Raw genomic sequence first — 243,793 nt, 5'->3', positions numbered from 1 at the left:
CCTCGCTTTCTACTCCAAACTAGAACGATACATTTGACACCAAGAACTGGGGGCAGTAAGAAATTCCACAGAGACTATCATTAAGAACTCTGTCCTGTGTTTTGCTGAGATACCCTCGTAGGTGAAGAACAGGGCCTGAGCTGCCAGCAGACCTGGATTCAAATCCTAGCTCTCTGCTAGCTGGGAGACAGTGAGCAAGATACTTAACTTCTGTGAATCTTGGTTTCCTCATTTGTAGCCACGGGGAAAAACAGAGTTTGGGTTGTGGGGAGGATTAAATGAGATCATGCCTGGCATGCTGCACCTCACGTTCAATGAGTTCTTACTGGCCAAAGAACTTCCAGGTGGGGGCAGAATTACTTGCCCCTCTCTTATTTGACAGCAACCCAATAAAAGACTAGAGCAAGAGCTGTGATAAGTAGCAAAGGCTGGTGGAGGGTGGTGATGAGAGATAAAGAGGAGTATTTTAATCAGCTTTTTTCATTAAGCTGTACAGCTGACCCTTGAACAACATGAGTTGGAACTGCATGTGTCCTCTTATATATGATTTTTTTCAATTAATATTTTGGAAAATTGGATATTTTCAACAATTTGAAAAAATGTTTTATTTCCTCTATAGAGTACTTTATTGTAAGAATACAGTATATAATACATATACATACAAAGTATGTGTTAATCGACTTTTGTTATCAGTAAGGCTTCAGGTCAACAGCAGGCTATTAGTCAAGCTTCTGGGGAGTCAAAAGTTCATGCGCAAAATTTTGGCTGTATCCTGGCACTCTTAACCCCTGTCATTATTCAAGAGTCAACTGTATTTCCCTCTCCCCACTGTAGAGGACAGCCAATAGCATGCTTGCCCAAGTCTGTTCTGAGCGTTTGGGTCCAATTTAGAATCACCTTAAGAACTGTTCCACTCCAAAATCAGGCACCCACTGAAGAAGCAGGAGCCCTGTCCAATGGAATCAAAGCAACGGGGGCACAGGAGCCCTGGCGGCCAGACCAGTGTGCTGGCGGTGTGTCTGTGACCTAAGAAGCAAGCGTCAGCCAGGCACAATTAGTGTGTCTTCTTAACTTTCCTTCTAAAATTATTTGAGGGGACTGTAGTTTTGCCTTGAGCAAAACCCCCTTAACAGCCAGTAATCTAAAAACAAACATTATTTTATTAGGTTACCCCAGAAGATGAAAGCAGAGTGTTCCATTTGGACTTTTTTTGGAGTCAATTAATGCATTAGCTAAAAGCAAACCCTTCTGTAAGAGAGTTCCCATTTTCCTCGGCAGCTTCTAAAGGAAAGCTTGCCACTGTGCTCCCGAGGACACACAGACATCAGGCAGTGAAGGGACAGAGGGAATGAGCTGTAAATCATTAATGTTCACTGATAAGAAAACTATTTTAATCATGTATCTCAGCCGTAAGGTTAACACTAATCTCAAAAGACAGGATATTTAAAAAGTCTTATTTTTAACAATGACCAGGACATTTGAATATCTTACAGTTATGTGACTGTTTCTGACTCAAAATACTACTTAAAACCAACTTTAAATAGCTGTAGTTGCTTTAGTAAAAGATGTATTTATGACTTCTAAAGTAAGTGACCAATACATAAGACTGAAGTTATTTTCAGTAATGGTTTTAACTCCAACAGCAGAATAGACATATAAAGCAGGAAAATGATTGAGATTGCTCATTGGAAGAAATATTCATATTTCTCAAAAATCCACCCACCCATCCTTCAAAATAATATCCAACTAATGACTAAGTTCCAGGCACCGCAGAATTAGCATCAGAGACATGGTCCCTACCCTCATGGAGCCCATTCTGGGCTTATAAAGTGAGGACTGCCAGTTTTAAAAGATAGAGGAGGCAATGCTGTGAGCTGCCTCTGACTTGAAAATGAAGCAGTGAACCCCCTGTGGTCTTCACAACACCAACTCTTGGGCGCGGTTGGGTTATTCCCAAAGGTAAAGCAAAAGGCTCACGCACACCCTCTGGCGGGCAGCACCATTTCTGGAAAGAACATCTCAGGGCTCTTAGCAGGGAACATATCTCTTGAAAATTTTTTGAAAAATCCACATCCTGAAAGCATTTGATTACTCTGAATTAAAAATGGGATTTTGCTCAGTGGCAAATATACAAATTCATCCCCACAAGTATGGCCTTTGCGGTAAAGGCCCATGATGACTTTCAGACTAAGAGGGTTTGTCTAGAAGGTTGATAAATGGGGCCACAAGACAGCATTCATTAAATTCCATCATTAGCGATTTCCCTCCCTCGATCTGAAGAATTTCGATGTGACTCGCTGAATACCTAACCAGAGGAGGTCACAAACAGTTTAAAGCACAATTTGTTCCCGTTTTTATTCCCTGCTCACTGAGTTAATGTGCAGTTAAATATTTCCAGAAGATTGTCAATATGTAAGCATCCTGAGGTTTACATAGGCCACACCATTAAATAACATATAAGCACAAAATTTTAAACATTGTTTTCCAGCAATGGTAAATATTTTAGCTAAGTGAAAACTGAAGCTTGAAATGCAATAAGCACTTAAATGACTCCTTTCTGTGCCAGAATTCTTATTTTCCCCTGTGCAACCCTGGCTGCTGGGATTAAGGCGACCCCAGGGAGCTCAGCAAATGGTTGCGGGTTATGAGGTGTAGCATGAGCTTGGCGACAGCATGCCACCCAGCCTCAAGAAACCCAGCCAGGACTGGAACCCAAGAATCAGTGTGTTCACTTTGAGGTCAGCTTCACATTTTTTCCCCTCCTTGAAAAAAAAAGCTGCTACAAAAATCAGGCCTCTCCCCCACCTCCCAAGCAATCACAAGGTAGACTCAGGGCAAAACTGACTCAGGGGGGCTGGCGGGCAGGGACAGGCTGGCCCCCTTGGGGGTGGGCAGGCAGCGTGTGGGGTCATACATCTTTCAGATCCTCAGCGTTAAGGGGGAAATGGCCGGTGCACGAACAGCAGCCACAGCGCTGCCAACGTATTGTGCTGTCACTTCAGGAACAAGGAAAACCCGGGGCAAATCTGACATGGTTTTCACCACATGTTGATCGCAGTCCTATTCAAGGATGTCACAGTTACGCCACCCACTGAGCGGAACTCAGATGGAAATTAGGCCTCCACAGTGTCTCAAGTCACTGCCTATCCCTCAGTAAAATAAGTCCAGGATTTTAAAGCAACATAGTCCTGTGGCCCTATGAGGTGTAGCAGGAGCTTTAGCTACTGGGCACCTCTGGGTTCTCATTTACGAAAGAGAATCATCCTTAGCCAAAGACAAGTCTAAGTGAAGCCAAGACCCTCCTCACCAAGTGCAACAGCTTTTAAAGAAGCAGGCAGGGCAATGATCCATTTCTGAGACATTGGTCAGTGTTAATAACATGAAAATTTGATCTTCTATAAAATTTCAAGCAAGTGAAGAAAAGGAACAGAGAAATTTATAGTCAGGGACTTTCCTCCATGTTCAATATGCCAAAGCTTGAATACTTTGTTTTGGTACCACCACCCAAATCTCTAAGACATATTTGGAATTTTGTGACTGGTCTTTGAGATCAAAATATGAAAATTTATCACTTCTCACATTGAGAGGGGTTGGAAGTCAGAAAAGATAGAGGGAGGCGTTTTCTCTTTGGTTTTGCCAAACTCAAACCTTGAAGGGAGCAACATATGTATTTGTCCTGTTTCTGGTAAGGATAACAGAGCTTTTGCTCACTTAAAAAAAAATTAGATTACACGCATGGGGTTGACTCTTTCCAACTTTGAATGTCAACCTGTTGACCTACAAGCAAGACAGAGACTGAAAAATGGAAGGGGACCTTTATGGAAGGAAATTTCAGAGACTCAGGAAGTTCAAACTGATTCTGATGCCTCTTTAGGAGCATGACTATAGTCTAAGAACTCCAAATTCTGTTCAAGACAGCTTCTTTCCCCAAATCATCATAATGCTGGTCAAATGTTATCAGATGTCAGATACATGGGATATGGTTTTGGCATGAGGCAGAGCCAGAGAAAAAAATAGAGTTGCCATTTCATGGCAGTGGACCAGTGTTCATGCCCAACTGAAACTTTGTATTACTTTCTCTCTCACTATAAAGAATTGCCCAGAGTGCGGAGGATGAAGAGAACAAACATATCCGCTTGCTAGGTTCCTGGCTTATCTAGGGCTAAATGTAGTTTCTCTTACCCTGAACATGGTGCACTGAAAATGAGGGTACACATTACCTTGGAAGACCACGAGACTATATCAATGCCAGTAGGAATAAAATCATCCTGCAATTGAAAACATACAGAGCCCAACAATGACAAGTATTATTGTCATTCACCATGGAACATACACAAGAGCAAACAATTCCATACCTTTAAAAATAGTTTATTTCCTTCTTCACAGACACATGAGCCGTCTGACCATTATTACACAAGACACCACATATTAAATGAAAACTGGTATTAGAATATATTTGTCTTACATGATTAAGTGGATTTTTAAAGGCAAGTGGGTGCCAATTATGGGAGACCGGAGGGGATTAAGGTAGGTACCAGTAACGGGGGGCATGCATTTTTCCACAGTGTTTATTGAGACAGGCAGTAACCAGCACATGTGCATCATATGAGCAGGTATCCAAAAGTAGCACTTCCAGGAGAGGTCTGTATCTCATGGTTTCTCTGTCTGTAGAATAAAATGCCAAAGGATTTCCCTCAAGTACAAAGACTTCTCTCTCGTAGTCTTGCTAACAGTAAAAGACTATGATTATTAAACATCTTCAATGTGGTTTTCATTACAAAAAAAGATGTTTCACATAAAAGCTTCATAATATAATCCAGAGACAGAATTAGTGCATGTTTAAAATCTGAAGCCAGGCTGGCTATTTCGGATAATGTTTTCCTTTCTTCCAGTGTTTCTTCTTATAAACATGCCCTCAGTTTCCTACCAGTTTAAACATTCCTGCAACATTTTGCTCTGAGCATCACGGCTGCCTTTCAGTAATCTCTCTGGAACTATAACCCTAATCTCAAGGAGAATCGCTCTAATTTCTATTCAGACTTGCTCCTTCCCCCAAATCTTGTTTATGTTGACCATCCCAGTAAATATCAGATACAAAGGTCTGTGAACATAGGCCCAAAGAATAATTATGAATTATTTCACAATGATCTTGTTAAAAAAACACACAGAAAATGAATGATTTCACCTTATGAAAAAGCCTTGATTTGAATTTACAGAAGAGATGGAAGTGAGAGGACTGAAGAACTGCTTTTGTTCGAGGTGGGGTGTTCTTTGCCGCAGTCACAGCAAAGCCACAGCGATGTCTGGGGCTGGTCCTCCTATCGGCCCCCACTGATGACCGCTGCCATGGAGGATGGCGGCTTGAAGAGAGGTAGGTAGAGTCCAAATTTGTTTTCAATCCCTGCAAATGTTGCAACTGCCAGTCTGTAGCCCCCGACGTGATCAGGATTGGGGGCAGGCAGTGTGATCCTGGATTTAGGAATTGGCTCTGATCCCATGGGTTTCCTAAGGAAGGAGAAAACAGAATCTGCGTTTTTATTTTTTTTAACTTGGTAAAACAGCATTCAAAGTGTTCAAATCTGGATCATGGTGAAGAGCTGTGTCTAATTCGAGTTAGCTGCACGTTCTCCTTTGAAATGAGTTTAGTAGCATGATTTCAGTGTTTTTCCTACATCTTTCGCGGTTCATCACAGGGACTATATGTTGTACCTTTCTCAGTGATGACTGAGTATCAGCTGACATTTGGTGGCAGATTTACCATGATACTTACACTCCCCCAAAATCAATGTAGAACCATTGCTGTAATAATTCATACGTCAGCAAAGTCACACCAAACTGGGGTGAGGATCGAAACACACGAGCTTTGAAAAAAATAGGGAAATGACAGATAGAATTAGATTTTTTTATTTTTTACCTGATACCAATGGCTTAGTCAAGAACAAACTATTTCCATACCAGCCGCTCCTTTCCACAAAGCTTTTGGTCCTTCTTCCCGCAGGATCTTCCTAAAGCAGTCTATCACTCCGCTGTAAGTGGTCTGGCCGGCCCGGGCGGCCACCTGCAACCGCGTCTTGATAACATCAGCAGGGGTCACTAAGGATGCCGCGGGCATACCTGCAGCAAACACAACGCGTCGCAGTCTGTTCACATTCTCACTATATAAAAATAACTGTGCTTTCAACTGATGGCTGTGGAAAGAAAGTGAAGCATCTGATGAAATCAAAGGCCTCTTTCACTGTCCTCTCCGGGGAGCCCCGCCACAACTATCTCGTGTGCAGCGAAGGAGGCTAGACATACCCACACACACTCACCGCCCCTTCTCCAAGTTATCCGCCTACATCTGTTACATTTATATTCTTAGCTGGTACTGAGGAATTATTTATCAATGACACTACTTTAAGTGGTGAGTGGTTCAGAACCAATGGAGAAGGTCTTTTTTTTTTTTTTTTTGCTTTCCCACTGAAATCAGAAAAGCGAAAAGTTATTTGGTTCGATTTTTCAGAGGTGAAGCTTATTATGCGTTTCCTCTTCGTGCTTTTCTGTGACTGCTGGCAGGCACAGGAGGTGCCTCCTCTCACACTTTCGACCACCTGATCCTCCAAACCCGGACTTTCCAGTTACACCAGAGAAAGACCTGACTGAGTGCTGACCAAGCATTCTGTGAGTGCGTGTGTGCGTGCGTGTGTGTGCTGGGGGTGGCGGTGGGGGTGGCCAGCTGAGGAGGCTCCCACAGGTAACACTGTAGGGCTCCTTTCTCCTATGACTGACATCTCCAGAGAAAATGTTTGACAGAAAGCTTGAAATTTATACTGGCTGATAATCAATAAAAAAGAACAACAACAAAACCCTCCCAGAATTACCAATGGGAAATTTTTCTACAGTCATTTTATCCAAAATGGGGCAGTCCATGTTTAGATTTTTTAAAAGCGAGACTGTGCTCAGAAGACACTGTCTCTTATGGTTTTATTACTTTTCCATTATGAACCTATTCCAAACCAAATTGGTCAAATGCAGATGCATAAATCTCCTTTGCTTTTTTTAAGGCTTAATAATTCTGTAAGAATTTCTGTCCAAACCAACGTGGTCTGGCTCACAACTACATCGCATCCTTCTAACAGACAGCTTTAAAGTTACACTGTGTGCGTGTGTGTCTGGGAAAATCTGCATAGTACGCGTTTGGATTTATAGTCCTAAGATGTGTCTCTTCCTCTTCCATCTCTACTGAGCTCCTAAACATTCATCTTAAGTAACCATTTTTGTACAATGCATCACATTTTTGCATGTGAAAAAGCTCACTTTATATCCACTGTTTCACTGGATAAATCACCCTGGATTTCCTATTAGCCTGGAGGAATTGTTTTAACCGCGCCAGGAATTTATTCTCCAACATAATGGAAGGAAACAAGAAAAATGCTTAGAAACCCACTGTGTTCACACCACCAATTTCATTTTACTTCCTGGTTTAGAAAAAGGTCGGCAAGGCTGTCTGGTTTTAGATACGCAGTAAAATCCTCCTTACAGCAGTGAGCAGGCATGTCAGAGTGTGAATGTGAATGACACAAGCAGTAAAATGGGCAGAAAGTCTACTTGTTTTCATAAATAGTTCCTGGTTACAGAAAAAAAGGGAAGTATTGGGGGGTAGGCAGGGAAGAATGACAGTGATTAGTGAAATAAAAACACGAAAGGAATGAGTGAAGGTGTTTAGTAAGTTGCCTGGCAAAACTCTTTGGTGTGTTTGTGCATGTGTATGTGTGTGTGGCAGGGGCTGGCAGTAAGTAGGGGAGGCTGCACAGGACCTTCATCCTCTCCAGCCCCAGCTCCCATCCTTCCTGGGTGGATAGTGGCAAGGGCCTAGGAGGAAATGTGGGTGTCTCTGCGGACAGGGGATTTCTGGTGCAGAGATTTACTAAATCAACCCGGACAACTGCAGCAGGCCACTCCACACCAAGGCCGGGAAAGCAGGCTCTACCAGGAAGAGCTTGGCCACCGGAGAGGTGCTGTTTTTCAGACCAGGGTTGTCAAAGACTGAGCGAACTTGCTTGGTCTCCCCCAAGTTTCCAAAAAGCGAAGGGAACACTGATTAAGAAGTCAGGTTATGCTTCAGTGATAAGACAAATGACGAGGCCTTGAGGGCACCACTTCCTCTGTGGCAGGAACAACTTCAAGTGCTCTCCAGCCAATAAAAAATTGTAATAACTCTTTAAGGGGGCCCAGAGTAGAAATTCATTTACAACACAGAGAAAGCATGACTTGCAAAATATAATTTTAGGGTGAGTCATCCTTGATTTTCTTAAATATCCCACTATATTTAGTATTTGTAAAGAAGGTGCTTCTTTCTCTGGGGATAAAAAGTTAGTATCTCTTTATTTGGGATCAAGCTTTAGAGTTTTACAAATCCCTTTGCATCTTTACCTGTATTATTTAGTTGATGGATCAGCTCCTAAGAGAAGTATAAAGATCCTCACTTGTAATGAGAAAATACCATGTTCTTGTCAGACTTTTAGATTTAGGTTTTATAAGGCAATATTATATTGATGATACATGGACGATGATGCCAATAGGCTGTGAAAGGATTTCAAGCTAAAATAGAACAGGAGGATATGAAGTAGAGATTCTCACACAAGCACCCTCAGAAGAATGGAACTGCAGAACTGAGAAACTGATTCCCCATGTATGTCTCGCTTACACAAGGCAGAGACTTACCTCCTGACCAAAGAACTTCCCACAAAAATCTCTCCTCATCCTCAAGCCAGTGAACTTGCTGCCTGGACTCTGGCTGTGCTTCCTTCTCTTTGCACCCCTTGCCGATAAATACAGTCTGTCCCAAAACCTCACTGGACCCACCTGTAGCTTAGGACAGCATGTGTTTCCCTATACTGCAATTCCTCTAATAAACTCGGTATCTGGTAATTTGAGATGACCTCTTTACCTCTTTATTTATTTGATGATACTTAGTGAATTTTATTTTTTACAAGTGTAAAACATGCCACTCTGCTTCCAAAAGCCACTTTCAAACCCTGAATTTCACTTGGCCTGCCAGTAATCTTGCTGGATGTGCTTACTGTTGGTAATTGCCTCGTACATATTCTTCAGTCTAGTTTCTTTTTTGATTTTCCCTTGTTACTGTTTTCACAAACCTCAGGTAGTTTCACACCTCATCTAATAGGACTGGTTTTTATCAGAGGCATTGAATCCATTCAATTGTGGTTATCAGACTGATTTCTGCAATCCTATATTACGGTTTTCATTTTCTCTGCTTCTAGTTGTTTCCCTTTTGATCTCTACCTTTTTGACTGATTTACTTAAATACTGTGCATTTGTAATATAAGTATAATACTTAAAGTGCATATAATTAATGAGCATTTACATCCTTCACAAGTGAGGTGAGGACTTCCACACACTTTGACTTTTGTTCTTTAACTGTCTTCCAACAACTGTTCTTGTATAAAAATACACATACTGAAGTCAGCAGTTATTTAGACCTACTCTTAACTTTTACTGGCTTGGTTTTGTATATACCAAATTTTCTTCTTTCTTAAACTCACTTCAGAGAAGTCTGTAAGGCGTAGCCTTTGAGTTCTGCCACAGGAGAAGTGAACTTAGATTTGCCCTACCTCTACCGCCTATGCCTGGGAATGCAACCCAAGGTCAAGACATCTTCTCCTTGACATTTTGAAGGTCATCTAATATTTCAGATGAGAAGTCAACTCCTATTTCTGATTTGTTTTCTGTCCTTCTTTCCTTATTACTTCTCCCCAGGGATCCCCTATTAAACAGATGTTAGACCTCCTGGATTCATCCCGACCAAGTCTCCTAAACTTTCTCTCATTTTTCAACTCTGTATTTTTGCTCTATATTGTAGAGTTGTTTTTTCTTTGCATGACTTTATTTTCCAGATGTCTAATTTGGGCTTTGATCATATCCATTCCATCACTGAGACCATTCATGGATTTTTAATTTTGGCAATCCTTTTATTAATTTTCAAGAAAGCTTCCTTACTGATTATTCCTTTATTTCTGAGGACCCTAATTATAGTTCTTAAAAGCTCTCTTCTGTTCCCTAAATTACTTGTTTTCTCTGTAATTCTTCTGTTTACTTACCTTGTTGTTCCTTCTTGTCTGAGGACCTCTGGCTGTCTATTGATATTCAAGTTCAAAGGCTAGACTGATTAGTGTTATGCAGAGCTTGACCTTAGCCTGAGTCAGTTCTCCTAAACGGGAGGATCATCTATGGGCTTTGTGAATGGGGGGAATGCCTGTTAACTGGGTGCAAGGGGCTAAGGTGGGGGAACCATCCAAGTCATTGATACATGGAGAGCTTCACCCTGGAAGCAGAATAAATTATTTTATACTCTTCCTGGGAAGAGCTGCCATTAGTTTATTTTCTGCACCTGTGGTTATCTCAATTATGTCTTGCCCTGCTTTCTTATAGTTCTGTTAAGGGCAAGTGGTCCCTTTCTTTAGATTACAGCTCTCAGCTTTAGCTTGGATTCAAGTGTTGCCTGAAGCTCCACATAAAAAAGAGGAAAGAGAACCAAGCCCACCTTTCAGTCAGGAATGCAGTTCTTTAACTCTTAATGATTTACCCTAACCACGCCCCCCTCCCCCATGCCCCAGGCATTCTATTGTTCACTCAGATTAAAATTCTCTGGTTCTGCTCTTACACTGAGAGGAGTTTTTCCTGCAAGTGCTCTGGACTGTGCACCTTTCCGTTCAGTTTCAGAGTCAATCTGGTTCTGTTTCCTGCCTTCTGAGGGCTGGGGCTAATATTTTCTAGTACTGAAGAGGTGTTTTTAAGATGTATCTTCTGACATTTTAAGGTATCTGGGAGCAGAGGTGAGATGCATGGATATGCTTCATTTATGACTTTGAGTCAAAGTCATTACTTTTTTTAAAGGATCTAAGAATTGCTGTTAAATTATCTTAAGATTTATGTCCACATATGTAATTAATTCCTTGTTTCAATAGTACTTCTCTAGTAATTTAATTCTAATATGTTTGCGAAAACATCATGATAGTCACAAACATATAACACTTCCATATCTGTGTATTCAACAGCTTTTAAAGAGTATTTCTGAATTACAACTTAGTCTAAACTAATTAATTCAAAGACAAGATGACTTTTACTACTAGTCTGACTTGTTCCTGTATCTCATCAGTCTGATAATTAAAATCCCCTGGTATCTTAGAGCACTCTATAAAATTTGAGAAGTACTGCATGTCCTTTACTTGATATTATCCATAAAATCCATAACGAAAATGCCTTTCATTACTCTAAAAGCAGCATGTTCATTACAGGGAATTAGAACTTGCCTTCTCAATTTCAAGCTCCCCTTAGCTCTCGTCTTCTGACATACTGAGGTACCTTGGCTGCTAAACACAAATTCAAGCATCAGTCTTACTCTGCCCTGTGAAATAATGGAGTAGATTCCCCAGTATTTAAAGATATTCCCAGTTTATAACTAGACACATAAACCTAAAAAAAACTTAAATATTCTATAGGCTCTGAGGTACCAACAACCACCCTCTGTTAAACTATTACTAAAGCAATTTAACTTCAAGTTGAATCAAATATTTGGAAAAAAGTAAGACTGTACTTACTGAATAACTGAAATAACCATCAAAACACAGAAAGCATGATCCATCTTAGTCCCAGGCCCATCTTATTTATAATTGTTCAGCAAAAATATATGAATTCTGAATAGGAGGTCAATTTAAATATAAAATATAAAAATTATACGTATATAATAACATACTTTTTATGTACAAAAACATTTTCTATAAGATAAAATTTATAAAAATAGTCATGTGACATTTCTGTTTTATAATAAGTAAGTCAGTGGTCAACTACTATTTATACAGCTTATTTTGAGATAAGCTTTCCTCCTTTCCCCTAATGACAGCAAAGATGACTTTGGCCCTGGGATACCCTTCCTGGGATTCCACACACACTCCATCAGTGTCCCCTCTCCCGAGGAAATGCCTTTGGTTTCACTGGTATCCACAAAAAAGAATGTAGGGTCCTCATCTGTCTTTTACCCACCAGCCATGCAGATGTGCATTTTGGGCTTGCTGCCCTTTTTGACGAGGCTGCTCTGGGCACCGTCTGGACCAAGTCTTCCTGCTCTGCAACACTGAATTCAGTGCTCTGGTGGAGCACGCCAGCAAGGTTCTGCACTGTGCAGCTGGGCACACTGCCCCCTCCTATGATGTCTGTTAACTGCTTATCACTGCATATAGATTTTTCTGTTCTTCCTATAGCCAAATACACTACTAATCTTTCTTATTCATTATGATAGACTTTTAGGAATTTTTATTTGGATTTGCAGTTGAACGATCATTTGCAAATAATGGTTAAGCTTCATTTCCTCTTTTCTAATATTTATGTCTCACTTCTTTTTCTTATTTTGCGACATTGATTGGAACCTCCAAAATAAGGGTGAAAAAATAAGGATCATAGAGACATCCTTATCTTCTCCCTAACTTTAATGAGAATGGCAGTTGTGACATTTGCCACTGGCTACTGGTATCTCTTATTAATAAAGTAGCTTATTTCTCATTCAGTTTATACAGATTTGTGGAACACAAAAGACTGTCAATCTTTGTAGCTGATCTGTTCTTTGAAGGAAAAAAACAGTGAAAGTCTGTCCTCTATTTCTCCATCCTACAAGGGGAAGATGGACAATAAAATGAAAATAAGTGTTCTTTCTATAGTAAGTGTGGCAGCTAACTCCCAAATGGCCCTCAATGATGTTCACCTCTTGGGAGTCACACCTCTGCCTCTGTATCCTTTCCTTGCACATTGCATAGGGCTCATCATGTAACCAATAGGACAGTGTAGAAATGAAGGACTGTGGCTTCCAAGGATGGTCATAAAAGACATCATAGCTTTTGCTTTGGTTTCTCCCCCCCTTCCTCCACCTCTGTGCCTCCCTGATCTTGCTGCTGTGTCAGCTGCCATGTCATAAGGACAGCCAAGGCGACCTGTGGAGAGGCCGTGTGCCAAGGGACTGAGGCCTCCTGTCAAGGCCATGTAATGGAGCCCTCTCAAAAGTGGGTCCTCCAATGCTAGTCAAGGCTCCTAGAGCCCTGAGTGATGTCTAGACAGCAACTTCATGGCAGACCTGAGCTGGAGGCATTCAGAAAAACGGCTCCCAGTCCTCAGAAACTGATAGATAATACATGTTTGCTGTTTTAAGCTGATAAATTTTTGGGTAAATGTCATGCAACAACAGATAACTAATATAGAAAGTACCTGGAAAACAACTCTGAAAGATAACATGATGGCTACAGGGCTAAAATAACAGCAGCTGGGGGATGTAAACTAGCTCAAACTTTCAAGGTACTTTCTTAGATCTTTTTATCTATTTATACCTATTCATCTATAATAATCTTGTGAGATTAAGAACTATTTTAACCCCATGTACAGCTGAAGAAACAAGCAGAGAGGGATTAAATTAACTCTTGCAGATCACACAGTTCTAAGTGGGGAAACTGCAGTTTGAACCTGTGTAGTCTGATCCCACAGCACATGCCATTAACCATTTTGCTGTGATGGCTAACCATGCTTCAGGTGTGATATTAAGTGAAAACCACATATCTATAATGTTATCACAACTCGGTTAAAAACCACTCAAGAGGAAAAATAATTAGCAAAACTGTTAGTGATTATCTTAGAGTCATGGAATAATGGATAGTGTATTCTTATTTACCTTTTCTGGTACTTTTCAAATATTTTACAATGAGAAGTATTATTTTCATAATCATAATAGAAAAAAAGGTAAAAAAAACAGAAGGAAGAAAATAAACCTTCAAAGAGGAAAAAACCCACTGGTAATTTCTGCAGCTCTGGTAGCACTGGATTGCTTAGGAAACTCCTACCCAGAGATGAAACCGCTTCTGGGTAGTTATCTTCTCCAAGGGAAGAGTTAAAGGTGATATTTTTGTGGTGTGAAGAAAACAAGGCTTGGAGAGAGTCCTAGACTTTGATCTAAGCTCTAATACTTATCTTCTGATTTCACCATTGATTTCTGGAGTAATTTACAGATTCTCTTGGATTCAGTGTAAGACTGGCTAACATTTGTTGAGTATTTACCATATGCTAGGCACTTTGCTAAGTCCTTCACATGGGCACTCTCCCTGGAGCCACATGTGCATGCTCTGCAGGAGGTACAATTATCACTGTCTCCATTTATAGCAGAGGACACCTCGCTTAGGGAAGGTAAGGAAGTTGCCCCAGGTCCTGCACTATGAAGTAGTATGTTAATTCTTCCCAGTAGGTCCCACCTTACTTCAAGTACCTAATTTGAAATAAATTATACTGTAACTTTATGGTTCAAGAAATATTATTATGTACACATGTGTAAATTACATATAAGAGACACAGTGAGTTAATGGCTGTGGATAAAATGAGAGTTTCCGTGGCCAGGATTCTCACCTGGCCCTGGTTGTCTAGCTCACTGCACACCTGTGGGCAATACATGGCTTTTGACTCTATATAAAGAGCTCCGACCAGTGCTCTGGGCACAACATGATGGCACGGCTGCAAGGCTGCAGGAGAGCAGAGCAGAGGCTGGAGTGGTGGCAGCGACAAGGACAGAGGCCCAGAGGACGGCTGTGCGGGACGACTGTGCAGAGAGGCCCAGAGGATGGCTGTGCGAACAGAGGGGCCCAGAGGACAGCTGTGCAGACAGAAGGGCCCAGAGGCAGAGATCGCCTTGCTGCCTGCAGACTCGCTCTGAGTCAACAGGATTTTAGTGACTGACCTGCCACCTGGAAATAAAGTTGGGTATAACTGTTTCACCCCAAGAACATTTTGCTGTCGATTTCTTTAGTCACACTGAATCCATAGCGAACTTGCCCAGGGCTGAAACCCATTGGCAAGACAATGGCCAAGTTGTGATTAAAACTAGAAATGCTATATTCTAGTCTTGAAATGATTTCTTGGTACAGTTAGAGTGATCTCACGTAGCCAGCGCCCCTGAGCAGCCAGGGAAAGACAGCCCTGCCTCCTACACCAACATCACTGCCCTAGAAGAACAAGGATTAACTAAGAATTAAGGAGGAGCTTCGTGAGTTCTCGCTGCCAGGGGCTCCCAGGCTACAGGCAGCATGCAGGGCCTACAGGACAGCAAATGACTTCTCAAAGCAGAAGTGTGCTCTCAGGAGGCTTAAACTATCTATCTGCTGAAAACAACACCTGGATCAAAAATGTTTGGGTCCAGGCATCCCCTGACTGCCTTAGGGTTTGTAAACTCATTAAATATTTGTCACCACCTGGAGAGCTAATCCAGATTGTTCCAGCTTTTAGTGTCTCTGGACAAAGAGGGGCATGAAGGAGTGAACTGATTTCTGCTGTGGCTATAATCAAATTTCCTCTAGGAATTTACATTAGGATGTAGATTCCAACCTCTGTATCTTCTTTTCTATTGATACTTTCACTGTAGCACTGAAGAAACTTAAGACAGTCACTTATCTCTGGGATTCAATTAACACACGTACCCTATCCCTATAACCTTGCACAGCTGGAGGAATCGATTATCTAATCGGCCTAAGTTGTTTCTGGTTCTACTACATTTCTTTTATCTCAATGATAATAACTATTGCTTAAATTCTGGATGAGTTTTTATGTACTACTTTGGGTGGACACCTTTAAGTTAAAAGAATTCAAATTTTTAAAAACTTCTAGCTGAACAGTTATCACTCTTATGCTAGGAAGTCAAACTACTGAAATCATAATGGAACTTGAACTGTAGTCCAATACCACAAAATGCGCCAAATTTTAATGAGCTTTCCCTGTAGTTAAAAAAATGAAGCTTGTCTAATCATCTAGTCTACCAGAAGATTACTTTCTTTTCCTTTCCTTTCAGTAGCTATTCGAAGCAATCTAGAGCCATCTCGTATGTACCCAGTCAAGAGGTACAAGCAAAAAATTCCAGTGACCTGGGGGTGGAGGAGCAGAGCTGTGTGGGACACACTCACCAGCCACCGCTCCGGCTAACAGCAGGCTTCCAGGGCTGATCTGCCCATCTTCATTTGCAAGGGAAGCCTTCACATGAGCATAGCAAGGGAAGTAGATGGCCGAGAAAGGAATGTCCCGCAGAAAGCATGCTTTGGCACCCTGTATGTTTGAAAAGGAAGAAAAACCACATGAAACACATATCCCATTGAGAAGATCAAGCTTCTTTGGAACTTACTTCGGAACAAAATATTCCTGGAGAAGACCAAATTTGTGCTCACAAGTTGAAAGGGGAACAGGAAAAAAAAAAACAAAACTCTGCAAGTAACATATCTGAATTTTGTTTTTAAAGATACAGCTGATTTTATTGTGTGGTGTGAGGACAATGGGGCAATTCTCATTTACTCTAACGGTTCAATTAGAACATTTTTGGAACTCTGCCTGCAACACCCTTTTCAATCCCTACTGATAGTTAGGTCACATTGTATTAGGTCACATTGTAAGAAAGGGTTCTAAGAGGATGGGCAGCAACCACCAAGTCTCTTTGTTTATACTCTAGGAAGTAGACAAATTACACAGGTGGCAGGGGAAGGGGTTTGTTTTTCATACTGTTTGAGACTCTGATGAAAGTGTTGGACTCCTTCCCAGAAAAAAATTATACATACGTAAAAAATTACATACCTTTGGCAAGGGGTTCATGGATCCCCTAATTTATTCTGATATATACCCTGACCACCCCAGGGTTTATGAAACATTGACAAATGCCTGTGCTAAAGCTGAAAATATTTACAATAATTCCTACACATTTAAGAGCTGTTTGTAGAACAATCAGCAGCTAGAACAAAGTCTTCACCAAATTATTTCTGGTGCTGAAACAATGCTGTGGGGAGGCCCTGAGAATTGATGTGTACCCAGAAATATGATACAACATTCTAATGAAAACAAAAGAGAAATATTGCATTTTAGGCTGGCTAAATGGGAAGGAAGTCACCCTTTTTAACACTTAATGATTTAGTACCACTCTTCTAGCAGATTTCTAATACCTAAAACTTTCCACCGAATACAGAGATCCTTCAAAGAAAATAATGAATCCATCCAGATTCAACAGATCTAGCTGAACCCAGTGACATTTACCCAAGGTCTAGTGATGTTGGATCTTGGGCATTTTTGCCTGATCCTAGGCTCCAATTTGTCAAAGCTTCTGAACACTACACATCTGTGACCACAGGCTTTGCTTATCTGACACCCACGTGTTACTCTTGACTCAAACTGAGCTGGTGGGTAATAATACCCCTTAGTCTTTTTCATATGAACTGCCATTAACCTAGCTCTACAATAACTTACTGGCCGCCTTAAACAAGGAACATAAGCAGTACTTTTGTGTTTCAGTCTATTAAATGTCATCCTAGTTTGGCCCATCCTTCCAATCAGAACAAATGCTTGGACTCTGGATTCTGTCATGTTGACTATTCCTATGTCAGCCCGCCCACAGATGTTTAAGATGCCTTTGTCCATTTTGTACAGATATCCAAAAAGAAGATAGAGCCACATCCATTCTGCTAGTTAGCCCACACTTCTGTGCCCTTTCTCCCCCAAAACTGTTAAATGCCTAACTGAAAAGAACCACAAGCCCACCATATGAGAATTCCTCATTTTATCTATGTGCGAACTGATGCCCAGCACAGTCAGTCAATCAACTGCACATTTATTAATGACCACTGGTTGGCTTGCTCAGGGTACCCCCGTGAAGGCAGTGCCAAAAACAGGTCCAAAGCTCAGGATACCCCAGCCCTTTCCCCTCCCCCAGCTTTTCAAGGGGGAAAAACCACAGCACAGTCCCAATAGCCTTGTGTAGCATCCAATCCTTTCCTTAGGATTAGTTTTTTTTTTTTTTTAATTGTAATCCAGGTAGTTACTGTGTAAAGGCTAACACTGTCACCATTTGTTTCTCTATTTTCACTTCCTTTTCCTTTTCCTTATTTTGCCTCCAAACCCCTCTATTCTGCTACTTGCCCATATGCCTAGAAGATAGTCAAATTACATGCCAAAAAACTTACCCAGACTAAGATCAGTTAAATCTTCTTCCCTCCTGGCTCCCTCAGTACAGTAATAAACATTGCTGTATTACTGACTTGCTGAAACAAATCACTTTGGAGTCATTCTTTTAGGCCGATTCAATTCCTTTTCCCACAAATCTTGTTCTTTACTAAATCTATTAGTTTTTACTTTTAATCTCACCTCCCACATCTTTGTATCTTAGAACCATACTTCAGTCTGTATGCTCTGCTCATTTTTTTTGCTAGTAATATTTTCCCTACAGAATGTTTTTCCCCGATTATAAAATATTAAGTGTTTATCACAGATAATACAGAAAAATATTAAAAGTTTAAATTGCTCTTAATTTTCCCCAGCCAGAAATAACCACTGCAACTGCCGTATGTGTTTGGAGCATTTCCTTCAGCAGGAATACTGACAATTATTTCACCGTTGGGACCATGCTTCTCTGGGTCTGAGATGTGCCTTTGCCTCTCCTTAAATTCATGGTGTGTGGTTTTGTGGCGTTTCTGTGGGGGCTGGAGAGGGAGGCACAGTATGGTCTAATGTCTCTGTCAACCCTCAGCCATACTGCCTATATTTCCTTTCTATTTGTTTCGAACACTCTACAGCCACCTGTGGTCTTGGCTCTCCAGTGGGTTAGGCCTGGTATTCTCACCTTTCTCAGAGCTTTGTAATGACATCACTTTCCCATTTTTCCTCCCCTTGGTCGGCCTGATTCCTCTCAGGTACAGCTACTCAATGCTCTATTCATCTGGTCAATCAAGGTACACCTATCACTCTGCATCTTCTTTGATGATCGCTAAGCTAGGAACGTCAACTTCTTAAATACCACCTCATTCATTTAACCCCAAATACCACTCTTTTCACCGAGGATCCTTTAACTGTAAGACAGACAGGGAGTGAATTCTACACGGCTCCACATTGTCTACACTTTCTCAATGCGGTTCTGAGTTTTCTTCATGCTCTTACACTGGCGTATGTAGATGCTGCCTATTTCAAAGGTAAGTAATCAGGGGCCAGGAAGTACAGTCTGATTTAACTTAGAAAACAGTCAGCAAAATCTCTGGCTGTCCCTTGGGGCCTAATACATGTTCCTGAAGGCACTGATTTGGCTTTGCCAACTCTTACAGAAAAAAAACACAACTGAAAGAGAAATGAGAGGCTTTGGGGGATATTGTCATTTCTGCAAGGAAACTCATTCCTTGGAAAAATGTATTAGAAACCAAAACCAAGCTTTTAGTTTTTCAAAGAAATAAACGTAATTTGCTGGGGATACAACAGAGCTTAGGAGGATGTAGTTGATAGTTTTGTAAATAAGGAGAGAACCACAACAATTACTCCTATGTAGCTTCAATAAGATCAGAAGGCCTTGGGAAGACATTATCTGAAATTAGAAACACCCTGGGCCACCAGAGGAGGAGGAAGGCCATGCGGAGCAGCTGCTGGGTTTTCCTGAGGAGCGCCCCCTCCTTTCCTGAAATTGTGACCATAAATCATGTCTCACTGTGAGAACAAGCGCCCTGTAAGGGGGTGATATGCTTTCAGAGATGTGAAAACAGCTCCAGGTGACTGAGGAGAAAAATGGCTTTACCAAAATACAAATAAAAAAGAACAAATCTAAGGAAAATGCAGAAGTTCACTGTGAAACACTAAAGGAAATGTGGTTAGGAATATGTTGCATTTTTCCTACCGGGGATTAGACAGTGTGGTCAAATAATTTATGTACACTACAGCAAATGTTAGACTAGGTAAGCGATTCTTAGGTTTCTGAATCCTTGAGGAAAAAAGGAAGGAAGGAAATCAAGGAAGAAAGATAACTTGTGGAACAGCCTCAGCAAGGAAACCATTTGAAAACTCAAATTTCCACTGACTGAGGTATGACAGACCTCTGGTACAACCCTCCCCTCTGTGGTTGGGTAGCAGTGTGATAAGCAATGGGAGACAGCGACTGAATCTTCCTTGTCTCTCAAAAATGCCAAAACAAAGGTTGCCTTCTTAGGGGTGGGGTGGGGACCAGCACTTTAGGAATAAATATGTAAGAACCGTGAAAGTTCATGTCAAGGGCCAGCTGTGGTACGAATACGACAGATGGTGGTGAGGAGGTCTGTGCCTCCCTCCGTCTCTGGAGCTTGCCCGCTTCCACTGCCCAGCACCCCAGCACCTGCTGAGGCATCTCCCTGCAGCAAATCACTCTCCTAACTCATCCCCACCCCCACCTCTCTTACACCCCAGGCATCAAAGCTCAATTCCTAAGGAAGGCCAACTTTGCAAAAGGTTGGAGAAAAAGACTTATTAAATTTCCCTGGCCTCCTTTCCCCACCACTTCCTTCAGGTCTAAGGCACAAAGGCAGGTGCCAATTTGTAAGGCTGCCCCAGGCAACACCTGACCTCCTGCTCAGCACAATGAAAGGGAAGCAGGATGTGAAAGGGCTTTTCAAGTTCCAACAGTGAGAATGTTTCTCTCCCAGATTCCCTGATAAATCCTTCACTATGTGCTGCACACCCATTCTCCAGTCCTACATCAAAACATAAACCTGTTTGACTTGAATTCTACTTGCCCCACGTACAATTTTTACTAAGTGACCAGCCATTCTAAACAGGCAACTTTATAATGAGGGGAAACATTCCATGCTGCCCAGGAGCCTGCGTCAGCAACACGAAAATAATTACTTTGGCCATTAAAAAATTAATAAATTACAAAGTGTGTGCCACCTAAAATAAATCTTTAAAATGTCCTTGCCCTGAAAGAAAATGCCCACATTTTCCTGCCTTAAGCCTTCTCACTGGTTCCCTGGACCGTCCTGCCCTCACACACTCTCCGGTTGGCCCCCAATTTCTTTTGTGCACACAGTAAAATCACTTGGGGTTGATTTATAAATGCAAAATGCAATCGTCTAATCTCTTACTATTCACTAAACATTCCTTCCCCAAAGAGGGAAATTACTGCTTTTTTTTTCTTCCTTTTTTAATAAAAGGCCCACTGATAACAGGTAGGAACAATAAAAAGCAACTCCGGGGAGACCTGTATGTACATAAACTAGAATCAAAACGTAGATCTAGTTGAATTATTGACTTGGGCTCTATTCTCATCCTGTATCATTCTGAAGGCTCTTCAACATCACTCTCTTTCGGGTTTAGGAAAGCTTCTCCCAGGGTAGGCCTCACTTAACTTCAAGTTAATAGACTGCAATCGACACAGACCAATTAGTAAGGCTGAGAGAAGCTAGCCACAGTGTCACCATGGCAAAGGGGTTATTTATTTTGCTTCTCCTTGTGTGATGTGGACAGTGTTGAAAGCCCAAGAGAGCTTTAATCAATTCTTAAGTTGCTGGAGTCATCCACTCAAGTTTACTCGGGCAGCTCTGTCTGGCATGAAATTGTCAAAAGATAGAACACAACAGGATGTGTATCTTGTACACAGGCTTACACACACACACATACATACTCTCTCTCTCTCTCTCTCTCTCTCTCTCTCTCTCTCTTCTTTTAAAGCTCCTCACCTTGGATGGTATCACACCTGCCCAGCCACTCTGAGGAAACAAAGCAGTCCTGAAGGACGAAGGATGGTTGCTGATAAAGAAGTCAGGGACAGAACAGGTCTTTTCACATGCTGATTTCTGCCATAGTTGTAGGTATTCTAGCTATACCTGCAACTACAGCTCTAAACAGACCACTTCTAATACAGGGGAAGGTAATTACACTCACAAAGGCACCTCTGTGTCAGGGTCGGGCACCAGGAGCCAGCAGGTCTGGGAGACGGAGGCTTAACAGAGACTCCTGCAGTGAATGCACATTGTCTAGCACGGGGGAAAATGCCAGACCCAGGGACCCTGCAGCATTCAAGACAACAGTGGTGCACCTTGTCTGAGAAGGTTATTTAATGCTGCTGGCACCTGTAGTCAGAGCCACCCCTTTTCCTACCTTACAGGTTTAGAATTTATTTGGCATGTATAATTGTATATTTTGATCCTGGAGCTACAAACAATGAGCAGCATGTCATGTCTTGATCCCTTAGAATTCCTCTTTGTTTCTCAAACCAAGCAAGTTAACCCTGTATACACAGCTTGGCAGCACCTCGCCTGCCCAGCCAAGAGACAGTTAGGACTAGGCGCCTTGGATTTGAACAGGGTGTTTCAGCATCTCGCTGAGAAATATCACTGCTGCCAAGACTTGTTATATGACTGTGTCATTGCTGTTAAAATCAAATAAGCAGCCAACAATTGGAGACTTGATATCAGTAACACTGAAATCACTCCAATTTGAATATGAAATAGCAATGTCTATTATTTTTCATCCAGGGACTTTCAGGATTTCTCCTTAACTTCATTGCAATTCTAACAAAAGCATGGCAATTCAAGATTTTTTGGTAGGAAATGCCACTGCCGTGTCGGTTCTGGTTCTCTACTCTTCTACTATTGTACATGCTTTGCCATCAACTCTTTTCATCATTTACAAGGTTTGGAAATCCAGTTTTATTAGACAGAATTTTAGTCTCTAAGCATGTCACCTTCACAAAGCTAATCTGTAAAATATGTCCTTGTTCAATTTTTCTTTTCTTTCCCTTCTTTCCCCCCACTTTTCCCCACTACCTATTTGCAAGTTACACAGTCTATTTCTAGTCTAAAGGTTTTCACCCTGGAAATCTCAACATGCACACTTGACTTAACAATCTTTGTTATCTTTACCTTCCTCATGTACAATACTTGCATTTTAGACCACTTAAATTATAAGCAACTGCTCCATCTTATTGTTGTTACATATTTTACTTCTAGTTTTAAAAACATTAAGCATTGTAATTACCAGTTCATATATACTTAAATTCCGGCAATGTTATATGAAACATCAATTCTTTGCTCTTCTTCAGCACTCCTTGTTGCATCTCAAAACTGTCATTTGGAATCACTTTCCTTCTATCTGAAGTACATTCTAGAATTTCCTTCAGTAAAGGAGCTATTGGTGATACATGCTTTCTGAGTTTTACTCATCTAAAAATGTCTTTCTTTTAACCTTGCTCCTGGAAGTCATTTTTACGGGGTACAGATTTCTAGGTGGAAAGGTTTTTCCCTCCACACAGTGAAGATCCCATTCACATGTTTTCTAGGCTTCTACTCTAAGCTGGCTGTCACTTCAATTGTGCCTCCTTTAAAGGCCATCTGCTTTTTTCTCTGGCCACTTGAGAGACTCTCTTCAGCTTTCATATGCAGCAGTTTCACTGTGATGTGTCCAGTCTAGACTATTTTTATTTACCACTCTTAGGATTTGTTGTACTTTTTGAATCTATGGATTGATACCTTTCAATAAAATAGTTCAGAAGATTTTTCAGCCATCTCTTCTTTCCTTCTGGTTTTCTCTTATACTTATTAGACCATCTCACACTTTACTCTGTGTCTCAGTGTCTCTATTCTGAATAATTCTCTTATCTTCCCGTTCTCTAATTCTTTCTTCAGCCAGAATTTTGAAATGTTGTATTTTAAATTTTAGTCACTATAGGTATTTTTACTTTTTAATCTTTTAAAACAAACACAAGCATTCATTTTATAGTTCTGATAATTTCAAAATTTTACATCTCTGTACGTTTAAAATTTTCCTGTTGTTTTTGCTATCTCTTCTTGAAGTGTCTTATTTTCTTATGTGACTTGAGATTTTTGATTGTGAGCTGCTCATTTTTCTTGGAACATTATCTGTGAAAATTCTTTAAGGTCTGGGCTGATGGTGGGTTCCTCTTAAGAGGATTTGTTTGCCTCTGTGAGGTACCTTGGGGAACTACCAATTCCAGAGTAGTTAAAAATAAATTCCCAGCCTGAGGTTTTTCATATTACCAAAGAAATGGAAACTTAGCCTACAAACTCATGAGAAACAAGCTTGGAGTTCCTGATTCTTGGAGAAAGGTTTTTCCCTTCCCCTTCTCTCTCCTTCTCAGAACCAAAGCAAGTTTCCTTGCTGCCCGGGACATGAGAAGGGAGCATATTTTTAACTCTCACTCTGAGGTATGTATAAGCCTTTGAGGTCCCAGCTTTATTGGGAAGGAACTCCTTCAGGAGCAGGAATTGGATAAAGCAGGGGTGGTACCAAGAATAGAGACTTAAAGGAGGCACTATCAAGGCTGTGCAAGTGCCAGGTTGGCATCTGCGAGTAAGTACCTCCTTACACCTTGTGACCTGGGTGCCTCGCTTGCCTTACCTTCATCCCAGCCTTTCCAGTTACCTTAGCACTTTGGGCAGTACCTGGCTGTCCTGAGTCCTCAAAGCTAACGCTGAAGTTCAGGTGTTTGGCAAATGCCTTCAAGGTCAAAGTCAGCTTTAGGGTTCTGCTTACCTCACCTAGTTTTAGGCTTGAATACTCCTTGCTAACACATAAATTTGAAAAGGCTTGTACAAAATACTTAAAAATGTATTACCCAACATTTTTAGTTGTTTTCAATGGGTTGGTCAGACAAAGAGAAAAGTTCTCTATTTCAATTCCCTTCAGCACACTCAAGTGAAGGCCATTTCTCTACAACATCAAGCATTACTGCTGATGGGCTAGCTGAGCTGGGTGTTCTCTTTGTGTTTCACCTTTCTATGTGCAACTCTTCTTGAAGAGGAGGATGACTTCACAGGGAAGAAGTAGACAGCCTTCAAAGAAATAGTCAAATTTTCTCATCTTAAATATGGATCTATCTCTGAATTCTGCCTCTCATAGCAATGGTAGGACACTGCAGGAGCAAGAATACAGGTTTTGGAGTCAGAGACCTGGGCTCAGATCATTGCTCTGTCACTTAGCTATCTAATATTGGGTAAAGCTCTTAAAATATCTGTATCTCGTTTCTCATCTATAAAATATGAGTAACATTTGTACCAAGATATGATTAAATTTGAATCTAATGATTAATAGAAAGTACCTAATACAATACCTAGCACAAGGATCTTCAACAAAAGGTGTTGATATAAAGGAAATTACTATTATTAGTGAAAAGCATTTTTTTTTGGTGGAAAACTTAATGCTACCAAATAAGCTTATGCTAGTTTGCTAAATTCATCACACCTCACATGGGATTCTTTGGCCATCACAAGACATATTCTCTTAATTTTATAGTCAACAAACATTTCTTAAACTGGCCATCTTTTAAATGCATACCTTGGTCATAATTAGAAACCAGAGAAATATAAAAGTAGATTACTAGAAATATATCACTTCTGGAAAATATATTCAGAGCACTCTATGAACAGTGGGTTAAGTAGCATCACTTTCAATACTTTTAAACATGAAGAACTATATATTATATTCCAAAAGTTTACCTAAAATAAGAAAGTACTGCATTAATATAAATACATGCGTTAATGCACATATTCAGCAAAAGCAAGAACAAGAAACCAACAACAAAATACTAACTTGATAAAAATGTTTGCTGGAAAGGTTATCTGCAGCATGGAGGTAGGAGACTAACATTTTACTGTTACATACATTTTTAAATCTGAATCTTCTTTTGAAAAAACTATACTATTAAAATTAGTTTTTAAAAGAACTTTATGGCACTAAAATTATATGGCTATACTCTTTCACTTCCCTCAACACAGATCATTTTGAAGGCAATGATACATATTCACCTTTGTAACTTTAGCTACTAGTAGAGTGTTAGTCTTCAACAAATATTTGGTGAACAAATGGAAGAATGATAAAAATGAAATCATTTAGGCCCTTTCAGTATACTCAGCTCCTTTGGGGCACTATTTGGAAAAAAATAGTATTTTTCAAGGTGTCTCCTTTTACTTGCCATTCCGAAGTCCAAGATAGTACCTTACCTAGAGGCGGCTGCCGATGCCTGACCTAGGGGAGGCTGCTGACCACACAGTATCAAAAATTACCCAGCACTGGGGCAGAGTGGAAGGAGGCAGGTATTTCTACAAGAATCTGTTAGTTGACATCCTGTAATTTAAAATTAGTAACTTACATATCATACATACCATCTGCTAAATCCTATGTTATTTATATGCATTATTTTAGTTAAATCCCCATGACAATTCTATGGATAGGGGCTATTACTATCCTCTTCTTTTAAATGACACTTCTGAAACAGGGATAGATTCTTTTAAAAAGTCTTTTCTTTTTTTTTCAGTTTGTTTTTTCTTAATGCAGTCTTTAAGCAGAATATAGACAATATAACATGACTTCCAATATCGTTGGCAGTTCACACCAAAACCCGGCCCCTTGAGGTACTTGGCAAGCTCCCTCTAATTTCTAAAATTCTGCCTTCTAGTAAGACAAAACATCCAAAATGTTCATTTTAAGGTAGATATTTTTGACATAGCTATCAGGAAGGCACAAAGTTACTTTGCAGTGAGCACAAACAGGTATCGTTTGGAATAGCAATATGGCTCCCCTGGCAGTTTATGAGGCTGTCTGTGTAGCATGTGTGGTTTGTACAGCTACTGTGGTGATCAGGAGAGTTCAGAGAACAGAAGGGCCCCCTTGCCTTACAATTCTCTTAAAAGAACACAATATTTTAAATTTTCATGATTTAAAGAGTTGATGTAGTGCTAAGGTAACATGTTCTTATTGTAAAAAACATAACAAAGCAAAATTGAGTCTTTCTCCTATAAGAACCAAGATTTTAAAATGGCCTTGGGTACTAAAAGCAATTAGCCAAAACAATCATGTCACAAACCTGCCCTCAGTGATCACACATTCATGATGTTCAGGGTCACCTCAGTTTTTCCATCCCCACTTCCCTAGCACACTCACTGTCAACCAGGACACGGAACCTGCCAACTGCTTGATACCTGTGCTTAGCATACAGCCTTGTTCTTTAAAACTTCCCTGAATCATCAGGCATGTGCTTTCTCCTATCTGGCTTACAATATCTTTATGTAATAGCTCACGTTTCAAAGAGAGATTGGATTAAGTTTGAAACCTAGCCTTCCACTTACACACAACACAAGGTATGTGACCTGACAGAAATACCTAAATCCATCAAGCCTTCCTTTTTCCTCAGCTATAACTTGGAGCTAAAAAAAAAAAAAACTATGTGCCTCATAGGCTGTAGTAAGGATTACATGATGCAAAGCATACAGAGCTTTAAACATGGAGCCCAGTATACAGTAAGCACTCAACAAACATCAGCTCTAATGAGTTGGTGTGCATACACAGGCACGTGCACCCCACACCACAAGCCTGTCTCTATGTCCCTCCTGAAGGCCGCAGCCCCGCATTCCATCTTGCTATCTTTACAGACTTCAAATCTTTCCAGCCTCAGTGACTCTTTTTCCTCTGTCTACAGACAGACATGGTTCCCTAACAATATTAAAACAAACAATAAATCTTTCTTACCTCCTCTTCCCCCTAACATTATCTCCTTATACTCTATTTTTAATTCTAGCTGTTGTACTCTTTCCTTTCTTTCACATAAAGCCTTTAGGTTTAGTGGTTTGTTTCTGCTAAATAGGTCAGCATAGATTTCTACTTCTGCCATTCTACTTAAATTGATTTCTTAAAGATAGTCATTGACCTCCACCTTTAAGTTCAAAGACCTTTTTCTTGGGATCATCTCTCCTGGTCTCTGCAGCACTTGAAACCATTCACCTCTTCCTCCTCCCCTTTGTATCTCATCCCTCAGCTAGACTCCACAACACTATTCATTTCAGTTTTCTTCCATACGGCTGCTTCTGCTATTTTCTCCATCCACACTTCTCCTTCTGCCACTTAAACGGGGGAGGTCTCTGAATTCTGTCCTTGATGTCCCTCCCATAGCTTGGAGCTCTTACACTCACAGGTGACCCTCAAAGAGCACCTACAGTCTCCTTCCTCTGTGAGGCTCTCATCCTCCATCAATAGGACAGCAGAGGAAACACACTGGACAGGGGGTCGGCAGACAGTCTCAGTCTTAGCCCTGCCCCTGCCCACCTAAGTCACCAGCAAAACTGCCAAAGATTCCTGCATTTCTGTCATTAATTATGAAGGTAACATCAGAAAGAGGGCCTTTTAAGGCTCTTGCTGCTTCTCAAATATTATGAAATTCTAAATGTTAAAGCATCACCATCCATCCAGGGGCTCAAGCCAGAAATCTGGGAGTTACTGTTCCATCTGCCTTTACTTTTCACCTTTGACCACTTTCTAAGACCTTGTGAGACTAACTCTCCAACATCCTTCAAATGTATCCCCCCCATCTCCATCCCTGCCATCATGGCCCTCATTTAGGCCCGTGTCACCCCCCTGCCTCTCCCCCAGCCTCCACCCTCCCAGCTGGCCTCCCCACCTGCAGTCTTGCTTGCCTGCATGGCATCCTCCACACTGAAGCTGACTTATCCTTCCTCCAACACAAACTGGATCATGCCATTCGACTTGGCCCTGCACCTGGTTACCTAAACTCATCCTTTAAGCCCTCTCCCCTTCAGAGCCTTCCTGCTCTGAGGTCAGCTCCCCCTCCATAACTCTGTGCTCACCCCTGACAGCTTTCCTCAACAGCATATGTGTTGTATTCCAAGAATCTGTTTACTTGCCTGACTGCTCCCATGAAATGGCAAACTCCTCCTAAAACCATGTCATTGATTTACTTCCATATCGCCAGTGCCGAGGGCTGAGCTTGCTGGTTGAATGAATAGATGTCTCTGAAACTGGGAAAACCAGCTCTCATAATTAGCTACTGTCATAACATTCAACTTCCCCAATACCATGGCCTTCTTTGGCCATTACTTGCCAATCATTCACTCTCTGGGCTCTAACATCCTTGTTTATTACTTGGAAACACCTGGCTTTTGCTTACCATTCCTATGTTAAACAAATATTTATCACTGTCTACTTATCGTGCCAGAAATTGCTACAAGCAGCCATGACAAGGAAGGTCTCTGGCATCAGAGTGCACCCTAGATAAAGGAAACACAACACGGAGAGGACTATGGGATGGCGATGGGTGCTACGGAGGGGACTGGAAGAGGGGACATGCCAGCGGATGACCTGGTTGTCTTTCTGAGCAGGCGTCTGTTGAGCTAAGATGTGAGGGGAAGAACCTTCAAGCAGACTGAAAACCAAGAGGGAATGGGCTTGGAGGAGCTGGAGAAAGGAAAGTGTAGCTGCGGACAGGAGAGTGATACAAAATGAAGAGTGGAGAGGACAGGGCCAGCAGGGAGGGAACTGGGGTTCCAGTTTTAAGCACAGTAGGAAGCTGCTGGACCAGAGAGACACAGTTTCCACAAGGCACCCTTGTTTCTCAAACCTCTTTCCTGTGGTTTCTGCCCAAACATCATCTCCTCCAAGAGGTCTTCCCTGAGTACCCTATTAACATGTGCCCCCCATTACATCCTGCCTCCACCTCTTCTGCCTTCTCTTTCTTCAAGCTTCTTAGCACTGACTGATGTCATACATTTGTTTTCTTGATGGCTTATTTCTCCTATCCACTAAACTATGAGCAGGGTCTTGGTTTCTCACAGCCACGTCCTAAATGGCTAGAACAGTGCCCTGCATGTGGTTTGTTCTAAGTAGAAGTGAGTTGAATGAAAGAACTGAATGACCAGAAGGAATCTGACTTACACGTGAAAACACATCAGTCTGGCTGCTGTGGGGCAATGAATTTAGGGGAGTCAAGAGTCAAAGAAACCAATGATATGGCTTTCATTGAAGTCCAGAGGGGAGATCACAGTGGAAGAAGCAGAAGGGTGATAGCTACTGCCATGCTGGTCATAAAAACCATAAGATGTCCCTTGGTGTTAGAAAAGGAGTGTTGAGATGTCCTCATCAGTGGTTTCTTCATGTGGCGCCATGAGGCGTCATAAACAGATATTTTTAAAAGCTGCTAAATCAAGATATTATTCTTATGTACTTACATGTTAACAAGATAAAACTGATAAACTAATGCGATTTGACAAAATCTAACAACACTAAAAAATGCCCATGATCTAATGATTTTCATTGCCAGGAATTTATCATTTGTATATATTCACAAAAGTATGTCAGTTGGTAGGCAGAGATGTTCAGCCTGTCATTGCTTGTAATATTCCCAAACCAGAAAGAACATGAATACTCATCATTAGGAGCTCCTTTAAAACACTTAAGAAAAAAATTTTATATAGCTATTAAATAAAATGCAGAAAGAGCTTTAAGATTAAGGTATATTGTGTGTTTATAAAGATTCCATTTATGTTAAAATAGCACACACAACATTGATAGATATGGGTACAATTTCTGATAAACAGGGAGAGAAATGGAGGGAAGAGAGATAATTACTGTAAATGAAAGATTTTCTTTTTTTAAGAATTTATAAAAAATATAAGCAGTGGTTGTGTCTATGTATGCATGTGTATATCTATTCACATATACACACACATATTTTTTACCTTTTGTTTTATATATCCTTCCTCAGGATATATAAAAAACATAAGCAGAGAGAATGCAGCAGTGGAGAGAATTTTCTTTCTTTCATATACCTTTCTGAATTAGTTGACTTTTTAAAAACATAAACTTGCATTTTATTTGAAAAACAAACAACATCCCTTTGAGCTGTTGAACATCTCAAAATGTTGAGATGTATTTTGAACATCTAGCAAAATGAACAAGAATGTACCACTACATCATTGCCCACTCTGTGATTTTTATGGACAGTAGCTCCAATGATTGACTTACTCATGCACTATGAATGAATACACATACACAACATTTTGTATATGGATAAAAAATATATTTGAATACTCTGTCAAATGCAGTAGGACAAATGCCTTTGATTAGGATACAACAGGTAGAGCCAATATTCCTAAATGACTTTCAGGCTTGAGCCAATTATTTAATTTGTGATTATACCATCTGAAAATGTTTTTCAACAATGCTGGAGAGATCCTAGCTGTCAATGCCTCACTGACCATTTTTTTGTCCTCAAAAAGAAGATGTGAACTGTTCCATTGCTTCTTAAGGAAGCATTTTAGCTGTTATTAGCTGTGTTGTTACTTCACATTAAAGACTAAGCTCCATTCCATTCCTAAAATGTAATCCATTCTCTCAGTAAAGTTCTGTTGGCCTCTGTGGAAAAGGTAACACTCAAAAGTAGATATAACACCACTTTCTTTCCTAAGACAGAGTTTATTTGACTTACGCTCCAGGTGCTTATGCAATGAAACAAAAGTTACCTAGGGAAACAGAAATGTATCCTCATATATTCTTAGGAAAAGCAGTATATAATTGCATTTTTAAAGCATATATAATTGACATAGCTCTTTCAAAGGCAATTAACTATCCTGGCCTTTACTTCAATCACCTACCTAACTGTGCTATAACTAACTCTCTCTAAATGTTACCATAAGATGGGGCTTTGTTTAGAGTTCACTGTATCTGCTCTAAACAATTTCTACTCTCAGGAATGTGAAATGTTTATCTCATCCACTTTTTTATTCAGTTGTAAATGTATTTCTAAACAAGTATCTTAATTACCGTTTGCTGGAAAGTCACAGAATAGTTGGGTATTTTGCAAGTCAATTTAGGAGAAAAACAGAAGGCCTGGTTAAGTCCATTTTAGGTGGTGGTAAGCACTGCAGTCTAAACACACAGACAGAGCCAACCGTTCCCCCTCTGGGGCCCGTACTGTCACATCAACAAAGCAAACAAAAGGTCCTGGGGAAGATGAATGAAGATTACCCATCCCAGCTAAAACTGGCTAGTGCTTCTCTTGTTAAGGACTCTCCTGAAGGGACCCATACCAGGTTTAAAAGTATTAGGTCACTGCAGGTCATCTGCATTTCGCTACCCAACCAGACTAGAAACAGCAAAGGTGGGTGGTTTTTTTGTACTAAAAAGTACTATCTGCAAACAAAATCATATTACACTACATAGCACTGCTAAAGCTGTGATGCCCTAAAGGGCTGGTTCTTCAATTGCTGAAGTGATGTCTGACCATGGGGAGGTGGGATTCACAAGAAACAAAGCTGCAAGGCTGGCAGCTGGCGTGACAGAAATGAGGATAATAAGACAATGAGACTAGATGGAGAGGTGAACTCGGGGAAGCCCAGGCTCAGAGGTCTTATGAATTAGCTGATGATACCAATAGCCAGCAGAAAGGAGGAGATGGCCAGGTCACTCTACTGCAATGAAACAAAGTTTCCAGAGCCCAAAGTGTAAGTGACTTCACTAGTTAACCATGGCACAGCCACGGCAGCATTTGGGAGGGCAGCACGAGCCCGGTGGAATGCCTCTGAGCAACATCAAACCACCAGGCCAGTAATTAACCTCACTTTATATGGAAGAGGTCTCTTGCTCCAACTTGAGCAATCCTGCTCCTCTCAGGAAAGCAATTACAGCATAGAAGTGGAAACAAGAAACTTCCGAGCCTCAGTTTCAGCTCAGATACCATCCCTGGCAGCCTCTGTCCCTCTGACTGCAAGATCAGGACACCAGCTACTTCCTTTAAGGGTTAGAGGGGTTTTAGATTATGAAATGTTGTGGAGATGACAAGGACTACGTCTCAGTCTTATATCACTGGCAGGCAGTTTAACAGTCTCTGTTTCTATGTCAGCAAACAAGTTTTTACCGTTTTGTCCATCTAGACATTTCAATAGCAGTCACTGCCACAGTCCTAAGTGCTTTTCAGCAGACAACCCATCGAAAGACTGCTTGGGAGCTTGGCAGAATGACATGCTGCTGTGTCATGGTATAGTCTTTAAGAGCCTAAGAATTTAGGAAAGAAGATTTTCTTCAAATTGATCAATGCTATGCCTCATGACAATACTGCTTATTTCTTACAGGTAGATAATTTGGGAAATGAAATAGCTCTAGCATTGTGTTCCACTGCACATTACAGATGGAGCATTTTAAGTGCCATTTTAAAAAAACAGCATTATTTTTTTTTCTAAACACCACATATGCCTATAGATAAGGCAAGTTTAACCCCCTACAAATAGCTGCAAAAAGGGGGTCTCACATTATATTTGATCCTTACAGAGTCTCACATCTTCCACCCACTTGACCTTGAGAAGCACAGAGGATTTTGGGGAAAGGCAGATTTTTCTGAAACAACCTCAGTTATTGCTACCACTGGATGTTCACCAATGCCACCTGCAAAACTTGAGTTAAAAAGAAAAGAATAAAAAATTATTCCCAGGGATAGGGCTTCACAAATGCTGTGCTGAATGACAAAACAGACATTTAAAGTTCACTTTCAAAGGCAATATGGTAAGTCGTTACATTATGGGACCAGTTATATCCACTCAGGATGAACTGGGACGAGGAAAAAAGAAAACAAGTCCTAATGTTATGTGTCTGTGGGATGAAACTTCAGGAACCATACTGCCCACAGAGCCCAAAAGTGCTTCTTCTTGCCAGCTTGGGATTAAGATGAAGATAATATATTCTGTAAACCTATATGGAAAGGCTGACTGAGAAAGTGGTGATCAGGACACTGACCCACAATTCACACAAAGAATCTGAATAAGACATTTCTTGATATGTATGAAGAAAAAAAAAGCAATATTAATTTTATATAATGTGATTTTATGTGTATGTGTAAATAAATCAAACCTACTTTAAGTAGCTTGACTTCAGGTTTACTTATCCCTAAAGGGTTACTTATTCAAAGTGGTCATGAAAAAATTTTTTGAATCTTCTCATTGAAAAATGGTAAACATTTGATAAAGTCTTATAGCTGGGCATATATGAAGCTAATTCTAGTATATTTCATTATAACTTTTTTGGTAGAGGAATGTGAATAACACACTTCAAGAATTTTCTAAACATTTGGTTTTGCAATGATTTCAAAGAACTGCTTTCTAAATGAAAAATGGTTAAGATACAAAATAATTATGACAAGGCACACATAGGGATAGGGTTGGAATATACAGGACCAGAAAATAAATTCCTGAAGTGGTATGGACTTCTCCTTAAATGAGCTCAGTGTACCTCCCCAAAGGTGGTGCCCTCTGATCCTTACATCTCTCCTTCACAGAGTACAGCACCAAGATTTGGGTTTTTGTATCAATAACAAATCCAAATGAAGCTCCAGCCAGCGCTGCTGCAAGGAACTGTGAACTGAACACTCGTGGACACCACTCACATCATAGTCATCCTTGATTTGCAAATTTCTGTGGACAGTTTTTTGGCAGAGCAGGAAAAGGCACCTCCTTCTAACTGGCACGAAGGTGCCCGCTGGGCTCTAGGAGAAGGTCTTTTCTAGGTATAGAAATCTGAGGATTGACTTCATGCTGATGAGCAGTTCTGTTCACACAGTTTGCCCCTTTTACTAGTTTGGGAGATGAACACATATCAAATAAGTAACTAAAAGGGAAGATACCTTGTAGATCCCAAAGAAACCCAGGTCCCTTAGGACGGACAGGGCACTGACTCGGGGACCAGTGGTGATTTCTCCAGCCACTTGCAAACGGATCTTGACGATTTCCAAAGGATTTGTGAAAATCACCTGGGAGCCTCCTGCCTGGAAAGAAGAAAAAGAAAAGATTTAGGATCAAAGTAGGGTAATGATAGGAGGAAGAGATGAGTGATTATTCTCATCCACAGAGCTTAGAACTTTCTATCCTCAAGAGACTATAGTTTCAGTCTTTATCCCCTAGCAGTTGGTGATTATGAGACTGAATCAAAATACAGTTACTGCCAGGAGGACTTAGGTAAAGAGCCTATCTCCTTCACGTGGAGGCTGAAAGAGAGCGAAGACCAGAGAGAGGCTTTTACTGGCCTTGCCAAGGTCCTCACACTGAAATGACCAAGATTCAGCTGCCTCAACAGAGCTCAGGGCCAAAGGCACAAAGGCAGCAATAAAATGAAAATCAAATAGTGTCCAAATAAAGAGACACACATCTGCCTGTCATAACAGGAAGGGACAGGGAGGACACAGCCTCTCCTATGACTGACTTCAGGATTCTGGCAGTAATTCAAAAACTGCCAGAGAACTTGTAAACTTAGACGAAAGCTATTTTCTTAAAAAAAATCATGTTGATCATCAGACACCATTTTTTACGGAGTTACACATTCTTATTAATTTTATTAATGTGTTACTTGTGTATAGAATTGCTCTTTTCATATGAGATAAATGTCAAAGCAGTAAAAATATTACATCAATTATGGCCCAAACTTGGAACGCATGGTATTTCATTCCAGCAGTGGCTGGTGCCACACCTCCGACATCAGCAGGGAAAATCTCTAAAGGGCGCTATAAGGGAAATTTTAAGCTAGCTATTCTGAAGCTAAGCCTATATTTATAATAAGCAATTACATTCTTCCTTACTGTACTTCAACTTGTTATTCCTTGTCACAAATACATTAAACTCTTATATTACACAAACTAAGGCTGATAGGAAGTATAGTTCAGAATCTTGATTATGCACTGATGTACCAAACTAGACACAGACATGGTGCTGACATTTTATATATTAGTAGATGCCATTATGTATCTACCAAATACCATACAAAACTACTTCTTGTTAGTCTCTGATCCCATTAACCAATGCACGTGTTGTCACAAAATGGCCTGTACTAATCAAAACCAGCTACAAGGATGGTCTTCAAAGTAGTTTGTATTATCTAAAAACAAAAATTAGAAACAACATAAATATCCAATGGGAGAATTAAAGATGGTGGCATGAGAGGTGAGACAGACCTCCTCCTAAAACCACATATAATAGGAAAATATAATTAATACAACTAATCCTGAAAGAGCAAGAGGGAGGGGCGAGGGAGGGTGGGTGGGGAGGAAGGGGAAGGGGATTGAGGGGTGTTATGATTAGTACACATGGTATGGTGGGATCTTGGGGAAGACTGTAGCAGAGAAGGCAAGTAGTGACTCTGTGGCATCTTACTACACTGATGGGCAGTGACTGCATTGGGGTGGGGGGGGACACGACAACTGGGGTGATTATAGTAACCACATTGGTTTTTCATGTGAAACCTTCATAAGAGTGTATATCAATAATACCTTAATAAAAAATATCCAATGGTAAGGGATGGAATAAATGAATTTGAGTATGTCATGCAACGAGGTACTATACTGCCAATTAAAAATACTGTGGAAAATGATCAATATATACTGTGAAGCAAAAACTGTCATGTTTAAATGCATGCACACCTTTCTCCCTGCTATCCCTGACCATCAAGTAGGAGAGATATACCAATGTGGTGCTTTTGAGATGGTAGGATTACAAATGGTTTATTCTCTCCTTTGCCATTTTTTATTTCTTCTATACAGATCATGTGTTGTGTCTACAAAGGAAAATAAAAACCTCTGCATAGCTTACCTAATATGTATTACCTAACACAGCAATGTTAACCAAAAAAGCAAAGAAAAATATATATCCATTAACTCTCTAAATCTCTAAAAACTGTATCGCGTTTGCTTTTCCGTTTTTACCAACTGGATACTTAATCAAAACAAACTTGTTCTTCAAAACAGATCAAGACTGTCCCTCTGTCCACACATTAACCTGTTAATAAGGCAGTGGTATTCTCCAACGTGTAGGCTGCTAAATGGACTGGCTCTTCTTACTTCCTTTTACCACATTTCATCCATCACCTTCCCCTCTCCTAGGTGACCCTAAGGAGGTGGGCCAAACATTCTTGGTAGAGAAAACCTGGGTTGGATTCATCAAAAGGCCTGAGAAGGCCCTTCTAAAGTGGGAAGGGAAGCACAAGAGGATACACCCATGGGCTGGTGTGTTCATCTGGCTCCCAGGAGACTTTCTGCTCTCTCTTCTGTATGGCTCAGACAGCTACAATTTGCTCCCACACTGCTGCAACCTGCAGGAAGGAGGGAAGACACCCCTGCCTGTCTGCAGCCCTTGGGTATTTCCTCGCTTTGTACCTGCATCTTCCCACATGACACGGAGGGAAGTAAGCTGGCAGAATAAAGAGAGGAAATGGACCTGGCCTAGTGACAGCACTAATGGCACAGTAAGCATTGTGTTTGTGCTCTGGACCTGAGCTCTTGAGTTGCAAAAATAAATGAAAACCGAGTATTTAAAAATCGTTTTAAGAGTGCATATGCTGAGAGAGATTCCGTGAGTTGGAATATACCTGAGGCTGATTTTTAAAAGCTCAAAAGTGGGTGAGACCATCTCCACCAAGGTAGCATGGAAAGCAGCCAGTGTATGCTCATCTTGAAGACAAGGACGCAGTGCACACTCACCGAGCACTGGCCATGGGGGATGGAGGCAGCCGAGCACCGCACATGAAGATGGAGCCTCGGTCCTTACGTGCCAAACCATCTCACTTATTGTGAGGATCAAGGACAATGGCGACTGTACTGCAGCCAGCACAGTGCTGAGGACAGCAGTGACTCCAAACGTGTAGGTTTATTTTCCTCTGTCTCCTAATTTGATGGTTGTCCTCAACTGCATGTTACAGTCACTTGTGGCTTTTAAAAAGTTGGGGCTTCTCGACTCTACTCCACACAATTAAATAAGAAATTCTGTATCATTCCTTTAAAACAAATTTTTTCCTATGTGATTAAAATGTGCAGTGAGAGTTGAGCATCATTTGGGTTCACTACATCACCTCTAGTATCTTTTTCAATTCTGAGAGGCTGCTTAATAGGCTTACTTCAAATAGTTTTCCACACTCTTTCAGAGTAACTTTTCATGTTTTACATCTGATCTCCTAACAAACTTTTTACACATACAAAAGTGGTGCCATTATTAAAGGGTACAATTCTTTGGTATAGAACCACTGCATTATTCATTATCTTCTATCTGGTGATTAAAAGGTATTATATCATATAGATACAATATAATAAAAATTTATACTCAGTTCCCTGACTCTCAGCCGATGGAGAGATACCAATTCTTAAAGCACAGCAAAGTGAATTCTCTTCACTAAGATGATGCAAGTTGGATCTACTTTGGAGAGCTGCAGGGAACAGAAGCAGAGGAAAGAAAGAGTGTAGTGATACTAGTAAAAAATAATGATGCACTTGTTACCTTGGGTGGGCTCAGAAAGAATGAACCTACAGATTCAAAGTGGCACATTGCAGAGGTGCTGAAGATGAATTGGTCCTTTGGAGTCCAGCTGGAAGGAAATGAGAGACCCCAAGGCACCAAGAGAAGATGCTTATCATCGGATGCACAGTGTCTGGGCATCACCACGCCTTGGTCACTGAGCAGCACGCTGTCTGCTGCTCTTCTGGCTCCTGGTCTATTATCCATTCACAGTACCTTCCCCATGTCCCTCACTTGCAGAGATCAAAGATAGCCGAGTCCGCAGACGGCAGACAGGAACACCTATTGTGCACAATGTCTTTGTGTCCCTCATCACTTGAGAGCCCTGGCTGTGTCAAGATGTTGTTGTTTTTGTGTGTGGAATTTTGTCACAGATCTTCTCCCTATGATTTTCTGGAGTCAGTGGCAAGGAGGACACGAGACTTTCCGTACCGGCTCCATGTGGTACATTGTATTTACAGTGGGGACACTGACTTCTTTACAGGGTCATTGGTATATTCTTTGTTACTGAAATCTTAGCTACTGACTAGGATCTGGATCCATCTAAAGAGAAACGCATATATCTCTTGTAGGCTCACTTCTCCTACTTGATCATTCATGCATATATTTGTTCACCAAGTATTTATAAGCAGTTGTGTTTAAAGTTTGTCCTAGAAACTGCAAGGACACAAGGTAAGGAAGAAAGCTTTCTGGTTCCCAAGGAGCTTGAAACAGGAGTAGAAGTAGTAAATACTCATGAAGCCCCCAATATGGGAGGTTATGGTGTTGCTTTGCATGTATTATACATCTTCAATCCAATTAAGAGGTATTTTTTCCAGATTTTACATAAGAGAAACTTAAAGCATAGAGAGATTCATGTAACTGTTATGGGATGAATTGTGCTCCAACAAAATTCATACACTGAAGCCCAACCTCCGGAGCCTCAGACTGTGACTGTGTGTGGACACAGGGCTTCTAAAAAGTAATTAAGGTAAAATGGGGTTATAGTGGTGGGTCCTAATCCAGTGTAACTGGTGTCCTTGTAACAAGAGGAAACAGACACAGATGCATATGTGTGCAGACAAAAGACCATGTGAAGACACAAGAAGGTGGCCATCCTTAAGCCAAGGAAAGAGCTCAGAAGAAACTGAACTGCTGACACCCTGGACTTGGACTTCCAGCCTCCAGAAATGTGAGAAAATAAGTTTCTGTTGTTTGAGTCACCCAGTCTGTGATAGTCTGCTACGGCAGCCCAAGCAGACTAATACAGCAGCTTATCCAGGGCTACACAGCCAGTAAGCAAAGGATTGTCTATGGAGTCCAATAAATATAAGCCTTAGAGATAGTGAAAATGGCACATGAGAAAAAAAGATAATTATAACACTTGATAAAAGCTAGGGTGCAGACAAATGGCCATGGCACTTCACACATCAGCTGGTGACTGAAATGCAATTAAGATTTAGGTAATCCAGGCAGAGAACAGCACAAAGGCATAGTGACAAGGGCTTGTACCCTTACAGGGGTAAACAGACCCAGCACCACATCAGCCCAGTGAAATTTTTGTAAGGATGATAATTATGACAAGATTGACATTATCATCCCCTAGCATTTACTGAGGGTTTACTATATAACAGGCATTGTGTTAAGAACTTTGTTAGCATTTTCTCCTTTGCACTTCATGGCATCATAAGGTAGATAACAATATGATTTGTTTTGTAAGTGAGCAAACCATAGCTGAAATGTGTACGGCTGGCCTGCCATTCACTTCAGATGGCACGGGAGGGCCTAGAATGCCGCCCTAAGAATGGGGCTGTAGCCTGGAGGTGGTGCCTTCGTGTGTGAGTGTGGTGAGAAGAGAGTGGGCAAATGGTTTCGGAGCTAGAGAGATGGTGTCTCCTACCCATGTCTCAGCAAGATGACTGGGCAATAGAGGGAGGAAGCTTTTTAGGGAAGGAAAGCCCTAGGGAAGGGATAACAATTAGGGTTTTAGTAGACTAGGTGAGAGAGAGGCGGCCAGAATTAGGACAATTACACTAGTAATGAGGTAGGGGTAGGGTAGGTGAGCAATGGATGTACTAGAAACCAACAGGGCTTGGCTGCTGAACACAAGGCAGCAGTGGGTGGACTCTTAACAAGGACCCATGTCGAGCATCTATGTAACAGGAACAAGGGGATAAAGAGACACATGACATGTCCAGAAGGCAACGGCAGGGTGCACGCACGGTGAGTCAAGGACTGAGACATGTGAGCCAACTGAAGACAGGAGCTTATTTGGGATGAGAGGAGGGTGAAGCCCAGGACAGGAGGCCTAGAAGCAATGAGGAGCCTCTGCTCTGGGCCACAGTCATAGCAATCCAGGTGCAGAAGGCAGGAAAGGGGCTCCAGCAGGGAAAAGGCCAGCAACGTCTGCTGGCCCAGGGGTAAAGTCGGCCCACGGGCTGATTTGTGATCAGTGAGACGGGAAAATGGACACCGGGAATTACAGCCTGTGTCATCTTCAGTTAAGGAAAGAGATAGTGATAGTCATTTATGGAGGCAGGCAAGGTGGGAGGAAAAAGTATTTAGGGTAATTGAGGAGAAAAACCCAGGGGAGATTACAATAAAGAACCAGAGCTGGGGGTAATTACGTTATGCTTACCCAAAACAGCACAGGCTCGAGCAAAGGAGGAGAGGAAGGCAGAGTGTGAAGCCTGCGGATGTTTTAATGACACAAAGAGTTACAGGGTAATTTTGTTTCAGAGCAGAAACTGACAACTGGCAGCTGCCCTTACTACTTATGCCTCAAAGATAAAGAAAAACAGAATCAAATGGACCAGGATTTGGCACAAGGAGATGTGACTGAAGTTCTGAAGCATAAACCAAAACAGAAACAGTGGCAAAGACCCCTCAGAATCAAGAGTAAAACACTATTCTGGCTCTCCAAAAGAAGTTACCGTGAAGTTAGTCTGACCTGCAACACAGACAAGAAGTAGCTAATGACATCTAAAGATGAGTCTGATGCAAGCCCTCATGCATTCTCTCTCAACTCTGAACAGAAGGGAAGACACAGCAGGTGGCAGTGTGCTAACCGCTGACAGGGCTGCTGATCTGCACCCACCCCAGGGCACCCAGAGCCACAGCCTGCACCACAGCAGGTGCTCCATGAAGAGCCCGCCGTGTGCACAGGAGAGGAGGAATGACTCAGTTCAGTGCTATGTGGGTCCTTACCAAGGCTATTACTACCTACTGAACAAGCACATTTTATTGCCCATTGTACTAGCATTGAACACCAGCATCAATATGACAAAAAATTTTGTAGCATTTTTTCGAAAAAGGAACCTGACATTCAAAAACATACATCTTTAGCGGAGAAATATGGAAGTGCCACACCAAAAAATCTTACACTTTTTTTTCTTTACATAGGGCATTAACAAGGAATGACCTGACATGAAAAGTGTAGAACTACAAAAAAAAAAACAACCAAACATGGATTTTTTTAAAAAAAGGAACATAAAGGATCTGAATGTTAGAGTAACAAGTATCATTCTTAAATTGGGAGAATTCAGTGTTGTAAAGATGTCATTTGCTTGTAAATTAATTTAAAATGCAAACAATGTTGGTTTTCCTCTAAGTGAAATTATAGCTAAATGGTGAAAAGGTATTAATTTTTCTATAAATCAACTTAAAATTCAAAGCAATCCTCCTCAACAAAATCCCAACAACATTTCCTGAAGATGTTGGGAATATCCTGAGCAAAAAGTCATGTGGAGAATCTCGGGTCAGTACACATTCACACACATTTATAAAATGTCAGTAATTTCTAAGGTTTAGCCCAAGACTAGATAAATGAAGAGATCCAGACATGTAGGGTCACTGGATTCCCTAAAAAGACATATAAGAAGTGCTATTCAGAGATACAGTCAGTGGTAGGGGGAGCCCCTCCTCCCTGTGCGGCTGGGAGTCCCTCTCCGCCCACCTCACTGATCTGGGAGCTTCCTAATGAGTCCCTTGGGTCTCCTCATTCTGTTTCTTTAGAAGGTGACTAGGGGGCTGGTTCTGATCTATTTCTGCAACAATCCCATAGCCTGTGAAGATGAATATGGCTCTTCAGTCTTTCTGGGGGAGTCTCCAGCTTCGGGCAACTCTTGCTTTCAGGAGTTCTTGTCTTTTTTGTTTTATTCATAGAGTAGGTCCTATATGCTGGCAGAATTGGAGTCTGAAAGTCACCCTAATACAGGGAGGCCAAGACTTTGTTACATAAAAATCAATGGCTGGTACGGAAATTCTCTCTGACCAGCTGTATAAAAGCCTGGCCAGACTTTTTTGCAAAGTCTCCATTTTTTTCAAATGGTGGCTCACTATGAGATCTCGCCTAGCAGAGAGAAAGACGGAGTGGCTTCTGTTGCTCCTGCCCACCTGAGTGCTTTTTCTCCTTCCTTTTCTTTGGGTTTTCACACACTACTACTCCGGCACAAGCCTCTATGGGGCCTGGGGCTGGCACCTCTCCTCTAGGCCACCCATGGCCCTCCTTGAGGGGATCCCAGTGCTGATCGGTTCCAGTCAGCCCTCCAAGAACATATACGCATACAAATGTGCTCCAGGTCCCCTTCTGGAAGGATGTGGTTGGCCACCTACCAGGCGGAGGTAGTCATCTTAAGACTCACCTCTCAGTTACACACTGCCCTCAAGTGTGACCAGAAAGAAGACAGAGTTCTCTGAACAGCTGTGGTCCTGCCAACACTTTCTCCCCTGCTCCTAGAGAAGTCAGCGGGCACTGCTGAACTGCTCACAGTCATCCCCTCCCTCATGCCCACCAATCATGTGGATGGACCTGACCTATTATGTTATGTCTGCTGTTCTGGAAATGAGGAGACAGAAGCACTGAATTCTGTTCAAGGCAGTCAGAACTTGAAGCTAGGCTGGCCTGATTCCTAACCCAAGCTCAGTGCCATTATGCTGATGTGTTGTTTGTCAAAAAGCCTGTACTTTTAAACAGATTCATTTTCAGTTTTTTCTTTCTTGTTTAAACACTGTCTGTCTGAATCTTTGGTGGATCTGGTCATATGGGCTAAAAATCCCATGACTTGGAGAGCTTCTGTCTAGAAGAGACATTAAAGCACATAACGAAATATGGAAGAGCTGTTTTTCCAGACACAATATAACTGATTTTCATCTGATTCATCACATTTTTCTTTGTAGATCAGTCAATGAATCATGAGGAAGCAAGACCAGTATGCAGTACAATCCCCTGATTATCACCCCAAATGAGAATCTTGAGGAATACTTCAGACTCAGAAATGTGCATCTAGTGATACATTTTCAATTTTATTCAAACAGAGTTACGAAATAATTATACCGGTGTGGGTTTTACCTAAATACAGCAGAGCAGTTCAGGATAGGGGCAACTGAGCCAGGCAGACCTGCATTTTAATTCGGGCTTTATCATTTCCTAGTATTTGACCTTGGAGGAGTTCCTCAGACTTCCTAAGGCAGATGTGTCATTCATGCCACAGAGATGACACCACCTCATAGACTCGCCAGGAGGACCGACAGTATGCAGCCGTCAGACCCAGTGCCTGACACAGAGCAGCCGGTCAAGGCCTGGAGGGCTCTGCCAGGGGCCGACGTGGCACCATGGCTGAAATGCAGTTTTTGGCAAACTTCTTGACTTACCTACTTCAAACTTGCTTCACCTGTTAAATGGGCACTGACATTAAGGCTCTTCATGCTTTCAGCAAATACTGACTGTGTGCCAGCTCTGGAGCAGGGGCCAGGAGTGAACAAAACTGACAAGGTCCCCACCCTCACAGGGCACAGATCCTAGCTGTTCTCCACAGGATGATGCGTGGACTAAATGGGCACATGAAGTACATACCCCAGTGTGCAGCATACCCTAGTGCTCGAGCAATGGTATGGATTAGAGGTGAGTTTAGTTAACCAAACTCCCTCTCAAGGCCCCTACAAATGAGGGCTCAATTTTTTTTTCCCCCAGAAACATGTAAATTAAACTCTATTTCTGAGGAAAACCAAGCTTTACTGAGGATTGGTGAGAAGCTACATCAGGAAAAAGAGAAAAGAACTCACCTAAGTGTGTGATGGAGTGGAGCTCAACATAACCAGAGAATTTTTATTTAACTTAATTCATTAGTTAAATTCAAGCTGACATTCAATGTGGGTACTTCTAATTTTGAAATACTTTGTTATTGAGAAACAGTTAACCTGCCTGCTGCAGGTGATAAAAATGACAATGGCCAGATAACCAGCAGGAACTTCCCCATAACGGTATATTTGTGGGACTGATTTCTGCTGTTCTGTTCAGGGGCAGACTGCCCCCAGCACTAGCAAGACTTTGGAAATGTGCACCACTGGTCACAAAAGGAATCGAAAGAGGAGGCAGACAACCAGACACTAGATTGGTTGAGGCACAAAGGTCCCCCAGTGCTGAGAATGAAGCACAGTGCGTGTTCTCTGGTGAGGTAATAAGCCTGCTAGAACTGAAGGGCAACACAACTGCTCCCAATGCTCAGGATCACCTTCGAATGCTTTGGACCTTGAAAACTCTCCCCAGTGGATGCTGGATGCCTCATTTCAGTACCAATACAAATGAAAGTGTACATCTCCAGGACAGTTTTAGCTGTGGTGATTCCCGTCTCAAGTCCAGGATCTTCCTAAATTCACCTTTGCCTCCAGGAGGGCTGAGAGCAACCAGAAAGAGAAATGGGCCGTGGAAGCTACAACTATGTCAGCATGAAGCCCAAGCACCAGGCTTCTCAAATGAGTAGGGCTCTACTGACACAAAGCAGCATTTCCGAATGCTCTAATTTTTCATGTGATACAGTCCCCATGGTTCAAAGTAAAACCCCATGTTTTTTTTTCTTCTATTAATACCTCTCTGTAATGTGATAGACAGTCTGCAAACAATCTGATATGTGGCTCCTGCCACAGCTTTTGCCCACTGCCCAGGCACTACAAGCCTGATTTCTTCTTCTTTCTCACAATTTTGCCTCCCAAATCCCTCTTGCTGTGTTATATAATGATGTACCTCACTGTTAACATTTCTGATTCTGCAAAGGTAATTTCACTGTGGGAAGTGACGTATTTGTTTTTTTAAAAACAGAATTTCCAGAAAGCAAATATTTAGAAAGGTGATGTAATTAAGAATCCTGATGTCCTTACTGCCCAATTTCTCTAAGTACTCCAAGAACAGCGATCTTCACTAAAGTGGTCTTAACATACTTTAGGTCCAAGAATTGTGAACAAGTAGGTTAAAGTTACATGTGCCTTCAAAATGACTTGCCAGGGCTGTCTGCTCCTTACTTTTAACTACAGAAAATAGTGTCAGCTTAAGCACATTATCTGAAGGATTTGGCTCAGGAGTTCAATTTGTATTTCCCCATAATCCATTTTCTTTCACTGTTCATGAAACTAAACAAGCTTCTCTCCAAAGCTTGTTTACTAACCAAGACAGTATCCCTAAATATTCTTCCTGAAGATCAGGAAGTCAAAAGAACTGACAAGATGAAAAAGCATGTTTCCTTAATAATTTTCACCCCCTCAACCCTAAATCATTCTAGGCAACAGTCTTAAGGATATTCAGAGGATATTAAAGTCTTGCATTTAAAAACTCAATTCCATCATCAATCTGCTGTCCACAGAAAACATAGCAGTGTATTTTTTTAACACAGTGTAATTCCTGCTATACCTTAACTAAAAGCATGAAATACAACTGTAATTTAATCACCTCCCTTTAATTTGAATTCACATGGTAGATACTTACAGCTACTTAAAAAATTAAGTGGCAAAATGTATATGAAGAATATGTATCTTGATATTTTAATTATGCTCAATTGAATGTACTTAAAGTGCTTTTCACAAATGACATGTGCTAAGAATATCTAATTGCACATTGACATTCTAGAATGTGTGCTTACATGTGTCAAAAATAGATTAATATGAAGTTATGGAATACGGTTTTTTTTAAACTAACACCCAAATACATTATTTTATTTGGATACAAATAAAACTGTAACTAAAAGTCTACAACACTAAATGTCTAATGACTTATATATTACATAAGATGAATACTCAAGAAATGATGGTATTTTACTATTTGAACAAATTGGGAAATAAGGATTTCTTAAGAAATCTAAGCTTCAACCTATTTTACATTTACTAATTTAATGCTAAGTGGAGACATGGGAATACTTTCTACGTAGCACATGTATTATCATCATATATAAAATGTAGGTACAAACTGGATATCCAGCAAATAGCGGTGTATGAATTAAAACACAATGCCCAATAGCAGTCAGCTGCTGTTGACAAACACTGAAGACAGGCATTCAACAACCTCACAGAGAAGCTGGTGAATGTGAGGCGTTGTGAGGCCAGGAGGCTACTCACTAACGCTGTTAAGCTCGAAGGGAAAGTGGTGGACCAGTACCTCACAGGCGGGGTCATCACTCTGCGGCAGTCAGGGACTTGAGTTCTTACTGCAAGCTGAGAAAGGAACCTTTATCTTAACCCTAGTGGTATCGGCTCAGTTGTGTCCCTCCAAAACTTACATGTGGAAGACTTAACCTTGTACCTGAGAATGTGGCTGCATTTGGAGATAGGGCCCTTCAAAAGGTAATTAAGGTAAAATGAGGTCACCTGGGTGGGCCCTAATTCAATATGACTGGAGTCTTAAAACAAAAAAAACAGATTATTATTCAGACAACACAGACTGAGGGGTGACCATGCGAGGACACTGAGAAGATGGCCATCTGCAAGCAAAGAAGAGAGGCTTCAGAAGAAATAACCTGAACACATCTGGATCTAGGACTTCTGGCTTCCACAAGTCTGAGAAAGTTTCTGTTGTTTAAGCTATACAGTCTGGGGCGTTTTGTTACAGCAGCCCTAGCAAACAAACACACCTAGCTGGACTGTCCAACTAAATGTACATCTCTAAATATAAAGCAATATAGGATCTTCTCCTTTGACTGTGCATGCATGTTAAGCTCTAAAGTAAAATATCTGTAACTAGATTAAGAATTTTGAAAGGAGAAGAGATTCTCACCACTTGATTGTTTTTGAGACAGACACCAAATTGAAATTTCCTATTCTTAATTTCTTAACTACATGGTAAAGCAGAAAAAGGCTATGCTGTTTACACATTTTACAAACATTACATTACATATTTTCAAATTCATAGAGTTACAGTAGGCCCACAGATGCCTGACCAAGAAACCGAAGTGGAATCTGCCTGACTGACATTAAAAAGCAATTAAGTTTCAGACCTGTCAGCTATGTTCACATTTGGGCTCTGCCTGTTATACATGTCTATTTTGACTACTACTAACAGAATCATTTAATGATTTACAGACCTTCAATGTCTAAAGTACCTTAACTGTATGAACATTGTGACCCAATCTTTCTTCATATTTTCTTATCATAACAAATGCCTCTATTTATTCAAAAACCAGGATAGCTCAATGCTTGAACTGTGTTGAGTTAAAACAACTCTGAGACTCTCCCAACTGAGGGAAAGGGAGGATGTAGAGAGACATCTGACTGGCTCAGTGTCTATCACGAGCTGGACTTTCCTGTAATAATAGGGTATTTACAGGCCACCATGGTAGGCCATCCCTATAAACCCTTAGTGCCATCACATAACTCCTTCATTTTTGCCAAAGTCCAGGCAGAAGTCCATAGAAAGAGATTCACAGTAGCAGGCAGGCAGCAGAATTCTTATTCCAGTCCAGTGCCTGAGGCCTTCCCCAGAAGACTTTGTGGGGAAACTGTGACGGAGCTGCCTCACTGGCTTCTCAGAAACCTCCAAATTTAGACACTGCTGGAGTTCACATTTTTTGCTATTCATCAGCTCTTTTTTTTAAGACTGTATTATTTTAAAGCAGTTTCAGGTTTATAAAAACAATTGAGAGGGAGTACAGAGATTTCCCATGTATCCCTGCTCCCACACATGCATAGCCTCCCCCATTACTGGCATCCCCCCCAGAGTGGTACGTTTGTTACAAGTGATCACCAACACTGCCACATCGTAATCATCTATGTCCATAGTTTACCTGAGCGCTCTCTTTGGGTGCAATCTGTGGGTTTGGACAAATGTATGATAATATATATCCATCATGATAAGGACAGGGATAAAGAATATGTATAAATTAAGAACACTTAAAAGAATTGAAGAATTATGGTCAGTTTCTTTTGCTTTGTTTTCTACCTTAGAAATACAGAATATGTTTGTGATATGATCTTGAATAAAATATGTATCTTTGGTACAATTTTAAATTTCTAAAACTATGGAAATAAATAAAAAGTAAATAATGTAAAGCATCACATTGGAATGTATGAAAGCAAGGATAATTTAATTCACTTTACTCTTGTTGGAAGTCATTTATTAAACTAAAAATTACTATCAATGAACCAAAGGGGTAAATTCAGGAAAGGAATTTATTATACGGTCTTTGGGTGCATGCAAAAAAAAATCTCCCAGAGAATATTCCAAATAATAGTAATCACAAAATATGAAAACAATATAACATTTTCATCAAACTACAAATAAATTATAAAGATGTAAGCATTAAAAAAAATAATGACTTCATTTCCATAGCATCATTATAAAGCATAATAAACCTTGGCTACTTGATGTATTAGAAAGGAGCCACCTCACAGAAATTCAACTTAATGATTGAGCCTCACATCATTATACCATCATAAATAGGATATGTGCACAGAGACTTAGGTAGTGAAATAAAAATGCTTCCAAAAAAAACATACTGCAAGGACACATCTCCACAGAAAATCCTAAAATGAGAAAGATCACCAAAGTAAGACTTAAATCCACTTCAGGAGGTCTGACTCACCAGCTCTTATTGCCAGGATATATGTGTTCATAATACAAGGAAATTTTCTCCCTGGTCTGATAAGAGTCTGAAATCTCAAGGGAATTCAAGCTCAATCATAAGGAATGTGGCTTTGGGTGTATTTTATGATAGAAGTATATAAACTACTATCAGGGCATTCTTACAGAATTCAAGTTAAAAACCAAAACGGTTCAAGTAGAGTTTGAACACATTGATAGATGATTGAAACAGAGATCTGTTAAGCAGTTATTAGTATGCGAGTGGAGTCATGACTCCATGGCCTGACATATATAACGCTTGCCAATCAAATTTCCCCTCCCAGTAATTAAATGAAAAATGAAACAAAACAAAATGGAGCAACTTGAGCTCATTAGCGGGGGCTGAAGATGAAAAGAGGCTGAAGGTCATACTGCAGAGAGAGGCCAAATGGCCAGGAAGAACGCCAAGGGACTTCCTGAGGGACTTCAATGCCATGAAGAAGTGAAGAAACTGGTCAGCAAAGCACAAGGTTGCACAGAACACTCTGCATCACCAAATGCTGGTGAGGATTGGAGCAACATGAATGTTGCTGGTGGGAATGCAAAATGGTACAGCCACTTCGGCAGATAGTATGTAGATTTCTTACAAAACTAAACATTCTCTTACCATAAAATGCAACAACTGCACTCCTTGGTATTTACCCAAAGAAGCTGAAAATGTATATTTTCAACAAAAAGCTACACAAGGATGTTTATAGGATTTTTATTTATAATGCTAAAACTTGGAAGAAACCAAGATGTCCTTCAGTAGGTGAATGGAGAAACTGATATATCCAGACAAAGGAATATTACTAAGCGCTAGAAAGACATGAGCTATCAAGACATAGGAAGAACTTTCAACGCACATTACTAACTGAAGGAAGCCAACCTATTAAAACTACATACTAGATGACTCCAACTATACGATATTCTGTAAAAGGCAAAGCTATGGGGACAGTAAAAAGACCAATGGTTGATTGGAGTTGGGGAGGGGAGAGAGATGAATAGGTAGAGCACAGAGGATTTTTAGGGCAGTGAAAACATTCTGTATGATATTACCATGATGGATGGATGTCATTACACATTTGTCCAAACTCACAGAATGCACACCACCATGAATGAACCCTAAAATAAACTACTGACTTTTGAGTGATTGTGACATGTCCATACAGGTTCATCAGTCGTAACAAATGTTCCCCTCTGATGGAGGAGGATGTTCATGGGCAGTTTATGCATGTATAGGGGGAGTAGATATATGGGAAATGACTGTATCTTAATCTCAATTTTGCGAACCCTAAATTGATCTTACAAAAAAATCTTTACCACAATAAATGTTTAGAGAGATGCAAAGTCACTAGCAGAGAGATCAAGAGGAACTGGGAAAAGTAGCCAGCTCCCAATTCTTGAGCCTTTGGTTTAATTTCATGTGCACCTTTAAGGTGAACCTTTATTTAGCTGTGGCTACTTGAGTGAGTTTCTGCTCCCTGAAACTAAGAGCAATCTGGAACAGGAATAAGTTCAAATCAGCAACAGATCCTTGGAGAAGACATGGGATTAACTATGAAATCTTCATAAAGTAGAGGGCAACCAGAATGTTCCCACCCTATAGCATGCTTACTCAACCCTCCAATGATAGTTTAAAGATACTCTGCTGTTATTCTCACTGAGAGGTAGGCTTCAATTTCTGTCCTCTTGAATCTGGGTGGGGATATAAGTAGCTTGTTTGAACGACCACCAGAATGCAGCAGAAGTGACATTCAAGGTTAGGTCATAAGAAGTTTTGCAGCTTCTGCCCGGGACTCTTAGAATTCCTGCTTTTGGTAACCTCCCTCTTAGAATCAAGCTGCTAAGGTTTGCAAAGTCCAGGGTACACAAGGAAGTCAGAGTAGGTGCTCTGGATAACAGCCCCAGCTGCTCCCAGCCAATAGTGGGTATCACTGCCAGCACAAGTGTGGGCCACCCTGGACATCCACCCCAGTTGAGCCTTCAGATGACTCCAGCCCCAGCTGCTGTCTGCCTATAACCACATGGAGATGATAAGTGAGAAGTGCCAAAATGAACCTCATCAGCCCACAGAACCATGAGAGATAATAATAAATACACTGCAGTTTGAGGCCACTGACTTTTAGGATGACTTGTTCTACAGCAATAGACAACAAGAATACTCTTCTCCTTAATGATAGGAAAACACTAAAATCATTCCCCTTAGTTAGGAAGGTGACATTAAAGCAGATAGGGAGCATGTGTGTTGGCAGTGGGGAGGGTTACAATTTTTGATTTACAAAGCATTGGATGTGAGTTTACATGGTTAAGACTGAAGAAATGACTTTAGTCTAGAGAAGAAACCCCCAAATTACAAAACATTTGGTTATATAAATACACTGTTCCAACCATATATAGATAAATTCCTATAAATCCAAACATCTGTAAAAGACATACTCACTATATGCCATAATGTAATATTTGAAAATAATACTCCCATTTGCTATTCTTTTCTGACAAGCAAAGCATATGAAGATACACTAATGGGAAAAATGCAAAGGCATCAAATGTGGGAATCAGATGAGCTGTTCCTAGCACATTTGGTCAGAATGAAGTATCTCAAAGCAAACATTTATATTGCTTAGGGATGCACACAGATGTTAAATGTATAAAGACATGCCTGGGAATGAAAAATACCAATTTCATGATAGGGTTATCTCTTGGGAGATGAGGAAGGGAAAAGCCATTGGCACAGGCACGTGAGGGCCTCCAGCTTTACTTGTCAAGTTTAATGTCTTAAGCTAAGTGGTAGGCATGTGGGTGTCTGTGCCTTGAAAATAGTATCTGATAGATGGCTATGCAAACAGGCACAAAAATATCACGCAGAAGGGAATCACCATAGTAACAGGAATTCAGGCAACAATGCTAGGGTCATACTTACATGGGAGAGCAATTTAATTGCTCCTCATGCCACTTTTTTCCCAGTAATGATATTCTCACCAACTCCTTTAAGAACCAGTGATGTGAGCATGTCAACTGTTTTTCCCACCTAAAATGAATATAAACTCCCATAATCATTAGATATATTGAGTGTGTTAATGCAAAAGTACCACAGGCCCATTACCAAGGACTGTCGTTCAAAATGCACTTGTCTTTCCAAAAATTATTGTAGAATGCTATTATTTATTGGAATTGTCTTTAATAAATATGAGCTTTATTAAGACAGAGGTTCATACTTTTTGATATTTTTTTCTGGTGAATATTATTTAATTTCTCTTCACTTCAACACAGATTTATTTTCATGCCAAATAAATTAATCATCATATTTGTACCTTCCTTGAAATCAGTCATGGTACTACTTAATATTTCCATATCTGATGACCTTCTTAAAATCAAAGGATCAAAAAGTGAAGATCCAGAACCCTTGGGATTTTAACCCTCTCTTTCTAGATGCAGAGAAGACAGTCAATAAACACTTATTTTGTTGAATTAAGGACTGAAATGTACAGACCATACAGCATTACACACGTTAGTTTTTCTTAGAGTAGCATCGGTACTGTAAAAACAACAGTGAACTCAGAGATACTATATAGGGTCAGCTTCTAAAGTCACTGGGAACCTACTGGAAGTGGGTAGTGGTGACAGGACCTCTCTCCTCTGCCACATTTACAGAGACCCTCCACTGTCCCTGATAATGATCCTTGATCACATCCCCCTACTGGAGCTGAGCTTCCAAGAGGGGAAGGATGGAGAGAAATAGGAGGTATATACATCTTGTGCAGGGACACCTGAGGTCGGGGGTCTCTGTCAGAACTCCTCCAACTACCAGACTAATTTAGAATGTAAAAAACCAACACAGGGAGAAAACACAAACCACAGAGAACTTTCAGACTTAGTTTGTAAACCCCCATCTAGCATTTAGTCAGTCTTGAATTGCACTGAATGCATCATTACTATTAAGGGTTAATCTATAAAGATACTCAGGAAACTGAAGTCAGATTTTTAATAGCTCTAAATCAAAACTCATCTCAGTGCAAAAAATGACTAAAAATAAAGTGAGGGTCACCCTTCCACATGCATCAATGCAACAGAAGAGGATTTTTTAAATGTCTTCAGTTACAGATTTTATTATATCAAAAATAAACTAATGAATGGGATTAATGTTATGCCCATGCCCTTCCCCCCCAATTTTCATCCAGTTTACTATCATTTTTGTTGTTTTTCTGAATAAACATAAAACAGACTCTAAATTTCACTAAGTGCTATGAAGGTTATGAGACAAAGACCTCTCTGCATTATTTGCCCTGTTTTTGCAAAAAACAGATTATGAAACAAAAAAAGCCTTCTTCAAAGAGATGAGCAGCTTTGGTTACAAGTGCGAAAGTCAGCCATGTGTACCATGTCTCAGTAATAATGAAGCAAGGTGAGCTCCCCAGGGACTTAAAAGCCAGCGCCCGGCAATGCTTGGGTGAACTAAGAAGGTGAACTGCCCGTAGGACACAATCTTTCAGAATCCTTTGTGTTCCTTAGGCTGTGGAGCTCCCAAGGACTTTCTAAGGTGCATGCCTGGCCCCAGGGATCGGGCAAACTCTGCCAAAGCCTACAGGGACAGAAGCTGCTCCCTGTAAGAAACACATTCGAGATGGGATCATCCATTCCAGTACTCAGAGACCTGAAGGGGCCTGGAATGCTTGCTAACCTACAAGACTGCTTCTTCTCTTAAAGCAATGGCTAGGCATGGGGAGGGAAGAAAGAAGACATAGGAAAAAAGAAGGAAATTAGGACACTCAAAACACTGAGGACCACTCTCTCCCACTTTTGAGATAAAGGGTGGCAAGCCTTACTTTGCAGATATTTTTAGCAGCTGTAAAGCCCAATTGGCTCCAATTTTAAGCCTGTCTTTATATCAGGTTTGGAAAGGGGCTGCATCTCTTTACAATACCTACATACCACTTCCAATGCCAATCTGTCTTTGTGTTTGAAATAGGCAATCATGTACGAGAAAACAAGACCGCGTACAGTGAGACAATATGTACCACAACCCATCCTCTTGGCACCCAGACCCCTGTGCAAAGTGTTTTCACTAAAAAGAAAATAAACATCAAGCTTACTGCCAAAATCTTGAGTAGTATCATATAATAGATTTCACATTTTAAATTCTTAAAACCTGCCTTTTTTAAAAGAACAAACCCACTGACCTACTGAAAGGAGCCCTATTAATCTCGGGCCCCTTGCAACAGCCTGAAAGACAGGTCTGATACCCATATGGATAAGCCTGTTTAAAACTAGAAAACCTAGTTACTTAAATGAAATCTATAGTTGTTTTAAATGAAGAGTACTTCCCAGGAAAAGCAATTTCTGCAACTCCTAATATTCTTTTTGATTATTATTGTGTGTCCTTTTTATTTAGGACATTAAAGGCTCCCTTTCTCCATCCTGAATGCTCCTAAAGTTACAGGACAAGGAGATCCTACCTGGCCGTTTATGACAGGTCAGTGATCAAACAGAAAGCAAGGTAGGCAGTAGCCAAATTCCATCCATCTCTTAAGAATTACCAGGAGCTAGGAGTTCTTAGGTCCTGCTACATTCAAGGAACCCCCATTCAGTGTGAGACAGGACAATCAACCCTTTCCAAACAAAGGTTTAATATTCTCAGATGTTTGCTCAGCTTCTAAACTCAATGATTTTCAAGAAAAGATGTATTTAATGAATATCATTTCCTGCATAGAAAAAGCTAATAAAAAAAAGAAAAAGTGACCTCATCTTTCTTTTAAGAAAAGAAACATCAGTTTAAATGGAAAATATACCAATATTGTATTGCTCTAGTGATCAAAGCATGTTTATTTAACTGGTCTTACCTTTAAATAGCACCAGTCTTTGTATTAGAGTTTAATTTACTTAAAGTATTCACATTCACATGAACAAACCCGTACATGAGATAAAACAAGACATGATGTATTGCTGTGCTTAAGAACACAATGCAGGTTGTTCATCCATATAAAGAAATACTCATTCCAAGCATTTCTGACAATGCAGAGCACACTCAGCCAGTCACTTCCCAGCATCCTCCTCCCAGAAGCCCTGGGAAGCATGAACACTTGCTGGCACTTGTGAGGTAAAGCGAAGCAGAGAGCAATGGCTGCTGACTGCAAATGGCAAATTTGGGTGCCTGGTCCAGCAGAGGGTGCCACAAGGGAAGACTGTACTAAAAATTAACTTTAGGAAAGGTTAGCAAAGTTTTTTTAAAGGCCAAATGCTTCTGCCATGAATGACTTCTACTGCAGAACCAACCGCAAGCAGTGACGAATTCAACAGGCATGACTCAACAGGCAGTAAGATCAGAAACATTTACCCTTCCATCTCAGGAACAGTTCTCCTGTCTAGGAAAAGCCGAGGTGCCCTAGTAGACGCTGCCCTTGTACAGGATCTGTGGTTGAACAGAAGCCTTAGTCCACACTTATTTACCACAGTACTGGTAATGTATGTGTAACAAGTCTTTTCGGTGTAGAGATCTGCAAAAGGTACTTACACAGCCTCCGGCAAGAATTTCTGCTGCAAGTGGGACCGAACCATCTTTGTGCATAAATTTATCCCTCACAAAATCATTCACCTTGAAGAAAAATATTTATAGAAACTGATGAAAAATACAAAAAAGTCATTAAGCACATATAAATATACAACTGTAAATATATGCTATATTTTTCTGTCAGCTTATTGAAGTGATCATAAACTGTATAAATTAAGGATCTTAAAAGAGTTTAAGAAATGTTCATAGTAGCATATATAGTATTTAAAAGGTATATACGTATTCCTGATGTTTCAGAGAAAAAAAAAAAATTTAGGTATCTTACAAGCCAAAATTCAAATATATCCTACAATTGCAGTAGCTTTAAAAGAGAGACATATTGAAAAGAGAGACAACATGTTTTGTAACTTAAAAACTGTTTTATAGGGTTTGATTAAAAATCACTTTCAAGTCTTCTAACAAGATATCATCTAAAACAGCCCTTATCCATGAGAAAATTTGGCTGAGCAGATTTTTTAGGCTTAGGGAAATTCAGTATCTTAAAAATTTCTCAAGGATTCTCAACACCAATAGCATTAATTAATTAATTAATTAACTAGCTCTCAAAATGGTTAAGTACTACAAGCAATTTTAAAGATCAATCACATGTTTCTGGAAGAGGTTGGAAGAGCCAGAGAAGGTTAGTCGTCCCAAGGTGACATAACAAGATGGGAAAAAAATTTCAGGCACCATAACCCAAATAGAAAGTAGAGTTTAACTCTGTGGGGCTTTATGACCTTAGTGATGTAAATGTCCTCTCTCTCCATCCCACAAACACTTACAGATAACTGACCACTGTCAGATGGGAGCTAGGCACTGAAGAACCAATCTGATAGAAGACCAACTTCAACCAGAACTCAGATACCTCCCCACTGGAGGCTTTGGCAAATGTTTACAGAATGTACCCTAACCATGACTTCTGTATGTGGCACATGTGACTGAACAAGTACATACTTTTGGAGTCAGACAAATCTGATTATGAATTCTAGGGTTCCTGCTCATGAATTGTATGAACACAGGTGAACCCTGTAGGTCTCTCCTTCCTTATGTGCAAACTGTGGTCACACTTGGCCTGAGAGTCAAACCCTACAGAAATGCACAGAAAGCACCTAACATGGCAGGCAGTGAAGAAAATTAGCTGCTGCTGTCGCCAGGGGTGCTGGTGCGGTAGCAGCTCCCAAAGGCTCGTCCACACGTGTTACCATGGCTTTGGACGCTCAGTGTCAGTGGGGAAGGTGAGAAGCTGTGTGTGGCGAGTGCCCTGCATTCCAGTTAGTTAGCACCTGGGAGGAAACATAAACCTGCTGTCTCACATAAGACTATCTGTGAGATTCCTGATTCTGTGCCAGCTCCCCTGCACAAGCAGCATCAGCTCAAAAGACTTACTGTAAGTTTTATGGCCTTCTCCGGGGCGACTCCCAATAGCTGTGGTAACAGACCTAAAAAAACCCCAAAGAGTAGAAGTATATTAAATACACTGGCATTAACTAAACAAATCAACAGCTCTAAAGGCAGGATCACCGCCTGAAAACTGGGGCAATCTTTGCTGCAATTTTCTGCTATTACCTTTAATGAGAATACTCGAAATGGAATGTTAAAGTATTCATGTCTAAGAGCCACATCAGGCCCAAGTAAATTCCCTCACATTCTGGATCGTTTACACGTTGGGTAAATCAACAGTATTAGAGATAGAGGAAATCTCATTATTCCACAAGTTTGCTCTTTCCCCCCCACCTCTGAAATAAGTGGACTTTAGTGCATAAGTTATTTTTTCTAATACTTTTCTCATCCTCCCACCTCTCAAATTCCTGCCGTACAGCCATTCATTCATTTAACAACTATGGCTGAGTGACAAGCACAAGACAAACAAGGTTTTTGCTCAGGCCAGTGTCAGATGGAAGGAGAGGAGAGACCTTTCTGAAGAGGTGACAGACACGTGGGGGAAGATGTACTGGGGGAAAGGGAACAGAGGGGGCAAAGAGCAGAGCAGAGCCAACCTGGTGTGCTCAAACATGCAGGCGGACATCCATGTGCCGCCGCACATGAAGCAAGCACAGGCAGAGGCACAGGTCAGGCAGCTGCTGTGGCCACATGGCAGTCCAGGATCCTGACCCTGACAGTTTCTAAGCTGGATGAGAAGTAATTAGGGGGCTTTGATCACAAGGAGGGTGAGGTGACAGAGTGCTCGCACTGCGGTGTGAAAAACAGGACACACTGATAGTGTATGTGCCTGTGTGTGTGTGTGCGCGGCGAAGAGACTGACAGAAAAACTGGCTTTGCTCTTGCCTGGTTTTTAGCATGAACACCTGGGTAGAGAGAAATCCTGTAGAGAGTAACAGGTTTGGGGTGGAAAGTGAGTAGGTCTGTTTTGGACATGTTAGTCTGAGTGGGAATTACAAATCAGAGCACAAACGGGGAGGTGTAGCTTTTGACAGGAAAGGTCCACCTCTAGGAAAGGCAGTTACAACTGGTGGAACTATATATCTGAACTAAAAAAATCATTACCATTTGTTCTTTCTAAGAAAATGAAATCAAAGACAGATTTGCATTTTCTTGGAAACACGCATATAATCAGAATATAGTGTTCCCAGTGTCATATTGCTGGTCCTTGAGAGGGCTTCACAGTGTTATCCTTTGTTATTAAGTACAATTTTCTAATTCACCTATATAAAAAGGTTCACTTACAGCCTCTTCTAAGAGACCAGCCCTGCCCTCACCATCTCCCTAAAGGAGCAGCCTGCGGCCAAAAGTCACTACCTTGAGGGCTCTACTACCAGTCTGCAGAAGTGTTTTTTTGAGTAGCAAAGATTTCCAACATATTTGAGCTTATTGTAAAGACAGACAGCTAGCTAGATAAGTAAAGATAGACAGGTCCACCTGACAGTCCTGAGCCTCCTGACATCACAGCCTCTGGTGGGCAAGGCTCTGTCTGCCCTGTAGACAGGACTTGACCATCAATTTGCCAAGGTCCCCACCATGCCCTAATGCCATTATGGCAATGAGGACAAGTGCCAGCTGTCATTCACCATTTTTCTTGCTCTGCTGCTTTCCTCACAGAAATGTTTCTTTGTGTCTATAGCTCTTTACTAAGGGGAAAATTAACTAGACTAAAGTAGCTTTGTTTTTTAGGAAAAATGGAAGCAAGCTCATTGTGAAACTTAACTATGCTGATGCTAATGAAAATTTTCTTTAAAAACAGCTAACAGATTGCTCATTCTGTGTCAGCCACCATTTTAAGCACTTTATTAACTCAGTGAATCCTCATAACCACCCTGCAGAGAGGAAACTGAGGAATAAAGAGATTAATTTATTCTAAGTTATCCAGTTGATAAATGGTGAGACTGGGATTCAAGCCTAAACCCTCTTACTCAAGAATCTATACTTATTGAAAACATTCAGCTCTGTCCTATGCCTAATAGCAGCCATATTTTGAGCCTGTTTCGTCCCTAGGGCTGCAGCTGAGGGGACAAGGGGAAGATAACCTAAAAGACATGCAAGCCAATGAGGTCAGCAACCTGGGCCCTGTGACCTGGTACCAAAAGTGAAGTGAGTTGGTCAGGATCCCTCTCCCAGGAACACAACAGAGTCCTTAAAAGTGAGGCACAAGTGGAGATGTCATGTGGAGTGGGGAAAGCAGCCAGCTGATGCCGTGTATGTGCTAATGGCATGAGGAAGCAGGAACCACAAATAAGACAGGGAAGGGGGCTGGGAAAGAGACGAGAACATAGAGCAATGGAATGATGACACCAGAGAGAGAACCCCTGGCCCAGGAAAAGCACACATGTGGGAGAGCTGGCCTGGACCATGTTCAGGTGCCCCTGGAAGCCTCAGGGGAGTTCTAGCTTCCTTCTCTTGTGCGTGACTCTTACCCAACATTCTTCTAAGTTCCTGCTAGCCTGAGCAGGGCTGTGCTCTTTTTAACTGAAATAAACCCATGCAGCAAAGATAATGTGAATACAGAACTATCTGGGCAAAGCAAGTGCTCCTGCTCCTATTCAAAGTAAGCATTCTCTCCTCCTAAACTACACTCACTTATTAATCTTTTATTTACACCATATAATTGATATAACTTGAGAAAAAAGGCTTTGTTATTACTTTATGAAAGTACAACTTAATTTATACTGGCAAAATGCAGGGATGAGCTGTATAAACTACATCTTAACACGTACAATTTCCACTGTACTCTCTGCATTCAGGCCAAGTACTAAATGTTTAGTTAAATATTTACTTGCTAGATGTATTTTTCTCATCATTAAACTGCCGACTAACACCATGAATGGGTTGAAAGCACTGTGATTTAAATGATGATCTCTTGTCTCTATAACTACCCTGTGACAAGTCTTTCTAAATGACTAATAAAAAACAGCTCGCAGAACCAAATGACTGCAGTGTTAGATGCAGTCACCACTCCAGCCAGCCTTTGAAGCTATCAAGATTTGTCTTCCTTGTTATAAGTTTAGTAATGCACCACGAACAGCAAAAAAACAAAACAAGATAAGAAATCCAGGATTTAAGATTAAATAAAGGACAGCAAATACTTATTTGTCCAGCAAACACTTACAGAATGCCTTCTGTATGCCTGGCACTGGAAGGAACTGGGATAAACAGAGTAAGATCTGTGCTGTCCCCTAGACAAACTCTCAGTTTAGCTGAAAAGGGAACCAAATGTGTCTCTGTGAGCCAGAAAGGGAACAAACTACCTAAAACCAGAGTGGTGAGGACCACAGCACAGGGATCTCCAAGTACTATGGAAATGCAGCAGGAAGAACCAGTTATTCTGCCTGCAGCAGGGAGAAAGCGTCAAAGATCAAAGAAAGCAGCATAGAGGAGCTGCTTGATCTGAACCTTTAAGGATAAACAGAGGTTCACAAGAGAAAAGAGACATAAGTAGAAGGGAGGACAACGTGGTCCAGGCAGAGGGAACAGTACATGTAAAGTCACCAACATCTCAAGATTGTGGACATTCAGTGCGGGGGCAAGAACACGGAGACTGTGTTTAGGTCACAGACCTTGTAATAATAATAATGACAACAGCCGGTGTAGCGGGGCAATTACTCAACACCCGGCACTGCCCTACATGCTTTATATGAATCAAGACATTTATCCACACAGCAGTAAGACAATAACAATAATTCAGTGCAAGTTATTTTTATCCCCATCAATAGATGAAGAAAGTGAGGCAGACTTCAAAGAGTCCATCCAAGGCCCCTCAGTTCTTAGATGGGGAGTGGGCTTCCCACTAGTCTGGCTCTACTGGGCGCTACTGCCTGGCACACTGTAGCTTGTCTCCCCACTCACACAGGAAGCCGGGACCAGATTCTGTAGACACATGGGGTGGGCTTCTGAAGTAAAGAGTAAACCTCAAAAAGTAAAAAGTTCTAGAAGCAGGCAAAGGACAGACTAAGGGCAGAGACCAATGGCAGGGAGAGTAATTCAGTTAAAATAATGTAACTGGAGGCCCTGAGTTTCTCTATTAAATGAGAGTAACTTCAACTCAGTAAGAGTAACACAAAAGGACACATCCATTCCTAAGATCTGGTCCAGATGTTGGCACTCAGGGAGGTACTGGGTAAAAATCATTACTGCGTGACCATCCTGGCTGAATAAGGGAACAAAGGTGGTCAGGGATTACAATCTGAGTGCCACTACAGATGTTGGCCTTGACACCATTAGTCCTGGGTAAATGCCCTCTGGGAGGGGTCATGATCTGGGGGACGATGAAAAGTCACAGAGGCGGGAATTTCAGTAACCCTCTTGGTTCCTAGACTTCGGGAGGAAGGCTAACGTGGCTCAGCAGTGCCTCGAATACATCTTGTTAAGGCACTTCAATGTGACCACGCTGAAGTTTTAAGCACATATATGTTTGACATCTGGGTAACTCAGTAGAAAACTTAGGCTTCTAATACAAGATGTTTCTGTTGAATTCTGGAAATTTGTTTTAACCATTAGAAACAGAGAAGGGATGTGTGTGTTGTTTCTAACTTGTCAAACAGCAGTTGATTTTCCAACTGCCTCAAATGAAATTTATTAGTGTGGTTAGTTTTCTAATCTTCTCATTTTAGTTCAGCTCCATCAGCACATATGGCAATGTTTCCTTGGCAAACTTCACCAGCAGGCTGCTAATGTGAGAAAAGATTTACAGGGCACAATATTAATATAGCATTTTGTCTTCAAATTTCATGGGGTTGAGGTATAAATCACACTTCCCATTCTGACTGCAGCACCTGTGTGACCCAGGGAGAACTGAGCTAGAGGTGTGGGCATTAAGCCGGCATCAAGAACCTCCCACTGACGCTGCCCACGGCATCCCAAAGGAGCTCCTATGAGCAATGTGCTGAATCAGAGGGTCACTATGCCACTCTTTACTTAACAACTTTTTAGAAGTGTAACTCTAGAATCTCAGAGTTGGAAAGCACTATGAAAGAGACTCATTAATAATGCTGGCCAAAATGAAGCTATTTATTTCCTGTGGTTTGGGAGCAAAGTGAATGGCTTAGAGCCTGGGCTTTGGAGGTGAGACAGACCTGGGCTGGAATCCTAGGCCTACATCCCTTCCACGCTGAGTGATCTTGGGGACATTATTCTTTGAGCTATAGGCTCCTCACTGGTAAACTGATGATGCTATTTGTAACTTACTGGTTCATTATGATAATCACATGAATAAATGTATACAAGGAGCCAGACACAGTTCACAACCTATACAGTATATTCAAAAAATGTGATGCTTCTTTCTACCTAATCTGTTTAAGGCATATTCTTGGTTCTCTTCTTTTTTATAAGAGGAAATTCAGCCTGAATAATGTTCACAGTCCAGAATTAGGTAAGGAGCATAATACTGTCCCCATAGCAACACACCCATCCTTAGAAGAGCTGTCCCCAAGCAGTGAGGGCACATCTGATCTCAGAGTGTCTGGTGGTCCCGCTTTCAGCAAAGATAAGGAAGTACCACAGACATAACAACACATCTTCAACTATATTTTTAAGCTAAAATAAAATGTTTTCCATAACAACTTCTGATGATAAGTAACTTTTTACAATGTAATTTCTGCTGAGGTGGCAGAAGAGCTCAGTGATTAAGAGTATAGAGTCAGAAGCCTGGCTGCTGACTCTGACTTCTGACTCTATTATTTATTAGTTGGGTAACTGTGAGCAACTTACCAATGTCTTTGTAGCTTAGCTTCCACATCTGTTAAATGGGGATGAGCCCAGCACCGTCTTCATGAGGTAGTTTTTTTTTTTTAAGGTGAAATGAGTTAATATACATAAAGCCCTCAGAACAGTGCCAAGCATGCAGTAAGCACTACAGAAGTAGTTTTCTGTGTTTGTTTATCTTTATCTTCATCAACAACACCATCATTATCACTGTCCTATCTTCCTTCAGGGAAGCTGGAATCTAGAGGCTTGTCCCATGTTGCTGACTATTCACAGACTAAGCAGTGGCACTTAAGAGTTGAATTCAGGTCCACTGCTACTAAAACCGGGGCTCTAGCCCTCTGATGCTCAGCTGTTCCCTGATCAAGCCAGTGGACTAACTGCTCCAACTTCCTCCTCTGTTCTAAAAAGGCATTTTTTCTTCTGTCCCAGACTGTTACCTGGGCCCCGGCTCTCACTGGGCTAGCACATGGGCCCTTTCACACAACAATAGAAGGCTGGCTCTGTGGTGGGCACCCCCATCAGGCCTCTCCTCTCTCTCGCTCCAGGTCCTGAGCAGTAGGCTCTCTGATGCACTGAACGCACTGGATGGCACAGCCAAGCTGCAGGTTCTGACTGGTGACCCAGGGAGAGTCAGGGCACACCCCAGGAACGCAGCGGGCCAGGGACCAGGCTGATGGTCCACAGGTCACTGTGCCCAGAGCATAGCCGTGGTCCCAAAAGATCGCTCTGGACAAGACAAGCAGGAGCACAGATATTGAGGGGCCACAACAAGAAACAAACTCCATTCCTGCCTCAGGTCAAACAAAACAAGTTCACGAGTGGCCAGTACACTCCTAACAAAGGCAGTATAGAGCATATAAAGGCATTCAGGGCAGACACAAACAGTAGAGTTTGGAGGTGAAATTAATGCATAATATACCCCTATTCCCATAGCTAAAGCCACATGAAACACTTTTTTGTGTTATCTAGTTTCAACCCAGGGGCAATCCTTCAGATGTTAAATTCTTACCCTCCTGACCTGACCACTGAGGCCACCACACTTTTCCCTGTCTTCCCAGAGAGCCTGCTTTGCTTTCAACAGCAGATTAACCTTCTTTCGGGAGCTATCAGCACTTTGCGCACCCTGCCCCACAGCTTTTATTCCTGCTCCTGTTTCCATGGCCTTCTCTCTTCACTTGTTCAAGTCATCTTTCCTCCCCCCAACCCCACCACCTCCTCCCACTTGTCTGTCTGCTGCTGACTTCATATTGCCCCGGGGCATGAGGGAGTACCCCGCTCCCTGCTGCCCTGCCCACTTCCAGGGCCTCAGCACAGTCCAGTTCTGCAATCTCTCTGGGCACCAACCCCAAGGTGGCAGGACAGTGGAGCTGGGGAAATGGCATGGGGTGCGGAACACAATGGCAGATATTACGATTTAAATGATCGGTTATCAGAGTTGAACACTTACTTAAAATTCCAAGAAGCATCTATTATTTTAGCTATGCCTCAGGGTGCCCTTGGGAAATTAATTCAAGTGTAAACCCAGTGATACTCACTGTAGTCTAGAAAAAATTTAGTTCCTTTGACTCCTCCTCTATTTGGGGGCTGGCTTTCTAGAAGTGTAGGTCATTAGGAAGAAGAAAACCTTCAGTTCTTCACTCTAGTGTATGGCAACTTTCCTGGTTATCTTTTCTTCTATTTAATCTATTTCCTTGCTGCTTATGTTAAATCTATTTTCCTTGTTTCACTCTCAGCAAGAGCAGTGGCTGATTATAAATTATTCTTCTTGACCTAATTCATTCATTAATCTTCTCTTATCCAGGCTACTCTAGTCCCATCTTTCATCACCCATCCCAGTTTAATAAGCTCATCACCACTGTCATAGGAATCTTTCAAGCCTCTGGCAACACTTCCACCCACCTCAGTTCATATTTGTGTTACTTAGTCTCCTGTTTTAATGCCCAGGCATAATACAGTTGGCTCACTGTGAATTTCTGGAGATCTGATTACCCAGCTCATAAAATGCCAAGTCACGTGTTCATTTTGATTTGGTTTCTTATAACCAAATACCTGCCTTCTGATCTTTTCACAACTTAATACCTTAAATGAAAATATGCAGAAATTGACCAGGAAAATAACACTCAACCCAAACCATTTTGGTGGACATGGATGAAAACCCATGACTTAGTACAGTTCACAGATTCACTGCGGTTTATTGCAAGATGGATGTGTTTAAGTTATGCAAAACAGAGCTGTAAAAACTCCACTCATTTCATGGTGGTGACAGAGTTTTAAAATCTGTGTTTATCCACAAGACTTATGCAAGAAGGAATCTTCCAAAAGTGGATGCACACTGTTTGGATACTCCCTTCTACAGAACCATTAACCACAGGAGGTGAACTAGCTTAAACTAGCTGTCTGACAAAGTTTTCTTCCAGAATGTAGATGTGCCAATAACTTCCTGAGATATATCATCACAATATCCTCTAGATGTCACCTTGAGAACATTCCAGGATGGAAGATGAGTGTGTACCACACATACAACTTGAAATAGATACACTGCAACTTTGCAAGCCTGGATCAAAGGGGCTGATTGAAAAAAAAAAAATTGTGGTCAATTACCTCAAAAATTAAGTAGTGCTCCAAATTAAGTCTAATTCATAAACTGATTTTTTTTTCTTTCTGGTAGATTTTCTTTATGGCTTCTCCCACCAACAGAAACAAAAGAAAAATCCTTCCTTCAAGAAGTGTTTCTCATGGATCCTGATTTCTCTTGAATCCATCTTTCTCCCAAAGGTCTTCCCCAAAACATTTTCCTGTTTCTAAGGCTGCTCATCTCTCTATTTGAAGCATCTGAGGGAGGAGAGTGTAGCAAAGTTTTAAGGCAGATATTAGTTATTCCTGGAACATTAAGAGCATTTAATTGTGGATGGTTACCCAATCAATTGTTTCTTAATATGCCAAGTCTACAGCAGGCCAATAACTGACTCATCTGGCCACACGGTTCATCCAAACTAAATGAGCTGTCAGGTAATTCATTAAGGATTTTAAACACCTGAGTGCATTAAATCAATCTGCAGACTGGGAAGGAAATTAAGGAAGTCTTTTACAAGTGACTTCAGGGAGATCTGCATTATCTAGGGTGTTATTTCTATTAATATAGACAGACTTAGCCTGGGGTCTGATTTTTTTTTAAATTACAGAAAAGCCAAGGAAAATCCATCATTTACTTGTAAAAATAAATAGTATGTATCATAGAGAAGGTTTGCAGAGTCAGTCTCAGGATATCTAAGGGAATCTTTTCTGACAACTAAAACTTACCCTCAAAAATATGAGACTCCCAGAAACAAAGAAACAGGTAACTGGAGAGACATGGAGAGTGAGACCGAACCACGCCACAAAGCTAAAATGACTGGTGGCTCTCCTGAGGGACAGACCTCGAGGCCTACAGAAGATCGTTAGCAATCCCCACACTGCGTTAGCCTCCTTTGGGTATGGGGCAGTGCCTCAAAGGTGCTCCCTGATTATGACCTGCTAACTTCCTGGACTGTGTGTAGAGGCTGGCAATGGCCAGAGAAAGGAAAGAGAAAAACAACTTATGAGGGAATGTTGAAAGAATTCTTTAAAAATAGCCTTCCTCTAGTAGTTCCATGAGGACTACTTCTAAATACAAAAACAACTTCCTTTTAGAGATCTGTATAACCTGTTATAAGAAGAAAAAAAAGAGAGGAAAAGAGATGCTTATTAATTTTCTAGTAAGGATACATGCTGCAAGCACCTTCTTTTGGGGCCAGTTGCCAACTTTTTTCCGAAATATACATAAAAATAATTTTAAAATAGAGGAGAAACCTTACTTATGCAACATTCCCAAATTATACTATTCAGGAAATATTAGCAATTATATATATCATCATGCAGAAAAATTACATGTTAAGCAAAATTCCGTAATAGGAAAAAATATGCTCAATATTTCAAAACATGTTTATAAATTAGATATGTATTCTGACACCTTCTTAAATATTGCTAGATGAAGTGTTAACAGCAGTGATTCTAAATTCTCAGAATTGAAATTTAACAGTTTTCCCTAGAATAATACATTTAATGAGAAATTTATAGTGAAAGAATCACACATAGGATGTTTATATCTTTGTACAGAAAAGTTAGAATACTGATTCTCAGAAATACTTCATGTCTTCTTTGTTTCTATCATAATTTTTGCTAGTAATGATGGTTTCCATTTTCATCTGCTCTCTCATGCCCAATGATAAGCATTTACAAATATGCAGTTATATACAACTATTAATTAATGATTTTGTGCAAGGCACTAGAGGGACTTGGTCCCCAACTAATCAAGAATAGGAATAAGCATTTATGAAGTCAGACTGTAAATCTTATTTTTGAACCTGAAATGACAATCATTTCCTTGCTTCCAAGATCCAAATTAGTAAATGGAACTAAACAAACTGTTACACTAAATATTTCATTTTAAAATCATTGACTAAAAAAGATAAATCCAAGAGAAATGAACGAAGGTGACTCCCAGAACCAATCTTCTGTACATATCTACTTATAACCCCTCAGGGTTCAGGCAGCCACAACAGCTAGATAGACGGCTGTTCCTAAAGCAGGGCAACGGGGAGGAGATGCCTTTTGGTGTTCAAAGTGAGCCTCCATCCCTAACAGGCTGGCTTCCCCCCTTCCCTGAAGAGTGAAAACCAGTCCTTCCCACCCCACAGATGCAGTAACTGCACCAGCCCGAGGGTTGGGGGATGGCCTGTACCAGCTCCGTATCGGGTACTCAGGTCCGCCCTCAGTGGCTCTGTCCGTGGGGGCAAAAGGACAGGTCAAGGAAGGAAATCAGATGCAACCAAGCCTTGAGACCTGCCAGGTTTGTCAAAAAGGAAAGAGAAGGGATAAAAATGAAAACAAACCAGGTCAATGCAAGGACATTCAAGACATTCAGCAGGACAAAAATTATTTCGCCCAATTCTAAAGGCACTCCTGGCACTGAATCCAACACCAAAGGAAGCCCATGAAAGTAGTTTGTGAAGCAAAGTTCAAATGTCTTTCTGACTTGAGGCTCAAAGCTTTCCCCACAGAAAACAACCCATGTGAACAGGTAAGTGCCTGCCTTTGCCTGAATCACTGCAAAGCAGGAACTGTGACATTAACCTTGTACTAGTTGGGAGACATTTCATTTGTGAGGTTTGTTGTCACCAGGAGGGAAAAGTACTTCAAATGGAAAGCAGTGACCCGGTAAGGGTCATCATCAATCACCTGGGGTCAAAGACCTTCCCAATTTAAGAAGAGGCAGGAGGTGAGGGAAAGAGGGCAGAGAAAGATCAAAAGGCCTTTGATGGGGGTTATCTACCTACACAATAGAACCTGCAAAATGGAACTTCTCTGGAGTTTGAAACCTCCTAGTTTCCAAGGTGAGAGACTTCAAGAGGGGTCTTTGTTGTTTTTTTTTTTTTAACTTGGGTGCTTAAGATGAAGACCAGAGTCAGCAGATGGCAGAAGAGGCCTAGCGGCACAGGTTTACATGGCTGCCAGTTCCAAGGTCTATCTCTGCAGATGACTAAATACTATTTTCTTCTCTAGAGCAAGTACTGGTAGGGAAAGGGAGGGGAGACCCTGCCAGCTCTGCAGGTGCCAAATGGCAAAGTGGCTCAGCTTCAACTGCCTTGCGATACTGTCGCTGATGCAAGTACACTCACTTCTTTTCTCTTTGTAGAAGGCAATCAAACAGTGAGGTTGGGAAGTAAAATCATGCCCCTTTAGGCCACTGCCAGTTGAAAAGCAGTCAGGCTCTGTGGGATCCTTGCTATTAGTGAGGACATAGTTTTTGCTACTGTTCTCATTGTTTTAATGAACCCGAGATGATTAAAGGAACAGCTGGATACAGAAGGACAACCAGACTAGAATGCTGTGTGAACAACTCCACTGTGTAGAGTCAGAAGAAGGGAAGGGACAACCTTAACTCAGAAAGAGACAGTAAAGGAGAGCTCCATCAAAAGCCTTGTTTACCCACTTGAGAAACTTTTTTTGTGGCACATTCAAGGAGAATCGTCCATCCAAACTAGGCTCTGTCCTATTTCCAGGATGCCTTTCCCTATTAGCTGCTGAGTGGAGTTATTTCAAGAACACAAACAATATAAGCTTTTTAAAAATTTACTGAAGATGTTTATAAAAGTAATTATTTTGAGAAACAAAATATATTGCAGAGCAATATAAATGGCTTTCAGATTATGGGCTGTTCTGATTAGCCACGCCCTGGATGCCTCCAGCCTACTCCCACTAGCATGGATAATTGAGAATCTGCTGTATTTCCATTTTAACACAGTCTCTCTAATATATTTCAGGCATTCAGATGGAAAATCAAGTCCTTGAATATCATTTCACCTTACATGAATTTAGCACATGGCACTAACCTCTATATAGTCCAAAGAAGCCTTCATAGCGCAGCACTTTCTTAAAACAGTCAAAGCTATTTTTATACATAAGTTCTCCCACAAAAGAGCCAGTTGATCGTTGGTTCTGCATTCGAGTTTTTACAAGATCAATAGGATACACGGCAGTGGCTCCAACAGCTAAAATCAAATAATACCAGTATTTCAGATGGGATTAAGGTCAGTTAGAGGAAATGGTTAAAGTCAAAGAGAAGACTGATAAAGTCAAGGAAACACATTAAGCACATATGGATTTTTAAAACTGCTTTAACTTTCTATACCTTTAATCAACAACTATGAATTTTCATTCAAGTGTCTCCCAATAAAAGGATGTCACAGATATTTCAAAATAAAGAAGCACATCACCACAGCCTAACCTCATTATCAACCTGTCTTTGGAGTACCTATTTGCACGTAAGAGAGAAAAGCTACTTCTAAGTCTGTGATCACATGCAGGTATGGGGAAACGATTCCCTTTGCTCTTACCACACTTCATAGGTACAGACTGATAAACAGCTTGGGGATAGACAAGAGAAGACTTTTGTCCTTCAATATTTCAAGTTGGAAAATCAGAGAAAAAAAAGGAAAATGAAAAATTTGCACCCATCAATGACTAACCTCCAGCAATAGAACCCAGACCAAACCTATAGGCTGACTCTGCAACTTGTAGGAGAATTGATCGCGATGAGTTGATGGAGGCCTTCTTCTTTGTGTGCACAGGGATTGAAAAGTGGGAAGACAGAAGAAGAGAACAAAAACAAGCATGTGTTAGTTTTTTTTTAAACTGAGTTGTAAATTCACACTACAACTAAAATGTCACAGAGGAAGGTGGGATTAGGTTCTGTAAGTCCTTATCAATGAAAAGTTATTATTACTGCTAATATTTAAAATCAAATTTGAACATAAAGAAAGCCATTACGTACCCTCCAAAAAGGTTACGAACCGATTTTCAAAGATTACAACTCTCAATAGTGACCAAAGAGAACAAATTTAAAAGCACTCATGTAACATCATTCTTCATCAATTCAATTGGTAAGTTTGGAATTTTTTGTTGTTGTTGCTGTGGTTTTTCATAGCAATATACAGCCTAGCAAGAGCTGATAAAAAGAGGGCTTCTCAAACCTACCATTTAAGAAAGTATAAAATGAAAGGAAACTTGGTTTATACACCCAAACTCTTAAAATGTATACAACCTATGACCCTGTAATTCTACTTATAAAAAGTTAGGCAAGAAAAATAACCATGTAGGTAAACAGGGATCAAGCTACAAGAATGTTAAAAAGCAGTAGTTTTAAGAGTAGAAACTCCTGAGAACAACCTAAATGCTCAATATAAGGAGGACTAGTTAAAAATAATGCCATAGCCTTAAAACAGAATCATGTCCTTAAAAATGATACTGTAAAAGAATATTTGATGTTACTAAAAATGTTCATAAGGTATTATAATGTGAAAACAGGTTAAAGTGAATATGGTGGGTAGACAGGTATTCATGACATGATTATCTTCACCTTTTTAAAAAATGTTTGAAATACTTCATGATAATCTTTTAAAAACTATTAAAGACTGTGTGCACTATGTTATATTTTATAAAAATAATTTGTGGCTATGTATATGCTTATAACAATAATACTAATTTTTTGGCTATCTCATCCCCACAAATACTCAAAACGTTCACAATGCTACAGCTAGGTGGCTGTATTACAAGTGATTTTTACTTTTTCTTTTTTTTTCTGTCTTTTCTAAATTTATACTTTAGAGGCCAGTTGCTGTTTACTGTTGTTCCTTTGACCTGTTATCCTTACAGTGTTTCTGATGCCAAAACATTTCAGAGTATTGCATTTCTTTCTCTATATAAATAAAATAGTAGTTGTATGTCACACAGAGTTGTCATAGGAAGGTGGCATATAATTAGTGCTTAATAAATACCTGTTGAATGAATAAATACATTCAATAAGATTTGTTTCTTCAAATGCCATAATTAAAATCAGTTAACAATGAGGATAATTACCAATTCCAGCTATCAACCCACTGAATTTTAGTTGCTGTCAATGTACCACAATTTCAATACAATGAGATTATTTGGAATCTCCTTCAAAGTCATTTAACTGAAAATAGCTTTACATAGAAATATGCATCTGTAAGAATGTGAAACATTTCTTCTGCATATTCCACAGGTGTTTCCAACTGCATCCCTGTATAGGTGGAAATCAATAGTGACTTCATTTTGACAGATGCATCCATATGAAAAGACACTGTTTTATTTACATGGGTCTAAATATGCTACACTTAGGAAGGTGCTGGCATTAAAATAACAAGTGAAAATACTTTGAAAATAATGGAGGTGGGAGGAGATCTACCACTACCACTAATTCTTCACCTAGAAAACAAAATACACAAAACCCCAGACTGTTAATCTTTCTGAAGACAGAATGCAGCATGCTTGTAAAAGAGATAAGAAAGGTCCCTACTGTACTCCAGTAGAGGATAAATGTCACCACTGAGTCTACCAGGTGGATGACCTCCATTGCTTGAGTCTGTCAATGTTGTCAGGCCCACTGGGGTGTACAAAGTAAAGAATATTCCAGGCAAGGCCGTTCTGAATTCCTCTGAACCTCTAAGCAGCAGCCAGTTGTTTCCTGCTGTAAATCTCATCAATGTTGTCTAACCCGCTCACGGCCAGTATCAACAGGCACCCACTGTAAACAACCCCAAGCGGCAGAGGGCACAGAGAAAAACTGTGGGATACCACTGCCAGCTGGAGAACAGGAAGAACCTAAAACAACTTCTCTGCTTTTCACTTTTTCTTAATCCCAAATTTCGACAACAGCGAGTCGCATAGAGACGAAGAGGTAACAGTCTGGTGGTAAGTGGGGTTTACAAATCAAAGGGAGGGGAGAGCAATGTTGCTTCCACCTCTGCATGTGATTACACAGTTCTCTCCCCAGACTTGGGGAAACCGGCTTCCCCTTTTAACAACGCCCAGCTGGCCTCCCAGAGGTGCCTAGTTAGGATTTACTGAGCACACACCCACAACTTTGAGTTACATGCCGCACACAGACTTGCCACTGCATTTGGGTGGGAAAGAGCTGCAGGGAGGGGGTCCTGGCGCGGGGCCTGCCAGTCCTAAAAATGTAGCCCACATCAACCCATTGTGGTCAAACTGGCGTCTCTGCACAGACCCAGAGTTTCAAGCCAAAAATTGTTAAGTCTCCTAGGACTCAGAGATGGCTTTGTCTTACAAGATGTATTTTTCTACAATGTTGCCTGTCTGTGAGTGGATGTAAGCACAACACATGCCATGAAGGCTTTATTCTCTAATTCTGATCTACAGAAAGCCGAGCAAGGGTTAAACAGGGAGGTCCCACGTCTTAAGTTTCTGACTCCCACAACTTCAAGAGATTGGTTTCTGTTAACCATAAAATAAAATTTAGCATTCCTCAAATTGTTTCCACATAACTTATGAATCCGTTCACAGAGAAAATAGGTCTAAAAGCCTTCAAACTATTACTCCAGACTAAACAAAATTATCTCATTTTGATATTCAGAAAAACGGAAGGCATGGCAGTTAGACAATGCACTGACAAAGGACCTCTCTTCGGAGCAAGGATGGCTTTCATTTAGCGATGCGCTGCTTCTTTGGGACAGCAACACCAGAACAGGACCCCTGACCCACATCTCTCAACGCAAGAATTCGTAAGAAGAAAATATATGCCTATGTGGGGAGAGTTATGCTTCCAGTGCAGTTAGGAAATCACCCCATCTTTGGAAGAAACAAGCAATTGCCAACTATATATATGCTAATCAGAATATCTCTAAATAATTTCTCTTTACAGCCTTTTGAAATTGTCTGGATTTCTGGTACAAAATGGAAAGATGGTAGGTCAGATGCCAGTGCCAAAAAGACACTTTGCAAGGGGGACAAGTCTGGGGTGCCTTACATGGGGAAGCACATTTGCCCTTTTTGCCCACCTGTCTCTGGGCCTCAGCCAAGTTGAAGGGCAGAATGCTCTCTTCCAGAGGAGCTATTCGTTCAATGTCTGCTAAGGTCATACGTCTGGGAGGAAAAGAAAAAACAAACACAAGCAGCAACCAGATAAAAATTTATTGAGATTTACACTATGTAATTTTAAAATGTTCCCCTTTTTGTTTCTTGTATTTCAGAGTCCTCTTTAATTTGGCTTCTTTTTCTCCTGGTTTGCTGCCCTCCTCCTACCCCCACCTCCTAACCTCCTTTTATTAAGCTAATTTAAAAAAAAAAGGGCCAACTTACCCCCGTGGCTCATATAAATCTGCTAACTGAAACAAGATGTCAACTTCCATGGGTGTAACCTGACCGAATTTCTGAGCTGCCAGAACAAACTCTTCTGTATGGAAAAAGAGTTAAAAGGGAAAGATTCAAGAAGGAATAGCCACTAAATGCAGCATTAACTCAAGGCATTGGAATGAGTGAACATCACAAAACCTTACTATCAGTTGTAGAATTCAAGTCAATCCAAATAGGGTAATAATTTTTGCTGTTCTTCATAGTGTACATGAGAGTGCCTCTAACATTGATTTTAAAAGCTTGCTATTTCTCAAACTGCAGGTCAGGGAAAACAAGGAAATAGATATGGAACTTCACAGGCACAGGTCCCAAGAGATTATATTATTGACACTGTGGAATTCTTAAGGGAATTCTCTGTTTTAAAAAGAAATCCCATTAAAATGTGGATATCTTACTCAGAGATTGTAGATCAGCTTACACTGTCACCAGTGTAAGTTTATGGAATTCCTCATACACTTCTGAAGGCCACTTTGGAGACTGCCAATGTAGCTCAGGTTCTAGCAAGATTTGAAGACCTTTAAGAAATTTCATGTGGTTCTCTCATTCTCTCATTCAAAGACTGTCTTTGGTTTATTTAAACACTTGCGGAAGATTGTTTGCTTTTTTCTGTCTGATCAAAGGATGAAGGACACACCATATGGTTAATACGTGGCAATGTAGTACAAAAATCTCTAACATAAACTCTTGGTTGCCTTCATACACCAAGATACTTGCAGGCAAGAACTCCGATTTAGTCTCACTCACCCTTAGTCACCTCTACGTCTTTCCTGCTGCCAGCCAGAGTGCTGTAGATCTTTCTAATGAGTTCCATGTTGTTTAAGAGCGAATTAAATCCATTAAAATAGGAGAAACTAACTTGATGGGACGTGGTACCTCCAGCAGCCTCACATAAGTTGAAAATAAAAGAGAGGAGAAGAAAAATAAACAAAGTATTGATAGAATGAAGAGAACTCAGAAGTACATTTGTCAAGGGCTAGTTTGGTGTATAATCAAGAATATATGTATAAGAAGTGGCTGTATTTTTCTTTCACATTTAAAAAAAAAAACTATAAATGATTTTTAGAAGTAACTGCAACTAATCATGACCAGAACTTGTACTCTCCTCACAAAAGTCCTAGAACACTAAATAAATACATGTGTAGGATTATAACAACAGGGCCAGTAGTAATTTATAGAGTTCAAATTTCAATTGGAAATGTTTTATAATTTTATTTCATCTAATGAGCAATCCTTAAGGCTTAGACATGCAAAAGTATATTATAAAATTATATGTATACACAAATACCTAAACATGTATGTGCTTACACATGCAAAACTCTATTTTACCAACACAAACTATGAAAAGGGGTCAATCTAACATTAATATCATGATTTGTTATATTACTTCTAATTAGCAATAAATAATCATTTAAGTACAGACTTTACTTCATGGGGTTTCCAGCAAACAACTATAGTATAGTAAAATTATGAAATGTCATATGCTTTCATGGTCAGAATTCTGATAATCAGAATTTGTAAGAAACCGTATTTCTTCACAGGGACAAGGGAAGCAGACAGCATGTCCATTATGAATGAAACTTCAGTTGGGGTTTCAAATTCTATCCTTTCCTAACAAGGCAAAATATTTTTATTAGGAAAGCACTTCTTTATAAGGAAACAACCACATAAATCTTCACTTAGTAATCATTTAAAATAGTTACCATGAGAGGTTAGAATGAAGAGGGAATGGGGAGGACCAAGAAAAGGAACTAGACTAACGCAGTGCCAGGGTGGAAAAGGCTTTGTCAAAATGTCATGTGTTTGAAAAGAGGCACCAGGCAAAAAAAAGGAAAAGGGAAAAATGACAATTTTTCCTGCCTATAGTATGGGAAACCCAGAGGATGGCATAAATACTCCAGAAATCTTCTCCCTGGGATTAACAAAAGTAGAGTCACCACTGCGTTAAGGATTCTCAAACAAGTGATCGCCAGAATTATGTAGGAAGCTGTAGATACTGGAATTCTAGGACCTCACCATCAGTAGATGGTGAATCAAAGTCACGGAGGAGACCTTAGAATCTGTATTTTTAATAATTATCCCTGGTGATTCTTACGCTCCATGACCAAGGCTTGGGAAGCACCACCACAGAATGTTCCGGGACACCCTCTGGTCCATGAGGTAAGGAGACAGACTGGACACCCTCTAGAACAGAAGCTCCAGAGCTCTGGACAGCAGGGCTTTGCCACGTGTGCCACTGGTAACTCAACACGCGTTCAGTAAGTGATCTGCTGGCTACTCAAAAATACTATCCGTGTGCACTATTTTTAAAAATCTTTTTGCTTTGGAGAGTAGATAAAAGCAAAGATCAGCACTTGACATACCTCAAAATATGAAGCAAAATTACATGGGATCATAAATTTTGTGTTTCTTTTTTCATAAAACCAGTCAATACATTTCTTTAAGATAGTCTATATTACCCAGAAAACATTAACCTACTCACTAAAATTAGCCAAAACACATATACATGATCACATTGAGAAAATATTAATGTGTTAACAGGAAAAATTCTACATAATTTGTAAGAATTTTCTTATAACCCCTTAGCTACTGAGCTCATGCCAGGTAAAATAAACTGCTTCACTAGGGCAAGTTACAACTTACAGCTACTAGACATTCTTCTACAAAAGGTGTTAAGACGTGGGGGCGGATGGTGACCATGATGTGTCGGAAGTCAACAGCTGTGACTTTTCCCGTCCTGGCACTGTCCCTTTGCACAAAGGCTTGCTTCGCGTGCTCCAACTGTATTTCCTACAAATAAAGAAAGTGAAATAGTTAATGCATGATTCTCAGTTACTACCAATTACTGCTCAATTTCAAATCAGGGTAAAGAAATAAAGGTTATATTGATTTAATAAGCCCCACCTACTTGTCAAATAGCACCCCACACCCATCCCAAGCTATTATCTCCTTCCAAAGAGAGAACTTTGCTCAGACCAGCAAACATGTCTTAAGAAAGTACATCACACCTTAAATCTCCTACCCCCAAAGAAGAAATCAACCCTGTGCTCTGCTAGAGTCCAAGGATAAAGAAAATAAAAACTGGAATAGAGTTTGGTAGGCTCAAAGATCTGGCCAAACCCAGCTTAGGTGATGAAGGTGATCAAAAGAAAAACACCTACAGGGACATTAACCTCTTTCCAAAGAAGAGAGAAAAATTCTTAATGATAACCTGGTACATAAACATGTGATGTAACAACAGATTGACAAGGGCGGTTCCCCTCTGGAACACGGTCTTCCTCTGACACTACTGGTATTTTGGGCAAGTAAGCCTTTCTTGTAGGGTCTGTCCTGCGCATCTCGACCCTCCCTCTTCCCACTAGACACCAGTAGTCTCTTCCCCTCAAGACCCTGAAAATCAAAAGTGCCTCCAGAGTGGGCCAATGAATGAACCAACTAAGGACCACTGCTTTAGAATTAGAGATCAGACGGTATGTGGGTCAGAGGTGGCAAAACCAGGAGAGATATTTTAGTTCATATGATTTAAAGATAGGAAGCCTAATCTTAGATTTCCATTGCTATCCCTAGAGGATAGGTATATATACAAATTAAAACAGAGCTTTCCATTGAAACCTATGATGTGCCAGGTAGGAGAAGCATCTCTTCTGCAGAGAGCTCTGTATTGTCTTCCTCACTACACTCTGCCCCTTTCCCACAAGGACCCTCAAAGTGAGATCTAATGTCTGTGGAATTAAAAAGCAGCAATGATGGAGCTCTCAAGGACTTCAAATTATTTAAATGAAAAGAAGTTTTATTAGATAATATTGAAGAATTTTTTTTAACTTTGGAGATATAATGACCTGTAGGGGTATAAAAATGAATTGCGCTTATGAAGTAGTGCAAACTAGAGTATGGGGAAAATGACAGAACTCTGAGACTCTTTAAAGTACTCTATCTCCTTTCTCCTCCCCAAGGAGGTGGGGAGATGAAGGTTGATAAAATATTCATAATTGAAGCTGGATAATGGGGTCATGTTTCAGTGGGTCATTTTTTGCAGTTTGAAAGTGTCTAAAATAAAAAATGTAATAAGACAGTACAACACTAAAAATCAGAATTCTTACACCTATTCCAAAGCCTCTTCTGAGACTTTCTGCCAGTCTTAGGACATCTGCCAGTTTTGATCTAGCCTGTCTCTGCTGGAAACCTCTTTTGGACCACTTCCTTAGTGCCACTTCCAGCTACCCCTTAAATGGGAGGCATCTGTCAGCCCTCTGTCCTCAGTCTTCTCACTCTCCTCTCCTACTCGAAGCCCCTCTCTCAAGGCCTCAAAGATTTCTTGTAAGGCTTGACTCCCAGATCTAGAACCAGAATTTCTGACTGTTTATAGAGAATATTATCCATGTGGAAAACTTGTAAAGGCCAAAAGAATCACTGAACCCAAGACCCTACAAGGAGCCTTGTTTCTAGCCTCCCCAATGCCCGGCCCTGCCAGACCTTCTAGCATCTGGGCCTTTGTCCACACCCTTCCCTTCACCTAATGTAGACTGATGCCTCTTTTTCTAGCTTCTGATATCCTACCACTTTCTCTAGGCTTGGCTCCAATGCCAGCAGTTAGGTAAATATAACTAGACTTCCTAATGGAAAAGAACTGATCTGATCATGTGGCCTCCTGCTTGACCCTCAATTGTAAGATTTGCTTTATTCCACCTTACACTGTGATCAGTTGTTTATACTCCTGTCCTTCCTCCTACCTTCCCAGGGAAAAGGGAACCTGTTCATCCCACTTATGATACAGGCAGATGCTTTAGGTATATAGCTGGTACTCAGTACAGGCACATAATCATCAGCGATGGCTACTCTGTAAAACCAATTAAACAAATCATAATCTAGTGAACAAAAGAGGTTCTCTGTACAACTGCCTGCAACTGAAGACAGAGGAAGGACCCAACTGTTAAACAGCGTATGATGAGAAATGGCCACAGTATGTAATCAAATGAACATAAATGAACACAGTCTCCTTTAAACTGCCAGACCCACTAACTTTATCATAAGCCAAGGTTACTCGCAACAAGAGAAGGTGTGTCCAGTTATTTACCATTCCCCCAGTTTAAAAATCAAGTAGAATCTTTGGGATCCTCAGGCCATTACACCAAAAATGGCACCACTTTCCCTGGTCACCCCATCTCCTCAGAACACAAAGTCCAAAGGGTCCAGAATGCCAAATTGGGAAACAGACACCAAAGTGGGGTCAGATGCTTGCACCGCAGGGCAGAGGACGCCTTTGTGAGGCCGGAGTCACTATGTATTTCTGGGCCTACACTTTCACAATTGAATCTCTACCAGCAGGGATCCCTTGATCATGGAAGAAGAAAGCACTTTTAACCCTAATGGTGAACAACTTGAAAATACATTTCCAATAGCTCTCAAAGATCAAGGACATTACAAATTCCATGAAAAACAAGAATGAGATATACAGTAAGTTCTCTCAGTAGTAGGATTATCGGGAAACATTTAGTTAAGTGTATCCCTAAACTTAGAAGTAGCTTATTAAATATGAAGATCACCTTCTGAAGAACATCTGTTTATGTCAAGACTCTTACGTCTTTTGAGTGAAGAAATGGAACTATTACCTCAACCAACACAACCATGATAAAAGCATTTAGTGAGCACATATTATGTACCAGACATGGTTCTAAAGCACTTTGCAATAATAAACTCATTTAATGCTCACAGCAATGCTATGAGGTAGGTACTATTATGAACCTCATTGTAGCAGTTGAAGAAGATAAGGTCCCACTGAAAGGAAGTAGCAAAATTGGAATTCAAACCCAGGTACTTCCGCCCCATCAACAATGTTCCCAACATTTTCTTATATTACACGGGAAGCCTGGATAATGCTACTGTCAGGAATTTGATTATAAAATATATTTGACATTCAGGACTCTCATCAGTTATGAGAAGATAAAAATTCAATTTGCTTTTAAATTACTCTTAATGTGCTAGATTTTCCTGTTGCCTATTTTCATGAGAAAGCAATAACATTCCCAAAACTTTCATTAAGTCAAAAATCTTTTATGCACTCAGAGTGCCGTGACTGTTCGCCCAACTAGAGCTGAGACCGTAGAGAAGACCCAAATCTAAAGGACCTCCTGGCCTTGCTCACTGCTTACCCCTTCCTCACAACCTCAAGTCTGAGGAGAACGACAGATAAGGAGGCCGTGGGAGCTGACACACAGGTACTCTGTAAGCATTCAATGCAGGAATGAATGGCGTTTGAAATAAACATCCAGGCTAGCTACTCATAGCAGAGTGACTTAGAATTAAAGCTCTCCACTGGCACCTCAAAAGCTATCTAAGAAAAACCTAACATGTACTTAGGACTACCAAGACCCTGCTGGTTGATAGACCCGAACCCAGAGGGATAATAAAAACAGAACCAGGAGCATTTGGTATGCATGATATAGACCATACGAAAGATAACGTGCATTTCCAAAGTGAGCTGGGAGGGCAGGACAATATGAAAGCAGTAGTTACATTCAAATATTTAAAAGCTAAAGGACTATAATACAAAAAAGAAGCTACACTGGCTCTCTGTATTTAAAAACAAAAATAAATGGACAGAAAATATAGGGATCAGGTTTTAGCACAGAACACCAAAGTGTTTAACCTGTACAGCTATTCAGCAATGTAATGGGCTACCCTGCAAAGTAGTAGGCTCCCAGCCACTGGAAATATCTGTTCAACTCAAGTCTGAGGCACATGCAACAGGGAGTTTATTTTGTGTTATTTAATAGGTGGGGTTATGAAAGAATATGTTATGATGACAAAAATCTGAAGTTTGGAACAGGACTGGGCAGAGCTCAAATTTATCAGTCATGACACTCATGGATGGGAGAGCTTAGGGGTGTATCTGTACCTAAGCCCCAGCAACATCTACTGTACAGGGTAGTAAAAACTAGATGTCATGCACGATAAGCACTTAATAAACAGTAGCTTTGATTTTTGTTAAGGTGAATGGTTTAAAACCCTCTAAAGCGCCCTTCCAATATAAGTTGGTTGATCTTTCAAGAAAATCACCTAGTAAGGAACAGTAGTGCTTCGGAGTCATTCTGAACAAGCCACAGCAACACAGAGGTGAAGCCTTAGAGAAACTGGAGAGTATCAGTAACAGCTAAATGCTTACCACACAGGCCAGAGGCCATGTCAAGAACTTCAAAGACAGTACTTCATCTGAGCCTCACAATCATTCTGTGAGGTAATAATATCCTCATCTTACAGAGAGGCACCGACAGCTCAGGGAGGCTGAGTGGCTAGTCCAAAATCCCACAGATAGATGGTGGCAGAGCTGAGACCTATACTAAGGCATCACCTGATTCCAAAACAGAGATTTTCAGCTACTGTATGTTCCTTGGGTAAGGTCATAAGTATGAGGATCAGTAGGTAGATTTGAACCCATAACTGGAAAAGAGACTTTAAGAAAAGGTGATGACTTGTTTGTAAAAAAGAAGCAAGATCTATTTCAAAGAATGCTCACCTTGGATAAGGACAGGAAACCCTACCACAAAGGAAAACATGTCAGGGGGAAGAGACCAGGAGGCAGACCACGATGAGGAACCTGGAGTGAGATAAGCTTATGTTATAAACAGATGTTAAGCTACAAACCAAAAAAAAAAAGCTAGAGGTGCAGAGAAATATGTAAACTTGGGAAATGTAGATAATAGGACCTTGAGGAAAAAAATACTACCCCAAAGGCTAATTCGCTTAGTGAGTTATTAAGTGCATGCTAGTAGGCTCCAGGGACTGCTGTGTGTTCCTGCTTCACCTCTTTGCATCCTTCCAAAAGTCCTGTAAGGTGGGCCCTATCATCACCTCCACGTTGTAGGTGGAAAAATGAGGCAAAGGCAGCTGAAGGTCACATGATGCTAACAATGAAACCAGATGTGCACCCAGGCAGTCTGGCTCTGGTGCCACAATCTTAACCTACAAGGACTGCCTGTTCCCTACAGGAGGAGGCCTCTCAAAATCCAGAAGAAAACAGTAATGGTCGTAGAAATAGATGAGATCCTCTCACAGTACATACAAAGAGCAGGCAGATGACAAAAATGGAACTGATACCTAAATAGGTCAGTATAGACAATAAAATTGAAGGCTTGACACCTTCTGGAAAACCCAGCATGCTGGGAAGATGGCATAGCTCTGCAAAGAGAGCTCTTACAGGTGCCAAGCAGAGGGGTGCTTTGTGAGCACTGCTGATGGCGCCAGTGAGGACTGATGAGAAGGGGCCTCCTTCACCTAAGGCCAGAAGGTTGCAGAGATGGAGCTGTACTGCCCGCGCTAAGGCAGTTCTGCTCAAGCACATGAAAGGAGGCCCAATTTTTCTTTACTATTTGCCAGTGAACTGTTTTGTGTTCCCTCTATTCTGGTGCATGATGATTAATGGAATAAGCTTTTATTACAGCAGTTTCCAACTACTCCAACACACCCATTCAGATTGCTGCAGGGGGAAAAAAAAATCAGACTCTTTAAAATTGCTGGCTTTACAGAAATAAACATATATAAGGGTTACACCACTTCAGGTCTAACATTCATGCTTCTAATAGTTTCAGGGCTGTCATTTCCTTAATAATCACCAATTTTCAAGTGGGTATATTTTGAATGCAAAATTCTCTCCACCTCTATTCAAACATGGAAGTTTGTGCTTCAGCCTAAGGACAATTTATCAGGAACAAAAAAATATAGAGCAATAGACCTTCAAAACAAGCAGCAGATCCAGATAGATGATTTATATTATAAAGCCCAGAACACCAAAGAAGACCCCTAGTTCATTTACACTTGTGTGCTTTGCACAGTTTTGAAATTTGAAAAATCATCTAAAACTTTAATAAAAGCAGGGAGGTATCAATAAGGATATGATTCAGAAGCATCCCTTTTTAAGGGTGGAGGTGGAAGAATTCTGGGGGAAATGCAGGTAATTATTTATGACAAGGACCAAAATTCCCAAAAGATGGTTTCTTTAAAAAGTACAGTATCACATTTAGCCCTATTTCAAATAAATTCTGTATTGCATTAAATACCAGAACCTGCACACTATTTAATATGTAAGTATCCACTTCATTTTCACAATCCAATGCTAATTTGGAGAAAAAAATTCTAGCTAAAATAAAGATCGACATATTTTTGAACAGAGTAAAAATGGAACTTAGCAATGGAACAGGTAGAGCGATAAGTAGCTCTCATTCCTAACATTTTTCTGTGCTCCCCACACTCAGCTCAGGCAGTCAGATTTCCAGAGTTCAGGGTGAAATTTCATCCCAATTCACTGAGTAGGGCCTTTTACCCCAAAGGCCTCTAGAAGCAGGGCTGTATGCAGAACTGTGTGCTCGGCAACACCTTGGCAGAAACCAAGGACAGAGCTTTTCCGTCTCAATTTCCTTGATCTTCTGATTTAATGTTAAACTTCACAGTGGGTTAACAGCTGGGCGATGCCATACGGAGTGGTCATCTTTACCAGGATGTTAGAGTAAAAGCCTGCACAACAGGCTGCTCAACAAAACAGCAAGCTGACGAACACCATGGGCACAATAGCATGATGAATTCTGATTTCCTCAGCCGAGTAGAAAGTGCAATGTGAATGAAATGCGTCCTGCATCAAATTCTCCCAGGGACCAGGATATTAGCACATCTGTGCTAACCAGTGATGGCTTCCATTTGGACACAAAACACAATCTTATCTCTTGGAAGAGCTGACATTTGCTACTTTTACTCATTATTTCATTTTGGATCATCAAAAGGGGCTGTATTTATGAAAGAGTACCAGAGCTGTATTGCAGACCACACCTGGGGCAAATTAAAATCAACATAAAAAGCACTCACATGTTAGAAATGCAAATGCAGGCATGGTCTATGGCTACTAAAGATCCATTGTCTAGATATTTTAACTAATACAGATGGCAGGTGGAGGGGGGGGGCAAAAAGAGGCAAAAATGGCTTGGGTCACTGTTCTAACAAGGACCTTGTTAGGTGTCCACTCACCTGTTTAAACAACTGTGGCTTTAGCAAGTTCTACAAGGGATTGTTTTTGTTAACACCTGCAATGTTCTAGCAATTTCAAAGCTTGATGGTGCTGCATTGGTTGAAGGTCATGTTTTCTTTTGTTTGGTGGTGGTAGTGGCTGGGAACAGCTTCTTTTTTTAACATACATAGCCCTTTGCATTGAAAGTTTTGCCTTATACAAGAATGCTATGCCAAACATAGTAAAGAACTGTAAGTGAGAGGACCAGAAAGCCCAGACCATGGCTAACTAGGAGCAGCGACTCTGGCCTCTAGAGGAACACGCAGCCATCAGCGCTTGGGAGCCACAGACTTCCAGAGCACTGCTCTCTACAGCTCAGAACCTGAATGACCACAATGTCCATTTTACACAGAAAAGACTTGGGCTGATCTGTATGCCATGCTGACCCATAAGCCGAAATGACGGTACATTTGATTAACAAAAAGAGCTAAAATTGTTCAGTTGCATTACTAGAATGAGTATGTTCTGGTATCCAACCCAATCCATGGGGCTGGCACTGGGATCATGTTCCCTGACAACAATGGTCCTTACCAACGTTAACAGCCAGTCCAGGACACCAGCTCCCTATTGAGCGGGGGCATGCAGGTCCTATTCCCACCTCTCTCAACTATGATTCACCTCTTCTAACAAAAGGGGGACCTGAATAAAGTCATGGCAAAACACACCTTTGTGATCAAGGCTCTCTGTTGGGTCCGGTAACTTCATTGCTAAACTGTATTTCATGAGCAACATCAGAGAATTTTTTTAGCACTATTCCCTCCCAAGCCAGCTAACCATTTCTTGGCTGACTAACCCCAAATTCAAAATCTGGCCTGTCCACCAATTTAGAGCATTGTTGATTTCTTGATGATTCCTCTTCCTAGAGCAAGAGCATGAAGGCCTCTGGAAACAAGAAACTTCCTGGTTCGGTAAGATGGGGAACAGAATTCCTTGGAAATGCCCAAGTCTGTGGGCCCATGGGTCCTGGAGTCCTGTCATACCATTTTAATTCCAAGGAACCGAGACAGGTGGAAACAGTCCAGCAGCATACATGCCACCCTATTCTGCAGCCCTTCATTAAGCGTCCCCCCTTGTGCTCCCCATCTCAGCAGACCACCACCGTCTGCCCAAGCCTAAACCTAGGAGTTAGCCCTAGGAGTCATATCCTTAAGTGTCCCCATCCTATTAAACCACCAAGCCTGGTCAGGCCCATCCCTTTTTCTCTTGAACCCATTTACTTCGGCTTATCACCATTACCCTTCAACCTAGGCCATGGCTGTTTTTAGATTAGAAAGTGACCAACTAGTTTCCCTTTCCTTAGTCATAGCCCTCTCCATTTAATTTGTCACAGTCAGAATGATCTGATCATGTTTGCCTCTTCAAACTCCTCATCAATATGAGGATGAAGACCTGGAGAACAGATTCGGTGGTTTTGCAGTCTAAACCCTGCTTCCCAGTGGGTGGCCCTGACACTATCTGGAACATCACAATTCAGCCACTTGTTTGAAAGGCAGTTTCTTAGGCCCTAACCAGACTTACTGTATCAGACCCTTGTGGGGAGACAGAGGCCCAGGACTCTGGCTTTTGAAATAATCACTTCAGAAAAATTTTATACAAAATTTGAAAAACACTGCTAGAGATTTAGGAAAATAAAAATCAATTTCAATTCTACCTGTCTCAACTTGAACAAATCCAGAAAGCTTCTCCAAGCTGCTGAGAGCTTCTCTTTCATACAGAAACAATAGTAACTGCTGAACACCTAAGGTGATTATAAGGATAAGTAAAAGTACTTTCTAAACTGGGAACTGTTCTATGAGAGCCAGTTTGGAGAAAGTGTTTTCTAGCTAACAAGTGTGTTGCATTTGGTAGCAATCCTAAACTTTTCTATCCTGAGATTGGAGACACTAGAAACTCCTATGCACAGACTATTTTTAAACTGTCATAATTTTATGTGAAATATATATCTATAATTATAAAACATCAAAAAGTAAAGGGAGATAACATAATATGCACCCTTACTAAGGGCTTTTGTTATTATCACATCTGGCAATAAATGGGTGGGGGTGAGAAATGCCAGATGGCCAGTAATGTGTGACTTGTACACCCCTATTCAGAAGCAAGGCCATTTCCACCAAGAGAAACTAACTGCTCATAGCCGTGGCCCTGGAGACAGTGTAGTAGAGTGGTACCAGCAGTTCTGATTCTCTCATGTCTGTGACCTTATGGAGGGAGCTGAGGTCTAGGACAGTTTTGCTCTACTCTTTAGCGGTGTTCCTTTGGGAACCTAATGAAAGCCATGAGCATTTTCCCCTGAAGATTACCTTTAAATGCAAAACTTTACCCTAGAGTCTGTTTATTCTTTTGCATATTATAGGGGATAATGGTATATTGAGGGATGCTCTTATTGGAAATAAAATAGTTAAAAGCACTTCGTAAATTATAAAGATCATTACTATTATTACTTCTTTTTTTGAGAGTGACTCTTCTTATGGTCTCCATAGAGTAATTTGGCAGAAAAGTTTGAGGCATTTCCCTTTGTGCTCACAGTTGCCTACAATATCCACCCAATAAAAAATGGGCAATAGTTTTGAATGGACAGGTCTCCAAAGAAGATATGTAAGTGGCCAATAAGCATATGAAATGATGCTCAACATTATTAGTCATTACGGAAATGCAAATCAAAATCCCTAATGAGATACTGCTAAAAGCCTCTAAAGTGAAAGGCCTCAGTCTTCTCATCTATAAAATGGGGTTTATGCATGCTTGTACTTAGCCCTTTGATCTGTCAGATAAACATAGGAATAACCCCTAGAATTGTACCTTGTAAGTGTCTCAAGATGTTATCACTGAACCTCTTGGCCCTTAGCACAAGGCCTCTGGGCAAACACTGCATGTTCAGCAAACATTTGCTAAATTGGGTAGTTTGCCCCAGGAGTAGTAATACTCAGCACAAGAAATACTTCTAAACTGGGTATTTTTAGAGAGTTTTATGTTAACACCATTTATGAACAGGAGTTCCATCAGGTATGGAAGAGGAAAATTTCTCCACATTGTTTTCTAAAAAATTCAGCATATTAAAATCCATTTTTCAACTAGCAACCATAAAATTAGAGTTTTACTCTAGGAGCTGAGAGTAGAGATGTATGGAGAGAGTATTTTAAATAGAATATTTTATAGGATATTTTAAAATACACATACATACCCACCCACATATAGAACTGTATTCACACTGACACCAACACTCATGAAGTTAAGTGGAGATGACAAAATTGGGCATAAAAAAAGAAAATAGCAACAGAAGATCCAGCAGTATTAACAATGAGGTATTGGGATTGTGACTCCACTGTCCGCTGATATCCTTCCCTGTCAACAAGGAACGAGACTGGGCAGGAGATTCTGTATCTCTGCTACTTGCTTCAACACTATTGTTTGGCTGCAAAGTACAAACAAGGCAACTTTAGCTTGAAGAATATCAAACTGATTCACCATGTTATGAATTTAAAACCAAAGCACAGAAAATGACACATAAGCTTTCCAGCAATGCCCAGGACCAGCACAATTCAGAGAGCAGGCAGCTTCTGCAAACAGTACACAGATAAACATGTGAACATACAGAGCCCTCCCAGCCACGTGCAGGCTTGTAACAAAGTCACACGTGCTTAAATATAGTAAAACATTAAATGAAGAAAAAAAAAAGATCTGGCCTTGCAGAGAATGGCACTGCCCACCAGTCACAAACAGGTGCACATACGTAAGCCCAGGTAACACACGAATGTGACATCTGAATTGGCTGGAGCCAAGCTGAACTACTTCTAGGACCTTTAGCAGTCTACAGCAGTGTTGTTTCTCTGTACTGTGGAGGCTCCTTGACAGCACAAGCACTTCTCAGCTGTCCCTACGGCTGCCCCTCTTCCTCATCAGGTGACAGGCAGTGGCCTGCATGGTGGTATTCTTTCACATATCAGGCAGCCAAGCATGGGCTTTCATAACCATGGCGCCAGTCAGGGAGCAGGTGCCTGTTTCTGAGCCCTGCCCTGGAGCAGAAAGGCGGGTGCATGCTTGCCAAAGCAAGAGCCTGAAATATTGAAGATTAAGCTACCTTATGCCCTTAAGAAGTTCCCTGCATCCAGAACAGAGCCCAAAGGAAGCATACAAAGTATCTGAAGTAGAGGTCTGAAGCTCTACCTGCATGCAAAAAAGAATTTAAAAGAAAGAAACAAACAAAATATGTGAATGGGGCGGGGGGGCGGGGAGGATGCACAGGAGGAGGGCCCAATGGTAGACCACAGAGCTGGTACTTCACTGGCACTCATATAAAGTCTACTATGATACATCTATTAATTCCTTTAAATCTGGACCTGCAGTGGGGCACAGAAGCAATGCCCTTACCAAAATAAGTAACCACCATAACCGTTTCAATCTAGGAAAAGTCTAGCACTTACATTTTGGCTACAAAGTCAAAATTGTCCCATGCAGGACACTGTGGGATATTTTTCCATTTACTGTTATAGAATGGAGTCAAATATAAGTGAATGCCCTATAAGTTGTAGCTGGAAACATAATTAGTAATCCCTGAGTCATGTAACCTTTGACTCGGGCTTCTCCCTACCTTGAAGAAGGCCTAGAATCCACTGTGAGGGGTTGACAGTGGACTCATTCAGCATAATTGATACTTGCTTAAAGGGAAACACGATCATCCCCACTATTGCTGACATCCCATTAAGACTAAAAGTTAATTAGGCTGTGTTCCATAAAGTCAATTTGAGGCATTTGTCTCAATAGCATTATTGTAATTATTCCTCATCAAAATGAATACCATCTCCCACTGCACACCAACATCTTCTGTAAACAGCAAAAAAACCCAACGTCTCACTTCCCATTCTCTACCTGAGTTATTATGTAGGTTTATGTTTATATTGAACTGAAAATGGGGATTCATAGACATTAATGTGCTTGAAAAAAATACAAAGGCACGTTTAAAACATCTTGTTCTAAAATTCAAATGCCAAGAAAATAAAAGCAAACTAACATGATAAATTTTATATATCGTAACAATACCAGTAAAAGTAAAAAACAGAAGCAGTGATTCAAGTCAACCTATTACATATGCTGGTACCTCAGAATGGGTTCCACCAAATGTTGACTAATGAGCGCATGGCAGGGTGTAAGTGTGCGTGTCCTTGCACCCTCCGCCTCTGCCCACAACCCTTTCCCCACCACTCCTCATTAGGCTCTGCAAGCCTTGGGCACACGAAGCAGCAGGGGAACCAAGATACCCCACTGGTGACACTTCTGGTGATAGAGCACAGATGGCGATTTCCCTGGCAAATTGTTCCTCAAGACCCAGAATTTATACATAGTGAGCTAATGGCCTAAAATGAGTCTTTTAAATATTATATTTAATAAAATATAAGTAAAATTTAGTTATTAGAGATATATAAAATGAATGTATAAAAATCCAAAAGAGTGGTTTATCAGACATACCTAATATCATATAGATATTGAACCTCTAGTGACTAAATGCTAATATTGGAATTAAAACATTTTAAAAATTATGCTTTAGAAGCAAAACTACACTTGTAATCCTATCTTGTTGCTACTGTTCCACTGGTGTCATCAGTGGCCCAATGACATACCCAGAACTGGGGAAGGGAGGAGAAAGAGAAAGGCAGGAAAGACTGGGCCAACGAGGGTGCACCCCAGAAACACAGGCCACTCCCCCAGAGTTAACCCTGGATAAGCATAGCACATGCTTGAGAACAATGACTTGCAGACTTGGTTGCCACAGCAGAAGCCCCTGGATCCCAAGCTGTCCCTGCCCCATTCCCAGTCAAATCTAATACCAAACACCAGTTTTTAAAGCTCCCCAGCTGATTCCAACATAATCAAGTTCCACACCCACTAGCTTATCTATAAAAGGTCTCAGGTGAAATGAAACTAATTAGATCCTTATGAGGACATCTGTCCATTTCTCAAGGGAAAACAAAATATTGGTGAACAGTAGCAGAACCAGTCATAAGCCAACCACTCAAGTTCCAATTCTGCCTGCCTGACTTATGTCACATGACTTTCCAGCAAATCACATGATTTCACAGGGCCCGTATATCTTTTAAATGTGACAGGGTTCTACTCAGTTTTTATGAACTCGTCAATCCTATGGTTACTACATACTAATAAATTCTTCCAAATAGGATGGTTTGGCCAAAGTTAGCAAGTTTGAGGTAAATCAGGATCCCAGTTTTACTTATGTACTCTTTTCAACACTTTAAGAGATAGACCCACCAGTAAAAACTGAGTGAATTCTGCATATGTCAGGTGTCTTTTTCTTTCTTTTCCAAAATGTAGTTGCACAAATTCTGAATCCCAGTTAAATGGAATATGTTGATGAATTGTGGTCTGTTCAAAAACTTCCTTAACGTCCTCTGAAAGGAGAAAAGAAAGGTTGATTAAAACAAAGCAAACTGGGTCCCCCCTTATAACATGTTATTAAATGGAGATTGCTACTTTCTTCTTATAAAAAGTAACAACTCTGAAAACACACATAGATCATCAAATCAGGGCAGAAATAAAAGTTGGAATCCTCTTGAAATCAGTCAAGAAATCAAAGTTAATAATCCCACCAAATAAAATAAAGGGGGCCAGGACACACCCACACCTAAGAGGAGGGAGGAAACACACACCCACACCCACACTTAAGAGGAGGGAGGAAACACACCCACACCTAAGAGGAGGGAGGAAACACACACACACACCCACACCTAAGAGGAGGGAGGAAACACACACACACACACACACACACACACCACCCACCCCCTAAGAGGAGGGAGGAAACCAAACCAAAGTAATAAGCCACATAATCATCACCTCATATGGTTTTGTTTTAAGAAATATGACTTTCTAGGCACAGAGTACAGCTCAATATTTCACGGCAGGAAATACACATATACAAAAGTATATGTAACAACACAAGTCTTAAATACAGTCCTTTATCAAGTTATTAAAAAGTTGGTGAGGATTTAGAAATCAGACAAATCCGAAAGCACATATTTCAATAGCACTGACTCTATTTGAGCTTTAAAAGGTCCACTGTTTATCAAGCCAGACTTAGACAGAGGCAATGGGAAGAAAGCCAGCAGCCCGAGATTTTAACTCTACATGGCACATTTTTGTCTTGACAGAAGTTCTCAATAGTCCAAATTATCCCATTTTAAGATGGGCTACCCAATGGACTAGTACTGACCCTTCACCTCTTTTGAGCCTCTACTACAAACTGTAAGAGGACTGACAGAAAAAATAAAACAATATGAAAAACCTTATTTTTCTTACTTTTCTAAGGCTCTTTTTTTTACTAGTCTCCTGCTTCCAACAAAAGTGTATGTTTGGAGGGTAGAGAGACACACATTATTATTATATTAATGAATTTTCTCCTGGCTTTCATGTCTTTAAATGTATCTACCACACCTGCTCATTTTTATGAGCAAACTCTGCCTGATACTTTGTTTTTTCCCTTTGCCTCTATTTAAAGAAAGAAAAAGAAGTTCTTTAGCCTTCTAAGGGTGCCAAAACTTTTGGCACATGTTTTCACTGTTTCCCCCAAATTTCCTACTTCCACCCCCATTACACCCACAAGTTTTTATTCCATGCTTTTAAAGTTTCCAGAAATTTTTAAAGTCTTGTCATGAAGAAACAGTAGTGCTGCCATCAGCACTCCCATACACACTGGGGATATATCTGCACAGAGAAGGCAGTAAAAATCAGAATTATGCCAGGCATAAATGACAGAAGGTGGCAGAAAACCTCAGGCCGGTCCTGATGAGGACAATAAAATATAAAGTTTTAAAGTGCAACCCTCAATTTCCTTCAATTTATTCTGTCTTACACTTTTAGGAAAAAGGAGGGCATGAGAAAAATGAAGTGAATCAAGAATTAAGAGATTAAGAAGGGGAAAAAAAGGAAACTATTAACAATACTTTAAGTATAAAAAAGGAAAGATTCCCAGAGGATTTAGTGTGTGTCTGTGCGTGTGGTGGTGGCGGTGGAGGGGTCTGCAAGTCATCAATGAAATAAATTAAGTAGGAGGAGGCTCTATGTAAGTTTTCTTCCAGCTCTAAAACATCTGAGAAGAAATTACCATACTGAAATTCAAACAACTTGGGTTCAAATTCTGCTACGAATAGGAGCTAAAACTTCTTAGGCATTTACTATGTGCCAGGTATTGTTCTAACAGCTAGATGTCTTAAGTCTTCAGTGGTAAAGCAGATATTAACCCAGATAATCTGGAGCTCCTTTCCTGGTCTAAACTTCTGTGCCTCTGCATGAAGCAGACCCAACATGGATCCAAAGAAGGCTCCCACAGTATTCTAATCTAGACCAATAAATTATATAATGAGAAATGGTGTTCAAATGACAAAGATATGATCAAAGGAAAAAATAATTTTTACTATAAATAAAATTTTAAAGAAATAATATATAACAAATATGGCTTTCTGGCCATTTTTCTGCCAAGTATTCTGGTGAAATAAAGTTTTAATGTAATAATCAAAGGAGAGCTGTCAAAAATAAGGTCCTTTTCTTGATCTCTTTCTTCTTCAGTGTTCCACAGAAAGTAACAGAAGGCATTGCTCAAATATTGGCATATAAAGCTAAGGCATTTGTTATCCATTTTAGCATTTATATCACCTAAAATTATAAATGCATATAAATCTATTTAAGTTACTAAAATTAGTAAATATATTTAGAATGTGCCTCACCCTAATTATTTTCCCTATAGTTAAAGTAACTAACATTTACTGCTTAGTAGTGAGTGCTCTGACTTGAATTCTAAGCTGTCAACTTTGAACCCTAAGTTGAGAGCCTTTTCCACTGCCCCATAGAGCTTGTCTCTCATAAAATGCATGCCTCAAACGCTGAAATCTAGTCACTCAGGATAGAGTCATATGTGACCTGCAAAACATAACTCTACAAAGCAAGCAGCAAAAATCAGATCTTACAGACCTGTATTATTGATAACAATGTTTTTAAAAAGATGATCTCTATATAGTATATATGTATGTATGCAGATACGTGTGTGTGCATGTACATATTTATTGTGTATCTCTTCTTTCCACTCAGATTCTTAGAACTTTAACAGCAAAGACCCTATTTTTCACTTCTATCTTGCACTGGGGTGACACAGCGGTGGACAGAGAACAACCAGTCACTAAGTGGATGAGTTGAAGTGAGTCAGTAAAGGTTTACAGTAGTGCAGCAGGTTAAGGACAGTGGTGTTAACCCTTTGGGGCACTACAGTTTCTATCTTTCTGAGCACTACAGTTTCTATCTTTCTGAGTAGCTATCTCAACTATCATTTCCTAAGATTTTAGCGAATTGCTTCAGAATCATCAGTCTTGTTTGTTAAAGCTTTAAGTTGCAGCCCCGCTCCTAGGCTGAGTCAAGTCTATTGAGGGGATGAAATCTCTACTTTATCCAGTATCCCAAGTTCTTCAGATACAAAGGTCCAGGACCTCATTCTGAAAAACAATTTCCTAGAAAGGTATGGAAGGGTTGGATTCACTCCTTATGAATTTTTAAAATCCCATCGAAACTGACACAAATCTGAAAGGAGGCAGGAAAAGATTCTCCAGACTAGTGTCATGCTGTAATGTGAACACACAGGTCACCTACAGACCCAAGAGGATACACAGGGCTGCCATATTGTGCACCCAGTGGATGACATACTCTTCATGGCCTACCTGCTGCTCCCTGGAGTTGGACAGTTTACAAGTAACACAACCCTGAGAATGTGGTCCTATGACCAAGTTCTCAGCTGTTCTAACATACCTCCCGGGTGGTAAGAATGCCTTAGCTACCTAGCAGCCGACTTCTAAGTGGCACAGTGACCAGCACGGTCAGAGGCCCTGAGGCAGTGGGAGGGTGGGGGAAGACAGTGCTGTATCCAAGCCCAACCCACAACAGATGCAAACAGTGTACTGTTAAGAGCTACACTGCAGGCATTCCTCATGATAAGGAAATAAAAGTTTGAGGAGGCAGGCGCTTACAGAAGTAGGCAAAAAAAGGTTTCTTGGAGAAGATAACCCTTGGTCTGAGTCCTGAAGGCTGTAGAGGATTTATGTGCATGGGTCTGTGAGGGAGTATTTCAGTGGCAAGCAACAGTATTAAGAAGGGTTCCTTTCTCTTTCTTTTGAAGTGAAGTAAGGGTTCAGTCAGAGCACTTTGGCCCAAAGCCACATGGGGTTATGGAAACACGACAGATCCCACTCCAGGTAGTAACAGACATTGGCATTACTTGCCAGTAGCAAATATTATTATTTTCAACGTCCCAGGACTTGACAGTACAGTTATGGTAAAGAAAAGGTCACTATGGGAAAAACAGTTGGTCATGGGACTCTACAGAAAAAGAAGACTTGGAGTTTTTTTACTTGATACAATTTCTACAAAATTTACTTTTCACTCTTCTAACTTACTTAACAGAGGTTTATGTACTCAAATATCCTATGACCAACCCATTCTAAGTGACCAAACCAAATGATAGGTGCAAGAGGGAAGGAGGATTATTGATAAAAAGGAAAACTACCAATATTTCTATTCATTTTCATGGCTAATCAACTCTTCTAAAAAATGAAAATATTAAATTTTGCCATTCTGGAAAACTCACGCATTTTCTCTGAAAACATTTTATAGGTTCATAGGTCTTCGAATATTTCATCTGCTCTGATATGTCATCCTGGGTTGACATATTCTGAAATGCTTGGTCTACTTGTTCTTACAGGCTCATGAACAGAGACTACATCCATAGCCAAATAATCACAGAGTCTCTGGTATTTCCCCTCTCACTTTGGAAGACTCTGTATTATCATCTCAGACTAATATTCTTTTCTCCTTTTGGGAGGCACAAAGAGCTTTCTCACTTAACGCTCAACTGCTTAAGATTTCTCCACCTTGTGAAGCAATGAAAGGTAAGAGTACTTCCCTCATCTTACAGTGGAAATCAGAAACTGAAAACCATCTTACAGTGTAAGTCAGAAACTTTACAGTATACTGAAGCAATTTTCAAAATCTGGCTCCCATAGGAAACTCCAAGAGCTTTGCAATAAAAGACTCCAGGAGTCAACTTAGGGCCGGACTGTCACTGAGCCTTTCCCATTCCCTGACCTTTCCAAACCTAACTTGTACTCCTGGAGAGGAAGAAGTAACCCAAAATGTTCTAGGCTTTTTGGTTTCTTACTTGATTCAGTGAACAACATATACAGATTATATACATAACATATATAGATATAATCATATATAATTATAACCCATAATTCACTAGCTGACAGCTTTCAAATAAGCATCACTTGGCAGATTCATCACTAACTTAAAAAGAATTAGAAGCAGGTCTCTCATTGTCTAAAACACAAGGTCTTAAAATTGTACCCCCAGGTTGAGGTCATATAGGCAAAGAATAAAAAATGAATTAGCACTGGAATAGGTATGAAGCACAAGATATATATTTTAGATATTTGAACTCACATTTTTCTTAATTCAGCCAATCCTCCTGAAAGTAAAACCAAATTAGAATGCTTATGTCTTACAGTTAAGTATAATAACTATTATTTTGGTCTGTGCCAAACAAACTATATTTGGAAGGCTTCTAGTTCCCATAGTATCACCAAACAATAGTGGTATTATTTAAAGCAAGACACCAAATAAGCTCAAGGATCCTTTGAGTTTGTTTGTGGGACTTCATTTTCTTCTCAAATATTTCCAATCTAACAGTCTGCTAAATTTTTTTTTATTATTATAAAAAGACAATAGCAAAGTGGCAATTGTTTCTACTTAAAAACTGTTAGAATAGATGAGTCAGTCCAGCAAGGTTGAAGGATACAAGATCAATACACAAAATCAACTGTATTTCTATATACACTGAAATAAGCACAAGCAAAATGAAGTTAACCAATTCCATTTGCAATAGCTTCACAAAGAATAAATTTACAAAAAAATGCAAAAACTAGACTCTAAAAACACAGAACATTGTTAAAGAAATTAAAGAAGACCTAAATAAATGGAAAGACATTCCATGTTTTTAAATTGGAAGACTTATTATTGGCAATACTCCCCAAAGCTATCTAAGGATTTGATAAGGATTTGAATGTAATCCTTATCAAAATTCCACCTGGCTTCTTTGTATAAACTTTGTAGAAACTGTAGAAGCTGATCCTAAAATTCATATAGAAATTCAAGGGACCCAGAACAATCAAAACAATCTTGAAAAAGAATATCAAAGCTGTATTTCAAATTACTACAAAGCTATAGTAATAAAGACTCTGTGGTACTGGCATAAAGATAGGCCACAAAGACAACTGGAATAGAACTGAGAGTTAAGAAATAAACCCCCTACACTTACAGCCAAATGATTTTCAACCAGGGTGACAAGACAATTCAATAGGGAAAGATTAGCCTTTTCAATAAATGTGCTGGGACAACTAGAATCCACATGCAAATGAAAGAATTTGGAATTCTACATTACACTGCATACAAAAACTAACTCAAAATGGAGTAAAAATCTAAATGTAAAAGCTAAAACTGTGAAGCTCTTATAGGAAAACACAGGTATAAATCTTTGTGACTCTGAATTAGGAAATGGTTTTTTAGACATGACACCATAAATACAAGCAAGAAAATAATACGCAATTTGGACTTAGTCAAAATTTAAAACTTTTGCACTCCATCAACAAAGTGAAAAGACAGACTACAGAGCAGGAGAAGGTTCTGCAGAAGTCATCCAGTTTCAAAAATGGTCAGAGGATTTGAGTAGCCCCTTCTCCAAATAAGACATACAAATGGCTAGTAAGCACATGACAAGATGCCTTGACATCACCAGCCAACAAAGAAGGGCAAATCAAAACCACAAGATACCACTTTACCCCCACCAGATAAATGTTGGTGAGGATGTGAAGAAATTGAGACCCTCATACACCTCTGGTAGGAATGAAAAATGGTGCAGTCACTCTGGAAAACAGTTTGGCAGTTCTTCAAAAAGTAATACATAGTTACCATATGATACTGTAATTCCATTCCTAGGTATATATCCAAGATTTGAAATGGAAACATGTCTATACATAAAAACTTGTACACAAATGCTCACAGCAGCATTACTTACAATAGCCAAAAAGTGGATACAACCCAAACACCCATTAACTTAAGTATGGATAAACAAAAAGTGGTATATCCATAGCAATATATTACTCATCAATAAAAAGGGATACAATACTGTTAAATGTTAGAATGTGGATGAACCTTGAAAACATTATACTAAGAAGCCAGTCACAAAAGAAATGTCCAGCATTGGCAAATCCAGAGACAGAAAGTACATTAGTGGTTGCCGAGGACTGGAGGGACTAAAGGAAAACTGGAGGAGGGAGTGAGGATGGACAAGGTGTGGGTTGATGAAAATGTTCTAAAATTGCACATATCTGTGGCTATATTAGCCACGGCTGAATTATACACTTTAAATGGGTGCATTATATCTCAATAGCTGTTTTTTAAAAACATGGGACTCTCAGATCTGTTGTCTTACTAAGAAGTAACATCAGGCAAAAATCACTTAGCCGGACTGAATTCTCTCAATCTGTAAAATGGGAATAAAATACCTATCTTTGAGAGTTCTCCTGGAGCTAAGTGCATCTAGCACAATGTTCTAAACATAGTAGATGTCCATTAAAATGGTGCAATTCCAAAATCTATGAAATCTTAATTGTAATGGAAATTGTTATGTGGGCACCAAATATTTACAATAGATTCCAAAAAAATAAAATAAAATCAGGAGCAGTGTGATTTGGAAATATCATACTTCTACATTTCTCAAAAAGAAGCAATTTTTCTCAAATATTTAAAATTTATTCTTCTCTTGGCTCATGTGAAAATTCTGAATGAAAAGTGATAAAAAACTAAGTAATTTTCTATTATGTTTCTGAAAGTATGAAATTAAGAAAGATTAAGAACCTCCACTCTTTGCTTTGAAGATCTTTCAAATACTAGAAATATTTAATTGGCAAATTACTTGCACATGCCATTAAGTGGTTAGACTGAATTTGCTTTTACAAATTCTATGGGCTCTTATTCCTTAACCTCCACCACACTATAATCTGAAATCATCAAGGTCTTCACTTATGCAAATTTTAACACTCTATGTTTTTGTTTCCATACCAAGTAACTAAATTAATGCACTTTAATTTCCAAAAGACTCACTTTTTGAAGCTGCAAATCAATGAAAACAAGTTTGCCATTAAAATAAAAAAGGTTCATCAAGCTACATTATTTCAAACACTGAACCATACTCTCTCTCTCATGAATCGTAAAAATTTCATTAATACAATAAACACAAAAAGGACATTTCTGTGAAAACTGGAAGTAATCCCTCTTGGAGGCAAAAGGAGAGTCACTGGACAGCCACACTTTATCCCTGAACAGCCTCACTGGCGCACTTTTTCTAACATGTGCTATATTCTCAAAGAAAGTTGTGGTTTCACTCTAAGGGAAATAATATTCCACCCTGCTGATACGGTTAACAACAGCTTATATGCCCATCGTCTTTTAAGCAGGGAGCAAAAGACAAATTGTTGAATTTGTAAGTTAAATAACATAATGGAGTAAGTGGATGCAGACCTATCTCTACTGCCACATGCTCCAACACCAAGGTTGCCATTTCAAACCCTTTTGATAAGTGCCTTTTTATATTAATCACAGTTAAGGGTCTGAAGAGGAAAGAAGTATTCTGGCTACAATTCAGATTCACTAAAGAAAGTTCTAGGGGGAAAATGGATCCATTAAAACGGAGTAAGTACAGAATAAGTATTTCACACACACAGCCCTTTTCATTAAAATTGAGTTCTTTGGAAACTTTTTGTTATTGTTACTCTGAACATATAGATATAGTGGTGATAAGTACCTTTCAAAAAATAAGCACACAAGTAGGCATACCATACACAGGCAAGCTGAGATGAACACTATATTGTAGTCATATATGTTGCTGACATATGGAAAAATTAGGGCTAATTTAAAACTCTTTCAGTTCTGTGCTTAGACAGGGCTGGGACTACCCTGACAGAAGTCATGTGGCACCTTAGGAACAAACACCGCCTTAGCAGTACCAAAAGACAAAAGTTGTGGTTCCTACGAAACCAGTCCCCTTTCCCATTCTGGATCTGCTTTCACATCTGTGAAAGAAAGCCATACACCACACTAGCCATAGTTCAGTTGTACTGTGAACTATATTCCCTCTCAGACTTGGTTTCAAAACACATTCCCAAGCCCCATACCGAAAGATTTTGATTGAGCTGACTTGAGAGGGAGTGAGGGAGTCCACAGTTGTGACGAACACCCCCACGCTATTATAATGAGAACCCATGGTCTGCCTTATTGATAAGAATCTTTCCTATTCTAAAATCTGATAATGTATAAATTCTCAAGATTAATACACTACTTAAGTCATCATAGTAAATGTTGGTTAACAACAAAAAAGATGAAGGCTGGCAGATTTTAGCATTCCATATTAATCCTCTATCTTTTGCAATATCTACATCAATAGCAAGGGAGGCCAACTGAGATGTTTTCAATCTATCTGCTAGAAAAGTTATTTTCAATTGGACAGAATGAATCATTAGCAGTCTTTCATAATACCAAAGGAGCATGGTTAAAATGATGTTCGGAGGCATAAGGCAGACGGTGGCCACTGACGTATAAGTTTGCTTTAATCTGTTAATTATTGTTAACTTTTCTTACACTAGAGAAGAATACAACCAAAAATTTCAATTCTTTGAGATTTTTTAAGCAGCACAAACAATCCTAATTCATTAAAGTATAATATCTCAATTGTTTAAGAAACCAATTTCCTAAGCTAGTTTCCTTAGACAGATGTTATAAAAAATAATTTTCTTGCAGAAGTATTAACATACATTTAACCCTACTTAAATGCTTCAAGAGCAGATGCACTACAAATGCACACCCACGGTGATCCCATATTAGTATAAAACTGTTTTATTTCAATTAAAATGTCTAACTATCCACCCCCAACATATACCTAAACTATAATTTTCTCTGAGAACTTCTAATATGTTCTTGATTTTGTTTCCTTTATCAACCTATCAGAACAAAAACTGCCTTGCAACTGTTGGAAGAAATCAGTCATTAGCAGCAAGATTACAGCAAATTTTCCAATTTAGAAAAACTGTATTTTTATCTCTCTCTCAAACTGAAAGAATAATGGTATAATTTTACTATTTTTAAGCGAGCTGTACAGTTTAAAATAGTCAAATCTTCCCAGTGCTCCAAGTTTTAGGATGTACTGTTAGCTCTCTGTTCTCCACGCTGGCTTTCTTATTCACAAGTTCTCATCTCCCTTCATCTCACACACCTGTGCACACACACACACACACAACAGGGGCAGTAGCCCCCGATTTGGCCTCCCCACACTGACAGTTCCTAAGGAACAGTTAACCTTCAGGGAGTAGTTAACTAAGGAGTGGCGGCTCCACATGGTCACTGTGATTTATTCTCCAACTGACATTCTACCACCTTCTCAACAGGCCTTCCCCAACCCCGTCCCTCTTTTTCAAATGGAGTGAAGTAGCAAAAAGTACAATATTTTAGCCATTTGAGCACAGATGATTCTCAAATTATCCCACCAACTGGAAGCGCTCCCTGATACTACTATCTTTCGAAATTGAAGCCATTATGGTCAATCGTGCAAATCCGTATTCAGCTTTTCGTAAACAGAAGATTTTTGACCCAATGAACTAGAACAGCTTCTGAACAGTCTCCACGATCTCAGACAAGACACTCAGTACCCAGGCATGCCACAATTCTCATCAATGTTGGTGTTATTTCCTTCCAAAACTTAATCTGTTCTAACTCAATACTCTTATTCCCTATCGGAATGTGTACAAGAAAATATACTTGGATCTCAAAATAATATAAAGTAAAATCTATTATAAGGCAATAAATTTCTTTCACCGAAATAACACAGTACTTTTGTGAAACGTCAAAGTCAGAATCAGTATTAACAGTGAATTTTCCCCCAAGTGATGTTTCCTCCAACTCAACCATTTTTCTACACAGTTATCTTTTTTGAATTTCCAATCATCTTTACAAAGATAATAATCAATGACTTTCTTTCCAGTGAGTTTAAAAATTATGGTTTAAGTTTTGCCTTCTTCTAGTTCAATACTTTCATTCCTCTAGCTTTTTATATTTATTATTAAATTTGAGTGCTTACCTTTAAAACTTGCATTTCTACACTTTCTGCAACCTGAATCAAAATGATGTAAGTGAACTGTTCCCATATATTTCTTCATGTCATCAAGACTGTCCATTTTCCCAGAGCATACCAACTTCATTTTCATCACAGCAGGTATTCCAGACAAAATCTAACTGCAAACCCAGAGAGGGCTCCTCCAAAGTCCAAGACACATGTCAGAGAATTAACTGGAGACAGACATTAGAAATCACCTCATTAGTTGTATGGATTTTGTTTAGGTCTCACACAAGAGAAAGGTCCAGTTGAAGTAAGTCTGACTAAGTTAAATAGATTTTTGTTTTTTTCTGTAGGACTTTTCAGAGCCTTAATAAACTAAAAAAATGAAGCTTTGTGATTGTCTAATAGGAAATCCTTTTCCATACAATGCTTAATAACATAAACAGGGAACACCACTTTATGCAAACTTACAGTATAATTCAATAGTGAAGATCAAAGGAAAATATTAAAGGACAAAAATGAAGGAGGGATGGAGGGAGGGGGGAATGACGGAAGGAAAGAAAGAAGGAAGGAAGGAGGAAGGGAGGGAGGGAAAAAAAGAAAGAAGGAAAGAAGAAAGGAAGAGAGGGAGAGAGGGAGGGGGCACTGCAGTTGCCAATAAAACAAGTTTGCGCTAGTTTCTCTGGGACTCCATGCCAACTGACAGAGCTGAAGCAGCAAGCCACCCAAGTCTCCTAGCGTGGCACAGGGCGTAGACTATTTTACAACTGAAGTTTTTAACAGCAATGCTGGAAACGTCTGAAATAACATGTTTATTCACTCATTCATCTGACCTTCTAGAAAAAGTCGTTCTTATCTTTTGGCAGATCATTGACCTCTTTGAGATTTACTAAAAGCAAATGCTCATTTAGATAAAATATTACTAACATCCAAGGCCATTCACAGATTCCAGGACACTTATGAGAACCCCAGAATAGAGAACCCCAGGTCTTTAAAGCTCAATTAAAACCTGCAGACTCCTCCCTTCCCACTCCATACACACAACCATTATCACCACATAGATAATGAAACTGGGTGCTTATGTTCACATACTAAGAATGATAACTTCAAAATCGCATATAAAACATTCCATAAAATATTGTTCACTGTAATGAAAAAGATAAACAAGGAAGTCAAAAGAAGAGAAAAACATGCAATGGCATTAGGCAAGTCAAAATTTTAGATTTCAGCCTGTAGAAATGCTGTGGTATAGAACATACTCTGAATATCAGTGGATCTCGTTGTGACTTTATCTAGATAACAGTGACACTCAGGTTCTCCGGTATTATGGAGCAAGGCTATTACTGTCACCTTCTGATGATACAACAACTAATGATTTATCAATAAACAGGAATAAAGAATGTTAAATTAGCATCCTGCAAAGATCAGTCACTGGAGGATACTGCAAATCCATCAGATTAACAGTTTCATTAAACACACACACACACACACATACATACACACTCTTAAAATTCTTAACAAAAATGCTTTGCTTTCCCAACATCATCAAATAATAAACTTGAGAAAACACAAGTGTTTGGGAAACTACCATTCACAATGTGTCTGCTCCAATCTGCTCAGAGGTCAGGTAGGTCCTTTCGAACTCTGGTTTTCAGTTCTTTTACTCACAAGGTGGGGGTGACCCTCTGCCTGCTTCACATAGGCACTGGAAAGCCTCCACAGTGATCACGGGCATGTCTGCTCTGGCTTTGCCCTGCTCTAATTAATGCAACAAAATGCATCTTTTCCAACCGTCATCTGGATCCAGTCTCTGTCCTCTAAAAAACCCTGTGGGACTCCCAATGGCTTCTCCTATCAAATACAGATTTCTGCTCAGAGGCCTGTGGTGAGCACTCCATCACACAGCACTCACTCCCCTGGCCCAGTGTCTCTCTCTACACTGAACATTTCAATCAAGGGCCTGCTCCTCGATCCTCAGCCTGTGCAAAGACCACCCCAACCCCACCACTCTGTTACTCCTCCCCTCCACTCAGACTCCTGCTCAGGTCAAAAGATGAAGCTTCCTGGGAAGACCCCACATCAAGCGCATGTCAGCACATCACCTGGACATCTGCGTACCCGAGGCAACCTTCTACTTACACTAAGAACTCTACTGACCCAGGTACATTCTTCCCTATAATTACTCTCCACTACAGTTATTCAACAACATCTTAACTAACGCTTACTGTTCCTTTACTTCTTCATGATAAAATTATTAAAACCCCCTAAAGTCTGAGACAGACTGAAACCATTATGGATTCATTGGCATCTGTCTAGATTATGAAGGGAGGGTGTACCTCACAGAGCATAATCACCACCAGAGGGAGGCAGTGTGGCCTTGTGAATAACATCTGGCTGTCAGGCAGACTTCCCCGGATCTGCCCCAGGCAACTCTGTGACTGTGGACAAGTTAGTAACCTCCCCAAGGCCATGTCCTCATCAGAAAAATGAGAATTATAATAGGATAGACCTCCTAAGTTGGGAGGATTAAGTAATAAATTACATATAAAGAGTTGAGCCCAGGGAGCATATGTAGTAAATGATCAATAAATTTAAAGATAAAATGGTTACTTTCCTTTTTTTCAAGAGATCACGTAAAATCACATCTTTGGAGCAGCACAAGTTTAGTAGCTACTACTGGGTCCTTCTTCCTTTCCTTTGATCTCCTTATACCCACAGCCAATCAGGAGCCAAGTCATCTATGATTCACTCTTGGGAATGGTACAGGTGGGGTCCTCCAATGCCCCTGCCTAGACAGCTGCAGACACTCCTCTAGGTCTGCCCAGATAGCCTCCATCCGTCCTACCCACCTAGCCTGCTGTACAGATAGTATATCCTGATGTCATTATAAATTTTTGTTTACTGTCTCTTTTTCTAAAACATAAGCTCCCTGATGATATGGATTTTTCGGTCTTGTCACTGCTTTATCTGTAGTCTTAGAACAGAGTAAGCATTCAAGAAATATCCCTTTCTTTCTTTATTCTTTTATCTCACCCAGTTAAATGGCTTCAAACACTGTCTATTTGTCAGTAACTACCAAATTTCTATCTCCCAATTTCTCCTCACTTGGATATCCAATAGGCATCAAACTAACACATTCAAAAGTAAGCTCCTTCTTCCTTCTCAAGCCTGCGTCCTGTCCATCTCAGTTGATAACTCCACTTTTCAGTTGATTTGGCCAAAGACTTTTGGAGTCATTCTTGTCTCCTTTCTCTTTCACAGTCCATATCTGTACATTAGAGGACCCTGCTGATTCTCTCTTCAAAATACTTCTAACCTCCCTCAGGTCCAAGCCACCAGAACCCCTCACCTGGATTATTGCCATAGCCTCATTATGACAGTACAGGGCTGGTACAGAACAGACAATCATGAAAGGAAAAGGAGTTCAGAAACATGTGATTTTGGACAGCAGTGTCGTATATGGCACTGCTCACCTTACAATAAGTGGTGCTGGGTGAACTAGTCCAGGGAGGCCTGGGGAAGAATTCTGACTCTCCCATTATGTGCAAAAGCAATCAAATAAGAAAAAAAAATACATTCAAGAAAGACTAAAACCTAAATGTGAGAAAACAACAAAACGTCTAGAAGATAACACAGGAGAATGTCCTTCATGACCTTGTGGTAAGCAAAGATTTTTTAAACAGGACACAAAAAAGCCATAGAAGAAGATGCTGATAATTTGTATTACATTAAAATTAAAAACTTATGTCCCTTAGGTCACCATTAAGCGAACGTGTTAAGTCACAGAGTAAAGATATCTATGAAATGCATAACCTACAAAGTGCATATATGTAGAAAGAGAGCATAGCACTAAATAAAGAGGATGCTCAAATAGCCGATAAGTATTTTTTAAAAGTTACACAATACATTAGAAATCAGGGAAATGCAAAATTCAATTCACATGGTGACACACCACTCAAATAAAAGTGATTGATAATACCAAGTGTCAGCAAAGATGTGGGATAACTGAAACTCTCACACACAGATCATTTAAATGTAAACTGGTACAACTACACTGGAAAACTGACAGTATCTACTGAAGCTAAATATATATATACACACTGTCTATGACCTAGCAATCTACTCCCAGAAATGCCTACATACATACACACACCCAAAAATATATAAAAGAACATTTAAGCACATTAAATGCAACAGCCAAAACTGAAAATGCACAACTGTCTATCAACAGAATGAGTGTATAAGTTAGGATAAAGTCATATGATGGAATACCATGTAGCACAGAAAAAGAACAAAGTAAAAATACACACAACAAAAACATGGATCAATCTCACATATAAAATTTGAGCAAAAGTAGTCAGAATGAAGGAGTGAATCCAAACCATCCCATTTTTTTTTTTTACTAATTTAAAAACAAGCAACCCAACTCATGGTGACAGATATCCAGCATCACCACTGGGCCTTGGGGACAGTAACGGGGCAGAGGACTGTGGAGTGCTGGTGCCATTTTCTTTCTGATCTGGATGCCATAAAACAAACATATATGCTGCACATAACTTCATCAAGATGTACACTTATAATTAGTGTATTCCTTGGTGTGTATGCTACATCTGACAATGAATCCTTAAAAAAGTTAAAAATAGAAGTCATATAAAATAGGCTAAAAATGCAAATGAAAACATCGAGAAAAAAATATTTTTTCTCCACACACAATCACAAATTGTTAACTACAATTTTCTATTTATACTGATATCCTGTTATACACCTGTTGATAATCTCATACTGCACTTATAAATATCAGGTATCAAAATAAGAAAAACATGGTGAGAACAAGAATACTGGAGCTATGTTTTCCCTCAAAGGAAATAGCAGAACATAATGAACTAGATATCAAAGGAACAAAATTGGCCTAATCAAGATCTTTTCATTGTAGTGAACACAGGGAATGATCTAGACATGAAAATATGGTACACATAAACAAGGCCTCAGAGAAAACAGGGCAAGGTTTCACGGAAATTTAACACTTGATTATCTGCCCCTTGCTCCATCTGATTTTTGTTTAGTGTGTATTAGAATCAGCATTAGCATAAGCTGAACACTGTCAGCTTATTGACAAACACTGGTCATTAGTGAGCTTAGTCACAGAAGCCCTGCTTCAAGCAAGCTCTTATGTGGAAACCCAGTATGTAAACAGAAGAAGCTAACTTCTCTACTCTGGATGGAATGCAAGGCCGGGAGACACGGGGAATCTGGGGATGCTCACCTGCCTTCCCTGCCGCCCATGGGGAAGCCCCCAGTGAACCCTGTATAGTGCACACACAGGACTCAGCCCACGACCACACCTGGCTGAGCCAATTTGGGAAGTGAAAATGGGGCCCTTACTCTCTCACCTCTCCTGGATTACCCCTCCCAAAAATGTCCACTCAGATAAACAACATTCTGCAATACCAAAGGGCTATTCCTGGGTGAAGGACTACAAGGAGCTCAGGAAGTAAGCAGAGGTAGGAATGCCACTGAGGCAGACAGCCAGGTCACAGATGAGGATTCCCTAATACTGTGTGTTTATGAGACCAGGACTGACTAGGTTAGGCCTCTTTTCTGTACAACTCCATTTTTTTAAAATGTCTTCTACTCCAGTACAAGTTCCCTGGAAAGCATATTCATTACCAGCTTCTTCTAAAGGTACCTGCTGTCAAAATGTTCCTTGGCTCCATGTACTCCCCACCACCCACCTCTTATGATTCTCTTTACTTGGACAAAAGCCTGTTATACACAGCACCAACCTCCCCTGGATGACACTACCTTAACTAATGAAACAGGTTAGAAGTCAGCCATTATTCTGCAATTTGATGGGCATTTGGGTATCTGCTTTGTACTATGCATGTGTCTTTCAGTTTAACCCTAACATAGGGCTCAACAGCTCAGCAAGCCTAGACTCCATTTTATAACACCCACAGGGTGAGAATCCCCACTGGTTCATTACAACGGATACAAGGCACAGCCTGTTTAGACTTGTGAGACAGGCAGACCCCAGGACAAATTGACTGTGGAGTGCAGGGTATTGGGAGAGGAACTGTACATTCTTCTACAATAGTCACATGGCAACTGATGGCATAACCAGAGTTTTAGCTCCTTGTGAGCCCCAATTTTTATTCCAATCTCTTACACCTTCAGAGACAGGATGGCATTCGACAGAGAACAGATGGGAAGCAAATTAGTGACTTAACTGGCCGATGTCAAAAATAAAGAGCTTCCCAAAGAAGAAGACAAAAAGAAGAATGTCTTTTATTCTCTCAAATTGTCTTTTAGTAATATTATTTTTCTAAAGGCCTTTGTTTTCCAGACAGCACCTGTATGTGTGGTAGACCTTTTAACCCTTACACATCCTGCAGAGTTGGTGATTATCCTGATTTTTATAGATGAGGAAAGCAAGGCTCACAGTGTCGACATGACTTGCCCATTGATAAACTGCTAGTAAGCAGCAGCAATGGAACTCTCACGCCATCGTTCTTTCTCCAGCTCACAGATGACTCCACAGCTACTCCATGAGGACAAGGCAAGGACACAAAGTACTGGCACACAAATACCTTGTATTCCTGGGCACTTTATGACTTTCTGCATCTTATGGTGGGAAGCATTCCTGGCTGTTATGGGGATGAACAGGAGTCCCGTCTAGCTTGAATAGTCAATGACTGTGAAAAAGTCGTGCCGTAGCCTCCATCACCTTAAAACTCAAGGATGTCTCCTACAGCCTGCCTCTTCACCTATCCTTTTCTTCTAAACACACTATCATACACACCCCTCCTTGCATTGGTGAAAGGGCCCCTTTTTATCTCCACCGGGACATTGGTGTGGCTGGTGCCACCAATACCCCAGGTCACTTCATGCCCATGAAAGGAAGACTGACCTTAGTCAAGGGAAACATCTTTCATCCATTCCTCAGCAGCCCCATCTCCAACCCAACTCTCTCCCATTCCTCACTCAGCCTTGCAAAACAGAGGAAGAAGAGAGAGGGCACACCCATGCTGAACTTGCTCCAACTTTCTGTCTATCCCAAGGAGACACTATCGAACATTTTCACCAAACTGGCCTCCACTGAGTAAACCAACACCCCACAAGCTAGCTGCTTATTTATTACTTAAGGGTTTTTAATAGGGACATTTTTCTTGATGTCCCATTGAAAAGGTGTGGTTACAGTAATACCAAAAGGAATTAGGTGATGGAAAAGTCTAAAATTATTCTAGGGATTTTTAAATATTACATAATCCTCAAAAAGTGTTAATGGAAAGCATCTCAGCTTCTAGATTACATGAAACAAAAGCAGGCAAATATATGTTTCACCTCTGCCCTGGCTGATCTAGCCTGAAACAACTCTCATGTTGAATAACATGGAAAATAGGTGCAGAGGAGTAAGACTGCCAGAATAAATCTACTTACTGTCTTATCTATGCTTTATGTAGTCATTACCTTCATTTCTGATAAGCAAAATGAAGACCTGAGAGGATAATTAGCTTGGCTTAGAGACAAAAGTGCCAGACCTGGAAGTAGCTAAGTCTCTCCAACTCCAGAACCATTCCAGAACTATTCCAGAGTAGATAATGCGCTTTTACACCACCTGTATTTCTTTCCCATTTCTACATATCTCACAATCCATCAAGTAAGACAAGCTCAAGAGGTATGAATGACTTGGAAACTATGAAAAAGGTATTTAAAATGGCACATTAGCCCTCACCCCTGAATGCACAATCTGTATGCCTGAAAGGGCTCCGAAATTCTTCACGAGCAGTGCTATCTAGAGCACATCCACATGCACAGACAACATATGCTAGACACCACACAGCCCAAGGAACATGTGGTGCTTTCTGCCAAATCTATCTTTAACAGCCAGTTTATTTTTAAAAAGAAATTACACTGCCCCACCACTTCCTGGTCTTCCCTCTTCCTGATACTTAGAAGTCTTCAGGGTTTTCTGCAGCTTTGAGCTAATCCTCACGAAGAAGGCCCTGCCTTTCAGATGGGGCAGCAGCGTGGCAGCACTGCCAGCCCAGCTATGGGGTATGTATTTCAGAGGGACAGGGTCCTTCACATGCCACGCTGGGCTAGCATCCTGCACAGGGCCTTTGTACTCAAGCTACTCTGGGAAAACAAGGTAAGGACTCGGAGTGCTGGGCACACTAGCACCTTCTGTTCTCAGGCACTTTATGACCTTCGGCATTCTATCAGTGGAAAGCATTCCTGACCGCAAGGGGGATGACCGGGAGGCCCACCTGGCTCGTGCCTCCAATGACTGTGAAAAAGTTGTGCCACATGCTCCCTCACCTTAAAACAAACCAGAGTATCAAAGTGAAGCCAGCTTGCCCCCCTGGCTGCTAGCAATACACTGCCATCAGGGACAATGCAGTAACCTTCTGGACCAGGAAGCGCAAGACCAACCGACTCCTTCAGCAGAAACAAAAATGGTCACTGAGGTTCTTCGCCCTGGGAAGGTGTACACCTAAGCCAGCAACCTGAGGAAAACTAGCCAAACTGTACACAAGCACACCAGACGCCACCTTTGTGTTTGGATTCAGAGCCCACTTTGGTGGTGGCAGGACAACTGGCTTTGGCAGGACTTACGAGTTTTTGAATCACGCAGAGAAAAGTGAACCCAAACATAGACTCACAAGACACAGCCAGTATGAGAAGAAAAGGCACAGTGAAAGGCACACAGGGACAGAATGAAGATAGGCAGGGGGACCACAAGGCCCACGTTGGTGCTGGCAAACAGTGGGCTCGAGACTGGGCAGCACAGGAGTCAGGTGCTGCAGGGGCTGATCTTCGGTGACTGTACAAATTCCTCATGAGGGAATTGATAAACTAAGAACTTTCATGTCTTAAAAAGAAAAAAAAAAAAACCATTCTAAGCCAGAAATTTCTTTTTTCAAACAGGGAGACATCTGAACTAGAGCTCCAAAACACTGAGGTATCTTTGTTAAAAGGGATGTGCCAACTTCTTAAAAGCACGTCCACACACTTCATTCTTACAAGAAAGAAAATGCTCGCCCAGGTCAGCACTCACTTGGGTGTACACTCACAGCTTACCGAAGGTGACTTCTCCTTTGCCAGCTTTGTCAAACAGCTGAAAGGCCACCATGAACAAAGCATCTGGGGCACAGAGGACGGATTCAAATGCTACGAATTCTTGAAAGGATATCAATCTGCAACACAAAACAGGCATAAAACATAGTCAGTAGGTTGTGGAAAATAAAAGCATACACAAGATACACTAAGGAAAAAATGTCACTGTCAATAAATAAAATTCAAACCTAAAAACATTTATAAACATCTGGCATTCCCTTTTATATATACTGGACTGAAATAATAATGTACAGAAAATAAAAGACATGACAGGTTTGAGGATATCATGGCACATTAAATGACTTATAATTTCTAAGACAACTGTTTTACTCAACATATCACTTTTGTTTCAGGCATATTGTAGGATTCTAGAATTAAAGCTTGGAAACTTGAGATTAAGATGTGACTGTGCAACAGTAAAATACAGCAGCTCTGTCATTCATTAGTACCTTTATACAACAACAGATACGCTTTATGTAACAACAGAAAAATGGTTCACAGAGATTCATCCATTACTGATACCTACTGACCACATGTGGATTGATGGATTGAGAGAAGGATGATACTGGGAAGCAGGTGTGGACTACAGTTAAATCAACATTGGAAATGACCCCAAGGTACTTCTAGTCTGGTAAGACAGCTAACACTAGTCTAGAAATAGTATACAGGAAAGATAAATCCTAAGACAGGGGACAACAATGATGACAGAATTCTAGCAGGAAATCAGAGAAGGCACTGTGGCAGAAATGGAATGTGAGCTGAGTCTTGAACAATAAGTGAAATTCAGGTGTACAGTAATGGGCATAAAAGGGAAGGTGCTTCAGGCAGAGGAAACACCTGCAGAAAGGCAGGTATGAAAGGAAGTTAGGGTTGTACAAGGAAAATGGTGAGGAGCTGGTTTTTTCTGGAGAGTAAAGTGCATAAAACACTATGAAATGAGATTATATGTATAGGACCAGAGATGGGTGTAAAAACAAGAAAAGGGCCCGGTGTTTCTTCTCTAGGAAGTAAGGAGTGATTGAAAGTTTCTGAGAAAGGTCATGACAAAGTCAAATCTACCCATTAGGTGGCACACAACAGGCCACAGGTGCTTTGACTTCCAAGGAGTAAACAAATGCACAAAGCCTTCCTAGATGATGCTCTTTGCCACTATTTTGTATGTTAAATGTCCGAAAATTTCAGTGATACTTTGAGATAGCCCACATCTCTAGAGGATTTAAAAGGAACAAGGAAACAGGAGTGTTTCCCTATGTTTCACACAACACTTAATGACTGAAACATCTTATAGAGAGAATGCATTTCTACACAGTGCTACAAAGTTAACTGTTTTCCAGAATGTCATCTGGTCATAATAATGACACAAAGAAAGGAAAAACTCACAGTATGTTCACGATACTATCTCTTTGTCATTAACCATCTAAAACACAGCCTTCTGAATGCATGGGAACATTCAAGAACAGCATTTGTTATGGAAGAACACTTGCCCAGAACATTCTATCCTCTACAATACAGTCTGTCTCACTGAGAATCTATGGGCCAGCAAGACCAAGGGTAGGCAGGGATGGGAAGGGAAGCAAGCTTGAGTCAAACATTCCTGGCTGGGCTCAAGGAACTTACAAACTGTCAGGGGAAAGGGAGGTGGTCATGTGCGTGTATACCCACCAGAATGCAAGAGCTGAGTGTCAAAGTGAAAGAATAACGCTCCAAGTGGTGCAAGAGGAGGAGTGATTTATTCTGCCTAGAATTGGGGAACGCGTCATGGAGGCGTGGCATTTACAGAACAAATCTTAGAGTTGAAAAGATCTAGAACATCTACATCAACCTCCCCATTTTAATTCTGAGAAAACCATAAGTTAATGACTTGTACAAGGTGAAACAACTGGCTTCTGGCATTTTGTCTAAAAACCAGGCATCCACTGAGACAGAATTCCAACTGGTGTGGGAAGACGGAGAGAAGAGAGCAGGGAAGAGAGGACATTCCCCACTGAGGAAAGAGCAAAGTACAAAGGCGACAACAAATGGGGTATGCTGTGTTTGGAGGACACAGGTGTTAGGACCCTGAATCTAAGAGGTCATGAGGAGTAAGAGTGGCTTGAGCTGTAATGCCAGCCACCCATGGAGGACTTGAAAGACCAAGTTAACCTTAATTTTCTGCAAGCAGTAAGAAGCCGCTGAAGGTTTGGGGTTATAAATCAGGTTCGGATCTTTGTTTTAGAAAAGAAACTGGTGTGAAGGATAATTTAACAGAGGAAAGACAAGATGGGGGAGACAGTCAGACAGCTAGCAACAGCAGGGTTCTAAGGCAGAGCAAGAGCACTAGGACTGAAAAGAGGAAAGGCTAGAGAAATACAGTTGAGGCAGGAATGACAAAACTTGGTAGCGACTGGATATTGAAGGCTGGCAGGCCAGGAAAGAGACCAAGTTATCCTAAGGCTTCTACCTCGGACAACTGAGTGGGATAGGACCGCCACAAAAGATAAACAATACCAGAGGAAAAGGAGAGAAGGGACTTGAGACGATGAGACTAACTCCAATCATGTTAAATTTGAGGCCCCAGGATACTGATGTATGGTGTCCAGGAGGAAGCCGAAAGGACCAGTGAGGAACTCAGGAGAAAGGCTGATACAGGTTGAGCTGTGTGCCCCCAGAAATTCATGTCGGAATCTTAACTAACTCCCAGGACCTTAGAATCTGACCTCATTTGGAAGCCAGACTGTTGCAAAAGTAATTGGTTAAGATGAGCTCATACTGGAGCAGAGTGAACACCTAGTCCAGTATGACTAGAGTCCTTATGAAAAGGGGACATTTGGACACAGGCATGCACGTGGGGAGAACGCCATGTGAAGATGAAGGCAGAGGTCAGGGTAATGTTTCTTTCAGCCAAGAACACCACAGACTGCCAGCAGACCCCCCGAAGTGAGGGAAGAGGCACAGCACACGTCCTCCCACACAGGCCTCAGAAGGAACCCCCCCTGCTGACACCTTGATCTCAGCCTCCAAACTGGGAGACAATAAATTTCTTTTTTTAAAGCCACCTCATCTGGATACTTTGTTACCGAAGCAGGCAGCCCTACTGAAAATGAATACAGAGGCTAAGACTAGAAACACAGATCTGGGAGTTTTTAAACAAACACTACGTAAAGCTGCGCCTAAGCCAGCAGAGGGGCATTCCAACCGGGAGGCATGCTCCCCATTGTCTGACTCCTGGAGCAGTACAAAGGAGAAATGTGTTTCTCGTGGTCTAGTGTCTTGGCTCCACCATGCCTCACACCCCCATGACCCGCTTTGAGCAGGCACCAAGAATCGTACAGCTACACCGCTCACCAGTTTAACTTGTGGCAGTTTGTCAAGGCAGAAAACATCACGTTTGCTAAATTAGCACTGCACAGATTGTTAGGTTAGTTAAAAGGGAATCACAGAGTGTGTTATCCAGAAAAGGAACATTTAAAAAATTTAATGATCTGAATAAAGGAAGGATTAAAGATGGTAAAAAGAGCATCTTACCTCTCTCAAAATGGTATGAGAAACCTGAAGACTATCCATATGCATGACCAAACCCTCCTCTGGCAAGGTCAACCTCCTCCAGTTATGACACTCCTCTGGTGTCAGGACCATAACCAGCCAATGAATATGCCGGTATTTTAGGCACGTTACAAATACCAAAAAAGGTATGTAATTTGGTAATCCTGTTAGATACAAGTATTATACATCTAAGTAGGAGGTATACAGATGAACCATGAAATTGTAATGTCTTACTGTTTATCAAGATCATTTTGTATTTTCAAAGTAATCTGACTGGAAGGCTATCTGAATAATTATATTGTATCATATTCACTTACAGAATGACATCTAGAAACGTATAGAGGGAGACTATTTTTTCTTTATATAAACAGTACTTCAGCCTTGCTTTACAGATTTAATGGGTGTTAATATAAGTTTCAACAAAGAATACAGGCTAATCAAGTTCCGACTTAGCTGGTGAGCTCAGAGTGCCTTATCCCCATTCAACTTTCAAAACCTCTTTGACAAGGTGAGATAGCCCCTAAAATACATCACACAGCTCTGATGAACTCTGTGACTAGTATCCAGTATTAGACACTAATGCTCGCCTGCAGCAACTACTAGCCAGCCCTGGGTCAGCAAACATGGAAACAAATCCTGAGTCATGTTTTCATAGGCTACACCACTCAGACATTAGGGGAGAGTAGGTTTCTAACTACTCTATTTCAGCGACCAGAGATGTTTTTAAGCAAGTCATTTTTGTTTTCCAAACCACTAGAGCTATTAGTCTCCTTCTGAAAGCCATTTAGAACAGCAGCAACTTTACAGCTCCTTTAAAATCTAAATAAGATGCTACATATTACTATCAAACACTGAGCCAAAGAGGAAAGGGATTAAAAGTGGACTGCATCTGTGCATGATGCTTAGGACAACATGAGACTGCTTATCTATCACATGCACAGAAGGGTTCCTACCCAAATGACAACAGTGCTTCCTTATAGCCACATAATTGCAGGTCTCGCCCTCCACATCTCAGTTTTGCAAGGCATAGCTCTTGGCCTAGAGATGCTGAGAACGGAGGACACAGACTGAAAACTTTGACATTATGGAAAAAGTGGTAAGTAATGTAATAAGAGAACTGGAGGTGAACTGCTCAATGAATTCAGAGGGAAAGATTACTGTTATACTGAGAGTAGGTGAGGCAGTAAGTCAGTAAAATTAGGAACAATGACATCAGAGGGAAGATGAGATGAGTGGACATGTAGTTACCAGTTATTGCTGCCTCGAGAGGTGAGATGTGATGGAGTAGAGATGAGAGGCGGGGGAAGGAGAGGCCATCAGCTACCATGGGGCTTCAGCTTACTCTGTGTGCTGGGCATACGCAGACGAAGAGTGCAATCTCCACCCCAAAAGAGCTGGAGAACCAGGGGCAGATGGAGAGCAGGACAAGGAAGGACGGCCAGAGAAGGGCAAATTTGCTGAAGTGACAACAAGTGCACAAAGACACGATGTTCACAGCCCAACGGTAGACAAAAGACTGACATTTTTAGTGACCTGACAAATTTGTGCTTCAGGTCATTTAACCCAGCAGAGGTGTGTTAAACAAACTGGAAGGAGAAGGGCCTGGAGGTGGGAGATGTGTTGATTGAATTCAGGGAAGCACCATTAAAGCATGAGAGGGAAAGAAGAGCCCCTTACAACAAGGCGATAGGAGGACTTGACGCTGGGCTCTCCAGGGACAACTGACAGCACAGCAAAAATGCCTGCAACTCTTTGACATCATAGTCCCATTTCCAGGAATTTGTTCTAAAAAATAATTAATGGATGTGTGCAAACTTTTATCTATAGGGATATGCAAGGAGCATTGTAGTGACAGTGAAAAAAGTGAAAACAATGCCGACATGCAACAGTGTGTGACTGACTCAGTAAAGGAACATTCACAAGCAGAATACTACCCAAACACTATAAATTGTTATGAGCCCATTCCCATTACATAAAAACTCAGTCACACAAATGTATATAGAAAATGATCCCACGTTGTTAAAAATGGACAAAAATAATACTTTATGCACATACACAAAAAGTTTGAAGGTTCGTACCCTAAAGTGTTCACAGGGGTGGGTTACCTCTAGGTTGTTAAAATATTAGAAATTAAGGTTTTCTTCTTTTTGCTTGCCATATTTTCTTATCTTTTCAATAATACACATACTGAATTGCTTTTGTAATAAGAACAATAAATAAAAATGTATATGAAACAAAACATCGAGGACTTCTACTTGGGTAGTGGCAGGACGGACTGGAGAGACAGGGAACAGACTGAAGAAGGAAACAGCCGATCAGAAAGAACCACACTGGCTCTGGCAACCCACCATAGAGACCCTCCGGCTTTTCTCTCCCTCCCTGCTGCTGCTTAATTCTTGCTCAGCAGCGGCTCACACCCCATGTGGTCCCTTTCATCTCTCGTCTGCCCCTATCTCCAGGCCAACTCTGTGGCTATGAAAGTTTAAGCAACTGCACATAAGGATCTGATCTGTCCAGACTTCAGGAAGTTTGGTTGTAGACAATGCACCATATCAAAATCCAATTACCACTTTTACTTAAGGTTCCTAACCGCAAGACTACTTCGCAAAAATAACTTCTCCTTATAACCCTCTTCCATGTGTTACAACAGAAGCCAAACAATTGTCCAGGATTAATGGCAGATAAAAGTAAAATCTAACTCCAAAAACAGGGTTCCAACCACCAGACCACCCAGGTTCAAGTATTTGTGAATGTCAAGGAAAAAAAGAAACAACCAGAACTGGCTCTCCTGTGATCGCCAGTTTATCCAAACAGCTTTGGCCTCCATGATTTTAACCTCCTTAATAGCTTTTAGGTTTTCCAGCGATTTTACCTCCCAAATGCCTTGCAAATATGCATTGTTCAAGCAAAAATATACCCTGAACCTATTATATGCCAGACAACACACAAGGCACTGAAGATACCAAGAAAATGAGTAAAATTGATAGAATCCATGCCCTCAAGGAATTCCATTCTAGTAGGGAAGGTAGGCAAAGAGTACAAACAGAAAGGTAAAAATGATCCATAATCTGATAACTTCTGCATAGAGGATTCAATAGAAGAATGCATTAAAGCAGAGCTTCTCAGCCCCACCCAGTCTGTTTAATTGCTGTATGGAGGGACCTGAGCAAAAAACTGTTTTGTTTTTTTTTTAAACTTCCCAAGTGATTCTACCATGTAGCCAAGCCTGCGAATGATGGAGAGAGGACAGGAGGAGTTGTTCTGCCTAAGGTGGTCAGGAAATGCCTCCTGGAGGTGACACTCAGATTCAAATGATGAAAAGGAGATGTGAAGCAAGGGTATTTGGGGCAGGAGAAACCTCAGTGCAAGGGCAGGCCCTGCGACAGGCCCACCGTAGAAAGTTCCAAGGAGCAGGGAGACACCTGAGTGGCTGAAGAGTAGGGAGGAAAGCAACAAGGAGATGAGGATGAAGGAAGGTGTGTGCAGGACAGACAAGGCTGTGTGGATTTTATTCCAGGAATACATGGGGAGCATTATTGGAGGGTTTTAAGCTCAAGAGTGAAGTGACCTCACTGAAGGACACTGTGGAGCGTGGACTGCCAGGCAAAGCAGTGGGTCCGGTCAGAGTGGCTGCAGTGAGCTACGCCGGGGTTGTGGTGATAAACTGATAAGTGGTAAGTGGTCAAATCTAGGATGTTTTCTAGACAGAGTTGGAGGGATGGGGGTAGTCCTAGATGTCACAGCACACAGCTTTTAAAGCCCAGGGAAAAGGCAATCAGGGGTCTGCTGGGGACACCACGTGGCCTATGCCTGCAGGAGCTGCGACAGCCACACTGTGAGGCCCTGCACTTCCTGAGGATATGAAAACTACTAGTAGGGCAGATGATGAAGAAGCTCATAAATAAAGGTTTTATTTAATATGCCAGTGTGATGGTCAGAGAGCAAACTAAGCCTCACAGCCCCAATTATACAAATCAGTCACAATTGTTCTTAACATGCTCTAAAAAGAGACAATGAATTAATAGCTAATTTTATGTTCTAAATACCATAAGTAGTAAGGTGAGAAGAGATCTGAATTCTAGTTTTTCCTTTGCCTAACTGGCTGAATGATCCTGCTGGACAGGTTGGAGAAGACCTCCTCTCCTGATCTATATAGATGGGCTCTCTCTGTATGCCTTTTACTCTACAATCCTTTTTTCTTCCATGTTTGGTTTCAGGGAGCCACCCTGTGCCCACCCTGGCTCCACCATTGGCCTTGGCATTCCCAGGAATGCATCTGCTCTGAGGCCAGCTGGGATCCTCAGCTTGACCATGCACTTGGGTTCAAATCTCCCTGCAGCGTTTGCCAAGGGGCTATTTAAATTCATTGGCTCCAATGAAATCTGGCAGACTGAATGTTGTTCAAACAAGCAGGCTACTTGCCTGGCTTTAAAAACCTATTAAAGATTTTACTAGCAATTTTATTGTATTGTTATCATGAGTTTAGCCTATAAATACCACCTCTGCATATATCACTGCCTTCATATTGTCAAAAGAAGATAAATATATAGGCACTTATAGTTGCAAGCTTAACTCAGTGATATGCTCATACTCCCAGATCTACCCTCTGTCTGCCGCCTTGCAGTTCATTCCAAATAACACTTGAGATGCACAAGGCTACTATGCTAACTAGTAGGATTTATAGAGGGCAGTCTAGTACCTCCAACATTTTCTTCCTTATCAGAGGGATCAAACACATATAACAGATATGATTCAACCACATTCTATTTCCCTTTGTTAATAGTTTCATTTGATTACACACTTGAAAATGTCTTTCACCACACATCCTCTATATTCCATCCTTTCCTCTCCTCCCTGTTAGATCATATTGTCCAATGACCTCAGGAAAATCTGTCCCAAAGTCCTGCCACCTCCCACCTCTTAATCTTTCATTCAAAATAGCTCTAATTATGGCTGATCCCCATGGGAGTGACATTCCATCAAGGAAAAGAACTACTTCAAGCTTTCTAAAACTAGAGAAATCATATTCTCTATCTCCAAAACATTCTAGATAAATATCCTATTATTTTTAAATACTAATAGACATCATAAAAAAAACTAAAAAGCTATCTTCTCATATTACATTTCTCCTATTTTGTATAATTACCAATATTGAGAAAATTTGATCATGTGCACCACAAATATTCTTTATTTTAATTACATCATGGGGTAAACAGCATTTTGAGATCTACCCAAATACTTGGGGTTTTTTAAAAGGAAAAGTGTAGTGAGTTAAAAAAAAAAACACACAACATAAACAACATATTTTAAACTGGGGTTTGATTGTCTTAAGCAAGGAAAAAATTCTGAAAAGGGAGAGAGACAGGCCATTGGTGAAAAAAGGGGCAAGTAGTTATAAACATATTGGAAAATCCACTTAGGTAAGCAAAGCAGATTTTTAAAAATCTAGGTTTCCTAGATCTGCTATTGTTAAGGCTGGAAGAGAAGGCTTAACTGTATTAAAATGGCAAGTGAAAAAGTATCATGGGGAGATAAACGGCAGATAAGAAATCGGTAACTGAACAGAGAGCTGACACACAAATTTGTTTACCAGTCCTTTTTTTTTAAAGTGACCACTGAATACTGGCCTCTCCCATAAAGTAGCAGGTTAGATCACCCCCTGGATAACCAGTTACTTTAAATGCTTCCAGTAGAGCACACACTGATGAACCCTTGGCTTATTGGACTTCAGGCTCCTATCAGGCTGTTCCCTTGGTTTAGAGCTGAAAAGCCTGAGAAATATCCTCTACTCCAGAGACTCTGTGAGTACCTATGGCATGGAAGACAGCCTGAGGACCAGAATTCCCTCCTGCATATATACTTGCAGCACATGCCCACATTACCTATGGGTGCCCTTTGCTCAAATAGCATTTTAAAATACCAAAAATTGACTAAGTGAAACAATTTTTTTAATTGCGACACAATGCCTTTCTCAATGTGTTTTTCTGAATCTCTGAAGCAAGGTATTGATGATTAAAGTTCAAAAACAAATAAAAGGCACCTAACCACAAACACGCAAAGTGACAAGGGCAAACGAGCTACTTTCTTGCATCTACCAATGAATTCCCAATTAGTCACTCTATTTTTTTAAAAAAAGGATTAAATTAAGCAGTAAACTAATCTTTTAAAAAAATATACATGAAACCAAGTTTACTGATTTCTCTTTAAGGAACATTATCAAGAGCTCAGAAATATTTTAACATTTTCTTTCATTCAGTTATAAAACTTACATTATGGATATAGACAAAAACCTTTTTTGATGTGATTATAATATAAGCCCTTGGCAAAGCAAAATTAAGTGACTGAAACAGCTTTTATCATAGTTGTAAAAATAAAATTATTCATGATATGGGCAAGAAGAAATAAAAGTACACAGGCTCAAGCCAGAGAGTATCACACACCCACACAAAAGTAGCCAACATTAATATCTGCTGTACCAGCTGAATTCAAATTAACCCAATTTTATATGTTAATTAAACCAGCTATTTTCTTCTTATTGTATTTTTGCTCCTTAAATAGTAGAGTCTACAAGTGATTCCCAACAGACTTGTTCCAGCAACAATGACGTATTCATTTACTTCTATTATGACCATACAATACAGTAACTGAGCAGTAATTTTTCACAGTCAATTACATGTGTAGTTCTTTATGCCTAAAGATGCTGAAATAATGTGTCCTATAGAGCCATATGCCCAAATCTCTAGTCGGCCTGAGGCAGTTGCCTGGGTAACACATTTTCTCTCCCGCTTAGCATAACCCTTCATTGAATATCATTAGGTGTCATTAAATAGCAAACATTATCATGAACTTCAATACACTACTTACATAGAGTCATTTTACCCATGTAAACAAGTACTCCATCATTTATAAGAAGCTTAAAATAGATTATGATTTTCTGTATTTAAGACCATGAAAAAGGAACGAAAAAGTGCCCATGTGTTGGTTCCAAACTGAACTGGCAGAAATTTGTGAAAATGTAAGAGAACTCAGGCCAAGTTTCAGGGGTAACACTGCTCATTAACAGGGTCATAATATTCCATGTAAGCAAAGAAGGATTAGGTTTTTTTTACTGAAAGTTGACTTTAAATTTACTCAAAGTTGTAAATAATTCTATCAGTTGCATCTCAGACCATCAAAGACTGTTATACTCTTTTTCCTAATGAGGCAGGGTGAAAGCGCTTGAGTTCAGTAACAAAACTAAAGGATAGGGTGCTTAAAGGAAGGCACAAAATAATAAATAAGAAGTACAGATAAATCATGCAAATAAACACAAACATTTTAAATATAAAAATTTAGTGTTTTATAGTTTAGATACGGCCATATATGGTTTATATAAATTGATCCAGAGCAATGCCATCATCAAGAGCAGCAGCTGTCCCCAGTAATCTCCATCAGCCTTCAGTCCCATGCCACTCCATATAAGCATCCATGGTTAAGAAAAACAATGTGCTTGGCTCTAACCTCAACACTTAAAGCCTCCCTACCCACTTTCCCAACCAGATTACCACTCCTGAACCATGAATTTTTTTTTCTGAGACACTTCATAATTCCATGAAAGCCTAAAACTCTCAGCCTATAAGCAATTCTACTTGTCTTTCATCTCAATTACCAAGGGCCTCCTCTAAATTTTTAATGTTAGTATTAAAGGATAAATACAGAAAAAAAAATCATCAAATGGCACTGCCATTTCGTCTCTCACCTTTCCTAGTACAGGAGAAAGGCAGGCGAGGAGTGGGGGTGGTGCAGGAACTGATCAAGGCAAAGGAGGCAGCTGCAAAGCTGTCCACAGTCAACTGAACAGTAACTAAAGAGAAAGCTCTGCCAAGGACAAATGAGTTCTTGGTAATGAGGACTGAGATCCCAGACACAACTCCGATGGTGAACTGGGGATGTTTTCTCTTTCCCACGTTTATTTCCTAATCCAAAATAAAGAAGATATGACCACACAGAAGGAATGACTTAAGTGGAATATCATGCTTTCACCTCCCACTGTTCCACAGGTATTCATGGGGCTGTTTGAAAAAAAATTCAATCACCATGTTTAGGCCAAGGGCTGAGATGTGGCTGGCAAGGAAAAAAAGTATTTGATACAATATGTATATTCCATTTTAGTTTCAGCAGTCTGTTCTGAAATGAGGCAAATCATGAGAAACAAACTGATAGCATGGATAAATATTTAAGGAAAACATTTTCAGCATATATTGGGATTAGTATAGATTAATCACATCTCTGATGCCTCCGTGACAATCTGAGTTTTGAATGGTTATCTAAGACACTCCAGAATTTCAAGTAAAACTCAAATTTTAAAACTAAATTTTATGAACTGTCATTACTGGGAAAAGTAGCCTAATAACTCAAGAGTAAGAATTAAAATAAAAAGTGATTACTCCTTAGAATATTCTGATTAAGCAGTGTTTCGGGATTTCACCCGATGTCCACATTAAACAGAATGCTATTTCCATCCCTATCTCCAATAAGGATTAATCAAAATTTTATTACATCAACATAATTTGCTTAAGAATTAGCATAAGACCTTATAAAGAAGCATAAATTTTTCATATTTAGTTATGTTTTGCTATCATGCACAAAATACCATGAATTCACCTATTAACACAGGCTGCCCATGAATGTAGATTTCATTAAAATAACAAAAAGCATTTGTTTTAACTGTTTCAGATAGGTCTATTTAGGCTTATATTTTATTTTACTTCCTGGAAGAACCTTTCTAAATGCTGAGAAAGAAAAAGATTCCATCCAACATGTTTCCCCAGCCTCTTCCACACTATCTCTGCATTCATTAGCACATCCTATTTCTAAAGGTCTCCTAACAATACCAAGTGTTTTATAAAGCAGGAAATTGTAAAGAATAATCAAAATTAGAAACTGCTGGGAGTACTTTATATTTTTGCAAAAGCAAATTAAGCTACAAGACTTTTGAGGCTTTTTTGCTTTTTCTAGGCATAATAATTGCTAATTGTGGAAAAGCAACATCAGCACTTTAAGACTTTTTCCTTCAGTTAGTTGACTATTTTACTTCCTGACTTAAAAAAAAAAAAAACCCAAAAACCTCTATTAGAAAGCATTCATCAGGATATCATAAAGCCATAGAAAGAGGGTTTCAAGATCAATTACATGTTCAGCCAGTCATTGGGTACTTCCCCAGATCAAAATGCAACACCCTCAAGTGAATTTTCAAAATTATATTCTAAATTAATAACCAAAAGAATAATGTGAACAAATAGTCATTAAAAGAAAAGAGATATAGCTGCATTTACTTAACTCTACTGTCGAAGGCCATGACTCACCAGACCATAAAGAGAGAAGAGGGGCCCATGGGCCCCAGCCAGCCACTGCCTGGCCTTCAAGGGGCTGAAGGGAAGGGCGGGAGTCTCAAAGAGGACCCAGATCCCAATCCCATGGGTACTTTTTCTCGATACAAAGAATCACTCAGAGTAATCTTTCAAAAACTAGAACTCCAGATGATTATGGTACCAGCCTATTTGGCGAGAATAAAAGTGAAGACAAGAGAAGAAAAAAGATTTGCTTCAAGTTTCAGCACCTGTTAGAAACAGACTGCCCAAAATGTTACAGTGTTCCTGGGAGAAAATGACAACGTTGAATTTCAATATGGAACTAAGAAAGAGAGCCTGAGAGTCTCATCCCCTTCATCATCTTGATAATCACACCTCAGACATTTACGGCACCTTGTGTGCCCAATCCGTTCCACGTCATTCAACAACATTTGATGGAGTCGTCCTCCATGCCAGTCACACTGTTCTAGGACCTGCAGATTCAGCAGCAAACAAAACACAAAAATCCCTGCCTTTGTGCAGGTTACGGTCAAGTGTGAATGAGAAGGTAGAAGAGGGAACAATAAAAGAATTATAAAATTCTTATGTTATAAGAAATCCACTATGAGCAGTACTACAGCAAAGGGGGAGAGAAGTGTTGGAGGTATGGTTTAAAATAGCACGTGCAGGGAAACCTCCTAAAATGTCATCAGAGCAAAGACCTGAAGGAAGTCAGTCAGCTTCCTGGGGGAAGAGGAAGTGCAAAGGCTCTGAGTAAGAATGAGCATGGTGTGTTCAGGGTGCAGCACGAAGACCAATGGGCTGGAACAAGGTAATGAGGACAAAGAACAGTAGGAGATAAAAGTAGTGGGTAAGGGAAGGAGACAGTGGATCCCGGGCCAGGGCAGAGGGAAACAGAGGGCCTGCTTGCTTTCATGCCACCGCCGCACTCCACCAGGACCATGTCAGTTTCTGGGTGAGGCGTCAGTCCGGCTCACACTGACCCATACTCTTACGAGGAAGAACTCTTGCTGGCCACAGTAATGACTTTGGCTTTGACTCTCGGTGAAATAAGGAATCATAAAGGGTTGTGAGCCAGAGAGTGACATGATTTAACCTAGGTTTTAACAGCATCGCTCTGTTTGCTGTGCTGAACAGACACTCATCTCATGGGTTTTTCTAGTTAGGAAAAAACCAGAGGTCCAAGGACCAAGCCCTGGGGATTAGAGATGAAGAACCAGAAAAGGGGACTGAGAAGAGAAGAACCAATGAGGCAAGAGAACACGGTGCACTGGAAGTGAGGAGAGTATTTCCGGAAGGTATGAAGGAGCAACTATATTAATTAACTTCAGGACTGCGGTTTGCTGTGCAAATCTGTGAGACAAGAGAAAACATACAAATTGGTCTCTAATCCTATTCCTGGCAAAGAGCTTCTAAAACCCTTGTAATTTCCTAAGTAATATGAACTAGGAGCATCTTTTGTTATAATATTTGGTCTTTGACCCCAGGTCCTAACCCAGAGCTCCTAATTCCTTGGAATGGCCCAGGTGAGAATGTCTTTTGTTCTAACAAGGTGACTCTGAGGGGGCTCCTGGGTGTGGAATGGTCACCAGGAAAACCAAGCAACGATTAAAAGCTTGGGTCCCACCCCCATTCTGCAGAGAGGGGTGAGTAGCTGGAAATGGAGTTAATGATAGATCATTCCTACACCATGAACCCTCCATAAAAATGCCCAAAGAACGGAGTCCAAGGAGCTGCCATGCTGGCGGGACACACAGAGGTTCTGGGAGGGAGGTGCACGCCTGGAGAGGACACGAAGCTCTGTGCACCTTCCCACATGATCTGCCCTATGCATTCCTTCCATCTAGATGTTCACCTGTGACCTGTGCCCTTCATCATATCCTTTTGTAATAGCAAAAGGTAAACAGACTGTTCTCCTGAACCACTCTAGCAAATGAATCAAACTCAAAAAGCATGGGGTCATAGGAGCCTCTGATTTATAGCTCATCAGTCAAGAGCCCGGCCTGGATTTGTGACTGGCATGTGAAGTGGGAGGCAGGGGCAGTCTTATGGAATCTGATGCTATCTCCAGGTAGATGGCATCAGAATTGAGTTAAATTGTAGGACACCCAACTGGTGTCACAAAATTGCTTGGTGTGGGCAAAACCTATGTATATTTGGCAACCACAAGTATCAAGAGTGAATTTTTCTGTGTGAGCAGTAAAGGAGACACACACAGGAGGAAGAGGGAGTTTTTCCTACTCAGCATCTCAGCAAGCAGCAGACTCGGTAGAGCAATGGAGAAAAACCTGAGACGGGACATATTCAGGAACGAATGGGAAGAGCCAAATGGCAGAGGGAAGGAAGAGACAACACTCCTGATGAGCATTCCAGAAAAAACAGAAGTGGGGCACACTCTGGAAGAGCAAGTGAAATCATGAGACGTTTTTCTTAATATGGGAGAAATACTGGAAGGTTGAGGTGTTGCCAGGAAAGACCCCACTAATGGGGGAGGAGAAGCGGGTGACAATAACGCAGGAGAGAGGAGAGGAATGCCAGTGTAACAGCTTTGAGTAGAATGGAAAGAAAAAGCTGGCTAAGCTCTCTCATAGATGTTATTTCCCTGGGTGATAACACAGGTGTTCCCAGAGCAAGTGATAACCCCATTTAATCAGAGAAAACTGGCTCAGAAAGGTATGTCACTTGCCTAAGTTCCCAAAGCTTTTAAGAGACTTAGTAGGATGTGAATGTGGTTCTGCAACTGTTATTGGTGTTCCAATCATTATACCTTTCTCATTTGAACAATTCCTTCTGTCTGAGAGCAGCAGTTACCTGAAAAGTAATACTGAGATATATAACATGACGCCATTTTCCTATAGGAGTAGACAAGGGAGGCAAACAGCCATGGAAGTGTTTGGTGCAGGAAAGCAGAGAGAAAATAGTGGGAAGTAAAAGGATATCCTCAGTGTGATTTTGGTTCACCTAGTTCATAATGGGGTGTCTAGGGTCTTTGATAAGTGCCCCAGCAGATGGTCTGGGAAAATATCCTTATGATCCAAATAACGTAAACCTTAAAAGCACTGACATACAAACTAACAAGACTAGACTAAACCAGGGAGATGATTACAAATGTACATTCTTATACTATGCAGCAATAAAAAGGAACGAGAGAGATTTCTTTATACATTTATAGAGTGATCTTTAGGATATACGGTTAAGTGACAAAAGCATGTGTGTGTGTGTGTGTGTGTGTGTGTGTGTGTGTGTGTGTGTGTGTGTGTGTGTGTGTGTGTCCTACAGATATATTCATGCTGTGATAATTATATGTGTCTACTTGACATGGGAGTATATAGAGAGGATATAGACAGTTTATATAGCTGCATTATGGGTATGAATGGGGAGAGAAATATGAATACCAATTTACTTATATTTGGGGGAGAAACACTGTAGAAGAAGCCAAAAACTAAAGGAAACAAGAGTGACCTCTAAGGAGGAAAAAGAAGACAGGGTGAAGACAGCATGTTAAGTCAGACTCCTCTGGGTATACCTTGCTCCTGTTGTATTTTTGTTTTGACTTGGGAAACATATGTTTTACATATTCAAAAATTAAATTAAGTCTAAAAGAAAAAAGAAATCCCTAAAAATTGAAAACAAACTGAAACGAATGAACCTAACCATATATCAAGTTGGTGGCAAAACCACACAGAGAAATGAATTGTTCCAAATAACCTTAGAACACAGGATTTTCACTGTATGTATTTAGTGGGATACATTATAAGCACAAGTAGAGCTGAAAAGAAATGTTGACTTCATTCAGCATCTAATTGTTAGCAGCAATACTGGTGCTATTGTTTTGAATATAGCCTACTTATTTCAAATATGTAATTACGTGAATTCTGTTAAGTAACCAAGATTTTCAATGGAAGAGTAAAGAGATAAATAGAAAATAAATTAAAAAAACACTTTGAATTTTATTTTGTCAACTGTTTAACTTTGAACTAGAAATATCAGTAGAACTGAAAACCTTCTCCCTGACTACCCAAGACATCAAAGCGATGAATAGCCAAAAAGTAAGAAGCACACCAATACCCAGATTATGGTCTCTAAATACAATTGCCCACTAAAAAGAATTAGGGCTCCATGGAAGAGCAGATGATTCCCAGCCTGGAGCAGAACATACATAAAAGAACATCCTGTTTTGCCAGAAAGCAAGCAGGCTATCAAATACTGATGGATTCTATCAAAAAGGACTTAAGGAGAAAATATAAAAGGGCTTCCACTGGCCAAAAATGAAATAAATACAATTGATTAAAACATGCAAATACATAAAGAAAGCAACCTATGGGTTCATAATAGTCAATATAAGAAAAGCTCCTATTTCCACACACACACACACAAACAAAATTCATTGGACACTCATAAGTTACTATAGCACCAACTCTTTATGCTGAAAATTGGCCAGTCAAGGAAGTAATTTGGTTGACTCTTATTTCTAACCCATACCTCTCTACTGAAACCCTGACCCAAAATCTAACAGCCTGCCTCTCCAGCTGCAGATTTAAAAGTCACCTCAATATTAACATTTCCTATGGAACTCTTCCTTTTGCTTCCAAATTTATCCTCCCCCAGAGTCCCCTCTGTCACTTAAACTGTCCTCTCCTGTATCTCATATCCAATTTATCAGGAAAGTCCCAAATCCAACCACTTCTTGCCATCTCCACAACTAGCACTCGACTCCTGCCACCTTCCTGCTTTCCTTCCACTCTTGCCCCACTCATTTGATTCTCTACAAATCAGCTAGAGACGGCTTTTCAAAATTTAATTCACATTATGGCAGGCCCATGCTCAAAACTCTCCAATGACTCCCACAACCCTTGAAGTAAATTCTGTAAGAGCTATATAATCTGATTCCTGCATACCTTTTTTGGCATCTTCCACTTTCTTGCTCATCACCAGTCTCCAGTCAAATGTATCTCCTTGCTGCTGCTTCTCCAGCATGTCCAGCACCCTCCCATCTCACGCTCTCTGCATCTGCTACTCCCTCTACCTAGAAAGCACAACTCATAGGTTCCCACATGGCTCACTCTCTCACTGAGGTCTCCCCTGAGCACCCCAGAGCCCACAGCCATTCACCATCTCCTTGCCTTGCTTTAACAGATACAGCTACCTGCCTTGGTATCATGTATGTCTACTGGTTTCCATTGTCAATTTGCTATTTAAGAGTGTAATATTTACTGTTTTGTCCAGAACATGGCCGGTATCAATAAATATTTGTTAAATAAACTATTAAATCACAAAGTAACCAGGGTTTTTCAAATACTGACGTTCTCAGATTTGTAACACAAAGCCACTTAACCTTACCCTATATCTGTATTACAGAGACTAAGTTACTCTATAATTTCTATGAAAGTTAAAGTTATCTTCTTTCACCTCGTATCGCCAGACTGAAACCCCCAAAATTTTCTTAAGATTGCAATGAAAGCCTTCCCCTCAAAAAAGCCTTCATTAAAGGCTGAGAATCTCATTCTATTTACTAAGAAGTGACTCACTGACAGTTACGCCACAATCAATGGGAAAGTTAATAAGCACTAAACCTCCTCACATTTCACTTCAGGAATTCCTCACAGCTTACTGCAAGACTGTTTTAACTTAAACAACTGCCACATCCTGTGTGTATGACACTGACATTGGTAGAGAAACAGAACTGCAAGCAGCCAGGAAATAGAGATTTTTTTATTTGATTTCCTTTCCTTTAAAATTTTAAACTTGAGTTTTAAACACCTCTGGTGCAGATAGAGTAAGACCAGACAACAGAAACAAGGAAAGAGGGAAGGAACTTGCTTTGCTCTTCCAAATATGCTCCAAGCACTTTCAAATGCTGGGAAGGAGAGAGAAGGGTGGTATTTCCTGTCCACCCTTCTAATGAGTAAAGATAAGAATTCTAATATGGTATGCAATGTTACCTAAAAGTTGAGTTTTCAGAACAGTGAAAGGAGAAAAGTGATCCAAAAACTACTGGATTAGAAAAAAAGTAAATGTGAGTACAGTTTTTCCTACGGCTGTGGGTGTGGATGATAGTTGGGGTAGCTCTTGTGCAGGTTTCAAAGTACACTGTAATGTTGGCCAAATAATCAGTCTTTGGAGCTAAAAATCTTGCAAAAGACATCAGAACTTCTAAGACAAATGCAAAGTTCTCATACAAAGCTCCATTTTCAACAGTCATCTTTATACACAGAAACGTCCATGGTAGAGCAGACTGGGTACAAGCCAAAAAGAACTGGGTCCAAATTCTAGCACTTACTAGCTATGTGACTTTGAGCAAATTATTTAAACTGTGATTCTGCATCTCCCTTTTAAGTGGGGAGTGAAATTCTAAGGACCTGTTACGATGATTAAATAAGAAAATGGGTGGAAACTGTAAGCACCAACTCTGGAACCCTATATATGCTCAGAAATTATCTGCTTCCTACATCCTTTGGTCTAACCATCTAGGAAGAAACATCAGCAGAGCTACAATCTCACAGAACTTTCTGCTTTTAAAGTTCTCCAGGTAAGAAAATTGCCCCTTCCAGGCCTCCCTGCCTCTTTGCAAACATGCTTATCTCTGGAGTTCACCAAGACTAATCTCATTGTGCCCTTTACTGTGTGTGTGCTGAACTCCACCAGCAGCCCCGGATATGCAGCTGACCTTTTTCCACCTACATCTAATCTGCATGGTGTTCTGCACTTTCCCCTAGTTTGTCATCATCTCCCAGGAGCCCTTCCATGTGCCTTCTACAAGTCATGAGGAGCAAAACCTCATCCTCAAATCCTTCTCTAAATACCCCTTCACCTTCTTGCTCTAACCTGGCTCTTTCCTGAGGGCACTGCTCTGTCTGCAGCCCCCTCTGTAGCAGTGACGGGCCTTTCTCTGCACTCCTGGGCTGCACCAGGCTTACAGGCAGGGTAGGTGTACGCCTCCCTCCTCAGGCCTCTTCCAGATCATGCCCCAACTCTTCCTTCCTTATCCCCAGTTTAAATACTCACATCATCTGATGATATCACTCAGCACCCCTCCTTGTTTCTATCACCTAATAATCCCTACTTCACACCCTCTAACCATATTTTAACTTCTGGCTCACTGACACTTCAACACACTAATCCTTCAAACACCTAGGCCCCCCATTACTCAAACTCCTCTCTTCAATGACCTTTTTTCCACCCCTCCTCAGTCACTCACCCCCATGGTCAGACTCTAGTTTGCCATTACCAATAACAGCAATACCCCCTAATTCTCAATTTCATGCATGTCACTTTTGGGCCGCTATCTTCTAATCTTCCTGCTCACTACCTCTGACAGCCTAACTTCAAGAATCGTCAACCACACTGAAACCTACAATTCAATTAGACTTCCACCTACCCCCAATGTTCTTTCTTTGCCCCTTCTCCAGATTCAATCTACAGTGGGTCATTATAATTGTTCCCTTGCATGTCCCTCACTTGCCTAGCACCTCTCCTACTCTGGATTACTCAAAGGATAAGCTTTCAACCCTGGTTATAGCCAACATTTTCTACTTCATGCCAGGAGCTAAGCAGGCAAATCTGGAAAACACACAGCTACATTAACTGGTCTCACCCTGAATTTCATGACCATAAAACCGCAGGTGGGCCCCCAAGTGGGCCCTGACCAAAAGCCATGCAGTGTTCCCTTATCCATTCACTCTCCTACTTCCAAACAACTCTTTACTCAAACTCCCAATGCCTCAATCTGCACCCTCCCTCTCATTTACTTCCCAGAGAAAAACCAGGGGCACCAGAAGGAAACTCCCTCCAAACCCCACCACCTCACTGACACAGACTCTCTGCCCTAGACTCTCCCTGCCGTTCTGTTTCTCAGCTGGAATGTTTCTCGAACTTTTGGGTCCTAGAACTCCTTACACGTTTCTAAATTATTGAGGATTCCAAAAAGCTGTTATCTACAATGGGTTATATCTATCACATTTGCTGTGCTAGAAATTAAAACTGATATATTTTTAAAATATTTATTAGTTCATTAAAAAGTAAGCCTATTATATGGCAATATAAATAACATATCTGTATGAAAAATAACTATTTCCTAAAACAAAATATGTACTGAGAAAATAGCAATTTTATGTTTTTGCAAATCTCATAAATGTCTAACTTAATGGAAAATAGCTGTATTCAGTATGCTAGAATATGTTGTTTTGTTGGAAGGATATGATGGATTTCAGCTTCATAAAGATTCATAGTTAGAAAAGGAAGGATTATTTTAAAAGCCTTTTAAGATACACATTCATCTCTAATACAACCAAATGCCAACAAGTGAAAGAGTTTAAAGATTAGTTGCAATGTGGAATCTGAAACTGTTCATCAGTTAATTCTTCCCACTCTGTTGCATCAAAATCCATGGGTCCATCTTGCACTTTAAATAGATGTTTTTACCATGCAAGATTTTGTAACACCATGTACTGGTCAGTTAGAAAATACCATTCCCTAAGTTATGCAGACCTTCCAAATGTTGGGACATTTCTTTACACTGTATTTAAAAATCACATTCATTAGCATCACCACAATTATATCAGAAGTCTTTAAGTTCTGGGAAGCTGTCACATGAAAATTTTAATTCCTTCAAATAAAAATGGCAGTCCATGAAAAAATGACTAGGTCAACTAGCAACCTGAAGCAACTGTTGAAGTGCTTTTCCTCAGAAAACCATCACACAACGGTAACTAGCAGCAATTCTTTATGCATACTTCCCATTTAGTCTCTCAGAATGTAAAATGATTTGTTCTCAAAGGTGAGATAGAAGTCAGTAATTTGTACTGCTTCTTCAAGAACATTCTGAAGCAAAAATTGTCATTACATCACCATCACCACTGCAGTTGTGAAAATGTGGTGGTGAAGAGCGGCGTGACTACTCACACCCTAGGCGAGGCATGGCAGCTCTAACTGGTGTGAAGGCACCAGCAGTTTTGCTTTTAGAACCATCAGTTCAAATACACCATGAGAAAGGCAGATCATGTCCTAGTGTTATTATGTAAACAGTCTTGACATCATGAACTCCTTGAAAAGGTCTCAGAGACTCCCAGGGGTCACTGACTATACTTTGACAACAGCTGTTCTACATGAATTCTCCATGTTCTCACAAAGGCCACCTCCTGCTCAAATAATGCACCAGAATTTCTTCCTTTTCTCTCCTATGTTGTCAGTTTCCACTCTCTACAGTCATTCCCATCACATACATTACACTATTATCTATCCACTTTAAAAAGGTCCTCCTTTCCCATCTCTTCCCCCTCCAGCTCGGACCCCATTTCTCACCTCTCCTTGACAGCAAAACTCTCCAAAAGAGGGCCTGTATTATGTAGGAGAAGGTGCGGGGGGAGGAGGAGGAGGGCCATCCGTACATATGAATGAGAAGTGAAATCAGCACCTAGTCATTAATCAACCCTTCTGGAATTAAAAAGAAAAATAAACCCAGGCACCTGACATTACTAAAGGTTTTCTAATATACCAGCAGCATAATACAAACCTTTTTAAGAATTCTTTTTTAATTTACTCATTGCAGACAGTGTCTAGCCACCACATTGCATGCACCCTCTTATGATTTCAGACATCAAATATTAACACAAAGTGAGTAATGCAAAAAAGAAAGGGGGTTAATCAGACACCTTGAGAGAAAGAAAAAAATAACACTGATTCAATGGGAGCTACTAATGAGGCTTTTTGTTTTGGTAGATTAATTTGGGAGTCTGATGACTAAAAAGAAAATTTAAGCTTTCAGGTGACTGCTGTTGATTATTATTGAGTTGTTTTTTTTTTAATTAAAGAGATGGCTTTGCTTAATTCTATAGTTTATGAATTTCAGGTATTTATTTGAAATCTGTGTCCACCCTAGTAGTGTAGAAAACTTTCCTCATTAGCAAACAGAAAGATATCCTCTTATTGATTCCAGATTATATTTGACAGATGATGAGCATTTCAGACTATGAACTGCTGATGTTTAAATACATTACCCTAATACTCTTTAAGCATTGCCAATTGTAAACCTCATTAAGTCTCAGCATGTGGCTAAGGCCTGGATTTCATCGTGACAACCTCACAAAGTGAAAACAGGTATATAAAAATGATTGTATCATCAACAATTATTATATCCTCCTTCATCCTGTGAAGCATTTAAAGGCCGTATTTTTTGTTTTTCTTAGAAGGATAAATAACAAACATGGGAAAGGCAGAGGACACACTTTATTTCTATAGCCAAACATTTAAAATCTCTGGATTTCTTTTTTACCTTTCTCTGACACCCTTGTTACCCATGCCTCAAAACTGGTGAAAGTACATACCTATCAATATAAATGTATTTAGGCTAAATGATCCAGTCAAAAGACACAGGGTGACTGAATATATAAAAAGAACAAAACCCATCTATATGCTGCCTACAAGAGACTCACTTCTGACCTAAAGACAAATACAGACTAAAAATGAAGGGATGGAAAAAGATGTCCTACGCAACTGAAAGCGAAAAAAACTGGGGTAGCAATATGTATATTAGACAAAACAGACTTTAAAACAAAAACTGTAACAAGAGACAAAGAAGCACATTACACAATGACAAAAGGATCAATCAACAGGAAAGCTTAACAATTGTAAACATCTATACATTCAACACAGCAGCAACTAAATAAGTAAAGCAAATGTTAACACATAAGAGAGAAATGATAGTAATATAATAATAGTAGGAGACTTTAACACCCCACTTATATCAATGCACAGATCATTCAGACAGAAAATCACTAAGAAAAGAGTGGCTTTGAAAAAAACACATTAGACCAGATGAACATATAGATAAATACAGACCATTCAGTTGAAGAAGAGCTGACTTCTCATTCTTTTCAAAGGCAAATGGAACATTCCTCAAGAGAGATTATATCTTAGGACACAAAACAAGTCTCAATAAATTTAAGAAGACTGAAATTATATCAAGCACCTCTTCCAACCACAATATTATGAAACTAGAAATCTATCACAAGAAAAAAACTGGCAAAAAACACAACCAAGTGGAAACTAAATAACCAATCACTGAAGAAATCAAAGAGGAAACTGAAAAATACCTGGAAAGAAATGAAAACAGAAACACAATGGCTTAAAATCTTTGGGACACAGCAAAGGCAATCCTAAAAGGGAAATTTATAACAACAGAGGACTACCTTGAGAAACAAGAAATATATCAAACAATCTAACCCCTATCTAAAGGAACAAGAAAAAGGACAAAGCCCAAAGTGAGTAGAAAGAAGGAAATAATAAATATCAGAGTGAAAATAAATTGAGACTAAAAAAAAAAAAAAGACCCACAAAAGATCAATGAGACTAAGATAAACAAAATCAATAAACTGTTAGCCAGACTCATCAAGAGAGAGAGGACTCAAAATCAGGCATGAAAAAGAAATGACAACCAACACCACAGAAATACAAAGGATTATAAGAGACTACAACAAAAAAATTATATGCCAAGAAAACTAGACAACAGAGGAAATATGAGTAAATTCTGACAAACATACAATCTTCTAAGACTGACAGGAAGAAATAGAAAATCTGAACAGACTTATCACTAGTAATGAAATTGAATCAGTAATCAAAAACTTCCAACAAACAAAAGTTTATACCCAAATGGCTTCACAAGTGAATTCTACCAAACACTTAATGAAGAGTTAATACATATTCTTCTGAAACTATTACAAACAATTGAAGAGGAAGGCTGGCTTCCAAATTGATTCTACATAGCCAGCATCACTCTGACACCAGAACTAGACAGACACTACAAAAAAAGGAAATTATAGACCAATATCCTTGATGAACAGAGATGCAACAATCCTCAACAAAATATTAGCAAACCCAATTCACCAACACTAAAAAATTCATATGCCATGCTCCAGTGAGATTTATTCCAGGGATGCAAGGATGGTTTAATATCCACAAATCAATCAATGTGATACACCACATTTACAAAAAGGATATAAATCATAAGATCACCTCAATAGATGCAGAAAAAGCATTTGATAAAATTCAATATCCATTCATGATAAAAATTCTCAACAGAGTGGGCATAGAGGGAACATATTTCAACATAATAAAAGCCATACATGACAAACCCACAGCTAACATCATATTCAATAGTGAAGAGTTGAACACTTTTCCTCTAAGATCAGGGACAATCTAAGGATGCTCAACTCTGGCCACTTTTATTCAACATAGTACTGGAATTCCTAGCCAAAGCAATCAAACAAACAAAAGAAATAAACGACATCCAAATTGGTAAGGAAGAAATAAAATCGTAACTATATGCAGACGACCTAATACTATATAGAAAAACCCTAAAACCTCCACCAAATACTATTAGAACCAACTAATGAATTCAGTAAAGCTGTTAACAAAATTAACATACAGCAATCTGTTATACTTCTATATAGTAATAACAAACCAGCAGGAGAATTTAAGAAAACAACCTCATTTACAATTGCATCAAAAACAAAATAACAAATTAGTGTAATCAACGAGGTGAAAAACCTATACTCTAAAAACTATAAGGCACTGATGAAAGAAAATGAAGAAGACACAGTAATTGGAAAGATACTTCATGCTCACAGATTCAAAGAATTAATATTGTTAAAATGTCCATATAACCAAAGAAATCTACTCTTCAGTGCAATCCTAATCAAAATAGCAATAGTATTCTTCACAGAGCTAGAACAAATAATCCTGAAATTTGTATGGAACCACAAAAAAAAAAAAGAATAACCAAAGCAATCTTGAGAAAGAAAAACAAAGCTGGAGTTATTAAAATCCCTGGTTTAAAACTATACAACAAAGCTATAATAATCAAAACAGTATGGTACTAGAATAAAAATAGACATATAGATCAATGGAACAGAATAGAGAGCCCAGAAATAAACCCAACCTTATATGGTTAATTAACCTATGGCAAAGATGGCAAGAATATACTCTGGGGTAAAGCAGTCTTTTCAATAAATACTGCTGGGAAAACTAGACAGCTACTGGCAAAAGAGAGAAACTGGACTATTTTCTTGAACTAGAAACAAAAATTAAACTCAAAATGAATAAAAGACCTAAATGTAAGACTTGAAACCATAATACTCATAAAAGAAAATACACACAGTAAACTCTTAGACATTAGCCTTAGCAATACTCATCTGGATCTGTGTCTCCATGCAAGAAAAACAAAACCAGAAATAAGTGGGATTACATCAACTAAAAAGCTTTGCACAGTGAGGGAAACCATCCACAAAATAAAAAGGCAACCCACTAAGTGGGATTATTATATCCAAGGAGTTAATATTCAAAAAATATAAAGAACTCACACACTATCAAAAAGCCCCAAATGATCCAATTAAAAAACAAGCACGGGATCTAACAGATATTTTTCCAAAGAGAGACAGATGGCCAACAGATACATAAAAAGATGCTCCACATCACTTTTCATCAGGGAAATGCAAATCAAAACCACAAAAACAGTCAGAATGGTTAGCATCAAAATCATAGGAAATAACAAGTGTTGCCTAGCCTGTAGAGAAAAGGGAACCCTTGTGCACTTGGTGGGAATGTAAACTGGTCCAGCCACTATGGAAAAAATGTCATATGCAAGAAGATATTAATTCCAGTACTACATATTATAGAAAACTAGAAACCAAGTACCTCTGTAAGGACCTGATTTCATAAAGCATGCTGTACCAATCCAATATAAAATGATGAAGCTATTTAAAACTGTTAATACCAACAGCTCATGGAAATATTAGAATTGACTGACACAGTCTAAAACATTATAAAAGAGTTATAATTAAAAGGAATTCAAATTATGAAAAATATTGATACAAGTTAACAAATCACAGAAGATACTATTTTCTCTTTTATTTTGCTATCATTAATATACAACTACATGAGCAACATTGTGGTTACTAGATTCCCCCCATTATCAAGTCCCCACCACATACCCTATTACAGTCACTGTCCATTAGCTTAGTAAGATGCTATAGAGTCACTACTTGTCTTCTAGAAGATACTATTTAATTAAAATTGTCCGTGTCAAGATGAGGAAATTATGGCTAGTTATTTTCCCTTCTGAAACTGAGGTTTTCACAACTGAAAAAAAGTCAGGGAGCAACAGATTGAGACCATCTAAGATTTTCTCTGCCACAGTAAAATACTGAGATTTAAGATAATACATAATCTAAAAGAGAATGCAGAGGATTATGAGATTATGAAAGAAAAGGCAGCTGAGAACACGGGGAAGGCCAAGGCCTTGGAAGCCAGATGGGCCTGGGCACCCTTTGGCAGTCTTCGTTATGTCACCTGCAAAACCAGAAAACAAAGCCAGCATCTCAGTCTGTAACAGGCTTTTGAAAAAACACTTACATTATATATGTAAAATACATGTTATGTTGCTGCACCTACTGAACTTGAAGCTATTATTTTTGGAAAGTATATACAAAAAGAAATAGGAAAAGCATGTGTGTTAAGGTGAGGACTAAAAAGCAAAGTACCTTAGAAGGCATAACAATTATATAAATGAATGCCCATAAATGTATAAATTAGGAGCAAAATGTTCACTGAGTTACAAAATAAAAGACAAAAACTCCTGTAATGTTAAATTTAAATAGGCAATGTCATTATGAACTTCCGATTTTTTTACAGTATTATTTCTCAGCTTTTTTACAGTATTGTTTCCACGGAGAAGTCAGACAAGAAGTAACACCCTAGTAACAACAAGCCAGTGCCCAGTTCTTTGTTTCTAAGCATCATCACCAACTTAAAGCAACCAGGGCTTCTCAGAGAAAAGAGTGATGCCCAGGTCAGAGGCAGGAAAAATCCGAGGTGAGCCAGGGACACCCCCTAGCTTGAAGGGGCTCTCAAAACCACACTGGAGCACTTTGAGCATCTGAGATAGTAATAGCAACGGATTATAATACATTGAGTTTAAAATAAAGCAAGCCATGAACTTGTACTGATACAAAACATTGAAAAAGAAAGAAAAGAGGGCAGAGGTAAGAAAGCTTTTCTTTACCAAGAATGCTGAACAATGTATATGGGAGAAATGATAAAATTAGAAAAATCACCACTCTTTAGACACCAGTGCAATAACTGATTCAGGAAAGGATCACCTTGGATGCTGAAACTATTCTGGGAAAGGTTGCTGGGAAACAGGATATCCACGGGTTCTCAAAGTACCTTTTTTACTTTCTTGTAAAAAGTACTAATTACAGAATAAGAATGGTCCTTACACAATGGAAATAACCTAGTGGACACCATCTCAACCAAGCAATCAAAACTCAGCATCATCAATGCTGGGACAACAAGCCACCTGAGGAAATACAACAGGTGGTACAGAATCTCTCCTAACCTGCACCCAGAAGTTTAGTGTGAATCCTGGCATGAAAAAATAACCAGACATGTCCAGAAAGGGGACCCTCAACAAAACAACTGGCTTGGATTTTAAAAATCAATGTCATGAATAAAAAAACAATAAAAGGCAAGAGTCTACTCCAGATTAAAAGAGATACAATAACTGCATTATAAAACAAGAACTTTGGATCCTGGATTAAAAAAAGCAGTGGGCCATTTGAGTTGGGGGGCAGTGGAAATCTCCAGTATATTTGGCAAAGGACTGTATATTGGGTGATTTTTGACGTGACTGTTAATCCTTCTAAGTATGATAGTGGTATGGTGGTTATGTAGGAGAATGCTCTTACTATCAGAAGATCAATGCTGAAGTATCATGATGTCTGCAATTTATAGTTGAATGGTCCAGCCACAAAGGGAAATTATGTGTGTACATATATGTGTGTAGAAAGCATGTGTAGAAAGATGGAGCATAAAGGTGGCAAAAATGTTAATAGTCAATCTAGATGAAGGGTACACACTGGGCACTCACTATATTCATCTTTCTATTTTCCTGTAGTTTAAAATTTTTTTTAACTATCAAGTATGAAAAAATGGATCTTAAACCTCGAATCAAATCATTCTCATTGTATGTGAGTTTGGTCACACATCCCCTGAATCATAAGCATAGGGGATGTGGAAGTAACAAATTTTCCTCAAAAAAATGTTTGCTAGAAAGAGTCTATGTTCCATCCAGCTTTTGCTTCCATGGACGAGTGTGAAGTATTCCTCAATCTTCCAGGCACTCCCCCAGAGAGGCCCAGGGAAGGAATGAAGACCTGCTTGTGTGTTACATTTTCTGACCAAGCAAAGCATGCCACCCTCCATAGGGCAGAGAAGGGAGACCAAAGTAACCCATAGCTGCTGTCAGATCAAAGCCAGAAGGTGCAGTCCAGCCACTCTCGGGGCGCTGCATGGTGGCTCGCTGCCAGCTTCCTCCCCATCCCTCCCAGTCACAATAGGTCATTTCCATGCAAGATGGGACAACAGATGCATAAATAAGAAAAGGGAAGTACTGGTAAAACCTGAGAGCCCTTCACAGTACATCAAGATTTTACTTTGGTTGGATCCCAAACCAATCCATGTGAGAAAATCAGACACGTGACAATGGAGATAGCTCAGCACTAGAGACCATCCCCCCAGAATGGTAAGTAACTGAAATCTACCAAAGGGGGTACTGGCAAGCAGGAAGGGCAGAAGGCTGGTTTCAGATTATGTAGGGAAGGCTGGTTCTCGCAAATTAAACTTGGTTATTAAGGCACATGGGTGTTCATATTAGCAGGAGTTCAGGGATGCCAATTCTGCACTTGATGATTAAAGCCAATCACAAGCTAACAAAGCTTAGAAAAGACTCATTTTTAAAATGTGAAGAGAGAAGACTGATAAGGGAAAAGAATTACAAAGGCACTTTGCGAAGTGTCCTATTAAGTTTAGATGGTTTAGTTTATTCTAGCTTAGGTAGAATGCTTTTCTTGGAGATTTGGAAGGATCACCATAGTATTCTGCCTGTGAGATTCACAGCATTTAATCATATGTGATATTTCAAAAGAGGGAAAGATCATAGAAAAGTTATGTTCATAGAGCTACATTTTTAAATTTACTCATTACAGCTGCTCTGAAAAATACCCATATACATATACATGGGCACTCTAGTGTATATTCATACCACTTACCCACTACAATAATTCTGGGAAACTATAAATAGTTCTTTAAACTATGTCAAAAAATACACATACAGAATCCCCAAATGTGGTAAGAATACTGAGGGAAATATTAAGGGTATCACTTGTAAAATAATGTGTTAAATGTAATAGGTCAAGAAAATGCTCTGAAGAGATGGGAAGGTACACAGTGACTTCCTAATCATTAAAGCAACAGCAAACCCATTTCAAACAAAAAAAAAAATGAAATGAGAAGATTAAAAATAAACATACCCATCTTTGGTCTGATCCACCACACCACTTAAAAGTTCCACAGTCTTTGGATTAGGCTGGCTTTCCCCAAAAATGTTCAAATATCGAGTGACAAAGTCATTGGGAGACATGAAAAATTCACCATTTTTTTCAATGCTTGCATACTGTTTAGAGAAAAAGAGAAAAGGTATTTTATTCTCAAAGGTATATAATCATGAGATCAATATGTGAAAAAGCTGAAAATATTCAAAGGATAAAACATCAGATATGATGATATACTCTTCATAAGGACAGTTATTCCCCATCACCTGAAGAAAAAAACAGAAACATACTGTTTGCCAAGTTTTATATTTATACCACTGGTTCTCAGCTGGGAGCAGGTGAGCCTGACTGTTCAGCTTATGAACACCAATGTCCCCGAATAACCAAGCACAGTCTAGAACTAGCTCTCTCTGTGTTTTACCTGCCTTTCTGGAGTGGAGTTCTCAAGCTCTTCATCTCCTTCATTTGTGTTTTCTCTGTCGGAAACATGAGACATACTAACTGTGTCTGATGACAACTTTGACTGTCACAACTTGGAGGGCGAGAGATGCTACTGGTATCTCACTGGCAGAGGCCAGGAATGCTGCTAAACATTCACAACGTACACGGTGACCTCCATACGACAGAGTGATCCAGCCCAAATAGCGCTGAGATCGCGAAACCCTGCTTTTCAGAAATTTGGAGAGACAATGCATTTTTTTTAGTAGCATTATGAAAGCATGGATGTAAACAGCCTAGTTCTTTTGCCCCCATTCCTGCTTCAAGGGTATCAAAGATACAAGAAATGATGATAAGTTAAGCTGAAGAGCAAACTATTAACTGCTCAGCTACTTGTGGGGTTTTATGATGCAAGTATGAAATGCTGCTCTAGTTAGTGCCCTCTCCGCCCTAGAGCAGAAACGGTCAGTAAGCATTAGGCGGCATGCAATGGTTTTTCACACCATCCTCCCAGGTCTTGCCTTTAGCGTGATACATTCCAGATCATGTAAGTGGGTATGTGCTCATTCCTGTTCCGTGGAGCCCCTGGGGCTGTGGAAATGCTGAGAAACAGGACAGGCATTATATGGTATCCTATGGAGCAGGAGATCCTGGGTCTAGAATAGTGATTTGGGGTGGGGAGGGGAGGACTGTGAGCTACATGAAGAATAGGGCTGGATGGGTGACAGGGAAAACACTGGGGGCCACAGTGATGGGGGGCACACCGTGGAGTGAGGTTAATGATAGTGTCTCTGGTTCCTCTGTAACCCAGAGTTAAGCCCAATTAAAACCTATTTTAAAAACCACTTGTTATTTCTACATTTTAATTCCATTGCAGTTTAATAAACTCTTGTCTAGATCCTCATTAACAAGCTTTGGAGTTCCTTGGGCCTGGGCTGCCTGCCCCAAGCTCTGCTTCTGCCTCTTACACCTATATGACCTCAGGTTACCAAATGCTTTCTAGGCCTCTGGCTCCTCACCTGTAAAATGGGAACATTACCTGCTTCATAAGCCTGGTGCTAGAAATCAATGAATAATCTTGTCACATACTTAGCCCAATGCACCACATACAACACTTTATAAATGTTCTGTATTAATTGGTTTTTACTTAACATTTTTAGCACAGTGCAAAATAAAAGCTCAAAAGATGGCCCAATAATTTTACTATCCTCCAGTCAGCACTGAATCCAGCTTTTTAGAAACATAGAAGAAATATATTTTGATATTCCTAACTGAGGCAAAACAAGACTGAAATATAAAGGAAATATCACTGCTAATTACAGCAATCCTCTGATTTAGAATTAAACCTGTGTTTGCTTATAGTAGTAATTTATTATGAAACACAGTTTAAATCTTCTTCCACCAGGAGACACTCAAATTATTTCCAATTCTGGGAATTTTTAAATAAAGCTAGGTAACCAGCTTTGTATATAACATTTGCCCAAATTCCTGACAATTTTCAAAGGCTAGACTCCCAGCAGAGAAATTGCTGAGTCAAAGGAGAAGAACTTTAAGGCTCTCGATACTTATTATCACACTGCTCTCTGGAAAAGATTGTACCAATTTACACTCCCACCAACAGTGTGTATACATGCCCTTTTCCCTCTTTGTCCATCATATTTGTGCAAATATTTTTCCAGTTTGATATTTTTATATAATTGAGTTTGTAGACTTTTTTCCCCCTTGCAATTTCCTCCATTACTCCTAAGTTCAGAAACCAGTTTATCTCAGGACTAAATATTTACCCACATTTTTTCTTAGCTTTTTCTTTAAGTAGGTTTTCTTTTCACCTTTAAGTTTCCATACATTGCTACTTTATCTTTGTATGTGATTTGAGGTAAGGATCCTCCAACTTTGGTTTCTTCCACTTAATCTCCTGTTGGCTCCCGACCACAAATCAAATCATTCTCCCTTCTCCACTCTTTAGAGTGCCATGTTTACCACATACTAAATTATCACACCTGCACCATGGAAAGGGTTGGTTGGCAAACAAGCCCACTTCCAGTACCAGTTCTGATCAGCTGGCAATGGCTTCCCAGGGTTAAGATGTATTCCAAGGCTGCCTCCAAACTCCATGGGACAATGCCAGGATGGGCTCACAGTTCTTGTCATTACAGAAGCAGGAAATGTTTCAAGGACTATCCTTGTCAATTGACATGTCTACTCTTGCAAGATTACGTACATTGTCACAGTTATAACTAGAGGGATAGCTCTGTCAGAAGAGGCCTTTTTCTGCCTGTCTCTCTGTTGTATCCTCAAGTTCCCAGACTGCTGCTGCCTGGCAGACAGTGAAACATTCTCAGTAAATATTTGTCAAATGAAGGAAAGGTTAAAATTATTGTTTTACCTTGTCTAGCTCGGATTAACACATAGTCTACAGGCACACACCTGATCATCTACAATTGCTCTCTTACAACACTAAACTATGTTTTCTACCTTTATCTTGCATCTACCTACCACTTCAGCATTTTATTAAAAATAAAAATAATAATAATAAAGGGAGAAATGTGGGATCCACATAAAAATCAAGTATAAAAATCAAATGAATATTCATATTTGACCTGATTGTTTATAGTTAATAATGCATGATCAAAACCAAAAGTTTCTATGATGACTGCCCTTGTACTGTTCACCATGTAAGAACTCGTTCACCATGTAAGAACTTGTTTGTTATGCTTCAGAAAATTGGAGACTGATGAGAATTAGGCTTGAGATGGATTAATGATTGTGCATTGAGCATTGACTCCCCTATACAGAATTTTATTGTTGTTAACAACCATTTGATCAATAAATATGAGAGATGCCCTCTCAAAAAAAAAAAAAAGAATTATTGTTTTACTTCCCTTCTGAAAGTTTTCTTGGCTATGATCACTCTGTGATTGTCCCCAAATGACCTTAGAATCACTGTCTAGCTGCTGACCCCTAAAACAACTACATTGAAAACGCAAAGTAAAACTACAATGCAATACCACTACTCATACACACGAGAATTAAAAGGTAATACAAGTGTTGGCAAAAATGTGGAGCAAATGCAATTCTGACACACTGCTGTCATGAGAATAACTGGTGAACCACTGTAGAAAACTGCTTGGCAATATCTACTATAACCGAACATACACATAACCCACATAACCACAGATCCAGCAACTTCAATTCTAACTCTAACCTCTAATGTGTACACACACACACACACACACTAAAATGCTTTTGCATTTTAATGTCCACAGCAGCATTATTTTGAGTGGCAAAAAAAAAAGGGAAAATAACTCAAACATCACCAGTGGGATGTATAAATCAACTATAGTATAATCACACAATGGAATACAATACAGCAGTGAGCATAAACTAATACCAACTACGTACAACACTGTGGATGAATCTTACAAGCAGAGAAACATATGAATTTATATATAAGAATACTTATTATATGACTCCATTTATATGAAGTTGAAAGCCAGGCAAATCTAATATATAGTAATTAAAGTCAGACAAACGCGTCCTCTTGGAAGAGATGGGTAATGACCAAAAGGGACACCAAAAGGCTGCTGAGATGCTGGTTACCCAGGTGTGCTTACTCTGAAAACATTCATGGAGCTATACATTTATGATTTGTGCATTTCATTTATCCCTCAATAAAAGGTTTACCATTAAAAATCATTGAGGCATCTTATCTGCCTATTTTTTAGAGGTGATAAATTGTCTCTAAAATTTAAGAACATGTTCATCTGTTCTTGATTATCTATTTGGGGGTACAAACAGAAAACACCCCTGTTTTCTTCAGTTTGCAAAACCAGCTCCTCACTACGGATGGAGTGGTATGCCTTAGGATTAAAGGAAATCCATCAAAGGCTGCTCCTTAGACTGGTGCGAGAGGCAGACCATAATAAGAAGATGCTGACAAAGGCAGCCCGGCTGCCCTTCCAGCAGTGAAAAGTGGTCCCTGTCAGGGGAGTGGCCTCTACCCTAACAGCTACCACATCTTTAAAATGTCATTTAATCTTTCTCTGTGAACAGATTTTACAAGTGTCTTGGAGCCTCTCTCTCCCTTACAATTTTTGCAAGTTTTAATATGATTAGGCATATACTTAAGAAACAGGAAGGCTTTTAGGATTCCTTGCACAACCCAGTATTAACATGAACTGTGATGGTTAATTTTATGTGTCAACTTGACCGGCCAAGGGGTGCCCAGATTAAAGATGATTTCTGGGGGTGTCTGTGCAGGTGTTTCTGGATAAGACTGGCATTTGAATTGGTGGACTCAGTAAAGAAGACCGCCCTTCCAAAGTGGGGAGGCATCCTCCTATGTATTGAGGATCTGAATAACATAAAAAGTGGAAGGAAGGAGGAAGAATTCACCTCCTTTTTTTCCCACCCCATTGCTTGAACTGAGACGTATCTTCTCTGGCCCTTGGACTGAGATTTACATCACCAGCTCTCCTGGTTCTCAGGCCTTCAGACTTAGACAGTTACAGCACCATGTGTCCTGTCTCCAGCTTACAGACAGTAATCAAAGGACTTCCTGGCCTCAGTAATGGATGGCGTGAGCCAATTCCTCATAATAAATCTCATTAGATAGACAGATACAGAGCTAGAGATATCTCCTACTGCTATGCTTCTTTAGAGCACCCTAACTGATAAACTGTCACAATTAAGAACCACCACCACACCCAGGGAATAAAGTAGCAAACGGAAAGTGATCTGTCACTACACTGTATGCTCCGAGGGCAGGAATCCTATCTGGCCTGCTTAGCACTACTGGTTTAATAAATGTCTATAAACTGTGAACAAGCCATGTCAGAACCATAATCACACAGTTTGCCCATTTCTGTCACATATATTCACATCTGGAGCTACAGGGCAAATTCTCCTTGACTATTTCTCAACCACTAAGAAATGCTATGCACACCAGATCACTGCATTTGACCATTCTTTACTCTGCTTCCCTGTTACAGGAATACAATAAAATGTAACTAAGAATTTCAGTATGGATTGAGTATTTTACATTATTAAGGAATTACTATTAATTTTATTAGGTGCAAATAGTAGTATGGACACAAAGGAAATGGTTATTATTTGAAGCCGCATGCTAAATATTTAGGGTGCATTATGGTGATATCTAACTTATACTGAAATACTCACTAAGTATATATAGATATGAAAGTAATGTGACAAATGTTAATATAAATTAGGTGATGACTATTCACTACACTATTCTTGTTTTCTATATGTTTGTAAATTATAATAAAAAGGTAAAATATAAGAACCACAAATGGTCAATAAATCAATATATTGCTGTTGACTAAAGAAATGAAAACTTAAAATAAGTATTTCCAACTAAGGAGTCTGAAGAAAGGTTTTTTGTTGCTCCTCTATTGTCCTGACAATAATCAGAGTCAACATAATGTGGAAAGATGTAAACTTCCATCCTCCTCTCCAAAATACGTACTGATACAACATTCATGAAAGTCAGTCTGCCAAGAATCAAAAGGCTTAAATGTTGTAAACCCACTCTTTAATCCAACAACACCACTTCTATGAATTTATACCAAGGAAAGGCTGGCTATATGCAGAAATGTAGACTCAAGGGCATTCATTACAGCATTGTCATGACAGCAACGCAGAAAGGTGACTCAATATCCAGTAATAGGGAGTGGCTAGATAAATTAAGTAAAACACTCATAAGTAGGACTATCAGGCAACAATAAAAATACTATAGAAAGACATTCAAATATAGGAAAAGTTATTTGTAACATATTAGGTAAGGGAAAAAAATTGGATACCAAACATTACTTTTTCTCCTGTTAATGAAAAAAATTTATATAAATACACAGAGACAGAGAAACAGAGATAAATGGATATAACTATCTCTCTCTATGTATATATCTAGAGAATAATGTTGCAATCACATGTTACTTTTCTCTATATACTTCTGCTTTAAAATTTTCATCAATGAACATGAACTACTTTGTCATAAGAAAGAAGTTTTCCAAGAAAGGAATTAACTTTTTCCAATTTTGCCTACAAATTTTGAATATATATATTATGCTTTTGATGACACAGAATAGTTATAAAAACCCAAGTGCAACTAACTCACCGCGTGTTACTATTACCATGAGTAATATGGCCTATTTCCTGTGTCCAGGCCTTTTACCCAGTATTCCCATCTTCCATACCCTGCACTACAGGCATTCAGTTTCTTTGGGCTCTATACCTTGTTGGGTAAATGGAAGTTTTCAACCCAAATTTCTCACCTGGCCTCAATAGTGCTATGCATATAAAGGCCTGTTTGCACATCAATGTGATGTTTATGCCCTGGGGGCATGGGGTGAAGAGGAAGCACCCATTCTCTCCTCCACTCCATTCCTGGTACTTAATTGGTGAGGCATCTGCCAGTCACCAGGGACCCTCCCACATAGTTCCTCCCAGAGGAAGGGGCAAGGGGGAAGCAGAGCGCCAGCAGACGCTGGAGGGAAGGAGCTTGCTAGCAGAGCCCATCAAGAGAGAGCAGAGAGCACCACACCAGAGGAACGTGTGGAAGAGACACTGAGCCATTAGAAATAAAAAACCTTTCCCCAACCTCTCACCCACCCTCATTTTCCTTCTGAGATTCATAGCGAACTTGCTCAGAACAGGGAACCCCCTTCCTCCCAGAGCTATATACCTCTAAACAATATCCGTCACCTCTTTTGCCTTCCGTTGAGCAAATGGTTTCCTTCTCAATTTCCCCATCCTTATTACTGGCACCTTCCTGGACCCAGGCTATATATCCAGTGGTCATATTTACCCCTAGCTCTCTCTAATCCATTATAAAAGACCAGTCATTTTCGTCAAATAGTCCTTAAAAATGTCCTTAACTTGCCCATTCTCCATTTCCCCTGTTGCCACAATCTTAATCAAGTTACTAGGCCCTCACAGCAGTATTACATCCAAGGCTGCCTAACTCATGGCCTTGCTGTACCAATCAAATCTCAAACCTGTCCTCTCCTGCCACCGGAAAACTCAGAAAACCTTCAACAGCTTCCTACTGTTGAGCTGAAATGCCAAACTCTCAATTATCTTTCCAACTTTTCACACACACCCTGAAATCCTTGGCAGACTCCTTGGCACGGGTTAAACTTAAATAAATGTAAAGAATTAGCAAGAATCCTTCAACCTGGAGAAACTGCTCCCAAACCCATTTTCAGGCCCTCCCTCGAATGTGGTGCCCTTCTCCGGTTCCTGCCCATTCCAGAGGCTCCTCAGGTTTCCTTTCCAAGGAGCCCCCTCTGAGAACTCCCCACCATACGGGGTGCTCTCTTCTTCCATTTCCTTCCAGACAGGCGGGATCCTTGAATACACTGACCTGTCTTCCTTTGTATCTGCTGTTTGTCTGTAAATCTGGTCTCCTGTATGGAATCTGAACTCCTTTAAGACATGGTCATTGCTTATGCCTATTTTGCATATCCACTCACTAAAGTTTCACACTGTTTTAACTGTTTTATTTAAACTATAAGCACTCAATACACATCTGTTTAAATTAACATGAAGCAGCAGCAGAAGTATTGAGCAGACAAAAAATATAAGTCAACATTTAGGTTCAAAACAAATCTGACTACACTTAGATGTCAATTTCCACATCCAACAAAACATTATGTTACCTACCACTTATCATAAGAACAATCTGTATAAGAAAATGTAAACGCCTTAAGCTAGAAATATTTCCTCCCTACCAACCATTCCAGTACCACTGCCCAACCACCTATGCTCCAGGCCACCTTGCACACCTGGCACTCTTACAGTTCTTTGACTTGCACATGCTGTTTCATTTGCCTGGAATAGTCTTCCTTGCCCCTCATGACCCTCCTCTGCATTCTCCATCTGAAATATACTTAGCCATCTTCACACCCAACTCAAATATTACTACCTCTCTATAACTTTGATGACCCTCTCTGGGAAGATATAATTAGTCTCACATCATCTTCCTGTTAATTAATGCTATATAATGCTTATCAACTATATTATGGCTTTTTTTTTACACTTACACACACACACCACACAGATAGCTAAGGGCAGGAGCCATGATGTATCTTTATATCCCCAATACCTAACACTGTACTTAACATACAGTAAGCAACTCCAAAAAAATGAAAAAAAGTGGAATTGATTTTAACTCTTCTGAAAAACATAAAATATGCCAGAATTGGGCCCACTTTAGACTCCAGGTCTCCTCTTTCCTTACCTGTCTCAGTTCCACTGGCTCCCTCTGGTATCCACAGGTGCCAGCTCCCCTATGACTAGCACCTCTGGGCCAAGGGGTACAATGAAGCTTCTCTCCAGCTCCCTCAAACTACAGAAGAACCTCTCACTAGTTTCACAGAGAGAAGGCTGGGATATTTATTAGGAAGAAAGTTAGGGAACGGTCACAGAAAATCAGCAATTAGTCGGGTTCACAGAGTACTTACTGCTGACCCATACTTTAAACTCAAAAGCCCAGCCACTGTGGAGATGTGCCTGGGACAGCCCTCACGGTGCCACATTCCCTATTCTTCCCCCACCACAACGCCATCTGTGGTAGACGGTAAACAAGAGATCCTCAGCATTCTGAGCCAAGGTGGATTTGTGTCAGTAACAGACTGCCCAAGCCTGACAACATCACCTGAACCTTTGCCAGATCCACAAGCCCTTCCAAGAAACTGATCAGTTTTCTTCAGAGATGATTCCCCCCACATCATTCCCTCAGACTCTCAGTCACGCAGAACTCTTACTCAAAAGGCACAAAGTTCTAGTTATTGCCAGGGAAGAGAACACTTCCCTATCTGGTCCCAAAGATTCCACCCGAGCCCTCGGGCCCACTTACACAGAAACCCCACAAGTGGCTCTCCAGAACTCTGCATGGAATTCCCACTCTCCCTGGGGCTACCTGCCCAATCCAATTTGTCTCCAGTCTAGACTTGCCTGCTGCTGAGATGTGGCAGCTGGAAATGACATACTGTTCCAAAGTAGGATTTTAATCTAACTAACCTCACAAGCTGCTGTGAGGCCTCAAAAGGTGGACATAGCTTCTCCTGGAATCTTTCCACTGGATCAAATGGATCCAAATGGTCAGTAAGTATCCAAGATGCACCATCTATTGAGACACTCTAAGTTATTCCCATTTCCTATTAGAAGGATGCCTCCAACTTCTGCTGGTTTAGAGAAAAGAAGTAAATGGATGGGTCCTGAGTTCAAAGAATGACAATGACTTTACCAGTTCAAGTTAATGAGCTGTACCCATTTCTCTATGCTCTTTGATAATGCACTCTTGTGCTCTTCCTTAAGTGACCTGTCTTCCAGAATTATATCACTAGTTTTACAGTATAGACCTGCAGTACATGTACTAAAACATCTATGGTTCTCTCATACACATCTTATCCCAATCATGGTGAGCCCCTAAAATGCATAACAAAAGACACTAGCCTAGATGAGAAACACAGTGTTTCTGTTTTCTGGATTTTCATTATTCAGAAGCCTTTTCCACCTTACAATCTTCATACTGTACTATCCTTTCTGGGCTAAAAACAAATCTATAAGGAATGCTGGTTTCTTAAATACATAATTCAAAATTCTTTACAAATTTATCCTTTTCTCTTCCCCACATAAGTACTCACATTTTTTACCATTTTCTTTTGGACTCTGTCTCTCTTGTGTTTGCATTATTTAATTTCAAGAATTTACTAACTCAGTGTCTAATGCTTATCAGATGCTGGACACTTTCAGGTATTTTTGTTTCCTTGCATCTTTATAATTATTTGTAAGTTATTAAGAAAATGCTCAAGCATATACAAACTAGAGAAAGAAGTATATATAAAAAAACAAATAGTCTATTTCCCAATGTCAAAAATTATCATCATATTGCCAACTCATTTTTCCTACCTCATCAAAACTGGATTATATACAAGCAAATCTCAAACATCCCAATCTCATGTGTAAATACTTCAGTGTATATCTCTACGAAAAGAAGATTCTTTTTAGTTTCCATAATCAGAATACCACTATCCAGTTTAAAAGTCAATTAACAATTTCTAAATATCAAATAAGCCTGTCAGTGCTCAAGTTCCCTGATCTCTCAAAATTTTAATAGAATATTTTGATAATGAAAATGATGCTTACAGAATTAATAACTTTCTAAGCCATATATTTGGTACACAGCAATAGAACAGTAAGTTTCTTATTTGAAGGCTTGGTCCTCTTTATGCACAGCACAGTTGCCTTTTTATCATGGTTAGAAAAGGCCCACATATATACTTTTTACATTGTCTTCACAAAAGTGGCCTTTTCTTTGAGTACTTTAATTCCAGTTGACTAATATTAAAAATGATTCAGTGTTGAGGACGTGAGGTAGACTTTTACTGGAGTGTTAATCATTCATTGACCAATGTCAGAAAGTAGGTGAAAGCATAAGAAACGAAGGACATAAACTTGTATGGGATGTGCTGTTAACTACTATCTACCGTAACTCATACCGAAGCCTCCTCACTGGGCACCAAGGTGTACTACAATGATGTCAATAATGGTAACAACAGCAGCAATGATGGACTTCTACCAAGAAGAGATGAGGACAGTCCCCTCTGAATGAAGGAAGGATTAATGAAATGTTTACAAACAGCTTTAAACTTCTCAGGAAAAAAAGCATTATCATCAAATTGCACAGGACTATCTGGGTAAAGTAAATGGGCTACAAGACTAAATCCACCAGCAACTCCCTTTCAGTAACTGACACCACGTGAGATAAAAGAAACTAAAATGTAAACCAGGCTGCTATCACAAACAATCTCCTACAAGTTTCTGATACATTTTCAAAAACATATGTAATTGTAAAGGAACGCTATCCTAAGACTTAAGTGGAGATACTTGGGAGGAATTTTAACAGATACAACAATGAAATAAAAGCTGCTTAAAAATAATCTTTAAAAGGTAGAGAAAACAAATCAAACAAGAAATAAAATAGATTCCTTTATACCAACCTTCAAAAATATTGTTCTAAGCTCAGCTGGATCTGCTCTCTTCGTTAAAGCCACCTATAAATAAACATAAAGATGTTTATGTTATTAGAACAAAGCTGAGAAATCAAACTAGCAGACTGAAAGAAAATAAACTCCAGGTTAGAAATTAGTAGATTTCATTTTTACACTTAAAGCACCAACTTTCCCCAGTGCTTAAACTATCCCTGGACTTTAAATTAGACTCAGAACATTCTGTATGCAACAATCAGTAAAGCCCCTAATATGCAGTGTTTAATATATATCACTTTTCTCAAAGGGAAGAAGAAAAAAAAGTTGAAGCAAATTTGTAACCCACCAGGCATTTTTAAACTATACTCAAGTGCCCCATGCCTTCTCATAGGGGAATATTAAATATTAAAGTATAAGTTGTTTGTTAACTCTACCAGAGAACATAGTTATTAAAGAAGTTAGTAAACAAGGCAAATCATATTAACCAATAGAAAAGAATTATTTCCCATAGTTTCACCATTTACATCTATCTGGGCATGCCAAAGTCCCTCCTCTCCCTGACTTTTAATTTAAGAAATTAGAAGTCTCCAAAGGTATGACTATTATTCTCCACATTTTAGAAATACAAGGGGCTATGGTTACCTTTCAAGAGCAAAATCTGATGGATTAACTCAGAATAGGTGTTGTGCTTAATTCTTCAGCCCACAAGGTCCAAAAACATCATTGGGGAAAAAGCAAGTCAAACTTGAACATGGCTGCCCCAGGCCAACACAAAAGAGTCCTTATGTGAAACCAAACAGTGGGCTTATTCAGAGTCCCATCACCCAATCCTGCTGGCAAAAACCGTCATGAGACTGAATGCTCACCAAGACCAGCGTCACCCCATGATACAGCCAAGGAGGGGGTTCCTGGAACCACCCCAATACTGGAGCCATGTCACTATCCATGGGGAGGTTTATGCAAATTGTTTTAAATTCCTTCTGTGTGTTTGCAAAGGCTCTTCTGAGATCTTTGGACAATGTGTTCTCTGTCTCTGAATATGTAACTAACTACATTTCTTGGCCCACCACTGTCAGGAATAATTTTATTAACTAATCACTGTAATGGGAGAAGTAGATTTTCTGAAACTAGTTATTGGTCATCTTGTTTCCCATAGCAAGACTGATAACTCTTTTAATGTCAGCTGAGTACTTGTAACCACCAGCGCTATTTTTATCCATAAGAATTTGGAATCTTTTAAAAATACTGAATTAAGTAGTGTTCTTTGCTGTTCAACTTAGGGGGAAAAAATAGGCTCCTAACCAACCTAAGATTGATGACAGTACTGACCTAAACTTTTCAAGAGAAGATTCCCTCCTTTCAGGGATATACTCTGAGAATAGGAGGTAGGATAAACAATGCCTCCATCCTCTTCTTTAAGAGCAGGGAAATTCCCTCTGAGCTCCCCATCTCAAAACAGCCCATAAGTAATATTAAAAGGCATATGGTAACCCCAGGTTCTTAGTAGGGTTTCCTTTTAAAAGCAAAGGTAAGTTTCCACAGAGTAAACTATTCTTGTTCTATCTGAATACCACATGCTTTAAAATATAATTAATTCACTATGCCACACACTTCAGAAAGTCTTCCCTGGTCAATACTATTTTAGAGTGAACTTCTCCTGCCCTAAATTCCCAAAGATTCTTCTACTTATTAATCCCAAAATGTACACTCTGTGCTTGCCACCAGGACTACACTTCTGTGAGAAAAAAACCCAAAGCTTTCACTTTGTAACTTTTCCAGGATCTGGAGTACAGAAGAAAATGATCCATTTAGGAAGGAAATGAAGATTAGAACAGAAATAAATGAGAGAGAGACTAAAAAGGCAATAGAGAAGATCAATGCAACTAAGAGCTGGCTCTTGGAAAAGATAAACAAAATTGTCAAGTCTTTAGCTAGATTCACCAAGAAAAAGAGAGAGGATGAAAATAAAGTCAGAAATGAAAGAGGAGATGTTGCAACTGATGTAACAAAAATACAAAGGATCATGAGAGATTACTAAGAAAAACTGTATCCCCACAATGTGAGCAACCTACAAGAAATGGATAAATTCCTAGAAATATACAAAACATACACCCTACTAAGATTGAATCATGATAAAACAGAACAAACCAATTACTGGTTAAAAGATTCAATCAGTAATCAAAAACCTCCCTAAAACAAAAGTCCAGGACCAGACAGCCTGGAAAGTGAATTCTACCAAACACTTGGGAAGAATTAATACCAATTCTTCTGAAACTCCTAAAAATTAGAAGAGGAGGGAACTCTTTGAAACTCATTTTATGAGGCCAGCATTATGCTGACCCCAACACCTGACATGGAGACCACAAAAAAGAAAATTATAAGCCAATATCCCCAATAACAGCAGATGCAAAATCCTCAACAAAATATTAGCAAACCCAACTCAACAATATATTAAAAGGATCATACACCATGACCCAGTGGGACTTATTCTAGGGATGCAAGGATGGTTCAACATCCACTGATCAGTCAACATCATAGACCACATTAAAAAAAGGATACAAATGATGATCATCTCAATAGATGCAGAAAAAGCATTTGACAAAATTCAACATGATTCATAATAAAAACTCTCAACAAAGGGGATATAAAGGAAAGGTACCTCAAGTTAATGTAGGCCATATATTACAAACCCATAAACTAACATCATACTCATCAATGGAAAGCTGTAAACCTTTCTTCTAAGATCAGAAAATAGACAAGGATGTTCACTCTTACCACTTCTGTTCAACATCATATTGGAAGTCCTAGCCAGAGCAAAAAGGCATCCAAACTGGATAGGAAGAAGTAAACTATCATATTTGCAGATGACATCATACTATATATTTAAAAACCCTAAAGCCCCCACCAAACAACTATTAGAATAAATGAATTTAGTGAGGTTGCAGATACAAAACCAATACACCAAAATGTATTGCATTTCTAAATACTAAAAACAAGTTATCAGAAAGAGAAACAAAGAAAACAATCCCTTTACAATTGCATTATAAAGAATAAAGTAACTAGACATAAATTTAAGCAAGGTGAAAGACATTTATATTGAAACTATAGGATATTAATGAAAGATACTAAAGAAAACAAAAATAAACTATATTGAAACTATAGGACATCAATGAAAGATACTAAAGAAAACAAAAATAAATGGAAAGATATGGTCATGGATTAGGATATTAAAATGTCCATACCACCCAAAGCAATTTACAGATTCACTGCAATCCTTATCAAAATGCCAATATTTTTTTCTCACAGAGCTAGATCAAATAATCCTAAAATTTGTTTGGAACCACAAAACCCAGAATAGCCAAAGTAATCTTAAGAAAGAAGAACAAAGCTGGAGATATTAAAATCCTGGCTTCAAATTATATCACAAAGCTATAATAATTCAAACAGTATGGTAGTGGCATAAATACAGACACACAGATCAATGGAATAGAGTAGAGAGCCCACAAATAAGCCCACACATATAAGGAGCCAAGAATTTTAAATGGGGCAAGGACAGACCCCTCAATAAATGGTGTTGGTAAAACTGCACAGTACATGCAAAAACTTAAACTCAACCACTGTCTCACACCATACACAAAAGTTACCTCAAAATGGATTAAAGACTAGAACATATAACTGAAACCATAGAACTCCTAAAAGAAAATATAGCCACTAAGCTTCCTAACATTGCTTACTGATTTTTAAAAAATCTAACTTCAAAGGCAAGGGAAACAAAAGCAAACAAATGAGACAAAATCAAATTAAAAAGCTTTTACACAGCAAAGGAAACCATCAACAGAAAGAAAAGGCAACCTACTGAATGGAAGAAAATATTTGCAAATCATATATCTGATAACGGTTACTAATCCAAAATATATAAAGAACTCATACAACTCACTAACAGAAAAACAACCCAGTTAAAAATTGGGCAGAAGACCTGAGTAAACATTTTATCAAAGAAAGCATACAGATGGCCAACAGGTATATGAAATGATGCTCAATATCATTAATCATCAGGGAAATGCAAATCAAAACCAGAAAATATAACCTCACACTTCTGAGAACGGCTATTATTGAAATGGGAAGAAATAACAAGTGTTGGTAAGGATATGGAGAAAAGGGAAGTCTTAAAAACTGTTGGTGGGATTTCTTTTTTTTTTTTAATTAAGGTATCATTGATATACTACCTTATGAAGGTTTTACATGAGCAACATTGTGGTTTCAACATTCACCCATATTATCAAGTCCCCTCCACACTCCATTGCAATCACTGTCCATCAGCATAGTAAGATGCTGTAAAGTCATTACTTGTCATCTCTGAACTATACTACCTTCCCTGTGACCTACCCATATTGTGTGTGCTAATTATAATGCCCCTTAATCCCCTTCTCCATCCTTCCCAACCCACCTTCCTCAAGTCCTTCCCTTTGGTAACTGTTAGTCCCCTCTTAGAGTCGGTGAGTCTGCTGCTGCTTTGTTTCTTCAGTTTTGCTTTGTTGTTATACTCCACAAATGAGTGAAATCATTTGATACTTGTCTGTCTCTGCCTGTCTTATTTCACTAAGCATAATACCCTCTAGCTCCATCCACATTGTTGCAAATGGTAGGATGTTTTCTTTTTATGGCTGAATAATATTCCATTGTGTATATGTACCACATCTTCTTTATCCATTCATCTGCTGATGGACACTTAAGGTGCTTCCATGTTTTGGCTATTGTAAATAGTGCTGTGATAAACATGGGGGTGCATATGTCTTTTTGAATCAGGGATGTTTTCTTTGGGCAAATTCCTAGGAGTGGAATTCCCAGGTCAAATGGTATTTCTATTTTTAGTTTCTTGAGGAACCTCCATATTGCTTTCCACAATGGTAGAATTAATTTATATTCCCATGAACAGTGTAGGAGGGATCCCCTTTCTCCGCATTCTCACCAGCATTTGTTGTTCCTTGTCTTTTGGATGCTGGCCATCCTAACTGATGTGAGGCAATATCTCATTGTGGTTTTAATTTGCATTTCCCTGATGATTAGTGATGTGGAGCATCTTTTCATGTGCCTGTTGGCCATTTGAATTTCTTATTTGGGGAGGTGTCTGTTCAGCCACCCATTTTTTTAATCAGGTTATTTGGTTTTGGGTGTTGATTGTATGAGTTCTTTATATATTTTGGATGTTAACCCCTTATCAGATAAGTTGTTTACAAATATATTCTCCCATACTGTAGGAAGCCTTTTTTGTTCTAATAATGGTGTCCTTTGCTGTACAGAAGATTTTTAGTTTGATGTAGTCTCACTTGTTCATTTTTGCTTTTGTTCTCCCTGCCTGATGAGATGTGTTAAGGAGTAAGTTGTTTATGTTTATATTCAAGAGATTTTTGCCTTTGCCTATGTTTTCTTCTATGAGTTTTAGGGTTTCATGACTTACATTCAGTTCTTTGATCTACTTTGAGCTTATTTTTTTGTATGGGGTTAGACAATAATCCAGTTTCATTCTCTTACATGTAGCCAACACCAGTTGTTGAAGAGACTGTCATTTCCCCACTGTATATCCATGGCTCCTTTATCATTTTTAATTGGCTGTATATGTGTGGTTTATATCTGGGCTCTCTATTCTGTTCCATTGATGTATGGGTCTGTTCTTATGCCAGTACTAAATTGTTTTGATAACTGTGGCTGTGTAGTAGAGCTTGAAGTTAGGGAGTGTAATCTCCCCAGCTTTGCTCTTCCTTCTCAGGATTGCTTTGACTATTTGGGGTCTTTTGTTGTTCCATATGAATTTTAGAACTCTTTGTTCTTGTTTGTTGAAGAGTGTCATTGGTATTTTAATAGGGATTGCATTGAATCTGTAGATTGCTTTGGGAAGGATGTCCATTTTGACAATATTAATTCTTCCTATCCATGAGCACGGGATGTATTTCCATTTATTGGTGTATTCTTTAATTTCTATCATGAGGGTCTTGTAGTTTTCAGGGTATACGTCTTTCACCTCCTTGGCTAGGTTTATTCCTAAGTAATTTATTCTTTGTGATGCAGTTGTAAATGGAGTTATTTTCCTGATTTCTCTTTCTGCTAGATTATCACTAGTATATAGGAATGCAACAGATTTCTTTGTATTAATTTTGTATTCTGCAACTTTGCTGAACTCAGTTATTAGTTCTAATAGTTTTGGGGTGGTTTCTTTAGGGTTTTTTATGTACAATATTATATCATCTGAAAACAGTGACAGTTTAACTTCTTCCTTACCAATCTGTAAGCCTTTCATTTATTTGTGTTGTCTGATTGTCATGGCTAGGACCTCCAATACTATGTTCAATAATGTTTGTGAGATTTCAAATTAGTACAACTACTATGGAAAGAAGTATGAAGTTTCCTTAAAAAATTATAAATTGATCTACCCCATGATACAGCAATTCCAATCCTGTGAACATACCTAAAGAAAATGAAAATAGTAACTGGAAAAGAAATCTGTACACCATGTTCACAGCAGCATTATTCACAATAGCCAAGATATGAAAATAACCTAAGTGTCCATAATTGGATGAATGCATAAGGAAACTGTGATGTGTACACACACACACACACACACACACACACACACACTGGAATTTATTCAGCCATAAAAAAAGAATGAAATCTTGTCATTTGCAACAACATGGGTGGAACTTGAGGGCATAATACTAAGTGAAAAAAGAGAATACAAACATGGTATCATCTCTTATATGTGGAATAAAAAAATACTCAGAGAACAAATTGGTGGTTTGGTGGTCATCAGTGGGAAGGGATGGAGAATGGGTTAAGAGGGGTATATACTTACTTAAAAAGCAGGAATTATTCACCAGGTTGCCAATACTTAGCATGATACCTGGCATATAGTTATGCTTAATCATTAATATCAATTAATTAAATATGAAATACTAAATGAATTACTGAATTCTATTTAAAAAAATTTAGTGACCTAACTCTTTGAAATCATATCATTTAATGTATATAAACACTTCATAGTTTTTAAAGCATGACTATTGTTTCACTGGCCCCTCACAGCAAATCAGAGACTTGGAGAGCATATTAACTGCCTCTATTTTAAAGAAATAGAAACCAAAACTGTGAAAACATCACTTTCCTAAAAGTCAGGTTTAGCACTAATTTGTACACATTTCTAAAAGGGTTCTCTGGGCTGATATCAGATCCCAAATTTTCCAACTCCTATTGTGTTGATCTTTCCACTGGGGTACATTATAGGTAGCTTTGAATTGATAGTAGTTTATGCTAACTCCTAATATAATACAGAATATGCTTAGAAATCAAGAATCTCCCAATTTCTCCTAATATCACCAGCTTGTTATGATTAAGAACATGGTTTTAATATCAGACCTCCCAATCCCACCCTTTATTGGGAGGCAGGCCTCACCTCTCCTTTTAATGAGTTAGAGCAGCCAAACAAAGGAGGACATAAGCTAAGATACTTTTATACATAGGACTATTTTTTCAGCTTTCTTGCACTGGAATCAAGCTGCAGTTAACAGGCTCATTACTTTAACAAATCACAGTGGTACAGAGCCATGTACTCATAATAGTTGTGGGGTCTAACAGAGGGATGAACTTAAGAAAATCTACATAAAATAAGGAATACTAATTTGAAGAAAAAAATGTAAAGTAGAGCAATGCTCTCCTCTTAAAGTCCTAGAGATGTACATCATGATCTCCTCAAAGGCACCTTATTCCTCATCCCCGCTCTGGCAAAAAACAGAAACTAAGTAGATGCTCCAAAAATGTTGATTAAAGAAGAAAGTCTTCCAGGCAAGTTGAAATCAAATCTTTACAATGAAAATAGGTAGCTCCTTTTAGGCCAGTGGTTCTCAAAGTGTGGCACTGGACCACCAGCATCAAGTGGGAACTTTAGGAGATGCAAAGTCTCATACCCTATCCCAGATCTACCAAATCAGAAAGTCTGCCAGTGGGGCCCAGCAATGTAGGGTTTAGCAAGTCCTCCAGGTGATCCTGATGATGTTAAAGTTTAAGAACAGCAGCATTAGTTAATGTCAAGTTCTGTGTAATTTAAAACTATGGTTCTTAGCCCCAGGTGTATAACGATGTCACCTAAGGGACTTTTTGGTTTTATCAATGCTCTGACCAATCAAATTAGACTGCAATGGTCAACTGAATTAGAATCTCTGCAATGGGTACACTTAAAGCTCTATCATGAGACTATCAGGTTTGGCTGGTTTGAGAACCACTAGGTTAAAACCCAAGATCCCAATCTCAGTTGCTTCTTCACCAACCACATAGCATGCCTTCACTCAGCAATGCTTCCCCATCACCCTACCAAACCGGGAATGTCTGAAATCCAAGATAAGATAAGCACAGGCTTACACTGAAAATTCTACTGTCATGAATTATTTACCTTAGATATTAAATAAAAACCAGAAGGGGCAATTCATCAAAAGAGGGCTACTCTGCATGTTTGTGTGTATATGCACATACCTGTATATATATAAAGCAGAAAGATGTGGAAAGGGAAAAGTTCATGCATGGCTTTTTGTACCTGAGGAAGTAAGTGTAGTTGGGTAGACCTGAATATCAATGGAAAGCTCTATTGGATGTGACCTAACAACTCAGAAGCTGGGGCCAACCCTTCCTCTCACATATCTTCATGTACTGCAGAGACTGGAAGATTAAAACTACATTTCCTAGACTCCCTTGCAGCTATGTGGCCTAGTTACTGTCAATAATATGAAGTTGGGTCAGATTTGGAAAGCAATGTTTTACTATTTCTGCCAGCATCATTGCTCTGTATCTGATTTTTCCAGTGGTAACCTCCTTCCTAGGTCAGGGTGACATGGTTCTGACACACTCATTTGGCAGGTGGTTTCACGACTGCATAAGAGGGAACTGCTCCCTTGGTGGCCTGTGCTGCTGTGAGGCTCTGGAGGCATTCCTGAGAACTCAACCTGAAGTCTATTTCTTCACCTTCCCAACATTCTCTAAGCCATTTAATACCCTGTAATAAATCTCCATTGGCTTAAACCAGCCAGAATAGAGTCTGTTCTCTGTAAGTAAACCTTGACTGATACAATCAGTAATTGCAAAAGAAAGTTTGGAATTCCCTAAAACCACAGAGTTAACATTAACTTGAGAGAAAGAAAGAGGTATCTCATCAAATCTAAGAAAATTAATTTTTCATTGAGTTTACCACATCACTCATTCCTCATCCTACAGTTTCTCTAAGTTCTAATAAATGAATAGCATTAATTATTCAAAAAGTTCCTGAAATATAAATCACTATACAGACAAGATGCCACATTAAGCATTCTCCAAACCATAACCTTTCTGTGTAATCAACCCTCAAAAGTTTGTATCACTCAACAGTGATATAAAGCACCAGAACCATAAACATTAACGTGCTGGGTAATTACACAAGTGAGTCATTTCAGGGGTGCTGGAGATGTTTATCAGAAGGATTCAGTAACTTGTGAAGTGTGTTGGATTTAACTCTGCACTGCTGTAGACAAACATTAAACAGTGATACAGCCATCACCATTAAAATTATGTATAAAGCACCAGAGTGTAACAGTTAAGCAATGAATGGTAGTGTTTCAGCTGTGGGTCTGTTATGCCAAAATAACTTTAAACACACTAATTTTAGATTTTATTATTATTGTTATTAAGCTAAAGCTAACATTCCTGTAAATGCTTCCAAGAGTAAAAATTTGACAAGAGACAGTATGAGTCTTTTTTGAAATAGACATTTTCTAACTCTTTATATTCCAACTACTTCCAGAAACAGAAGATGTGCTTGCTCACCTTGACATAAGCAAACCTCAGTAGGTTTATAGTAAAGATTTGGGTCCTGGTTTGTGTCTAACTTGGTGACTGACCTTGGACAAGTCAGTTAACACCTCCAAGTTTTAGTTTCCTCATCTATAAAATGGGCAAAATGACAAAATCGACTAATCTTTTTCATAAAGTTATCTTAAGGACCAACTGGAATGAAGAAAAGGTTCTCTGTGAATCCTAAAGTGATTTTGTTAGTAGCAATTATTTGCTACACTTAAAAAGAAATGTAAGCTGAGAACACAGCAATTTGATATTTCTAGTCACAAATATGAATAGAAGGCAAGGAGATCCAACATGTATTCACCTTAGAAATAAGCAACAAAAGAAGAAACAAGCTGAGAAGAAAAACGGTTTATTAAAACTCTACTGGATGATCATAGTCTTGTTAGGAAGGCTAAAGGAGCAGCCTGAGGCTAGGGCTACACCAAGGGTGCCCACAACTATCCCAGAATCACCAGGTGAGAAACCCACTTCAGATCCCAACAAAAGTGGGTTGTCTAAGTGTCTTGCCTGAGGCTTTCAGCCCTAGACAAGTTCATGGTGGATTTGGTAAGAACAAAAAATGAGAACAGAAAGTTGGGGATGAAAGGCTTTATACTCTGCTTTAATCTCATGGTGGCAGTTCAAGCACTAGAATCCTGCCTGCCTCAGGGCAAGTCTGCATTCAGGACACCAGTCTCTGCCTCCTGGCTTCTCCGTTACCTCACAAGCCTCTGCTCCAGCCTCTGCCTCTCTCTTGTTCTCTTCTCCAGGCTCTCTCTCACCACTCCAGAATCTCTCTGCTGAACACTGGGCAGAGCTCTTTATATAGCAATACAGGCAATACCAGCTTATTGCCAACAGGTATATAAGTATTAGCTTATGCAGTAGGGCAATTACATCATAAAGTAGATTAGCGTCAGGTGAGGATCCTGGCCATAGGAACTTCCATTTTCCCTACACTAGGCTTGCGTGGCAGGTCAGCCTGAATTAGAAACTTCATGCACAAGCTACTTCCTCATGTTGCTGTCCTCCCAATCAGTCACATGTGAGCATCTAATTTGGCATAGCTGGACCATGCAGGTGTCTTGGCTGCAAGGAAAGATGGGAATGAGCTCTGACTCGTGTTCTGGAAGGCAGGCCTCATAAAATGAAGATTTTCCCCAATACAGAAGAGTTAGTCAACAGATGATGGGGAGACAGCCGGTTTCCAGTCCAGCATGTAAGGAGCTCAGAAGTAGCCACTCTGTCCTAATAAGTCAAAACCTGAAAAACTGAAAAATCTACAACTCTCCTGTCTTGCCAATGGGTTTCAGCTTCAGACAAGTTCACTGTGGATTCAGCAAGACCACAAAAATGACAGTGAAACATTCTTGGCGTGAAAGGGTTTATACTCAACATTATTTCCATGATGGCAGGTCAATCACTAGAATTCCATCCACTTAGAGTGAGTCAGCATGCAGCAAGCCGGTCTCTGCCTCTGGGCCTCTCTGTCCCCGCAGCCGTCTCAGTCTCGGTCCTTGCCACCACTCCACTCTCTGCTCTCCTGCAGCCTTGCAGCCTGCAGCTGTGCAGCCTGCAGCCATGCAGCAGCCCAAAGCACTGTGCGGGGCTCTTTATACAGAGTCAGTAACAACATATGTGTGTAGTGACCAAGCTGACCAGAGCCAGGTGAGGATCCTGGCATAGGAACCTTTACTTTCTCCACATCTCCCTAGATCCATCAGAGAAGTGAGGTCACTAGGCAAACCACTGCCTCTAAAGTTGAGAAGCAGAAAGGCAGAACCAAAAATCACGACTTACCAGGGCAGCAACCTATATACCTGATGCCTCCACAGGAACCAGTGTCAGGGTAGGAAAACCTAACTGTAAATGACTAATTGCTGGAGGCTCAGTGTGGATGAGACATTTAAAAACTCTGAGGGGACCCAGACAGAGGGGTTTACCCGTGCTCTTGTGAGTTTTACTTCCTGGAACTCAACCTGGTTCTCACAGTGAGTATCACAGAAAAATCACCTTGTACTTCCAGCAGGAGTAGACAGTGAACCATTCTGAAATGCATCAAGCATTCTGTGCTGTACAACAGGGTCTGCCTTCAGTAGAAATTGTTTAATAAAGGCCTAACCTGCTGGGGTATTATCAGAGCTTCACTGACCAGAGGGAAGGTAAATACCCAACTCCAGCCACCTTCAGCACCCTCTCTACCTAAGAGGAAGAAAAAATTGAGAAACACTTGTGAAGAGCACTGCCCAGGAGCACAGGCTCTCTAATGGATTGAGACCTAATCATGGGGCTGTAGGAAAATTTCCTCTCCCTCTACATCTACCACCATATTACCAAACTATTTGCAGCAGCTGCTTTCATCCAGTACCTCATGATTGGCTATCAAGAAAAATTTTAGGCAAATCAAAAAGCAAAAAAACACAACTTGAAGAGAGAGAGCAAGCATCAAAACCAGACTCAACAATAGTAAAAATGTTGAAATTATCAGACCAGCAATTTATAACTATGCCAAGAGCTCTAATGAATAAAGTAGACAGCATGCAAGAACAGATGGGCAATGTAAGCAGAAAAAGGGAACTGCTAAGAAAGAACCAAAAAGAAATGTTAGAGATTGAAAACACTGCAAGAGTAATGAAGAATGTCTTTGATGGGTTTGACAGTAGACTAGACATGACCAAGGAGACAATCTCTTGGCTTGAGGATACCTCCATAGCTATTTCTAAAACTGAAAAGCAAACAGAAAAAAGAAGTGGGGAAAAAAAAAAAAGAACAGAATATGTAAAAATTGTAGGACAACTACAAAAGGTAATGGGAATATGAGAAGAAGAAAGAAGGAACAAAAGAAATATTTGAAATACTGACAGAATTTTCCCCAAATCAATGTCAGACACTAAACCACAGATCCAAAAAAATCAGAAACTACCAAGTAAGATAATCAAGATCACTTTAAACATCAATGGTCTAAATGCACCAATTATTAAAAGACACAGATTGTCAGAATGCATCAAAAAACTACTAGACCCAGTTACACATTATCTACAAGGAACTCACTGTAAATATAAAGACACATATAGATTAAAAGTAAATGAATGGAGATAGACATACCATGCACACACTAATCAAAATAAAGCATAAGTAGTTAGATTAATTTCTGACAAAACCCATTTTAAACCAAGGAAAGTTATCAGGGATAAAGAGAAACATTACTATACAATTGACCCTTGAACAACACAGGTTTAAACTGCACAGGTCCACCTATACACCGATTTTTTTTCCATAAATATATCAGAAATTTTTTTGGAGATTTACAACAATTTGAAAAACCATTTTCTCTTCTCTAGCTTACTTCATTGTAAGAATACTATATATACCATACAAAATATGTGTTTATTAACTGTTTGTTATTGGTAAGCAAGGCTTCCAGACAACAGCAGGCTATTAGTATTTAAGTTTCAGGGGAGTCAAAAGTTACAGGTGCATTTTCAAATTCATGGAGGTCAGCACCCCTAACTCTCCATTGTTCAAGGGTCAGCTGTTATGACAAAGGGGTCAATTCTCCATGAAGATAATAACAATCTTCAATGGAACAGAAAGCCTAGAAATAGACCTACATAGATACAGTCAACTGATTTTTTTAACAAAAGAGCAAAGTCAATACAATTAAGCAAAGATAATCTTTTCAACAAACGGTGCTGAAGCAACTAATCATCCACATGCAAAAAAATGATTCTAGACACAGACCTTACATCCTTCACAAAAATTAAGTCAAAATAGATCACAGACCTAAATGTAAAGCCCCTAGAATATTAACATAGTAGAAAACTTAGATGGCCTTGGATTTGGTGATAACTTTTTAGATATAACATCAAAGATACAATCCATGAAAGAAAGAATTGATAAGCTGGACTTCATTAATATAGAAACCTCTACTCTTTGGAAGATACTGTCAGAGAATGAGAAGATAAGAAAAGACTGAACTAAAATATTAGCAAAAGAATAGCCAGTAAAGGACTGTTAACCAAAATATACAAAGAACTCTTAAAATTCAGTAAGAGAACCAAGAGCCTGATTAAAAAATGGGCCAAAGACCTTGACAGAAACTTTACCCAAGAAGATACACAGATGGTAAACAAGCATATGAAAAGATGTACCACATCATACATCCCCAGGGAATTGCAAATGAGAACAATGAGATATCACTACACACCTATTAGAATGGCCCAAATCCAGAACACTGACAATACCAAATGTTGATAAGGATGTAGAGCAACAGGAACTCTCATTCATTGCTGAGGGGGATGCAAAATGGTGCAGCCATTTTGGAAGACAGTTTGGCAGTTTCTTACAAAATTAAAAGACTCTTACCCAAGATCCAGCATTCATGCTCTTCAGTATTTACCCAAAGGAGTCAGAAATTTATGTTTACACAAAAACCTGCAGCTTTATTCAAAACTGTCAAAAATTAGAAGCAACCAAGATATCTTTCAGTCAGTGACTAGATGAATAAGCTGTGGTACATCCAAACAAGGTAACAATATTCAGTTCTAAAAAAAAAAACTATCAAACCATGAAAAGACACAAAGGAAACTTGAATACATATTACTCAGTGAAAGAAGCCAATCTGAAAAGGCTACATACTGTATGATTCCAACTATGTGACTTTCTAGAAAAGGTAAAACTATGGAGACAGTAAAAAGATCAGTGGTTGTCAGGGGTTAGACAGTAGAGGAGGAGAATAGGCAGAGCACAGAGGAGTTTTAGAGCAGGGAAAATATACTCTATATGATACTGTAATAGTGGATACATACCCTTATAAAATTTATCCAGACCTACATAATGTACAACACCAAGAATGAACCTTAATGTAAACCAGGGACTTCAGGTAATAATCATGTGTCAGTGTAGGTTCATCAATTGTAACAAATGTACCACTCTGATGAGGCTGATGATAATAGGGGAGGCTACGCATATATGGAGGCAGATGGTATATGGGAAATCTCTGAACCAACCTTTCAATTTTGCTGTGTAAACTTGTCAATTTGTTGAATCTAAAACTGCTCAAAAAACAGACTATTAAAAAAAAAAAAGCAAGATCATGGATAGCCAGGACCACCAAAATGAATCCAATTAGGCAGAGTTGCTATAAACACACTTGTATTATTTCCCTTTTCCTTCCAAAGACTCTTAGAAGCAGGTTGCATTCTCCCCCATTCCAGCTGAGAAAGCAGGAGATGAAACAGGTTGATCTGCCGATCTGCCCCTGACCCACACCTTTTCAACCAGGCTACACCCCAGGCAGCTGGGTCACCTTCAATCAGAGTCTCTCAACCCTAGCCCTCTGACATTGTGGGTCAGACCATTCTCTGTTGTAGGAGACTGTCTGGCGCATTCTAGAATGTTTAGCAACATCTTTGCCCTCTACCCACTAAATGTCATTAGCATCCCCTGCAGCCACATGTGACAACCAAAACTGTCTCAAGACATTGCCAAGTGGGCAGAATGCCCCACCCCTGGGGGAGAACCCCTGCCTTGGATGGTGCTGTCCACGGGCTCACTCATGCAACCCAACCACCTGTGGGAAGCCGACCACATGCCAGGCCCAGTGTGTGGCACTGAGAATACAATGCCAAAGCCAGAAACCCTGCCCCATGGAGGGAATGACAGACATCCAACAAGGGGTTCGTACAATGTGCGTAATAATGCGGGCTATCACAAATCAGAGACACAGCAGAACTAAGATGGCGATTCTGCTGGAATTGTGAGCTGTGGAGGTCAAGTCTTTGGAGCTGTATTGTTTATTATTGATTATAGCAATTAATACTGACCAGCTTTTATTGGGCTCTTAACTCTACACTGGCATGGTGCTAAAGGCTCTACATCTGATCTCATTTAAACATCTCTGTAACTACTGAAGGTGAAGGGTCATTAATATCCCCATTTAAGATACTTAGTCTTAATGAGTAGTAGTAAGTCACAGAGCCAAAAATTATCCTAGAGTTCAGGTCATTTTGACACTAACTGTAGTACCCGGAAGATCAGCTAAGAATTTGGCAAATGAAGAGAAGGACTTTTAAGTTCTTTTTATGAAGTGTGCTACTGGACAACACTGTAGATGAAAGCACCTTAAAGTCTTTTTGACTTGACATTATGATACATATAAATACCTGTGGTTCAGCAGAAAGCAGACCTGCCTAATGCAGAATATGATTCTGCAGTATTATAGGCTGAACTCAGTCTCATTTTTTAAAAAGCATCAAGGTTACAGTATAATTAGGAACCAGCTGCAATTGTAATTATTGTTCTCAATATAATTTGTTACTTATTAAAACGTGTCAAATTACTACTCCTTAAATGAATAAAAACTGATTGTGCTATTCTGAAGACTGGGATATATGTTCCTGATGGGGAACAAAGGAATCTGAAAAGTATATGACATATTTATAAAGTGCTGAAAGGTTCTACTTAGGAGATCACAAGTTGCTGGCTCCCAGATAATGCCACAGAAAGTTAAAATGGCTTCTGCAACTAACTTCATAAATGCAGAGGAAGAGAAAGCAGCAAATCAAAAGATAATAGAAAAGTTGCTTCCACTAAATAATTCAAATTCAACATTCAAATGTTCAAAATTCTGCTGTGCATCATAATCATATAAGTGACAAATAGTCAAGAATCCAGGAGGAGGCCAAAAAAGGAACAGGTGCCCTCTGCCCGGCCAGGATCCTCACCTGGAGCCTGCACAGGTTCACCTGAACGAGCGCTCCTCAGCCCTCTCCCACAGCCCATGGACTTTTTTGGTGTTGTTGTTAACGTATCACTAATATACAATCTTATATTGGTTTCAAATGTACATCACAGTGGTTCAACAGTCCCCATGATCAATTTACATTGTGATTACAAATTATAGTGCCCCTTCACTCCCTCCCCCCAGTACCCACCCCAACCCTGCCCCTTGGTAACCACAAGTCACTTCTCAGTATCTATGAGTCTCCTGCTGTTTTGTTCAGTTTTGCTTTGTTTTTATACTCCACAAATAAGTGAAATCATATGCTATTTGTCTTTCTCCGCCTGGCTTATTTCACTGAGCATAATACCCTCTAGCTCCATCCATGTTGTTGCAAATGGTAGGATATGTTTTCTTCTTATGGCTGAATAATATTCCATTGTGTATATATACCACATCTTCTTTATCCATTCATCTACTGATGGACATTTAGGTTGCTTCCATTTCTTAGCTATTGTAAATGCTGCTGTGATAAACATAGGGATGCATATGTCTTTTTGAAACTGGGATCCTACATTCTGAGGGTAAATTCCTAGGAGTGGAATTCCTGGGTCAAATGGTATTTCTATTTTTAGTTTTTTGAGGTACCTCCATACTGCTTTCCAAAGCAGTTGCATCAATTTACATTCCCACCAAAATGTAGGAGGGTTCCATGGACTTTTGACATGACCCTGAGCCACTTCTCTGGTTCCAAACCCACAGCTCACACCCCTAGGAAGCTTACTACATCTCAGGCCCAGCTGTGAGCTTTACAGATGTGAGCTCACTGAACCTCCCAACAGCCCCGGGAAGTCAACACAACTATCCCCCCTTTGATAGATGAGGAAACTGAGGTACCCAGAGGCAGAGGAACTTTCTAAGAGCCATAATTTAAGCATAGAGTCCAGAATTTCAACCATTATGTTATACTGACTTTCAGAGGAAAAAAGAGAGCATGAGATTGAAGTGCCAGAGAACCTAGAGAATAAAAGAAAATTAAGACACATCAAATTGTAATGCCTGGGCCTTTGAGATGACAATTCAAAAAACTATATCAAAAAATTATGACACAATAGGGGAAATGTGTAAAATGTATACAGAATAAATATTTGATCATATTGAAGAACCACTAAAATTTTTCTAGGTGCGATAATGATATTTTGGTTGGGCATTTAAAAATTCACAGAAATATACTGATATTACAGATGTGGTGGTATGATGTTAGGGATTTGCTTTGGAAAAATCAGGGATGGAAGGACAGCAGGTATGCTATAAATGGGTTAGAAGGAGCCATGGGGGTCCATTATACTGCACATATAGAAAATTTCCATAATGAGAAGTTTACAAAATGCTGCTATTCTTTCAAAGGCCTGTGTCAAATGCCAGTTTCTCCAAGAAGATTTTCCAGATTCTCCAACCAGATCCCCCTCATAGAAAACTATTTGCACCTATTTTATGGGCTTTGCAATTGGACATTTAAATTCTCACTCTACCACTAACCAGCAATATGAACTCCCATCTTCTCCTGTATTACACAGAATAGAATAAGAGTGGCATAACCTCAGAAGGAACCTAGCAGTGCCTGGCTTCCTAGTTAAATGTGACCTTTGCGTGTTCACAATGGCCCAGCAGAGTCACCATCAGACAGCTGAGACCTAAGGGGAGGCTCTCTTGGCTTTCTGAACTTAATCAGTTTTCCTCTTAACAATATGAAGGCGCAGAAGGTCCAGGCTGAGCTGGCAGCAGGTCACACTGGCTTATGACATGGCACCAGGGACGGCTCCTGACCTCCTGGGCTTCAGCAGCAACAAAAATTAAACTGGTTCCCTGCCTTTCATTTTACTTCAAAATAATTGTAAATAATAAACTTAATATTTTAAAAGAAAGACTTATAAAGAGTATTAAAAGAACACTAGTTTATGTAACATAAGCAGGGAAGCCGAGTTTTAGCCTGACAGAAAACCAGAATCCATATGACACAGAAGCCATAAAAGAAAAAATTAATAAATACGTAACAAATAGTTTTTAAAAAAACTGAAAGTATAAACCTGTTAAACATCAAACAACTTCTAAAAAAAAATGTCTTACACAGGGAACAAAGTGCCAAAGTTCTTAATTTAAAAGTGCTCATAGAACAAATCGATGTGAAAAGACAAACAATCCAAAAGAAAACTGGGCAAAGGTCCAAGACCAGGCTCTTCTCAAACTGTTGGTGGACACCAAAAATGGCCTAACAGAAATCTCCAAGGACCACCAGGAAGAGCAAATGAGGAGCTGGGCTTTTACTTCTGGAACTGAGATGGAAGATAATGGAAAGAAAGAAGAATCCTTACATGCAAAGTCAACATCAACCTGCAATAAAACGAGCGTGTGAACTCTCACAAAGAATGAACGTCCTTGCTAATGGGCCTGGGAGAGTAAGCACCAACATATCATCACCAGCATGTCCTTTCAAGCCACCTAAGTGACCCAGCATGCTATTGGGACTAGCTGGTCTAAAACAGTGGCATTGGACATGCTGTTTAGATCTCTTGGGAATTTTCTGCTACAAGGAAGCCAGCCTGTCTTAGTCAAAATGGAGTATATTTCTCTGGAGCCTCCCTGTGAAGCAGGCTCTCCGTAGTCATGCAGATTCATCTACCATGGGACAGCCCAGTCCCCACCAAGGTTTATTCAGCAGTTATGACTCTCCATCAAGGGCCGTCTTGGAGACTACCCATGCACAGCTTCTCGAGTATTTCCAAATCATTATTTTTTATTTTGGTGAGACATGAAGGGCACTAAGAAAATGGTTTATTAGAAAAAGATAGAAGTCTCCAATAAATCACACACATGGCAGCAGAAAATCTCCCTCCCCTTTCATTTTGCCACAGGTGGCATGCCAAGTAAATGAGTAACTCAATAAACTGGTACTTTCAGAAAAGTTCATGTTATCTGCAGAAGGTCCCTGTCCTCTGGAGTTTAAAATCTAGTAGGAAACATAAAAGAAACAGTAAGTACCATGTTCCTTCAGAACCTCAGTATCATTATCTCACCCAAAACAATTTAAAAATGATTCAATATCTGTTATGAGTGAACTATGTGCCCCCAAAATTCATGGTGAAGTCCTAAAGCCCAGTACCTCAGAGTGAGACCCTATTTGGAGGCAGGATCTTTAAAGAGGAAATTAAGGTAAAAGGAGGTCATACAGGTGGACACTAATTCAATATAACCCTCATCCTTTTAAGAAGAGAACCTTAGGACACAGACATGAAGAGCGGGGGGAAGATCCAGGCAGAAGGCCATCTAAGAGTCAAGGAGAGAAGCTCTTAGAAGCAACCCTGCCAACACCTTGATATTGGACTTCTAGCCTTCAGATTTGCAAGAAAATAAACGTGTGTTGTTTAAGTCACTCAGCCTGTGGTACTTCGTTATGGCAGCCCGAGCACCAACTAACACAGTACCATTTATCACACACTCCTTACTCGACTTGCACCAATGGGGCCATTCTTTTATTTAATCATTTTGGATCGAGGTTCAAGCACTGGATTTGCTTGCCCTGTCTCTTTGGGAGTCTCTCTTAATCCAGCCTTTTCATTCATAACATTGACATTTTTCAAGTCAGACCAGAGGTCTCACAGAATGTGCTACTTTCTGAATTTGTCTGATTGTTTCCTCATGATTAGATTCAGATTCAACATTTTTGGCAAGAATTCTCCAGAGGCCCTCTTGTGCTCCCCCCTGCACTGCATCAGTGGGTGACAGAGCTGCGCTGTCCCGTCTCCCAATGACGTTAAATGGGATAGATCAAAGAATGAGGTAGAATTCTCAGTTTAATGTACTTTTCCCCCTTGTAATTAGTAAGTAGTTTACAGGGAGACACTCGAGATCATGGGAAGTCCAATAGTCCTTTACTGAAGGGCTTTAGCACCTACCGAAAACCCTTGCCTGAATTCATTATTACATGCAGACTGCAAAATGATTTTTTTTCTTTTTCTATCATATCTTCTACTTTCATTAGTTGGCATTCTTCAGTAAATCAGAGCTTTACCTCTACCCCCTCTATCTCACTTTGACTCTTTTTAGGGAGGAATAATAATTACTCTCAGAATGATGGATTTTTTTTTAGTTTAAGGTGTTAAAATCCATTTGCAATACTGATCTGTATTTATTGTGGTAAAACACACATAAAGTTTAACATTTTAACCATTTGTAAGTGTCCAATTCTGTGGCACTAAATACATTCACATTGGTGTACACCCATTCACACTATCCACTTCCTTATCCCAAACACAAACTCTGTACCCATTAATGTCCAATTGATTTTAATAGCCATTATTTTTTGTAATAATTGTGATACACACTCATTGCAATATATATGTATATATACATGTATACATGTATCCACATACACGTGTGTGTTTAAATGATGACAGTCATAATGTACCAAAAAGAACAACTGTTAATATTAAATTGTAGCCAACTAAAATAAACCATTCTGCAAAATGCGAATGGAACAGAAAGGCAACACCCAAACCCACTGGTTAATACAACATCCTAGGAAGCAACCAGGACTTAGGTGCCTCCTAATGGTAGTACTAAGCATCCAGTTCCCTGAGAGAGGCACCCAGCACCACCTTGGAAGTATTCTACCCAAAAACAAAAAATAAAAATAAGTAAAAATAAACCGCAACGAAATAAATGAAAGAAGAGCTTCAGGAGAACCTAGAGATGAACAGGATTTGAAAGATGTACCAACCAAATGCCATGTGTGGACTGTATGTGAATCTTGATCAGAATAAACCAAGTATAAAAACTATGAACCGAGGACATAGGTTTTGCCTTTCTTACAGGTGCTTCAAGGAATCAGGAATTAACACTGTTTTCCTAAAACTGAAGGGAAGAACTAGAAAACAAACAAAATCTGCCCACCAATGTAGGACAATGACAACAGTCTCTTCTCTGACTAAGCTTTAAGTTAAACAAATAAACAGGCTCCCTTTTTTCCTGTTATACTGTTGCCATAGCTTTATGCAAGGAATGTGAACAGGGGTTGAGTACATCCAGAGGTTTAACGCACAAACCTCTGCAAAGGATATGAGAAGGGAGTGAGAGGGAGGTGATACAGTTAGTTAGGCAACAGCCAGGACCAAGGAGGAGTTAGGTAGCTGAAGAGATCAGATTTTATTCTGTAGGCAGCATGAAGCCACACTGTGTAGCAAGGTCAGTTAAAGAGGGCAGTGTGGAACAGTAGTTATGTGCATGGACTCTGGAGGCAGGCTACCTGTGTTCAGTCATGGCTATGCCAGTTAAAGCTGTGTGACCTTGGACAAGTCACTTAATCTCTCTGTGCCTCAAGGGACTAATTGCTCTATACAGATGAGTTTCACCACCTGTATACTAGAGATAATAACAGCACTTACATGTCACAGGATTATTGCAAAGATTAAATTACTGCATCTGCAGAGTGCCTAGAACAGTGCCTGGTTTTTGTTAAGTGTTATACAAATAAATGTAAGTTGCTGCTGTTACTGTTATTTGCACAACCTTCCTGAGCCTTAAGTTTCTCTGTCAAATGAGGTTATAACACCTTCCCTGCCACTTCGAACATGATGGTGAAAATCAAATAATGGGTCTTCCTATTATCTGGTTATTTTTAATCTCTGTGGACTGTGAGGTCCTGAAAACAAGTCCAAATGGCTTACTCATTATGGGATGCCTGGCACCTAGCACAGGAGCTTGAAGAGAACTGGAATCAATAACACACTGGAATGCATTTTTTTAAAAAATTGTTAAGTGCTGTACGCATGAACACAGTACTGCTATTAACAGAGCAAGAAGAGCTGATCTTACAGCTGCCTTTGACAGTCTGGGGCAGGACGGAGAGGGAAGTGCAGGGAACACCAGCAAGCCCAGCTTGGCAGCTGTAGCTAAAAAGTAATGAGAGCCTGAACACAAATGGTAGAGAAAGGACACACCGGCTCCTGGGAAGATGGGTTTAACTGACCCAGAGAAGACAGACTTGTCCAAATTCTCACCACCAGCGGAAGCAGTGACGAGGTTCTCCTGCCTCTTTGTCCAGAGCACTTTCACTAAGACAGAGCTACTGATTTGTTTAAAAAAAAAAAGAGTTCTTGATGCCTCTTCCCACATAAACAGGTAGTTCTAAGCTAACTGAGCAGTTAGGGGTCCTCTGCAGCTCAGCCTACAACTGTGACCAGGGTCAGACATATGCAAATCACATGTCTAACTTGGAAAAAATACTAAACATGCACCTGGGATTCAAGCCTGTTCATATCAGGCTTACGATGGGGTTCAGGGCACAGCCCAAAATACAGCACCTTGGCATATTGAGTATCTTAAGCTGAACGTGTTTGAGAAAACAGCAGAAGCAGGAAAATCACTCAAACCTCCCCCACCTACCCACCCACCCACGCTTCCTCCTCGCAACAGGCCCAAGAACTCCCATGTGAAGGGTACCCTCTCTGTACCTGCAGGAGGAGGACATTCTTATCACCAGAGACAGGGAACTGGGGCCGAGAAATCTGTACAAACAAACCTTGTTAAACTCACCCTTATCTCCCTAGTTACTTCTTCACCATGTACTACTCCTAGCCCACATCCCTTTGTCTTGCCAATTCTTCACAAGTTTACTGTTCTTTATCTAAAAGGAATGACAGCTCCTCCAGCAATCTTCAGGTCTTCAATGCATGTGTAAAAATTCAAATTTGTATGTTTTTCTCCAGTTAATTTGTCCTTGTCAGTTTAATTTTCAGACCCAGCCAGGAACCCTAGAAGGGTCAGGGAAAACTTCCCTCCCTCCACCCTAATCATGCGTATACAGTTTACTTACAAATTGTACTGCACAACTCTTATGCAAAAGATATTTTACCATAAAACAGTAAGTATATCTTGAAACATCTATTATATCAAGTCAACAGTTTTCATGGCTAACACGTAGAAACCATGACTGCATGTGGAAACCAAGGCAAAGTGAAAAGCCTAATAACAGTCATTAAATAGAGTAGTTTATGTAGGTTGAATCGCTTAGACTTTCAACACCGCCAACTTTGCTATGTCATGAGCACCTGAAGCCACAAGGAACCTTCCAGGCCTACTTACACCCATGCAACTGCACAGCAAACTTCCAGAGAAATGGCAAGCATGAGCACTCTCTTTTAAAGGTTTCTAATTAACAAAGCAGACACCACTCTACAAATCAGTCCCTTTAAAGAATTCTGAGCTAACCAACCAGAGCTACCATGAACTGGGTTGGTTTGCCCCAAGGAGAGGTTCAGGCCATGAAAAAAGGGTTTGCCCAGTTTCTGTTCAATTCTTTGCTAATGTAACTGTATCACTGCCCCAAGGGCACCTCCTTCCTCCTCCCAAGCTGAACCAACACCCATTCCTCTGCTCCAAAGCCCACCCAAAAGCATCCACGGGATCACGACAGAAAGGACAGCTATCTATGAGACAGCAAGTGCCAAGCAGGGAGAATAGGAAGAACTGTGCTCTGCAGGCCAAACCCTCACCATGGAGGGCACAGGAAGGCAGGACTCCATCTAAGAACTCAACACAAGCAGAGGCTGGCCACAGGACTGCAAGTCAAAAGAGCAGAAGTCAGAACTCCTCCGACAATCTTACAAAAGAACTCAAGATCCAACAAGGCCTGCTCCCTGACTTTTTTACAGTACACACTGGCTTTCAACTCTTCCCACCTCTCCCCTTGCCCTCCAGTTCTCTATTTGTTGACTAATGTTTTTAAAGCCATGTGGCCTACCTGGGGAAGGACAGCACACAGGCACCGAACTAGGTTAGGCAGGGAAAAGGCCTCAAGACCGGGCTACACTGCAAGGTCTGCTCCCCGGGCATTTAGTCGGGGAGAGAAAACCACAGAGACCTCACAGGAGATGGGGACTTTCAATCAATGGTGATAAACTTGTACTCTAGGCTAATTACAAACCTATATAACCTTGATGCCCAAGTACCCACGTGAGACGGGGCAGAAGGGCTGAAAAAAAATTGTTAGGAAAGAACTTATAGGGACCCCTACATATCCTTCCTTTGAATTGACACAACAGGAATTCTCCTATCTCCCTACATTCCTTCCTTATCCCAAGGGCGAAGGGGACAAAAACAGCCTAGGGTGGTGGCTGTCAACCTCTGAAGCACATCTGCTTCTGGGGAGTGTTTAAAAACCTTCAGGCTCAGTTCACACCCAAGTCCTATTAAATCAGAAACTCTGGCTAAGACCTGGCATCAGCAATTTTATACCTGCCCAGATGTGCAGGAACCCCTCACCTCCAACAGTGCAGAAAGCAAAAGGGCTTCAAGGGACTATGGAGCAATTACAAACTTCTCTAGGACTCTTATTTGTTCACCTGGTAAAAAGGGGCAGGACTGATGCGGGGCAGAGTGAGAATCACTGTGTTATATGAATCCCAAGGCCTACGGAGCTCCATCAAATCAGAAAATCAGTGGAACCACAGAAACCTAACCATCATCATGGTGGCATAAAAAGAACTCAAACCGTTCTTCCTGCCCAGCACAAAAACTGCCTGCTGTATTATGAGAGCACCAAACACCCAGCAGTGTTTACCATAAGAGAAAACTTTCAACCTGAAGAATATTCTTAATAAACTCAATCACATTTTATCCTCACTACCAAAGAGGGTATTATTATAGAAGAGAAATGTGAACAACATGGGGGTTAAACATACAGCCCAAGCCCTAAGTTGTAAAATACTGGACTAAAATTTTTACAAAGGTATAGGACAGTGATGATAGTTGTGCAACTCTGTGAATATACAAAAAAACCACTGACCTGTACACTTTAAATGGGTGAATTCTATGGTATATGAGTCACATCTCAATAAAGCTGTTTTTTAAAAGAGGTATATGACAACTCCTGGACTCCACAATCTGGTTCAAAAGCCATGTAAACAAACACTGCACTAAAGCACATACTGAATGCCACAGTATCCTGCAGAGACAAACTACTGGACTGGAATGATGAGGAAATATGTATGTCCATAATTGATGGCATGTGAACTGTCATATGCACCACAGGGCCAGGAAGGAAAAGGGAGAGGGGGGATTAGGAGCAGAGACTCTGAGCACAGACAGGCAGGTTCAAATTCAGGTTGTATCACTTACTCACTGTACAACCTTGAGGAAATTATTTAACCTCTCTGCACCTCAGTTTCTCACCTGTAAGATGATAACAAAAACAGAGAGCACCTACTTCTTGGGATTGTGAAAATTAACCAAGTTACTAATTTTATAGCACTTAGGAAAGTATGTGGCACACAGTAGGCATTATTTAAGTCTGGTTTATACTGAGGCACCTAATTTCCTCTCTTAAGCTCCCCACCCACCCTGCCAGTATACTTGCTTCCACCATGCTAAACTACCTGGTGGACAATATGGTAGAAAGGGTAAAAGTACAGACTCTGGAACCAGACTGGCTGCATTAGAATCCCAGCACCCTCACTTCCTAAGTATCATCTAAGGCTGCTTTCATCACATCACCTCCTGATGTCTCAGTCTTCTTCCGTAAGCTAGGAATGACAGTATGTAACTCACAAGACTGTTCCAGGCATGAAGTGAGTTAATAATGAAAAGCATTTAGAACTGAATCTCCTATCTAGTAAGCACTCAATACATGTTAGCTACTCTTTTATTATATAAGCTGTGATCCCCTAAATGTACTATGTGCTCTCACCTCTCTGTCTTACATTTGCTGTTTTCCATCACTAGAATGGGTCTTTGTCTTTCCCCATCCATTCCTTCTGAAACACCACCACCTTTGAGATGTTTCCACCTCCCACCCCAGAGATTGCCTCCTTCCTGGATGCTCCCATAGCCCGGCAGTGGCACTGACCCTCCCACAGGTTCGTTGGTGAGCGGATTCAGCCCATGATACGGTGGTGGTTTTCTCGATGGCCCAAACAGCCCGATCAATTTATGTGTACACACTGAAGTCCCATTTGGAACATCAGGAAGAATGCAATACACAATTCTAAATGAATCAGTCAGTGATCATAGGAACAACTCACCTAAAAAAAAGAATATCCATCCTAAGTGTACTAGTCCTACAGATCACATTTTCATTATTATTAACACTTAAATTTGTCCCCAAATTTCTTTCTTTTCGTTCTATGCTAATTTTACCAAAGTTATTAGTCCATGTCCAGTGTTACACCAAAACATCTCTCATGCCTGAGCTCAAGTGAGCATTCCCTGACTCTTAAGTTTCATCTAGTTAATTTCATCATAAATAATGTATATACCCCACCAATGACAAAGAAGGAATGTTCACTACAACCAAAAGCGGGTAGAGGAGGAGGAATGGCTATCCCCTCTATTACAACTTTTCTTAAATGAATTTTTTTTGTTGAGTTACATAAAATATAATTTTTAAAACTCATTTTCATTTTAAAACAAGCAGGACAACGTTTGGAAATTTTTAAAAGAAATACTCAAAAGAACTCAAACAGTACAGGCAGACCATTTACTATTTACCATCTAACAAGGGAACCCATAAAGACTGTTTCCACAGAAGTAGGCAAGAAAATTCTAGAAGCTTTTTGAGTTCATCTCAAAATACTAAGAGCTTTAGATCAATGTTATTTCATGAAAAAACAAATACCTCTTGCACTGTCAAGTAGTAATCTTCATGCAGAAATCAAAATGAAAGCAAACCAAAGACTAGATTCTCAGCCTATCTATTTAAGCTATTTAAAGGAAAGGACATGAATAATTACTTACATTTGAATAAATGAAAGACCAAAGAAACTAAATGGCTAGGAGATCAAGAAATCTCTAGATATTGCTAAATTCATTCAGAAAATATTGTCTGCTTAAATATTCAAACAATTCACCACAGTGAGTTTTGGAATTCACCTGCACTTGTTAAGTTTCAGATCCTTGGCCCAATTTCTTGTAATACACCATTGAACTGGACTTCTCTCCTAGATTGGCTCCTCAAGTTTTAAGAAGGGATGTCAATCTTACCCCCAGATGAAATTGCTAAGCCTGTGGCTCCATAGCCAACACAGCAACACGTAATACCTGCACTCCAGGAGAAAGCGAAGTGCATGCCCTTTCATTCGGGCAGCTCAGCACTGACAGGCAGCTGACACAATCACTCCACAAGCAGAGTGCCCAAAGGCAACTACATAAGGAGTATTCTTGGACTAAGAGAAACCAGCACAGCTCATCTGGGGACCTCTTATGACTACATAACTACCGGCCTGCGCTATGAGGGACGTAAGAAAGAGCCTTTATGAATCACACAGATACACGTCTTTGGGGCCATGAGGTAGTTCTGGATTGCAGTTTGCTCACAGCATATAAAAGGCCATGGGGAGAAACTGCTCTCAGATAGCAAGCAGTACAAAGAGACTTCTCCCCTAAGTAACTGACCTCACAGACGGTTTCCTCTTTGCTTGGGCTGCTAGAAAGCTCAGTCACCTCCTGGCTTCATCTTACTTTTCCTTTATCCTGTTTTTCTCATCTACTGACTTGATTTTGGTAAGTCTTGTTGGACTGCAAATATATGTATATGTATGATGTCAGCCATCAGGAATCCCAATTAATCCAGAAAAGAGGCAAGTTTAAATGAATAAACAAAAACATAAGATCCCAAAGGGGAAAAAAATGAAATGGTTCACTTTTCCACTCACTACTTGGCTAAAATTCAACTGCACTCACTGATAAGATGTGGAAGTTTAATAAAACACAAAAAGTTAAACCTGCTTCTGTGCCACTTACTTCATAATAATTACTTTTCTCCTCCAGTTACATGCATATTCCTCAATTTTGGTTCCTCAATTATTTTATCTCCAAATTAAGTAAAATTATTTAATTCATCTGCTGATATAAAAATGACAGTAAAGTACATGTATCTACTTCTACCTACTCTCCTAGCAGTTGTCCCCTCCAGGGAACTAATTTACACCAAGCCTTGTACTGATTGCCTGTGAATTTAACAGAAAGAAAAGGTACTGGGTTCAAAAGGGTTAAGGAAGCTTCCAAAAATGAATCCCAGTGATCCTCAGAGAATCAACCTCAGTTATCTATACTCGTGCTCACATACACAAACACACACATGCACACACCCAGAGCACACTCCTAAAGCTGGAACTCAAGAGTATCCTGGGAAAAGAGGCTACTTTGGCCACGCAGACTAGGAATATGAAGCAGCCTGAAGATTTGGGGAGCCTGGAGAAACTTGAGTTATAGAACAGCATTTAAATATATTTGTCTGCTTACAATTTCCATTGCAAATGTGATTAGTTTGCCTGAATAAATAGGAATATGATGTGTTGGCCACGTTTTCCTCTTGAGGGTTATCACAGTGTTTTGATTAAGGACAAATGTTTGAACTGTTGGGTATATTTAAGTTCACTGCACTTAAAATGAGCTACGAAGTTGTATAGGCTTGATTAAAGGCTGCCTTCGAGAACTTAAAATTAAAAGCAATAAATTACAATGATTTAAGTGATTGGGACTAAATATGGTCTTCTGCCAGAAAAGTCGAAATGGAGTCCAAAAGAGTGTCCTGGTTTCAGGAACTGGTGATAGAGGAAGGTCAAGCTGTTGGAGTTGCTTTTCCTCTGGGTTTGTGAATGATTCACATTACACAGAATTTCTTTTAAATAGAACTTCACAGTTGTTACAGGCTCCCAGGACAATCTGTTTTGTCATTTCTAAAAAGAAACCTCTCAAATGCTCAGAGGCGGGTATGTAAGTGTTGTCAGATGTGGGGAGCAGGACGAGAAAGCTGGGGCGGGGACGGGAGCGGGGTCCTGCCGGGTCTGCTCTCACCCGCTCAGGCCTACTCTCCCAGCCGTCTGCAAAACGGAAGTCAAGGTGACTTCCCCACCCGCGGGAGGGCGGAGCCTCTGAAACCTAATAGGATCTGGATTCAGCGTGGACCGTCCCCTGGAAGGAGAAGCCCGGGTCAACAACAACCGGGGTCAGGGACAGGAGTGCGCTAGGGTGGCCGAGCGGTGCAGCTCACCCACCCTCCCCGCCCCGGGCGCACCAGGCTTCTCCTGGCCGGCCTTGGCCCTTGGCTCAGCCCTCCGCGGCCAAGGGTCCGGCCCGCAAAGTTTCTGCTGCAAGGTCGGGCCTCGGTCCCCGCCCGGGCCGCACGAGCTGCCCGGGAGGGGCGGTCACCCGCCTCCTCCCGCTGCTGCAAGGTGGCACAGCTGCCCCGCGCCCCTTCCTGTCTGCTTTCCCCGTCGCACCAGCCCTGCACGTGAGCGCCCGAGCCTCTCGAGCCGCGCGGGCCCAGTCCGGCCAGCGCGCTCCGCGGGGCAACGGGCCGACGCTTACCTTGGCGGCCGCCATTCTTCGCCCCGGGTGCAGGCGGCTGCGGGACGCTCTCAACGGCTCGCTCGCACTGCGGGCCCGGGCAGCTCACTTCCCGTCCCGGTGGCGGCGGGGGCGGTGATCCAGCCCGGCAGCGTGCGCGCCTGGCCTGCCTCCCCACGCCCTCCCGCAGGCGCGGGTCATGCGGGCGCCGCCAGCCCATTGGCTGGGCCCGGCCAGGACCGCCGAGGCGCGCGTGATCCGGACGGCCTCTGCCCTGCAGCCGGGGTGGGCCGGGGCCGCGGGCGGTGGACGGGCGCAGGCACGTGACCCCGGCTTCGCTGTTCCCGGTGGCGACCTCTATGGCTGGGGACCCGGGGGCGGTGGACGGGTGCAAGCCTATCTTCTGCGGGCAGGCGGCCTCGAGAGACGAGCGGCTGATCTCAGGGGCTGCTCCAGGGCCCTGGAGACCCGCAGGAGGGGCACAGAGCCTTCAGAAGATGAGGATTCCACTAGGTCACTTGTTCAGCCAGGTTTTCTTTGTCGGTTCCCTTTCAACGGGACTCCACTCTTCCAAGCCATATAATGGATCCAAAAGCATTAACCAGTCGAAGGAAAGGGAGCAAAGTAACTTTGCTGGCAAGCCTATTTTAGGTCAAATCTCTTAAACTAATTATCAAATGGGTGTATATAGTGCAGAACGTAACATTCATGGAGCTATTGCCTTTCAGCCCTGCATATTAGGATGGTAGCAGTAAAAAAAAAGCTCCAAAATAGGCCCCACTGAGATAAATAGGTCAAAATTTTAATGGAAAAATTAAGTGTATAGCCTCCAGAGGACTTATTCCTCTTTATCAGAATTTCATTCATCTCTGCCATCAACATCTATAATTAGGACAATAGTGGCCAGGGTAAAGAGCTTTAAGTGTTTTGTGGATTATGGCTATAGCCTGTCAGCAAAAGTGTTCATTACTGATCGTTTTAATTAATCAACTGTTTCAGTGCCTACTATGTTGGGCTTGGGGCCCAGGAACAGCAAAATGACTTGAGAGATGGTCTAAGTCCTTAAAAAGCTCAGGCTAATGGAAAGGCAGACACATAAATAATGAACTTCCCTCTGACTTGTTAGGCAACCAGGATACTGTGGGAACACTGATGACTAGAGAAGCCTCTGCAGTAAGATGATTGACGCCTAAGCTACATGCAGAAAAGTGGCTGTGTATAGTCCAGTGAGGTGGAGCAGAAGGGTTTTCCAGCTAGATAAAATAAGGAGAGGCAAGAGGCTGAGAAATTGCTAGGGAACCATAGCAATTTACAAAAGTGAAAGGGAACTTGACTGTGGGGCTGGTGAAAGAGGTAGGGTCCATGTCATGAAAGGTGTTGGGTGCCATGCTGAAGGGTGTGCACCTTAACTGAAAGGCTTTATTTAAGTCAGGTAGTAGTACAGCTAGGTGTACAATATCGATGGATCATTTTGCCTGCAATGTGGAGCATAGGGCAAGACAGACTATCGGAATATCCAGGAGAGGCTGAGAGAAAAGATGGGAGAGGGCTAGAAGAATATGCAGGAAGTAATGTTAGTCAGCCGTGATGACTGATGATAGGAGTGGGAGAGAGAAAGGCATCATCCTGGTCTTGCACAAAGGCCCTTGATGTGGATGTTGGAAAGACACCAGAGATCAATAGTACAAGAGAAGTATTTTGAAGTGTGTGTCTGTAACAACAGTGTATGTGCAATACACAAATTCTGTTGTAAAAGTCAAAGAATAAAAACATTTCAAAAGGGAGCAATTGATGAACACTCTCAAGAGGTCTAACACAGCCCCAAAAATCTTATATGTTTATAGGCAGAGGAGAAATACCAGGCAAAGAGCACAAGAATAAAGACAAAAGCAAAAACAAGAAACTTGATAGAGAAAATGATGGCAGGGGACAATTCCAAAGCTCACTATGTGCTGCATATTTTTATTTTTAAAGAAGGTCCCTGTAATATAAATGTGCTTTAAAACAATTTCTATGTAGCAAAATATACTTAACATAAAATCTTTGTCTTAACCAGTTTTAAGTCTATGTTTCTGTAGTATTAAGCACATTGACGTTGTTGACAAATCTCACGAACTCTTTTCAACTTACAAAACTAAAACTCTATGCCTATTAAACAGCCACTCCCATTCCTCTCTCACCCTAGCCCCCCAGCAAGTAATTCTACTTGCTGTCTCTATAAATGTGACTACTCTAGGTACCTCATAAAAGTGGAATCGTAAGTGTTTGTCTTTTTTGTGACTGGGTTATTTCATTTAGCATAATGTCTTCAAGGTTCATCCGTTTGTAGCATATGTCAGAATTTTAAGACTCTTCATGGCTTCTCTAACAAAGCCATCACGCCCTCGGTAGTCTACAACAGCAGAAATTTATTCTCTTACAGTTTTGGAGGTCAGAATTTAGAAATGGGCCTTAGGGGCTAAAATCAAGCAATCAGCATGGCCATGCTCATTCCGGAAGATTTAGGGGAGAATCTGTTTCTCTGCCCTTGCCAGGGCCAAATGGCCCCTTCTTTCACCTTCAAAGCCAGCAGACACAGCATCTTCTTCCTCTAACTCTACCTCTCTCACAGCCTCTTGTCTGTGATCTTCTTGTACCTCCCTCTTATAAAGACACTTGTGATGGCATTTAGAGCCCACCCAGATGATCCAGGATAATCTGTCTGCCTCCAGATCATTAACTTAATCACATCCACATAGCCTCTGCCCTGTAAGGTAACATTCATAGGCTCTAGAGATTAGGATACAGATGTCTTTCTGGGGAGCCAGGGAACATTAGTCCACCTACTAAACTTTGCACACTATAGATACAGGTGTATCCACAAAGGGATAAAAGTGTATTTCAACTTACATTTGGAGTCTGACTCGGTTAATTAAGCTTCCTCATTCATTCTGGAATTCTCCGAAATATGAAATGTTCCAAAAATTAAGTTGTCATGCACCCTGGAAAAGGGTTCCATAGGAAAGATGCTTCTTGACCTCCACGTTACCTCTAAACACTAGGGTGATGTGAAACATCTGAGAAGACAGAATAAATTGGCTGCGCACCTGCCACTCTGCCTCCTACCACTTTGCCTTGTCCTGACAAGGTTAGGCACTCTGGATAAATGACTTGTCTCATACTTGTCTGTTGGCAGCCGCGCTCAGAAAATAGCGCCCAATGCAGGGCAGCCGGAAGGCCCCGAACTTCCTAATGACAAATCATCCCACACCACTAAACTACATGCTAATTGCGCCTTGGCATAAGGACCAATGAGACCCACCAAATGGTTATGCTAATAAGGCATATGGAGCCGCACCAACCAGGTCAGAGCATGAGAACTATATAAGCAAGCCTCTCCTTCCCCTCTGGGTCCTGCCCAACTCATTTGTTTCACAAAGAGCTGAAGAATAAAGCTTTCTGCAGAAGAATCCTGCTGTTGTTGCGTGCTGTTCTTGCCGGCGAGGACGGGGCGCGCGACACTTGTCTCTCCTCTTTGTCCCCAGACCACCCTCTTCCCTACCATTTAAAAGTAGCTAGCACTGAATTTTGACTGAGGAGGCCTCATTATCTGCTGAATTATATCCGCATAGAGTCCTAATCCCCATTACCTCCAGACATGACTTCCTTGGATATTGAAGATGTGATTAGTAAAATGAGGGCATGATGGATTAGGGTGGGCCCTTAATCCACTGTGACTGGTGTCCTTGTGAGAGGCCACAGACACCCAGAATACCAGGTGATAATAAGGCAGAGATTGGAGGGATTGCAGCTGCAAGCCAAGAACTTCAAAGATCAACAGCCACCACCAGAAGTTAAGAAGAGGTCAGGAAGGATTCTACGCAGTCTCAGAGGAGCGTGGCCTGCAGACATCTTGATTTGGCCTCTAGAACTTGGAAAGAATGAATTTCTGTTGTTTGAAGCCACCCAGTTCGTGGTACTTCGTTACAGCAGGCAGAGGAGACCAATACAGACTGCAAAGCCACCTGTGTTTTATAGCACCAGATGCTAACCTGACCTGCTGGGAAAGCAGCCACCCCAAATCATGAGGAAAGCTCATGGGTGAAAAAGGCACACAGCTTGAGCATGACCCCAAACCCCGGGAGGTCACAAAAGTGAGCAGAGCGTCCTGCTCTGAGCTTTCACCATTTCCAGAGCAGCCATGCCTTGCGGATGCCCTTTGATCAGGCTCTTAAACTATCTGATTTTCCTCAGCCCCCCATGAAAACCAAGCAAACAAAAGGTAGCACTACCAACATGCTCTCTGATTAGATTGCTGGAAAGGGTATCCAGCAAAACACATCATCTACCAGAAATTTCAGGTATGTAACTACAAATTGCAATAATGATCCTTTGTGTGAACTGCATTTTGCAAAGGTAATGACTGGCCTGCTAACGGACACGTGTGACTGTACGAAAGGAGCACCCTGAAATAAGTAAATGAAAGTTCCCATGTTCTGACCTGCAGCTACTATTCAACAGCTCCAGGACCCTGAGAGCCCCTCTGCACAGCCCTTTGTTTCTGGAATCCTGCCCAGTGTCAGATCAAGCATGATAAGCCTTCCCTGAGAGTGAGCTAAAGGTAGGTCAGAAATTAATATGACCTAGCTTCTTAGGAGATCCAAAGGAGAAAACTGTGTCAACACTTTTAGAGTTAAAAGGGGAGGAAGAGGACGAGGAAGTGAGTCAGAACAAGGAAACATAAGATACCTTGAGGAAGTGTGATTGAAAACAAATCCCCAAAGCTTCAAGATACTATACTCTTGAGAGCAAGACTTTGAACAGCTAGTTTCTGAGAACAGAGCTGGTATACACAAGCATGTGAACACCTGCCCCCCCCCCTCAGCAGAACATAGGTGGACCCTCTGTTTTACCAACTATACAATATGTGCCCCAAAACAGAAAAAAGTTACCCCAAAACAGAAGTGGGGGCCATAATGGCAATTACCAGGGATCTGCTGGAGAAAAGGAATCCCAATTATTAATGTCACAATTTAGTTCATCATAGTGTCCTGGATAATAGCCAAGTATCTTAATTCAAAAATAAATGATCAGTTCACAAGCACTCAAGTAATACAGAACTTTTCCAGGAGCAAAGAAAACCTCTAAAATATGATACAACTACTACCAATTTGGGGATGGACATACATTGCCAATTTCAATTCATATTCCCAGGCTACAAGGTTTACTGGTATAAGTATGTTAAATTGATATTGTCTAAGCAAAGCTCATGCCTTATATCCTGTTGTGTTCTACAGATGGGCTTAGACTCTTTGTGTATGTTTCATGTTGCTGCTGTAACAAATTATCACAAATTTAGTGTTTAAACAACATAAATTAATTATCTTATAGTCCTATAATTTGGAGGTCTGAAATGGGTTGAAATCAAGGTACCAACAGGGCTGTGTTATTTCCAGAAGGCTCTAAGAGACAATCCATTTCCTCACCTGATTCAGCTTCTAGAAGCCACATGCATTGCTTGGCTCCTGGCCCTCCTCTGTCTTCAAAGCTAGCGACAGTGGGTCCAGTTCTCCTCATATCACATTGCTCTGACCTCTTCTGCTTTGCTTTTTACATTTAAGGACCCTTGATTACATCAAGCTCGTCCAGATAATCCAGGATAACCTTCCAATGTTACGGTCAAATGATCAGTGTTTTAGATTTCTAGGTCTGCCATAACTAAATGACACAGACTGGGGACTAAAACAACAGAAACTTATTTTCTCACAATTCCGGAGGCTAGAAGTCTGATATCAAGGTGTCAGCAGCGTTAGTTTTTCTGAGGCTTCTCTCCTTAGTTTCCTTTTCCTTCCCATGAACTTGCCTGTGGATATCTGTGTCCTAGTCTTCTCTTATAAAGACACCAGTCATTCTGCATTAGGGACCACCCTAATGACCTCATTTTAACAAAGTACGTCTTTAAAGACCCTATATCCAAATACAGTCACATTCAAGGTACTGGGGGTTAGTATTAACAACAAAAATTTTGAGAGGGGCACAATTCAGCCCATAACAATTAGCACTTTAATTCCATCTGCTACCTTAATTCTCTTTTGCCACATGTAACATATTCACTGACAGGTTCTGGGGAGCAGTATGTGCACATTTTGGGGGAGCTCTTATTTTGCCTAATACACCTTGTTCTGAAAATGTTGTCATGGGTGTGGCAAATCTTAAAGAAATAGTAGTTCTTACAGTAGAATAATTGATGTCATTAACCATAATCCCATATGTTCCCAGTAGAGCAAAACTGACTGCTCAGGAGAATTCCAGCAAAAGTCATTAAAGAGATTGAGCCCAGTTTCCATGGCCCAGCCCAGGATATCCCATAGTCTGGCACCAAGCCCAAGTTTGTGCTGCTGATCTGGCTGGGGTCCCCTGGGCCCAGCAACACCACTCAAAGCAGAGGCAAATCAAGCTTAGGCTGCCCTGGCCCCTCAGTGCCCTCAGGATGTCCGTATCAGACAGGCCAGTGTCTACCTGGCAAGAAGACGCAGCAGCCAGCGGTGTGTAGATTGAGCTCTCCAGGCCTGGCCTTCAGCAGCATTTCTTCTAGTGTAGCTGTTTTTTTGCAAGAATCCCTGAAACTCTGTCAAGAGCTCTGTAATTTTTTAAGAAACTGGATGTTTGGAAAAGCAATCTTACAAAGACTGGTTTAATGAGACCTGTGTTTTTATAAATAAAAAAGCAACAATAAAACTATACAGATCATATTTCTCGCTTTTACATTCTTCTTTACAGCTAATTGAGATACAGAGAAAAGAGATGTAGTTGGGGGGGGAGGGGTGTAGATTTTACCATTGGTTCTTGTTATTATTTCCGCATCAATCTTTCTCTCTCTGTTCGTCTAGTTTTAGCTAGCATGGTGAGTTAGAAACCAAACAGACCTTGATTTAGAGTCTCATTTATGCCACTTACGGCAATGCAACATTTGGTCAGTTATTAACCTCTCTGAGCGTCAGTCTCCTGATCTATGAAACAGATAAAAATACCAATTTGCAAGGATGCTATGATATTGAATTGAATGTATATAAATTATCTGGCACATAAGAACATATTATAAATAATAATACTAGAATGGAAGCTGTCCTCCGAGACCCCTCCCAGCTCTAGTATTCTGTTACTCCATTCCAGCATTACTGCTGGTATTCTAGTACACAGAGGAACACTATTTATGCCTAGGCTGACTGTCTCAGAATCTTTCCAAGGCAGGGAAACATAGGGGTGGGGGAAAGGAGGGAGGTAGATCAATTTGGAAGAATTGGGATATCTACTTTTGAAGCTGGAGATTGAAACTCCAGTGAGTCAGAGAACATGAAAGCACTTGAGTATTTAAGAACAACCTATTAGTGTTAGCTCTAGGTTTTCAATTAGAGGATACTGGACCAGACTGCTGGTGTCTGAACCTGTTTGTCAGTTGGACACAATCACAGCTGGAGCCTCAGGGCCACCAGCCTTTGCAGTGCTTCATCTTACTTCCCGCTGCAGCCGTCTGAGTCCATTAGGGATCCACTGCTAGAAACAGAAGCCAGCACTTTCAGCCTCCAAGGACTCTTGCAGGTGGCAGGGCTAATTCTCTTATGGTCATAAGGCAGCAAAGATGTTTAAACACCAACATTTAAAATTAAAATGAAACACACCATATATCAAAAGAGGCAGAAGAAACTAAATTCTAGCTGAATGTCAAGCTTTTCTTTGTAGGACTCCACATAATGTGGCCCCCATGCCTCTCTGGCCCTCCAGGCCCTCACTCCTGGCTGCCTTCAGTTCCCCTACAAGCTTTTCTCACCCCTGGGCCTTTGCCCTTGTTCTTTCTTCTGCAGGGAGCACCACCAGCCCCTCTCCCTGATCCTTTCTCATCCTTCAAATGCCTTCCCTGACCTCCCTTTCTAAAGCAGGAAACTCTTTATTCTCTATTTCTGCATTCTGATACTGGCCTTTTTAGCACTCACTATAATGACTAATTATTTCTGTTTGTTTTGTGTGTGAAGCTTTGGTGTGGATAGATGACTTGGGAAAGGAGATTGGAGCTAGGGGGGAAGGTGAACCACCTATAGTCTTGGGGTACAATAAAATCCTAGGACTTTACTGGTAAATGACCTGATTCATTAGTTCTACCAACATTGTCAAAATAAGTGACTCAAGACTTGCTGTGATGGACTAAGGATCAGGGGACCTGGTTTTTAGTTCCAATCCAATTTTGCGACTGAGCAGCCATATCACTGTGGACAAATCACTTCTTTCTAGGACTCAGTTTCTTCACCACTGAAATGAATGCTCTTGAAGAGGGTCAATCAAGTACTAACATTCTGTTTCTTCTCCTGATTCATTTGGACAGCCAGCCAGTCAACCAACCTCAGACACAAGGTAGAATAGGAAGCTGTTTAATTTGGTGAGAGTCGGATGGGGGTGGTATCTATTAAGGACAGTGATGGCCTCTGCACTTAATTTGTAAACTGTCCTTTAATAAGGGAGCAGACCTCCACTTGATCCATCACCCACCCTGGCAGGATTCATAGGTTAGATAAGTGACTGCCAACTTCATGAGGCAGAACAGCAAAAGGTAAACTTGATCTCCCTCAATGTGTATGTCACAGTCTGTGGCAGGCAATTTCCTCTAAAGTCCCTGGTTAAATGTAGATAGCTGTCCCAGCAGGGCCAACCCCAAAAGCCACCACCAGCATTTACATTTTTGGAAGCCTCTGCTGATAGGATCTGGAACAGAAGTTGTGGGAGGGAAAGGTGTCTCTAGATCTTTGCTGTGAAGGACTGTAGCCATGAGCGCCAAGTGGCTACAGAACATTTGAGATGTGGCTAGTGTGAATTGGGATGTGCTGAAAATATAAAATACATGTTGGACTGCAAAGATTTTAGTATAGAAAATCAGATGCAAAATACCTCATTAAATAATCTTTAAATTTATGATATATGGAAACTATTTTAGACATGTTGGGTTAAATATAATATATTCTTAAAATTAATCTCAGATATTTCTTTTAATATCTTTAATGTGACTAATAGAAAAATGTAAATTACTTAGGGGCACACATTATATTTCTATTGAGTAGTACCAATCTAGAGCTAGAGTGTCACAGCAGTGGTGTGCATGGGGGTATTTTTGAAATGGAGGGAGCCAGTTGAATAAAATAATTTTTAAGTTCCCTTTCTAAAATTTTATGTCTGACTCTTTAGAAAAACAGCACTCTATTTTTTCATTTTTTGTAGGTGGTATTTGTCTTTAAAATATATACAAGTATTTTCTAATTCTATATTATGGGTGATTTAGAACAAGCTTTGACTATTTGGCTTTCCACATCGCTTTCAAAATACCTTCCTTTTGTTCTGATCACAGATCAATTATCCTAAATTTCATCTTATGAGTGGAACTACAGAGTCAAAATTTTAAGGTACATTAAAATGGAAAATAACTAATTGTAAGTATTAGATAGGCTGAAATTTGGTGTTAGGAACTATAAAGGGTCTGAGATTTTAGTCTACTTGAAAGCTAACAAGTCCCATGGATGCTGGCAAAAGACAGGAGACTCCTGGGTCAGAGACAAAGGACAATTTATTACTCAAAGTAACAGCAACAGCTAAAATGACAGCTTTGGTTTTCCCAAGTCCCAGTTCCCGCAGGGCAACACAAAGAACACTAGGTGATACTTGCCCATGCCATGGGTTTCATTAAAGGAGAGGATCTCTGAGTTAGGGAACCTGAATAAGGGACAGTAAGCATGCTGTTTTATGTTCAGGAGCTTCCAATTTGTTATATGAATGTCCTGGTAAAATAATTTGGAGCAAAGGCCATCAGAGCCTCTGCTCATAAAATGTGCAAAAATGTGAGAGACATCCTCTGTGGAGTATTATCTTTAATATAAGTATGAAAATGGTATTAACAACAATTTAGAGTATATCTGTACATATTATTCATATAGCTGTTATTTTCTTCATGACCAACCTGAGGCCTCTTTTTGTCTGGCATAATCTACTTTCTTTCCATATTCCTTAGCCATAGAAGTTAATCTGTGTGCATAAACTGCAGAGCAGCCTATGTGGAGATGTATCAGTACAGCTGTTTGCTCCCATCTGGACAGCTATCATGTCCACTAACATGAGTACAGTCAGGCAAACCATCCCAGCTCTGCCAGCAAGACTACAAATGTTTGTGAAACAGATTAAGGGGCCCACCCTCTCCCTTCTGAAGAATGGAATGGAATAACACCCCAGAACCCCCAGATGCTCCTCACAATCACCTGTACCCACTGGATATGGTTGAAATGCCACTGATCACCAGAAACAATCTAAATAGAGGTCTCACAAAAAAAAAAAAATTTGTTTCCTAAGGGAGAACTCTTCATAATGTTGGCATGAATAAGTTATGAAAAGCCTTCACAACTGAAAGAGACATAATCATCATTCATGTATAACAGATTTGTTTATTCTGTAAAGATTCATTTCAGTTGATTAATTATCAGTATCTGCTGATGGTGGGGGTAACAAGGTTGCTCTGATGAGAGAATTATTGAAGTACATGCTTAGAATATTTATCACAGAGCACATATTGTATAAGCTTAGCATATTTATCCTGTTCTTTCTGTATGGGCTTTCTCTTCCCCCATAGACTGAACAGCACTGCCCATGCTGTAGGCATTTTCCCCTCCAGATATAGTACTCTATTCTTTATAGAGAAATGGACTGTTTCTATATATATAATACCAAAAGCCCCTAATGTAAGTGTGACTTTGGAAGTGGTTCTTGTGTCTTTCTCAGCCTTAGGCAGAGCTCCTCCAAAACATAATGCAAATTGTCATCTCTTGTCACATCAAGTTTGATCTTTGGCCAACCAATCCCCCAATCATATCACTACTGTTTAAAGGAAAAATGGCAATTTGTGCAAATTAAAATTAAACATTTAAAATGAGAATTAAAAGTGAAAGTTGACTAAATTTAAAGCAAAATATTCAAATCCGTATCCTGCAACATAATCTATATGTAATCATCTTCAGAGACACTTGTTCCTGCTAGTCATTGAACATGACAGGGAGAGCTACTGCTTACCCAGTCCCTACTCTGTGCCAGATGCTGAGACAGATGCTTTGGGTATGCTTTCTCAGTAAATCTCCAACACCCTTGGGACTGATATTATTATTATCTTCCTACCATAGCTTAAGAAAGTAAGTCATAAACAGACTAGGTGACTCGCCTAATATCACTTGGTTTATTTCTGGCCAGGTTGAGATTCAAACTGCTCTGTCTTCTTCCTGAATCAGGGCTCTCAATTCCCATGCTGGATCCTTAGGCAAGACCACGGTACTCAGAGTCAGAACACCTGGTTGTGATCCCAGCCCCAATAATACTATCTTGGTGATGTTGTCACCCTCTCTGGGTCCCAGTGTCCCCATAGTCTTGTCTCATCTCATTTACCCGATAGCTTCAACATTTGACTCTCAAATCTTTACCTTTCCTTTTCCTCTTTCTGAGCTTCAGATGCATAACAATTATTTATGTATTTGCCTTCTGGTCATTAAAACTTTAATCTGTCCATATTGGACACCGCCCCAACCAGCTCCTTCCATATTGATCTCTGTCTCAGTAAATGACACCAACAGGCACCTTATTGCCCAAGCCAGAGGATTATCCTCAACTCCTCTCTTTTCCTCCCCCACCACATCCACTCAATCACTGTAGATTCCACCATGTGCATATTTCTTCTCTACCACCCCCACTGTGACAGTGCAGGTATGGGCCCCTCTCCTCAGGAGTTCTGATAGAACCTCTTACCAGGTCTCCCTGCCTCCAGCCTCATTCTCCTTGTTCTCCACCCTGCATCCAAAGGGAAGCTTGAAATAATAAGTCCCATCAAGCCACTTCTTTACTCAGAATCTTTTAATAACTCCCCATTGTCCTTTTAAGCAAATTGCCTTAACATTATTTATGGCTCTGGTCTACCTGTTCTGCTTCATCTTTTGCCACTTTCCTTCTTGCAACCTCTGCTGTAGTCAAGCTAAACTAATTTCAGTTTTTGTAAGTCCCACCATAGGGAAGAGATTCCCCTATTCTTACTACTCCCTCACTTTTCTTCCAAAATGATTGCTTCCTCATGTCACATGGAAAGGAGATAGCAGAGTTTCAGGATATGCTCCCATTTGGGAACTGCTTCCTGCTTTCCTACCATGATGTTTCAATTTGCAGGTACCAGTAACACCTACCCTGCTCAAAGCAACCAAGCCCTTTTATTTGCCCACTCTACTAGATGACTCAAATATCTGAAAATATAATTGGAGCATAACAAACATAGAAAATAGCCCTGAGCACTTACATGAGAAGTTTCCCTACAGAAAAATTGATCTCTGATTGATTGGGATGACTGATGATTTATGGTTAAGGTATCATAGACTCAGCAGTTGCCAGCAGGCCTAAGTCCCAAAGGACTCATGACATCAAGTGTACTGTAACTCTGACACCCACATACATATTAAATCAGAGGCTACTGTTTGCTTTATTGCCATTAAGTCTAGAAATTTATCATGGTTCTAAAACTTGTCAGAGACTCTCAGACATTATGAGGCTTGATGTAGCCACATGGAGCTATCTGAAGCCCCATTGTTTATGGATCACTTTCTCTTACATTTTCTCCCTCTGTGACTTTTTCCATCACTCGTTCAGCATCAGAAAAATGCATTCAAAAGATTATAAACAGCAGTTGGTAATCAGTGCATAACAGCTTTCTGTGTATAACACAGTCATTAGGTATACATTAGACATTTGGCATAACCAGAATACTGTCACTGTAATAGGACTCTGTCAAAGTACCAATGCCTCCTGCTTTGAAAATACCCAGATCAATTTTGTATCCCCTATGGATGGGGAACAGTATAACAGCTGCATGGCATGACTCCATGACAAATTCAGCTGACTTCGCCTATCAAATTTTTAAAGAAAACAGTATACATACAAATGTGTTAATACTAATTTCTCCTACATGTTACTTAATATCCTTCAATTTCCCCCCAACAAAGCCGTATTCTTGAGGCTCTTATGCTAAATTTAAGCAGGGTTTTAAATCATGTCCATAGCTGGTACTAGAGCATTAGTGAAAGAAATTTTATGTTGTTGAATATCAAGCATGTTCCAATTAAAACTAAAATGCATTACATATATGGAACATACAGAAAAGATAAATCTCTAGAGACAAGAGTACTTTAGTGGTTACTTAGGGCTAGAGGTGTGAACAGGAAATGTACCCATCACTGTTTCCCCCATGGTCATGTCTTACATAATTATGGTACAATATCAAAGCCAGGGGATTCATATTGGCATTGTGTGTGTGTGTGTGTGTGATTATATCATGTGCATAGATACAGGTAGTCACCACCTCAGTCAAAACACAGAATTATTCCATTATCACAAGGATCTCTCTCATGCCAGCCCTTTGGAATCACAACCATACCCCTATCTCTAACCCTAACCCCTAACCACTAAAGCATACTCTATCTCTGTAGTTTTGTCATTTTGAGAATATTGTATACATGGAATCATACTGTGAGCAACCTTTGGTATTGAATTTTCCACCTCAGCTCAACACCCTTGAGATCCATCCAAGTTGTTTGGATGTCTTGATCCATCCCATATCAAGAGTTTGTTTCTGGCTGCTCACCTCTGGAGCACACTTGCTTTCCCTCTGTTAGTGTGTACTTTGCTTTAGTAAACTATTCTTTGCTTTTATCTGCTCCACAAAAAAAAAGGTTTTGTTTCTTTTCATTGCCAAGTAGTTGTGCATGGTATGGATGTACCCATCATCTCTTTTAAAATGACCTGTGGGCTCAAATGATTTTTACATTTTTAAATGGTTGAAAAAATCAAAAGATGAATAATATCTTGGTGTGCATGAAAACATGAAAGCCAAATTTCAGTGTCCATAAATAATATTTTATTGGAACATATTCATGCCTGTTTGCTTTTGTATGTTCTAATCTATGGCTGCTTTCATGTTACAATGTGACAGTGACTATTCTATGATAAGAATAAAAAACCAGAGAGAGGGAGGGTCTTGCTTTCTCCTTGCTGCCCCAGCTGCTTGGACTGTTGTTCTTCCCATAGTTCAGTGAAATTTCCACCTGCTGAAAACCTAATTTTCCTTTGCTAAGAGAGATTGTTTGAGCCTTTTACATTATCCACCTTAAGTAGTTTTCATTAGTCATATTTATCTTTACATAAAGGATACAGAACTTACTGTGGAAATGTATAGTTCTGGCATTTTAGGGCTCTATTCTGGTAGGAATAGCTTAGCCAAAAGCCTCCAGCCCTGATCACACAGCATTAGAGAGAGATAGTATAGTGTAGTGAAATTAGGGATCTTAGGTAAATTATTTTAATCTGTATGAATCTCAGCTTCATAACTGTGAAATGGGAATCATCATAACTATCTATGTATATATCTATATAACCATCACTAGAAATATCTATTATTTCCTTTTCTCTCATGTAAATGAATTTCTGCTTTTTAGCCTGACATTTTGCTGCCCATAATAAAACCTATACTTCCCAGGTAGATTTGACCATGAGGCTAAGTTTTGGCAAACAGTCTGTAAGGAGAAATGATGTAGGCAAAGAAGGGAATATAAGATGGGGTGGAGAGCCATCTGGGACCATGCAGATGACAGTAACACCTAGGGACTGGCTGAGCAACAAGATAGAAAGTCCCTGGGTCCCTGGAGCAGAATCATCATACCAGACCTGGAGCACCTACTTCTGGAATCTTACATGGGCAAAAAAAATTTCTATTTTGTTTAAGTTCCAGTATCCTGACTCTCCATTACATGAGCCTGGACCTTTCATCTAAACTGCACAGCCTCTCAAGATTGTTGTGAGAAATACTTCAGAAAAAAATTAAAACAAATACATAGCATGGACTCCAAAAATGTGACTTTCCTCTCTTTCTGACTTCATTTCTGTGTTTACCAGAGTAAATTGAAAAGGCATTCGATAAATAGGATAAATTGAACTGAATTTAGCAGCTTGAGTTAGGTACAGATTCCAGTCTTCACACACACTGACACAGTTGGCAAAATATATACCAGGGTTTGTATTTCTAAATGAGGAAGGCTGACATTCATTCACACGCCTTGAGTGGAAGATCCCCCACTGTTAAACAGCCTGAGTTCTTTTGCAAGAGTTTGAGGTTGGCTTCTTTTGCCTTCTGAGAGCCTAGGAATGACATACCACCTACAGTGCCTACTGAGGTTCCACGTGGGTCTCAGCAGGCAAGCCAGAAAAGCAGACTCTGCAGTAACTGTGTTCTCCAGGGGGGCTGAGCTGTGGTTAACAGCAGCTGCTGGCCAACGCCCATCATAAATTATAAGAGCTCTTGCAAGGGTCTGTCCTTCCAAGCCTGACTCCACAGGCTGTTCTCCTCAAATTTCCCACCTCTCCAAAGGAAAATGACCCTCTCAGAGGTCCCTAGCTAGCTGCCATAATAAATGCAGGAGAGATGCCATATTTGTTGAGACCCTTCCCTCAGCAGGAAGGTTGGATTTTCTGAAAGGCTCCAGCATCTGAGAAGATCACAGCTGATAACCAACCCTGCACAGCTCTGGCTTTAGGACCAGGACTACTACCTGATTTCTTTTTATTTGGGAAGTAAAGGAAAGGAGACACAACTGTTCTCACACTGTAATAACACTATTTAAACCATCAAAGAATCAAGGGACTTGATCATTCTTTTTTTATTTTTCCTCATTCATTGAGAAATAATTGACATATATCACTGTATAAGTTTAAGGTGTACAGCATGATAGTTTGGTTTTCATATGTTGTGAAATCATTACCACAGAGGTTTAGTTAACATCTGTCATCTCATATAGATACAGTAAAAAGAACAAAACTCCTCCTTATGATGAGAACTCTTAGGATCTACTGTCTTAACAACTTTCCTGTGTGTCATAGAGCAGTGTGAGCTATAGTCCTCACGCTGTACATTACATCCCTGGGATTTATTTATCTTGTAACTGGATTTTTGTACCTTTTGACCACCTGCCTCAAATTCCCCTTCCCCACCCCATGCCTCTGGTAACTACAAATCTGATCTCTTTCTGAGTTTCATGAGGATTTTCTTTTATCTTTTTTGCTTTGTTTTTTAGATTGCACATATAAGTGAGATCATGTAGTATTTGTCTTTCTCTGTCTAACATAGTTAGCATAATGCCTTCAAGTTCCACCATGTTGTTGGCAAAGGACAGGATTTCCTCCACTTTTATAGCTGAATTATATATATAATATATGATATAATATATAATATATATAAAATCACAATGAAGTATGTGTGGTATAGTATATTAGTAAATTGTATATATATATATATATCACAACTTCTTTATCCATTCATCCATTGATAGACACTTAATTTGTTTAAATTTCTTGGCTATTGTAAATAATGCTACTATGAACATGGAATGCAGCTATCTTTTTAGTGTTTTCATTTCCTTTGCTTATATTTCTCTGATTGGAATTACTGTATCATAGGGTAGATCTATTTTTAATTTTTTGGGGAATCTCTATACTGTTTCCACAGTGGCTATACCAATTTATAATCCCACCAACTGTGCACAAGGGTTCCCTTTCTTCAATCCATGACAGTATTTATTATGCCTTATCTTTTTATGATAGCCATTCTAATAGAAGTGGGATGACAGCTTATTGTGGTTTTAATTTGCATTTCCCTAATGATTAGTGTTGTTGAGCATCTTTTCATGTACCTGTTGTCCATTTGTATATCTTCTTTGGAAAAATGTCTGTTCAGGTCCTTTGCCCATTTTTTAATTGGATATTATTATTATTTTGCTATTGAGTTGTGCAAGTTCTTTATATATTGTAGATGTTAACCCTCTATCAGATATATGGTTTGCAAATACTTTTCCCACTCCATAGGTTGTCTTTTCACTTTGTTGATGATTTCTTTTGCCATGCAGAAGCTTCCTCATTTGATTTAACCCCACTTACTTATTTTTTTATCTTGTTGCTTTGTGCTTTACATGTGACTCCCAGAAAAATAATTACCAAGATCCAGTCAAAGAACTTTTTTCCTATGTTTTCTTCCAGGAGTTTTGTTGTCTCATGTCTTACACTCAAGTCGTTAATCCATCCTGAGTTAATTTTTGTGGTGTAAGTTGGGGTCCAGTTTTATTCTTTTACATGTGAATATCTGATTTTCCCAGTACCACTTATTGAAAAGACTCTCTTTTTTGCATTGAGTATTCTTGACTTTCTTGTCAAATATTAGTTGATTGTATACGCTTGGGTCTATTTCTGAGTTCTAGATTCCATTCCTTTGGTCTGTTTGTCTGCTGATCATTCTTAATTATTCCCCACATGAGCTGGTGGGGATTCAAAAGTATTCAGAGACTGAGTATTTTTGTGTGCTGGGTTAGATGGAAGAGAATTAAGACAAACCATTTTTATGTGTTAAAAATTAATTCTGGCATATGTGTTTAACTTAACAATTTAACCTTTGGAAGGTAGAATTAGCTGCCTTTCCAATCAGCTTGGCAGTGAGGTGCTGGAAAGGAAACAGGGAAAGTCATATTGAGAAAAGTCCAGTAGAAAATGAACAATAAGGAATTTTATGCTGATGTACAGTGTTAAAAAAAAAAAACACAGGCAAACAAAATTGCCTAACAAATGTAGCTCATCCATTTTGACCACAAAGAAAGAATCACTGTGTCCTTATACTTCTGCCTTTGTATGGTGCCCCCCAAACCACATTTGTGTTTTTAGTTGGAGAGGCTCCTGACTAACCTCCAAAACCCCTTTTCTGGCTGAGGTCCATCCCTTGAAGGAAAATAGGCAAAGGGAAACTCTAGCTGACAGAATCTGGTTTGGCAAATCATTTCAGCGCCAAGCAGAAATTATGGATTTGGGAATGGGGAAAGGAGTGGGGAAGTGCATTAAGTAAAGCTCTTCAAAATAAGATAATTCTCCTGGTAAGGAAAGGTTGGGAAACCATCTAGTTTTGTAAAAATTGATTCTGAATATTGAGAAATGAATTGGACTTTTAAGTTATCATTTACTGAGCTATTAGTTTGTACCAGGCAGTACACTAAAGGCTCTTGTATGCATTTTCACTTAGTTACCACAACCACCTGTGGTATGAATCTTACTGTCCCCATTTTAACCAATGAGGAAATTAAGGTCAGAGAAATTAAGTGACAGTCAAGATTCTCAACGAAATGCTCTGAGTCTTAAGCCACTGTTGTTCACCACTGTGCCCACCATGCTTTTCTTTTATAAAACAGATTTCCAAAATATTGTGATTTCATTTTCATTTTAATTACTCAAAAAAAAAATCTTATAATCAATATTACCTTGTTACTCCATGTGACTGGATTGAGATTTCCTGAATGTCAGGAGTTATGTTCATATCTCTCTCCATCCCAGTGCTTCCCAAGTACCTGGCACATAGTAGATCCCTAAGAACACATCAGAATGAATACTAGGTTCCTAGTCTCTGGTATTATTGACTAATGTCAAACGATGTCAACAACACTATTAATAATTCTTTCACTCAGTGGGACAGGCACTGGGCTCAGTCAGAGGCTCTACCCGTTCGTCTTGTGGAGCTCATATTTCTGAGGGAGTGGAGGGCAGAGAAGACCACTAACAAATCAGTGAACGGCAGAGTCTCAGATAGAGAAGTATGGTAAGGAAATAACATAGGTGACTTGGCGCATCAGTTTTCTACTGCTGCTATAACAAATTATCACATTTAGTAGCTTAAAACAATACAGATTTATTATCACTCAGTTCTGGAAGTCAGAAGAGTCCTAACTGGGTCTTTCTGGGCTAAAATCAAGGTGTTGGCAGGGCTGTGTTCCCTCTGGAGGCTTCAGCAGAGAATCTGTTTCTTTGTCTTTCCCAGCTTCTAGAGGCCATCTGTGTTGCTTGGCTCACAGTTCCTTTTCGATCTTTCAAAATCAGCAGCATAGCATCTGCATATCTCTTCACTGACTCCTACTCTCCTGCTCTGCCTGTAAGGCCCTTTATGATTACACTGGACCCACCCAGCTCAGCCAGCATAATCTGTCCATTGTTATCTCCTTAATTTAATCACATCTGCAGAGTCCCTTTGCCATGATAATGTGTTTACAGATTTGGATGAGGACATGTTTGGGGAGCCATTATTCTGCCTACCACTCTTCAGTGAGGAGTTCCATAGCTCAGATGGATGGGACAGGTGGCAGCTTGAAGGTGAATGTGACTTTTCTATTTTGGGTTTTAATGGACTACAGGATTCCTACCAAGACAGGCCTTTAAAGGCCTTTCATGACCTCTTTCCTTGTTCTGGTGGGAGATAAGCACAAATGTTTTGGTCAATGACTGTAACTGGGAAAGAATGAAGAACAGGCATGGAATATATATAAGGATGATAAACAAGGCCAGCACAATAATAAACAAATTCCCCACAATCTTTAAAGGAATACGTATAATTCTCTTTCACCTCTTCTCAGTTATGTCAGTGTCTGGGGTAATAAAACTATTCACTAGGGGATCCAGGATTGAACACTGGTAGTGGGGCTTTATAGCCTGTGTCTCTAGCCATGAAGTTATTTATTTGTATTATGTTGCTTAGCTGTATTTCACAGACCCTTTGGGGTACCTCACTTACTTGCATGGTTTCAACTAACACATGTGTCTAAAGATGATCAGCCTGCAAAGGGTGGAGAGAGTTACAATAGCTTCCACCAAGAAGTGACTGCAGACTCAAGTCTTAGAGAATGAGGTAAGGTAAAGGCAGACATGATATCAGGGTATTTCAGGTGGGGTGTTTTGATAACGCCAAGACCCGTTGGCTTCCATGAGTCTGTCCCACTTCATGCCACAATTGTGCCTGATCTAATGTTTCATTTACAAACAATAATCATAACATTAATTGACAAGCACTTCATTCACCAGAATTCTAAGGGGAGTTAGGGTGGGGAAGTTGTCCTAATGCAGCTGGTGCTCTAGAGAGATGCATTTGCAGATAGAATTTGACTACATTTCTGAAAGTTTGTACACAGCTGCAAGGTCTCAGGGTGGGGCCTTACATTTTTGGAAGTCAGTGAAATGTCAGAGAGAGATGGTGGAGAATTTGCCTTCTATGATGAAGGTCCTTGCACCAGTCATTAAGTATTTACTTAGTCCATTCTAAAGCATGAGTGTGCTGGGACTCCTTGTAAAGTGCAGCACAGCAACTCTAAGCAGCAACAAGGTGGCTCCTGATGACACAGGAGCAGAGAAGAACAGGATCCCACTGTCAGAAATCAGCAGAAATCATGGGGAAGCTCTGGATTTTCAGAAGCCAGGAAATTGGGGTTTCAGAGTAATTTACCTAACTCTCTGAAGGCCAGTGAGATACTAAATAACGGTTGGTTTGTCCATGCTTAGTAATAATTCGCCTTCCTGTGAGATGCTAGACAAAAGACAAAGCCTGACAAAATCTAGTTTTTCTTGTCTTTATATTTGCAGCAGGAGAAACTCTACGTCTCTTTTTCAAACCCACTTCCCCATTATTGGTTCATGAATTCTAACAGTAATATTGCTCTCAAGTTTTAACATTATCATTTATTATCCATCTTAAAATATATGTTAAGTTAGAAGAGCAACTATTATCTTAAAAATTCAAAAGGGGAGAAAGTTATAGGAGGAAATTATAACTGGACTCCTTAGAGATAATCACTGTTTAAGTTTCTTTTGAATCTTTTCACATTAACCAAGCATACCTGTGTGTGTGTGTGTGTGTGTGTGTGTGTGTGTGTGTGTACATGCACAATGTTTCTTTAACCAAAGGGGTTTGCAATTCAAAGGTCTGCAATTTTCTTGTTTTACCTAACAACATATTTCCAAGTATATACATTTAGACAGCCCTCATTATTTTGTTGTTGTGAAATTTGCCATACATATAAAATAATATATAAAACATATGCGAAAAAAATTTATCCCAAATCTGGTCTGGGAAAAAAATCTGCATGAAGTAATTAAGAGCACACTCCAAAAAATAATATTTTTCAACTTTTTTTTTTGAAACATTTCAAACTTACAGAAAAGTCACAAGAATAATACAGAGACACTCTGCATACCTGTTACCCAGATTAACCAACTTTTAACATTTCTTCCCATGTTTTTCATTTTTTCTTTCTCTATTCTATATATAGTTATTTTTAATGAATTGTTATTCTGAAATGCTTTAGAGCTATTTCCTAAATCAAGGTTAGTCCCTTAGGCATACATGCATGGTTATCAAATTCAAGGCATTTAACATTATTAACATATTATAATACATATTCAAATATATAGTCCATATTCCAATTTTGCCAAATGTCCCTATTATGTATTCATAGCAACTCCCAACTTTATCTCTCTAGCTCAAAGCACTCTCTTGAACTCCCAAAGAGTAGGTCCACGTGTCAAATCAACACTTCTACTTGGATAGAGGATAGCCATCTCAAACTCAGCATGTCAAAAAATGAGCTCCTGATTCTGCCCACCTCAAATCTGCTTTTCCCATAGTCTTTCTTACCTTAGAGAATGACAACTCCAATTTTCTAGTTGCTATGTTGGAAACTTTTGAGTCATTGTTGACTCTTTCTCTTACAACCCTCATTAAATATATAGGCAAATCCTGTCGGCCCACCTCCAAAATATATCCAGACGCTGTATACTTCTCGTACCTCCATTCCTACCATCCTGGTTCAAGCCACCGACTCTACTTGCCGAGGTATTGCAACAGTCTCTCAGTCTCTTTTCCCTGCTTCTGCCTTTGTTTGCCTTCATTCCCTCCTTACTATACAGCAGCCAAAGCGATCCTAAAGCATAAGTCAGATCATACTCCTTCTCTGCTGATGGCAGCTCCTACCCTTCTCCCTATTGCTCATGATCTTCCAGACACTCTCCCCATCTTGCTATTTCTAGAACATCCTAAGCACACCCCTGCCATTTGTCTTTGCACTTGCTGCTCTACCTGGGTTTCTCTTCCTCCAGAATCCCATTAGGCTCACTACATCACCTCTTTCAGGTCACCACCTCAGTGATGCCTTCCCTGAATACCCTATCCAAAATACCTTCACCCCAACCATTCTGTCCTTCCTTCCTGCATTATTTTTCTTCTCATCATGGAGCACCATTTAATGTATTTTATTATATTCATCCTGATTTTTTTATGGTCTCCCCCTCTCAAATGCAAGGTCCATGAATGCAAGAATTTTATGTTTTATTCAGTGTTGTACTCTCAGTGCCTAAATATGCCTGATGGACTGAAGAAGCTCAATAAAATATTTGTTAAATGAATGAATGAATGCTTGAATGAATTTTCTAGCTTACTCACAGATGGGTTTTTTAAAAGGATGTTTATTTATTGGGAGAACTTCCAAATGTCTATCCATCCAAGTATCCAGTTTAAGAAAGTATGAATTTCTTTCCCTTTTGAATAGGTTGGGAATTATATATATCTATAGATGAATTATATAATTTCTGATTATATAAAATTACATAATTTCTGGTTATAGGAAATGCAAAAAATGCATAAAAAGAAAATAAAGTTAACCTGTAACCCAATCACCCAGAGACTGGTAACATTTTGGCGAACTTCTTTCCAAACACATTTAATTTCAGTGGTATTTTATTTTCAAGTTTCCTTACCCCCATGACAAGGAATGCAACAAACAAACCGAGGAGCTCAAAGCGGACTATGTTTTCATGCTTCTAGCAAAATGCCATCCTCACAGTTCAGTAACAGCCACAAAGTACTTCCATGGAATTTTGGGGTGCTACTGTTTTCTTTTTCCGAGAAAGCATGTTATAATTTGGATATTTAGGCTCCCCAAGCTTCCACTGAAGGATCTCCCTTACGAGGTAGCCTCAGAATTCCCAGAAAACTAATATTTGGAATTTGGGAAAGTCAGGATGACCAACTCATTGGACTGAAGGCCAGAGCTTGGAGTTCTAGTCCCAGTTCTTCAACTTTCTGGCTGTGAGGCGCTGGGCAAATCACCCCTCTCTTAGGTATGGATTCCTTCATTAGGGAATGGTGATAAAAACATCAGCCCCAGGAATTCCTGTGAGGATCAGTTACAGTAATGGAGACAAGTTGTAAAACCTGTGAAGGGCAACACAAGTGTACAGGATTATAATTGTAATGAAAATGTCCTCGGTCTTAGGGCAGCAGTGACATATGGGACAGGCATGCCACCACTAATAGGCCCAGGGGAGAAAGGCTAATCTGTCCTCACAGGATTTCCTATTCTTGCCCTAGAGCTTATTCTACTCATGGGTATGGGCTTTTTCCCCCAGCACACAGAGTCCTGAAAGAAAGAAACATTTCCCCCCTTATTCATTGATATATTCCTGTTACTTATCACAATGACATCTCAGTTAGTGTAGGGAGAGACTTTAACATATATTAATAAAGATTCAGAAAAGTATAGTAGAAAGTGATCTAGATGGACAGCCAGGAAATCTGTGCCAGTTTCCTCATCTGCTGGTAGATGGAAGATAGCTAAGGTCTATCTCAGCTCCAAAATTCCATGAACCTTGCCCCTGGCAATGATAGATGCAGGGTTTGGTGAAACTATTTTTTGAGAAGAGAGATTGAGTAAATCATTAGCTTAATCTATAGTTGCCTTAAAAAACAAGCTTCAGTCCTCTGTACTGTGGGATGTTTGGAATTTGTTAAATCATTAACAGCCTGTTGTTTACTGTTTAGAATGTAACAATACTCTTTGATGTTTCCTAATTATAATGCACGTTTTATAATGAGTTCTGAACCACTTCTCTGCCTAATTAAACATCATTGAAAATTTGTTGAATTTTAAAGAAACATTTGATTTGCAAAACTAAGTCATACATCCAGTAACCTTCAGTTTTTCACAAAGGACCCACAAAACATTTTAAAAAGCAGTAGGGTAATGTGAATGAGAGATGAGTCTTGAACAGAATACAGGAACATTTGGAAAACATCCTCTTTCAAACTACTGTCTATTTTTCTCACAAATTCCTGTTGGTGATATTTATTTTGTTATTTTTAATGGCCACTTATTCTTCTATCTGAAAGTATATGAAATACCTGTAAATCCCTGAAATTAATTGATAACTTTGGAAATCATGAATAAATCAACTGGTTGAATTCATCAGAAAAAGGAGTGAAATGAAAATAGAGATGTGTTTTCATACAAGGACAGGGCTCATTCAACATTTACCCCTTAACAATCAATTAAATGTTTTTAGAGTTACTCATTAGTATATATCCTCTGGATTATGCATAAAAACAGTGAGTCTGACTCATCATCGATGTGTAAGTTGGTGAAAACACTTCCTTTTTAGGAATTTCTCTTACAGATACACTAAGTGTGAAAAAATAAATGCTCGTTGCAACACTGCTTTCACTAACAAAAGACTGGAAATATCCTCAATACATATAAATGGGGGGAAGATTAAATTAGATCCACTTTTGCAAAAAGATATGATGCAAATGTCACTATTTTACCAACTGAAAAAAGGAAGTTGCAAAATATGTGTATAGTATATTCTCATTTGTAAACAAATGTCATAGACCTGTTGGCATACGTTATCTCCGTAAGGATAGTCAAGAAATCAGTAGTGGTAGTTTTCTCATTTTTTAAACCAATAGTATGGATTGTTATTTCAATAAAGAATAGTTACTTTAAAAATTTTGATTGTTTCTCACTACCTCATATTATCAACAAGTATTTTTTGAACCTTAGTCAGTATACCAGATACTGTATTTTAAAGACTTGCTTTGTATCTTCAAAGAGCTTATATTTGGTTTGGGAGTAATTGATTTCTTTAGCTGTTTGTTAGATTATAGTATGAATTCACTGCATTAAAATGCTTAAGAACTTCTCTGAACTGCCTTTTATTCAATGAGAATATATCACTAATGATAAGAATACTGCCTTTTTAATACCCATGCTGCACCTTAGATAATAGAACAAATATTTTTTAACTAATTTAAATTGTAAAACTTCAATATTTTTTAAGTAAATTGAAATTTAAAATCATTAACCTATGAAAATTCCACAATAATATTATATTATCTACTATTTGTTACAAATACGTAAGTTGAACAGGCACAGTGTCTGACAAGGAGATACCATACCTGGTAATTAACTGATATCCAGACAAGAATAAGCATTTTAGGCAAGTAAAACAATAGCTGAACTTAGCTGAGTTGTCCACAAGTATGGAAACCTTGTTTAAAGTGATATTTTTTTGCCTTTCTCAGGCAATATGCAAACACACTCTGATCACTGCTTACCCTGTGATACAATTTTACATATTTTTACCTTTCCTCTGTTTCTATTGATGACATGTGTCTATTTTTATAAATAAAAGGCCTAAGTAAGATACAAATCATAATATATATATACTATCACCAAAGAAGCCAGAAATTTTTAAATTCAGTATTTGGGGAAAATTAATGACACTGGAATGGTACAAGCAGATTATGGTTTATACTCATCAAGATAATTCTAAAAACTATTATTTTAAAGTAACAGTTCTTAGTATGTGTATACACACTAATTGAGATTCTTTACTATTAGTAGAAGTCATTGTGGTCAACACTCCAATATCCACTTCATCCCAGATCATTCATATATGTCCATCATGAAAATCCCTTCCCACTTGCCAATAACTGGTTCAGAAATGGGCTCATGACACAATTCTAGTCAAAGAGGTATAAAAGGCCATCTACTGGACCACATCAGGGAGTTTCCCTGCTCCTAAGAGAAAGCTAGAGGAAAGATGTTTTTCTGAATATAAGTCCTAGAACCACTGAATCTCTTGTTATTAGCAAGAAGCTGACATCTAGAGTGAATGGTGGAAAGATTTGAGTCTTTGATGGCATAACTGAGCTGCTGAATCCATCTACCTTAAAGCCTGCTATAACCCTTTCTTTCATTTTTAAGTGGACTGGGTTGTACCTACCCTGCTAAATAACAAATAATCCCCAAATCTCAGCAGCTTAAACTAATGCAGATTTAATTCTTGCCTATACTAGTTGTCCATTATGGGTCAGCAGGGGACTGTTCTCATTGCTTTCTTCACTGAGGGATACAGGTTTGGTGGAGTCTCCTTTATTTTGAATTCCTTTTCCCTTGCAAAAGGGAACATGGTAAATAGTGCACCAGCATTATCTTCTATCTGGAAGTGATGCATGTTACTTCTGCTCACATTTCATTATCCAAAGCAATCAACATTGCCCTCTCCAACCTAAAGGGAGCAGGTGGAGCATTTCTACCATGGGCCTGGAAGAGGAGAAGCAGCTAATAACAAGTCAGATGGATGAAAAGTATGTATGTAATATATAAAGAACTAAAAAGTTTATAGGATGGATCTAATACTTATATATTGCAAAACCTGTACCCTGAAAGTAGGACATATTTTCAGTTGCTTTCTAAATATATACCAGAAATTAAGTATTTGTTGGGTCATTTAAAACAAAAACTTGGTGGTAGGGCTGGTGGGGGTGTGGGCTCGGGCCCAGCAGAAGCAGGAGCCCAAGCCACTGGCCCAGAACTTGCTGCACTGCTTCCAGGTCGCAGCCTCAGTACCTTGCCCCACTCCAACATGCCAAAAATATCCAGCCCTCCAGCCCTAGAGAGACTGAGTGGTGCATTGAGTCTCGATTGCTCTTTTCTGGAAGCAGGCTGCACAGGATAGTATCAACTGCAAACTTTTCAAAACAGAGTTCCTAACCTTCATGAATACAGAACTGGGGCCTTTCACTAAGAACCAGAAGGACCCTAGTGTCCTTGACCACATGATGAAGAAACTGAATCTCAACTGTGATGTGCAGCTAGATTTCCAAGAATTTCTTAATCTTATTGGAGGCATGGCCATAGCTTGCCGTGACTCCTTTATCATGTCTATCTGTTTCCAGAAGTAAACCTGAGGAGTGAGCCCTTGGGCCTGGCATCTAGATGACCCCTTTCCTTCCAGCCTCCCAGTCATCACCTACTCCTCACAACCTATCTGTACCCGAAGCCCTGTATACCCACCATCCCATGCAGGCCACTCCTGCTGGTAGTAATCATTTTTTAAAGGAAAAATAAAAAACCCAAAACAAAAAAAAACAAAACTCAATAAACTCCAAAATGTAGAGACAATACAGCTAGCACTGTATGATATAATGACTAAAAATTATAAACAGTCATGAAGAAAAACTCCTTTTTCCTAGAATTTTAAAAGTTCACTGTTAAACTACATCTGAGTCAACAAAGAAACACAAACTAAAATCATGATATATCTATATAATAATAATAATAATGAGAACACTAACTATCCATACATATGGGATAAAGTTAAAGCAACCTTTAGAGGAAAATTCAATAGCTTTAAGTAATTTTAGTATAAGAATACAAAGATGAATAACATGATATAAATATATGTAAATATATATTTCAACCCAAAAGCCCACACCAGGATTAATGGGAAGGACCCTACTGGAATCATTCCACCAAAATCAAGAAGAACTGACTATAAAATCCAGCTTTCCATTGCCCTTTTATTGTAAATTTTTAATCAAGGTAATAGTGCAATCAAATAAGAAGTTTTAAAATTTGGAAAAGAAGAGGTAAATTATCAACACAAGAAATGATAAATAAGTCTTGGAATATCTGTACAAATGAATACTATACAACTGTGAAAATGGATGGATTATGGCTGCACATAGCTGAATGGCTGAATTTCAAAAACATAATGCTGAAAATCTGCAATAACAAATAAACAGAAGAATGCATATGGTCTGCTGTTTATAGAAATAATGAAACAGACAAAATGATAGTTAGGCAGTAAAACCATGTAATACAGCAAAGAAACAATTAGCACAAAATTCAGCATACAGTTACTTTCAGGGGACAGTGTGAGGGAGATGACTTAGGAACCACAGGGATCTTCTAGGGGTGCTGATCATGTCCTATTAAGCTGGGTGGTTGATGTGTAGTTTTTCACTGGTATGCTTTAAGCTGCATATTCATCATATACTCTTTGTATGTGATATTTTTGCAATAAAACTAAATGTAACTTTTGATATTTTTGCTTGCAATTAAAATAAAACTTACACTGAGTATGGATGTGTTTGATATTTTAGTATTTTGACATTCCAAAATGTCAAAATAATGAAGATATAAACACATGTACCCTGTATTCAGGAAAGACTTCTGTTAGCACCCATGCAAAGAGATGGCATGGCCATCTTAGATTTCCAAAAACTGAGTCATCAGCAGGGGAAGAGGAGGATTTTAAAAAGGCTAGACAGGAATACTAATGATGAAACAAGCAAAAAAAAAAAAAACAATACAAAATTCTTGCTGGAGAATAAAAATCAGCAAAGCTATTGAGAATTACATAGATTTATTGCCTTCATTCATTTATTTTACATTTTTCCTTCTGACTTTTTTCATCTGTAAATATTTTAATATCTGCATCTAAAAATAAGAACTTTTTAAAAAAGAAAATAGTACCACTACCCAAACCTAAAAAATTAACCATAATTCATTCAGTCAATGGTCAAATTTCTAAATTCTCATAAATGCAATAAATGCTTTAAAAAAAAAAAGAACCCAAGTAAATTTACATATTGCAATCACTTCATATATCCTTTAAATCTCTTTTTTTTTTCTGGTAAATTTTTTATTTTCTAGTTCTTTGGATTTTCTATTTTTTTTATACTATTGATCTTTAATACTTTCTGCACATGGACTTGAATCATGATTGTAATTTTTTTTTTGAGAGGGCATCTCTCATATTTATTGATCAAATGGTTGTTAACAACAATAAAATTCTGTACAGGGGACTCAATGCACAATCATTAATCAACCCCAAGCCTAATTCTCGTCAGTCTCCAATCTTCTGAAGCATAACGAACAAGTTCTTACATGGTGAACAAGTTCTTACATAGTGAATAAGTTCTTACATGGTGAACAGTGCAAGGGCAGTCATATCACAGAAACTTTCGGTTTTGATGACGCATCATGAACTATAAACAATCAAGTCAGATATGATTATTTGTTTGATTTTTATACTTGATTTATATGTGAATCCCACATTTCTCCCTTATTATTATTATTTTTTTTAAATAAAATGCTGAAGTGGTAGGTAGATGCAAGATAAATGTAGAAAACATAATTTAGTGCTGTAAGAGGGCAAATGTAGATGATCAGGTCTGTGCCTATAGACTAAGTATTCATCCAAGCTAGACAAGGGCAACAAAACATCCACGGATGCAGAAGATTTCTCTCAAAACAGGGGGGTGAGGTTCTAAGCCTCACCTCTGTTGATCCCCAATTTCTCACCTGATGGCCCCCCTGCAACTGTGCCTGTCTTAGGTTGTTCCTCCCTTGAGGAATCTTACCCATCTCTGGCTAACCAGTCATCTTCCGGGGCCATACAGGGAAATGTAAAGTTGGCAAGTGAGAGAGAAGCCATATTGTTTGAAAAGGTTAGCTTTTTACTTCTTTGCAGGTTTATGCCCTGTGGCTTCTATGCCCAGCATTTGTCTTGAGGTATCTTTACCACTTGGAAGAATTATGATACTTAGTAATTTTCTATATGAGGCATGAATTCTACTTAAGGGTTATAATTAGGAAGGAAGAAGAAAAGCTATAGAAGTAGCAGACAGAAGAAAACATGGGAAGATTGATTATTTCTTTGACATATCTTCTTGTAGAGTAACATAAGCATGTACAGGTTTTAAACTACTAAATAAATTGTGTACACACATTAACATAATAGGAATACAGCTACATAACCAAAGCAGACCTACAATTACCAGCCATATCCAGTGAAACCAAGAAAACCAGTTAGGCACCCTAGGCATTTGTGAAAACTTATCAATGATATGATGGATATTGTCTAACTGAATTTGAATAGTTTGAGAAAAATCAGACAAATTAAAACAACACATTACTGGGAACTGTTCACATCCCATATGTTCTTTTAACAGTAGATAGTCTATAGTCGCATGATTTTGGAGCACTGCAACTTGCACTTCTCCTAATTCTTGGTTGAGTTCCAACAGTATAGATCCAGTGAAGTTTGTTGTTTTACTGTATGTACAGGCCAGCTTAGATATCTCCTTCTTCATTCCAATGGCAAGTCCAGGAACCGGTGGGATGAATGCAGCTACAACTGCATCAGTGCCAGGATCTTTGTTGAAGTTTTTTGATGATCATCTTTTGGAATGACTCTTCCAGAGGATGTTGATGTTGGAAGTTCTTCCTCATATCGCATCTTAATTCGTTTTCTGGGTAGCCAAATAAGGCTTTGATCCTCTGTATAAACACAAACAAACCCTTTGCCCACACTTTGATATGACCTTTATACATTGTGAAGAACCTATTGGAGATCACCACACAGGAAATGCTTTTTTTTTTTGAGAAAGGAATATTATCAGAAAAATGTACTTCCATAGCTGATCATCTGACACCCTTTAAAGGATCAAAATTAAGGATATGTAAAGCATGCATTAACCGTTGATTTGCAGTTGGTTTCATCCTATCAGGGAGTAATGCCCCTTTTCTTTCTCTCTTTTTTTTTGTTATCATTAATCTACAATTACATGAAGAATATTATGTTTACTAGGCTCTCCCCTATACCAAGTCCCCCCTAAAAACCCCATTACAGTCACTGTCCATCAGCATAGCAAAATGTTGTAGAATCACTACTTGTCTTCTCTGTGTTGCACAGCCCTCCCCTTTCTCCCACCCCCCCATTATGCATACTATTCATAATACCCCCTTTCTTCTTCCCACCCTTATCCCTCCCTACCCACCCATACTCCCCAGTCCATTCTTGGGTTCAATGATTCTGCTGCTGTTTTATTCCTTCATTTTTTCCTTTGTTCTTATACTCCACAGATGAGTGAAATCATTTGGTATTTCTCTTTCTCTGCTTGGCTTATTTCACTGAGCATAATACCCTCTAGCTCCATCCATGTTGTTGCAAATGGTCGGATTTGTTTTCTTCTTAAGGCTGAATAATATTCCATTGTGTATATGTACCACATCTTCTTTATCCATTCATCTACTGATGGACACTTAGGTTGCTTCCAATTCTTGGCTATTGTAAATAGTGCTGCGATAAACATAGGGGTGCATCTGTCTTTTTCAAACTGGAGTGCTGCATTCTCAGGGTAAATTCCTAGGAGTGGAATTCTGGGTCAAAAGGTAAGTGTATTTTGAGCATTTTGAGGCACCTCCATACTGCTTTTCACAATGGTTGAACTAATTTACATTCCCACCAGCAGTGTAGGAGGGTTCCCCTTTCTCCACAACCTCACCAACATTTGTTGTTGTTTGTATTTTGGATGGTAGCCATCCTTACTGGTGTGAGGTGATATCTCATTGTGGTTTTAATTTGCATTTCTCTGATACTTAGCGATGTGGAGCACCTTTTCATGTGTCTGTTGGCCATCTGAATTTCTTTTTTGGAGAACTGTCTGTTCAGTTCCTCTGCCCATTTTTTAAATTGGATTATTTGTTTTTTGTTTGTTGAAGTGGGTGAGCTCTTTATATATTTTGGACATCAAGCCTTTATCGGATCTGTCATTTACAAATATATTCTCCCATACAGTAGGGTACCTTTTTGTTCTATTGATGGTGTCTTTTGCTGTACAGAAGCTTTTCAGCTTAATATAGTACCACTTGTTCATTTTTGCTTTTGTTTTCCTTGCCTGGGGAGATATGTTCAAGAAGAGGTCACTCATGTTTATGTCTAAGAGACTTTTGCCTATGTTTTTTTCTAAGAGTTTTATGGTTTCATGACTTACATTCAGGTCTTTGATCCATTTCGAATTTACTTTTGTGTATGGGGTTAGACAACGGTCCAGTTTCATTCTCTTACATGTAGCTGTCCAGTTTTGCCAGCACCATCTGTTGAAGAGACTGTCATTTTGCCATTGTATGTCCATGGCTCCTTTATCAAATATTAATTGACCATATATGATTGGATTAATGTCTGGAGTCTGTAATCTGTTCCACTGGTCTGTGGCTCTGTTCCTGTGCCAGTACCAAATTGTCTTGATTACTATGGCTTTGTAGTAGAGCTTGAAGCTGGGGAGTGAGATCCTCCCCACTTTACTCTTATTTCTCAGGATTGCTTTGGCTATTCGGGGTCTTTGATGTTTAATACATATGAATTTTTGAACTATTTTTCCAGTTCGTTGAAGAATGTTGCTGGTAATTTGATAGGGATTGCATCAAATCTTTATATTGCTTTGGGCAGGATGGCCATTTTGATGATATTAATTCTTACTACCCAGGAGCATGGGATGAGTTTTTTCTATTTGTTAGTGTCCCCTTTAATTTCTCTTAAGAGTTTCTTGTAGTTTTCAGGGTATAGGTCTTTCACTTCTTTGGTTAGGTTTATTCCTAGGCATTTTATTCTTTTTGATGCAATTGTGTATGGAGTTGTTTTCCTGATTTCTCTTTCTATTGGTTCATTGTTAGTGTATAGGAAAGCCACAGATTTCTGTGTGTTAATTTTGTATCCTGCAACTTTGCTGTATTTCAATATCAGTTCTAGTAGTTTTGGAGTGGAGTCTTTAGGGTTTTTTATGTGCAATATCATGTCATCTGCAAATAGTGACAGTTCAACTTCTTCTTTACCAATCTGGGTTCCTTGTATTTCTTTGTTTTGTCTAATTGCTATGGCTAGGACCTCCAGTACTATGTTAAATAACAGTGGAGAGAGTGGGCATCCCTGTCTAGTTCCCGATCTCAGAGGAAAAGCTTTCAGCTTCTCGCTGTTCAGTATGATGTTGGCTGTGGGTTTATCATATATGGCCTTTATTATGTTGAGGTACTTGCCCTCTATACCCATTTTGCTGAGAGTTTTTATCATGAATGGATGTTGAATTTTGTCAAATGCTTTTTCAGCATCTATGGAGATGATCATGTGGTTTTTGTCTTGCTTTATGTTGATGTAGTGGATGATGTTGATGGATTTTCAAATGTTGTACCATCCTTGCATCCCTGGGATGAATCTCATTTGGTCATGGTGTATGATCCTTTTGATATATTTTTGAATTCGGTTTGCTAATATTTTATTGAGTATTTTTGCATCTAGATTCATCAGGGATATTAGTCTATAATTTTCTTTTTTGGTGGGGTCTTTGCCTGGTTTTGGTATTAGAGTGATGTTGGCTTCATAGAATGAGTTTGGGAGTATTCCCTCCTCTTCTATTTTTTGGAAAACCTTAAGGAGAATGGGTATTATGTCTTCTCTGTGTGTCTGATAAAATTCCGAAGTAAATCCGTCTGGCCCCGGGGTTTTGTTCTTGGGTAGTTTTTTGATTACTGTTTCAATATCTTTGCTCATAATTGGTTTGTTTAACTTTTGTGTTTCTTCCTCGGTCAGTCTTGGAAGTTTGTATTTTTCTAGGAAGTTGTCCTTTTCATCTAGGTTTTCCAGCTTGTTAGCATATAGGTTTTCATAGTAGTCTTTAATAATTCTTTGTATTTCTGTGGAGTCTATCGTGATTTTTCCATTCTCACTTCTGATTCTGTTGATGTGTGTTGATTCTTTTTCTCTTAATAAGTTTGGCTAGAGGCTTAACTATTTTGTTTATTTTCTCAAAGAACCAGCTCTTGGTTTCATTGATTTTTGCTATTGTTTTATTCTTCTCAATTTTATTTATTTCTTCTCTGATCTTTATTATGTCCCTCCTTCTGCTGACCTTAGGCCTCACTTGTTCTTCTTTTTCCAATTTTGATAATTGTGACATTAGACTATTCATTTGGGATTGTTCTTCCTTCTTTAAATATGCCTGGATTGCTATATACTTTCCTCTTAAGACTGCTTTTGCTGCATCCCACAGAAGTTGGGGCTTTGAGTTGTTGTTGTCATTTGTTACCATATATTGCTGGATCTCCATTTTAATTTGTTCATTGATCCATTGATTATTTAGGAGCATGTTGTTAAGCCTACATGTGTTTGTGAGCCTTTTTGCTTTCTTTGTACAATTTATTTCTAGTTTTATACCTTTGTGGTCTGAAAAGTTGGTTGGTAGAATTTCAATCTTTTTGAATTTACTGAGGCTCTTTTTATGGCCTAATATGTGTTCTATTCTGGAGAATGTTCCATGTGCACTTGAGAAGAATGTGTATCTTGTTGCTTTTGGATGTAGAGTTCTATAGATTTCTATTAGGTCCATCTGTTCTAGTGTGCTGTTCAGTGCCTCTGTGTCCTTACTTATTTTCTGTCTGGGGGATCTGTCCTTTGGAGTGAGTGGTGTGTTGAAGTCTCCCAAAATGAATGCATTGCATTCTATTTCCTCCTTTAATTCTGTTGGTATTTGTTTCACATATGTTGGTGCTCCTCTATTGGGTACATATATATTTATAATGGTTATATCCTCTTGTTGGACTAAGCCCTTTATCATTATGTAATGTCCTTCTTTATCTCTTGTTACTTTCTTTGTTTTGAAGTCTATTTTGTCTTATATTAGTACTGCAACCCCTGCTTTCTTCTCTCTGTTGTTTGCCTGAGATATGTTTTTCCATCCCTTAACTTTTAGTCTGTGCATGTCTTTGGGTTTGAGGTGAGGTTCTTGTAAACAGCATATAGATGGGTCTTGCTTTTTTATCCATTCTATTACTCTGTGTCTTTTGATTGGTGCATTCAGTCCATTTACATTTAGGGTGACTATTGAAAGATATGTACTTATTGCCATTGCAGGCTTTAGATTCATGGTTACCAAAGGTTCAAGGTTAGCTTCTTTAGTATCTTACTTCCTAACGTAGCTTGCTTATTGAGCTGTTATATACACTGTCTGGAGATTCTTTTCTTCTCTCTCTTCTTATTCCTCCTCCATTCTTTATATGTTGGTTGTTTTATTCTATGCTCTTTCATGTTTCCTTTAACTGCTTTAGGTGGGTAGTTGATTTTATTTTTTGCCTTTAGTTAGTATTTGGTTGGTCTGCTTTCTTTCCTGTGATTTTATTTTCTCTGGTGACATCTGTTTAGTCTTAGGAGTGCTCCCATCTAGAACAGTCCCTCTAAAATACCGTGTAGAGGTGGTTTGTGCGAGGCAAATTCCCTCAACTTTTGCTTGTCTGGGAATTGTTTAATCCCTCCTTCATATTTAAATGATAATCGTGCTGGATACAGTATCCTTGGTTCAAAGCCCTTCTGTTTCATTGCATTAAATATATTATGCCATTCTCTTCTGGCCTGTGAGATTTCTGTTGAGAAGTCTGATGATAGTCTGATGGGTTTTCCTTTATAGGTGACCTTTTTCTCCCTAGCTGCCTTTAAAACTCTTTCCTTGTCCTTGATCTTTGCCATTTTAATTATTATGTGTCTTGGTGTTGTCCTCCTTGGGTCCTTTCTCTTGGGAGTTGTGTGTATTTCCATGGTCTGTTCGATTATTTCCTCCCCCAGTTTGGGGAAGTTTTCAGCAATTATTTCTTCAAAGACACTTTCTATCCCTTTTTCTCTCTCTTCTTCTTCTGGTACCCCTATAATATGGATATGCTTCCTTTTGGATTGGTCACACAGTTCTCTTAATATTGTTTCATTCCTGAAGATCCTTTTATCTCTCTGTATGTCAGCTTCTATGCGTTCCTGTTCTCTGGTTTCAATTCCATCAAAGGCCTCTTGCATCTTATCCATTGTGCTTATATATCCTTCCAGAGTTTGTTTCACTTCTGTAATCTCCTTCTGGACATCTGTAATCCCCATCCAGGCCTCTGTAATCTCCCTCTGGTCTTCATCCCTTAGGTCTTGTATATTTTTCTTAATCTCTGTTAGCATGTTTATGATTTTTATTTTGAATTCTTTTTCAGGAAGACTGGTTCGGTCTGTCTCCTTTTCTGGTGTTGTCTGTTATCTTGGTCTGCCTGAAATTTTGCCTTTCATTGGCGATAGAGATAGTTTGCAGAGCTGGCATGAGTGACGGCCTGAAGAACTTCCCTTCTTGTTGGTTTATGGCCTTCCACTCCTGGGAGAACAGTGACCTCTAGTGGCTTGTGCTGGGCAGCTGCGTGCAGATGGAGCTTCTGTTTCTTGCCCGGCCACTATGGAGTTTATCTCCGCTGTTGCGCTGGGCGTGACCTGCCTTGGGCTGCCGCTCTGATATGGTGGAGCCGCGTTGGAGGGGGAATGGCCAGGAGGCTGTTTATCTCCATGGCGGCCTCCGTGCTCCCTTCTGCCCAGGGGGTTAGAGTGCCCAGAGTTCCCCAGATTTCCTGCTGCTGGACTAAGTGTCCCAGGATGCTTCCGTCCGGCGGTGGGGTCCCTGTCCTTTTAAGACTTCCAAAAAGCACTCACTTTTCTTTGTCCCCAGGCCTCCTCAGGGCGCCAGCTGCAGGGACCCGCTCACAGGTCTTACTGTCCTGTTTCCATAGTATCCAGCACCTCACGCATGCACTGTGTCTGCGCTCTGGTGTGGATGGCTAGGGCTGGCTATTTAGCAGTCCTGGGCTCCCTCTCCCTCCCCACTCTGACTCCTCTCCTTCCGCCCAGAGCTGCGGTGTGGGGAGCTTGGGTCCTCCCGGGCCGGGGCTTGTATCTCACCCCCTTCACGAGGCGCTGGTTTCTCGCAGGTGTTGATGTGGTCTGGATGTTGTCCTGTGTCTTCTGGTCTCTCTTTTAGGAAGAGTTGTCTTTGTTGTATTTTCAAAAATATGTGTAGTTTTGGGAGGAGATTTCCGCTGCTCTACTCACGCCACCATCTTGCCTCTGCCCCTCGTTAAATCTCTTTTAACCTATACATTCCTCTTTTATCTTTATTTAAATTTCAATTTACTTATTTAAGAAACAGAGTGCTTTCCTTTACTTACTTCCATCTGCTTTTGTTGACAGCATCTCCATGGTATTATTTGACAGATTTCTCTGTTATTTTTTGTTCTTATAAATTAGTCTGTTGATCAAGAGAGGCAGTCCTGGACTGCAGTCTCAGCATTAAGGGGAACTTGTTAGAAATGCAAATGATTGAACTTTATTATCCAAGGCCTAGGGAATCAGACACTCTGGGCTTGAGGTCCAGCAGTCTGTGGTTTTACTAGCCTTCTGATTGATGCTGGTTCTCTGATTTTGAGAGCAGCTGACTTAGAGGTTTACTTAGATTTGGTATTTTTTGTCAAGGCCACTTTATAATAGTGTTGTGTTCTTTTAAAAAGCATATAGTATCTGATGGTTTTTCCTTTTATAGCCATTGGTACTAAGTTCTTAGATCCACCAGTATATTAGAGTGCAAAATGTAGATAAACTAATTCTATTATTCCTTCTTAATCTATTATTGAAATACCTCTAAAAAGAGAAATGGCCCTCATCTATAATTTAGTAACCCAGAATCCTTAAACAATTTCAAATCCACTGAAAAGTTGAAAGAATAGTACAAGAAAAACCCATATGCTCTTTACTTGGATGCATCTTTGTTAATATTTTGCTGCATAATTCTTTTAGCCCTTACCCCTCTTGCCTGCACACAGGTGTGTATCTAAATGTATCTTCGAAAAGCAACTTGACACTTTACCTCTAAATATTTCAGCATGTATTTCCTAAGAATGAAGATATTCTCTTACAAAAACACCCAAGAAATGTAATACTGACTCAACAATATCTAATAAAGAAAATATTCACATTTCTCCAATTTTCCACAAAATATCCTTTACTGCAGTTATTTTTGATTCAGGATCCAATAAATGATGATATATTACATAATGTTGTTGTGTCTCTTTAATCCAGAATAGTCCCCTTTTCTGTTTGTCTTTCATGTCATTAATATTTTGAAGGGTGTGTGTCAATTATTTCAGAGAATATTTCATAATCTAGATTTTCTCGGTTGTTTTCTTGTAATTATATTCATTTTAAACATTTTGGTGACAATATTTAGGTTATATTACATACTCTCGCTCACTTCGTGACAACTGTCCCATTGCTAGGGATGGTACATTTGATCACTTACTTAAGGTGGTGATTGCCAGATTTTTCTATTGTGAAAGATGGTAAGTTCAGTTTATGTATTTATGTAACTTGACTAATAGCATGTAATGACAATACTTCAAGTGACTTGCCATTACCATAAAATGGATTTAAAATCTAGCCTAAAACTTTTCAAATAGCATTACTTTACATAGGACAACACCCCACTCTATTTTTCTAAGCCATCATAAAATTCATTCAGGAGATCTTTTCTTGGTAAAAATGCCTTGGTTGAAATTTTTGTTCTTGCCCATTTATATCCATTAAACATATGTGCAATAATGTGAATGTTTATAGTCTATTTTCTAGAAAAGTTCTCAAGAAGGTTAAATTATTTCAGGTCTTCAAAGGAGAAAAAAGGAATTTCTACTTATAAAGTCTCAGAATATATATATACATACACACATATATATATGAATATTTATATATAAAAGTAATACAATATATATACATATATATATATGTATACATATGCTGGGTATATTTTAAGCCTTTGGAGGAAATAATTTCTCTCCTTAAATTCTCAATATTCAAAACCAAAATCCTATCCTTCACTCTGTATATGTTTCAAGTAATTTTTGTTATGACTAGAAAGGAGGACTGATACTGTATGTATGGCTGCAGTTCACACAGTGAGATGACTATCCTGTTCCACATGGAGCCTTGGAAGGCATCCCTGTTCTTGCATTACTTTGATGTTTGAGGGCCATTCTTCAGCGACTTTATTAATCACATCATTTTAGATGTATGTTTGTCTTGCTTTCCGATTCTGCCCCACTTGGTCCTTAGTTGTTTTTCCATACTCATGTTTCTCTTTTCAGTCCCTCCTTGAGTGCTCTGAGTGTTTGTGTACAGGCTTGGGAAGAAGACAGGGACTGCTTTCCAGTAGAATTAATTACCTGCCAAGAATAGTTTGCCTTAATTGTATATTCATATGTTTCATAACTTTAGTTTGGAACTAATCTGCTAATATTGCATATGTTAGTATTGGATAGACTACAAGATATGAGACTGCATCCTAACTAACTTTAATAATACAAACTAAAAACTGTATTTTGGTATAATTCATTTTTATAGAAAATGTAAGCTACATATATAGCTAAAATCTCCTCATGCTTTTGAACCATGAAACAGCCTGACTACGGCTGAACACCTTCAAGGCTCGACATCAGGAGCCACATCTAATTCAGACCTCTTTTTCCCAGGCTCTTCTGATATATCCTTTTTCTCTCTCTGCCACACTGTAGTCTGTAGCACCCCGTCCTGTGGTCTTTCGAATTTCTTGCAAGTTTGTGGGCTAGCATTTGAAATTATAAGCAAAATTATTTTTCATTTAAGGATACCAGCCCAGTCTTTTCGAATAGAGTGTATTATTTGGCTCAGTATACTGTTTTTCATGCCCCATCACACTTTTCTACATGGCAATGGAGAAAGGAAATGTAGCAGGAAATGATTTAGGCCAAAACTACTGTGGGACGGCCGTGGGAGGGCTGAGAAGCGGTCTGTTGAGACTTAGCACAGAGTATCATTGGCTGTCTGACAGAGTCAGGCAGGGGACCTAATCCTGGGGGACCTTGCTGACCTGGGAGTTCCAGCATCAAGGCACTGCGTATCAGGATTCCGACGCCCCAAGATCATCTCTTTCTCAGACACCACGTCTTCAGATTCCACAAGGTGGCTGCACCCCCCTCCTCCAGCAGCCCTTGAAGTGGTCTTGAGCTACATACAATGGAGTGTTTGCTCAGCTGCTACGGGTCTACTTGCCCCAGAGAGCTAGGCAAGCAGAGAAATCACGTGACAGTTTTATCCACTAGACTATCATGGCTCTCCATGGCAGTAAACAAACTTGTGTTCTATGAATGTGAAGAGAATAACTTTTTTATTTTCTGGGTTTTGGTAAATATGTTCCTTTATAAGCTCACTTACTTTTCTTGACCTTATTTTTATCCCTCAGCTGATCATCCGTCAAGTTGTTTTTTAAAAAGGAACCAGGACCTTTAAAAATATTTTATTCTTAGCAGTCTCTCCAACTCTTCTTGTTAAGTGTCTTTCACAATGCACGATAAAAATAAAAATAGTCACCACTGTTTCCTGGCATATGCCAACACATTGCTGTCTTTTTATTTTTCCTGTTTGGTCAATTTAAAGTAACTACTTACGAGGGAAAAAAGGCTTTATTTTATTTTTGTTCAGAAGAAAATGCAGTGTCAACAAAAATGGGACACAAAGGAACTCATTCCTTTGTTTATATTTTGAGGTTCAGTTTCTTATATAGAAAGCTGGACATTGGCATATTAACATGACAGCAAATAAGAGGTTAGAAAACATAGACTCCTACTATGAATCTTTGACATTTTTTATTGAACAGATGAATTACATATGCAAGAAATTAGCCTTCATATCCTTTTATTTGGTCCTCAATACAGCTAAAAAAAAATGAGATTCTATGTTTCAGCAACAGTTTGCCCACTAACACGTGAGGTATAAAAAAAGTCATCATGCTACTATTTTTTTTAAAAAGGTCAACTTATGAGTTATGTTTTGAAGTATAGAGTGATAAAATTACCAGGTTGTGGTCTACTTTCAAGTTCATAAGTGGAATTTAGGGAATTACTAGGGGATATTGAAGATAGCTGAGCCACCTTTAGCCTGAGCTCCTAAATGATAACCATACAGCAAATAACCAACTGGCAATACTCACCTCAGGCCCTGTGCATAAGCAAGTCAATTTATTTGTTTCTTTAAACCACTAAGTATGTTTTTTGGGGGGAGGGGTGTGGAAAGGAGGGGAACTTCCCTTTGATGTAGCAGTTCAGCTCCAGCCTCACTAACCTAAATGTGTATATGTGCCTACACTATGCAGAGCAGAAAGCAATTGGATAATAGCATTCCAAGCTCATATTGCAGCAGGCCTATTTAATGTTATTAAATAGGAAGTGTCCTGGTGTCCACACTTTTGCATATTGAAGCAATCTCAAGTAGGAAGTAATTATTGCCACAAAAAATGTAAATTCAGACCTTCCTTTTCCACTGAAGATAATAATCCTGGTGAGATTGAAGACTTGGACAGCTCAGGCTAGAAATGCTGAAACCTGCAACAGAACTGCGTGACCAATAATAAATGGCCTGAAGAATCATTCTAAGTGTCACAAGATCCTCAAAGTGGAGGAAATAAAAACAGTTATGAGAACACACTATGCAGTACATACCTTGTAGTTTAGTAAGATTTGTATAGTTCTCTGCAGAATGTGAGTTTGGTCATTCCTCTTGAGTCATTTTATTGTCTTTGTAAAGCCTCTATAAAGCCTGTATATTTCATGAAGCTTTGTGTGTGTGTGTGTGTGTGTGTGTGTATGCATTATACTTTTGGCTCCTAAATCACTCTGTTGTCATTTAGAGTCTGATGCCAAGTGAGGATGAGAAAAACAGCAGTATTTCTTAGAGATTTCTCTTTTCTTTTAACCTGGTTTATTTCATATGAAGCATATTACATACAAAACACCCCAGAACCATTGCTCTTTTAGGTGCAGAAAGAAGTAAATGATCTGGGGCATGCCTCTACTCTCTTTCAATTTATAGATGAAGAAAATTAAAGCAGAGAGAGGGGGCAAGTTGTTTAAGATTCCCAGTGCACCTGGGTGGGGGTGTGTTACCAGGGCTAGATATATGCATAGAGAAAGGTGGTAGCTGCTCATGTGGTCTAATAGGAAACCATCTTGAAAACACCCATATTCTCCTGCTATTTTGCCATGATGGCTGAAGTATGCATTCCTAAAGACACATGCACCACCTTAGAGAGATATCACATTAAACAGTAATCTGCTGATAGTACATGCATGCACATAAAGCTTTTCAGATTAGCTTTGTACTGTTGAGAAAGACTAGCACATAGGAGAGAGAAGTTTTGATGGTGGAGAGGCAATGTGAGGAGATGCTTAGCATCTGGAGTACGGATGCAGTATTTTCAAAGCTAATTATGTCAAATATTAGCCTGTAAGTAAGGTTTAGTGAAGGCCCTAGATCCCTGGAATTTGGAGTCCCCTAAAATGAAATTGGGGTCCCCCAAAATAGAGTAACTTTAATAAGAGAAGAATGGAATGGCAGCAAATCAAAAATGCCAATTACACAAGTTTGCTTAGAGACAGGTTTTTATATAACTAAAAGACTATTAGGGTTGGTATAACATGAAGGAGGGTGTGAGGTTAACCAAGGTTTATGGCACTAGTGAATTCCATTACTCACTTATGTATGACTTCCGAGTTTATAAATGTTTTAACATGGTAGATGAAATCATCCTTTCAATAACCATTGAAATAAGCATTGTAACTAAGCTTAATTAGTGTTGCATTGATACACAAGTATGGTGACTTATCGATTACAACTTCGGGAGTATTCAGCTATCCAGAACTCAAACAATATCAGGTCATATGAAAACAGTTTGGTAGGGATGACTTCCTGCGAGAGGACTATCTGAAGGCTAGTTGGGAGCATACATCACTTAAGTGTATCTGGAAAGCTTCATATTTAGAGGAAGTGGATGTGGGAAATGCCAGTGAGGCTGAGGTCTTGAATTCAGTTCTGTCCAAACTAAGATTATTACCCTTGAAAAGATTTGTTGCAATATGGTTTAATTCCTATGCCAGTACTAATAATCTCTGATAGCTCCCTATTTCTGTTTTATTATTATTATCAAACTTGTGTTACCATTTAGGAGCTAGTGTTACACCATAGAATCATTTGTAAAGCCAAACTGAAGGTCTTCAGACACACGAGACCTAGGAATGTGAAAAGCCAGCCCCAGTCTCCTGGAACTAAATAAACCCACAACTGAGCTCAGATGTGCAAAGCCCAGCAAGCAGAGCAGACAGCCCAGAATGGATCAAGCCAAATACAGTTCACAGACCTGCAAAGAAACCAGCCGTCATCCACCAGCACAGAGACACTTTGGTTAAATGGGGTGGTGAGCAAACAGTCTGAAGCTCCTCAGCCGAGCAAGACCTAAACAAAAAAACTTCATCTCTAACAATACACCTGAGGTTCCAGCATAACCTATTTACTGAACAAAATGTGGTTCCTATGGTAGCCCACATTCAAAGTAGAGTTTAACAACAGCAGGCTTCAGTTTTCACCAAGACTCAGTCACTCCTGGTAGCTGAGATTACATTTAGCTGCAGAACCTGAGAGCTCTGAAAGAGTTAATGCCACCACCTCAGTGATGGGGATTGACAAGTGTCACATGGTCACACACTAACAGAGAGTAAACTAAGATGCATGGTTGTGAGTGCTGGTTTGGAAGTAGTCTTTTGCCTCACCTTTATCCTTCATTCTTTCATTGAACCATCATTCAAGGGTTCTCATGTGTGTGTGTATGTGTGTGTGTGTATGTGTATAGCATGTGCCATGGACCCCTTTGCAGTGCAGTGAAGTATATGGAACCCTTTTCAGAATAATCTTTCTGAATTCATAAAATAAAGTATCAGTTGCAAAGGTAACTAAATACAATGAAAAACAGCTATCAAAATATTAAATAAAAGCAAATTCATGGTATGGTATTATATGTGCCTCTTAATTAATATATTAAACAACAAGATCTAGGGTAGATCTACAAATTGCCATAATTTCAAAGTAGGGATGAGCATAGAAGATATTTTGAGATGCTGCAATACTGTAAAGTGATTGGAAAGACTTGTGATTTCCATGGGTGAAAGCTGCTGTGGCCCATTGCTAATGCTCATAAAGAAGGAGATGCTGAATTTCTATTAGGGGTTAGTAAAAATAAAGATATATCATTTTTTCCCTTTATTTAATAAAAAGAGATATAAATAGATACATATAAAAGATATGTAAATTATGCTACATAAATAAAAACAAAGATTTTTTTCTTTCCCATTCAGATTCACAGAGGCCTGAATTCTATTCATGACTCCAGGTTAAGAACTGCTAGTTAGACAGGTAAGTCCTTTCTTCATCTTAGATTAGACATTGCAAAATGTAAACAATTTTGATGTTGTGTACATATCCAGATCTGTAGCTTCCTTTGAAAAACTGGAATATCTGACAATACTGGGTTAAATACTATGTGGCAAAACTTGGCTGGAACTCAGTAGCTGCACCACATAAACTGGACATGGGCCTTCCTCCTGCCACAGGACCCAGCTGGCTTGCTTCACTCTCAGATACCACCTGTATGACCACTGTATAGACTGCGAGGTCCATGATGGTGGAAACTGTCTTGTTTATGTCTGTGTCCTGGTACCCAGTTCAGCACCAGGCAGCAGGTAGGTATTCAATTGTTTTACACTAAATGAATTCTTAATTGTTAGTAATAACAATAATTTAGCTACCTACATTTATTGAGTACTTAATACATACAAGAGACTGTTTTAAACACGTTTTTTAAGCACGTGAAATAGAAACTGCAAGATCCCAATTTGTAGATGAGAAAACAGAGGCTCACACCCTTGTCTAGGATCTCATCATTTTACACTTAGAATACAAAACTTCCCTGTAGTTTGCTTCCTAAATTCCTAATAGAGGTTCTTTGGTCTGGTGAGGGTGTTACTTCTGTTTCACTAACCTGTTATTCATTATCTTTGCCTTCTCAAAGGGGCAACACCTTTTCATGCTAGGCCAAGTGTTGACCAATATAGACAGAACTAGACTAAGGACAGGAAGAACTAGGTGCTATAGCAAGTCATTTAACTTCCCTGACTCCTAATTTTTTATTTGTAAATTATGCATTGGACTGTATGATGCTTAACAGTTTTTTCCCCACTCTTTTCCCTATTGATTTTTTATTAAAACTATTAGTTTTCTAGGACACTTTGCTTGATACACTGGGTTGAGCTAAGGGTCTCTTCTGAGCTTCCCTGTGAGCCCTCCCACCTTAGCATTCACTCATTCAACACACATCCACTGAGTGCTGTGGTGGGTAGAAAATGGCCCCCTAAAATATACATACATGTGTCCTAGTCTCTAGAACCTGGGAATCTAATAGGTTACATGGCTGTTATGGGCTGAATTGTACACCCTTACAAATTCATATGTTGAAGCCCTAATCCCCAGTGTGACTGTACTCAGAGATAAGGGTCTCTAAGGAAGTAATTAAGGTTAAATGAGGTCATAATGGTGGGGACCTCCTCCAGTAAGTTTGGTGTCCTTATATGAAGAGGAAGAGACACCAGGACTGTATGTGTACACAGAGGAAAGGCCGCGTGTGGACACAGCAAGACAGTAGCTGCCTGTGAGCCCGGGAGAGAGGTCTCACCAGCAAGCAGCTCTGTCACAGCCTTGCTCTTGGGCTTTCACCTTGGAATTTCTATCAAGCCACCTGGTCTGCGATCTGTTGCTATGGCAGCCCTGGCTGACTAATACAATGGCAAAGGGGAGGTAAGGTTGCTATTCAGCTGACCTTGGGATGAGGAATATTTTCCTGGATTATCTGGGTGGGACCAAAATAATCACCAGGGCCCTTTAGTGTGGAAGAGGGAGGCAGGAAATAGAGACCCGGACAGACGGCACAGGGGACTATGACTGACATTGCTGCTTTTAAAGTTAGAAGAATAGGGCCACAAAACCAAGGAATATGAGTGGCCTCTAGAAGCTAGAAAAGGTGAAGAAACAGATTCTCCCCTAGGGCCCCTAAAAGAAACCAACCCTGCTGACATCTTGATTTTTGCTTCATGAAATCAAAAGACCCATTTTGGACTTCTGACCTCCAGGACTCTAAGGTAATAAAAGTGTGATGCTTTAAACTATTAAGTCTTGGTAATCTCTTCCAGCAGCAATCAGAAACTTGTGTAAGTGCCTACTCTGCAAGCACTGGTACAGGAAACATACTGAAGGCATCTACTTAGGTCACCTCAAGAGTAAGCTTCTTGTGGGCGGGCATGACATCTTATTCAGTCATAAAGTTGGCACCTACAAGGTGCTCTGTACAAGAAAAGCCATCCAACTGAATCAATATTTCTTGAATCCGTGCATCACACTGGTCTGCATGATGATTAGTGGGTTGTTGGTAGTTTAACACTTTTTTTACTTTCAGACAATGTAACTATGATTACAGTCAGGCAGTCTTAGAGATGTAAGAGACTTCAAAATATGGAGTACTTTTGAAAATCCAACAAATTATTTCAGTTAATAATTCTAAAAGTAACCTGGTTTTCGTACCATTTGGGGGCACTCACTGTTTTATTTGTTGACCGTTTTATTTGGTAAATGTTTATTTCTTACCTCCAGCCAGAATTTGCTTTCTTTCAAGGTCCTAGGTAAGCTAAATTAAGCTTTGTTTATTCAAACTAAGCCCTCAAGAGCAAACAGGAATAATTTGAATCTTGCTTGTTAATGATAGACTTTCAATGTGTGAAGGTAGCTATCATGACAATTTGCATTATTATCTATACTCCCGCATATATTTTGTTTTATAATCTTGGGAAATAATCCAAATATCTTTACATTTTCCTCATAGGAGCCCCTTGCCATCAGGCCCATTCTAGCCTGGACATAATCTTTTGATTAATGATTCTTTTAAAATGCAGTGCCTAGTATGAAACACAGTTTTCAGATGTTGTCTAACCAGTGAGATGGCAAACAGACTTATCTCCCTTGATATGTACATGATGCTATGTAGCTTGTATTCATTTTGTAGGGAGATCAATGTATTAATTCATATTTAGCTTATAGTCAGCTAAATACTAAGTTTTTTTTCACATGTTAAATGGGGTTTTTTTCAATCCTACACTTGTACCATTGATTACTTGAGCCCAAGAGCACAAAATTCATCTATTCTTTTTCAATATTATTGTATTCACATTTGTGTTTTTACTTTCTTTCAGCCTAAGGAACTGATTTAGAATTGTGATTCTGTCATGTAAAGTATTAACATTTCCCTCTCAATTAAATTCAACATTTATTGAGCAATTACTAAGTGTCTAGCATTGCACTAGATGCATTGGGTCATCTGCAAAATTAGTTGCATGCCATTGTCCAAGTGATTATGCATTTTGATGAACATTATGGGGCTCATACTAAAGCCCTTTCTACAAAATGTCTGTGATTCATTAATTGACACCCCCTGGGTATTGTCAGGTTTGAATCATACCATGCAACACATTTATTCACCTGTTCTTCATCCTGAAATTTTGCCCAATACTTTTTTGAAATGCACCATATTGCTCTTATTCAATATATGGTATCATATGCTTCAACAAGGAAATGTGTTTAAATTTGGTATGTGGATGCCTCCTGAGCACCTAGCCCTGAGTGACATACATTAGATCAAATGCATCCAATCTTCCATCCCTTTCTACTCTTTCCTTACGTTTCAAACAAATAGAATAATATCAAGCAATGTCTGAAAATATCAGAAAATAAAATCTAATTTGACTGCAAAAATCCATGTTTCCTTTCAAAACAGAGAGAGGTTGGGGCCACAGAAACTGACAGAAGTAAGATGGTTGATAGAAAGTGTCTGTAAGTGGGATTTCTGAGAAAAACTGGTGAAGAAGTAGCTCAGATAGTTTCAGTTTGGAATTTTCCAAGCAATCCCTGAGGGTTTAGCCAGAGAGCGCAGCAGAGGGCGTGCAGTGTGGAGGGCCTTGTATGGAGCTGTCTTAGCAACGAATCCCTTTTGCTGCCTGACCCAGCCAGGCAGGAAAGTGAGAGCAGCTTTGAGGAATGTGCTGAACTTTGCAAGAGGTTGTTGGTTTCCCAATCTCAGGAAAGTTAAATTAAAATTTCCTCAGTGTATGGGATATTCTTATTCCTAAGCCTTTTGGTTTAAAAAATTGGCTTCAGCAATGTTCTGACAAACAAGGAGTGGTGAGACCTTAACCATATAACCATGCCATTCCAATGCAAGCACTTCCTTCACTCTCTAATCAAGCCTTCCTTAATTTCTATGCTCTGATATGGGCCTACTGTGCTTTGGCTGCCCACCTGCAGTGGAACATTGACTAGTCTCTGCCTGAAGCCCACCTACCACTCATTTCTTTCTTCTAGCTGCCAGAGTGATTTTTCCAGAGTCAAAGTCTGCTCCTTGTTTAAAATGCTTTGAGGACTCCCATTGTCTTTAGGATAAGGCCTTAGAAGATGTGGCTCATACACATCCAGAGTCACTCCCTCCTCTAACCCTCCTCTACTTCAGTTGACCAGAACTCCTGACATTTCTTGATCCCACCAAATTCCCTCTGCCACCTTTAGCTGCTGGTCTCTCTGCTTGGGAGGCCCTCCTGATACCACCATCTTGTCTTTTGGATCTTGGAAAGTGGTCACCCACTTCTACCAGAAACCTTCCTTAACTGCTCTCCTACATTATGGGTATACCAGACACATACGGTATTATTTTATAATAATAATTTTATAAGATAAAGGAAGTCCTTATTTAAATGCCTGGAGGGTTGTACAGGATTCGCAAAAGTTCTATTCATTTACTAGTGAAAAGCTCATCGACACTCACAGTCTGACTTGGATCAGACTGCTTCTGCAGCTCACGTCTATGGCGGGCAAATGATTCCATAAGCACCAGTGTCTCTGTGAGCTCTGTGCTTGTCCTCCAAGAGCATTACAAATAGAACCAGGGGATTGGTCTCCCCACTTCCATCTTCTCCAACCCCTGCCCATCATTTGAAACCCTGCTTAAATGTGCATTTTCCACAAGCCTTCCATGTCCTTGTTAGCCAGAACTAACTCTTTAATCATTAATGTTTACCTCAGCTTATTTATATTTTTATCTAGGAAAACTGGTCAAGTTTTTGGTTCCTCTAATCCATTTATTAAAAAGAGGACTCTTTAAGAAAAGGGTTCATCTCAGCACTTTGCATTTAACCCATTTTGTTAATATTGGATTGAAAAAAATATCATTTATTTTTATTCAGGAACCCTATACTATTCTATAGAAGTTTGTTTTAGATGTTACAGCTTCCAGTGGCTGTTAGTTAGAGTTGTGATCTTTAAGTATGATGCACATAGACCAACTTCTTCTCTTTTTAAAAAACATTTTACCTCTGCTTGTTTCTATTCTCATTCCAGCCACACCCAACTATTTTGCCTACCTGTAGCTCCATGGCTTTCCATATGCAGTTTTCTCTCTTGGAGTGCTCTTCTGCCCCCGTCTCTGTCAAATTCCTACATAGCTTCAAGGTTCATCTTAAATGCCATCTTCCATGAAGACATCCTGGTTTACTGAGGTAAAACGGAATGAAGGATACCTCATTTAAAATGGTGGAGGGAGGCCAGAGGGGGGGGCTTTCATGTCCTACACTGGTCATCAATTGTTGACCCCAACAGAAAGAGAAGTACTTTGCATTCTCAAAAGGAAGAAATCCATTTTACTACTCCAGCAGGAGAAAGAATTTCTCCTTACCCAGCAACAAGCTTAGCCAATGAGAAACTGATACCATGCTGAACTCTTGCTTTCCTCCAATGGACTTTTGTTTGAAGCAACCTTCCCAACTACTTCCTTTTTCCTATAAAGTAAAGTAAAAAACAGTTTTCTCTCCTTTTATCTCTGGAATTACCTATGGTTTGCCATAGATTGGGTGTCTGGAACTGCAATTTCTCTGCTATTCCTGAATAAATTCATTTTGCTGCTGAAATAACTGGCTGTTTTACTTTTGAGGTCAACACCCATCTGAGTATATCTCCTACCTCAATTGTCATTTGTTTATACTGCTCCAGGGCACAAGCCTTTTTCTGTTATCTCTGAATGCCCTTTCCTTCCAACTAAATGGGAATTTCACTCAAAGCAGGGTCTCATCTTATTTATTGTATCCATATAGCTCCTAAAATAGAATCTGGTAAAGGGTAGGTGATCAATAAATATTTGTTGAATGAATGATAAAAAATGATAAGTGCTCAGTAAGCATCTGTTGCATTGAATGAATCATAGAAATTTCAGACCATGAGTGATGTAGATACTTTCTGAGACTTCATTGCGTGCACGTGAGAGCACCAAGCTGTGGTTAAGAGATCTTTGTTCTCTTGAGAGCATCTGCTAAGACATTCAGTCCTCAACAAGAATGAATAACAATAACTTTGAGAGCAGCTGGCAGAGCTTTAGACTAGGAAGACAGTGTCCCTCTTTACCATCTACACCAAGGCCACTGCCCTGATAGAACTTGCTAGAGGATTGGTTAAGTACTCCTGCCCTGTCTTAGCTTCTTCCTCTATGCTAAAGCAGCACAGGGGAGCGTTCTCTATCCCAGGGCACTGTCTATGGTTGCATCCTGCTTTGCCTGCCTCAAACCCAGCTCTTTGTGGGGACTTAGTGCTTTCTGGGAAGTCTTTCCTGTAGGTGTTGTCCAACAAACCCAGTACTACACAGGTCCCAAGTGGATCGTCGTGTTTGTCCCTACCTTCTGGTCTGGCAGAGGGTAAATCTTAATCAGTCTACATTCATCACAGTAGTTCTAGTCTCCTTGACAGTGGTTGGTATAGAAAGGGCTGGGCCACTCAGCCCTGGCCAGTTAGATGTGAGGAGAAATCTGCTGGGCTGTTTACAGGAAAAGCCTTTTTTCTTTCAAGAGATTGAGAGAGGAAGAGGCAGAGTGCTCTTCTTTTGCATACTGCCGGGTCTGCCTATAATTTCTGGGGTTGTGGCACCCATTGTCAAGAAAGGAGTTACTACAGAATAAAAAGGGTGGAGGATGGCAGAGTGGGATGATGAGAAGAAACTTTCCTTTACCCAACATTTTTGTGCATGCAGTTGCTCTATCTCAGGACCTATTGGAAAGTGAGATCATTTAATTCCTTTGTTTTTTTAAACTGTTTGAGTAGGGATTTCTGTTACTTGCAGCTAAAAGTTTCATAACTGAAACACACAGAACTCAAGAAACTTACCACACACAGATCCTCACAGAGAGTTTATTCCAGAAAGAAGATACATGAATTCAGGAAGAAGCAAGAGATATAATAGTAGTGATATGTAAGGGAATGAGTGAAATTTAACTCAAAGCATAGATAAGAATGAACGTAAAATAAACATTTGTGAGCATTAAACTGTAATATCCTGCAGAATTAAATCAGTCTAAACAGGTCCTAGATGATGTGCTATGGGAAAAATAGTTGAATTATTTTGGAAGTTTAAAGAAAGCTTCACAGAGGGGGCAGCATGAAAGCCAGCCCTTGAAGTCTGCGTGAGATTTTAGAGCAGGAAGGAGCTGAAGAACGGTCCAGATTTCAGGAAAAGGGTGAAATACGTGTGAAGCTGGGGTGTTAGCAAGTGGTGAACAGATAGTAGTAGCTGTTCTGAGAAGTCTTAAGTCCAAAGTGTTCTACCTAGTAATAAGTTTCAGAAATAAAATGGAAAATATTAGCCCAAAATTGTTACCAGAATGTAGGCCATACATATCTTTTAGTGTGGCAATTCTGGTTTCTGTGTATCCAGAAACAATAACAATGGTGGAAAGGGTCAAAGGAAGGGCATCTTAACCCATCTGAAGGGCAGAGGCACTTCTGGGGATATGATGATAGACAGGAAATGAGGGGTTTTCCAACTGTACTGACAACAAGGAAAGCAGGAAGGCTGTTTAAAAGACTGCAAAATCTCAAGAGTGTAGAAAGGATAAAGACAAAATAGTTTACCAAAGAGGTTTTTATTTTAATGGGGTCAGTGAACTCATCCCTGAAAAGCCTACTGAATTAAAAGTAAAAAAATAAAGACAAAAACAAATAAGCAAGCTAAAATCTGTGTTATTTTCCCAGTTCTGCTATTTATCAATTGTGTAGCTTTGGCAGATCAATAAATCTCTCTGTGCCTCCATGACCTCAGTGATATGATATCACCTCCCTGATCTATTTTACAGGATAATCTTGAGGATCTGAGCAGATAGCTAAGTGATGGGGGATGGAGAAAATGTTAGACTCTGTGGAGGCACAGAAGGAATCTGCTCTTTTAGGCTGCAGTTTTGAAGTGTGGCAAGATTGGACACTCAGGAGAGATGACCTGGGACACTAAAATGTTGGAGAGTGGACAGCTCAGATCCCAGGGTGACTGTGGCACAGAAGGCAGGAAGCCACCAAGTTTGGTTCAGGCAAACTACGAGAACATTGTGGCACGGAACCAAGTTGGAGGTGGGATTGGAGACACATATAGAAAGGAATTACTAGATTTTTTTAATAGTATGGGAGCTATGCCAAGACTTGAAGTTTTGGTCTGGAGCCTGCAATTAAGGGTGAACTTAGAAGGGAAAAATGAAATGGAGAAAAGAACCTGAAACTTTTTTGAAGCTGTAACAACATAATTTGTGTGTTCAACCCCAGAGGTTCTACCACGCCACAGTGAAATTGTTTATGTACTTTCCTACATTTATGGAGCTTGGCAAGTTGGTGGTGGATGAACTGTCCAAAGAAAAAGGCAAGGATAAGATCTCAGGCACATGGCATGACAAGAAAATCACTCAAAAAACTGCAACCATCCAAGGATCCTCCCTGCCTGATTTTTCCCTGGAGTCTTTCTCTCTCCAGACCCCACTCTGGAAATGGGACATGCAAACATACTCGGGAATCCTTAGATGATGCACTTAGAATTATCTTCTGGCTTCCCACGTCCAAAATGACTAGACCACTTTGGGTTATTTTTAAAATTGGTGAGTTTGTTTCTTGATTGTCACACTGACTGGGGACTATTATTAACATTTACTGGGCAAATGGTAGGGATGTCAACATTATGCAAGTTTGCAATAGTCCTGCACAATGAAGAATTGTTCTGGACCCCACATGACTTTTGAATGCCCAACTGGACAGTCATGAATTTGTATAAATATATGTTATTCAAACTGATAATCTAACTCCATTTTACATACAAGCACAATGTATTTATTACACAGTTTTAACACACCCAAGATTTTCTAAGAATAAAACTACACTTTGTTCAGAACCTATTTTAGGTTGTTCATTGTTTTGGAAATTTGCGTAACTGTTGGAAAATTGGAACATGGCTCAAGGGATTTAGTGGTCTGTATAAAACATTTGTCTTGGTTTGTATTTGTAGTTGCATTCAAAGGTGATTCACCATCTAAATGCCAGTTTCTGATTACATCATCATGTCTTTCAAGTAGTTATTCCCAAGAAAATTGGGATATGTATTATTGGAATACATATTATTTTATTAAAAATCATTTTCTTTTTATTTCTAATTTACATCATGTATAAGGCATTATCTTGACTTTTAAAAAAGCAATGAGTATATATAGGTTATATTGCCTAAGAATTTCATTTTAGCATTTTAAAGGGCACTTCACAAAATTTTCACAAAGGTGGCATGGGGCCCGTCGGGGTTGAGAAACACTAGACTAAAAGGTGATAAAAAATGGAGGAGTCAGGAATGTGGGTTATGTCGGTTCCCCATTGTCTCTGCATTGCCCCTCTCCCCAGTTTAACAGAAGGAAATTACAGCAGGTATTCAGGTGAAGGGGGGGTCAAAAAAAATGCTTTTGGGGCTGACCAAAACTGCCTCAATGTGAGATTTTTTCAGTCCTTTGGTTTTTAAGACTGGATTTTGTCAGTTCCCAGATCTGAAACAAAAACAAAAACAAAACCCAGAACCTCTGAGCTTCTCAAGCAACAGGGAAGGACTTCCAAGTGCTCAGAAGACTGTGAAGGAAAGCCAGGTGAGATCAGGACCTCTGCTGTGCTCTGGGGGGAGTTAACAAGTTCTGGAGAACAAAGGCTGCCTGCAAATAAAAAAATAGATCAAAATTTGGATTCTTTACAGGTAAAAGTTCACCTTTTTCAGAAATGAAATTTTGATACATGTTACAACATGGACGGACCTTGAAAACATTATACTAGGAATAAGTCAGCCACAGAACAACAAATAATGTATGATTCAAACTTGTATGAAAACCTAGAGTAGGAAATTCATAGGGAAACAAAGTAGAATAGAGGTTACCAGAGACTGGGGGGAGGAGGAAAAGGGCAGTTATTATTTAGCTGGTACAGATTTTTTATTGGAGATGATGAAACAATAATTTTGGGGTATAGATAGTGGTGATGGTTACACAACATTATAAATGTATTTAATGCCACTGAATGGTACACTTATGAATAGCTAAAATGATGAACGCTATGTTACATGTATTTTTTATAACAATCACAAAATAAAGTTAAAAAAACAAAATTTACCTTTTTATCTAAGTTCAGCCTCCAAATACAGTTCTCTTCCTAGAGTCTGTAGGTTCTTAAATCTTTATGCCTTCCTACTCATGTCCTTTTTTTCTAACTCTGTATATTAGGCCATAAACACTCTTTTATTAGGGGAGAAAAAAGAACAAAAAAGTCTGTGAAGGAAACTTTCACATCGTTATTTACTCTCATATCTTCAAATGTTGCTTTTAAAATTAGGCAGAAAAGAAGACCGTTTGACATATATGGAAGATTTATCATGCTCCAAATAAATCTTAATGAATGCAGAAGGCCTTCGACTCCTTTTCCTGGGCTGTCTTGCCTGCTACTCCCTCTGAGAACAGTTTCGTTTCTATCAGCAGTCAGAAGCTAGGGCCTAAGCTTGCTGACATCATCATACATGTGAATATTTCTTTTCGGAAGGAAAAAACAGCCATAAAAAAATAAGGTAATGTGCTCCAATATTTAGTTTGGGGGGTTTGTTTGGTTTACTAGCTAGTTTTTTTTTAAAAAAAGCAGTTTTCTAAAAATTATTTTTCCAGATATTTTTCCCTATGATCTTTCATGCCAAGAGCAGATTTCTACCCTGTGGACAGAGAATCAAGAAGACATGAGACAGGCAAAGCAGGGCCTGTATGTTCTTCTACCAGATTTGGAGCATGGAGGGCTAAGTGTTTTTGTCCTCCCGTCTTTCCTTTGTGGGGCTTCAGTCTCTCTAGGCCCATCTGTGACCTGAGTCAGGTGCCCGTGGGCCATGTTGTATTTTTAAATCTTATTTTCTAGTTGAGAGACTGCTTTGAATGAGATCTCTATCTTCCTAGTTCTGTTACCCTGTGAATGAAAAACGTGTATCTATACAACATGAGTTAGAGATGTAATACCTCTTTGTTCTCCAGTCAAGCTGCCAGGTAGACCACTAAATAGCTGTGGATGGGCGGGTGGACAGACTTATGCTGAGTACTGCCCAGAACTGCCCACTCGGGGGATCCCATCACAGGTCGGAGGCCACCTGAAGTCTCTAGATCACCTGGGTAGGGCAATAGAAACTTCAAGAAACCTGCCTTCTTGGGGACATCAAAGTTATTATTTTTTTTCTTTTTTAGTTGTATGGATAAAGCAAATAATAGAGTCTTTGTGTTTTATCAGAAAAGTTAATGAAGTTTACTTCTTTGGAACTTGGAGTGACTAGTAAACAACATTATGTTGTCAGTCTCCCTGGAGTACCTCCAGTGCTATCACATTAAGCAAACTTATTTCTTCTCCTGAGAATATAGTACTTGATGGCTCGCGCAGAAATAGCTGAAGAATAGAATAACGTGATGTGTTTGGAGCCATGTGTGATGGGAAAGACAAGCAGAATCAGCCTTTAAAGTGTTTGCAATTTTAAGACCTTTAGGGAAATTGATTTGGGCCACTCTGTGTGTCAGTGGGGACTTTGTTCCGAAATGTATGGGGACAGCCTTAGCTCTGGAGTCTCTCAGAGGCAGATAGATGCCCATGCACGAGTGCAGGTTTGACACTTCCCCAGGGAAGAGGACTACATTTTGAGGAGACTTTGGGGTTCTCACCTGACCACAGCATGCTCGGCCCACACTGAGCAGGTTTAATAAATGCACGAGCAGGAGAAAGAGGCGCCTGTAGAGCACCATCACAGCACTCCCTCTTCCGTGATTACATTTTTGGGCTGCTCCGTGCTTCTGCTGACGGCTCCTGGGAGCAAAGTCCTCGCAGAGTATGATGACTAACTGCCAACAGGAGAGGGCATGGAGCGGGTTGGTTGAAAACCCCAAAGCAGAGTGTAGAAGGCTTCCCCAAAATGGCAACAGGCCCCTGGGAGTAAACAGTTTTGTTCATTTTGAGGAAGAAATATTTATGATCAAACATGACAGGTATAAAACACTGGGAGAAACAACTTTATGGGCTGCAAGGAAAAGAGGGAGAGTTTACCCATGGGCTGGTCCCACTGCTCAGAGTGCTACAAACCTTTCTCTCCCCTGTGGTCTCTGGTAGGAGATGGTCCTCATTGGCTGCAGATCTGGTTGTCCTGCCTTTCCCTCCTCCCTAGGAAAATTGCCCTGGACTCTGGCTGATGCCCTGTTGGGTTGTCACCACTGACTACATTTCAAGTGGCATGTGGGGTGTAGCTGGCAGGAGAACTGGGTTCTTTTGTGGTCAAGGAGCATTCAAAAGAGCAGGAAAAGGAACAGCCACGTCAACGGTTGGCTTGTCCATGAGACGTGCCTTTGCCAGGAACCATGGGATGCCCGACCCCAGTACAAGGAAGGCCACATGGAGAAGCTGGCAAAGGAACTGGCCATCGGCAGGGCACGGGAAGCAGCCTCTGTGGGCTTTCCAAGTGGCCACACTGCCAGTGTTACACAATATGATACAATGGGGCAAAAATAGCCGTCTTGCTTGTTCTCCGAAATGAAGACAGTATTTTTTGAAAAATTAATAAGAAGTAAGTTTTTTAAAGTGGAAAATGATCTGGAGCCCTTTTCCCAATTAGCTGATGAAATAAATGGCATATGAATGTTTGAAAGGGAAATGAATAAATTGCAGTTTCACTCAGTTCCCTCCAAATGCTGAGACAGACAAGCTTGTTTCATCCTGGTCAGAAGCATGTGGTTTGATGGTCAGAGGACAGGCAAGGGAGTCAGAAAGTCTGGGTTGCATTCCCAGCTTTGCTGCTGACTCACTGGGGGACCTCGGCCAATGGTTGCACCGTCTGTGTCCCTATCAAAAAAAAGGGGATTTAATGACGGCCCCCAGAAAGGAATGTCTGAGCAGTTCCTAGGCACATGGGTTAGATATTTTGTGGTCTCAGGAAGGTGAAGATGGTAAGAACTCCAGATTTAATTTTTTTACACAGGGTAGCATGGTTGAGAGCTTGTAGAAGCAATTGGGGTTGAGAACACAATAAATTCCCATAATTGTCAGAGATAAACTTTGATATATGGCTTTAAAAACTCTCAAATCTCCAAAGCCACCCATCACCTTCCAAAGTTTCATGCTATTGGGCCCTGTGAATTTATTTGAAAACAATTTAAAATTAAATTCCATGGCACTGAGTCATCTCCTGCTAGCCACTAAATTCTAAGATGAAAATCTCTTGTGACGTTTAACACAATGGCTGTTCAGAGGTCTTGCATTAGCTATGTTAGACTTTTATACTTTGGTTTTCTGCCTTCCCTAAGAGCCTTAATAATTTGAACACCATTAATTACTTTTCAGCCAGAAAACAAATACCTCAGATCTGGGACAGGGACATTACTCTTTCACTGGGTCTGCTTTGTTCTGCTTGTCCTGTAGAAATTCTTTCTTGAAAGGAGCCTGAGAGGTGCTGTGAAAGCAGTAACAGAGTAAGTGTCAGGAAACCTGTGTTCTGGTCTGGGCATCTCTGTTCTGATAAGAACCTTTCTTCCTCAAGGCATCAATCCCCCTGTTTGTGAAATGAACGTGTGTCTCACAGCTCCTTGCCCTCTTGTTGCCCTAGAACTTCTCTCAGAAGAAGCTTCATGCAGCATTCCAGGATTAAAACCATGGAGGAGAGGAACCTCAGCCCGTCTCTTCTCTATTGACAAGCCCAGGTCAACACCTTTGTGAGACCTGCCTTGAGTATCACTGGCTAGTGTCCCCCAGGTTGTGTCTTTGTATGTGAAAGCCTGCAGGGGAGAACAGGGGCAGGAACTGGCTCTTTGCAGCCATAACAGGTTAGTGATGACTGCTGGATCCAGAGATACTTGGTTTTGGTTTTGGTCCAGTCATTATAAACAGAAGGTCTTAACAGTTTGGATGAAAGCCACTTTGGAGTGCTACTTTGATGTGCTCTTGGCCTGTACCCACAGCATCTGTAGTATAGTTACTCTTAGTTCATTATAATGCCCCATTCCTTGATCAATCCTGATAAATAAAATTTACTGTATTTTTTACATAGAATTTTTTCCTTGCATAAGTGATATCCTTTCAGGAAAACAAAACCCTGATAAAATATTTTTCTATTTTCTATTGTTAAGAGCTACTTTTCCCCCCAAAGTAAACACAGCTTTAAAAATGATTAAAGATATACATGCTTACTGAAAAACAAAACCCTATATAACATAAAGTAGAAGAATAAATTCACCTGTGATCTCTACCTTCTGGTTACCTACTGATGTATAACACCAAATAAAATAGCTGCTAACATTTTCACGTATTTCTTTAAAGGCTTTTTCTATGCACACACTCTCTTTTACATCATATAAAACACTTTTTGAAAAAACAAAACCAAATAAGGCCTCCTCTATTTGTTTATGAAACCAAAGATATCCTGAATACATATATCCTGAAAACATGTATGTTTATATATAATAATATATATCACGGTCCATAGAGAAGGTAGATTTCATCATTTTCAGTGGTTATACAATATTCCAATTCATGAGTGTATCATCGGTTCATGATGGACATTTAATTTTCCCAATATTCTCTTTTACAAAAAAAATAATGTGATGAACATCTTTGTAAGTGTATTTTAGGTTATGTGTCCAATTATTTCTATGGAATATATTTCTTAAAGTGGAACTCAGTCAAACTGTACATATACTTACAGTTTTAACACTGGTCATAAGAGAAGTTGTACAATCTATATTGACAAAACATGCTATCTGTTATGGAAAATACCAGAAAGTTCTTGGATTCTCCTGGAGAACAGAATGGCGCTGCTTCTTGGAAATGCTTTTTTGTTAACTTTAAAATGCTCGATCTTTGTTGGCAAAGGACCTACTGACTACTCTGAAAAGAGTAATAATTGACCAGAAAGGTTCATTTAAGAAAAATGATTGGACAACCATATGACTGGATTCCCAGCTGAAATAGTGGGCTTCTAAGGCTCATGACTATTTTGAAACTCAAGGAACACATCCCTTATCCTTGTTCATTGGGAATAATTCCCTCCCTCCCTTCTTTTATTTTTCAAATATTCACATGACTCATATTTTTAAATAATGATTAGACAAGAGCAGGATAAAATTGATGGACAGCAGTAAAATGTTCAACTGGGATGCAGTGATACCATGTGTCCCTCTGTCAAGTAACAGTAGGCTCAAGAATGACTTGCCCCTGAAGGATGAAATTAAATTATTTAAGATAATTGCTTTGATTTTACTGAACCAGTTAAGGAAGAAAAACTATTAGTCTTGTGCTATGGATTGATCTACTGCACTGTACAATGCTGGCCTGTCACTCATGGTGACAACATAGACAAGAGATCACTCTGATCTGTAGAAAGTTAAAAGTTGCAGGCAGGAATCAGTGGATGATAGGGTCTCTTTTTATTCCAGATTCTGGGACATAGGAACTGCAGGACAAGAGGAAAACCTTTCCTAAAACAAATGGGAGAGTTACCATCACAGAAACTGCTCTTCAATGTAATAAACACTGTTCAAGATAGTAAGTGACTGGAGAGTATTATTTCTAGAGACACTGCTATCTCAAAATTTTACATCCTTTTCCAAAATTAGAAATATAAACCAAGGGCATCTGCCTTAATTTGAAACTTGTGACTCCTAATGAGAGAAGTTAGTGAAAGAATTAATTAACAGCTGTCCACATACATTCAGATCACCCATCAGTCTCTCCTTAATAAACCTAAAGGACAATAGATAAAGCCTGAGGAGGTGCTCTGTGACTATAATTTGCATACCACTGTAAGTTATTATTAACACATTTAATGAAAAGTTGAAGAGACTATGGCTCATTTGAACCAACCCATCAATCTGGAATTGTTTATAATGGAAAATAAATGTTTATAAAGGGTATTAGACATGGGCTTCAAGAATACAAGTGCTGAAACAAAGAAGGGGAGTATTGATTGTTGCTCTTCATCTCTACTCCACTTCCTTTCACTCCCCTACTCCCTGGATACATGTTTAAATTTAATCTAGAGCTTTAAATTAGATGTTAGAATTTTTTTGATGATGGTTATATTTTAACTACTTCAATAGGATAATAAAACAACATACAAAATCAATTTCCCTAGAAAACTTTTAATAATAAGGTTGATACAATTGGTATGGGTTGGTTTGTCTTTTAAAAGAGAGAGATGAATGAGGGAATCTAGAAAAATTTTCATTCCCTGGAGCTTATACCATACTTGGCTGTGTGTTTGGAAGCCCTGGGCAATTACCTTCTGTCACCCTGTAAATAGTCTGTATTAAAGAGACGGTTTGTTCTAATAATGAGTAGTTATGGTTCAGATATTTATTTTTCTTCATTTTCCCAACATCTATAGAGATATATTCTACTTCAGTATTAACATTATTTATCTTTTGTTCCTGGTGATATTATTGTGGTCTACTTGATTTTAAAGACTTGTTATATGTTTTTATACACGCATTCATTAATAATAGAAAATAAATAAAACATATTCATACCAAGTAATTCTGCCTAAGGAAATAGGAGTTTTCTTTGTATTCTAACTTGTTGTCCAGAGCTGGCCATTTGCATGAATTAAAAAGGCAGCCACTGATTACAATGATTGGTTGAAGGATGTATATCTAACATCCCAGCCTCTTTATCATCCATGTATCTGTCAAACTGCCTGAAGATCTTAAGATTAGGATCATTCTTGAATAGCCTTATGCAGGATCCAAGAGTTTGAATTTACATGGGAGAAGAAACATATTACCTGGCCCATATAGCAGCCTGGTTAAGTTATATGGTTACCTCCATATCCCTCTTAGAACAGTGCTCAGAGGGGAACAGAAGGAAAGGACAAGGACTGAGGGGAAGTTGATAGGGAAAGTGAAGGAACAGAGTGTCCTGCCAGGCCAGTCCTGAATGCCCACAGAATGGCTTAATGATGCTAGGTCTTATGTGTCCCTACTGCCTGGCCCAGGATCTGGTGCTGAATGAATGAATAAAGGAATGAATGTGTGGATGTCAAGGTGACAGGGTGTTTAATAAGTGCTGATGGTGGAGGCTGCCTCATAAAAACTATAGTGGATGGGTTGGGGTGGGGTGTATGTATAAGGTATAACTTTAATTTAAAAAATTCTTTTTAAGACCTAGAGTTTGTTTTGGGAACAGTCCCCACTAGCAGTTGCCTCTTCCAGGATCTGCTGAGTGTACAAATGGCTGGGTCCCCTTTTATGGCTCTTCTTTCTATATACTCGTCCACAACATGAGCTTATTTTCCTCAGGGCCATTGCACAGTCCGTCACCAATAAACTCAGACCTCTGTCCAGTAGACGGCGCTGTTGTTCTCTGACCTGCCAATGGGGGCATCAATCTTCCTTACAGTGGTTCATCTCAGATTTTTATAACAAAAACGTTCTCAGATATTTGGGCAAGGATTTTTTTCCCAAACTGGATGTAAAATTATCTCTGCACTGGGCCCACCCCTCATGTCTTTTCAAAGCAGCATAGGGGGAAAAAAACTTAGTAGTATTCACATTTTTCACAACAATCCCAAACCTCTCTAGGGTGGGGTCCTGACACCTTTGGCTGAATTGAGTAGCTGAGGGGCAAAGGAGGAGGTAATGGTGGTCAGGCAACCTCTAACACTCAACACCATCCTGTTTCAGTTGAGGGCCCCAAATAGCACACTTGGTGGGAGGCCTGGGCTGAACAGGATGGGTCTTCCTTCCAGAGGCCAGGGAGAACACAAGGCCCTTGTGAAGTGAGGTCCAGGGGCTGCTGTAGTGGCCTAGGCAAATGCCTGATGCCCAAATGTCCCCAAATGCCCACTGCCAGGGAGTCCACAAAGCGGCCCTGGCTGTGACCTCAAAGGGATGGAGAACGCTGCCACTCTGTACTGGGATCAAACTGTGTGTGGTGACAGGGCCAGGAATGTGGACTTTGGCTGAGTACAGAGAGGAAACATGGGGACCCGGGAGAAGAGCCACCTGGGTTTGTTGAAGATTTACCACAGCCAGGGGGGCAATGATTCTCGTCCCTCAAGATGTGGTTTAGGTCGCCACAGTCTGTTAGCTGCTTTGGGAAGTCTCCCTCTCTCTTGAGTGCCATCTCAACAAATAAAATAAGCTGTTCAGTCGGGGAGAGATCTGCCTGTCAGGGCCATTCCGTGGGGAGCAGAGGAGCACTGGCAGAAGGAGCCACCGTGCCAGCCCACTGACGTCTCCTTGCCTGGGACACCGTAGGGCTCCTCTGCAGCTAGGGATCATAGAAAACCCTCCAAGGGAGAAATTACTTAGTCAGTGTCTTAATTACAGCTATGAATGGTGGAGAGCGGGTTGAGGGAGGGACAGGAATATCTGGTTTTGAGCCCAGAGTCTTCTGTTTCCTAGTTCTGATAGATTTGAGTAAATCACAAAATCTGAGTTTTGATTTCATTCCTATAAAATGAGGATAATGATTCCTGTCCCATCTGTCTCACTGGGTCATTGTGAGGGCCACATGTGGAAAACATTCCTTCAGTTCTCAAGTTCCATATAAGTGCAAAGATTTACATTTGCTAGAGATCAGATCCTTTTCCTCCTATTTCTAAAAAATGCC

General features: G+C 39.9%; 1 protein-coding gene across 5 annotated transcripts; it reads right to left on the bottom strand.

Moving 5' to 3' along the window:
- Positions 1 to 4,352: 4,352 nt before the first annotated feature.
- SLC25A13 (solute carrier family 25 member 13) lies at positions 4,353 to 181,460 on the bottom strand. Of its 5 annotated transcripts, none has more exons than XM_017676680.3 (18): positions 181,202 to 181,460; positions 151,282 to 151,335; positions 139,802 to 139,944; positions 109,531 to 109,646; positions 89,502 to 89,641; positions 75,833 to 75,979; positions 73,937 to 74,075; positions 73,139 to 73,232; positions 72,838 to 72,922; positions 69,487 to 69,574; positions 68,851 to 69,009; positions 56,672 to 56,724; positions 55,250 to 55,330; positions 34,253 to 34,393; positions 15,981 to 16,119; positions 5,956 to 6,114; positions 5,771 to 5,861; positions 4,353 to 5,505 (listed from the first exon to the last, which is right to left on the bottom strand). In XM_017676680.3, the coding sequence occupies exons 1-18, from the start codon at positions 181,214 to 181,216 to the stop codon at positions 5,319 to 5,321; spliced, it is 2,031 nt and encodes a 676-aa protein (XP_017532169.2). In that variant the 5' UTR covers positions 181,217 to 181,460; the 3' UTR covers positions 4,353 to 5,318. The 5 variants fall into 5 exon arrangements, with proteins under 5 accessions (XP_017532169.2, XP_017532170.2, XP_017532171.2 ...); XM_017676681.3 differs by having other exon boundaries at positions 69,487 to 69,571; positions 181,202 to 181,459; XM_017676682.3 differs by lacking the exon at positions 181,202 to 181,460 and adding an exon at positions 151,912 to 151,975.
- Between the last annotated feature and the right edge of the window lie 62,333 nt (positions 181,461 to 243,793).

The sequence above is a fragment of the Manis javanica genome, chromosome 6 (genome assembly GCF_040802235.1).
Source record: "Manis javanica isolate MJ-LG chromosome 6, MJ_LKY, whole genome shotgun sequence".
NCBI lineage: Eukaryota > Metazoa > Chordata > Mammalia > Pholidota > Manidae > Manis > Manis javanica.
This window is presented reverse-complemented; position numbering and strand designations above follow the sequence as displayed.

Bases quoted from the DNA above. Each gene is read 5' to 3' on its own strand.
- SLC25A13 (XM_017676680.3), bottom strand. The intron at 72,923-73,138 runs GTAAGTTGGCCC...TTTTCCTCCCAG, and splicing joins GATTTATATGAGCCACGGGG to ACGTATGACCTTAGCAGACA. The intron at 16,120-34,252 runs GTATCTTCCCTT...TCAAACATACAG, and splicing joins GTTTCTTTGGGATCTACAAG to GGTGCCAAAGCATGCTTTCT.